This window comes from Astatotilapia calliptera, chromosome 2, assembly GCF_900246225.1.
Source record: "Astatotilapia calliptera chromosome 2, fAstCal1.2, whole genome shotgun sequence".
NCBI lineage: Eukaryota > Metazoa > Chordata > Actinopteri > Cichliformes > Cichlidae > Astatotilapia > Astatotilapia calliptera.
Window position 1 is genome coordinate 24,888,931 of NC_039303.1, and position 273,359 is coordinate 25,162,289.

The 273,359-nt window shown below is 41.5% G+C and overlaps 14 protein-coding genes and 2 long non-coding RNA genes across 32 annotated transcripts in view; 8 read left to right on the forward strand and 8 right to left on the reverse strand.

Annotated features, from left to right (window-relative positions):
- LOC113034705 (uncharacterized) overlaps window positions 1-6,659 on the forward strand; it is a 7,038-nt gene extending 379 nt beyond the window's left edge. The window contains exons 2-3 of the long non-coding RNA XR_003274212.1: window positions 11-197; window positions 5,359-6,659. This is a non-coding gene — a long non-coding RNA (uncharacterized LOC113034705). The remainder of the gene's footprint in view (window positions 1-10; window positions 198-5,358) is intronic.
- A 17,993-nt stretch (window positions 6,660-24,652) lies between these two features.
- tspan17 (tetraspanin 17) lies at window positions 24,653-45,925 on the reverse strand. Its single transcript, XM_026189610.1, has 8 exons — window positions 45,210-45,925; window positions 35,978-36,028; window positions 32,927-33,073; window positions 32,050-32,220; window positions 31,439-31,564; window positions 31,178-31,225; window positions 29,511-29,627; window positions 24,653-29,276 (listed from the first exon to the last, which is right to left on the reverse strand). Exons 1-8 carry the CDS (start codon window positions 45,294-45,296, stop codon window positions 29,211-29,213), a joined length of 813 nt encoding a protein of 270 aa, XP_026045395.1. The 5' UTR covers window positions 45,297-45,925; the 3' UTR covers window positions 24,653-29,210.
- A 2,590-nt stretch (window positions 45,926-48,515) lies between these two features.
- Window positions 48,516-63,705, reverse strand: synpo (synaptopodin). Its single transcript, XM_026189621.1, has 4 exons — window positions 63,627-63,705; window positions 58,855-60,063; window positions 52,757-54,825; window positions 48,516-50,878 (listed from the first exon to the last, which is right to left on the reverse strand). The coding sequence occupies exons 2-4, from the start codon at window positions 59,021-59,023 to the stop codon at window positions 49,607-49,609; spliced, it is 3,510 nt and encodes a 1,169-aa protein (XP_026045406.1). The 5' UTR covers window positions 59,024-60,063; window positions 63,627-63,705; the 3' UTR covers window positions 48,516-49,606.
- A 30,919-nt stretch (window positions 63,706-94,624) lies between these two features.
- dctn4 (dynactin 4) lies at window positions 94,625-104,421 on the reverse strand. Of its 2 annotated transcripts, XM_026189690.1 has the most exons (14): window positions 104,176-104,421; window positions 103,440-103,510; window positions 103,135-103,313; window positions 102,989-103,032; window positions 102,295-102,402; window positions 101,622-101,642; window positions 101,042-101,115; window positions 100,112-100,224; window positions 99,914-100,023; window positions 99,743-99,816; window positions 99,192-99,246; window positions 98,528-98,635; window positions 96,043-96,140; window positions 94,625-95,950 (listed from the first exon to the last, which is right to left on the reverse strand). In XM_026189690.1, the coding sequence occupies exons 1-14, from the start codon at window positions 104,308-104,310 to the stop codon at window positions 95,731-95,733; spliced, it is 1,410 nt and encodes a 469-aa protein (XP_026045475.1). In that variant the 5' UTR covers window positions 104,311-104,421; the 3' UTR covers window positions 94,625-95,730. The 2 variants fall into 2 exon arrangements, with proteins under 2 accessions (XP_026045475.1, XP_026045486.1); XM_026189701.1 differs by lacking the exon at window positions 101,622-101,642.
- A 3,892-nt stretch (window positions 104,422-108,313) lies between these two features.
- gpx3 (glutathione peroxidase 3) lies at window positions 108,314-112,236 on the forward strand. Its single transcript, XM_026189706.1, has 5 exons — window positions 108,314-108,604; window positions 109,965-110,115; window positions 110,223-110,340; window positions 110,833-110,932; window positions 111,705-112,236. The coding sequence occupies exons 1-5, from the start codon at window positions 108,446-108,448 to the stop codon at window positions 111,924-111,926; spliced, it is 750 nt and encodes a 249-aa protein (XP_026045491.1). The 5' UTR covers window positions 108,314-108,445; the 3' UTR covers window positions 111,927-112,236.
- Window positions 112,237-112,337: 101 nt separating this feature from the next.
- tnip1 (TNFAIP3 interacting protein 1) lies at window positions 112,338-127,340 on the reverse strand. 5 transcript variants are annotated; one of them, XM_026189643.1, is made up of 18 exons: window positions 127,282-127,340; window positions 122,860-123,042; window positions 120,850-120,993; window positions 120,642-120,730; window positions 120,397-120,456; window positions 119,558-119,767; window positions 118,706-118,800; window positions 118,173-118,335; window positions 117,812-117,904; window positions 117,625-117,690; window positions 116,162-116,293; window positions 115,917-116,045; window positions 115,702-115,836; window positions 115,492-115,617; window positions 115,245-115,328; window positions 114,635-114,850; window positions 114,282-114,378; window positions 112,338-114,076 (listed from the first exon to the last, which is right to left on the reverse strand). In XM_026189643.1, exons 2-18 carry the CDS (start codon window positions 123,005-123,007, stop codon window positions 113,976-113,978), a joined length of 2,088 nt encoding a protein of 695 aa, XP_026045428.1. In that variant the 5' UTR covers window positions 123,008-123,042; window positions 127,282-127,340; the 3' UTR covers window positions 112,338-113,975. The 5 variants fall into 5 exon arrangements, with proteins under 5 accessions (XP_026045428.1, XP_026045417.1, XP_026045439.1 ...); XM_026189632.1 differs by lacking the exon at window positions 127,282-127,340 and adding an exon at window positions 124,012-124,118; XM_026189654.1 differs by lacking the exon at window positions 127,282-127,340 and adding an exon at window positions 124,012-124,117 and having other exon boundaries at window positions 119,558-119,728.
- A 1,281-nt stretch (window positions 127,341-128,621) lies between these two features.
- Window positions 128,622-140,291, reverse strand: anxa6 (annexin A6). Of its 4 annotated transcripts, none has more exons than XM_026189735.1 (26): window positions 140,144-140,291; window positions 139,322-139,369; window positions 139,184-139,239; window positions 137,392-137,476; window positions 137,137-137,231; window positions 136,117-136,230; window positions 135,941-136,031; window positions 135,787-135,866; window positions 135,633-135,689; window positions 134,575-134,668; window positions 134,211-134,306; window positions 134,073-134,131; window positions 133,785-133,907; window positions 133,632-133,690; window positions 133,283-133,361; window positions 132,595-132,676; window positions 132,393-132,487; window positions 132,156-132,269; window positions 131,397-131,487; window positions 131,228-131,307; window positions 130,949-131,002; window positions 130,757-130,850; window positions 130,557-130,652; window positions 130,367-130,425; window positions 130,077-130,199; window positions 128,622-129,056 (listed from the first exon to the last, which is right to left on the reverse strand). In XM_026189735.1, the coding sequence occupies exons 3-26, from the start codon at window positions 139,184-139,186 to the stop codon at window positions 128,997-128,999; spliced, it is 1,983 nt and encodes a 660-aa protein (XP_026045520.1). In that variant the 5' UTR covers window positions 139,187-139,239; window positions 139,322-139,369; window positions 140,144-140,291; the 3' UTR covers window positions 128,622-128,996. The 4 variants fall into 4 exon arrangements, with proteins under 4 accessions (XP_026045520.1, XP_026045503.1, XP_026045511.1 ...); XM_026189718.1 differs by having other exon boundaries at window positions 130,062-130,199; XM_026189726.1 differs by lacking the exon at window positions 139,322-139,369 and having other exon boundaries at window positions 130,062-130,199.
- On the forward strand, window positions 132,276-141,805 carry LOC113034761 (uncharacterized). The gene is made up of 3 exons (XR_003274234.1): window positions 132,276-132,344; window positions 133,859-133,942; window positions 141,631-141,805. It is a non-coding gene; the product is annotated as an uncharacterized LOC113034761 (long non-coding RNA).
- A 1,180-nt stretch (window positions 141,806-142,985) lies between these two features.
- LOC113034764 (cationic amino acid transporter 2) lies at window positions 142,986-151,431 on the forward strand. 5 transcript variants are annotated; one of them, XM_026189782.1, is made up of 13 exons: window positions 142,986-144,014; window positions 144,112-144,144; window positions 144,437-144,866; window positions 145,315-145,470; window positions 145,549-145,708; window positions 145,842-145,978; window positions 148,456-148,678; window positions 149,189-149,325; window positions 149,965-150,067; window positions 150,147-150,280; window positions 150,420-150,586; window positions 150,662-150,770; window positions 150,860-151,431. In XM_026189782.1, exons 3-13 carry the CDS (start codon window positions 144,497-144,499, stop codon window positions 150,988-150,990), a joined length of 1,827 nt encoding a protein of 608 aa, XP_026045567.1. In that variant the 5' UTR covers window positions 142,986-144,014; window positions 144,112-144,144; window positions 144,437-144,496; the 3' UTR covers window positions 150,991-151,431. The 5 variants fall into 5 exon arrangements, with proteins under 5 accessions (XP_026045567.1, XP_026045576.1, XP_026045560.1 ...); XM_026189791.1 differs by having other exon boundaries at window positions 144,493-144,866; XM_026189775.1 differs by having other exon boundaries at window positions 142,986-143,047; window positions 143,912-144,144.
- Window positions 151,432-152,242: 811 nt separating this feature from the next.
- On the forward strand, window positions 152,243-154,886 carry LOC113034786 (platelet-derived growth factor receptor-like protein). Its single transcript, XM_026189815.1, has 7 exons — window positions 152,243-152,446; window positions 152,659-152,804; window positions 152,885-153,027; window positions 153,133-153,284; window positions 153,412-153,705; window positions 153,883-154,022; window positions 154,487-154,886. Exons 1-7 carry the CDS (start codon window positions 152,365-152,367, stop codon window positions 154,691-154,693), a joined length of 1,164 nt encoding a protein of 387 aa, XP_026045600.1. The 5' UTR covers window positions 152,243-152,364; the 3' UTR covers window positions 154,694-154,886.
- A 13,841-nt stretch (window positions 154,887-168,727) lies between these two features.
- Window positions 168,728-171,198, reverse strand: LOC113028286 (uncharacterized). The gene is made up of 3 exons (XM_026178444.1): window positions 171,011-171,198; window positions 169,529-170,666; window positions 168,728-169,107 (listed from the first exon to the last, which is right to left on the reverse strand). The coding sequence occupies exons 2-3, from the start codon at window positions 170,484-170,486 to the stop codon at window positions 168,728-168,730; spliced, it is 1,338 nt and encodes a 445-aa protein (XP_026034229.1). The 5' UTR covers window positions 170,487-170,666; window positions 171,011-171,198.
- A 965-nt stretch (window positions 171,199-172,163) lies between these two features.
- On the forward strand, window positions 172,164-201,887 carry n4bp3 (NEDD4 binding protein 3). 4 transcript variants are annotated; one of them, XM_026189830.1, is made up of 10 exons: window positions 172,164-172,737; window positions 198,077-198,357; window positions 198,489-198,660; window positions 199,161-199,373; window positions 199,602-199,723; window positions 199,897-200,092; window positions 200,167-200,259; window positions 200,355-200,663; window positions 200,768-201,026; window positions 201,332-201,887. In XM_026189830.1, the coding sequence occupies exons 2-10, from the start codon at window positions 198,110-198,112 to the stop codon at window positions 201,709-201,711; spliced, it is 1,992 nt and encodes a 663-aa protein (XP_026045615.1). In that variant the 5' UTR covers window positions 172,164-172,737; window positions 198,077-198,109; the 3' UTR covers window positions 201,712-201,887. The 4 variants fall into 4 exon arrangements, with proteins under 4 accessions (XP_026045615.1, XP_026045642.1, XP_026045633.1 ...); XM_026189857.1 differs by having other exon boundaries at window positions 172,165-172,737; window positions 200,355-200,606; XM_026189848.1 differs by lacking the exon at window positions 172,164-172,737 and adding an exon at window positions 178,735-180,602.
- Window positions 201,888-205,321: 3,434 nt separating this feature from the next.
- Window positions 205,322-210,776, reverse strand: rmnd5b (required for meiotic nuclear division 5 homolog B). The gene is made up of 10 exons (XM_026189870.1): window positions 210,630-210,776; window positions 208,377-208,554; window positions 208,127-208,269; window positions 207,904-208,041; window positions 207,611-207,711; window positions 207,324-207,490; window positions 207,059-207,224; window positions 206,818-206,920; window positions 206,570-206,724; window positions 205,322-206,262 (listed from the first exon to the last, which is right to left on the reverse strand). Exons 2-10 carry the CDS (start codon window positions 208,513-208,515, stop codon window positions 206,199-206,201), a joined length of 1,176 nt encoding a protein of 391 aa, XP_026045655.1. The 5' UTR covers window positions 208,516-208,554; window positions 210,630-210,776; the 3' UTR covers window positions 205,322-206,198.
- Window positions 210,777-213,867: 3,091 nt separating this feature from the next.
- On the forward strand, window positions 213,868-223,257 carry LOC113034816 (serine/arginine repetitive matrix protein 2). Its single transcript, XM_026189882.1, has 2 exons — window positions 213,868-214,235; window positions 214,688-223,257. The coding sequence occupies exon 2, from the start codon at window positions 214,767-214,769 to the stop codon at window positions 222,762-222,764; it is 7,998 nt and encodes a 2,665-aa protein (XP_026045667.1). The 5' UTR covers window positions 213,868-214,235; window positions 214,688-214,766; the 3' UTR covers window positions 222,765-223,257.
- Window positions 223,258-264,286: 41,029 nt separating this feature from the next.
- hbegfa (heparin-binding EGF-like growth factor a) lies at window positions 264,287-266,840 on the reverse strand. Of its 2 annotated transcripts, XM_026189895.1 has the most exons (6): window positions 266,607-266,840; window positions 265,566-265,817; window positions 265,267-265,465; window positions 265,023-265,175; window positions 264,819-264,905; window positions 264,287-264,695 (listed from the first exon to the last, which is right to left on the reverse strand). In XM_026189895.1, exons 1-5 carry the CDS (start codon window positions 266,647-266,649, stop codon window positions 264,833-264,835), a joined length of 720 nt encoding a protein of 239 aa, XP_026045680.1. In that variant the 5' UTR covers window positions 266,650-266,840; the 3' UTR covers window positions 264,287-264,695; window positions 264,819-264,832. The 2 variants fall into 2 exon arrangements, with proteins under 2 accessions (XP_026045680.1, XP_026045685.1); XM_026189900.1 differs by lacking the exon at window positions 264,819-264,905.
- A 3,554-nt stretch (window positions 266,841-270,394) lies between these two features.
- rufy1 (RUN and FYVE domain containing 1) overlaps window positions 270,395-273,359 on the forward strand; it is a 5,401-nt gene continuing 2,436 nt past the window's right edge. The window contains exons 1-12 of the mRNA XM_026189914.1: window positions 270,395-270,779; window positions 271,004-271,183; window positions 271,272-271,389; window positions 271,490-271,591; window positions 271,670-271,793; window positions 271,883-271,944; window positions 272,104-272,239; window positions 272,348-272,449; window positions 272,545-272,661; window positions 272,766-272,933; window positions 273,035-273,132; window positions 273,219-273,338. Of these exons, the coding sequence (XP_026045699.1) occupies window positions 270,446-270,779; window positions 271,004-271,183; window positions 271,272-271,389; window positions 271,490-271,591; window positions 271,670-271,793; window positions 271,883-271,944; window positions 272,104-272,239; window positions 272,348-272,449; window positions 272,545-272,661; window positions 272,766-272,933; window positions 273,035-273,132; window positions 273,219-273,338 (1,661 nt within the window). The 5' untranslated portion in view covers window positions 270,395-270,445. The remainder of the gene's footprint in view (window positions 270,780-271,003; window positions 271,184-271,271; window positions 271,390-271,489; window positions 271,592-271,669; window positions 271,794-271,882; window positions 271,945-272,103; window positions 272,240-272,347; window positions 272,450-272,544; window positions 272,662-272,765; window positions 272,934-273,034; window positions 273,133-273,218; window positions 273,339-273,359) is intronic.

Consider the following 273,359-nt stretch of genomic DNA (forward strand, 5'->3'; position numbering starts at 1 on the left):
GTTTGTCTAGCTCTTACGTTGGTTCGTTGTCTGATACACGGCAAGGAATAATAAAGGTCATTCAACAACCATCAGTTCTGGCCTTCTCAGTTCGACTGGATGCTACAGTAAGAGCTTGACCGCCGCCATTTTGCTACACCACGAGGGCTCAAGGTTTAACGGCAATTCCCACAACGTCCAGCAGATGGCAGAAGCAGGTCAGAGAACAAAACGGCGAAAGGCATAAGGAAAATAAAGTTAAAATGGAGGATTCAGAAGAAGACATTAATGAACAGTTTGCAAACAAAGAACAAATATTAAATGAGCCACAAGATAAAGCTCAAAGTAACTCTGCGATTCCAAGGCGTTCAGAAAGAGCCAAGGTGCCAACCGAAAAAATGCTAACTTATCAGAAAGAAGAGATAAGTAAAAAAGAAAAAAGACTATTAACTCTTTATGAACAATGGAAAATACGAGTGCGAGAAACAAGAGAAAGATTAAAGTTGGACATTTCAGAGAAAGAAATGGCAGATCTTGCAGATGATGTAGAGCAAAGAAAAGATGAACTGCTAAAGTTGTACACTGAAATGAGAAGTCACATTGCACCTTCATCAGACATACGAAGAAAAACCGATGCATGTGAAGCAGTTACTCATGACATCGTGAAAGTCATCCTGGAAAGAATAAGCGGTGTAGATGGAGATTTTGATGGAGAATATGAAAGAAAACGTCTACGCAGCCTATTAGAACATGATTATGCCCAATCCATCTATGGTTCAACTGCAGCATCGAAACGTAGCCAACTGTCTTCAGCCTCACATCTTGCTTCAAAACGAGCAGAGGCAGCAGCAGAACTAGCAGCAAAGGAGGCAGAGTACAAGATTGTACAAGAGGAACAAAGACAGAAGGAAAAGATAAAGGCTCTAGAAGAGGAGCATAAGAAACAAATGGTAGTTCAAACATCAGAGTTGGAACGCCTGAAAGCCGAAAGGGAGGTGGAAGCCGCTCGCGCCAGGTTGGACGCCTACAACAGAGAGTTGTCGCAACTTGATGATGCATATTCAGTTAAGATGGAAAAGGTGAACCCAGAGCACACACCCAAACACACTGTACCATCATACTCCATACCGGCGCCAACAACCCCTCCTAGTGTCAGCCAGCTTGCACAGGCGGTACAAGACAGCATAAGAATAAATAGACTCCCCACGCCAGAACCAACGATGTTTAGTGGTGAGCCAATAAAATTTATTGAATGGAAATCCACTTTCATGTCACTTATTGAACAAACTGGCATGTCAGCAGCAGATAAACTGTACTATCTGAAAAGGTATGTAACTGGCTCAGCTCGCAAGTGCCTTGAAGGGACTTTCTTCAGAAATGATGAAGCGTATAACGATGCTTGGGCAAAGTTAAACCAAAGGTATGGCCAGCCTTTCGTGCTACAAAGGGCATTTAGAGAGAAGTTATCTAGTTGGCCTAAAATACAGTCGAGAGATGCTGATGGGCTAAGGAACTTTGCTGATTTTGTGAATGCATGCACACTTGCTATGCCTCACGTGAAAGGACTGCAAATACTCAATGACTGAAGAAAATCAGAAACTGTTGCATAAATTGCCAGACTGGATAAACACAAGATGGAACAGGCATGTAACAAAGATACTCATGGGCGGTGGTGAATTCCCCAGCTTTAGTGAATTTGCCTCCTTTCTCTCGCTTGAAGCAGAAGTAGCATGTAACCCAGTCACTTCCATACATGCACTTCGCTCCCCGGAAACAAATGATGACAAAAGAAACACAAAAGAAGTCAAAAGAAACAAGGCAAGTGTATTTAACATTAACACAACTGAAAGAGATGCAAAGACTAAAATATACAACAGTTCTTCATGCACACTGTGCCAAGAGTTGCATCCACTTATAAAGTGCCCAAACTTTCTGCAAATGACCCTGGAAATGAAAAAGAAACATGTAAAGGATAATAAACATTGTTATGGTTGTTTAAAGCAAGGTCATAGTGCTAAGGACTGCAAACGGCGCCTCACTTGTGAAACCTGCTCTAAGAGACACCCGACCTGTCTTCACGATGAGAACTACAGCATCAGTCTGCAAAGAGAAAAGCAAGCTCAAGTGAGTATAGACAACGCAACACAAGGGAACTCACCTGAAAGTGCAACAGCCATAGCGTTAAATGTCGCTAGAGCAGAACACACAGTCAGCGCCTCCATGATAGTCCCAGTATGGGTCTCAACGGCTGCTAATCCACAAAGGGAAAAACTAGTCTATGCGCTACTAGACACGCAGAGTGACACTGTTTTTATAGATCAGGATGTAACACAGAAACTGCAAGCAAATGTGTGCCCTGTAAAACTCAGACTTACCACAATGATGGGTAAAAATGCAGTAGTAAGCAGCGGAAAGGTGTGTGATCTTCTAGTGAGAGGTTACAATTCAGCAACAGTGCTAAGGCTCCCAACTGCTTACACAAAGGACTACATACCTGCAAATAGAGAACACATACCAACATGTGACACGGCAAAACTGTGGAGTCATTTGTCGTCCATTGCAGATGAGATCCCACCGCTCCTCAGTTGTGAGGTGAGTCTCCTGATAGGTTATACTTGTCCCCAAGCTCTGGCGCCTAGACAAGTACTCTTAGGTAAAGACAATGAGCCATATGCCATCCAAACTGATTTAGGATGGAGCATAGTTGGCAACTCAGTGCCATGCAGTGCATCAGAGACAACAAGGAGTCTCTGTCACAGAATAACTGTTAAAGAAATGCCTCCATGTACTCCCGCAGATGCAATACGTGCACTAGAAAGGGACTTTAAAGAAAACGAAATAAACGAAAAGACGGTGTCTCAAGACGACCTTAGGTTTCTTGAGAAACTTGAACAAGGCATAACACAAGCAGAAAAGGGACATTATGAAATGCCATTGCCATTTAAAGAAAGGCTACAAATGCCAGATAACAGACAACTCGCCGAGAGCAGACTCAATCAGCTCAAATGTAAACCAATGCGTGATGAAAAATACAAAAGAGACTATGTCACATACATGAATGACATTATACAAAGGGGTGATGCCAAAGAGATTGATGATAATGGACCTGAAGGCGAGACACAAAACAATACTACACCACAGCAATGGTTCTATGTACCGACGAGTGAAAACCCCGCTGACATAACATCAAGGAGCACATCAGTAGCGGAACTGCTATCATCAAACTGGCTCACAGGCCCTCAGTTCTTATGGGAAAAGAAGTTAAACCTTCCAACTAAAGAGTCTATTGAACTTTTGGTGGGAGATCCAGAGGTGAGAAACGTGCAAACACTCAACAGCCAAACTACAGAACACAGAAGTCTCTGTGACCGTCTCACAAGGTTCTCATCCTGGTCACACGCTGTCAGTGCCATAGCACGTCTCAAACGTTTCCTACTCAGAGACAAATCAAAGTCACTCAGCACTGTAACTGAAAGACATAACGCTGAAATGGTGATTATCAAAAACCTACAAGGACTAACATTTTCAGATGAGATAAAGACATTAAGCAAAGGAAAGGCACTACATGAGAGCAACAAAATTTACAAGTTGGATCCTTTCTTGGACGAAGACAATGTGCTCAAGGTGGGAGGAAGGCTACAACACTCATCGCTTCCTAACACATTCAAACATCCAACTGTCATTCCAAGAGACCATCATACTACAAAACTCATAATCGCTCACTGTCACGAAAGAATAAATCATCAAGGAAAGAGCTTCACAATGAACGAAATACGGTCCAGCGGTTATTGGATTCCCAAGCTAAGTCAAACAGTATCAGACTACATCCGTCAGTGTGTGACATGTCGGAGACTAAGGAGAGCTGTGGAAGGACAAAAAATGAAAGATCTCCCCACAGAAAGAGTCGAGCATTCTCCGCCTTTCACATACTGTGGTATGGATGTTTTCGGCCCGTTCCTAACCAAACAAGCAAGAAAAGAAAACAAAAGGTACGCTCTCCTTTTCACTTGTTTCTATTTACGAGCAGTACACGTAGAAATGTTAGAAGACCTGACTACGGACGCTTTCATTAATGGACTAAGGTGCTTTATAGCTCTGAGAGGCTCTGTCAGACAAATAAAATGTGATCGAGGTACTAACTTTGTAGGTGCCAAAAATGAACTGTGTGCAGCACTGAATGAAATAGACACTGAAAAACTGACAATCTTTCTATCTGAGAAACAATGTGAATTCGTGTTTAACACACCCCATGCTAGCCACGCAGGTGGAGTATGGGAACGACAAATTCGGACTGTGAGAAACGTCCTCAACGCCACACTCGCTCTCGCAAAGAGACGACTCACCGATTCATCGCTCAGAACCTTTCTCTATGAAGCAGCTGCAATAGTAAACAGCCGCCCGTTGACGACAGACAATCTCAATGATCCAAACAGTTTGAAACCAATAACTCCAAATCATCTCCTAACTATGAAGACCACAACAGCCTTGCCTCCTCCAGGACAGTTTGTTAAAGAGGATCTGTACGCCCGGAAGCAATGGCGTCAGGTGCAATACCTAACGGAGCAATTTTGGAGCAGATGGAAGGGAGAATATCTGCACAACATCAGGGTCCGGCAGAGATGGCATGTTGTTAAAAGGAATATGCAAGTAGGTGACATAGTGATGGACAAGGAAGAAATACTGCCACGATCCCAATGGAGACTTGGTAGGGTTGTGGACACCATAACAGACGAAGATGGACTTGTGAGAAAGGTCAAAGTAACCTTTGCAGACAGAAACCTTAGTAAAAAGGGTGAACGTTTGCATAAGATGTCTACAGTGGAACGCCCAGTTCATAAGTTGGTTCTACTGCTGGAAAGTTGTGAAAAACAAGATGCACTAAGCAGTTAAAATGCGATGAGAATTTGTTGTTGCATATACAAAGGTATTATCATTGTTAAGTTACCTGTTTAGAAATTATTTGTGTTTTATTTGTTTGTGACAGCAAATAATTTGGTGGGAGTGTAGCGGCGGATGTGTAAAGCTGGCCCACATTCACGTAATGTAACGTTTGTGCTTTTGTTTTGGTAACTTCCTGTGGGACCGGAAGTGAATGTTTTAACGGTAAACGGCTTGATGTGCAGAAAGACGGAAGAAGGTGAAAAATTAATGCTAACGGAGAAAAGGGAGAGAGGGATATAGTTAAATTGTACGAAAACGAATGGTTCTAGCTACAGTCGACAGGGGAACAAGGTTTGTAATGTATATGATTTAATTTGAGCAATCTGAAATGCATAATATGTATTATATAGTTTAATAGAAAACGGTTAGACCAGCGTAATGAGCGGTTAAGATGCTGTTACATGAATAATATGGTAATTGTTTTATTTGTTTGTCTAGCTCTTACGTTGGTTCGTTGTCTGATACACGGCAAGGAATAATAAAGGTCATTCAACAACCATCAGTTCTGGCCTTCTCAGTTCGACTGGATGCTACAACAACTTTGCAGGGGTATACTGTAATTTCTTTTTCACATGACTGTATATTACGTAAATATTATGTAAATTATTGAACTAATTTTCCATGCAGCAACTTTTCAAACTGCTAAAAGCACCAAACACGAAACAAACTCCACTACAGATCCTCCACCAACTCTTCCAGTGAGGCAAGACCTTTGACTTAAAGCTTTTCTTTTTAATAAACTGAATTAATGAGATTTTTAAAGCCTGATAAAGGAAAAAACTTGACTGACAGACAAACCTAAATCATCAACAAATGAGACTATGCTGTACTGCTGCACACATACTGTAGTATGCAAAGCAATTTGCACTAAAGCACAATATAAACCTCTTTATGTGTGACAGCAAGCTGACACTCAAGTGCCAACATTAAAGTGACAGAAAGCTTCTTTATGGTTTTCTAAATTAAAAACCTCTCAGAGTAAATGTGTGACTGTTCCTTTGTTGTTGTTGGGTTTTTTTTAGAGAACATTACTCTGGGCTTAAAGCAGAAAGCTAACAGAGCTGCTCGAATGTAGTCAGTTGTGCACATCAGTGATCCACGCTGGAAGCTCTTTGTGCAGTCATCTAGGCTCATAAGCTTGAAAGTATAAGTTATGGCCTCTGTTCCATTGACATAAAGAGGAGCCTTGTACTGACAAAGCTTGGTCTTCAGGCCTCGCCTAACATGACTTTTCAGCTACAGAAAAGAATGCATATTTGCAATAACAAAAATCATATAGGACACTGTGTTGAATGAAGGTTTTGTGCAATTCCTGCTTGAGCTAAAGATTCAGTGTTTTCTCATGAAGGCTTTCAAGAAAAACACACTCCAAACAGCGTAAACCCTCAGTCCCTGCTTCTTACTCAACAGCAAACTCCTCGGCAGCGTTGTCGTGCCAGGTCAAGTAAACAAATTTCTTAGATACATCTTGGCCGAACGCTATAAACAGCAAGCGAGGCAACATGAGAACACTGTGCCGTTTCCTGCTGTTGGTGTTTTAGTGTAGCATACCCAAAGCTATTTATGCATGTACACCGTTTTTAGCTTTTGTCAACCAGCTTAACTCCTAAAAGAACTGTAGTTTAAAACCTCGTGACTGTTTGATGACTTAAACATCAGGAGGAGATGACAGCTGTGACATAACCTTAGTAAAAATGTGGTATTATATTACAATTGTAACATTTCAAAAGCATTATTAATATAAATTATCATTTTAAATATTAATAAATAGTATAATTAATATATTCTATTATTATGTAATAACAGTTATTTAATCAAAAGAAGAAAACTTTCAAATTACTTTGAGTTTTAATTTGAGTCATTTGAGTCACAAGGTTGAATGCTTTATAGTGACGGAGGGGACTTATCTGAGGCTTCATAAGAGCATTTCTTCCATGTCTTCTTTTCTTTGTCTACCAGGATCTTGGAGGAAAACTGTTATTATCTAAACTATCAGAAAAGCACTAAGCTTATTTTAATTCTTGATTTTTAATAAGAACATTGGTCAAAATGTGCAAGATGAGCGTTTCTAATTTAAATTACAACAAATTTGAGTATTTTGTGGATTTAATTTTAGAGTCATGGGTGTAACAGAAAATGATGGCGTACTATTTCTTCCATGCTTACCAATTCAAGTGTTACCTTTTGTACCTCTTTGCTTTGTCTCCTTCACTGCCTGTGGGGAAGATGGGGTAATATTTTCCAACTATTATCAGGTACTTCCCGTGCTAGGGCACTGGTTCATTGTGTTCTGGCTCTTTTTCCTACTCTGTTCTAACAGGCTGAACATAATCAACTCCCCAAGCAATTTTTAATACAAATGACTCAGTAACTTCACAATTACACTTTTTTCTCATAACATAAAGAGACTTTCTGTTTCAGTACAGTTGCTGTAACAAATTTTATGAGCACATTACTCAGTGTAATGTCCAGTCTCATAGACGTAGATATGCAGAGCTGTGATACCAGGCCTATTGTTCCCCATTAAGAAGCAAACTTAAACCCCTTTTCAGCCATCTTTCTTCTCAACTGCTCTGCTCACAGGAGTATTTTCCTTGAAAAAAGCTGAAACAGCCAGCGCAGCTACTGAGGCAGTGGCAGATTTTCAGCACCGTTTGTCTGCCTGTCTGTTGTTTTTCTGTCACTCTACTCTGTCAGCAAGATAAGACTAAAGCTCCTGAGCCAAATGAAACTTGGGGAAGAGATGGGGGAAAGTGGAACCCAGTTAAAATTTGGTCTGAATCGGGATCGGCTCTTCATATCTATGTATAAGTACACCCATACTCCCTCCATAGGAAAGGACAAATAGCAGCTAGGTGCTGCTAATCAAATGTATTTGATTAAACATTCATCAGTGAGTGTGAGCACCTCTAAAAAAGTAGAAGTTTTAGCAGTTTGCTGGTCTCAAGCTTTTAGGTATGTCTTTACATAATCTCACAATCTTCCCAACATTGGACATCTACGGTGGCCCTGAGAGGCCAAATGGACTGCAGCTTAAAAAAACACCAGCAATAAGAAAAACGCTGCAAAAGCACACAAAACACAACGGAAATAGGAAAAAAGAAAACAGAAATATGAAAAAACAGATTTCCGAAAGCACAAGGGAAGTGTTTCTGGGGAGACAATAACCTGACGGACCAGTTGCAGGAACCAAAATATGTTAAGAGTTGCGCTTAAAAGAAGTGGAGGATCTATCGGTTTTATGAGGAAAGAAAAGATGAGAGGTAAGTGTGTTAGCCTAAAAATCTGTCATCAGTATTATATGAATCATGATAAAACACACCTAGCATGTTTTGGGTTCCAGCAACTGGTTCGTCTGGTTATTGTCTCCCCAGAAACACTTCCCTTGTGCTATTGGAAATCTGTTTTTTCCTATTTCCGTTGTCGTTTTTCCTATTTCCGTTGTCGTTTTTCCTATTTCCGTTGTGTTCTGTGTGCTTTTGCAGCGTTTTTCTTATTGCTGATGTTTTCTTAAGATCAGTCCATTTGGCCTCTCAGGGCCACCGTAGACATCCCCACAAATTCACCCCAAAGTCAGACTGTGCACTGCATGGAGAAAGTGCAAAAAAGACCAAGAGCTACATCTCAGGCTCTACGGGCCTCGGTTAGCATGTGAAATGTTCATGACAGCACAATTAGAAAAAGAGTGAACAAGTTTGGCTTGTACGGCAGAGTTTGCAGGGGAACACCTCTTCTCTCTAAAAAGAGCATGACAGCACGGTGTAGTTTACAAAGTCCCATCTAAACAAACCACAAGACAGGCGAGATAAAAGTAGAGGTGTTTACATAATGCACAGCTCCACGCTTGACAAATACCAAACACAGGATATGAGCACAAACACCTCATACAAACTGTCAAGCACAGCATGATTTGGACTGTTTTTTGTAACCACCACACCTGGCCACCTTGCAGTCATTCAGTCGACCATCAGTGATCGCTTCTGTTTACCAAAATACTCTAGAGTCAAATGTGAGCAGGCCCGGCCCTAACCAATCTGGCGCCCTAGGCAAGATTTCAGGTGGCGCCCCCCTACATCGGCAGTGTAGTGTATGTACTCACAAGAAACCGAATAGCTTTGTCTTTGACCTTTTTTTTTTACTTAAAGAAAGCAAATTCACAATCAGAATAATTAACAAGATAAAAAAAATATATGAATAAATAAATGAATACAAAAAATTAAAAAATGAATATATGAAATACAATAACACCGCTTGATGCTGCTGCAAAACTGGTGGGTTGTGCTGCTGAGGTGGAGGCAACAGGAAGACCGCTTGATGCTGCTGCATCATGGCTGGGTTGTGCTGCTAAAGCTGCATCACTGGTGGGTTGTGCTGCTGAAGTGGAGGCAGCAGCGGTAGATGTGGTAGATGGCCCAGGGGTGGGATTTAGAAACTTCAACAGTGCATCTGAAGAGAGGAGTATGTGACACCACTGAGTATTAAAGTCTAATAATAAAAACATATGATTCCAGGAATAAAATGAAATTATATAATATAAATGAAAAACCAAAGAGATATATGTATGATGTTAACTGATATGCAAATTAGATTAGATTCAATTTATTGTCATCATTACAGTGAAATGCTGAATAGCAGAATGCAAAGTAACAGTATAATATCATATGAGAATGTTATGTTATGATTATCTTTGACCGAATCACAGCAGTGCTCATATTAAAAAACAGCATTCCCTCTCATGTGATATTGCTTAATTAACATTAATGATGTGCACTTTAACAACTAGGCTTACAACTATAATATATACAGGGGTGGAAAAGTGACTATTACCTGCAGGGTAAACGTTAGCTAACCAGAAGGCAATAACAATGTAAACAAAAAACACCTGCTTAAAAGATGAATACAAATGAGGAAAGGTGGGAGTACTGTAATTACCTAACGTTACATTATTATTTTCCATAACAATTTAGCCCCCTCCACAATATTAACTGACGTTAAAACAGTTAACTAGCTATTTATTGATTAGCAATTAGCGAATCATGTAACATTAGCTTAATGCTAAAAATTTAGGTTACTATCACATTCAGACAAATAATTTCATGTAGGCTAACGTTACCTACCTCTGTCTTTTTCTCGTTTCTCCTCCTCTTCTTTTCTCTTTTTTCTTCCCTGGGCACCTGACAGCTTTGGCCGTTTTGACATCTTGTGTTGATTTTTTGATGTGGTGACGTCCAAAAGGAACCATGATACGGGGAGGGAGGGGGCGCACCGTGCGGGGGGCGTAATGTTGTAACAAATAATATTTCTATTAAATAAGCTTTACTTTGCATTTTAATTAACGTGGGATTATTTTTTGTATTTAGAAATAATAGTACCAACTTTTTTTTTTTTTTCAACATTTGTGGCACTGGCGTGGCGCCCCCTGATGGACGGCGCCCTTAGCATTTGCCTATACGGCCTATGCCACGGGCCGGCCCTGAATGTGAGGCTATCTGTTCAACAGCTTGGCCACAAATGAGCCACAGGACAGTGATCCCAAGCACAGCAGCAACTCTACAACAGATTTTTTGAAACAGAGTAGAAAAGCGCCAGAGAGTTTCACAGCAATGAGGGACCGATAATTCATAAAGAAAGCGACTGTTTTAAGTTATTGCTGTCATGAAAACCAGTTGGCTAAGGTTCTCCAATAAATAGATTCTCCTGGTGCCACCAGAAACCAGAAATGGGCAAACATCTTAGTGCTGCGCTTTTGTGATTCATCTTTGCTTTGGAAGGAAGTTGTCTCCTGATGCCAGAGGGTTGTAACACATCCAAAAACTCTTCAGTAACTGTATTTGGATAATTACCACAAGTACTATGAAGCAAATCCACCATAAAAGATATCCTCTGGCCTCGGTGTTCAGTACACTTTCTAAGCGCTCTTCTATTGTTTTACTTTTGTCATCAAGCTAATATTGCTACCCACAAAATAAATAAACACTACTAACAGCTCACTAATGCACCTCATATCTCTCCCACTCACTGGCACAACTACTGAAACGATTTCTGTCTCGAGGTGCTGGAAGAATCCTCCTCAATTTGTCTTCCTGCATCAAAGACTGAACAGAATATCCCGACCTGCTTCAAACACACTGGCTAACATGTTCCTATTGACGCCACTAAATCTAGTTACTTTCTCTGATTAAGCGATTCTCAGTCTCAACGAGCAGAGACGGCCCTTCCAGTCATCGAGCAGCGCCGCGTGAGATGGTAATGCGGGGTGAAATAACTGAGATTGAATATTGATCAGGTGTCTCTGTACAGCCCCGAGGCACCTCAATATAATCATTTCCACACTTGTTCTGCCTCCGTCGGGGCACACCTGATGGAGTGATGACAGAGGATGCAACCACGCTGTGCAAGGTGTTATCTGTCATATCTCAGCGCACACATACACACACACACTAGCATGCACGCGCAGGTTATGAAAGAGCGATCGGGTTACATTCAAGTGCTGATCCAGATGCATCGTAACTTAATTGTTTTGATCATCTATATTAAAAAAGGTGTGGAATGGAGATTAAATAGCTGGGAAATGATTGAGTGTTCTGAAATTGAAATGAGTTAGACTCGGCTCCATCCACTGAATCGGACTTTTCTTTATCTGCAGCACAAGTTTAATTGAACTGTGTCAGCAGTGTTAAAAAAAGCGGTGCTTAGACTGGAAAAGAGAGTGTCTGAGAGGCATATTGATTAGCTCCTCCTGGAGGAAAGGATCCTCCTCATCGCACTTCCTGGCAAAACCTCCCCACAGGGCATCCATCTTAATGTGATATGACAACCCTCAGCCATATCAAAACGAAATCTGGACATTGATTTTGACATTCAATTTAAACGCTGAAAAACACTTTTCCGCTTTCATACACGCAGGCAGACGCAAGGGTGTTTGTCTTGCTAAGAGGGACTCCTGCTGTGGGCCTTGCACAGAGCACGCCGGAAGCGGACGCCCACTGTCACTTTCACAAAGTTTCTTGCTGTTCCTTGTGCAGTGTTTTCTATTAAACCCTACCCCACCTGGCCCCCACAGAAGGTCATAAATAGCTTTAAAGCGTGGCCTTTCTAGAGTGCGACAATAAAAAGGTCGGCGTTTTTTTGTTGTTTGTCCTCATAGAAGCTGAGGCTCTGGTGACTCGCATCTTTAATTCGTAACTGTAATAATGTGCAAATCCATCCACACAGAGCTCGTCGTGCTGCGGTTTACTTGCCAGAGAACATACTGTTTGAGTCGGGATGCTTAAAGGAGGCAATATGGTTTCAGCAATTGGCTCAGACTAGAGGAGGCAATAAAAAAAAAAGCCAGAAGACGAGAGGTTTGGCAGCAGAAACCAGCAGACCAGTTTAATAGGTGCAGACACTCTGTGCACAAATCTGCTATGAGGCTTAAAGAATAAATGCACCAGTGACACAACCAAGGCGGGGTGTGCTCATGCACAATATAATACGCACAATATAAAAAAAAGTAAGAACAGCCCAAGAAATTGTGATGTTTATGTATAAATTTGGACAGTCCTCGTTGAAGCAGCGCTGACTTAAACAATTATTGATTATCAAAAACATCCAGAGAGTCTGAAGTAAAGATAAAGCCTCGAAAGCCGGTATTGCCCTCTGTGGCAAACAACAACAACAAAAAATTACTGTAGCTATTTCGCACAATTGTTACATTTTGACCCCACTTTCGTGTCCTTCAGGAGTGTTTTTATGTACCATGTGTTTCAAATCTCCCAACAGCATTTCAAAGGGATTGAAATCAGGGCTTTGGCTCTATCTCTTCCTTCCTGAGCCTTTTCTCGATATGTTTCTCTGTGTGCTTTAGAATAATTATTCTCCTGATAAACCCATTTACATTTTCACTGAAAATTGCAGACAGACAGATGCCTTCACATTATCATCAAGCACTCTTTGGCGCGATGCAGGATTAATAATTGAATAACTGACTGTGAGCTACCCAGTCCCCGAGGCGCCAAACAACCTCAACCCTTAATATTCCCACCACCTAATATTCTCATAGTTTCTCCTGAAGTCTGGGGGTCAGGGCCTAATATTTCTGCTTTTACCATGGCCAGACAACTCTGTCTTTCAGCACATTATTCCAAAAACACCTGCTCATCATCTTAATGTTCATTCTCTATGTTTTATCTATGTAATATTTTTCCGATTATGCATCCATCACCAGTCTGCCCTTAGCCTGGAAAAACTGGCATTCATTTGAAATCTGAGCCATTTGAAGAAGACTTTCCTTACAGCAGAATAGTTTATTTCAAATAATTTGGAGATCTTTTTAAACCCACAGCCAGACTGATAGACACCCACTGATAGCCCTTTCTGAAGGCCTCAGAGAGCTCGATAGATCTTGGCAGGATGGCACCAGCCCCACTAGAAAGAAGCCAAATATTCTTAAATATAGTCAAATTGTCCCGTATCAAGAAAAATGACAAAAGAAATCTGCCAATACGGCACGCCAGTTTTAATGGACTATAATTCTCAAAACTAGCTTCAGAGTCTAGACATAGAGATCAAAATGGGCCCTAAAACTAGAAAAAGATGCCAAATGTTAAGCAAGTTGTGCTTCTTACAAGCAATTTAAGTCTTTAAGGGGTTGTGATTCAGCTCTTTACCAATATAGTGGGGGTGCCATGTGAAAAGCAAAACCTGCTTTACCAAGTGAATCACAGCCACCTGACTTTGATATGTTCATCAGACTTTAGTTCAAGCGCTGCTCTCAAACAAAAGTCAAACAATTGAACTTTAAGTTAGTTTTATTATGCTTGAATAGTATTTGCACAGTATCATCATTTTCATTGGTAATACACAGACATCAGTGACAAGCTTCTGATAATAATCAATGCAAATGAGACAGTACCTGTTTGTGGACTCATTTAAAAAACAGATATGTAGCAGACAGGCCATTGTACTGTTTTAAATAGTTTTGAATGACAGTTTAATGAGACTCTGGGTGAATAGAGATCTGGCAGCATATAGAGATTCTGTACTTAATCTCGCCCCGGCGCCTAGAGTTATATGTTAGATGATGAAAAGATATCATATCAGAAACATTATAAGAGAGAGACATAGTCTGCTAGTAAAAGCCCATGCAGTACCGTATTGCTTGGTCTGCGATTTTAGTCCGTTGTTAGGTGGTTGTCAGGCAAGGTGATGGCGTCATAATACATACTTGACTTCATGTATTTTTCAAGTTTTGTGAACATCAGTAAGAAGTTACTGACACGACACAATGCTTTAAAAAAGGTGTTGAATGTGCATAAATGCAACAAATGGGTCATTTCAGTCCATTGGTAGGCGGTTGCTAGGCAACGTGGTGACTTCATAGCATCTGACGAGAACCTTCGGGGGACTAAGACGTACCAATGTGTCAAGTTGGGTTGCTCAAATGCTGATTGCGTAGGAGCAGTTGTTGGACGGATTTTGTGTATTATGGTAAGTAAAGGATTGTGAGGATTCAGCTCAGAGGAAAACAGTTTGTTTTAGAAGGAAAGTCGGCAAAGTTTTTAAGCATTTTCTTCATTTAATTTGTAAAATTATTCAAAACAACATCTTAAGTAAGTGTCCAGTGGCCTTTTAGGATGACTGTCAAGTTTGATCATACATTTTACTATTCGATCAGCTTTAAAAAACGAACAATTTTGTTTTGTTGAACTGGTATTGCCGATACTCGTGATTTGAAAATTAATGTTTTTTCATTGTCGCAGTATTAATTGTTACTGGGCTGTCTCTCATTGCTTAAAGAAATGTCCAGGCAAATTAAACAGTTTATTTATTATTATAAGCAGCACATACAGCCTATAAAAAGACCCCACAAAAGCATGTAATTTGACTTTATAGCCTACATTCAAACATGCAGTAATAATATTACAACTTTTTTTTTTTTTTTGACCTTGAATAAAGCTCTTCAGAAAACCCTGCCCCGAGGTCCATTAAAAGCCATTCTGGAGCTTTGGATTGCATCACATGATCTTTATCAGCAGACAGAGTTGGCCCGAGTTGTCGTGGAAATGCAGCTTTCTTAACATCCATTTTTTCCTAAAGGAGCTCAGGGATTTCTGGTTCACATCTGGGCGCGCTCAATCGGCAGCTGAAGATTACATGATGTCACTGAAAGCTCCAGAACAGCAAATTGATAAATAAGTTGTATCCTGACATGTAAATGAAGCACATTGTCAGTGTCTGAACATGTTCATGTGAGTGTTTTCGCAGCGCTGCATGTGCTTCTTCAGCCCCCTCCACCGCTCCTGACAGCTACAAAGGTCCCTTTCAACAAGGCTGCCACAGTGTTTGGGCATCTGTCCCACACAAGGAGGAGTGACTCGGTTCAATTCGCTCTTAGCTACAGCAGCCATCATACCATGACTTTGCTAAAAAACCAACACAAAAGGAGTGTGATTAAATTGCCTTGTAGTAACATATACTAAGGTGGGAGATAAACAAATCTGCAGAACTAAGGAATGCGAGGAAGTAGTCAGACACACACAACCCTCGCTTTCTCACTAATATGATTAAGTGGGACTTGTTGGCAGGTGTGTGCATTATATAAGCTAGCCTTGATGATATGTGGAGAAATGATGTGATTATGACTGCACTGCTGCAAAGATGGGATTCTGTATTTCATGCCAAAAAAAGCTTAAACGTGAAGTGCATAAAGTGTGTAAGGAAGTCTTTTCGCTGTACTTTTAGCTGCATTGAAAGTGCCACTGGCTGATGTGTTCATGGTGGAGCTTAACATTATTAATATCCTGGAAATTAAATTGTTAATTAACATCATTCAAAGCATTTAGAAAGTTTTATTTTTACAGTGCAAAAAATGGTAAATATGACTTTTGAACACTCAAGGGAAACATCTCAATTTGTATTTTGAGGAGAGTAATGGGCTTAGCATAGAAGAAAGCTGGAAAAAGACTGCAGATGTTCACCAGCATAGATTATGCTACTTGGCATACAGCGATTAAACCTTTCCTCTGATGATACTTGGATACTTGGCACACAGTGATCAGAGAGCAACTAACACTGTGACATTAAAATTTAATCGGCACCAGAATGAAAAGCAGAAACAGAATTGCATTTTAACATTGAATAAAGTGTAAAGTACTAAAAAGTACTAAGTAAACTGTCCCACTCAGACCCATAGTCAGTAGCATAAACTCAGCCACTTATATTGCAAAACACCTTGCTACCATCCTTGCTCCTCTCGTGGGGAAGACCCCACACCACATCAAGAACTCCACCGACTTCACTGACAAGGTCCAGAAACTTACCCTGGATCCAGATGAAACCATGGTGTCCTTTGATGTAGTCTCTCTCTTCACTTGCATACCCACTACGGAGGCAGTGGAGACTGTCAGAAAACGACTACAAGAAGACAGCTCCTTGGAAAACAGGACCAACTTCACACCCGATCAGATTTGCACACTGTTAGGCCTCTGCCTTACCACAACATACTTCAAATACAACGAAGGCTTCTACAGACAACAACATGGCTGTGCCATGGGCTCCCCCGTGTCACCTATTGTAGCCAACCTTTACATGGAGGAAGTGGAAAGGAAGGCTCTTGGCTCTTTCAAAGGAAGAGTACCCAGCCACTGGTACAGATATGTGTTGTAGACGACACCTGGGTCAAAATCAAGACACATGAAGTGGAATCCTTCACTGCGCACATTAACACTGTGGATAAAAACATCAAGTTCACCAGGGAAGACACAAAGGATAACTGTTTGCCTTTCCTGGACTGCGCCGTGCACATTGAAGAGAATGGCAACCTCAACATCGAAATTTACCGGAAGCCCACACACACGGACCAGTACCTCCCCTTTGACTCCCATCACCCTCTGGAACACAAACTTGGATTAATTAGGACCCTACACCACCAGGCAGAACATGTTCCCTCTAAGCCTGAAGGGAAAAAGAAGGAACACACGCATGTAAAGGAAGCACTTAAAACATGCGGTTATCCTAAATGGGCGTTCTTAAAGTCAGCAAAGAAGCACAGAAAAGAAGATCAGACACCAGTGAGGGAGGATAAGAAGGACAGATGCAACAACATTGTCATCCCCTATGTAGCCGGTGTATCAGAGAAACACAGGAGAGTTTTCTCCAAGCATGACATCCCGGTGCATTTCAGACCCAGCAACACGCTCAGACAAAAACTGGTTCACTCGAAAGACAAAACTCCAAAACACAGACTTAACAATGTGGTGTATGCTGTACAGTGTAGCGAGGAATGCCCAGACCTCTACATTGGAGAGACCAAACAGCCACTTCACAAGCGCATGGCACAACACAGAAGAGCCACCTCCACAGGATAAGACTCAGCTGTCCATCTGCATCTTAAGGACAAAGGACACTCTTTCGAGGATGCCAATGTTCACATTTTGGACAGAGAGGACAGATGGTTTGAAAGAGGAGTGAAAGAAGCCATCTATGTCCACTGTGAGCGACCATCTTTGAACAGAGGCGGTGGTTTACGACTCCAACTGTCTGCCATCTATAATCCAGTTTTGAGATCCCTCCCCAGACGCCTTAACGCCCACTCACATCCTGGGCCATCTGACCTCAGGAATTCGCATGATAAGGTGGGGCCAGGTTTCACAATGAGCTCACCCAAAACCCTGGCTGATTGGGACCCACACCCAGTTTCACACCTTGGCTCAGGGGATTAGAGGATCATCAGGGGGTCCTTTTGTCCCTCTGCGGGGGGATACTCCCACTAGGTTTAAATCTGGGACTCCCCACCATTTGACCTTAGAACTGAAGAAGCTTCTCGGATGAGAGGTGAAACATCTTAAAGCAACTTAAAGAAGTCCAGACGTTTTTCTTTGCAAGCTCCTTTGACTACGATGACCTGGATGACTGAGAACCTTCACAGACAAAGTACTGAATGCCAGTTTGATACATCAGCCTCTTTGCTAAGGCTGGTTCCTTTAGTTATTTTGAAACCAACAGATAGACTTTTTGGTGTGGTACTTGCTTTTTCTGAGTTAGATGAGCTCACTGATGACATCAATGTGTTGTCCTAAAACAAAGTCTGAGAGCCTGCCAGGACAGAAGGCACAGTTTGAACAAAATGCTAATGTTAGCATGCTAAACAGTGCTAGCATGCTAATGTCTACTAGGTAAGCAGTACTGTGTGGTATATTCAAAATACAGAGGTATTTCATAAAGACACTTACCAGCCACTTTATTAGGTACACCTGTTCAACTGTTTCACAATCACAAGACGCATCTAAGCATGAAGACATGGTCAAGAAGAGCTGCTAACGTTTGGACTTAGCATGAAAATGAGGAAGAAAGGTGCTTGAGGAACATGTGGCTGTTGGTGTCAGATGGGCTGGTCAGAGTATTTCGTAAGCTGCTGATCTGCTGCTGGGATTTTCCAAACAGCCATCTGTATGGTTCAAAGAGGATGCTATGAAAAAGAGAAAGTGTCCAGTGAATGGCAATTATCTGGGCAAAAATGCCTTGGTGACATCAGGGATTCTTTGAGTTGATAGGCAGGCAACGGTAACTTAAATAACCACTCGCTGTAAGCAAGGTATGCAGAAGAGCATATCTGAATACACAACACATCGAATCTTCTATCAGATGGGCTGCAGCAGCAGAAGACCAAACTGAGTGCCACTCCTCTCAGCTAAGAACAGGAAAAAAGAGTCTCCAGTCCACACAGCCTCCCACAAATCAGACAACCTTTAGTTTGAAAAACGTTGCCTGGTCTGATGAGTCTCGATTTTTGCTGCAACGTTCAGATGGTAGGTCAGAATTTAGTGTAAACAACCTGAAAGCCTGGATCCACCCCGTTGTTGTATAAATTTATGGTGGGTATTTTATTAGCACACTTTGAGTCGCTTAGAATCAACTGAGCATGTTTACACTCCGCAGCCTGCCTAAGTATTGTTGGTTACGATATCCATGTCTTTCAGCCCGCAGTTTACCCATCTTCTGATGGCTGCTTCCAAGAGGATAACTCACTATGTCACAAATCTTAAATCATCTCAAATTGCTTTCATGGACATGACAGTGAGTTCACTGTACTCAAATGGCCTCTACATTCACCAGATCCAATCCAATAGATCATTTTGGGATATGGTTAGACTTGGAGATTTTAAAGGCTGACAATAACCATAATGCCATTTTCTTGCTTTAATAAAAACAAAAAACAGTTTAACAGTAATAATGTTAGTAAGATACAACTTCAGTTACCAATTTGTATATTTTTGTACACAAAAGAAGATCTTAAAAAGACATGTTTTGTTTTTAACAAACAGTTTAAAAATCAATTAAGCTGACTGGCAGAAGATTAATTGCAGACTATTTTGTTAATCAATTTAAGTCACTCTGTTTGAAAGTATTTCCTGGCTGCAGCTTCACAAAATGATATTTCTCTTTTTCCTCTTATTTATTTAATAACTTTAATATATATATAATTTTGATAATGTTAACAATTAACAGCGGGTAACTGTATTGCTTTTTTCAACATACTGTACCCACTAATGCTAGTTTATGTATTTACTATTTTTAATTTTAGTATTTTGAGTTCATTTTTGTAAAGTAAATGCAGAACATTTGCTTTTAACAGAGCATTTCTACAGCACAGTATTAATACTATTGCTTCATTAAAGGAGCTGAATGCTGGCAGTGGTAAAAATACATCGGCACAAGTGGTCTTTTTCATAGACACACACGCACATCCTGCTCTTCTTTTCGAGCACCTTGAAGCACTATCAATATATATAGCTCAGATAAATATTCTGGCTAAAAATGGGTGACATGCAATTAGCTCTTGTGGGATTCTGCCTTTAAAGTAGAGCCACTTGGGTGACTTATGGTTGGCCTGAGAAGCTCTCTCCTTCAACTTAACCCTACGGCACATTCCTCAGACTGAGGAGGCAGCAGCTAAAGAGCAATTCTGCGATTTTGCTGCTTGGGCCATTGTAATCCCTCTTGCCGTTACTTCAACTGGCCCCTGCTTCAATCTCAGTTTGTGTGGTAATAAGAGAAACATACTCATTCAATTACAACCAATCAGATCTGTTAGATCACAACAAAGGGCAGACATCATGACATCATTTGATGTCTGTGTTTGTCTCGACTAAGTGGAGGCCATTGCTGTCTAATAATGCGGAGTTTCTGATTATAGGATAAAAGATAAAATAATGATGTTCATTTTCCTCACACGCACTAGATAAGAAAACAAATCAAAAGCAGCATGTTTCATTTAATCCCAAAAGAAAAAAAATAAAAGCTTTTACTTGAAAACTTCAAAGATTTTTTATTTAACTGCAGTATGTGTCAATGACTCCCTTGTCCCCCCTCCATGAAGATACCACATGAAAAAGCGAGAGTGCTGTCATGTGATGTCTGTTTCTCTAAGTTAGCTTACGCACATTTGACGTCACCGGCTATTTAATGGGCGCCTTTGACAGTTTGGTGGGGAAAGCTTTTTTCTATAGAACACATCAATGAAATCAAGTTCTGTCCATGCCAGAGGCAATATCATCTCTTTCTGCAGGCTGACATGATCCCTCCCCTTGTGGAGAACCGCAAGGAGGTTTCCCACTGCCTCGTAATGATATTGTTGTTCCTCGATGCTTGTTCAGATCAATCAGAGTGGATGCAGGGGGCTTAAACTTTTACACCTTTCACTGGAAAGTTATGCCTTTCATTCCCATGTGAACAATAAGAAGGAAATGCTGTGCTCGGCCAAGACTGTGAAACCTCTGTGTTTTTCATTCATCTGTGCTAGGAGCTTAGTTGCTGCTCATGAGTTTTTGACTCATCCAATTTCAGATAGAAGAAATCCAGGCTGGGCTATAGGGTGTCACGCCTTCAGGAACAAGATGCTTTTGTTCTTGAGTGTCACATCGGGGCCATTCGGCTTCTTTAAGATGGTAAACAGAGGCCCCACCGTGCCATTTAATTAGCTAATTACTAACTGTGTGCATCCAATTTAGCTGCTTAACTGCATATTTAGACAACCTGAACACAAATGTATGTTGTTGTTGTTGATGATGTTTTTTAGGGGGCTATGGTGTGAGTCAGGCTGCAGTGAGGGAAATCTTACTGCACTGCACTTTATGAAATAACTCAGCACAACTTTTTGCAAGCCTAAACACAAACAACAAGAGTGTCTAATCAGATTTAACTGCCCTGTAGTTTTATGTAAATAAGATCCAACTGCAGTATTCAGCAACAGGTTATCATTACATATGTTTATGAATTCAGACAAAAACTTTTTTTAGATTTCAAGCTTCTCATGGATCTGAGCAGTGACCAGCTACTAAAAGCTACAGTGTGCCACCTACAGGTAAAGCTAATAGTTTTTAAAACTATTGTGCCACCTGAAGGCAATGAGTGGTACTGCTGCTGGTTTTAATAGCTACCGCTTTTATTCTCCTATAGTTCTAAAAAAGAAAGCAGCAAAAAAAAGTCAAACGTATACTTAGTAATACAGTTTTTTTTAAACTTTTTTAACTTTAACATAAAAAGCTAGATTTATAGAGAAAACAAAAAGAAGCCAAAAACAGAATAAAGTTTCCATTTTTCCCAGTGCTCAGCAGAATAACTGTACCAGCTACTTAAAAGTTATTTTGATAGTTTAACCCCATAACTTCCGTGCTACTCTTTAACCTTCCAGGGCCCACCCGTGGGCTATAATAGCTATAATGACTTTAATGACTAGAGTTATTACCCTTTTAGATGCAACACTGGCTGTGTTGAACTGACAAATCTTATATATGACCAACAAGTGGGTAACAATTAGTAATGAAAAAAGATTAAATTCCTAGCTAGCAGCTGGGGGAGAAAATGAAGCAAGAAGTAAAGTTATCTCTGCTGAGAATCTATATCTCCCACGGAGTGCCAGAGGGTTTAGAAAGTCTCAGAAACCTAGAAAACCACTTACTCGCCATGCTCCGTGCTGAGGTCTGCGGGACAAATGGTGGTACTCTTTTCATAAGAAAAAAGTGCTTCTGAGCATAAGAGCGCTGTTACCCATGCTGCAAACCCTAGTGGGGATGCACCCCAGTAAAAAGTGAGCTACCTTTACAATACAGAAAAAGGCAAGGCAAGTTTATTTATATAGCACAATTCACCAGCGAGGTCATTCAAAGTGCGTTACAGAGACACTAAAAAACAAAAGCAAATAAAAAGCATGATTTAAAATGGGAAAAAAGAAAGAAACAATAGATAAAATCATTAGTTAAAATGTAAGTTTTGAAATTTAAGCTTAAAAGTAAAACAGTGTGGATTTGGTGCTTTATTCAAATGCAGCTGAGAACAGGTGAGTCTTCAACCTGGATTTAAATAAACAGTGTTTCAGCGGATCTGGGGCTTTCTGGGAGTTTGTTCCAGATATATGGAGCATAAAAGCTGAATGCAGCTTCTCCGTGTCTGGTTCTGGGAACTGATAAAAAACCGGATCCAGATGACCTGAGGGATGTGGAAGGTTCATACTGGGTCAGGAGGTCACTGATGTATTTTGGTCCTAAACCATTCAGAGCTTTCATTCAAAAGCTGCAGTTAACCCACTAACCCAAACCCTGCTTTGTTGTACAGCCCTCTGGAGAAGCTCTGTTCATGTTACGTGGATACAGAGATGTCCTCTCCCAAAAAGAGACCTTATAGGTCTGTCAGGCTGTTATCAGTTTAATGTATGTGTCTGAAGAAGTGTATGTACGATGGGTGTTGGTGCTGGCATCTTTAGATTTGGAATTGGCACTGTGCAAGAACATGAAATAGAGCTTTCTAAAAATGCTTCAGATGACCGGAAACTCCTATTATTCCTACAGCGTAACCTTCCATGCTTTTTAAGTCGTTGTGGTATGCATCAGCCCGACATGTAGCTAGATTTCTCGGGAGGTGCACGTCAGGTTAAGTAGGAGGTTGCGGTCCAGGGTTAAAATTGGGTTGCAGTTATGGCGTGAGTTATGACGTAGATCTGACTCAGCAGTATGATTCACATGTAGCATGAATCTCAGACCATGATCTTTTCCAGACTTCAAGCAGGCAGCTTTCAGTGAGTTGATGTGAGACCAAAAAAAAAAGGGTGGGTTCAGATCAATACTACTAGTATTATAAAGCTGGTAGTCCTGGTCACTTTTCACACTGCAGCTTTGCTTTATTTCTATTATTGAAAAATCTGATTGTCATTTATTGTTTAACCTTTATTGTTGAGTTATTTTGCCAGAGACTAAATGCTCAATATCTGTTCATTTTATCACGGGAATTGAAGGAAAGGTTTGATGTAGTGAGCGCTGTTATTGGACAAGGGGGATAAGGATATAACAAGAGGCTTTACTTATGCAAGTTATTAAATCTATCCCTATTGTTCTGTTATCATGCCCATCCCGTACTTTTTCCACTGAACTTGGGGGGAAAATAATATCAAAACAAATTTAAAAGATTACAAGCATAACACTTGTGATTAATATTATTTAAGGTGAGAAGGTCAGGCGCTCTGCTTTCCTCTCAAAGATGAAAGGCAGTAACAATAGGGACTGCAGAAGCAGCAGAGTCTGATGTAGCCTTCCAGATGTGAGATACAATCTGGAGATTAAATCTTTAAACGTCTCTCATAAAGGAAATGGAGCATGCATCGAGCAGTGATCTCTCTGAACTGTGTCTTTTAAATGATATCAATTGGTCTGGTTTTCAGTGATGAACTACAGTATGGTATGAAAGCGAATTGTTGGTGCCTAAGATGCTTCCTGCACCTATAAAAACACAAGGTCAGTCAAATCTATTGGACAGATGATGGTAGCAGCTGCTCTAAATCAAATCAGAAAAGAGGGAGCTGTACTGGCTGGTCTGTCCATGAAGCTGCATGCTTTTTTTTTTTTTGGTAATAAGACTTTCGGTGTATTCGTTTTCCCCCGTGGCCAGAAACGGTAACAAAGATGGAAAAGACCAGTGACATTTGTCTGTTAAGTTATTTGTTTACTGCCAGGGAAAGAACAGCAGTGCGTGCATAACTATGAAGTGTTTCATCTCTGAGATGCGTAAGAAAATGTCTCTGAAGTTCACGGATTAAACTAGTTGATTAATTTTTCTCTTTGATCTTGTTATCATAAGGCAGAGCTGCAACAGCAGGTCGACGGGATGGGTTTGTATAGATCTGAGCTGTTCTACAAAAGCTAATAACATCAAGAATACAATACAGAAACGCACAGCTTTTTGCACGGCGTTTTCTCTGACTTTCAGGATTAGCAGAGGAGGTCACAGCAGCACTGTGTCAGCATCTGAGCTCTGAATCACTATTTGTCTCCCTCTATTGGCTAAATTTATCCAAATATGATGAATTAAAAGGACTTTGTAAACATAGGAGACATTAACAACACCCCCAGAGTAAGTAAATGAGTAGGTTTAGCATTCATCTTTTGCCCTTTAGGTAGGCCTGCTTCCCCATAAACAATATTCTGTAACATTAGACTTCATGTACAAGTAGAAATAACTTAATCTCAAATACGGGTCAGGATTGCTGAAAGACCTATTACATAAAAAAAAAAAAGAAAGAAAGAAAAAAAATGTTATTATTGCTACTTAGGCTTCATCATAAGGCCACGTATTCATGTACTGGCCATTCATTCCTTTTTCATGTGTCATTAATGATGAATAAGGATTTCGGACAAAAGAAATAAATACATAAGGCCCAGCGTTCATGATTATTTTCATAAACCACAAAGGAAAAAAAGAACACTTTTATCAATAATCCTTTAATATATGAAAGAGGCATGTATTAACAGAATATACAGTGTAAAAGACCAAGTCCCACAGTTTTCATTTACAACACTTCTTCACGAGGTTACCCCTCGGAGTAGGCAGATCGGAAAAATACGGCCGATTGTGGTATTATTCTGCTGTTATCCACAAAGCTTTAAACATAAAAAACAAACAAACAAAGAAAACAGAGGATCTTCAGAAATTTTTGTGGTGGTTTATATCAGACTGACAAACAAGTTGTCTTCATAAATGTCATCTCTGTAAAACCCACCAAATCAACACAAATGCGTTTTCATACCAGCTCAAACCACAAATGTGTTCGATTTGGGAACGTCGGTACTAACACGTGTGGTATTGCTGTTCATATGCTAGCAAACGAGCCAGTTAAGCTGCATTCTGTGTGACATGAGCACGTGCACACGATGAGGTAAGACGTACAAATGTCTGATGTGCTGCTCATTTCTGTTAAACATGCTCGCAGGACATGTCATCCGACGCACTTGGCAGCCACTCTGAATTATACCTGTAAAGCAATTTTTAAAAGGCTCATTCAGATAATTCAATCAGTACAAATGAATAATCGATAATGGTTTATTCCAACCTGAACAGACAAGTTTGTGTATTTAAAGAAAAAGATCCACATCATCAGCTACACAGAGAAACCAGGACGATGTTAACTGGTTGTATCTGCTAATTAAAAAGGTTTTGTGATTGCATATAAATGTAGGTCCACGCACGCACGCACGCACGCACGCACACACACACGCACACACACACGCACACACACACACACACACACACACACACACACCTGGAGACTGAGGAAAAGGAATGCTCATCCGCTTTCATGCTCGCTACAACATATTTAAAAATGTAGAAATCTTCAAGAAAAGATCTCCGCATACTCTTGATTCACATTCCTTATCTCGATTCATGTTATGCATTGCACTGCATCAGGATAAAGGGAAGTTCAAACTGAATGTGGAGCAGTAGGTCCACGCTGATAACAGACTTGTACATTCATGGTATGTATAAGGCTCCTTCTCGGGAATGATTTAAGCACCCACAGGGGGGGAAGCAGAGAAAATTAAGAAGGTGTTTCTTGATGCAAGGCCATTATGATAAAGGACAAAGCGTAATTAGCATCGTTCTCTCCCTCCTGCTTTACCCTGCATTACAGGAATACAAAAGCAGAATTAGCCAAAGCCGTTAAAAACAAACATATTCGAGCAAGTTCACCTCTGTGGAGTCTGCATATTTAAACCCTGCCAGGCGGCTACTGCGAATTATTATGGCATCATTATCCTTATTACCAAGGTGACTGTCTTGGCACATCCATTCAAGCATGATGTTGGCTGCAGAGCGGTTTTTATTTAAGAGCTGCAGAACTGTAGTCCAGGAGAATTGACACTCACGGCCTCCGCCTGCGTTCAGCCAGATCCTCAGCATAACTCAAACGGCTGCAGCTCTTCACTTCATCAAACATAACACAGGATCTCATCCTATGCAAATGCACTCTTCTGTTATTTCTCTTTGGTCTTTGGAGGGAACGGTGTGTTAAAGACCCTGAGCAAAGACTTTCCAATTAAGATTTTTAGAAGAGAGAAAAAAACCCCCAAAAAAAACATGAAAATGCTTCACAGATTTGTTAAACTTTCTCATTTGTTAATTAGTGGCACACATTCGTTTCAACCCACAGATGTATGGAGGGAAGAGAAAAAAGAAAACAACAAAACACACACACACACACACACACACACACACACACACACACACACACACACACTTCATCCAGATTCATCTAACAGACTGAACAGTAAGTGAAATCAAAGAAGCCCACACACAAAGCATGACAAACAACTTTCGCGGCACGTCACGAAAATATAACTCCAGGTGAGAATTAACTGCAAGTACATCCTGTAAAACGACTCCATATTTATTCTAAATGAAATCTGTTTTTGGAGATTACTGGAAGCTGTTACTCACTGATTAGACCTAAAGTGCTGATATAAAAGAGCCTCTCCTATACACACGCATCTACCTGAACCGGGGAGAAGTCATTAAGGCTCTGTTGCTCTTGTGCAGATGCATTGTTCTCCGCTGGCGATATTTCTACTTGTGCATTCGCGGCGCCTAAACTCAAATGACTCCCACTTTGTCGTGTGTTCCTCTTTTGTCAAAAGAGCCCGATGTTTAAAAATACATCAGAATGGTAGAGGCTCTGAAACAGGTGCACTATGATCAGGTAGATTTTTGATTTTTCTTCTTTTTTCTTTTTCTTTTTTTTTTCAAAAGGGAGGGGGCGTGGGTGAAAAGCAACATGTGACATGTGCACACGACAGACGATCTTAAGGTGGCGTCGCTGAAAGAACTCCTATGTATATGTATTCTGCAGACCGACTCTGAGAGAGAAGCAGGGAAAGTTTTCCTGCACTGTTCACAGAATATTAATGCTACTCATCTTTCAGCTAGTCTGCATTGCAATTCCAAACATGTTTTCTCATTTTTGAGAGTGTGTGTGTATATATCTAAAGTGTGTATATATGGACCTGTGTGTGCAGTCAAGTAAATCCGTTCCTAATCTAGCTTGTGCAATGTATCCGAATGACATTGTGACAGCCAGAAACAGCTGTTGTGGTTAAATGCTTTGAATAATATACAGAATTACTGAGTGAAGCCAGTTATAGCAGAACTGAACTCACTCCAAGAGTGTTCTGAATGACTGAATAAATGGGGGGGGGGGACCCCATAATAATTAAAAAGGTGGTGACGTATTATGTGTAAACTTTAACATGAAAAACAATGTGACTATTTCCTCAGATGGAAACCGTAGCGGCCAGACCGTTTTCTACAAATGCCGCCACGTGAGATAGATTGTTAGCTCGACTATTGTAATACACCATCAATAATCTAGTCAAAGTTAAAAGCAGCATTCATGTTATATTGAGACTGTCGCTAATATTAAAATGGTACGGCGTGTATTTGCTATTCTATTTAAAAAAAAAAAAACAATCCAAAAGGAAAAAAAAAAGACAACACTGAATTAAAAGATAAAAGCGTTACTGTAACATTGTTTAATTGTCATTTGATTTCTAGGTTCAACTGGCACTTCCCACATGGAGGGACAATGAATTCACATTTTGGCCGTGGAAATGCCATTTGTTATCGTTTGGCATTCCTAATAACAACAGAATTGTGGCCAGACAAAACCTTGGCAGTTAGCTAATGATATTATTTGGTCTCCATTAGGACCGCTAACATTCACAATACGAAGCTAATTTGCAGCTGACTGATGAGCTGGAAGTAAAACAGGTGCCTGTAAAGCTTAACAATGAACCCGAGAACAGATTTATCTATAAATGACAGGAAATGAATGAAGAATTAAAAGAACATCTTTAACAACAGACATATGTTCTTTTGCAAAGACAAAAATATAAGACAAATATGGTACACAGAAGTCAAGTAAAAAGAAAAAAGAAGATAAAAAGGCCCCAAACTAGCAATCCCATGTGCTTGAGGGATGCTCGGAGATAAACAACAACCTCTATCATTAAACCCTCTTTCTCTGTATAGCACACACTTACAATCCTTACTATTTCATGTCATACAATACACTCAAACAGATGATGCAATCACCATAGGGCGAATGGGGTAACTTTTGGCGTTGATCTAAATTCAACAGACACGGATGGAAAAATAAGATATGCTTTTAACTGGCGGAAGGAAACACATTTTTAGCCAGGCCCTGAGGTATAAGGGAAGGGAGCGGTCGAGGTGCACAAGTTCCATGTACAGAACAGGAAGGACACAAAACTGGAAATTAATGGCACTTTTTACATTTGAACTTGAACAGAAAACTCTTGAAGTGACTTAAATTTGCAGATATGACCGACCAGTGTTCAGTTCAGTCTCTCTTTTGTTTGTTTTTTTAGTGGTCATAAAAAAGGTCACAAAGGAGAAAAATGACACGCAGACGAATCCATGCGGCCAGCCAGTCATCGTCCTCTGGAGGAGAAGGAAGTGTGGGTGTGGGTGCGAGCTGACTTTAAGGGAAGATCTTCAGCCCCCTTGCGGAGCAGGACAAAGGCTCTGTGACAACATGTTGCTTGAGTTTTTTTTCTTTTTTTTTGAAAAAAGACGTTTTTCCTCATTTTGTTTTGTTTTTTTTTGCTGTTGTTGTCTTTTATCCATGGCTTCTGATCTCCGAGTTTTCTGGTGTCCTTGTGCAACTGCGTGCCTTAAATAAATTTCTCGAAAGAAAAAAAATAATAGAGGGGGAAAAAAAGTAGGCAGGACTCTCTTCTGTATATTTGGGTTAAAATCCCAGCTGAGTGGTAAACAAAGTTCTGACTGTTTGGTTTGTCTGTGAAATATATTTTCTTTTTCGAGCGTCACTCACACACATATCAGTGTGTGAGAGCATGTGTGTGTGTGTTGCTTAGCTCAGTGGCAAAAGTTGCCGGCTGTCCGCCTCAGCCGGACGGTGTGCTATGCGAGTTTGGTGCTGGGGCCGCCCCACTTCAATTCTCCTGTCACCAGTTGGCTTTGACAGCTCTGATGTCACTCACGAGGTTTTGAGCAAGGCAGATACCAAAAATCTAGAAGAAAATAAAAACATTTTTTAAAAAGGCCACACAGGATTTTAAGTCACCGGATTAAGGCAAAAAACAAACAAACAAAAAAACCAAACTACAGTTACATGTTCTCAACACTAGATGGAAGCGAAGACATAAAATCAAAAAACTAGAACTATTGTTAGTTTTAATTAAAGGCCTCATTTGCGATACAGCAGGTTTCTTAGTGTGAGAAATCTCCAAACAACAGCTCATTACCTGTAAAAGTGCAATTCCAACAAAGACGCCGGCTACAATAATCAGGTTGTCTTGAAGCCACTTCTCAAACTGTCCCACGCAGCCCTTCGTATAGATAAACTTCTGCCGGTCCAACTCCTTTTTCACAAACATGAGCATAATTCAAGTGCATTAAAGTTTTGAGCGAGAAAACGTGTTTAATTTACAGCATATTGAATGATCTGCTCTCTGAGAGGAAGCTGGCATTGCTCATTATTTAAACAAAAACTGGTACTCTGCCCTATGACTAATGCTGGACACAAACACAAGATAGTGTTTTGCCCACTGACTCCATCACAGTTGATGAGGGCGTGAAGACCTCACGATAAGCTGAGTCACAGCCTAAGATTGCAACATGTCAGTGTTCTCAATTACGCTGACTATCAATGCAGTGTATTCTTTTCCACCAAGGACACTGGTGGACTGAACAGACAAAAGCTGTTTCCTGTTGCCTGACAGATGGCCATTTCTGCTTTTGGATCCAGCTGATGATGTACGTGCTTTACTCAGACACGAACATTTTTACAAAAAAAACAAAAACAGGTTTAATTAACGCTGCAACGAAACTAAAAAGGGGATAAGAATCGGTGCCGCTGTACAATTCATTCTTTGTTATCCTTCAGACAAGTCAACCAGGAAAATCTTTTGTTCTCTCCCAGAACTTGAAATCTAGTTTTAGACCAATGAGGTAGAGAGAGCCACTTTGCAGCCAAAAAAAATAGCAGGAAATGCAATGTTGTTATAGCTGTGGACTTCCTCTAAAGCTATTTCAGCCCTTTGCCTTTGTTGTGCTCCTGTCCTTGCCATACTTCCTGCTCTTCCTCTTTCCCACCCTGCTCCCCGCTCAGGTGCTGCACAGGAACTCTCTGCACATCCCTGATAGTTTCAGCAAAATGTCAATGGCCAGGGCGTTAGCGCACAGAAAATGAATTCATAGCAACTCAATGGCAGGTGGTTCACTGTACTGCAGCTCGCCTAGCAACAGCAATCTTTCTGACTGCAGTGCAGTGAGTTGTAACCACCACACCCACACACACACACACACACACACAGAGGAAAAGGGAACGGACTGGCATAACCCACTGAGTCGCCAATTACAGAGTGTAGTAAGGCTGCTCTTGAGGCTATAACTGGAGCCTAATTATCCCTGTTAGAAGAACAATCTGTTATTAAGGCAAGAAGCATACAGACTAGTCTGTGTAAGCTACTTAACCCACTATGTTCTCTATATCTAACACCAGCCATCTGGTTTTACCTATAGTAGTTTTAAAGAGAGAATGCAGAGAATGCCATAAAATCTCACATTTAATTGGTTTTCCTTTGCATTTCAAACACAAATTCACTTTTTGATCGACTGACAATCAAGTCCAATACAAATGAACCCAACTGTCACTCTGCGTTCGACAACTTAGACCGTTTCAGTCAAACGGGTTTGCAGGCTGTCAGTCAATTCGCCCTCGGGAGTATTTCTCTCCAGCAGCATTGCATCATTTTAACCAAGATTTCTTTCTTCCTGCAGAACTCCACATTTGCAGCTGACTCTATCGTATGAGAACTGGTTAAGTGTTGCAATTTGTTGGGACTCTAAATTACAGATTTCCTTGATTTCCTTGTCTAAAGAGATCTACAGAAATAGAAGAGATACCAACCATTTGCTGCCGAACATCATAACCACACTGTGTGTTGATGACATCCTCCTGCAAAAAAACCAAACCAAATGGAGATTAAAATGGGATCCTCGACCACATTCATCCGTTACAATTTTACCTAAGGTCAGAAGGTTTGAAATAATGACTCTTTGCATGAGAGAAACTTCTTATGTTGACACACATGATGCATGGCTACAGAGTATTACACGAAACAAAAAGCTGATTATGGACAGTTGTTTGTGCTGCTGAAACGCGACTCACTGCAGGGTCTTTGATGCAGCATGAAAAGGGAACGCCACAGCGCTCCCTACTGGGATTCCTGTCAGTGCAGTTGAAGTAGATGTTCATGTTCCAGTCGTCAGGCCCGTGCGCTCCACAGCATGACCACTGGGACAAACAACAACAACAAGCAGAGATTAAACAGCTAACTCTAGTAAACACACAGATGTACCTTCTTTGATCTTGCCATCTGAGCCCTTAACAGGCTGGCTCAGGTCAGCCTAGGTTGTTAGCTTACTATGGCAGGTAATGACTACAAACAGTGAGATTCAAGTATGAACACAAAAGCCAATCTAATCGCCTTTAGGGTGCCTCATGACAGAACCTAGCGTTTACACACAGGAGCAAATGATCTCAACTGCTTCCTCCACATAATTGGATAGCCATTTGACCGAAATACAATCACATTAATCAGAAAAACCACTCCACATTTGCAGCAGCAGAGTCTCTTCATTCTTACCATAACGAGGCTGACTCATCATTTTCTGAGCTCACATGTACAGCCGCATTTCTAAGAAAGGGAGTAACTTCTTCCAGCAAAGAGACATGAACGATTTTAAGATAAGAGATACCATCGGTGGGGGTGAACTCACATATTCCTGGGCAAAGTCGATGAGATTCTGCAAGTCGATGTCATCGCGGTATGCCTTGACATTATTGTTGATGAAAAAGTTAAGCTGGTCTTTGATCCAGTCCTTAAAGACGAAGGCAAGGATCCCTGCAGTCAGCTCCAGGAAGAAGATCAAACCCAGGAACACAGAAAACTGAAAAGTACAAGTAAACACATGCAAACAGAAAACAATACACCTGTCACTTCAAGCAGGGAACAAGGAGCACCAAAGAAAATCCTGTGCCTTTCCCCGCTTCTGCTTAAAAATGAGTGTAAGAACAACTTTAATGTAATGTTCCTGTGCAGGTCAGTTTGTAGGGCCTGCCCTGATTTGCTAAGTGAGAGTGTGGCAATAAAAACTGCACTCCCACAGGTCCTATTGAATAATCCCTTTACAGTAAATGTAGGAGAAGATGCTGATGATAAATGCACAAAAGCCGCATTAGCTCCTCACGCTGATGCCTGATTTACTGCTGCTAATGGACATCTGCTGGAGTTAATAGCTACTCAGAATCGCAGGCAGCAACAAGGCGAGTTTGTCTCTGTCAGTCACAGGTTTTTATCAATAAAGCTGAACCCAAATAAATCCTGGTGGTGTTGTGGCTGAAGAAAGAACTGCCTAATACGCATACAAAAAAAAATAGGCTTCAGTGGATCAGTATACCTTTCTGATCATTAAACAGGATTTGGTTTACTGATGAGGTATGATGTGCCACACCATCATTCATAGCATTTGGCTCAGACGAGTCAAAGTGACACCTGCTACACAGATACCTTCAGCCCTGGTGTGAAGTGCAGATCTAAGGGGTGTGAAATAATTAAAACAGTGTCTGTGCACATAAAGCCTAGAGGTGGCTTACAAATTTAAGCAGTAAGGTGTTCTCTCTGAGCGCTCCGATACATCCAGCAAAGCCCAGAATGAACATGACCCCTCCGACGACGATGAAGAGCCATACAGGGTCAAAGCCCCCTAAATCTGTGATGGATGACAGATTGGACAGCACGCCCTGAGGGGGAAGACAAAAAGAGTGGTTAAAATTCAGACCATAATATTTCCAAAATCAATCCTTACCATCCCCATGACAAGGTCTCAGTAAAAATTCTCCTTTTACAAAAACACAGTTAACCTTGAGAAGAGCCTGTGATGTCAAAGAGAAAAAGTGAGATTTAACTAATGTCACAGCCTGCTGGGCCCCGTTCACAGATGCAGACTTGTAGCAGGGAAATTTAATAAACTGAAATACTGTTATTCCATTACATTCTTATATATCAATGTGATGTTTTCAAAATAAAATAAAGAACCTCGCTGAGGTTTTGTTATCAGTTTAAATGCAACATGCACTCACTCTATGGCATTTTTGTGACAAAATTATAAAACAAGTAACTTCTCACAAGAGGCAAACTTCAAAGCCTCCTGAAAATACAGAGACATTTGCCCTTCCACTCTCCTCTCTGAAAGCCACAGTGTGACCACCATCTTATTTTGTCAGCCTCTGCGTTCTTAGAATTATTTACAACAAGACAGACTTCACATGTAATCATTCCCAATTCTTAACTATATTGTATATTGCAACTTTGATGCAATAAATTTGATCTTAGGCTGAATTTTCCAAAATTTTCAATTAAATGATTAGTGTCTAATCTTTATGATAGTTTCATTTTAATGGAGGTAGATAGAATATTATCCAAAATTCGAGAAAAAACACATTACATAAAGTTTGCATTACATATGAAATTATTCATGTCATTGAGTGAAACAAGTATTTCATCCTCTGCAAACCAGCCAGAATTCTGGCTCCCACGAGTGTGTGTTGGCACAGAGCCAATCAATCAATCAGTCAAGGATAGTCCTGATCTCAGCCTATTAAGCGTAAAAAGCGTACAAAGCACACCTGTCCAGCCTCTCCACCACCAAGGGCGAGACCAAAGAGCTGTCAAAGTCTGTCAGGGACAAAGTGTAGACCTGCACAAGGCTGGAATGGGCTACGACACCATCACCAAGAAACTTGGTGAGAATGTAACAACTGTTGGTGCGATTATTCCGAAATGAAAGAAATAGAAAATGAACATAAATCACCCTCAGTCTGGGGCTCAGTGCAATGAGAAAAATCTTACCACTGTGCTTGCCAACTGAAGTTTCTCCACCAAGTACTATGTCATGTTTTGCTTGGAGATCAAATACCTATCTCACTCAAAGCCTTGCAAATCAATTTATAACTGTAAATGTGGATTTTTTCCCCTACATTTTTGGTTTATATTCTGGCTGTCTTTATTAAAATCGATCGTGGCTCAAGAGTTGGGTGTTCGTCTTGTAATCGGAAGGTTGCCGGTTCAAGCCCAGTCTCGGTAGTTGTGTCCTTGGGCAAGACACTTCACCTACCGCCTACTGGTGTTGGCCAGAGGGGCCGATGGCGCGATACGGCAGCCTCGCCTCTGTCAGTCTGCCCCAGGGCTGCTGTGGCTACAACTGTAGCTTGCCTTCACCAGTGTATGAATGTGAGAGTGAACGAATAGTGGTATTGTAAAGCGCTTTGAGGGGTCCCGAAAAGCGCTATATAAATGCAATCCATTATTATTATTATTATTAAAATGAAAAATAGAGACAGTTTATTTCTTTGGAAGTGAGCAAACATCACACAAATCCAGCAGGAAATGAAATTAGTATTTCTTCCGCAGTAACAGTGGGCGTCGTTATTGTTTCTGGATAGCACACTAAAGAAGGTACTTTGCAAAAGCTCCATAAAAACGAGTTCAAGCTTGTTTTATTAACATATTTTTGTACAACCCTGATCCCTGCTATATTTTTCAGTTATTTTGAAAAAGGAAACCACTATGTGTATCCACTCTCAGTCTGACATCCTGTTTGCTTGTCATATATTGTAGTGAACATGCCCAACACTTGCAGCTAAAGTCGAGACAGCTCTCGTACTGAGTTAATCTCCCTCTGCATTGAGCAAGGACAAAACTGTAGGATGAAGGCAATGCTGGATGCTCATGTTTTTATGGCACTGCTGCAGAATAAACTGCACGCATTTAAATTTTAGCAGGAGGCCCTGAAACAATAATGTAGTCTGGCTGTGCACAGCAGGCTTGAAACTAATCATCTTAGTCACTGAGACCCAAACTCACCATTACGACTTTCCAGCAACCACTATTCATCATTCACCCTAATCCCTTTAAATTATTCACGCTGCTCCACAAAGGTACTCCAGCGCAGGCCGATTTGCACAGAGTTCATGACCAGACGTTACTAATCAGTACATGGTTCCACGCTTGTGCTGCGATTTCTTGCTAATTAATGAACAAATTGACTGGTAACTCCTCTGAAAGAAGTTTTGAACGTAGCCATGACTCACTGCACATGAGAGGTTAATGGCAACACCTGATCTTTGTAGCCTGTCCAGCGTTGACAATAAACAGCGAACCAGTTCCTGCGCAAATATACGATCCAATTTATCGTGCAACAGGCTTTCATACGAGACGAAGCACAAGGCATTCAAATCCTGGTAGCTGTAAGTCAAATGAGTGTGTCATTTGGACCCTATGGCTCCTTATTTGCAGCCACAGCCATTTAAAGCTCCAATCACCGGAAAAACAATTTAACCATTAGCTCGATATTGGTTCAACAAAACTTAGTTACACATCACACTGGAGCTGCAGCAGTGAGCATAATTCATATCCTGAGACGTGTTTACCAGGAACATTATGAGGTTATATGCCTTTAAGTGCTACAAAGTGTTACAGGAATAGAGCTTCTATTTTCCACGCCACTCTTCTCAAAAGCTCTGTTTACATCCAAACTCCATCCGATGAATTATACTTCCAGCTTATTACAGCTAGGATATCTGGAAGAATTTTAGCTATGTGGTAACCCGTAGCCAGCGTGTTTGTGTGCATGTGTTTATACATACCTTCTCCGCCCATGCCCACAAGCCTATACCCAAGAATGCAGCTCCTAGTAACTGTAAAACAAAGCACAGAGATGCGGCAGTGAGACGGGAGGCAACTGATACAAACTGAAGCAGTTTATTACAGATGATACGGTTGTTATTGTAGCAAGACCGGGAATGGTTTGGGAGTGGTGTGGATTACACTGGTGTCCCCCTGGCAACATATGTAAACAGCAGAACTGCTTGAGTTTTACTGTGGTAATTAAAAATCTAGTTCATCTTTTGTCATCCACTGCATCCTTTCTAACAATATTCACATAAGAACAAAGGGATCTCTCATTTTTAATTATCAGTGCACTTAAAAAAACAGAGAGAATCACATAGGAAAGAGACCAATAAAAGAAAAACTGATTTTAGGAGCTTTTAAATAAAGTGAATTCTTCAAAGATTAAATCACAGAGATATTACACTGAGCTGCTGTAAGGGTTAAAGAAAATCCGTCCAATATTAGTCAATATTAGGACGAGTTTAAGGCTCACTGCTTCAACTTGACTGAAAGCCAAGTGGCTGTGTTACTAGCCCACGGTGTCTAAAGATGTAAAAATGACACAAAAACAACAGAATAGCAACAGGATGAGAAAAATCACCGGTTTCTGGTGTTTACACGTAGAAATGTTACTGTCTAATCAGCTGCTTAGCTGCTACAAAATGGCATTCATAAGAGTTTTAGGATGTCGATGGAGAGAGCTGGGGGCAAACTCTAATGGTAATGCCTGAAATATAATAGCTTCATTGAAATTGTGTTAAATCATTTGTTGGGAAGCTGATTAAATCGCGAGAAGCAGGTAAACTAATGGCAGCCCATTAGCACACACCTAACAAGATCAACGTGACAGTCTTGCAAACAACAACAGCAGTCAGCAGTTGGATTGGGGGGGCTGCCTTGACCTGGTAGTTATATAAGCGTCTGTAGCGAAGGGTGTGGTAGATTCAACTGGAAAGTGACAAGCAGGAAGAGTCAGTGTATGCAGGCAGACATCAGAAGAGATTAGACTGACAGAGTGGGAGTATTACAGCACTTAGCCTTTGACTTCAAGTTTTTCATGCAGATTAAAGAAGCTGAAAACCGTGACAAAGGAAACCACTTGCGTCTTGCGGCATGAAATGCACAGCAACACAATGCATCAGAGTCGCCAGACAACATGGATAACTACTAGTTCACTTATTCAAAATAAGGACATTTGTACAAGGCTGCTTTCATTTTTCTATATTTGAATGTTAATAACCAATTTGGGGCACTGAACTACTTAAGCAGCTTTGTCAAGCTTGGCTTCAACCCTAAAATGGAATCTATGGAAGCTTTCATTCATTTTGCTTCTCTACTTCAATGCTGATCAATATTTTTAGGCAAAAAAGAAGACATTTTAGCATCAATACAACAGTTTTATTATCCGAGTCTGAACAGCATATAGGACCAGAGCAGAAAAAGGCAAGCATATGACTCAGGTGTGCAAAAATTCCAATCAGTTTCACATCATTGTTTTGCAAAGTGCAACCTTAGCACGCTTTGACGCACTGATGAAAGAAACTGAAAAGCTTGGAGGCAAAGCAATTCAATAGACTGGACATTTTGGAGCCTGCTCTCAGTTTCCACCTCTAGTGACTACACCCAGAAGAAGCCTTGCTCATAAGTGCTCTGTTTTCCAGTTCTTTTCCATGGTTCAGGAGTTTATTTTAAAAAAAATAACCTTTTCTTGGATATGATAATGGTTCCTGTAGGTCCCTACACTACACCGCTTTACCACAGTTGTGCACCAAAACAAAAAGAGCAGTACACAATCTATCCAGGAATCTCATCAGTAGTAGCTTGTTTGCCTGTCCTCCCAACAGAATAGTGAACTTGTAGTCAGCCTCAAAAGCCAGGGCAGGAAAAGGAAAAGAAAAAAACCCCCAAAAAAACCATACTGTTTTTGCCAATTTTCAATGAACCCATCGCCATGTTTTTAGAAATCTAAATAAAGTTAGGAGTCAGAAAATTTACCTAATCTTTGGCACGCAGCTTTAAACCACACCAAAATCATTGTAATTCAATTATGCAGTAAGAAACAAGCTGAATGGTAAGCTGTGGCATTTTTCCAGTTCTGCTAATGGAAACATTTTTATCTGAGAGGGTCAAGCGGGACATGCTCAGTCCAGCTACTGCTTTCGCAATATTCCGCTTAATCAGGAAGAGTTCATGCCAGTAAACACACAAAACCAGATATTTTCACGGAAATGCATTTAGTTGGCTCATCAGACCTTGGAAACCACAACACATTCTGAGTAACAGTGAAAAACATTACTTGTTTACAAGAGAACTCCATATCACTTTTAGGCTGCATTTGGTAACAGTACCAGTACCCAGAGTTACACACCACAAACATTTATCTACACACAGAGAGGTACACCACACAGGCTTTTAAAATAACTAAATGTCCAAAACCCGATACAGACACCAACATTTTTCGCCCCTTTCAATCGAAGTGTTTGTTGTTATTTCACTAGGGATGTCACTCTGCCTCCTCACTGGATAATATCAAATAACTTGCCAAGCATCCTGGTATTATTTTGGTGAGCATAGTATTAAAATTTTCAATCTTGCATCTTTAAGCTCATCCAGTCTTTTTGATTTCACCTAAGAAATCTAACAAACCAACCCCATCAGTCGATACCAAGGAAGCCTTTAGTACATAATCAAAACATCTCCCATCTAGATTCTGCAAGTCATTTTTAACCTCCTAGGACCTGGCGTTCACATACGTGGACATCACATTTTGGGTTGTCTAGACCTAAAAACACTAAATTTTTCTCTACAAGGGCCTGATATCCACTTACGAGGACATTCTACTGCCACTGTTCTATCAAAATTTAAAACGAATGTCCTTATATGTGGATCTTATACTTGTCAGAAACAAAAATCAGGTAAAAAAAAATAAAATAAAATCTGTCAATTCTTTGTTTTTACATTCATCAAAGAGATATTAAAAATGCATGCCATGGAAGAGCTCGGGTTTTAGGAGGTTAAACGCACCCCACTCGTTCTTGCAGTCCTCTGCAACCAGCCTAGCTTCTGCTCGTCTAGGCAGTAGAAGCTAGGCATTTAAGAAAAACTAACAGGTGATCACATTCATCCTTATTCTTGCTTCGCTGCATTGTCTTCAACTGGATTTTAAAATTCCGTTGAAGACTATTTTAAATGTTTAGTGACATACAAAGCCTTGCTGAGACCTTATTCCATCAGTCAACTTCTCTGACCATATTTTGATTTATTTATTTGACATGTTTTTTAATTCATTACATCACTGAAATGTGAAAGAAAAAAAAAACTGATGTGGCAAATACATGATGCAAAATCTGTTCCACTACCAAAACGTCTGGCTACGACTGTGTATGTGTGTGTATTAGGGCTGCCACGATTACGTCGACTATTAAAATCGTCGACGACTAATTTAATAGTCGACGCGTCGTTTGAAGCTTTGTAAGATCCCAAAAGATGCAGGAACACCATGCAGACACCACAAAAGTATTTTGTGATGTCTGGATGGTGTTTGGTTTGAGAACCAATTTCATTATTATTTTTATTTCCGTTCAAGAAATAAATCATTGTTTCCCACATCAGGTTGTATTTCCTCCTGCCACAGCTTGAAGTGGCACTGAAGACAGTGTTAAAGAGACATCTATGCCTGGTACTAATTTATTCTTGGGGGGGGGGGGGGGGGGGGGGGTGTCTGTGAACTGTTATTTTATACTTTATAAAGTTAATGTAAGTTTCAGACGGGATGGATTCCTGAAATTTCTAATTTCTACTGAATGTGTTGTTTTGTTTGTTTTTTAATCTATTGCGGAGATTTGACAGGACAGATCAACTAAACAGTATTGGGAAATATTTACCGTGATAACTGGCAGTATGTGTTTGTGCTCTGTGCTTTTTGGAACCTTATCTGTAAATCAAACTTCCCTTTAAAGACCAGTACATTTTAGACTGAACTTACTGAAAGAATACACAACACAAAAAGAACAAACTGTCTTTGTATAGTGCTTGCGTAACATCCTTATTTTGACTAACTTTTCTCACAACCTGAATCAAATTCAGGTGAGCTTGTGGCAATAGAATTAGATATGTGAGACAAATCTCTAAATACCACTCTCTGTGGCAAAACGTCCTTCACCTTATTAAGAAACTCCTTAAGCAAGACAGCTGGCTTTGGGACTTTGTTGATCAGGTGCTTTGATGAAGGAAACCTGCTACCTTTTCCCCAGTAAAGGTTTTAACAGAGAGGACAGGAACAGCGCTGCAGTTCTGGACGGTAGAAACATGTTTTCTTTCACTCAACCTGAGCTCACCATCTGCTGTTGTTGTGTTATCAGTGTTTTTGTTTAAAGTCTGTTTTTAGTCGCAAATGTGGGTTAAACCCTTGCGTCTGTCTGTCCATGGTGACAGTAGTGTGTTACAGAGCCGTGTGCTAAATGAAACGCCGACGCAAAGAATTTCTGTCGAAAACTTTTCTTTTACAATCGAATTATTTGAAATACTCAATAAATCGTTACAGCACTAATCTCTTTGTACAACACAACAATGTACGAGTCACCACCTTTGGTTTTTTAACAATATGTTATTAAAACACTCAGGATCTGTTCATTTAAATCTCACCCGCATGGATAATGCATTTCTTTTGCTTTTGATTAATTTGATCATTCTGTCAAACCTATGTATTTTACCAGAAACTAATTAAATAAAGTCTGAATCTAGATGTCTCTTTATTTGCATTATTATTCAAATCAAGGTTCCTTCGGTGTCAAGTGCTGCTTGTAAAATATGTCCTTCCCAGAGCGAGGGTTTTCTCTCCATGTGGACTAAGAGATTATCAACACTTGAAAAGATGCCTCCCTAAGCCAGCTGATCCCATTAACCTCTACTAACTGTCAGACAAATCAAGCTCCCCACTCCTGCACACGCATGCACACATACACACACAGGATATAGTGTGAATCCCCTTTCCATGACTCCCTAAAAAAATGAATATTTAATGAGGGGGATAGTGTGACACCGTGATTCTCAATCTCAGCAGCAATGTCAACAGGGTGAGCAAATTGTTAAGCTCCTTACATTCCACAACATATATCTTTACTACTAATACTAATACTTTCATTTTGCATCACATGGCTACAAAATATATATACTATTTTTGCAGTTTAATTCTTTACATCAAAACTTAATTCGAACGTCCAAAGAAAATAAACATTAAAGATTCAACACCAGATTCTGAGACAGAATGAATGAATAGAAAAAAGGAAGAAATATCACTAAGCGCACTCTGACACCATGTGTTGGTAGAAGTAGAAAATAGGAAATGTAGCACAAACGACAAAACAGGAGGACGGCAGAAAATGGAAACAGACATTTAAAAAAAATATGATAGCATTTCACAGAAAACAAACCTAAATGTAGACTATGCAAAGCGGCGCTTTCCTTTCACGAACGTACCCCGAGCTGTGATGTCAACTCTGAACGGGTCAATTTTAGAGAGTTAAGTTTATGTTAATAATGTTTATGTTAGATGACCTCTCAGAAACTCCTCAGGATGATACTTGCTAAAGAAACACCATTTCAGTTTTGTTAGCTAATGAGTGAAATGTGATAGTAACCCATTAAACAGGAGTAGCTACACTGTCTCCTAGTCTTTTATTTTTTCCTCACTCTAATATTAGCATTTATTCTACTAAACCTCTTCCACCTTACATTAGGTAGTTATTCTTTGGGTTATAAAGTTTCATTTGCATTGAACACTACACTGTCTGAGAAACTTTGATATACAACTACAGTGATTGGTAACTGTCTTTTCTAATTTTGTTTTGTTCTGTTTTACTAGTATTAAGCACAGGCGTATAGATGAGTTGGTTTTAAAAGGGGGCTCTTGCACCTCTCAAATGGCTGAAGTCATGACAGAGAGGATGTCTAGTTATCAGCATCTCAAAGACAAGAGCAAGCCTCATTCCAGAGCACATCCACTGCAATCATGAAGTCATAAACTGAATCATCTGTAAACTTTGCAAACTTATTATTTTGGACTGGAAAAGAAAATCTTTTTGATTTCTTTTAAATATTTATTTGAGTTTGTGGGCAGAAGCCATTTTTAGTTTTCTATTAGCACGTCTTTTGTTTAAATACTGCTGGCACTTTTATTTCGTATTACATAACATTTTTATTTTTTTCATTTTTATTCTGACGGTCCTGTTGAGTAGTGTTAAGAACAGTGTTGGTCAAGTTACTTGGGGAAGTAATCAGTAACTAATTACTGATTACTTCCCCAAAAAAGTAATCCCGTTACTTTACTGATTATTCATTTTCAAAAGTAATTAATTACTTAGTTACTTTTTAAAAACACGATTTACAACCTGAAGAGGTGATAAAGCGATAGATCTTTCAGCCCAATTCTACTTTTTCTACATAATCCATCATACAAAATGTAATCAAATGGAAAATTATCTTTTTTTTAACTTGTTTTATCAGTTTTAATCTTTTAACTTTATGCATCAAGCAGAAATTTAATTATATGCAACATTCTCTGACTGGAATAAATTAGTTTAACATTTAAACCTATTTTCTGCACATTCCAGCACATAAAATAAAATATTTTTTGTGTTTACACTCAGTCTTTCAAATAGATGCAAGTAAAACACAGCAGAAAATAAATAAAGTCAAAGACTCAGCGGTCCTTTTGCTCTATTTTCACCTGTAAAGCAGGAGTAGAGTAGGCGGAGGTTTACGCTGGTGCAGGTGTGCTGCGGTCAGTTGAAGAATCCGCGAGTTTCTCTGTGAATTTCCCATTACGTTGTTGCGCACTCGGTGCTTGTTTAGGGGTTTTGTTCGCTGTAAAAAGAAGTTTTCTTCCCACGCACAACGGACACTAATGTAATTGCAAAGCTGTCTGACAAATTTATTTACATATTGTGTTCAGTGATTAAGGCTACATATCAATTCAAAATGATCAATAAGAGATAAAGGCAGAAGTGGCATAATATATCATATAACTGATCAGCTGCCATGTCGCCATTTTAAGGTAGAGTCACTGAAACGGCCTGATATGAGAAATGCTGAAAATAAGGTAGCTTATCAACATTTATTCCTTCATTTCATAAATACTGAGAAAATCTGACTGTCCTCTGTGCCAAAGGTAAGGCAATAAAAAGTCTTGCTCTCCTTAAATGCTATCAGTAATGCAATCAACATTGCAATAACTAGACAAGTTTATCCATGACTAAGTCACAGAGCATGTCTCCGAATAGCGTCACACCTGGTTGTTTACAGGTATGCTCCAGAGCTGTAATCATGCAGCTTGCCTTTTGGTGCCAAATGTGAAAAGACAGAGCTGTAGCTGGCTAATAACACTCTCCCTTGCATTCAACCAACTCAGCAACTTGGTTACAGCTTAACAAGCTCTTAATTACAGCGTGCAGAGCTCCCAAACATTTCAGCAGCTCAGGCAGAAAACGTGATTAATTAATTGGATGTGGGGAATGTGTCTATTCTAAGGATGAGAGAAGGTGTGTTGTTCTTGGGTGAGAATGCCTGGCTGTCAACAGCAAGCCTGGGTACTGCGAAACCTCACACCAAAAGCAAGTATTGTTCCATTTTGTTCACAATATTTATGGCCTTACAAGCATTTTGTCTCAATTTAGGCAGCCCTTTCAAGCCTGACAAGATCACTAGAGGAAAGACAAATGGGTTGATTTGTGGAGTATAAACCCCATCTCTTTCTATTTCAGCAATGCACTGGCTTGTCTGTCAAATCCAGTTCTGCAGCACACAGACAAGAGTAGAACATCTTCTAGTGATTATTAACGGAAACAGCCAGCGAGCTGGAACTTGTTCCACTGTTTTACAGAGAATTCAGACACATGACTGTTAGCTTGGCCTAACTGTCAAACACTGCAAAAGAACACAATGAGTCAGATACAATGCTGAAAGCCCATGACTCAATATTTCCTTGTTGATTGCTCATTCAGATGAAACTACAATAAACTCTGTATTTATGTCGATAATAGTAGCCTCTGTATCTACAAATATCATGTTCATGGAAATATGTGGCAGGTATGGTGCACTCATATTTGTTTTTGAAGGAAAAGTGTTGCGGAATGAGGAAGCGATAAGGAAAGTTTGAGCAATGCCAGAAAAGGCAGATATACATGAAGTCCGTGTTCCTTGTGAGTCTGATAGAGCAACCGTATGATGGGAGAAAACACAGACTTACAAGCCCCCCTCCCAGCCTTTGTTCTCACCATTACTCTTTGTGCATTTGTGGGTGTGTGAGCGAAGACAAACAATGCTGTCCCGCACAGTCTGGGTGCTATAGTATAGAGTGAAAGAAAGCATGGAAAGGGGAGGGTTGGGTGGTATTCAGACTGTATGGCCTTTTCCTTTAAACTGTGTGTGGGAAGACCTCCTGGGGCAGACAGACACGCCATTCCTTCACCCACAGACATTATATTATACCAGCCCACAGAGGCGATGCAGATGAGTGAGGAGGGAGGTGTGGGCAAGACTGAACAGAGAAACTTTTCAGAGACGGGATAAAGATGGAGGGAGGGGTATTGTAAAGTAGACGTGCAACCACTTGCCACTGCCCCATCAGTTCTGGTGAGAATTATGCTATTGCTCAGCTCAACTAGGAGCAGAAACTATTATGAAAGAAAATTGCTCCTTTATTTTTCTTTACTAAACTTTACATTTAAATTGAGAAGTTACATTTATAAGTAATCTGTCTCTGATGGCCAAAAGTTTCTAAATGGAAAACTGTAAAGTTTACAAGTAATAAGCAGAGGCACGCAAAAAAAAAAAAAAAAAAATCTAAATCCTAAATAAATGGAGTGTGTAGCTGACATTTTAGGGCATGAACACTGTCCTACATTAAACAAATAATTTCCTCCTCATTTACAACAATCTACTTCTGTGCATGACAACACACTTAAACATCAACAACACCGCATAGATGGATGGGGAAAAAACGTGACTTTCATTAAAATCAAGTGACTCAGGAAAAAACAAACAAAAAAATATATACTAGATGGAGCTCAGCGATCAACTTCCATTGGCCAACTGCAACGGTGCTAACGTTCCCGACGTTTACACGAATGTGCACTTCAAGTTATCACTAGTTACGTGAAATTTCTAATAAAAACAAAAGGAATGAGTAACAACATTGTGTTTACTTACCCAGAATACAATGTTGAATCCAAATAAAACGTATTTCACACAGCAGCTGACTTCGGCTCCTTTAAAATGACGGTGTTTTCTACTCATTCTTCCACGGAAAGTGGTGGCTAACTGACGAGCTAGGCAACTACTATGACTGATAATCAACCAAAGCTACAGTTCTTAAACAACTGAATACAAGGTTAGCTGGCTCCATCAGCTAAGCAAACCCCGCGTTAAGTCTTCCGGGTTGGTTAAAACTCAGACATATGTGGCTAAACTGTCTTTAACTCGCTTTGACTATTAGCTTGCTAGGCCAGCTAGCTCGCAACTTCTATAGTTAGCATTGGCTGCTAACAACAACAAATCCAGGAGCACTTCAACTAAGGCACACAGATGCGGCTCTGCAGCTCCGTCGACATTCAAGTTGCCTGGTGTTTACGTCGCTTCGCTTGCCGGATGATCGAGATGGCGGTACTTCAGCTACACTTCCCTAATGTTATCTGTGTCGCTGCATCGCCGCTTGTGAGTCTTCATCCTTGTTGTTTTGTGCTGTAAAACAAGCCCCTGCTGTCAAACGGGAAAACCACTGCGCTGGCTTTCGCCCTTTTCGCTTCAAGAGCGGCCTCTTGTGTCTCAGCCTAGCTTGACCACACAGAGAATAAGCACTGTATGTACGAGGTTGCTTCATTAAAAGCTGCAATAGGAAGTGGCCAGGTTTATAGTGTGAGTTCAAATTGAAGGAGTGCACAGTAATTAAAAAAAAAACAAAAAACGGGACAGGACAGTATGAGTAATGATATTAACAATCATGTATAATGATTAATAATTAGCTAGATTCTAGCTCATTATTTACACCTTTGCCTACACCTGCCACGACGCATTAAAATATCTGCAGTGAGAAAGGTCGATTAAGAATGACACTCTAATAAACTGGGGTACTCAAGCGCAATTATATATTCATAATTTCAGCCATAATGTTCTGGCATGACAGGCTGAGTAATTTCACTCCTTTAAGTAAGTCAGTGAAGGAGAAATATAGATAACTGCAGAATATTGTGAAAATGTTGTGAAACGTGATCAAATGAAAAAGGAAGTGAACAATCTGTTCTGAACAACTTTGCCTCATTTGAACTTCTGTCTGGAGTCCTACAGATGGCAGTCTATGATCCTGCGATAAATGCATTTCCTTTTCACCTCTGGGTGCTCCACTCTGGGGCATGCCAACCTTCTAACTATTGCCAGAAATGTGTATTATGTTGTACTGACAGTAAACACAGCATAAAACTGTAAAACCAAACAGTATTAGCCTGCATTAGCTATTAGCTACATGTAATATTTTCATCCGGTACTCTACTTTTTCTCAATATGGCATAAACCCGCACCTAATTACAAGACAAAGACATATTATGAAATTACAAATACACTGTCCACATTGTCATATAATTTTAAAGGAGCAGCTGTTAAAGGGCCTTAATGTTGTAGTGATACATTTAATAGTACATTTATTGGCTGATAAAGTTTTATTGATTATAGAATAAAAACACTAACTTAACATTGTAAATGCGGATATGTTACTACTTATCTTCCGTGACCAGCTTCACATTTTATTTAGATACATCATAGCTAGGGAAATGTTATGCCACTGATGAACAATGGCTGTAAGGTCAGTTTCTTGATCATTAATATGTAAATTGTCATGACCATTGATCAATGACCATTGATCAATGTACCATTCACAGAGAGTTGGGAAATGGCTGCAATCATGAAAGATGTACCCTTAGGCCCCTTTCTTGATCTAGCTCTTTCCCTTTTCACATAAATGGAATCCTTGACTACCCGTTCAAACCAGCGTTCCTTCCTGTCCAGGATGTGAGCATTCTCTTCATTGAAAAAGTTGGCACTGGCCCGTAGGTGTGAATAGACTGCAGAGTCCTGGCCTGACGACGTAGCTCTTCTGTGTAGTGCCATCCGCTTAGCCAGAGGTTTTTTGATTTCCCCGATGTAAAAATCGTGGCAATCCTCCTGGATCTTAACAGCGTTACTCTGTGCCGGGGGACCGGATTCTTGGGGTGGACCAATTTTGAGGCAGTGTGTTTCGGGATTTAAAAGCGACAGAGGGGGGGTGTTGAGAAAAAATGCATCTCAACTGTTCTGACACATAAGGGATCACTAAATTTAAAGGATGCCGAGAGCATCCTTTAAATTTGCTTAAGGCCTTCTTGATGTGATGTTTTTCTGCTTCCCTGGCTGCTGTACCTGTGGGGATGGTGTTCGTCATGTGTTGTAGCGTCCTGATGTCACCCAGTTTGTGTTCCAGTGGTTGATGAGAGTCAAACCTTAAATATCGATCCGTATGCGTAGGTTTACAGTACACATCAACTTTTAAATATCCCCATTACTCATGGAAATCTCACAGTCTTTAGACTCAAGTTCACATCAAGTTTGCCAGTTCTGTAAACTTGTTGTGTTGGTCCACCGAGTTTATGTGATCAGTGAATTGTGTTATGTCCTGAGATTTGATTTTCACCCAGGTGTCATCCACATACCTGAACCAATGACTTGGTGGTGTTCCAGGGTAGAATAACGGGCCCTCTTTTTTCAATTATATTCCTCATTAGGGTGATGGTTTTATAAAAGACAATAGCAAAGACAAACTGAAAATATTTAATCTAGTGTGGCATTTTTTTTATTCTGCATAAAATCATTCAAAGATCATACAGTTATGCAGCATGGGTTATAAAATGCAGGCATGCAATCAGCCCCCCCCCCCCCCCCCAAAGCACTCCAAAAAAAACCTGCTTTCAAATTCAAAACTATAACAATTCTTGTTAAAGTCTGAGAACTTCTGCAGTCCACCTAGTGGTGACCCAGGTTGAACTCAAGCCGTGACAGTGATAGGCCTAATCCTGCTGAAGGAGCCGGGTCACTGTGTAGCAGGAGTCCCCGTCACTCAAAAGACAAACAGGGTAAATATTTAGAAATGTGCTGATGCTTTTGGCCTGAGTGTCAGGGAATGAAGGAATGATCTGTTGTGCTAGCAAACGACTTGAGAAGGTGGTGTAATATGGCTCCACACTTGAAACATAACATCGTTCTGGCAGCAGTTATGTTTGCGGCTAAGTGCCACCATCATCATGTCAGCATATTGCATTCTCCAGCTGTGGGCTTTTATTTTTTTACAGTATAGAAGTGTTTGAAGGTAACATTTTGAGTGACACTTCTCAAAGCAATCAAGTTTTTGAACAACCCCTTCTTAGCTGATGAAATGGAATGAAAAGAAGTGCAAATCAAGTATGAAGAGAAACAATAAAATGAACGAGAACATACATTTGATTTTTTATATGCATTTCAAATACATACTGGTCCTCCAATCATCTTCTGACAATCACTTTACAACGTACAACATTCTTCAAAATCTTTTCTCCCTCCTCTCCATAAAAGCACACACTTGTGTGACATCCACTTTTACTTCTGAACTCCTCTCGAACAGGCTCTCAGTGAAATATATCAATTTTAATCCATTCCTTGTCTCAAACCTTAATCAACCGTTTTTCTGTCGACAACAGCAAAAGAAACAAAAAATACAACAATTTTGACATCTTTCTTGGAACTCGGAAACAGTGTTTGATTGAACAGTTGTATCAATGCCCTGTCTTACCTCCACATAAGTCTCTGTATTTAACATTCCCTTTTTTTCTGTCATTCTTCGTCAGTCTGTCTATAAAGCTTACATTCATTTCAGCAAATCAGAGCAACATCTATACGCTTTGCTAAACTCATTATTGCACTGTGATATTTATGCATTTTACTTACTTTGCAGTGGTTACAGCTGGTAATAAATGAGTGTGTGCTACCTAAATACTGCTGTGTTTTTGTACTATGAGAATGCCTCATCCAAAGCAGTTTAAACTCACTTGAGGGGTATATTTACATGTTACTCATTTTCTTCAACATTTTTAGGTCTCAACCCCAATTTTCTACTTGCATCATAACAATAGTTCATTAATGATGTTTAAAACTGATACTTTTTCTTCAAACGCTTTTCAAACACAGTATCGACAGTGAAGATTCTGTATGTTTGTTGTGAAAGTATAATATGTATTGAAAAATCTTTGGTTATTTTGAGTCTTTTGCACTTTTTTTGGCATGTAAGAAGCATACAAGCCACAGCAACTGTGTTGTGTAAAAAGCTTGTTCTTGTCAGGCCATACTACGAATGTGAGCCATATGAAATACTATAAACTACCTCGATACAACATATACCATTATAGGATTTGCAATCAAAGTTACTTATGTAGTACTTATCTAACATTAGTCTGATGAAATGTCTCTAGAAACTCAGTTACTTGGTGATCTACTTCCACAAAACTCTATGAAATCAGAAACTGTGCTTTTGCCGACACTCAATAACGCCCTCACAGGTCAGTGGAGATGGTACTTCGTTTCACCCTCAGGCTGCCGCCCCAGCCGCGGGGACAAGTGTTGTAGGAGTGGAGGCCGGGCGAGCGGAGGCCTGAGTCTTCGGATTCAACAGATGCGTCGGAGTCGGTCAGGGAGCGAGTGTTGTAGAGACGCACAGGAGAACAGATTCTCTGAGTTGGAGTTGGGGGAGGACTGGTGAAAGTAGGGGACTGTGCCCCCAGTGACCGTGACTGGAAGAGGTTGACGGGTGGTTTCTGACCGTCGTAGCTCAGTGATGAGATGGGAAGACTGTGACCACTTAGTGCACCAGGAGAAGGGCTGTTTTTACGTTTGGCTGCATTGATGATATTTTTGGCCAGCAGGCGATGGTTGGCTTTAGAGTCCAAGTTGTTAACTGTGGGAGACATGCAGCGACTGTCTTTGGTCAAGGAAACAGGAGAGGTGACGGAGGATGTGTAAAGAGGTTTAGTGGTAGAGAGAGAGAAACTGGTTTGAAAGTGTGAAGGAGACTGAGAACGTGAGCCCCATGGAGGAGACACAGGAGATGTGACTGTAGATGGCTGGGATGGTCTGGATGTGGAAACTAAGAAGCTAGAGGACTGGACCTTTTGGCTTACTAATGGTGATTGGCATCTTGATCCCCAAGGAGGGGTGGATACATTTGTTTTGGAAGGTCTGGACGTAGGAACTGAGGAGCTAGTGTAAGGCTGGGTATTCACCACTGGGGATTGGCATCTAGATCCCCAGGGAGGTGTGTGTGGTGAAGTTGCTGTAGATGATTGGGGAGGTTTAGATGAAGAAAATGAGAAACCAGTGGAGGGCTTGTTGTTCTGGGTCGTTGGGGATTGGCACCTTACACCCCAAGGAGGAGAAAGGGGAGAAGGAGATGTAGAAGTTTGGGAAGCAGGAATTGGGGAAATGATAGCGGACTGGCTGACCACTGGGGACTGACATCTTGAACCCCAAGGAGGAGAGCGTGGAAAGGTGGCTGTAGATGTTTGTGAGGGTCTGGATGTGGAAGTGGAGGTAACTGTAGAAAACAGGATATTCTGAGTGCTCATAGGCGATTGGCATCTTGAATTATTACGAAACGATACAGGGGACGTGACTGAACGGATGGAGCTTGTGAGGGGTGGTGGGCTTGTTTGGAGGCTAGAAGTCCAGCTTCCAGTAGCTGGGCCGCCCGGGTTGCCTGTGAGGTTACGTGTCCTGGTCGGTGTAGATGTCTCACTGGGAACTTCAGCAGGAGTGGACTCCTTTGGTGTCTGTTGGATCAGGACAAGTGTTTCTTTAATCTCTTAGAAATATGTATTCAAAAACACAGTATATTAAATACACAAAAAGTTAGGCTATAGTATTGTTAAGCATGTGGATAAGTAAATGAATCTAAAAGGTTTTTAATTAAACTGTGTCAGGATGTGTTGTTCGGAGAGTCTGTTCAGATGAAACTTCACACAATACACCCAGAAGATCAACTAGGTAAACTTAATAAGTGAACCTGTGATGATAAAACTGTGCCCAGCCTGTGCCTCAGCAGCATTCAGGTTATGTTTGTGCACTCCCTCCATCTGTATGTGTTTATCCAGCCTCCCCTGGCTACCAGCCCACACAGGCCCTGTCTTAAGTGTCTCTCTCGGGTTACTGTCATCTGGCTTTCACGTAGAGGATAACCTTTGCAGAGATATGTAGTTACCTGACAGAAGCAAGGCTCGCATCCATCTCATGTCTATTCTAATTAGGGAATACTCCCACTCAGTATGATATTATGATGAAACTAACCTGCTAGGATCACCTTCCCGAGAAGTTATGGTCTCATAAGACGAATGTTAATGGTCATATTTCAAATGTTCGAGGCTACTTTGAAAGAAAATAAGGCCTAGGTCAGGAGTCATAGCATTTGTCTAAATTTCTGACCCCCTCAAGGCCAGCCAGGGCAGAGTTCAGGCCTTAACATGAACACGCATAACTCAAATTGTTATGGGGGAAAAAAACATCTTGTAATGGAAATCTTCAGTTTTTTTCCCCAGAACTTTAAATGTCACACGCTGTGTAACAAAACAGATCTGCCCCCCCCTGCCGCAAGCTATCTGTGTACTTCAAGGAGGTATAAATTTTATTAGTGTGTTTCCAGTGATTGCTTAAAAGGCAAAAGAGTGAAAGTGACAAACAATTAACATTGGAAAAAGCCAGTGAAGTCAGGAAATGAGGAAAAAAAAGTCAGAATGGAATCCGTGTAGAGGGTTAGCATAAAGCTTTAATCAGAGGAAGAAAAGGTTCAGTCGTACATAAAACAATTGGATAGAACAGACGGAAAAGAGCAGCGAATCAAGGTTTGTGAAATGAAACAGACACAGTCCCTGTGCTCTGAAACAACAGCGTTTGATGACGGAATTACTGCTTCAAGTCATGAAAAACAAAAATATGTATATAGCAGGCAGATTTGAAACACCAAAGAATTCAGGCACACACCATATAGTTAAGTAGAGCATGCTGAAAAGCAGAGTAAATTAGCATGAAGGCATAACGATAGAAAAGTAGTTCTCTTGCTGCAACTTTCATGTCAGTGAACAGCATTAAATTGCAAATCGTAGATCATAAAGCAGATGCTAGACCATCTGTTAAAGTGCTTTGTGAAGCAGCATCACCCGAGTGCCCAGTGGAAAAAAGTGTGAGGCTGTTTCTCATCATATTTTAAAATGTGCTGAAAATGGACGTTCTTGAGTGCTGATGTGCTTCGCGGCTTTGGGAATGGCAGTTGATTTTCATTACGCTGAGGCACATTTTACATTTTCGAAGGATAATTACCAGTCTTTGGGTTTTTTTACTGACAAAAAGACAAATAATATGCACTGAACAGAAGATAAGACACAGATAGCCATGGCTAAAACTGTTAATCTGTCAGTAGTTTGATGAAGATGTTACATAGTGTCTAAGAGACACATAAATTCTCTATAATGTGTGGGATTATAGTAATAAGAAGCACAAGAAAAAGAAGAAGGCACACGTTAAACAGGCAGTGTAATGAATCGTAAGTTTTAGCCCTATCAAAATCACTTCTGCAATCATGTGTTTAGTATCTAAAAAAAACCAAACATTTTCTTTCAACACATTTTCTAAAAACGGTACAAAGAGGGTCTCCACACCTGCGGTGCAATCCCTGCCTTTTTGGCAGAAAATGTGGGCCTTGGTGCCTGTACTGATGACCGGGGAGAGGACACCCTGTCTGGAGAAAAAGCAGACATCGGAGAGCTGATCCTCGGATGACCAGATGTCGGATTTGAAGGATAATCTGGTCCTCCTGTAGGGCTGAGAGGTATTTGATGAGACATGCACTGGGCACTGAAGTTAAAGGGAGGATTGTTAGGGAGTGAAGTCTGTCTGGAGAAAGTTGGAGTGGCGAGCTGGTTCCTGGCCTGTGGTGCTCCTTTGGGTAGGGTACTGATGGGGTCCTTGACTGGGTTAATGATGAAGAGAGAAGAGTTAAGCTGGTATGGCCGGTGCCTCGACAGATCCATCTCTATCTTGGAGCAACCATTTTCCAAAGGCGGCGGCTCTGGAACTGGTTCTGGTGGTGGAGGTTTTTTCATTGGTTTCTGCTTGACTGCTTGTTGCGCCTTGAGATTTTGTGAAAGTTGAGCACACATGTCAGAGTTTTTAGCAATAGCTTTGACCCTACCAGGCATGTTTGATGGGTAAACCCAAGATGGTGGCAGAGACATTGTAGGAGAAGGAGATCTAATTTGGCCTGCGTTCTGATTCTCAACCACATATTTTTCCATCCTGGACTGACGCTTAGCAAACAGCTGAGCACCTTTTCCGGACACATTTGTAAGCGACTGCTCCGGTTGGTGCTCTGCCCTCGGTCGGGTCCTTGAGCTCTTGAGACAAGAGGCCCATTCTGGAGCTCTTGCTCCCTCTGTCCTGTCCTCTTCCTTGGCGAGGAAGTTGGAGGCTTCTGCACCCAGAGCCAGTAACTCTTCTTCAGATCCTGGCTCAGGGACAGATTTGTGTCCATGCTTCTTTCTTTCATCTGCCCCTTGCACTAGAGAAAGTAGCTCGGGGTTTGGAGCGACCACCGGTTTCTCTTTGAATGTGAACATTGACTTTTTATTTGCCCTCCTGGCAGCACCCTCCTCAAGTATTCCTGTTTTGATTGGTGTTGTCATCTCCCTCTCCCCTGATGGCTTAGGAACAAAAGTGGAGGGTTTCGGGGCTGTGGGGGGGCCATAATGGGGCAATTGTGAATACTGGGAAGCAGAGAAATGGGATGGTGGAGGAGAAGAAGGAGATATGACAGGAGACATTGGAGGTGGACTGGAGTAGTAAGTCTGTGGGGGCTGGTTTGTAAAAGCAGGTAGAGGTGGTGTGGGATATGACGGAGGCGGAGGGGGAGGTGAGGCCACCACAGGCTGGGGGACAGTAAAAGCAGGGAGAGGAGGTGTCGAGTAGGAAGGAGGAGGGGGGATGTCCATGACAGGCCTGACGGTCTCCGGAGACTGCACCGTGGGCGGAGAAAAGAAAGGTCTGGCAGTTCTATTGATGAAGGAGCTTGCCTGCTTAGATGTGGGCACAGACACCTTCTCAGGACCAGAGGCGCCATGACAGCCATTAGGAAGCTTTCCAGCAGGATCTGTCCCTGTTTGCCTCCCATTTATCTCTGCTTCTCCTTCAGCATGTACTGACACTATCACATCAGTGGTTTTACTCCCTGGCGGAGTCTCACGCTCGGCCTCATCCTCTAGATCCTCGTGAAATTGATGTCGTGCCTCTTCCTCTTGCTCCTCCTTGACAGGGAGGAAGTGTCTCTCTTGTACAACACGGTCATCAGTGTCTTCTTCTTTGTGGAAATCCTTAGCCGGCTCATCCATGATATCGCCCACTGAGCGTACTCTTGCAGGTGTCGAGAAGACCGACTTGTCAGCGGTCGTGTTCTTTAAGTTTAGGTCTCTGTCCTTTTCCTCACTGCTCCTCTCTGCCCATGTCAGTTTGTTGGATGGGGGGTTTGTTTTCACATTCTCAGCTCTGTCCTCCTCTGACCTTTCTCCACAGCTCTCAAGTGTGAAGGCGTTGACTCTCTGCTTACGCCGATTAAAGAGCTGAACACCCCTGGACTTGGAGTTGGAAGGGACGGTGAGCTGAGCAGCAATGATCTGACTCTTGACGCGAGCCTCCTTTAGCTCCTTCTCTGACAAACTGGCACTCCTGGTCAGATCTAAAGTGAAACACACAGGAGAAAACACAAGAAAGGAAGTTCAGCTAAAAGAAAAAGACAGAGGAGTTTTGCCTTCTTGTCTATATTAAATAATAAAAGGAGTAAGACCTCTGTAGACTTGGCAACGTGCTGCTATTCAGAGACAACTCCCTAGCATGTAATTAAAGTTTGCCAAACTGTTTTCATGTACAAATAGAAAGAACCAGAAAGGGCGATTTTTAACAAGTGTGGGATAGAAATATTCTCTTTAAAACCCACATAACTGTTTTGGCACCATGTGGTTTTGATTGCTTTTTTTTTCCTTTTTTTTTTTTATTATTTCAGAGTACTTTTGATTTCAACCAATCTAGCAAGGGGAAAAAAGACCTTGTGGACATTTGACTCAGCAGACCAGAGCTGTAGGCAATGAGCCAGGAGACGTAGGCGGAGAAGCATTTGAAATAAACATGTCAACAGCTGCTTTACTAAAGTTAATAAAAATTAAAACAAACAACAACAAAAAAAGATCAAGGTCAATGTCGAAAGCTGCAAAATAGGGAAATTGCAGCGAGTCGGTGTCTTACCTTGATTTCATAGGTTTGCTGATTACTGGAATTATAAAATAAATGATAGTTTGTTTTCTGAGCTTGAGAGCTCCCTTTTAGGCGGCAGAGCTATTTCCTTCTGCAGTAGTCCCTCCCTGAGCATTCCTCCACCACTGAGAAAACTCCCTGCCTGTGCTTCCAGCATGTCTTTGGTTTCTCTCTGTACTTAATTTGTGCAGAAATGCAGCTCAAACCCTTAATAGACCATTTTTACAATCTAAAACTAGCCCAGAAAAATCAAATTTTTTCACTGCCTTCTATAAACATACTATACAATTAAGTGTTCCCATTTAAAGTATAGTGAACACATCACTCTTCAAAGTCCACGAGAGGAAAATCAAAGCTGCATCTTTTGCCTTTTTTAGCTCCATAAAAACCTGCAGTCAGAGTCTCTTTGTCGTTATGGTGACACATCTGGTAGATTATTCACTGAAAGCATGTTACTCTGATGGAAGATATTTAAAATCCCTGCAGGACGTTTCTCAGACAGCTAGCTCAGCCATGACTGTTTTTTTTTTTTCATTTATTAAGGTGATGAATCCAGACAGCTACATTATTTGATGTAATCATGTGCCAATCATAATAATTACGCATAAATCAGTCACTTGTAAAGCTGTCCTATAGAACTGAGTCGGCATGCAGTTTTCCCTGGCACAGAGTGTAAAGCCAACACGATCATTCCCCCCAGTAAAAAGGAATAATATGCATCTGTCACTGATTTGACAGACTAAATCTGGCCCTCAGTAATTGAATCAGCTCCTTGTGAGGTATCCTAGAGCTTTTTTTACTTAAACTTAGCTAAAGTTCAAGAGCATACGTGTGCCATCCACTCTTTATTATTTTTTTCATGAACCATGCACCCTGGACCTGCTGTAATAACAAGCAGCGTGTTAACAAAGTTATCCTCTGTGATGATAACAATGATGACGGCGGTTATGTCTGCAAAAAAAATGGATAAGTATAGACTATATTAAATCATGCACCTGACACCAACATGATCTATCCCCCATATTAGATATTTGTTCCAGTATAACAAGGATAAACACATTACCACACCTTAGACAAGCAGTCCTCTCATAACTACTGGCATGAGCATAAATCACCTTCTTTTATAGACTGCTACACAGAAATGAGCCTACCTATCTCACAGGTACTTTATGTAGACTCGCTGCCTTTTATCATTGTCGTCACTGTAAGCAGTAGCACCACCAGGGGTCCCAGTGACCATTTTTATGAGCTATTTGCTGTTTATAATTCACGCTACCTGAATATACCAGAGCAGAGAGGCTTGAAATGAAGTGTCCTCGCTATAAACATCTACCTTGAGTGGGAGCCAGCTCTGTTATCAAGTAACATTTCAGGAGCAAATCCCAAGCGGTACCTTTTATTTAATTCGAATTTTGATTTTAATTAGCGTTAAATTCTCAAGTTTTTAAGCTAATCTTATGGAAAATTCCAACAACAAAATAAGCTGCAGTTATTTTGCATAAAATGTATATTTTAATCAACAACAAATTCATAAAATGCTCAGGTTAGGCTCAAAAGTACAGATTGCATGATTACACACAAATCTCAGTGATCTTTACCTTTTTAGTTATAAGGAGAAATAACTTTAAGCTTATGAGCCAGCGTCTTCTACAGAAACACTGCCAATAGTAAGTCATATTTCTTCATAAAACAGACAAGCACAAGCTGCTTCAACGTGTTAACATATTCTCACATTTCTTGAGTTTTCTGAAAGCCTGCTTCTCTTGCTGGATCCACTCTAGTGTCTAATCCCTTACCTTTTTCAAGTGAAAACTCAGGGCTCCGCTGTTTTGTAGTACTTCCACAAGAGTTTTCAATTTAACTGCGCTTGATAGCTTCACACCCCCTTTCTGGAGCGAGGTGGGATCGGATTTCTTTTTCCCTGCAGTCCAGCACACAGACAGACAGGCAGGCAGGCAGGGGAGGAAAGGAAGGGAAGAAGGGGGGAAAGGCGGGGAGGGCGTGTAGCTGGAGGCTGTGCTGTCTGTCACTCAGCCTCCAGTGTTGTTTTACTTTTTCAGATCTGTGCCATCGCACTTCCACTTCCACATCCACTTCCCTAATTATATATATATATTTGTATAAAAAAAACTGGGACGTGACTGCTTGACAAATCTGGGTCTTTCATTTTAGAAAGCTTTACAGAGGCTGCACTTTATTTTGAAAGTTCAGGAGATGGGTGCAATCAGCGATAAGTAGTCAGCAGCTTATCTCTGTCTAATGTCCTCTGTCCTTGCTGCCCTCAGTGCACGTCTCACACTCCAACTAAGTGTCTGCCCTCTTTGAACCCTAAGGCCTCCAACCTGCAGGAGTGGGATAGGAATTTCCTGTCCAACATTAGAGTCAAAACTCAGCGCTCAACAGCGATGCAAGAGCCCCTACATCATATTGCCTACCCTTCTTTACTCCTCCACCTCCAACTTTCTCTACCTCTGCCCTCTGCCCCATCACCTCATCCCAGCACGGGTGAGATCAGACAGGAAAGCTCCCCCCGCCCTCACGGCAGCGGGATTTAAGTCAGGGAGGCCAACCCTGCTTTTGTGTATCAAAGGTCAGATTACCCTGTCGGATGTTATCTTTCTCCGGGTGATGGCTGTGGGGTAGGCATGGATGACAGCACCAGCCCCTGCGGGTGATGCGTGAAGCGGTATGGAAAGACGAGGATTAACAGAGGTCCTGAGATCCTACCAGACTGAATGTGACCTAAACTCTCAGCAGATTCCCCTGGGAGGAATAAAGAAATCCAGTTCAGAGGTGGAAACCATGCTCTCCTGCTCATAGCGTTACTGTTTCATGTGTTAGGAAAGATCCCACCGGAGCAGTTGTCCACTTTCTCCGCCGCCTTTTTGTTGTTCTAGTGATCTCTGTTTCATTTGAGGAAACTAGTGAGTAATGAGTGATAGGAAGGGCATTGGAAGCCCACAGGCTATAGATCCATATCAGGAACAATTATTTGAAGGCTGGAAACCTTTCTTAATGCACAATGCCTTTTTACTCCCTTTGAATAGTGCATCTGAAAAACTTGTCACCACCAGTAGTCATGTTTTCTGTGTCTTTTCATGGATTCAACATTTCTATTTTAAAACAGGTTTTTTGAAGTTAAGTTGGCAACTGTAGAGGTAAAAAGCAGAGGGGCATTTCCAAACAACGTCTCCCACAAGTTAGCCTGTTATTGCTGTGGCCAGGTTGTATATTAAGACAGTCCTTTAGCAGTGAGGCATGCTTGCATTGGCACAGCTGCTACGAGAACCTGTATTTTTATGACACGGAAACAGATGTCTCAGAGACCAGTTCATTGTGTCAAGTTGCTCTGATGAGTCCAGACTCAGAAACAAACCACTGAATGTGCATTTAGAGTTACATTTTCTTGTAAGAAGTCCAAATAAGGAGAGAAAATAGCAAATAAACAAGCACTTACTTGTTTTCCGGCTCATGTGTTCTTTGTTGAATCCTGTTTTCTCCCATGACGCATTGTAGTCTGTCCCACGGGTCTGCACGTCTTGAGTTAACTGGAGAGGTTTTCTCAAGCCCCCCGGGCTCCAGCTCACCCCTCTCCTGATAGACGTATGTCCCTTCTCCATCTCCATCGCCGTCTGTCGCAGCAGGAACAAGCCCTCAACGCGGGAGGGAGAAACGCTAGTGCTTTGTCCCGCTCGGCTCAGCCTCCTCTCCCGATAGGATGAAGCAACTGGTGAAAGATGAAGTTTTACTCCTTACTGGCAAACAGTGAATTAGCTGAAAGAAAACACCCACGCAGAAGATGAGTGAAAGGTAGTAGCTCAGTTTTCCCAGTTTCTGTTTCCGGTCACGGCTCCCCTTTCAGCAATAATTCTTCCAAATGTTGTCCTGCAGACAGCCGAAATTTGACGGAAGAAGCGTGTTCTTTCTTTGGTCTTCATGAAGTATTATCCTGCATCTAATGGGACCTCCCAGGAGGGTCAGCTTCGATGAGCATTGGATGAGCTCCCATGGATAAATGCCACGAAAATTGCACAAGATTGTTGTGCTGTGTTAAAATTCTGGCACGAAGGGCTGAGAAAGAGTCCAAGCTTCTCTACTCACATCTCACTAATACTCCTTTTTTTTTCTTTCCCAGATGTTGCTCTTCCTTCTCTTCTATTTTAGTCACAAAAACAAGTTTTTCGCCTGCACCCCAATCTTCAACTCGCAGATGACTTTTCTTTTGGAGAAAAGGGATCTGCCCTTTATCTCACAGATCATAACTCTTGAGTGGCTCGCAGGGAAGCTGTGTATATGAGCGGCTTCCTGCTTTTGGGTGCGTGTGAGGAATAGCATTTCATACTGGAAAGGTCACTGCAGAGGCTGGTTTGTATTCAGTGTTCAAAAGCATTCAATTAGGGCTGCTTTCATCTGGTGTCCCGTGTTATTTCTCAGGCATTAAAGCCAGACACTGTCTCTGAAAGTAAAATGATCGATTTCATTCTTCTGCTTTTGAGGAAAGCCATATGTGAGAATGAAGATTCCTATTTCATGCGGCGGATGGTCTGACTTCCACTGAAACACATCAATGGGCTGCAGCTAAGACTTCAACAGTTCCACCAGTTTGGCTGATTGTTGGATTACAGATCGCTGCTCTGCTCTGTGTTCGCTGTATGCCCAGAAGCACCTGCAAGAAAAAGGAGAATATGCAGTTATGTCAAAGGTCAAATCTATTTTAGGTCAAATAAAAACTGTATGATGCATCTAACCAGTGTTGTCTTTTTTAAATAATTTCACTGCTTCGTACACGATTTCAGGAAGGCCATCTGATATTTAAAGACTTTTTAATGACGTGGTCTGAAGAACATCATTTACCTAACTCTTCTGATGAAAGTTTAGTTAGTTTACTCTCAAAAATAAAAGCATCAAACTCAACTTATCTCAGTTTGTAAGACGGCAGGAGTCAGAGATAAAGATCAGGCTTCTCACTTTGAAGTGCAGTCACACTAATGGTGCAAAGTCGGAAACGAGAGGCGCCTTTTAAAAAAACAAAAGAGTCTGATAAACTCTGTTGTCTCCCATGAAGGGAGGAAGGCTGCAGTCCATTCAGGTTTGAGTGTTTGGGATCTACTGTGTATTAAACCTGTCAGACACAACTTATCCCTGCCTCAGGGTCTGCGATGCGATAGAGCACACTGAGAAAGTGAATGTGGACTTAAGCTTTCCATTCAGTGTGAAGTAAAGAGAGAAACAAAGACATGAATATCTTGCAGTGACATTAAGTGGGCACACATCCTCCTTCACTCTGACCCTGTAGAGTATGTCTTTAGCTCAGCAGTGTCATGTTCCTCCTTCAAAGCCAACAGGAGCCACTGGCAACATTTGTAACGGTAAACCACTGTTTGCACATCTCCTTGTCCTTGATCGGACTTGCCTCACCTCGAAGCTGATTGGGGTTTCATTTTTGCTTGTGAGTCACTGCTCATGAGTGGGAGGCTTGTTCAAAAACTACACACACACACACACATTTCACACTTATTATTTTTAAATGCCTTTTCTGAGATTCCTGAGAAGCAAAGCAATGCTGCTTTCTCGAGGTGTCTAAGCACCGTAAACTTGTTTGGATCGTTTGAAGGCTGTGTTTTTGTTTCGTAAAATAACAACTGAGTCATGAAAATTCATAGCAGGGCTGCACATTAGTCCCTGGACACAATCAGCCCAAACAAAACCCTGCCCCACCTCCCTGCTGTAAAAAAAAAACAACCCAGCAACAATCCTAGCTTACTGGCATGATCGTGTCAAGTGACATGAAGGCTGGTATTGTTTAGACACTCTGACAATCGCTCTTTGATTCCTCCAGATGTGCGATCTGTGCTTGGATCACTCAGAAAGCGACACTGTCTCTTCAGATTAGCTTTCACCGTGTCACTTTCCTGCAGTGGTTTTCTGATATTTTTCTTCACTCGCAGTTGTCTTTGTTTCCTGTCTCCACAGAGAACATAGGTGAACACGTGTGGAGGACATGTCCCAACACCCCTGGTTTAAACATGGGTTGATTGCCAACTTTGATCCAGTCTGCAAATATTTATTAAGTGACAGACAAGGAACAGATGTAAGAACTCTACATGAGCAGAGGCTCTGGCTCAGGAAACAAAACACCAGCATATGGACTTTTGAAATCTGCATCTGTCCCAATCCTTTCTTTATCTCTTTTTCTTTCTACTTTTTATTCATCGCGGCTTGTTAATACGCAGCTTGACGTTGTATTTCTCCCAAACAAACCTGTGATATCTATCCCACTCTGGCGATTATGTGCTTGCCATACGTAATAGTCTGATATCTCTTCCACCACCACCTGGTCTCCAATTACCTTAAAGTTCAAAAAGTATTTCGCAGTGCCCACCTGTCCCGCTTGGCTTCCACCCCTGCACAATATTCCTATGCCACCCATCTGCCTCCGTGATCAGGAATCAGGGATCTAATTTACAGTTTGGCCCCGCAGGCTGCTTTAATGTGTAATCACAGAGTTCCTGTCCATCGCCAGCTCATGATGGATTCATACCAGACAGCAAATCTATCCCTCTGCCCTCTGCGGCGTGTCTCACATAGTGACAGCGCACAAAAGAAATTGCTTTTGGCACCCTTACAAAACCTTAATCACTCATTTGTCCCTCATGGCTGTTGTCTTGTGTGTTTATTACGCATCTGCATCAGTAGTCAGCTTGTAGAATGCGTGTCATCCACCTAATAGCTCACAAAGCGCGTGTAGTTTCACCCCAGTAACGGCATCTGCACATCATCAGTTGCTCGGGGCGCACATGAGCGGATGTCAGGTGAGCGCGCATTCCACCTACTCTGTGACTTGAAGTGTATCATTTACCCAGCTTATAATGAGGCATCGGGTCAGAGCATTGACTTGAACTGCAAGCCTTTATGACTGAATCCCTGAGGGGAAGATCTGCCGTGTGTCTGCTATCGTCTGTCTTTTGCTGGGATGTTTTACAGTTAGCAAAAAAAATAAAATAAATAATTTAACAGTAAAGGCTAAAGGCTTTAGCGGGGCCTCTGTCTCTCTCAGTCACTCTCTCTTGCTTAAACAAAGAGCTATTCAAGGGCCCTCGCAGCACTACAAAATAATTTGGGCTAGTGCTCCAAAATGGGCATTCCTGCTTCATAATTCCTCAAGAGGCTGTGATAGTTAACATGCCGCAGCTTGTGCAAGCTGATGACAGACATCTAAAACATTGCAAAGAGTCGTCCCCAATGAAACGAACAAATGTCTCTCTCTGTTTGCCATTGCCGAGAGTGCGATCATAAATCATGCAGTGGGAAGACCTTGTAATAAAGCGTCTGCTTCGCGCGCAGCTCATCCTGCTCTCGTTGTCACAGGTGGGGAACTTCAAGAGGTGAAAATAAATACTTGAAGTAGGTGTGTGTCATCCAGTGCCAAGAGGGAGGCACCTCCTTGAAACAATCAGTCATAATCTGAAAAACTGTTAGACATCAAAGGCAGCGGGCACAAACACTTTTTAAAAATGTAAAGTTGCAAGCAGGAAACTACTGGCTTTCTGTTCGCACTGAGACATTTGACAAAGTAGGTTTCTGCTGTTTCAAAGCATCTCCCATTACAGCAAAAATAAAGGAGGTGTAGTTTGCTAATCTGTGTAACACACTGTAACATATAGCAGAACAAAGCCTCCTGTTGCTCCCCCGTAAAGCAGTTAATGGGCCTCACCTGTTGTGTTAACAGGAAGCAATTACTTATATATGCGTAAGTCAATACAGTCTCCAGTCAGGACTTTAATTGGATACACCCTCTAATGTTACACAGTGAAGTTCAAGTCTATAACATGGCCACAGAGCGGGCTCCACACAGTCAGGACAATAGGCTTGGATATCAGTGACCACAGTGCTAATGTAGCCAGCCAACACCCCCACCCCAACAACCCCTGCAAGCCTACAGCCTTCGCCAAGGGAAAAAGCAGCAGCCACAGATGTTTGTCATCTACTCAAACAAAGACTTTCAGAGTTTCCCTCCTCTTCTGCCCCAGTTCGTCGCATTCCCCGGACTCTCTCTCCTCTTTCCCCAAGCAAAGATAGTGTCTTCTTACCCCATAAAGATAAACTTAATAGGCTGCAAGTGACAAAGTTTGGTGCAAGCGAAGATAAAATTCCATGATTCATTAAAGCAACCCCCCCACACCCCCTCCCTTTTCTTCTTTTTTTTTGTTGGTTAGGTTTGCTGCTCACCTGTGCTCCGGTGCGTCTGGCTGTTTGAGGCGGCGAGGGTGTGTACTGGCCCTTTTCAGTTCCTACGAGTGTGCGAGCACACCTCCCCTTTTTACCTCTTCTCTCCCACTCCCTCTCTCTCTCTCTCGCTCAGTCGAAGCAGACGAAGGATGGGGTGGGGTGGGGGGGGGGGGGGGGGGTCAGTTGGAACACAGAAGGCTCTTTGTCTGGGATTTTTTCATATGGTTTCCTTCAAGCTTGCATACTGAACGAGCACATTATGCCATAATATATTTTCATATTCAACGCAGGGATGTTGAGGGACCAGTAGGCCCCCGCTCTGTTCTCTCCCCACTTCTTTGTTTCATTCTTGACCCATTTCCAAACCGTGCACACCCGGGCAGAAAAAAAAATCCAAAGAAAGAGTGAAAAGTATGCAGGAAAAATGCCAGGCTGGGTTTTCCTCTAAACTCCAAGAATTTCTCGATGCACTTCTTACATGTCTCCAAATATTAAAAGTCAAGGGAACAGATTTCTGTTTGAGATATGCAAACATAAAGACTCCACAGAGCTTCTTACCTCAGACGTCCAGATTCCTCACAATAGTAACTTTACATTCATATTTGATGTACAGCACACGACATTTGGCCTTTTCCTCTGGGATGTTAATCTTAAGATTATGGACGTGCACTCCATATCGCCAAAGATTTACATACTCGAAGGATCCCTCAAGTACCATAAAATGTCAGTAACATCTGGTAAGTGTCTGAGCCTTAAAATGATTAGATCTGTAGATTTATAGAAGAACGCTATAAAGCTGCGTGAACGCGTTTCACCTTCTACTTCAAAATCCTTTGTGCAGAGACCTGAAAGCCTTCAGCGAGATGAGGACTGACTGCGGGCACTGGATTTTTGGATACACAATGGAGCCTGCTTGGCTAGGTCATATGCTTGAAAAATGGATCTTGAACTGCTGCCAGGCTTTAGGAATAACATCTTAATCACCTTTCAGCCACAGGACAAGCTAACCTTATTTAATGGTGCACTTATTCTGATTGTGGTTCACCACTCTTTCAAAGAGCAGGTCACCCAAAGTTTAGCAAAAGGCACGTCTCTACATCTCAAATCGGGCTTGTGATCATGGGCGTGTTTTTCAAATGCACAGGTTCAGCATCTTTTGTAATCCCGAAGGTGTGGTTTGCTGGTGATTTTGGTGCGACATGTCTGGACTTTCAGCACTTCTCGTCACCTGCTGGATTGTCCTGTCAGTCCATCTCCTCGAGGCTGGGAAACGCCTTTCCTTCTGCTCCCAACCTCTATTCTTTTATATCTTTTCCCTCTCTTTCCCTCACATATCTATCAGCCCTGGATTTTCCAACTTCATGCAACTTATTCCTATTTTTACCCTTCGGTCTCCCTTTCTGCATCACCATGCTCTCTCCCTTTTGACCCTCTCCTGACATGTTTATGTGTCTCGGACCCCATGCAGCTGGGAGAGGAGCCATTAGCCGTCGTGTCTATCTGTCTTTCCTCTCCCTTTCTGCCTCTCCAGCCGCCTGCTCGGTTCTGCTCTTGTGGCATGACTCTCTGAAGGGCAGCTGTCTATGTGGGAGACCAGGGAGCTGAGGGGGAAATCTTAGCTCGCATTCCTTCAGAAGAGGGGCACTTGCTGCAAACGGACCGTTGTGGAATTTCCAAAGTGATCTGGTTTATATTCCCTCTCAAGCTGGATTCATCTCCAGAAGTTATTAGAGAGGGGCACGCTCTGGCCTTAACTGATTAAAATCATACATCTTTGCTTTCTTCCCCACCGTACCAGCTCTCAGTACATGTAATGAGATACAGCTACGAGGCCATGCACAGACACGGCTTTACTATAAACAAAGACAAAAACGCTGGGACAATTCGTCATGCTTTTGAATATTTTGAAGTGCTCCTAACATCTCATTCGAGACGCCATTTCCGGATTAAAACGGGTTGATTGCTGCTCTTAAAGGATACGGTATGTATGTAGCACTAACTCGGTTGAGGCTCACGCATGTTTCAGCTCTGCCTCTGTTTATTTTCAGTGAATGGGACATCTGTATTTCTCATTAACTACCTCAGAGGGTAGTTGCGGCCTGAAGCAGAGATGAGTAAGCCCTGGTAGAATCAGGGTGTGTCTGCTTGTGGTCTGATGATGTTTATATGTCTGAGGCGTATAAACAAGACAGTCCAAAAGCCTAATTACTCCACAGTGTCAGTACATAGTAGTGCCTAATAGGCTACACTCATTTCGCATTTGAAGTGCATGCAGGTTTTGGATGCCAGCCTGGCGCCTGTAACACATTTAAACACACACAAAGTTTCCAAATCCAATATATACACTAAATATACTACATGGCACAAGTCCCACTACAGCAGTTAGTGGCCTAAATTGCTTCCACAGACTGGCCAGGGAATCTAAGTTGCCAGCGGACCCCAGAGTACTATTTTGTTGTTGCTTTGTTGCTGTGTATGAGTGCATGCTCATTTATAAACTGTATGTGTGAGCAGACTTGGGCCCAGAGCACCATAAGCATATGGTGGGAGCCCCGGTGCACCAATGCACAGACTGAACCCAAACCACAATCAGCTGGCTCAGTCTGTCTGTCTGTCTGGGCAAAGTCGAAATCGCAAAGAGCCAAGAGCCAAGATTCACACATAACAAAAAGTAAATCAGCTATATGCCCACGCTGTTACCTTCTTTAATGCAGCTCAAGAATGTGGGAATCAGAAATAATAATTGCAGATGAGTCTGCGACGCTTGCTCTGGAAATAGAGGTTTCTTCACTGCCAGCACTCGTGCTTTTGATTTGTGATGTTTTAATGCAGTAAGTTTCTGGTGTTAAACAGTTTTGAAATTGCACTCATCAGTGTTCACATGGCTGCAGCAGCCAAAGCAAACAAACAGCGGATGTTGCAAAAAAGAAAAGGAGTTTGGTTTGATTTAGTCTGAGTTTATTAGTGGAAGAACATACAGACCTTCTGATCCCCTCTCTCCATTTATGGACAACACACCAGGCCATGCGCGTCGCATTTTATAAGCTAAATGATTATCATGCTGAGTGAAGTGAGTCTGTATCACAGGTCAATGACTGAGTAGCGCTGTGCAGTTAGAAAGCTACAGGATATTTTTTGATTCACAGGAATGTCATGCAGCGCTGTTAATCTTAATTCACTATATCAGGATGTCAAAGGTTAAAGAATGAGAGGAAATGTGTGGGATCTCAAGAGGTTCACACCCCTCATACGCATGCTGCAACCCGTCACTCGGCTGCGGTCGCACTTTCTTTCTTTCACACGCTGCATCTTGCAATCAATCAGGGTTTAAACACACTAAATAAACATTCATCCACATTGTGCAGCGCTTCAACCATTAAACAAGCATACACGAAAGCTTACAGATCGATTGATGTGACATCCTGTCGTGTCTGATTCTGTTTGGTTCAGCCTGTTTCCATCTAAATGCCTTTCTGCTTAGTTGCCGGGCCTCTCTGCAGATAGGGTAGGAACAAGGCAGGAATTATTCTCCCAACAGAGAGGCTCGCTCTTTGTTTGGATCAACGCTCCAGAGAACGTAATCAAAATTTACGAGAGGACAAAAACAAAATGCCTAATGCTGATCTGCTTCACTGACGTGCAACTTAAGGGCTTAATCTGTGTCACACAGTGCAAGGTCCTAATAAAATATTTATTCGTCCTCCCCAGTGCAAATGATATTAGCGTGTAAGCCGAAAATATGAGCCAAGGTTGTTGTGAAAGAATAAAGTAGTAAAAAAAAGTTGGATGTGTTTGTATGTGTGTGTGTCCAACAGCTGTGCAATGGCTTGTTAAATATTTAAGCAGCCAATCACATCGAAGCATCTCAGTGGATTTATGCATGTATCATGGTCAAGACGGGCGGCTAAAGTTCAAAACTGAACAACACAACAAGGGAAAGAAAGGTGATTTAAGTGACTTTGCTTGTTGGTGCTAGACAGGTCAGACACATACTTCACAAACTGCGGATCTACTGGGATTTTCCCACACGACCATTTTTAGGATTTACAGAGAATCGTCTGAAAAAAGAGAAACTATTCCGTGAGCAGCAGTTAAGTGCTTTGTTGATGCTAGAGGTCAGAGTCGGGTGGTCAGACTGCTGAGTTAATAGAAAGCCACAGTAACTCAAATAGCCACTCATTACAACCAAAGTAGGCAGAAGAGCACGCAACATATTGAACCTTGCAGCAGATGGACCACAGCAGCAGAAGACCACATTGGGTGCCACTCTTCCCAGCTAAAGACAGGAAACTGAGGAACACCATTGGCTGGTCTGATGAGTCTCAATTTTCTGTTGCTGCATTTGGATTTGGACCATCTTACCTTGTAGCAACAGTTCAATCTGGTGGTGTTTTATTGTTAGGGATAATGCTGCAGAGCATCTTTGGGATGTGGTGGAAGAGGACATTCGCATTATGTGGAACCCTTAGCAACTGTGATAATATCATGCCAGGTTTAAGGCAGTTTTGAAGACAAGAGGGGGTCCAACCCAGTAGTAGTGAGGTGTAACTAATGAAGTGGCCAGTTACTGTGTGACTAATAGCTGTTATAGGGTGTACTTAGCAACAGGATAAAAAACAGACTCCTGCAAAGATGAATTTAGTTCACCCAGCAGTATTTTCTTCACTGAGCAGTAATAGCAAAGGAAATGCTCTGACTAAAGCGCGCATCTTCCTGTAGTGAAAGAAAAGCTCTTTAATTCAGGGTAAATGGGTAAATACATGCAGGTTGGCTTTAAATCCATTTAGTTATAATTACACTGTTTACTAAATTATGATTCACTCATCTTTAAATGAAAGCAGCTCAGTTTGTGATGCTACAGAGGCTTCCTCCGTTCATTACTGATTACTTCTGACTGAACAGCATTTCAGATGTTTCCTAGCTGCTGCTTTGCACATTACGGCAGCGTGAGAAAACTAAAACAGTTCTTTAGCTTAAACGGTGCACGTCAGACGAGTAAAACACAAGATGGAACTACTTACTGCAAACTTGGGAAGGACTTTTCATATAAACGTAGTGAAGGATTTATGAAGAGTAGAAGAGAGCCATTCCTGGATTTGTCATTTATGGTGACACCAGCAGCAAGCTGTCATCGCACTGCCTAAGTGTTTCACACTGATGTCGATTTAAACTAAAAAACCGTCACAGAGCAACTTCCAGTCTAATTTCTGCCTCGATTTGACCTCATTTTGAACAATTAACACTTTGAGATTATGAGTAAGTGCTCAGATCGATGGCACTGCTCATGCCTTTGCCACATTTATTTCAGACCAAACATACTGAGGTGACTAGTAATAATATTCATCTCCATCAGACGTCTCTCCCGGGGTGCATTTGTGCAGCTACAGCACCTTGTACCTCCCTCTGCTTGCATCGTGTCTGGAAGTAATTAAACTCATACCTTCATTCCTCCTGCCATCTGTGCTCTACATGTCTTTCTCACTTTTTTTACTCTGTGAATTGAGAGACTATGTCGAATCATTTTCCATTCTGTGGGTTCATATTTATTCCCAGCACACTATAGGCTTTGTTGGTTCAGACTTTTCTTTGCCCTTTTTTAACTTTCTCAGTGGAAAATAACCCACTAGAGAAGGTTCAGTTCTCTCACCTGGGAATAGCTTACTGTAACAAGATTTTCAGAGTTAACATACAAGTATAGGCAGCTGCAAAAACACTCATGTGAAATGGCTGTAATAATATGATCCAAATGAGAGGCATAACCTAGAATGACTTCATTCATAATGCAAAGTCAGTTTACAGGACTCATTCACGGAGAAGTGTGATCAAAGGGCAAAAGCTGAAGCTCTGTGTCATTTAAGCTGCCAGGCTTTGCCTGAAGGTTTGCCAGACCGGTAAGTCGGGCTGTAATAGGTGTTCCTGCTGTTCACATTTATGCAGAGTCTCCACAGTGTGCTTTCTTCATCACTGTCACTCCGCAGGTTTAATGGTCTCTCACCGGCCTGTGGTAGATCCCATTTCTCTGAATCGAGCGAAGACACTGGCAAGGACATTTTTTTTCCATTAAAGAGAAAGTGCTAAAAGGGTCCGAGGAGGCGGCTGATAGACGGGTCATGGTGAAACTGCTTCACAGGAGGGTGGAGGTGGTTATTTATCTTCTTCAGCCAGGCTCGGGTGACCACAGGAGATAGCCGTGGCTGACAAGAACCCCTCGGAGCTCTGACAGTCGGGACAAACAGAAGCACCGACAGCTGGCCCAACAGCCTGAAAAAATAACCCAGGGACTGATAATGGGCAGCATTTCCCATTTCGCCAGCTTCTCCCTTCCTTTCTGAACAATGATGAATAAAAGTTTTCTTCTTACTCAAGTATTAACAAGAGAAGGAAAGGTGCAGGGCTCTAGTATGTGATAGCCAGCATAATTAAACATGGTGCACGTCATCCATGAAAAGTGGGGCATTTTGACAGGTATTTACGATGAAGACTCTTGTGTCATGGAACTTACCCACAAGCTGTGGGAACCCCCTCAGTGACTGGTCCATTTCACCACAATGACTTATTCAATCATGGTTTGCACCAGTAAAAGAGATTCTGAAAAATCCCCCAGGTCAAAATCCAGAAAGTCTTAGGAAAGAATTTCCTCTGTGCTGCAGGCAACTTGATCACACTTGTATGTAAAGGAAAGCTCTGACACACTCACCACACTCACACACAAAGTAAAGCAGGGTGAACATCAATCTGAAACCAGGGATGAGATTCCCAGTTTTTATGGGACTGCTAGAAACGTACTGAATCCTGAAGGTGCTGCTGAGCCAGATGACAGACCAAAGCATTGGCCGTCACTTTTAGGGTTTGGATTGTGTGTGCGTGGATGGACTCCTTTATAATGTTGATTTTTATGGGTCAGCATGAGGCTAATGTTTCTCACAGTGCTTTCCACAGAAACATGGAACAGGTCTAATTGTACAGACTGTAGCAATCACTAAGCAAGTGGGAGCCAGTTATAACAAAGTGATTTATTAATTATGTATCAAGAGAAAATTTGTATGGATTTGCATCATGAATGTAAGTAAACTGGTTCCACTGAGCTTGGTTTAACCTAAAGGCAGACTTTCCTGCCTGTGGGGCAGGGGCATGTATTGTAATTACAGTGATTATAGCGGTTTGTAACTGTTGGCTCATGGTCTATTATTTCATTTCAGATCATCTGTTTGGTAAATCTGATTTATTAGATGGCTAATCAGCTTTATGTGCCTTAGTATTTTGGGAGGGGATATTACTGTCGACTCATGTCGAGGGGGATCAGCTTCTGTGGTGCTCAGTATCCTCTGGACTTCTGTCAATGCCAGTCACAGCTCACTGGTTGTGTAAGCATTGCAAAGTATCATTGGCTCTTAAAGATACAGTTCTTTTATTAGACTGAGTTTTTTTTGGAGATAATAAATTGTATATATTAGCAGACCGACGTTACATAAGCATCTATACGCAGGGAGATTATAGCACAGAAAGAGAGTAAACTAGAGTTGGTATTTCAGTGCTAACTCTATAAATCAATAGCGATAACGTTGCCATGTTTGCTCTTTTTTTAAAAAAAAAAAAAAAGGAAGCATAAATGTCACTTAGAAAATTTAGACTGAAAAGAGCGAAATTATTGTCGATCATCCGTCATTTCTTTCCTTCGCACATATACCCACGACATTTTGTTTCACATGTGTCTATTTTACTGTTGGACACAAATTTAATCTTGATGTATCCACAGTTTCACTGATTTGATAAACCCAGCCGTTTATCAGATTACCTGACAATGACATCGTGGAGCCTCGAACAGGTCTTAGAAGAAAAGAGTATCCAGCTGAATGGTCTTTTTTTTACAGCCGATATTTGTTATAGAGTGGGTAATCTTTCACAAGCATTCGGGTTAAGGACTCAAAGGCAGATGTAACAACAACAACAAAAGCCAAAAACCTAAACTTTATTAGGTCAGCTGCTTAAGCCCCATAATACAAAAACCCACTGAGAGAAAACAAACCAAAAATCCCACGGATTAACACAGAGCTCACCGGGGAGAAGCACAGAGAGGAATAACGAAGACATTTTAACAAAGAACAAGGGAGAGGACTATATATACTCTAAGGGTAATTAGAGGAAATAGCAAGGGAACAAGACGGAGGTGAACAGAATTAGGCACAGACATGATGTCGGATAAAACTCACAGAAGAGACAGAAGTTAACAAAGTAAAAGAGGAAAGAAGAAATTTTATGAAAACACAGGAGAAATGCAGGGACATGAATAATTTGACAGAGGGGAAGACACAAGGAAGAGATAGAGGGAATACTGAAGAAGTAAATAAACTCAGAAAGTCAGAAAGTATTATCATAAACTTTAATAAAAACAGGAACAGGAACTAAGAGCTAATAGCTCGAGGTAATAAAGAAAAGCATCAAAATCCACATGTAAACGTAAACAAACTTACCACTAAATAGAGAACGCTAAAGCAGAATCTAAAAAGTCCAAAAAACCCCGGGGCCACGGCACAAACACCGCTGATGACAACAGCGAAGCTTCTCTTCTATTTGGGAGCGAGCCTTAATTAATATAATTACTAACACCTGTGTTTACCTGTTGTTTCATAGCTAAACTAAAGGTGTGTTATCTTCAACTTATTCAACTGACGGTCACGTGGGGCTGGAACCTATCATTTGTTTTTCCATCTAGTCTCTCAGTGTTGTGGTCCCATTCACCCAGACGGTAATCAAGTGTATAATGCAACTTCTAATGGTGTGGCAATGGGATTAGAAGTGTGGCCCCACATCAGCACCGTGACAAATTAATATTTTTTTTATGTGCCACTGGTGGAAACAGTGTAAACACAGCATCTTTCAAACTGTTCTGGTTTGTAATGAGAATCCCATTCTCATTCACGATGACAGATTTTTAGTCTTGTTTGTTTTTCTTCTTCTTCTTCTTCTCAAAGGCCGCTTTTTCTTTCTTTCTTTTTTTTTTGGTTCTTCACCATCGACTGTGACTCTGTAAATGATGCATAGCTCTTAAAATCGCTTTCTTGGAAAACTAAATACCAGACAGGACCAAATAACATTCTTTAATACCACAGGTGGGTGATTCAGTCTGAGAAAGCATGATGCAGATGTGTCTCTGATGCTGGCCGCCGTGATTTAGATGACTGGAGCTTCACTCTGCACCCTGTAGGTGTGCGCGAACATATGAACTTGCTAGCACACGCACGCCATTACCAAAGCTTTTAAATGATTCTCAGGTGTATGGGTGCTGCCCCGTGCTGAAAGCAGCCGTGGCCCTAAATGTCTGCAGAGGACTCTGGAGCTCTGGAGCTCTGACATCATCCTCACTTCCCATAAATACCAGATCCTACGCATGCCTTTCCACTCGACCCCACGACGGGCACTTAGCGAGGCAGGGCAATGTGGAATCAATACCCACATTTTTCACACAGCATGCAGAGGAAGTATTCTTTCCTATTTTTAAGTAAACTCGTTTGTTATTGCTAATAAGAGGTTGCACCCTAAGACATCCAAGTTGTTTAGAACTGCTTGTGGACACCAGTTTTATCCCATCTGTGCAGCACATGGCTTTGAGAACAAAAAAAAAACCAATTTACAAAACGTGTTTTTCCACCTGATACTGTTTGTAATGGAAAACACATATATGCCTCGGGTAAACCTCTCATCCACTGCTGTTAGCAGCCACCCACCTGGATGATACCACCGTGGCCCTTCCGTGCTTAGACATTCAGCGTGGGCTAAATAAAAACAGACTCCAGAGGCTCTTTTTTTTTTTTTTTTTGAACCATCCTGCACAACATTGGTTTAAGCTTTTGCACCATTCACAAGGAGAAATACAGTTTATGCATGCTCTTGTGTGAAACCCACAGCCTGCAGCCTTCTTGATTATTACTCTAGTCACAACCAGGCATTCCAGACGGCAGCAATGACTGTGTTGTAAATAGACAAAACAAGCTTTGACAGGCTTCCTACATCGTCTCCATTTTTGCAATGGTTTCTTTCACTTTTTTGTCTTTATTTTGACTTCTTTCTTGTGTTTTTTTTTCTCGATTCTTGCTGTACTAGTAATCACAAAACCACAGATATTCTCTGTGGGCTGAGCCAGCTTGGTTAGGAAAACGGAGTGCAGTGGAAATGTCCGTTTATAATGGAGGCTCGAGCGGTTGGAGGAACCCAAGAACTTAGCGCTACTTTCCCATGAGCTGTTTGCGCATGACCTAGGGTTATTTTATGCTAATGTAAGTTTAAGTCACAGCTGCCAGAACTCTGTCTGCCTGTGAGAGTTATCTGTGAGAGTTCGAGCTGCAGAAACAGTAAAAGTCGCCACAGAAGAGAGGGACCCCACATACTGGCAGATGAATGACAAAATAGATATACTTTACGGTCGAGAGGATGTTTCACATGCCGCATAGTTTGTGTGTTTCTGTCACTGCCTGCCTGATTTACATATGCATTAGTCTCAAAAGGGGCTTGTTTTTTTATCTCTGTGTGTGTGGCTGACTTTGATTGTGCACACTCACAAGCGTGCATGAATGCTGCACAATGCGTGCCTCTCTATGAGTGAGCATGTTTAGTCTACAGGCAGAGGAAAAGGGGCTCGTGGTTTGACAAAGACGAATAGCTGGGTTTGTTCCTCCGCTGTGAACTGAACCTGTATCAGCACATGACATCACCTCTTCAGTTTTCACTGGCTGGCAGTTAGCGTGCTCCGTGCATGCGCACAGCCCTGCTATACCGCCCGCAAAGAGCAGGATGCACAACTGGAAAAGGAGAGAGGAGAGGACAGAGCGTGGCCCGGCGCAGTGCCCGATTAGATAGACGGTATGCCATTGTCACAGCATACAGCGAGCTACTCTGGGGTATTACCAAAGTGTCAGCGACATGTGCAACATCAGCGCGAAATTATGCTGAGCAGCAGTGACGGTTTCTTTTGTGGAGAGAAAATCATTACATTGAAAATACACACAAGTTAATGGCAAACACATGCTGTGAATGTAAAATGCAGTCCATGCCAGTACTAGTTCTTACTCCCGCTTATTGCTTCTTAGATGCAGCGACTCAATTCGAAAGTTCAAAATCTGCAGTGGCTGAAAACAACGTCACAGAGAGCCAAAGCAATAAAGTTGTGGGTATTTCTGGCCAAAAATGAACCTCCTAATCATTATTGATGGTATTTTTGAAAGTTTAATAAATATAATAGCGTTTGCTGTGCAGAAAATAGCCACATGTGCACAGTCACAAAAAAGCTACCTCTTCAGTTATTATTATATTTCCAAACTAACTTTATGTAACCTGAATAGCATTTCAAAGTCATTTAGTCAGAAACATGGAAACAACTAAATGGACTGGTTCTTGTGCTTTTCTACTCCACTTTCTAGTGCTTTCTATCAAACATACATACAGTGAATGCACTGGGAGCAACTCAGGGATCAGTGTCTTGACCTGTGCCACAGTCACTGCTTAAACTAGAGTTCCTCAAAAGGCTGATGAAGCTGGACACTCTGGTGACAGTGGCAGAGAAAAGGACATTAAAGAACCTGATGGACATTATGAACAATGCTGGGCAACCTCTGCACATGGTTGTAAACAATCAGAGGAGCCTGTTCAGCGACAGGTTGCTTCTTGAAAAAGTCAAAAACCAACAGACTTAAAAACTCCTTTGTCCCACACGCCATTAGACTGTTTAACTCCTCACTGGAAGGGAGGGGGAGGAGAAACAGGGGGACAAGGAAGGGCGCGAACAACTGAGCTGTAGTGCTTTTTTGTTTTGGTGGTTTTTTTTTGGGGGGGGGGGGGTCTTATATCCGACTGTGCAATAATCACTGTGCAATATATGCACTCAAATGTGCAATCCTATTTATCCATAGTGTATATTCTGTATTTATATATGTGTATATGTGTATATATGGTGTATTTATGCTTATGTCCTTACTCTCATTCCCCTTATTGTATCTGTAACATGCAACTTCTTTCAGTGCTGTGCTACTGGAAACTGAATTTCCCGGAGGAACCCACCCGAGGGATTAATAAAGTTTCATCTAATCTCTAATCTAATCTAAGGCTTCAAAAGTGGGATGATTCAATGTTAAAATCTCCCATTTTAGAGTTGGTGGCAGGCGAGTACGTCATCGCTTGTACCATCCAGCTGTCGCACAGGCTTTAAAATTAGCCGGAGTCACTAAAGTTGACCTTTCAACCATGATTGCTTTGTTGGAGCATTTTTGAGAACTTTCAAAAGAAGAAAAAGTCTGTGCTAATGTTTTTTAGGAGGGGTTGGTAACTAAATTCAAGCATATTACTTTAACAGTACTTAACACTGATTAGTTGGTATCTGTGTTGGCATAATCCAACCACACAGTCTATGGGTGTAGCTTGCTATCCAAGCTTTCTAAAAGATTACCTGAGAACTTAGTACTCCACCCTCTCATCCAAATATGAAAACTTCTAGCCTCAAAATTTCAAAGAGACAAAATACCGATGGTCAAAATCCTCATTTGGAGATTAAGTATGGGAATTTCAGGAGCGAGACCATGACTCCAAACACGCTCATTCCGCTTCTCATCTATATAGGTTCCCCCAGTTCTGTAAACTGTTCATTCTTGTTTACATGCCCCACCCTCCCTCACCTTTTCAATTCTTTAACTTCTTCACTTCTGTGTAGTACATGGGGATCTGCCAGGCCCAGGAGCTGCCGCCAGTCCCCTTTGAGGCCTTCCCCCCCAAAAAAATTCATGTCCAAGCCATTCACCTTTACCACTTAAACACTGTCAAACCTAAAATGAGGACATGGGCCCAGCTTGTGAATTAAGATTATGAACACAAACCGGTGTATAATGCCGTGGGAGCTTCATCTGTGTTTTAAAAACAGTCTTTGATTCAACTACTGTGGCAAAGTGGAAATGGCTAGTGTGAAGGATTTAGGGGGCTATATTAGCAGTCTAATCATTTAGATGGTATTGGGCCAGATTTAGTGACGCAGTGCCCCGGCATAAATTGGATCCTGGCCTAACAAAAGTTGCGTTGATATTTACCGAGAGCACATTGACAAGTTTGGTGTGAACGCAGAGACTTTTGACCTTGTTGTGTTTATGGAAAATCCTTTCTCAAAGTGAGAGAATATTCAAATCAAGCGCCACATCTGTGAGTGCTATTTGGGGATTATGCTCACACGTTACTTTGCCCTGTTTAGTTAATCTGGCCCTTTGTGTCTTATTAGTGAAGAATCACTGATATCCTGTATCCTGTTTTTGTTTTTCTAAGCTTAGATTGAGCTTGTCCTATCTCAACAGGATCCAGGTCCTTATCCATGGAGCCGAGCTGAGTAATAATCTTATTACACTAGGCCAAGAAAAGAGTACGAGTTTTTCTAATTAAAAACTGTACTGCTACTGAGACTGTGTATAATAAATGGGTGTAGCACCATCACCCATTGGTTAGTGAAGTCCTACGATGAAGCCTCGTACTAAGCATTTTGGACCTCGTCATGTTGTTGTTTTGAAACCAGACATGAGAGGCGAGTGCTGTGAAACTGAGCAATGCTGCATGATGATTTGTCAGCCACAAAGTTGGCCTGCCTTTAAAGAACGATTACAGAAATCTGCCATAAAATCTATTTTTTTAACTCTAACGGGGATCATATTTAAAAATAAATAAACATTAAGTCATATTCAGTAAGCCATGAAACAATCAACTGGGACCACAAACTCACCAGCTGTTTATTTTCAGTCATAGATCAAGTGAGCTATGTTGTTTGGCAGCTAAAGGGACCGCCCTTTGGCCGCTGGCCATTTGAAAGAATTCAGTTTTAGGCTTCACTTTTCAGACCCCAAATCTGCCTCCACCTTTTAAATACAGTCCATGTAAAAAGGTCACTCAGTCCTCTTAGTGCGAAGATCGTGCATCCTGTGCCTCCTTCCTGTCGTGTTTGGGTCAAATCTGACCAATTTACAAATTTAAAAACTCATAAATATTGTGTTTTACATCCGATTCCCTCAAGGCCTTATGGCATCCTCCACACTATGTACTTGAACATATAAAGGTGATGACCACCTCTTTCGTTGAATTTTAAGTGTTTTAATCAACTTAGGTTACATCTGTGGCGCTCCCGATCAAAAGTGACTGCCATAGGAAATGAATGGGAAGCCAACCCCCCATCCCCCCTTTGGCCTTTGACCCCCTGAATGGCCCACAAAATGACCAAATGAAAGACCCACTTTTCTGACCCGCTGAACTGAATTTGGTGGTGAAAAATGTTTATGTTAATTTAAGAGTTGTTCAAACTGACTGGTCTATTGTGACCGGGAATACTAAAGTAAGAGGGGTGGGGGTGCACACAACCAGTGCAGTTGACTATGTGTCTGTATGCTGGAATAGGTATACTTATCTTTAATGTGTGGCTTTTATTCAACCCGTGATGCAATTATTAACTTTTAAAAAATACGTTTTTTTATTCAAAGCTCAATGACCGATGGCAGTGTTGCATTTTGAATACAACATTTTATATATAACATAGCAATTTATTCTATTTTTTTTAACTATTCATAAAAGCTGCTTTAAACACTTAAATGCATGAAAACAAAATTAATGTGCAATGCTAATACGCGTGACCACAAACACTGCAACCACTACAAAAAGATCCCCAGTCTGTCCCTGCTTTATGAGCGGTTTTGTCTTTACATGTACAATACCTCATAAAGGGTTCCTAACACCACCCTACGACCATGATCACAGCAGAGGTAAAATCAGCTTTAACACTGCAGTGGATTTGTTAGCTGGCTCTTACATCAAGAAATCGGTGTATGTTATTGTCATATGAGTCTTATCACAGTTCCTGTAGTCGCATTTCTTCTTGCTTGAGCTCAGTAACATTTCCCGCCATGTTCCTTTGATTAAAAGCACATCTGACTCCCATTAAAACTTCCACATTCAGATCCAGGGACTGCCTTTGGAGCTGGATGGAAAACTTTTTTTTTCTTCTTCCCCCTTTTTTTTCTTTTTTTCATTAAACCAGAGGCCAACTTGAGCCTGAGGTAAAGAGACTCCCTTGCAGTAAAGGTTCAGTGGGCTATAAGAAAGTGTCGAGGAAACTGTTTTCTCATTAACACATTCCGGTTTTAGCTACACAGGGCAGTGAGATGAAAATGCTTTAATGACTTGGCCATACCGGGGTTTGAAAGATTGTTGGATAAGAAAAGTCGGCCTTTGGCAACACAACAAAGCCCTCGGCCAAATGCCATTCAGAGCCTGGGAATTTTGAAATTATTGACAGTTCCAGTACGCTCACATTTCACAATTAATTTTCCAGCAGTTAAATGGGAAAAGAAACAGAAAAGCAAAAAGTGTCCCTGACACTTGTGGGCATGTTTGGACTGTGGCAATGCTGGCCCATAAAAGCAGGACAAAGATGAGCTGCTGCCAAGTAGTTCACTGCCTGGCAAGGACAATAGGATGTGATATGACTAATCCACGGATTCCAGGGAGGAAACGACACGCCGTGGAAAGCCTCTGAGGCTGTGAATCCCACAGAAGATCAGCGATGTGGAGTCCACCCCTGAAGGAGAGACAGTCGTTTTACAAGCTGGGCACATATTCTAATGCCCGTGTGACTGTCCTTTGGGACAGATTGTCACTCTGACGGGAGTTCATTGCGCATTTGAGACGAGACGAATGCTGACGGACTGGAAGAGATGAGGACAACACATCATGTTCACTCAGTTGACACAGCTCCTTAAGCTGCTACAGCACAAATATGTGTGTAAGTCTGTTTGTGTCTCTTACTCTGAGGGATGACTATCAGTCAGTCCACCACTCAGACTTTTTTCCCTCCTGGTACAGAATAGCTTTTGAAGTCTTTCAGAAAAGCAGTTTCAAATTTTTAAACTGTTGGAAAATAACTCTGTTGCGGCCTGAGCTGGCAAGACCAGCTAGGATTGCGGTTCGGTATCTGTGCAGGAATTCATCCTCATTCGCAGGGCATAATAGTAAACAACTCCGCGCTCCATTTGGCTTTCACCTGGTTGCTGCTTACTTTGCAGAGGACAGTGGAACTTTTCTCAATTTTCTCCTGGAATATCACTGCGTGCCCTTTTGACTCTTTATCTCAGAAAGCACCGCTAAGCTGCGTTGCCAGCTCCCGTTCACGGTTAATTACAGGAAATCCCTCCGCCTCGCTTGAAGCCCGTATTTGTGAACCAGCAGTTGTTAGGCTCAAAAGAGGTAAACATGAGAGCAACAAAAAGGAAAGGGTTCAGTATTTCCACCACATAAACTTGATTTATACAAGGTTTTGAAACAGGTAATTAAAAACCCAGTGGCACCCTGTATGGTCTTCTGCTGCTGCAGTCCATCTGCTTCAAGGTTAAGGGTGTGTGTTCAGAAATGCTCTTCTGCAAACCAGACCTACTAGACTTTTTACTTTAATATCACTAGATGAAATGATGTGCAGAGGACCCAGACAACTTTATTTCGGCGAAGCACAAAATCCAAAGCAAATAAAAAGCCACAAACCAGGAGTCCCAGAGTCCACACGAACAGGGAAATTACCAGTAGGATCTGACAAAGAAAAAGGAGGAGACATAGCTGTGGTCTGTCCACTCTTACAAGGATATTTTTTTGGGAAAAAGAGCTTTTTCTTGGCTTTTGATTGGCCCGACTTTCTATATGGTCAGGGCTATATTGCCACCTTTTGCTTTTGCATGTTTTTAATAGCTCTTGATATTTTTTTTTCAGGTAAATGAACAGTACTTTTCAGACAGTGGTTGTGTGGTCAGAAAATGCCAGGTCTAATACATATCCTTGTATATATATCATGTATATTCTCTGGGGAGGAATTGGGGATTAGCAACATATAGACCTGTGTGCATGTAGACACAGGTGAAGCTAATTAGATAAACAGGAAGTAAAAGCTGAAGCAAGGCACACAAGAAAATCAGCTATTGTAGTGAAGCAGGGAATAACCAAAAGACGGTCATCTATTACGACCAGTATGGGAGTAAGGCAGACAGACGGGACAAAAAGCAAACTGTGGAAGAGAGTCAGAGATTAATAATAACTAATGATTAAATGCAGATTGGTGTGTAAGTACACTGAGAGTGAAGATGGGAAGCTCCTAGCAGCCTAGGCCTTTTAAAAATATATGCTTTATCAATCTTAAAAGTAGAGAGAGTATCTGTCTCTCAAATCTAAACTGGGACCCACAGAAGGCTTCGCCTCCCATTCTCCTTTTAGAAACTCTAGGAACCACAAGTAAGCCTGCAGTCCAAAAGCAAAGTGCTCTAATTGGTTTGATGTGGTGTTATGAGATCTTTAAGATGAGATGGGGCCTGATTACTCAAGACCTTATATGTGAGGAGAAGGAGTTTGAATTTGATTCTGAACCCAGAACTTGGTAGAAAGACAATTAAATCAAATCAAGAACCAGAATTCACAAGTAATATAAGACTAGAGCTTAATGCTGCTCGAATAATGATGAAAAGACAATGTTAAAATCCTGGGAGCGTGACACTAAAACTTATTTCGAGCTTCAGCACGTGTATTAAGCATTCATCACAGATTCCTGGGATGAATCTGTGTTTCTTCTTAAGACAAACTCAAACAGAAGCCCTGGAAGTGTCAGACTTCTCTCCAGACTGTATGGGAGGTATTACCATTCATGTTCTGCATCATACTGGCTCCCGGCGTCTCTTATATTATAGCAGATTCATGGCACTGACAGAGCAGCTATTTCAGGTCGTGCACCCTGCCACAGCAACCCAAGCATGTTGTAATTTGTGCTTGTCGCCAGGAATTAATTGTCTGCGTTTTTTGTTTTTCTTTTTGCCAGAAAACATAAATCAGCTGTCCACATCCTTTCAGTGTCAGTCGCCTTTAGCGCAACGAGAGGCGGCCGGCCTTGTGAATTCCTGACAATTATAGCACCGGGGTGGGCCGCAACCCACCATGAAATCAGCCGTTCAGGATGCCCGGACAAAAGATGCCGGGGAGGTAAAGGTGAAGTTCAAAACCTCCAAACAGCTGATGTCATTTCTTCCACTAACATTTGATTTAATTTCTTAACAAAGTGAACACAAGATGTCTGATAATATCTCTGCCAATAATCAGTAGTATTTGTAATGAACGAACAAGTTCGGCATGATAGTACCGCTGGACTTGTTTTCATAAGTTCCTATTTCCTGCAAGTCTGCCTATTTTCTAGGATTAGCTAAGTGTTTGCAAGGTCCAACTAAAACAAAGATGACGGTAGTTTGAGTACTGCCCTAAACCACCAGTCGATCTATCTACTGATCTCAGCCTAGATCCTGTCCAGACAATGCCCCGCTTCCCCCTGCTGCACCAATCAAAACACATGCCATTATAAGGCAGCCGGGCGAGGGCCTGCAGGCAAAGACGAGGAGAAAGGAGAGGGAAGGTGACAAAAACAAGAGAGAAAAGGAGGAGGAGGAAGAGGAGGAGGCATGAAGACAACATGGCATCTAATAAAGAGATGTCTGTTTTCACCGCCTTCGCCACCTTTGTTTGGTCTTTTGTCCTGTTCTCGTACCCGTGGCTCTGCTGACTGCATTGACTCTACTCTCCACTGCTCTTAATAAAAGCCTTTAAGTGGAATGGAGAGCCGTCCTGAGTGGCTGATACTGCGCTCTGATGAACTAAAGGGACTGGAGCTTGCTGGTTGGGAGCAGTGAACTCGGTCTTCCACTGGTGCTCTCTAACAGTGTCTCTAATCCATTTAGGTTGAGGGCTGGCAGAGGCTGAGGTCTGACAAAGCACAGCTCTGTCTCTGTGATCCGGCCCACTGAGTCGTAAGTTTTTACAGATGTGGAGCACAAATGGGCATGCAGTTAGCCCAGACTGGGAAGGCTGACTAACTGGACACAGGGTGCTAAATCTGCTTCTCAACAACTTCCTGATTAATCTTTCACGTCTGCTTTCCGAACTGACCTACCCAAAGCACGGTGAACTCAGACAGCCGCGGCCTGCTGGGTATTTCCAAAACTGATATGTCAAAATTTGCACGTGAGCATTTTGATTTCTGAAACCTTACATTTCATGTGTGTGTGTGTGTGTGTGTGTATACAGGGCAGGCAGCCAAGCATCTTATCAGCCCCGATGTTGTCTTTCTTGGTTTCAATCCCAGTGCTTTCCAGAAGAAGAGGAGGGCCCGACGAAGAATGCAATTTCTTTTGACTCGCATTTCCACTCGAGCAGTTGTCATGCTCGTGCCTTCAAACAAACCACTGCAAAATGTGGAAAAATGTCTCCGATCAGACGAGTCGCAGCAGCGGCGGCGCGGGTACGGCAGAAATTATGTGAGACACATCAAAGCAGACGGGCTGAAGTTGTCTTTGATGATAGGCGGTTTATCTAGATTATGTTATGGCAGACGAATACAAAAAAGATTTACACAACATACGCTGAAACAGATGTTAGCAGTATGAGTTACCATGGGAGTGCCCCTTTCTTTCATTTTCCAGTCAAGAAAATAAGTTACAGGGGTGTCATGGTGAATGACCCCACCCCTGCAGTTTAGTGCTCGACTGAGTTCGATTTTGCTTGAACAAGGCCAAATTCAAACTTGGAATGAGAACAGCATCCTCTACTGTACTCCTGGTAAATCGCACAGACACCGAGCTGCAGCAGCATTTTTTTTCTTTTTTTACTTTAAGCTGTACCCATGAACTAAGAAACACACCCACTACAGTTGGGTGTAAGTCAAAACCAAGATGAGTGACTGTGACTGGGAAACACACACAAACACACAAAGTGGACAAGGACGTGCTAACTAGCTGAATAAAATGGGTGTATGTTCGGCAGCACTTTCCCTGTGCTATTTCCTGGCCACCTGTGTGCCAGCTAGCATGAATAGGAAAGTATTGTGCTTCTCTATTTTTTACCATCTCCCACAGTACTCTTTCCTCCCACTCCTCCTCCTCTCAGAGCACTCCAGCACAGACTAGGTCAGACTCCATTTGAGAAAAACTGTGACCCACGCTAGTCATTTGGCCAAACATTTCCAATAAAATGGTTGAATCATGTGTGGGCTGTCTTTTTTTTAAACTTTCAGTTCAGTCCAGTGTGCCTCATAGCCCCAGCATTTCATGTGAACCATAAATAGTTGAAATGTTAAGGAAGTCATTTAAAGGGGATGAAAGTTTATCACAAGATCGGGAGCTAGAAAAAAACTAAAGTAAGATAGAGGAGAGAAAAGAAAATTCAACTTTACCTGCTGCTTCTCAGAAGTGCTTGGACATTTTAGAGTTATGCTAATTCATTTCTTGCTACGAGTCACATGAGACAAGCAATAGTGCTGTCTTATCTACCACCAGCAGCTTCTTTCTTTAATTTAGCATAGACAGGGGACAAAAAAAGGAAAAGGAAAGTGATTAGCTCTGATCCTTAAAAGCTGGTCTTACAGCTAGCATACTTGTTTCTGTTAAGCTAAGGAAATCAGTGTAAGCTGTAGCTTTATTTTCACCATACTGATGAGAGCTGGACACTTTTCAAAGTAACATGCATTATGGTTGAGTCAACCACAGTTAAAAGTGATTTTCTGTTGGCGACTAATAGCAAGTAGTTGCACCAACCAGCTGGTCATTACCATGAGTGTGCAGCATCCTCATCCTCAATGAGCAACCACTTTAAAATGCAAGGTGATTGCAGAGATCGCTTGGCGGGAGGCAATTTGTCTCCATGGCAGACTGACTCCAATCACTCTCAGACAGATTAGTGAGGGTGCACAAATAATCACCGTATAATTTATAGACACAGACAGACTGTCAACACGTTGGAATCAATCCGAGTCAGTCTGTGCTGACTCATGTGCAACGCATCTCTTACCTGGTTGCCAACTGGTTGTATTCTGCTTAAAATTCTGATGTAAAAACAAGGTTGCTAATTTTGCAGTTAAATCAACATCCTGCAGGATGGTGCAGCAGCATACAGGATGGATACGGATCTATGATGGTTTGGCTGGATTCTTTAGTAAACAGATTTTTGCCAGTTTATTGTAGTTATTATTGCAAACAGTTTGCATGTAATTGCCAACTGGTCCCTGTTCAATTGTAAAGTGAATGCCAGCTGGTAGCAGATTGAGTCCACCTTATTGACGTTTTATGACCATTTCCACCAACTGAAGTCACTTTGAAGAAGCAGTTGGTCCTCGTCTTTGAAGCAACCATTTCAAAAGCAACAATATCGTAATTCAAAGCAAACAGTTGTAATTATTTAGGTTGTGCTGCGGTCTCCAACCACTGTGACTGTAATTTCAAGCTATTGTTTAGGTTTGAGGTATTTCTTTATTCCAAGTGGGTTGGCTTGACAGAAGAACAACAGTGCCTAAAAGAGGCGATATGAGCAGTGATGTGATGAACAGAGACTAAGAAATTTTAATGGAACCTGCAACAATAACATGAAACATAAATGGTGGCAAGTAAAACTCCTCTGCATCCGTTCAGACAAGCATTTTTCTCTACGTCTAAGTGCTTTTCTATGTAACATTCATACTGGGTGCAGTTCAGGGTTAGGTATCTTTCCCGGGGATACCTTGGAAAAGGCCAGAGAAGCTAGCGATTAAATTATCAACCATCTAGTTAGTAGATGACCTGCTCTCAGTCAATACTAACTAGGCCTGACCCTGCTTAGCTTCAGAGATCAGATGAGATCTGGTGTGTTCATGGCAGTAGGGCTATCAGCCAGTGAATGGAAGTAAATCTGTAGGTGAGAGTAAGCTCATTTTGATAAATCTGATAGTTTTTGCAAGCTTTTAATTTGCATGTGGCATTACATTTTATGCATTCATTGCTGTTTGAGCAAAATGACCAAGATTAGCTTCCAAATTCCAGCTTAAAAGCACATGAAGGTCAAATTCAGAGGGATTCATTTTGAATCTTGGACAAAGGGGCCTTCCGAGGAGCACGAATGAACACAAATCAACATGATTCAATGGGAACACATGCGACAGGGCTGAAAAATACACAAGAGTTATCTGCTCAGCCAGACCCTGTAGCAACCAACTGTCAGCTACAAAGTAATGGAGCAACATCAAAACCGCTTTACTTTGTCTTTTCATTGTTACACATCCCTGAGCAATTATTCTCTGGTCTATGATGACCACATCACTGCTCGCCTCTTCCTGTGCGTAAACCTCTGAACACAGAGGTTGAACCCAAACCAGTGCAACACAGCAATGTTATTATATTCTGCAGAACCAAAGAAAGCGTGGACCATTCTCTCTGGGATTTCATCCAGACCAGCATTCTGCCTTGACTCAGTGACCAGTGTGCGATTTCCACTGGCAAGCCTAATTTAGGGTTAACTGGCAGTTTGGGTTGTAATGTATTTCCTTTCGTAAACCCTTAGAGCTGAAATGCAACACCACAGAAACAATTAAAACAAGTGCGGAAAACTCATGTGAACGATACCTTATTTAGAAGAAAATGCATAAAACCCACACCACAGGTTGCAAAGCTGCAAAGAGTAAACAATCGAGAAATGACTTGAAGCGAGCGTGCGCTGATGAATGTGTAGACTCATCAGGTGTTCGTGTAACAGCCGTGAAAGTTTGAAAAGTATCCCTGGAGACAAGACCAAATATAAACAGCCTGAAATACACGCCTGTTAGTTCTAGCCAGGAGCAGCCATGTGGGCATATCCAGTTGCAGTGCTGAATAAGAAAATGAGAAAATAAATAGCTAGCAGGACTGAGTTCCTGTTCGGGCTGACTCAAGAAAACCACCTTCTGCTGTTCCAGCCCACAGGTGATCAAGCCAGGCTAAAAAGCTTGCTAATAAATTCAGCACCACATTCCCCCAAGGTGTCTGGGATTTGAGGCGTCCTGATTAAGGGGATGTTTGACCTTCTGGTTGGATTCCCTGTCTGGGCCTGGAGCTCTTTGCCTCCAGAGAGCCTCTTTCAGCACTAAAAAGTCACACTGGGTTTCACTTCTATGACCCAGTTAAAAGCTATGTGTTGGCAGATGTGCCCAAAAGGTTTCTTGTCAGCTTCCGAGCTTCTTTTTTTTTCTTGCTTCCCTCTAATTACGGGCTGGGTGGAGAAAAAGCAAGAGAGAAATGGAAAGCTAGTCAAAGAAATTCAGAAAAAGGGAGTGAGGGTGATTTTTAATGAGAGGGATTGAGGGAGCATTATAGAGAGACAGAGAGAGATTGAGATGCAAATGTTTTTATTCTTTGCAGAAGGAGAAGGGAATATTTCGTCCAGTTATTCATGAGGTCATGTTATGATCACCCTCCGCATGAAAATATTTACGAACTCAGTGAAGGGAGGGAGGAAAGGGACCTCAGCATCGAATCACGCTGGACATTCGCTGGCAAAAAGTTTCTGCTAACAATGTTGCGCAAACAACACGAGAAACGTGAAGTCATCAGAGTCCCGAGGCTTTACGCCCACATGTTGTTTCACTCATAATCTTGAGTTTTAAAGGACTATCTCGACAGCAACACAAAGCTCTCCACGTGAGCCTGATCTGTACAGAGCCGCACCTCAGAGGTGGTCTCTCTTTTAACATTTAGCCGACGGAAACTTTTCCAGGAGATGTTGATCCAGTGGGGAATGTGCTGCTCTTGCTCCAGGGTGGGGAACAAGGTCGAGCACAGAGGGGTCAAGCTCATCCATCCTCCAGCAAATGGAAAGATGTCAAATCTGCCATGTGCTCCCCTATCTGTAGCTGTGGGTGAGCTCCTGTGTGTAGATAGCAGTCCAGTCCCGGCTTTCCACTTTGTTGCACTGCTAATGCTGACATTATTCCCGACTGGTTTGTGTTTGACTTGAATGGAAATGACAGTTTCATGCCGCAGATACATGTGGAAAGAAGACACATGTAATTTCAAAAGAGGACCTAATAAAGGGAGTTCTTTCAAGAGGTCCTGCTTGCCAAAGCTTGAGTATTATCAGAGGACGTGATACAGGAAAGACCTCACAGATGCTTCAGATTGGTCCCAGAACAAAATATCCCCCACCTCTGAGGACATGTTTTCTTCCTTTAGCACCCCACCCTTGTGCTTTATCCTTCTCTTTCCTTTAACCTTCTTCATGCACCGTGCAATCTCAGGCTTATTGCATAGAAACAGATCTTGCTGTTAGTGGTAGGCATTAAAAATGAAATGATTAATTGTCAAAACTAAATTCTAAAAACATGATATATATATATATAGCAGAGAGCTGGGGGGGGGGTGTCTTAGAGATAAAGTCAACTAAAGTCGGTTCACTGGCAACAAGATTATTTGTGCCGCATAAGCAGGAAATCAGATCTGCGAGTCTCATCAACAGGAAATTAAAGAGAGCAACATGGTTTAGAGAAAAGCAAACAAAGCTCAGGCTACTCAGATTCTCCCAGCAGCAACATTAACTGGTGACAAGCCCTGGCAATGCTCGAGGATGTCCTCACAAAGAACCACCCTTCAGGTCCGTCCAGTCCGTGGATAAACAGAGGCATTGGCTCTATGTGATTGCAGACATCCTTGTGTAAATAAAATCTGAAAGAATGCCGTCTCCATTCTGTTGTGAGGCTCATTTTTAGTCTCCGTTCTTAAATTCACTAGAAATTACTGCTGTTTGAGACTCAACCCTGCACACTCAATGAGATCTCGAAGCTGTCTGTGTTTCCACAGCTGAGCTGACGTATCTCATTTGCAGCCAGTGTTTTCTTTAATTCAGTACATGGGTGCACAGGTTCTGCAGAAAAACCTGCTGGTTCACTGGGGCTTTTCTGTGCACTCCCAAACTCTAGAGATCAATCTGAACCTGAGTGTGATCTGTGATGAGCTGGTGACCTGTCTATAGTGTGACCCCGGCTTATCCTAACTGGATAGGAAAACGTTTAGATGGCCTCCATACTGAATCACATCATGGATCAAATATGGTTTAAAAGCAAGTTTGTACTCTAGCAAATGTAGCCGCATGCCATAAACAAAGATCAGTGGAAAATTGTCCCCGTACGAAAGGGAAATGCATTCTTTAATCCGAGCACACAGCAGAGTCTGGGAGAGTGAAATACATTTCATTCACTGAGACTTTTATGGACTTCTACCTTTTAGGGGCTCTTCACCCTGTGAAATGTGCCACTGATAGAGTCACAAATCCACATCTACAGTTTGGCATTTCATATTCTTGCACTGTAAATCCAGCGATGCTCTCATTGATTCCACACATTGATTTGACTTAACATCTCAGGGGTGAAATACAGCACTTGTTGGGAGCTTGTGTGTGTGTGTTGGCTACCTATGCTGAATGTGGACAGTCAGAATTTGTAGTGTGATGTTGGGCTGGACTTCTGTGGCTTCTGTGGGTCTTCTGCGGAAACCATGTCTGTTCTCGAATATCCCAGCCACACACATTCTCAGCTTCAAGCGCGCTTTCATCAGAACCTAATGGGCCTTAGCTGCCCAAGAAGCCTGCGGCTTTACATTGAGACAACAACAGTACTTCTTTTGTAAGTGTTGTCCTAATTGAAATCATCTATTTACTTAACAATGCGCTATCGCTGGTGTGTGTCTGACTTTCTCCAGGGCGTGTAATTCTTCTAATTAATGAAGCTTGTTTGGATGATACTTGTAGACCACAGAGGATTAGGTAGTGGTTTGTATTGCTCAATTAGGATCTTGCTGAAGCAGGTGCAGAGATACTTGACTTTTCCTATAGACTTGTCTATAGACATGATTTCTCTTTTGTGATTTAAGAAAATGAATGGCTGTAATTAGTCTACACAGAAAAAGCTACCGTGGCTATTTCTGGGTAACATATTTATCCTTTTCTTAGTCTTTCATTTTGTTTTATTTAGAGCTAGTCATTGGATTACACTAAGTCCTGTTTTGAATTTGAGCTGAACATCTGGATGAAGAATGCGATGATATTATGTAAAAGTGGTTTTGTTTTGCTTTTTTCATCTAAGGTTTGCCAAGAAAGCATTTAATTACAAATATTTTTAATGTCATTTAGTCAAATATGTCATTACTGTTCCTCATGTAGCCAAAACCTTGTGTTTTTATCTATCCAGCAGTAAGATTCAGCTCCAGCAGCCTATTTTTGTGATCTGATCTTTCTTTCATTCTCTCTGATTTTCTCTGCCGGAATAACAAAATGTTTGCCTCTGGCGAAGCCATTGATTAATCCCATATTTGGACAAGCTTTGCTGCGCTACCTGGGTGCCTGTAGAAATGTTGGATTTTAATTTAAGCTCCAGCAAACAAAAACATTTTTCTGGTAAACTTGTATTGTATTTTATTTTATTTTTCTTCTTGGGTTTGGCAAGCAGCAACCGTCACGGCTGAAAGTTGTAACACAACACAGACATGCAGTTACCTGAGGCCTGCTCAAAAAGAAAGTCAATCCCCATAGATTTAAAATGCTAAAATGCCAAACTTAAAGCAGAAATAAATATGTTTATAGTCCATTTATAACAACTGTATAGTCGCAAATATTCATCTGTTTTCAACTGTATAAAAGCTTAAAGTTACAACCTGTAAAATTTCACCAATAGATGTCAAAAAATTGCAGTCAAGTAAATTCTGTTTTCTTACCCTCCCAGTTCAAGTGCATAATTCCAGCTACGGTGGCTGCTGAAGGACAAACAACTCTGGCCGCCATTGATCTGCAATGAGTGTAGGCTGTCAGTCCACTGTTTACCTCAGCTGTCTATATCCTGTGGTGTCCACATGTACTTATTCTGGAGGAGGCTGTAAAACTTTGTGAAAGAAGTCTGATACAAGTTAATGAGTCAGTGAATCTCACTTCTGTCTAAACACAGAGATACTGAGGTAAGTTGTTCAGGATATCCTGAATTTTTCTTATGGTGGGTGTTGCTGTTAGCCCCTGTTAGCTGCTGTTAGTGTCTGTTAGCTGCTGTTAGCCAGCATTATTGAAACTGTCTTTGTTCACTTGTTAACTGTTGATGTTTCGCCAGTTCGTTGTCAGATGTACAAATGTAATTGAAACAATATCAGGAATAAAAGAGCATGTTTATGCAAGTTTTTGTGATTTAGAGCTCTGAGTTTAGGAGATGAGGCTTCAGGTGCGGAGGAAGAACATGACATTTTTTATTAAGACACCTGTCATGTTGTCTTTTTTCTCCTTCTTTAGTGAAGGAGACCCCCTAACAGATGATAAAACATACAGTACATGTGATCTTTCATATGTTGAGTCTGAAACGTATCAAAATTTGCCTGCAGCAGTCAAAAACCACGAGTTCCCTTCTCCTCCACCTTTGGCATTCTACATATGTGGCTGGTCTCCAAACGCATACATAAAACACAATAAAGCAAACAGCGACGCCCACCTCGGTCACTGTAAGGTGGGTCAACATGGTGGCTTAATTCTTAATCAAAACTTTATTCTAAGTTTATGAGAAAACATCAATTTGTTGGGAGACGTAATTACACAATAATCAATGTGCATTTATGAGTACAATATTCTTTTTTCTATTAAATAGGTTCAATAAATGACTGACTGTACCTTTAAAGTTTATTAGTGTCACAGGTGAGTCCAGACAGACTCTGCTCATGTCGGCACCTTTTTAAGCACATCTGTTTTAGCAGCACACCCTCTCATTCAAATATTGTCATTTCTCATTCCAAAACAAAACCTTCCTCTATTATAGACTCTATGCTTTAAGGCGATCAGATGATAAGTTAACATAGTTAGGGCTTCCTAAATTGTACATTTTTTCTTTAAAAGACATTACTTCCTTCACTAGCTACACTTTTTATCAAATCTCTTTTCTACTTAAGTTTTCAATTGAGCAAGAAGATGTCCAGCAAAAAGCAAATTTTCCATCCTCCGGGGACCTCACAGGGTTCCCTCTTAGCACTGGCCCCAGTCTGGGGTTCTGACAACATACAGCCTTTATTGATAAGATTATAAATAAAGCAGAGAGCGTAGCTGCATGTGTGTTAGTTAAGGCAGACAGAGTTTCCGAGAGAGTGTTGAAGGTCAGCTGCTTTCTCTTTTTCAACCCTGCATCCAAAATAAACATTCCATCCAGCCTACAGTTGTCAGACTGCGGAGAGAGCGAAAGCAAAGCAAGAGAAATTGGAATGAGAATTTCAAAGCACATCGGAGGCGAAAGTGAACTTTTTTTGGCCTCCTGAAAAGCTAAGGTTTCACAGTTTTGGCTTTCCCAGCTCTGAAATCCCCCATGCCTCAACAGTTATTCATCTGGGTAGACATCATCAATTACAACTAATTAACCAGATGATGGTCTGGTGAGCAGAAAATGGAAGAGGTGATTCATCACTTTGAGCACCTTTTGGGCTTCCTGTTCACAAAACTAAAAAAAACTAAAAAAACAAAACAACGAAACTAAAAAGAGATCTTTTTTTGTACCTGGGCTAATGCCCAGTAAAGGACATGTCATAAGTATTGTGGCAGAATCATTTCACCTGACAGCTAACAAAGGAAACAAACCTCAATCCCCGAGCATAGCACGGTTGGCCTATGAAATAAGGGGCACGGAGAAAAAGTAGTTGGACATATTTCTGTATTATTATTTTTTTTAGATTAACAGAGTTTTCTTCCTCCACTAAGGCACTGCTTCTCTCCTCTTTTGTTTGTCTGTGTCATGCTTCCTCTGTGGGTGAGTTACTGGCGGTTTGGGCGATGACGTAATTGTGGAAAGGTCCTGGGTGCAGTCAGACTTGTAATTCAGTGAGGAATTTTTCATCTGGTCAAGGCTGGCTGCGTGTGTCTTTATAAATAAAGTTGTTAAGTCTTCAAAGGGGGGGGAAAAAAGATAGAGGAGCAGGAGAGACATTAAATGAGCAGGCCCTTGCCTAACCTACTTACTATACAGGCACTGCTGAAAACCCTATGATATTCATTTCTAATCCCGATAACACAGTCACAGGTCAGATTTCTGTGCTGTTTACAGTGTGAGGTTCTGCAAATAAGAACACGCTGATGCTGAGCGTGAAATAATTCCTGTCTTGATCCAGGAAAATATTATCCTGACCAGAACGATCCAGAATTTGTCCTCCAGACGGTGTGTTTGGGGATCATTCAAGGGCTGCTCATGAGTCAGTTAAAAGATGACTGCATAAATCACCATATTCAGTCGTTCTCCATCAGTCACGTCGGTTTAGGCGAATAAAAATGATGGCCACGAATTACACGTTTAGAATTTGCCTTTTTGAAATACAGTACTTTTTTTTTTCCCAGTAGTAGAGCAGGAGCCCAGCAAGTGCTTGCTTGGTACGCCACTGCAGGGCACTGAAATCAGCTACTGCTATCGTCAGCTGTGTTTGAAGAGGGACCCTGTGCTGTTTCAGTGGTCTGGCACTCCCCCGCCCCATGTGTGCTTTATTACCTCATCTTCAGTGGTGATTTATGGCTCTCACAGAGACCACTTTTCTGGGCTGTTTATATCTGGTGAAGATAAAAGAAAATCATGGCTTTATTGCCCAGACGGAGTGGGTCTGTTTACACAGCGGAGGGCCTCATCGGGGAGCTGCAACATACCAGCATCGCACATATTTGATCTGCCTTTTCAGAAGCAATAAACGACACGAGCACGCAAATCATCCCTCCCAACATGACGGATACGTGTTAAATATAAAACGGTATCTGCTGGAGTACAAATTCTTTTACTCTCTGCTCCTCGTGGTGATAAGAGGGCATCTCGTTCTGATGATTTGGATGCTGATAAACAGCTTTGCGCTCATTATGAAAATATTTTTCCCAGTTTAAAGGAAAAAACTGCTTTTTCACAGCCACGATTGCTATCGATCGATGTTTTCAGCATGCAGAGAAATTCAAGATCAAGGTTGCCTTGTGCTTGCTCTCATGTCCTCCCAGAGCTCCTTGTGTGGCTGATGTTTAAAAACTATTTGGCTATGGCGCCATCTTGTGGTGAGAGTGAATGACAGACAAAAATGCAAGTCTGATACACGTGATCAAAAAGCTTATTACAAGATTAAACAGATTTGGGGAACTGATGTTACTTCAGATCCACTACTCTATGTATTATGTGTACATCCAAATGATACAATATATGCAAAACTGATATATAAGAGTTCTGCCTTCCTAATTTTTAAAAAACCCTTTATTATGGAACGAATTACTGGAAGACTTCAGTTGAAACCAGAATCATCTTTACTTCTCTCTTCTTCTCATTGCTGTAGGTCATTTTATAAATATTAATTACACTTAAATTTTTACAGTGCAGACTACATTGACAAAATCTATATCATAAATGGAGGTTCAACTGAAGATATAGAAAAAAATAAATATATAAAGAATCATAGAGAAATAGTTATAGAGATCAAATCAAACGTGTTTCCTATTACATGAATTAAGTTTTTTATTTTAAAAAAAGCTTTAAAATATGACAATATTTTTAAAGCCATCGCTCTACATTGGCTCATTGCAGTGATGAACTTGGAAAAATATCACCTGAACCTTAATGCAACTGATTATTCCCAATGCAATGTAAGGTTTACATCACAGCTGCTCTAAATTAACAGCAATGGTAAAATCCGTTTTCTGAGTTTCTGTAATAGTTAATCCACCAGTATGTGCAAGAGTTTTTTATTTTTTATGCCAAAATATGATTATTGTTATCTATTAATTTTTTTTAATGTACGGTTTTTAATTCTTTATTTTTAATTAAGATGCCAATTTACAGTCATTTACTTGCATTCCTGGACAAATTTGTTTCATTGGTTGGATGTTATGTAGTCCAGTGTGACGCCTCCAATTTGAAAACAAAAACATGAATTCAGTCATTTTTACTTTGTTGATAGATTTCTAAAATACTTTTTCTTTTTATAAAAGGCAGTCTAATAAATCTCAAGTCAGCAGCTTTACAGTTTTAAGCCATTTGCTTTAATAATAGCACTGTTTTCAGGCACAGCAGCAGGAAAAGTGCTAGAAACCCAGCTTTATGTCAAAAGCAGAGTGGAGCACAGTCTGGAATAACCACTTTAAAACTCGCATCACCCTAGAACATAAGACATTTACGCTTTCTCTTTGACAGCATTATTTATTAGCCAGCACAGATGATTAACTGTGATGTAAGGACAGTTTTTTTTTTTTTTTAACCAAGACCAAAAAGAAAACTGGCAGCAGCTAACAATACGCACTGACATTGAGGTCAGTGAGGTCTATGAACCAAAAGCAAGTTTTCAAATCAGACAAAAATAGTGTTTCAATACACAGAAATGACGGGCACTTTGTACTTCATGTCATTTGTACAGTTTCTCATGAATCCTCCTCACAGTGCCATTAGGTTACTGTGCAACTTCAGACAATAATAAAACGATCATATCTATCCAAAGGAGATCCGTTTTAAACATACTACGGAATCAATAATTGTGATGATACTGTGTAGCATGTATGGTTTTTTATTATATATGTGAAGCATGCATGTTATTCTCCTACTGCTGTCTGAAGGATACACAAGCTAAAAGCGCAGAGGCGTGTGTGTGATTCATGGCTGGGATTCACACAGATTGTTCTCTATTCTGATTTCTGATTCTGCTCATCTTTCTATAATCCCACTCCCTCGACTTTGAACTTAAACTTCTATAATCTATAAACAGCAGAGACAAAAAAACTCACAAAATACCCACAGCACAACACAGCTGAGACAAAACGTTCGTCAAGGGTGTGGAGAGAAAGGCTGGGAGCAACAAATATGGCATATATATTTACCGTAATCAAATTAAAGCTTCATTTTAGTCAGAAACGATATGCATATAATAAGGATCTGTCCCCTCTATGTAACCACATGCTAAACTGCCTCTTACTGATGAACTATAAAGTGTTTAAGATGAGAAAGAGGAGGTTTTGGGTACATTAGGCAACAATAAACCGGACCAAGAATCTATAGTTATCAGTTAAGTGTGCAACAAGTTATGGTTTCATATAGTTTTATAAACTGTGCAGCACAGGGATCTGCTGATGTGGCTTAAGCCAAAGCATAACAACAACATCTGAAAGCCTTAAAGGTGCCAAATTATCCTTAAGCTTCAATGAGCTGAATCAGAAATCAGTTTTAAATTAAATTAATCCCAGTTTGAAGGTATTAGTTCGAAGAGCCTAACACTGGTGAACGCAGTACTTGGGTTCAGGAAGCGAGGGGTCCCAGCCTCAGCTCCACGTGGTGAGTGAGCCAGATGGCTTCAGCAGCAGTGTCGGCTCCCTCCTCGCTCGGCCGGATGGGACCAGCGAGGTTGCGGAAGTCATGTCGGATCTTAAAAGAAACCGTGACATCCGTATCCTCTTCTTTCTGAGGGATCACTTTGATAAAGAAACCAATCTTGTTGGATTTCCTGAAGGCAACAACACTGTGGAAAAGACAGAGATATCAAGTGGAGTGAGGGTGTTTTCTCATGCCATTACTGTTAAAGAGCAAGCGTGGGTTTGTGTGTTGACTCACTCTGGGTCGTCCTGGAAGTCCTGAGGTTCGGCTAGTTCATCATACTCAGCAGCAGCATCCTTTCCTGCTAAGAGTAGTTCCTTACTGGGCACTAAAACCTGAAAAAAATAACAAGCAGTAATGTTTACAGCAAGATTTTAAATGTTAGAGTCACATTAAGATGAATTATTACACTTCTTTCTAAGTTAATCGCATCTTAAAATGAACAATGGTGGTTATTAAATAAAAAGATGTATTTTTCTGAAGTTGACACCTCACATAAAAACTCATGCTCGTCTGACTGTTATATCTGTGTTGTGTTTAAGGGGGAAAATAAGTCAACTGAATCACACTTTTTGCTAAAATTGATGCTTCTTTTCAGCTGTCAAAAGACTTACAGAGAGAACAGATGTAGTACATAAAATATATGTAGGAGGTGGGTGAACTTAGCCATGAGAAGTAGCGATAAAACTCAACCGAGCATAGCTTGATATGGTTCGCAATATCCCTCAGGTGTTTGTATATCAGATCGAGCAGAAAGCCGGGACTGCACTCTCCGTTTGGCCATAATGTCAATGGAAATGGGTCATCAGGATGCTCTTATTTGGCCAGGAGCTCTACCTTACTCGAGCTGGCCCATGACTTCATCACTAAAGAGGCTGGTAATAAAAAAAACGCCTATAGTCAGAGAGCCTCAGTGCACCAGGCAGCACTGTTAGCTGTGACTAACAGTATGAAGAGATGACGCGAAGGCTACAGACAAGCCAATTTGCAAAACAGCCGAGCTGCTGAGTAAAATTTGAATAAATAAGGTATAAGTATAGAACAAAATGGCTAACATATGCACATTTTGTATATGGTGCCAGCACACTAGGAAAAAAAAAAAAAAAGTTTACCACCGTGTTGCATCACGTGTTTTTCTATCACTGCTTGCGGACTGAGGAGACCAACTGCTGCACTTGTGAAATCCAAATACTTTCCTTTTCTCACTTGATGCATTATCTTGCTGCTTGAGGGCCTCTTTTGTCATATTTTTTGTTTCATACCACACCAAATGTTTTCTATCAGTGACCGGTCACACACACCCAGTCAAGCACCTGGGCTTGTTTACCACAAAGATACAGATTTCAGAAAGGAAATCAGTGAAACAACTGGATTCTTTGAACCTATTAATGATATTACAAACCTCCGTTAAAATTAACAGGTAAGTCTTTAATTATCTATAAGAGCGGCTCTTCTGGTTATCATTTTGAAAACAAGTCTAATATTTGCAGTCTGAAGTTTCTTTCACTGGATGCATTTGTGGTTGCTTTCTAAAATGTCAATAGGCAAAACAAAAGAAAAAAATTGAGAACTTACAAGTAGAGCTGGGCGATAGAACAATAACGATATGTATTGCGAAATAACTTTTTCTCGATAGAAAAGTTAAACTATTGCGATAGGCCTCATCTCTCTTGTCCTCTTAAAAAAAAGAAAAAAGAACAGTCAATCCAAATTAAGTAGCGCAGAGCCGAACCAAGCATAGCCGCAGCGTCACGTCACGTGACTTGTTACGTACAGCACAAGTGCCAAGCCGGACATGTGTATTTGTTTGGGAAGCAGCCAGCCGCCGTGCCGCCCGGGTAATGGAGGAAATGAGTGTGCCGACTAGAGAAAAATCAACCGAGTGCGTGACCGAAGGTTACCGAAGAGAAAACATGATGGCTCCAATGCCGGAGAGATTGTCGAACGGAAGAGCCAGAGAAGTTCCGTAGTGTGAAGGTATTTCGGCTATTTCAAGTCTGACAAAAAACAGAGTAGCACGCACTGTAAATTGTGCCGAAAGCAAGTCTGGAAATACAATAAACCGGTGCATGCTCAATGTCTGACTGAAAGCGCTAATTCGTCATTCGGCTTTTGTCAGACTAAAGTAACTGTTAAAACTGTTTGAAAAGCTAAGCTATACAACAAGGAGAATTTCCTTTTAGTTCTCAGTTTATTTGATATTGACAAAGGTTAGTCAGTTTTGTCTGTTCTTCTGTAAAACAAACTAAGATTTATTTTTAGAATTTATATTTTGTTTCTAAGTGGAATTGACAATTTAGTCTGTTTCATTTGTTCTATTTTGAAACTTAAACGCTTTAGCGGCTGCCTTTTGTGTAGTTTGCAATATTTGCCTTTATTTATCTGAAAAAGTCTCATGTTCCTTAAATACATCTACCCTGTTGAACTTATTATGGGAAATAAATATTTAAATCAAAACAAGCTGCTGATTATTTCACATTTTACTTGTGAGCAACGGCACATTTAAATCTTACAAATATAGTTATTTGGCTTATATCGTGATAGATATCGTTATCGCCTGAAATGAAAAAACATATCGTGATATGAAAAAATCTTATATCGCCCAGCTCTACTTACAAGAGATTTTAAAAACTTCATTAAAGTTACAAAGTTTTGTATCAATTTCGGATCGACTGTTGTGCCTGTGTGTCAATAGAAGCGATTAAAAAAATAAATAAAATACCTTTGCAGTGCTATTAATCTCATCAGGGTCATTTTCCTCACAAGAGGTCAGTGAGACGCGGGTGATGTTCTCCACTGGGTTGGTCAGGGTCAGCAGCACCTGGCTCTCCTAAACAGCGAATGGCAGGAAAGAAAAAAGATAAGGCAAATGCTTGTCATCGTTTCCAAGTTTATGTGTACACTAATGGTTTTTCCTTATTTCCATGCCTAATTACATTGTAGATTCTCACAGATGGTATCAAAACTATGAATGAACACATATGGGATCATGTAGTAAACAAAAAAGTGTTAAATAACTCAAAACATGTTTTATATTTTACATTCCTGAAAGTAGCCACCCTTTGCTTTGTTGACAGCTCTGCAAACCCATGGCCTTCTCTCAGTGAGCTTCATGGTGTAGTCACCTGAAATGGTTTTTACTTCAAATTCCCAGAGCTTTCATGCATCAATAATTAAAAATAGACCAGATAAAATTCATTTTGGAAAATTGCAGATGTCGTGTACACATGCAGAGATGTGTCTACAATGTAATAGCCATGAAAATAAAGAAAAAACATTAAATGAGAAGGCATGTAACAAACTTTTTGCTGGCAGTGTGCACAGAATTAAAAAAAAAAAAAATCTAAAATACAAGATAATCTACCAAAGTTCGTGCAGACACTGACCTTCCCATTCCGGAGATTTGGAATGGACATAATTCTCACTTCTGGGATATAACTCCTGTGGGAGGAAGAGGAAGGCAGACAGTCAATACACTAACACACCAAAGATCACTAAACATTCAGTCAGAGTGACCTAATGTCTAAACTCCTGAAAACAAAACAAAAAGAAGAAAAAGCACACAGTGAAAACTGTCTCCATTTAACCCTCCTGTTATGTTGGTCTCCAGGAACACCAATTATGCTCCTGGGTTAATTTGACCTGGGGCAAATTTACTCATCCAAAAGTGTCAGAAACACTGGCATTGATTATTTTACAATTTTCTTTTATAATTTAATTTTTTTCATTTTCTGTAGTGATGCAGATGACATGTGACATCTCTTCTGTTCTGGGTCAATCTGACCCGCAACATAACAGGAGGGTTAATGTGCTCATGCATTTGCATGAAAAATGTCCCGACGTCTTTATACAGTCATCCAACTAAACAACATTTATACTTGACGATAAACTGCTGAGAAAAAAATGTTTCAAACGTAAACAGAAGAGCAGCACTCACACAGCCACCAGCTGAATTTTAAACTTAATTGAAGTAGGATTAAACTCTGGCTTGCTCAAGTTGTGCTCGCATTTCTGAAGAAGGGGGAAAAAAAAGACTCATGTAAATATAATCTATTAAAAGAGAGGCTTTGATAGATATGGAACACTAAAAGCCTGAAGAGGTGCTGACCCTGCAGCGCAGCGAGCGCTTCATCAGGAGGTGTTTGTGTCTTGGGTGGAGCTGAGACGCCCCTGCAGGCTGGAAGTCTGGCTGCAGAAGCCGCTGTCGCAGCGTGGTCACTGCAAGACAAGAGAAATTACAGATTCAACTTGACCTCACTTTGACAAGCTCTCGGTACTGTTCAGCGAGCACCAGATAAGACCATACCTTCAGGTAAATTGATGGGTCTGGTGTAACAATCCTCAGGCAGGGGCTCCACCTCATCAAGTGCCTGGGCTGGTTCAATGGTGATCTCCTTCTGGTCTTCACCCTCTTTGAGGCTAATTAGATTAACATAAATACTGCTTAACAAGCTGTTATTTCTCTTTAAGAAAGAAAAGAGAAATAACAGCTATTATTTCTCTTTAATGACAGTCTTTAAAGTAACTGGAAGTTAATTACATACACTGCAACGCAAACAGTGCAGGTATTTTTGGAGGCTCTAGCTCTTTATAAATAACCTACTCACATAAAAGTTGCACGGTTACAGTTAGAACAAAGAAACTTTGGAAAACTTAAGGTTGATGCCTTCAAGGGCATCCAACTTTTCATACTTGGCTACTGAACAAGAGTCCTTTGAAACAAGAGACAACCAAGTACACATCACTCTTTTCAGAGAGTCCTCGCCAGCTTTACATTCGTCCCCTCGGTCTGACAGCATAGTTTATCAATACGCTGCCTTTTGTCAGCTAATCATTAATCCAAAATGTTAGGCAGGGTCCTTGAATGAATTCTGGTGAGCGATCTCTGTTAACAATTATATCAGTACAAGGTGATGATGCAATTTGAGAACAAGAAAAAAGGTGACAAACTGTTCATTGTGATGGATTAACTACAATAAGTATCTAAAGACAAGTTCCAAGGCTCTGTAAATTCATTTTTATGGCACCCTGAAATTAATCAAACTAATGGTTTGTGGACGGCAGAAAATTAATCTGAGTCACTGATAATATGCATGTCAAAGACGTGAGACATTGAAAACAGGTGCTGACCTTGAAAGTCAAAAAAAGTTCAAAAGGACAAAACCGGTTGATGGGATGTGTTAAAAGCTGCAATAACTGCAGATAAACATGATAATAAAAATATAAAAAAACTCACGAAAGGCCAGCCAGGCTTGATAGTGGAGCTCCAGGCCTCTGTCTCTGCAGTCTGGTTCCAAGGCCATATTTTTCCTGAGTAGAATTGGAGGACAAAACATGATCAGAGATCTAGCCTAGTGAACACTGAAATGTCAAGATGATTATAAATATGCATCTACAGTTATTTATCTACATGACAAATACAACACAACATCCTGACCCAAAAAATTTAGTTTATGGCAAGTTTTGAGAATTAAAAAAAATGTAAAGAAGTGGAAAAACAACAAATAAAGAACAAACTGTTAAAATTAGCAGTGGTAAGAGACAGAAAGAAGAGCCTTTGTACTCTAGACTAGAGGAAGAGAATCAACTCATATTTAATGAATAAATGTCTTGAAAGAGAAAGATCTTCTGTAGCTTCCCTCCCTCTAATCAACATAAAGGCTCTCCTTGTGTGGATCTCGGTCTCATTTACCCAAGAAACATTCATGTGATCTGTGAGGTCAGTCAGTAACAGAGCAGACAAGAACAGATAGAAATAGAAAACAGTGCTACTGTAAAAGATGAGAATACCCAAATTGTGAAAAAGTACAACTCACCACCACATGAATAGTGTGTTGCTGGGGGATAAAAACCAAAATGTCAGAGTGCATAAGCAAAGAAAAAAAAAGGAAAAAGGAGAGAATAAAGAACAAGGTGAAACCAAAGCGATCAAGCAAAACATTATTGATATTTGGTGACATGCAACGGCAACAGAAATGCATCAGTGATGGAAAACAACTGCAGGATATCACAGCTTAAGTGGCTCCACTGCGCGATAGGAAAGACGGGTTTGCATTAATGGATGTTAATTGTCAAAGAAGAAAACGGCAGGTGTGAACAATGCACCAAGCTAACAAAGCGTGAAGACCACATCCAAAGCAGGGGGGCATAAAACTCATTGTGCACATTTTCCGCTACGTTCAGGCAAATCACACTGGTGACTACCATGACATTTGTTTCTTAAGCAGGGTAACAGCATGGGCATGGTGTGAATCTGTAAACCAAGCACAGCAAGTCTATTCCCGCCTGCTTTGGCTTAAAGCATGCAAATCAAATGACATCCTTACTGACACAAAGAAATATTTCTGTATTTATTATTTAAATCAAAGTCTATGTAAATTAGTTTGTTATTTGCAATTTATTGCTGCTATTCGCAATAACGACAAACCACACAGAGGCAACAGCTAACATGAAGCTGTTCATCTGTGGGGCTCAGAGAGAGCAGAGTACCGAGAACGCCAGGGGCATGCACTGTCGTCTCCTGGCCATCTTCTTCCTGTCCCTCTCCTGCTTCTCTCGGTGGGCCAGCTGCTGGTAATACTCAATCAGTTTGTTGATCTGGAGCAAACAAACAAGAATCAGTTCTTTATGTACTTTTATAAAAACAGACTATATTGTAATTTAAAAGAGAACTAGATACATTATGCTACATATAGTATAGGTTCATATCAATACCTATATTATCACAAATTTATTATGTCCCTATATGCAATATAGTTTTTTTCTTAATTAATAGCTTGGAGAATATTATTGGCTGATACTGGTCTTAGTAAACGCAACTTATGTAATTTTTTTTACAAGTTCGTATGATTGTATTAAAATGTGATAGACTTAAAGCTGTAGAAAACTGTGGAATAATAATAATCTGCAAAAATTAAAACAGTTGACTTCCTGCAATAACTACATGTGTGTAAAGACGCTCATTGCAAGACATAAATAAATAAATGGGAGCATGTGCAGTTCGTGCATGTCAGTTTTGTAGCCTAAGCAAATGTTCAGCTATTTCAGTTTAGCCTGGGTTGTGTTATTGAGGGTGTCACTTATTCAGGGGCACATCAGTTTAAAAGCAAGCAATGTGTTATCAGGAAACATGTGAGCAACTTGAGAAAAATTTAGATGGCCACAGGGTGGAAAAAAAACCTACCCGCTGAGTATGAGGGTTCTCCGGCTCCTGCCATCCACCACTGGCTGCAGTGAACAAAATGCAAACATCAGACTTTAGACAGTCACAGAGAACAAATACAGCCTTGACCAAAAAAGGTTAACTAGGATTAGTGAACTAGCACTCACCAACTGATTTGTCAGCCATGCCCACATCTCTTGAGGTCCAGCGACAGAAGCCGCAGGCCAAATAGTACGCTTTCTTCATGGCGGTCTTGGTAGGATCATCAGGCAGAGGAGCTGGGATGTTGGTGGCCCGAGTAGATAGTGTGTGCATGCAGCACGGGCAGTCAAAACAGTTTGCACACCTACAACAGAGCACACCAATAATTAAGAATGAAACTAAGGTCGCTAATTACATAGTGACATAAGGGGTGGAATATAAACACGGAGCTTTTTCTACGAATCTGCAAAGAAAAGCAGATCAATCTTACCTGTTCTTTTTAAGCTTAGCCTCTGCAGACGGCATGTTTTCCAGACAGCTGGGACAATAGTGGGAGTCCACCTGAACACAGAGAAGTCAGTCTTAAAGTGTATTTTAAACACGCTTCCCAACTGCTTGATTACCAACAGTGTTATCAGGAATAAATAGGATTATCGTTGTACCATTCCTTAGAACAGTATGGTACCATGAAACAGGGGAACCCGTTTTATTTCATTTTTATCTATTCTTCAATGAAGTAAAAGTTAAGCTTTCAATCAAGTAGTAGTATATTAACAAATATTCGTCAGGGTATCCTATGATGATGGTGATGCTACTAGCTAAATCGCTCTGGGCGTGGTGTCTGTAACTTTGAGTTAGGTTTACAAGGTTTTAACAGTGAGGACGTTAGCAAGGACAGACCGACATCAAAATATAGTTTGCTTGTGTACTTGTTTTAATTAGAGAACATGCCACCCACAGCTTTATATAAGCTAACCTGTGCGTTTAATGCTAAAGCCGACAGATAGCAACGGCTCATTAGCTTGCGCTTGCTTCTTTCAACAAGCGGAAGTGAAACCGTACAACCAATGAGATTAGGGGACCGTTTGATTGACAAACGGCTTGGCAAGACAACTCAGCATATGGCTGAACTAGTCCCTCCCGCCTGTCAAAGCTAACAGAAGGTAACAAAGTAGCTAGAAAAGGCTAACTGTTAGCGGAGGATGATGAGAAAAACACTAACGTACCTCGTGAGACACGCATTCCAGAGATCGTAGCTCACTGCAGTAGCGACAGAAATAAAGCTGAGACAGGGGGGCTCTAATTTTTTTCTCCCCACGAACCAGATAGACAACTCTATCTGGCTGCAAAAGGGACGCCATCTCCGGGGAACGTAGACGAGCCCAGCGACTCACTGGACCGTCTGCTAGTGTTGATGCCACCGCTGGTTGCTTGGCTGGAGAAACCAATGACTGTAGAAAACAGTGAGCTCATCGTCGCCCTCGTGTGGTGAATATAGAAAACGCCACGTTTATGTTTTGGCCAGAGTTGTGTGTGAGATTTGCGTTTGTGGCCTGTTGTTCCCATTTCTTTAGCCGAATGAAAAACAGGAAGAAAAGTTTGAGGTATATCAAATTACGCAAGAACTAGACTGATAATCAGTGGAAACGGATCTTGCAGAGTGATGAATCCAAGTTTTAAATTTTTGGTCCAAATTATCAGCAATATGTTTGGAGCAGGTTTGGGGCGAGGTACAACAGTGAGTGTCTATAGCCATCAGTAAAACACAGTGGAGCCTCTGTCATGATTTGGGGCTGCATTCCAGTCAGCAGTGTTGTAGATCTCATACAAAATGGATGGAATTGTGAACAAACCCGGAAAAAAACAGTGAAATTCTGATCCATGCAATACTAAAGCATCTATAGTAGTGTAGGTCTTTATCTTTATGCTTTAAACTTTAAGATTTAAAAACAATATTTTTTTTCCCTTATTCCCACATAATATTAGAAAGAATCACATTTTTCTTATAATTGGCTCTACTTAAACAGTAATGATTAAGTCCAAGAATATCTCAGGATGACACAAAGAAGATATGGCAGAAATCTGCACCCAAGTTTCTGTTGTGTTACCTGGAGTTTTGACAAAGCTGCATTTTATTTTATATATACTGTATAAAAGTATTTGTATGTGCACTTATTCATGTCCTCACAGCCCCTTGCAACTGATCATAATCAATTAAATTTCAGTATTTCTCCTTAACCAGAGAAATTCATGGGATATTTGGCCCTTCTGGTGCCTCTTGCTTCCCCGCTGCATAACAACTTATTCTGGCCTGCAGATCTGAGCCGAACGCTGTGTACAAAAAACAGTGAGCGATACACTCGAACAGGCTTGCAAAGACTCCTGTCAGCCACCCACAGGGCATATGGCCAAGTACCAGCTCACCATGGCAACAGCTGATCCCGGAGAGGAGAGAGGAAGAGAAATGATCCATGAATAAAATAAACCAACAGTAGGCCGCTTAGCTCTCATGCATTCATGAAGATTCGGGTAAGTTCAACTTGTAACACCGCAGGAGCTTTTTATTCATTTACTTTAGCATAAATGTTTCATTCAAAGCACACTGACTGCAGTTATAGCAGCAGTTATAGTAACATATGCACTTTTGAAACTATGTCACACTGCAGTATCTCTGTTAATAGGTGAGATTTGACACTATAAACTACTATAAACACAACAGGTTAGTGCTGAGTTTATAGTGTCTAAAGCTGCTGCCATGTCGGTGCTGTGGCAGATTTGAAAGTACAACTCAATATTGATGTGCAGCTCAGCTGGTTTGTATTCAATACACACTGAGTTCTACATGTATTTATTTTTTCAATCTCAGATTCACGAGACATGATTATTTAATCCTCCAAACAGAAGAAAAACAACACATTACAAGAGAGGTCCTCGGTTAGGGTAAACTAATCTTGCATAACTGGCTTGATAAGTCAAGCAGAAAGATCCTGATTTGTTCAGTGTAATGTGCCCCCTGTTGCTTAATTCCAGTGTGTTCTGTTTAATAGTAATCCAACAGTCAAACACACACAAATCCAAGGCCATGCACACAGAACCTCATGCTCTCTGTCTGAATAGTAAGTTAGAGATTCATGAAGGTGTCTCTTGATTGTAGAGTGTAGATAGTCTTAGCTCTCCCAGTGTTCTTCACTTGGATAAACACTGTAAAGTTGGTTTTCTTAACCATGGAAATAATTCTGTCATCATCCACTTTAGTTGTCTTCTGTGGAACTTAACAAGGTTCCAAGTAGAGCTTCAACATGCAACAAGAAGAAATCTAAATCTGTGCAAAACTGTGGATTCATTGTCATTTTCTGTCAGGTAGTCACACCGTCATGACGTTCTGATTGCAAAGGCAAAAAAACATTCCCTTTTTGAACGCGGCCAGGTTGTTGAACTGCATAAGCAGGGTTTGTTTGTTTGTGAATTTATTTCAAACATGTAAACAATATACAGGTACATTTAGTAAAGAAAATTAGAGAAAAAATACTATACAAAATAAAGTCAGTACATTTCAATAGTGCCTCTGTTCGGATTCATTTACATGTCAAAAGGGAGTGGGAAGAAGTACACACTTATTTAATCCCACCCCTTTGCCATAAGTTATCAGTCAATATTTAGTCAGCTTCCTTACTTATATAATATGTAATAAAAAGTGAACAGATTTCTGATATACTATATACTATAATATCACATCATGAAATTTTGTAAATAGAGACATTCACTTAATTTCCCTTTCTTTATAGTTCAAGAAGATCATGTCTTTATAACTCTTTTTTAACTGTTTTATATTTGTTATATATTCAAACTGTTCCACAGTTTCACTCTATTCACAGAAACACAAATGCTTTTTCTTGTAGTACATACCTTCCCTGTTTTGAAGTTACAAAAAACCCTTAAATTGTTTGTGGTCCTCCATAAATTAGAACTTACTTCTTTCAAAAAAAACATACTCTGAATATTACCTGGTAGTTCTGTATTTTTTGCTTTGAATAGAATTTGTGCTGTTTGGAATTTCACTAGATCAGCAATTTTTAATATTTCATCCTGCAAAAATAGTGAGTTTGTATGTTCACTATAACCTGCATTGTGGATGATTCGAACTGCTTTTTTTTGAAGAGTAAAAAGTGAATGTAATGTGGTTTTATAGTTATTGCCCCAGACCTCTGCACAATAGCTTAAGTATGGTGAAACCAGTGAACAGTAGAGAATATGAAGTGATGTTCTGTCGAATACCTGCTTTGCATCGTTTAATATTGCAATGCTTTGTGATACTTTGGAATGAATACATATTATGTGAGCTCTCCAGTTAAGTTTTTCATCTATTATTACCCCCAGAAATGTATTTTCACTTACTCTTTCAATATCAACACCATTTATTTGAATCTTAGCATTTGTATTTGTACTATTTCCAAATTACATAATTTTAGCTTTATTCAAATTTAACGATAATTTGTTTTTATGAAGCCAGAACTTCACTTTACTTATTTCATTAGTCATGTCATCCAATAAATTCTGCATATCATCACCAGAGCAAAATATGTTAGTATCGTCAGCAAAGAGAACCATTTTTAATACTTTGGACACTTTACAAATGTCATTAATCTATAAGTTGAAGAATTTTGGGCCCAAAACTGACCCTTGGGGTACACCACAAGCAACCACCATTTAATTTCACAAACTGCTTCCTGTCACTTAAATAACTCCGGACCCAATTTAAAACTAACCCTCTGACACATTAACGTTCCAGTTTTCTTATTAATATATCATGATCTAAAGCTGAAGCTCTACTTGGAACCTTAAGATCCAGCCATGCAAAATATGATTTTTTGCCTTTTTTCAAGTGGTCTTAAACTTTTGATCAGGATTGTACTTCTTCTTTAACTTTTGCAGCGGTTTCAAGGTGTCTAAAATCCCCGATATCTTTGACAACATCACACACATAAACGTACATCTACTATTATTTTTTTCTTTGTATATATGTAACGTGTTCCCTGTCTTGTTTGTGGGTTAAATCTTGGTTAGACGAATAAAATAAGAATTTCCTGTTTGTTTGTTTTTTAGAATAGAATAGAATAGAATAGAATAGAATAGAATTCAACTTTATTGTCATTGCACATGCACAGGTACAGGGCAACGAAATGCAGTTTGCATCCATCCAGAAGTGCTTTAGTGATATAGATATATTACAATATATATTAGCAATAATATAGATATGTGAGTATATTACAGAAATGGGTCTATTATGGCATGTTATAATGTACACGGTATGAATTGTAATTTGTAATTTGTAATTGTTTATTATTTGTTTGGCATATATAGGCCACCATACCACTGATTACCAAATCGCAAGCATTGTTCTGCCCACAACATTAGCGCTAAGAACGAATAGGTATTTTTCTGACCTGGAGACTACTGACACGTTCATCCGCGCTCACAATCGGTGCACGTCAACAGATGACGACACCTCAGCCAGTTCATTTATCGAGAAGACAGACATCCACAGAGAGCAGTCACCGCGTCTGGGGGAAGGACTGCACGATGTGGGCCGTGTTACCGCTACTGCTGCTCGGTCTGCTGCTACCCGGCTCACCTGTTTACGTTGTAGGTTATCAGGTGAGTGTTGCTTGATTTTCATGGAAAAACAGTCTTCCACAGCATAGGTCTATTTTACTCTTGCAGTTGTTTGTTTGGCCCTGTGTCCGTGTTTTCCAGAATGTTCTTTGTCAAAGATCAAATTATTTGCGTTAAATTATGAGGAAGTTTGAGCGACAATAACTTCCCCAATTGCTCACTATCTGTGCTCAACACACATCTCTTTCAATAACTTCTGCTTATTACTGCTTATTCAAGCTTATGCTGGACAGCAAGCCTTTGAATAGAAACATAAACACCTGTTACTCTGGGCTTCTTTTGTTGGTGAATTTCTAAGCATGATTGCATCCTTTTTCCAAGCTGTGCTGATTTATTGTGAAAAATGAAGCATCTGGCAATCATCAGCCATAATGACAAGATAAAGTGCATCAACAAAAGCGAATAGCTTAAAACAGAGCCATTTGGAACTGTAATGGCCCTCTGCGTTCATGTTTTTGAATATTGTGATACCCATTTTATATAGAGTCACATCTGCTGCATTGGTAATTTCACGTAAAGATTTCTGGCTGGGTGAGGGTAATTTGACAGCTAAAGTCCCTTTAACTGTTTGTCAGCAGAGTTCTCCTGTTGACACAGAGCTTGATGTTTACTGTAAGGAGCTCTGTTGCCCACACAACAACGCAGGTATGGAGGGGGAAGAAGGGGAAGTATTGCAGCTGTCCCTGATGCTGCTTATTTGGTTAAAGCTTCAGGATCAATTTGGGCAAACAAACTCCTCACATCTGTAGTGGATGGTCAGACTGTCGTGGTGATTGTTTATTTGGCCTTGACCGGGGACGAAAAAGTAGCTGATAATGAGATTTTCCTATGTGTTGTTTTGTCCAAGTGAGACGCCCGATCCCGAAGATAGCCAGTACCATCACATAAGACTAATAAATATCTTCCTTACTAATGGCAAGTTCTATACCTGCAAATATTTGCCACTCATTATGCTTCTACTTATTGGCTGATTGCCTGTGATTAATTGTTTGCTATATTGGTCATTAGGTGAAAAAACATTTACCACAAGAACGCAAATGAAACATTGTCATTTTTCAGTCACTCACTGTGGCAGATCATTTAAAGGGTGACTGAACAAAAGGTTAAACACACCCCTCATAAACATTTGTGTGAGGTGAGAGGTTATGTCCACGTTAAGTCCAGCTTCACGTTTTTGTGTTTCAATATATATTGTGTGCTGTTTGGAAGTCTGAGAGTACATTGTGTTCTTCTTGAAGCAATTCATGTTCAGACTCTCTGTGTTCTTGCTCACCTTAACTGTATAAGCTGTTAGCAAGTTAAAGCAACCATAACTGCTTCGACCTTTTGTCTGTATCTGCAGCAATGCAACTCATCCGTGGAAGGCACCATTTACAAATACAGAGCAAAAACTCTAAATGGTAGTCAGACTGTGAACTTCAGTGACTATGCAGGCAAGGCTGTCCTCTTTGTCAACGTGGCTACATACTGAGGACTCACCAGTCAGTATGTGGGTAAGAGATGGCACAGGCAGCGTTGTTTTGTGCTGCAGTTAAAAAAGAACTAAAGAGGTGGGGGGAAAAGGTTTCTCCACCTGAACTCTTTTCTCTTCTTTCATCAGAACTGAATGCACTGTATGAGGAAATGAACCCACTTGGGTTAACTATTCTTGGCTTCCCCTGCAACCAGTTTGGAAAACAGGAACCAGGGCAAAGGCATGAAATCCTGCCAGGTTTAAAGTGAGAAATCTTTGTCTTTCACTGCACTTCAAGTCTGCCCCATAGAAAACACTGTTTAAAAAATACTCATGAATGAATTAGGGTCGATGAAGGTCATGGTTTTCCAGAGAACTCGATAGGATTTTGATGTGATAACATTAAATTCCCTAGTATTGAGTCACACGCTTATCGCAAGGCCGTATATATGTGCTGTAAGGTGAGAAGCTTTAAAGCAGCATGTAGACAGGAATGTGCAATAACGGTAAATCCTCTGTCAATCAACAAAACTTCATTAAAGCATGAAAGCATCTTTTGGCAGTTTCTGTTCGAGAGTCTCTGCAGCACACCCAGAACGTATGTCTCAGATTGCATCAGTCATCACAGATCCATAGCAAAGCCTTTGCAATACACTATGTGGCTTTACTCGGCTTGTAGGGAATCTAGGGCAGCTGCCAAGCAGTAAAGTACTCAGGGGCATTTCCAATGATAGGATGTCCTTTTTCTGGATTCCAGATACGTTAGGCCTGGCAATGGATTCGTTCCAAACTTCCTGCTGTTTGAGAAAGGTGATGTGAATGGGAAAAATGAGCAAGAGGTTTATACTTTCCTTAAGGTAAGAAACTGTGTGTGAAATTCAGTTGAGTCTTTGTAAGTTGAAACTTACATTTAAATTTTGTATTTTACATGTTATTAAACTATTTTTTTCCAAGTATATTATGAATGCTACTGTCTGCTCTCAATGCTTAGACTCTTTACATGTGTTTAGTTATATTCTGTGGGGAAAATAATTATTTGATACCCTGCTGAATTCATAAGCTTTCTAATTTTAGCATTTTCATTTTAATGGAGAAAGACAGAATATCAACCAACAAATCCAGAAAAAAACACATTAAATAAAAGCTGTACATTGATTTGCATATCATTGAGCGGATAAGTATTTTATCCATAAGTAAACCACGACTTACTACTTGGTTAAGGAACCTTGTTTGCCATGGTAAGCTGTTTCTTGTAGTTGGTCACTGGCTCATCTCAGGAGGGATTTTGGGCCACTCCGCTTTACAGAAACAAATCCTTTAGGTTTCTTGGCTGCCGCTTGGTAACTTGGTTTTTATTGGAAATCAAATACTTATTTCATTCAATGACATGCATTAATTCATTTCATTATTAAAATGAAACCAAATTAGAGACTGTTCATTTGTTTGGAAGAGAGTAAACTTAGAAATTCAGCAGGGGATCAAATAATTACTTGCCCCACTGTATTTGAAACAGACTGGATGCACTAGATATAATTCATGCCTTCATGAGCATTTATAAAGGCAGAGAAAACATATGGCCCTGAGCGGTGTTGTTCTGAGTCTTACTTAAAAGTTCTTTGTGCCACGCAGAGCTCTTGCCCCGCTGTCGGAGAAGACTTTGGTCCCATGTACGGCCGGTTGTTCTGGGAGCCTCTTAAGATTAGTGACATCAAGTGGAACTTTGAGAAGTTTCTGGTGGGAATGGATGGGAAGCCAGTGATGAGGTGGCAACCGACCACCAAAGTTTCTGTGGTGCGAGCTGACATCCGGAGATACCTGCTCGAACAATACACAAGGGATGTCTTTAATTAGATGTGATCGATCATTTAGTGTTGTCTGTCTAATGAATTAAGTGTAATCAGATGCAAATGATTAAAACTAAGGTAGCCTGAAAACGAGTAATGTTACAGTTTCTTGTACCGTGAAGATGGCATGTTGAATGAAGAGGAGGCTTGAAAACAGGAACTCTGTGGTGCCTCTTTGGAATCTGGGGTTTAGGCCAGCCTTTCAGTGCATTCAGGCTGCCCTGCAATCCCACAGCACCATGTCATCTTCCCATCTCAGGACTTGTTAACCATTACTGTCTAAATGTTAATTACTTTCAATAAATCATCAAGAATAACACGGTGTTGTGCAGTTTTTTGAGAAACAAACATGAGTGTTGTGTCACAGAAAGGTAAAAACGATGTACTCTGTGGAACAAGACACGGTAAGATACTAATGAGACATTTAGAATAGATTTATTAAGCCAGTCAAATACAAAAAGTCTCACATGTGCTTTTTTCCTACAGCAAAAAAAAAAAGAGAAAAAAAGAAAAAAGGCTAAAAACCAGGAAAATACATCTGCCATAAATTACAGCATACCTTTCAAAGTGCAATTCTGTTAATATCTCAGCTCTAGCCCATCCTGATTTTGTTCCCTGTTGATATCTTGCTAGATAAAAGTAAGCCATTTCAAACCTTTTTTTTTTCTTTTTTTTTTGAAGCCCTTCATCTGACTAGTCAAAATACACTATACTAAGTAATCGTAACTGGCATTCAGTTTAAACAGGCAAGGCTTGTTGATTTGGAGATCAGATTTAACTTTTTCCTAATAGTGTGACCTGGAGGTGTGGATCCGCTATCTGTTATTGCGACTTTGACTGCGTTAGAGCAGTTCACAGGTCAGTCGGCAAGGTGTGGGTTGCTGGTTGTTGAAGTGGATGGAAACAAAAAGTCGAGACATCCCGACAGAGGGTTTTATCCTCTGGGGTGGCTGTACTGCTGTAACTGGGTGTTTAACCACGGCCTACGAATTCTGATGAAAATCGTCCTCATTCTGCTCCTTGAGCTGAATTTGGATATTTTGTACTGCTAAGTACAACTCAGCGAGGTTATGTGACATAACAGGTATATGAGGACGCGGCTGCTGTAATCTCTTGGTACTGTGTTGGGGATATGCTGTGTGCAGTGGTACAGGATGCAGTGAGATGAGCATAAATATCGGAATGAGTGGTCAAATCAAGTCGAAGTGTTTAATGAGATTAGGTCCATCATCATGGGGGAGAAATTACCAAAAAAAAAAAAAAAAAAAATTGTGTATGTACTGCGTATTGTGTCTGATACAAACATACAATGTCAATAGCTACAATATATTGGGATTACACTAACAACATAGAAAGAACAGCATTACTAAAGACAATGATTTACACTTAGTCAATGCAACTATCAAAACAGCAGGTTATAAATAAATTATCAGTAATCACAATCATGTTTTTTTTTTTTGTTTTGTTTTTTTGGCATGATACCATCAAAATTCATTTCCCAAAATTTTTGTATTTCAACAACAACTTTTGAACAGTTACACAGTTAGGGGACAGTTCTATAACATCGATGGTATTGAAAACCCTCAAATCAATTAACATTCACATTGTAAGCTCTATGATTCAGTGTACCTATATAATCATTCATGGCTGGAATGAGTATATGTAGTCTTAGTCTTACTGGGGAATGGCTTCCTGTGACCCTACAAGTAACAAACTACTTGTTACATACTTGCAGATAGACAATCACATAGGTATATTGTCTGGAAAACAAAACAAAAAATCTATGTTAATTATTCCAACCTATTTAACAAATGACTTAAAGTTGCCGATTTAAAAAAAAAAAAAAAAAAAAAAAAAAAAAAAAATTAAACTATTTCATGTGTATATTCAGAATAGCGTCACAAATAGCCTTATAAAACGCAAGTATAAACAACATTACAATAGGATATCTACAGTTCAGTAGGAAAATTATAGATCAAATCACACCTTGTCAACTCAAAAACAAACTGATTTCATGCTACTACCCAGGCTCCTTTTAAGTGGGTACGGTGATGCTTTAGTGCTTTCCAGGGTCAATGTTCTGTCGCTCCCTTTTTCCAAATCCTGTTCCAGGTGCTCCTGTCGCTGCTGCTGCTGCTGCTGCCGCCGCTGACTGATCTACGGACACCAAAGTAACATATGAACATAAATAAGCCTTACCCCACTATAGTTTACACCTCTGAGCTGAAGAACTTTAAGCATAACTAATGACAAAATTTGGCTCATTGTTTTTCCACTACATTTTAAGAGTACATCTGTTTGAATACACACCATCATGTATTGTGCAATAGAAATAAATTACATATGACTGGTTGTATCTTACCTGCATTCTCTGGTGGTGGTCGTGAACTTTCTCCTACTGCTCTGGCCCCTCTCAACCCCCTCTCAGGTTGATTGAATGACAACTGCCAAGGAAAACCCTGATTTAAAAAACAAAACAAAAACAAAAACAGAACAATTCTGTTAAAATTTCTATTCTTACTCGTTGCAATCAGCAGCCCTTAAGTCTTTGCCATAACCTAATATTGGTTATTGAATGTAAGCGTGCTGCCCCCAGCAAGTAAGGGAAGTAGAGGTAAGAGAGAAATTGAAAAGAAAAAAAAAGAAAGCCTTGTTTCTTCAGTGAACCAGAGTCACTCCAGAGACAAAGACAGAGGGGCTTTAGAGCGCCCTTACCGGGGTAACGGGTTGGAAGTCTCGTACAGGGGGTGGTGCTGCGGCGGCTGCGGCTGCGGCACCTGCTGCATTGGGCATCCGGGGAGGGAAGTGTATGGGCCAACCTTCAAGGCCCTGCGGTCCCACCTGCACAAAGGGACCACAGTAGGGAGGGCTCAGCGGGCCGTTCACTGAGTCTGACGTGGGGTCTGAGGTACGTCTTTCCTGCTGCTGCCCCTACGAGGGATCACAAGTACACATGTGATCCCCAATCAGTGCTTTGTGGCTACTCTCAGCGAATGCAGCGGCCCTGTTGTGGCACGGGACGCTGCTGACCTTCAACCCTGCTGTGGTTCTGCCTCCCACTGAGGCGTGCCAGTGTTCACCTCGCTGCTCCCAAATGCACTGACCGAAACAAGCTAGCTGCAGTGAGGCTCTTGTGATTCGTTCGGCATGAACCTACTACAGTCAAGTCAATCTAGTCTTCCACCATTCTGTCACTAGGGGGCACTAGCCTGCAAGCCTATTGGCACTTTCTTTTCAGGAGCCACACTGAACAAATATTTCACCTACTCAGTGTGACAGCGCCCTTTAATCCACCATTTCAGTGTATATGTAACACTAGCAGTACCTGTTTGTGATGCTGCATCTGCAGTCTCTCCAGCTTACATCTCTCTGTACGCTCTCTCTGACACTCGTTCTGCGCCTGATGAAGCTGCGCCACACCAACAAGTACACAACAAGAAAAATAAAGCACCTCATATTAGGGCAGGTCAGCTAGAATAGCCACTAGCAGAAAAATGATACAAAAGCTAAAGCTTTCCTGGTCACATTATATACAGGGGGAAAAAATATATGTTACATGAGCACGATCTTACCTGATTGGTCAAATTAGTAATCTGACCCTGAAGTCTTTCAACTTGCCGCCTCAAGTCCTCTTTCTCTTCATTCATTCGCTCCCTGTCGCTCCTTTCTTTTCTGAAGTCCTCCTCAAAGATTTTTACCTGAAGTGCAAAGAAAGAAAAAGCAGCTGAAGGGAAATCCACACGTAACTGCAGGAGTGTGTGTAAATGTTCTGTTTATCTGACCTGTTCTTTAAGTACAGCAATTTGAGTGAGCAGCTCCTGTTTCTTAAAGTTGTTGGCCGCATCTGCAAAGTTGCCCTGGCCAGGAGGTTGTTGGGAGGATGAAGGTGAGTGTAGGTTTAAGGCTTCTTCTAAAGCCTGAATAAGACAAATCAATGTTACCCTGACAGAAACGTCCCTGCGCCCGATTACTCTTTTTGCATCTCTTCCACACTCACTCGGTTGAGGCGTTGGATCTCCTTCTCTTGGTACTCTCTCTGTTTGCTGAGGGGCACCAGCTGATCCTGCAAGTAGCGGATCTTCTGCTTCAGCTCGGCCGTCTCAGTGTTTAAACACTCCTTCTCCCCCTGGAACGAACGCGCACACACCCCATGGCTTTAAAAACACCTTTTCCACAGTCACTCTGTGCCCTGCTTTCGTTTAGACCAGTTTCACCTGGCCTTTTTCACATCTGTATTCTCACCTGGACATTTTCAATCTTGGACTTGGCCAGCAGCAGCTTCTTGTCATAGTCACGTTGCCTCTGCTCCCGCTCAGCCTCCAGCTCAAGCACAGTTTTCTGTGACTCGGCTAGCCGTTGTCTGAGGTCTGTGATCTGAGGAAAAGTGGCAATCTTTTAGTTTAGGAAATGATCACGCTGTTAAAGATCCATTTTTTTTTTATAAATTTCCATAAAGTGCCTAATAATAAATAAAACCGATTAAGTAATAACCCTCCGGTATTAGCTTCAGAAATGTTATCTAAATAGACAACTAAGCCATCAAATTCGCAAACACGCACTGCTGTTTTTGTGTAACATATGAACGAACCGAGTGACGCAAATGGATATATCTAGGGTTCTGTGGTTATAACCCAAAGCTGCACGGTGTCCCTGTCTGAACGAAGTGTGAATGTAGGTTTATACATAATTGTGGGTGTGCACAACATAGGTGTGTGAGTGTCAGTGTGAGAGTGTGTACGTCTGTGTGTCTCTGCTGCCCTCTGACTGCACCACAGCAGGAAGTCAGCGGGTACCGGAGAGGTAAGGGGAATTCTTACTGAAGTGTGACAGGCCTTGTGGTAAGCATGTTCAGATCGCAAGCTATTGCAAGATTGCACCTTTTCCACTGGACAAGCACATTTAAAAAAAAAAAGGAAAAAAAAGAAAAGAAAAGAAAGAACTAGACACATACACAGCTGCTTCTCTGTCAAGTCATAAACACAAACTTCAAAGTCCTGTTTGTTAAAGTTTTTTTCAAATTATAAAATGCTTTCCATCTGTCACTTCACCCATCATAGGTTTTTTTGCTTGTTTTTCTGTTAAATCACGATATTTTACCTAATTAATGTCACGATGCTCAGTGATCAGTAATATTTTTTCTTAGTTTGGCAAAACACTTGAAACTAACTTCAACCATCACTTGGAAAAAATGTTGCTACAGACACCAGAAGCAACTTTAATTCATAAAATAAGTAATTAAGACAATATTTGAACCCCACAGGTAACCAACCTTAGTTTCTTTATATGCTGAAATGAATACAGTGGAACTCTTTAGTTAAGTTTCAGCTTTTCATAGCATGTAATCCATTTTACACACAGATCACTGAGTGTGGTGTTATGGAGAGACACCCAATGAAATTTGTGACTGGTATCTCACTTGTACTGACACTTGTTAAATCACTCATACTGGGTACAAGTGATTTACTTTAAGTCCAACAGAGCATTTAACATCTCTTTGAACTAAATTGGACCAAACAGAGCTAACTGATGCAGGTGATTCAATATTTTGAAAATGTTAAAAGAAAAAAAAAGAAAAAAAAGAAAGAAAGGCCTGAAATTGAAAATAAGAAAAGAAATCTAAAATATTTTTAAATTCTTTTAAGCAGTCAAGAGCACCGTAACGCCTTCCCACACCCGTCACAGCAGCTGTAAAGTCATTACTGTACCTTCTGCTCAAACTGTGACTTCATGGCGTTCCACTGAATGTCCCACTGCTTGTTCACCTCCAGCACCTGTAAGAAGCCAGAAAGCGAAACAAACACCACTGAACATGTAGGAAACAAAATACACAGACTTTCCCCTATGGCAAAAGAGGATGAGCAGTAAGTAAGAAAGTAAGCAAGCAAGACTCACATCCTTTCTCTGCTTCTCCAAAAGCTTGATCTTCTTTTCATACACCTCGACATCACAAGGTTTAGTTGGGGTTTTCTCTGCAGCTTTTCCACTCTGGGGGGTTGGGGGAACATAAAATATTCCTAAATCCACAACATTACTACATTACGCACGTTGTAAGAGGTCACGAGTGGGAAATTCTCAGTCACAAGATTACTGTATTGAGAATAATTTAATTAAAGGTCTTTAAAAAGAACACAGATTAAAAACTGGTTTAGGTAAAAAAAAAAAAACTTCATAGAAATGTTTTAAATATGAAGCTACAGCAAATAATGTATGTATACAAATTTAAATAAATCAATTTTAATTAAACTGAAACTACCTTCTGCGGTGTGGTGGCCTCCATTTTGGGTCGGACAGCCGCAGATTCCTCCTTCACCGGCTCCTCTTTGGCCTCTGGAGTTTCAGCGTCAGGTGGCAACGCAGATGCTGCTGCCGCTGCTGCCGCTCCTGTGACCAACTCCTTAAGTTTCTGATTTTCCTGTCTACACCGGCATGAAAATGAAAATGATAGTGTTTGAGAACTAGGTCTCATTCTAAGACATGGCCGTCATCATGCTCCAGCTACTGGAGGCCTTCTGGGAAGAACCTACAACACCAGAAAGCCCTGGAGTAATCCCCTTCAGAAGTGAAAGCGCGCTGAATTGTTAACATCAAGGGCAAAGTAAAGATTAGGCGATAAATATTTTATTAACAGTAATGAGAATTTGACTCGAAATAAAATCAAACGATAAGAAGCAAAACAGTCCCACAAAAAAAAAGTTACAAAACAGATCAGAAGAAAAGAGAACAAGATGTCAGAGCGATAGTATTGTTTTATTTGTAGCACAGTCACATCAAAAGGAGAAACATTACCTCAGCTGTTCCAAGTCTCGATTCCTGATATGATGATCCTCTTCCATTTTCTTTCGAAGCTCATTGTTCTCTTGTCTGAGCTGCTCGCAGAGAGTCTATAAAGCCAAGAGAGGACAATATTAAACACCGTTCTGACATTTTCTTATTATCTGTACTCAATCATATATCCAGAAATGCCATCAACCCAGTGGCACAAAGATAAACTTATGTTGAGTTTTAAATTACATCGGAATGCAAGTCACGTGTAATAATCTAACAGATAAGGAAATGCCATCTGTTTTATCTGATAAATCAAGCTTTAGTTTCCTATTTTCATCCCATTAAATAACACTTTTGTTGCCCACAGGGTTTTGAGGAAAAATTAATGTTCCATGTAGTGAAAGTAGTGAGACTTTAAAAATATTTTATTGAATGTTTTAGAGGTTCTACACAGAGCACCAACTACGTGCAGCTTCATTTAATTTTTTTTTAAAGTTATTGAGTCTCCAGAATACTTGTTCTACCACAAAACACACTTAAATTACTCTTCAAGTTCTGAAACCACATCCGTCCGAACGAAGTATTATTGCATCTGTAGTTTTACTCTCGCGACCCGTCAAATCTCACACAAAAAAGCTTTTAAAGTCATCAAGTTATGCCGAGCGTGCCGTAGCAGTAGTATTTAGCGTGATAGTTTCGAGTTGCTATAACAAAATTCAGATTTTATATTTTTCTTTAACATGACTGATCATTGTATATACACTTGGTATGCTCTTGCACTATTACAACACTTATAAATCACTATTTATAATAAGCACTGTGGTGATTTGTCACATTTTTTTAGTTTTATGACACAGTAGTTGTGCGCAATACCTGTAGGAGGGAGGTCCTCTGTTCATTCTTTTGGACTTTCGAAGAAAGATGATGAAACTCCACAGCCATGCGGCCAAGGTGCGCTAACAGCTGGTTTGGGTTGGACTCCTCAGCAAATATGCTGAATGAGCTCTCAAGCCTCTTCAGCTGGCTTGCTAGCTCGATGTTCTCCTGAGGAAGGAGGGGAATTACTCCTACTGCTGACCCGGCCTGAAGATACCCACACAAGTAACCAGTCAGTCACCTGTTCTTCTCAAGCTGACTCAGTGAGCGTGTTCTCAATTACATCTCAATTATTTAAAACACCATTCTGTAAGAGTCATCGTTCTCTATGAAAGGGAGCAGCCGATTTGTATGAAAGGCAAACTAGTTGGTCCTGTTGGGTTTATTTTTACTCTCCACAGACTACAATTAGCTTTTCTACTTTCGCCAACATATATTTTAGATAGCAAGGTTGGCTAAATTTGTTAGAATATGTGACAGGCTGGCCACTAGCATAGGTTTTAACATGTTCACCTCAACACTGGCCTCGTGTCCTGTTAACACATCCCCTGGGATTTAGTATGTGAATGAATCAGCGGTGTAATTCTAGTCAGTGACAATCCTGGACTTTCCCCTGACTGACTCAGGCTGGAGCTACCAGTATTGAGTTTTTTGGTGAGTCAACACACCAAGGATGTATGTCCAATATTGAGGAAATGGCTATAAAGAGGAATGATTAAATTTAACCTCACTAAACCGAAACCTATACAAAATAATATCCTTTTAAAGGGTAAAGAATAAATGCTAAAAATAACCATATGATTCAAATAGATTTGAGCTATTCATCTGGTACGTACTGTCAATGCCTCTGAAGTCTTTCCCTCCATATTCACCACCTCAAACTCTGAAATGGCATCCTATAAAAAAAATATACACACACACACACACACACACAACTCGAACATGATCCCAAAAAACAACGACGAAGTGAACATTCTCCAGTCGGACGTTATATTTTAGGCCCTGATAATGCCTACATCTAGTCTTAAAATAATAACAGGGTCATTTCTACCTGAACAGAAAGCAGAAACAAATTATTTACATTGGGCTTCTCTGGCTGAAGAGTCTTTCCTAAACAGCTCGATTGCTCCTCCTTCTGCTCAGCTGTGGTATGTAAACAGGGTTTATTACCTGAAATACACCAAATGAATATTAATGGTAACAATCAGCCAAATGCTGGCCACACTGTGTAATAATCCAAAAATGTGAAGAAAAGTCTTCTTCGTTGCCTTTAAGTATGTGAAACCTACTTTGTGTCTCAGTTTGAATGGGCCCTCCCATACACAAACTGGCTGCGAAGCTGGACGATTTCAGGGCTTCGTTGTCTCTCACAAGTTCCTCCACTCGCTGTCGAAGCCTCGACGCCTCTGACTGAGACTCTTCCAGCAAATCACCTGCAGGTATTGGAGAGAGCTCGTCTCTATCTAGTAACACCTTCACTTAATCTTGCTTTGTTTCTACTGGCAAACCCTGTTGTCACTAAAAATATCAGCACAACAACAAACAACGTGTGACAGAAACTCTGTGAGAAAGTAAGGACTCGTTTAGTTAGTCACTGAGCCATTCACGTTGTTAGCATGTGAGTTTTTAACTGGATGACCAAAGCAGATTTTCAGGTTTCACTACATTTCACCATAATTGCTGAATGACACTTTAGGATATGATGCTACAACATCACATGTTGTCTTTGTGCCTATGTCAAATTTGTTTTAAATGACAAATGTGTTATTTAAAATGTCTGTTCAACTTTCTGCTGCTACAGAATTCAAGCTGAACAATCTCAACTTTCTGTGTAGAAAATTTTGGAAAAAACTTTATGAGCTTCCACTGTGACCAAGAAGCACATGGTAACTCGGCGCTCTAACATCAGTAAAAGAAAGCCACCATCGAAGTTGGAAATCCAGTGGTATTACGGACATAATGAGCCGAAAAGAGCAGTCTAACTGAAGTAGATGTTCCATCTTACTGAGCTGAGGATGAAGATCGTGACCAAATTAAAGGTAGACTCGAAACAAAGGACACAACTCCCCTCACTCACTGACAAAATCCCATCACAGGAGATACTTGTAGGTGTGAACACAGCTCTACCTCTAGCTCTCCCGACTACCAATAGCACTAAAACCAATGAGCTTATATATGTCACTGCCACAATAATAAAAATATTGATCTACTTTTAGTCCAAGTAGGCTGGAGAAATAATGGAAGAACACCCGGGAGGAAGAAACGACAACACCAAAGCCAAGTGGCTGGTGGATCTATGAGCACCAACCTCACAGAAAAAGTGCCAATCAAGATCACAAAGGCAGACATCCAGCAACGAGCCTCAAGAATGAAGAGCTAGACAGCACCAAGACCTAAAATAATTGAAGATGATAGATGAAGAAGCTAACACACCATGGACACCTGGCAGCACAAATAAAAGGGACTGCTAACAGCAGGTACTCCTCCGCACTGGATAACAAAGGCCAGAACAATCTGAGCATGAAGGATCCCCCACAAGGGTACAACACCATCAAACTACAAGCCAGCCAATTACCTGCTTAACATGGAAGATCAACTCAGGGTCTCATGAACTAGGCTGAGTGGCCACATGAGTCAATATATGACACATGCAGATCAGAAGAGCACTGGAAATAACAGCACTGGGTCCAAGGACCCACGTTGAAGGCTGTGCAAAGGAGCCCCGGAGACTATGTAGTGCATTGTCGACACAATCAAGAGGCTGGGATAGTGTACAGGAACATCTGTGCTACATATGGAATAAAAAGCCACACTTCTTGATGGGAGATACAGCCAAGGATGGGTGAGAACAACAAGCCTAAGGTCCTACGGGACTTCAAGTTCTAGACAGTCATGTGGCTGCTAACCATAGTGGTGGATGACAAAGAGCAGAAAAAGCCTCGTCTATCACAATGCAGCAGTGATAGACATGGTAATCCCAGTGGTGAGCACAATCTGAAAGCGAGTTCACAAGAAAACAAAAAAGTACCAGTGGCTGAAAGAAAAACTGGAGCAGTGTGGTAACAGGAGCATTAGGAGCTGTAACCCCAAGATTGGAAGAATGGCTCCAGCAGATTCCAGGCACAATGTCAGAGGTCGCTGTCCAGAGGAGTGCAATCCTAGATACTGCACAGAACTCTCAAACTTCCAAGCCTCTGGTAAAGGATCACCACACCCCCAGGAGTTGAAAAGGACTGACACACAAACAGACGCACACGGCCTTAACTTCAACTTGAGATAACTAGTCTTTAGAAACATACCTAAGCTCTTAAGTCCCTTCATCCGTTCTCTCAGCATGCTGTTCTCCTCCAGCAGCTGCCGATAGCTGCTCCCTCCTCCAGCCTCATCCCTGGCCTTGACCTCACTCCCACCCGGATCATAGATGCGGTACGGTCCTTTCCCCTCCATTGCAGTTGCTCACTTCCTACACATCGTCCTCTGAACTGTGGAAAGAATACACAAACTGGTATTTTTAACTTAACAAAAATATCAGAAGCTACGCAGCAGGAGACACAAGAACACACAGAAGAAGTCAGGAGTAGCTGACCTTTACAGAAAACAAAGAGTTTTCTAACAGGCTGAAAAAGTAAACAACTGGAAAAAGAAATCTTGGCAATTTTTACATTGTGAGGTTATATTTAAGTTCCGACTTAAAATTGTGTCAGTGACATAGGTGATTTGAAAGTATAACAGGTACACCACAAGATCACCAAATACGCTCGTACTCTCTCTCAAAGTTGAACACTTGAACATAAGATAAAGTTTTATAACAGGAGCTCGAAAGTAAAAGCAAATATGCTCAAATGACATTAATACCACCCGCTTTTTGTTTTATACTATACAGCGTGACACTAACGACCTGTTTCTAAGTTATCATTTCTAACAGGACGACTGTAGACTATGAGCGAAACGTTGGACGGAAAATAAAAATCCTCCGACGACTTTGAGAGGACAAATGCTGTACTATGAACCCTGACAGAGTCGGACATATGGCAAAAATGTGTTAGCTATGGTGATAGCATATTATGACAACTACAACGTTCTTATCCTGGGAAAAAGGGAACAAAAGCAGAGCAAAAAAATAACAAAACAAAACAAAATGTAATGCAAATCCAAGTAACACACATCTATCCAGGAGACCAGGCTCAAATACACCACAATCTAGCAAATGACAGCTACCTTGATTGGCTGAAGAAAGCTAATATTAGTTTTCGCTGTTGTCATGCAAATTGCTAGCAACATCCTCGTTAGCTGTCGGCTAGCTAACACTAGATGACTGTGCGGGAAACGAAGGTGCTAAACTCCCCTTATTTTTCCTCTACAGAGACTGTAATCGATTCGGTAAATCGCTGGAAACGCGGAGATAAACGCCAAGCCAAAACAACAAAGAGGTGGCTTTTTTTGCTCGGTACCTTTCAGCTCGCAGTGGCCTCTCGTCTGCCCAGACATGTATTGCGGAAGTGGTCTACTGAGTCTATGCTGTAACCTGGGAAATTCCACCTCGCAACGTTTGGTAAACAGCGATGATTGACAGCAACGTGGCCAATCGCAGCTCGGCTCTATCAGAGGGGCACCAACAGGAGCAGCTGACCTTAATGTAAACACTGGAGCAAACGCTCTACATGTATTCTAACCGTGGCGGTATTACCAGAATTGCCAAACCTGTTCACATGATCTACTTTTAGGCACCAATATCCATATATGGCAAAATAGTGAATGATGCAATAATTCGATGGTAAGTAAGACTCATAATAATAATAATAATAATAATAATTTTTAAATCCCCTATATTTTCTCTTGAATTTTAATCATTTTAATTATATTTCGTATTAACATTATTATTGTTTTTACTGTGTACTCACTGAACCCCGACTACCACTCCCATCCCCCCAAAGTCATGAGACAAACCCCGACCTTTTTCACTCAGTGACTTTTTCCCTCATTGATAAATTCAGAGATGGAGCTGGTGGGGGTTTCTGTGATTGCATCACATATTTCCTCTGAACTGAGAGGGCAATACGTTTTAGTTCGAGTTACGCAGATTTTTTTTTAAGCTGAACTAAATTATTGTTAAGAGATGTGTAATGATGAGTTTAGAGCTGGAAGAAAACTTGTTATTCCATCCACATTTTTATGCAAATGAAACACTGGATAAATTAAACATTTGTTTACATTTTTAAAAAAATGAGCAAATCGTAAATGTGGTTAAAAAATACATTTTAAAAAAGTAGTTTCCTGAAAAACGTTCAAACACACTGTGTTTTGTCTATTTCCTGATTAACTATCTAGTTGATCAAGAAATTGATTAGTTTTAACTGTGATATAACAAATAAAATGAAGATGAACTATATGTTTTATAAATAAGTTGAATAACTGACTTTTTGTTTTTTGAGCTTGTATAAGAGTTCAGCCTGTGAGATGTGAATATTACAGTAGTTATATTCTTTTTTCCCCAGTCCATTAGTATGAGGTATTAAGAGTGCACACTGTACCTATAACACAATCAACCCCAAATATTAGTTTTTTCAGTGCTGACCTAACTCTTTTTAATTAACCGTCCACTTGAGTTATATCTGTGTTGTCCCAGGAAAGGAGGAACACCCATATATTGTTAGACAAGGAAAACGTGTACAGTGCAAAATTAACAGACTCATCATTTATTGGATGGAACTTTTACTTAAAACCGTGTTTCTCACACATTGCTCACTGTATTTGACCAGAACTGTCCCAATTTTATTGAAGACCCCCCCAAGAAGGCTAAAATTAATCACTTGGAGCAATAGTGACATCTTGTGGGAATTAACGAACAGATAATCTGCGGTTATGTTTCTTCCTCAGGGAGTAATTTACGTTGTTCCTCTGGTAGCTGGAAACACAAAGTGTGATACTTGATCATTCAGCTTGTGGCTACACACAATCACACTGAACCACACAAGGATATTCCCGGCTAAGAAGCCTCCTGCGTAATTTGTAATAAAAATCTTACACAAATAACAAGTAAAACTGCCATACATGACATAATTTATACCAAACCTCATCTAATCTTATACTTGTGTTTAGCTTTTCTATTATTGTTACTTCCTGTCATGTAAAAACTCTACTGGTGTGTTACTGACTTAGTGTTAAAACTGCTTTAACAGAGAAATCAGCTTGACTTTCAATAGAATTTCCTTTTACTCATTGATGTCTTTGACTTAACTTCTCTGACAGAAAATCTTACTGTAAAGAAAGAGAATAAGTGAGAAAACAAGAGACAGTGGGTGGACAGCATGTGATTTAAGACAACACGCCTTATTTGAAAATCCTTTCACAAATCAGCTATAAATGCCCTTTTCAAGTCAAGTGAAAAATCACATGCTTCAACTAAAGCCACGTACAACAATGAAACAATAGGCATACGCACATATGCACACACAAAGGGTATCTATCCCTTTGGCCATAAAAGTCTGGTAAAAATGTGTGACTGTGGTCCCCAGAGAGCCATTTAGTGTCTACAGGAAAAAGCAACAGCACAGCTCATGTGGCTGTCACACACACAGAAGTTGTTTTTTCCTCATTCCTGTGCCTGCCAACATTTACATTGCCCATATTTTTTTTTTGGTGCAAAGTGTTTCCACTTCGGGCTGCTGTGGTGTGCAGAAATGATAAACAGGCTGATGACTCTGAGACTGCCAGAAGAAAACAAAAACTACAGGCCTGAGGATACAGGAAATGTCACCATCATTCAGTCTTGCTGGGTGACAAACTGCACACTTTTTCTTATGCTCCCACCAACATTTGACAATATTTTAAAGCACTGCACAAAGCTAGCAGAATGAACACATGGTATGTTTGTTTGTTTGTTTTTTTAAATGAGCAATCCTCAAATTTGAGCCCTTCTCTAAACCCTTTTTGTCTGTAGCACAGAGTAGGCACCTCACCCTGCTGAGACAGGGACGCTTTCTCATCTCCCAGCAGTGGAAATTAGCAGCTGATAGTCATTAGTTCTGTGCTACTTAATACAAAAAGTCCTTTTGTTAGCCGAGTAGTGACCAGCCATCGTTCTCGAGGCATTAAATCAGGGACATTATTGCTGCTGAGACTATCGCAATGCAAAAAAACCTCAAAAATTGGGCTACATGTCACTGGCAACAGATACAAATGTATTTTAACATTTTACAGGTTACTTACATCAATTTTAGTTAAAAAAAAAAAAAGTTGTAGACTTTATAAAATCCAAGACTTTGTATTAGCTTGACAAATACAGTTCGTCTAGGCCTGTGTGTAATGGATACTAACAGATTTTTTTTATGATAGTGAGTAAATCAGTTTTAAAGTATAATTTGAGTTCTTTTATCTTCAGTTTTTATAATCCACAACATATTGAAAACTGTTTTTAAATGGAAAAAACAAACGCAAAACAAGTTTTGAGAGTAATGATAATATACACTGTGGTCAGTATATACAACAGATTTTTATACAATATTTATCACAAATCTCTTCTTTTCTAGCGTGATGCATGTTTTCACTGTTCCATTTGCCCAAAACATTCTGTTGCAAACAAAGGGCAGCCTATAACTGAGAACAAAAACTGACCCACCCAAAACTATATTTTAAAAAAATCACATATCTATAAATATTCACACATCTAAAATATTCTTTACTTACATTTCAAATGTTAAAACAAATAAACAACAACTCACCCACACATTTAGCTCGTATCGGAGAGGCACTTTTTAAGGAAACTGGTGAATTGGGGGAAGCGATTTTACTGTGAGACTTGGGGAATTCCCATAACCCATAAAATGGCCTGATACTGAAGGCTCAGAACCTGGTGTGTGTCCAACTGTTTGGCCTGCCTTTGCCAACACATGAATGGAAAGCTGTATACATTTAAATCATTTATGTGCAGCAGCTTGCAGTTTGCAGCACATGCACGTGCTTCATATAAGGATGCATGGCAAAAAACCTACAATACTGAATGATACAAAAGAGCCACTGGGCACATAATGTGACAAGTATAACAGAGAAAAATGCAAAGACAACTTATTCTAGTGTGTATGCACAGTGTGGTAGGCCTACATGCAGAACAGTGCTTGGCTTGTTTGCATGAAGGAACCACAGTTATGAAAACTATAACAACATGAAGTCAACGGCTAAAGCAATATCTTCGACTCCCTCTGAGAACTGAGCACCTTTGAAATATGTAAACTTGAATCTGTTTAATTTATGCAGTACGAGCTCATCGTTGCTACAGCAAAAAAAAAAAAAAAAAAAAAAATCCCCCGTTATCAAAAGGGAAATTCAAGAACAGTGTATGTATTGACATTAACAAAGTGTTATTGCAGTAATCTCTTAATCTCCTGTAATTATGATCAAATAGAGCAATTTCAAGTTGGGTGTGCCACTGAGAGCAGCAAGAGCTGCAGACTGCCTTGGATTTGGCGTACTGCAGGGGATTTCCTCGCCACATCTTTTTTTTCTTCTTTCCTCTTTTAACTTGCAGTGGCCCGACAACAGCTGCGCTCACACATATGCAATGAGCTGAAACACTAACAAGAAAAAGACAGCTGTCTTGCACTTTTCCTCTGCATTAACAAGTGTACAAGTGCAACTGACACACGTGAAATGAAGCATAAAGTGACGCGTTAATACGCGCAAATGTGGAAGAGCTAATATGAGCGTGTTAACTATCTATTAGCTGCTATTCAATATCTCAAATCTGCTATTCTGGCATTGTCAGCCTTTATTTACACTAGTTCTCTTTTATGAGTAACAATAACATATGGGTATTTTTGCTAAGCAGAAGAGGTATTAAAATGGAAGGGGGGTTTCCTGATCTTAAATATTCTAGTTCCCATTTTGCTCACCTCTGTACTGTTGCCAGTATCAACATGGTTAATTATTAAAGTGCCTTGTCAAATACAGGAACCCACGTCATAAAAAAGGTACAGCAAGAGAATGTGTGGTCTGATGAGACAAATTAAAAACTGTAATAACAACATGTAGTAAAAAACAGAAGAGACAACTGTTTTCAATTGTGTATTTTTTTATTCAGGTGTGTGTGTTAACTTCAAATCACAGTATTTGTTGGATGGCCTATAAATTAAAGGTTCTGCTTTAGTACCTACTTGTTAAATACACTACAGATGCGAACATGATCATCTTCATCGTGAGCGTATAACACTGTAAAAAAAAACAAAAAAAACCGTCTCATCCTGCTGGACAGGAAGTTGAGACATGAGAGCAGAAAACTGGCTTGCAAGGCTGCGAGGTCATAGGTCACTTGATTTGGCTGAAGAGTGGCAGCAGTTACACTGAGAAAAGATGCTGACGTGAACCATCACAGTTTCACTCTGTCAACAGTCTTGTGGTCACTAAAGTCTGTGAACTGAGCTGCAGCGGGGCTATAACTGCGTTAATCTTCCCCTCCACAGAGAATCAGCAGGGTTTTGCGATAGTCTCCTGACGTGTCACCCTGTGCATGGTTATAAAAACACAAATAGTGGAAAAATCATTTGGTCATGTTTTGGAAGGCAGTGCTTTTTTCTGGCTCACACAATAGTTAAATGCAGAAGAGAAGCTGAGAAATCGGTCTATATCAACAAAGGAGTTAAAAGTGGAATTTCCCCTGTTTATCAGCTGACACTCATACAGTAGATAAAGATTTCTACTTTATAATCTCGATCAAGATTTCACATTTTTATGGCAAAAACGAAACTATGCAGGGCAACTGGTTAGCTTATATTAGTATACATTTTAGAAACAAGGGTAACACAAGCTGGCATTTTCCAGAGGAAACAGAACCAATAAATCTCCTGCTGTTGGCTTTAAGAGGTGCTGGAAGGTGGATTAATAGCGTAGATTGGGATTTGAAGCTTTCCCCCAAACTCTCAGAGGAACATAAGTAAGCATATTTCTCAAAACATGCACAGATTTAAACTTTGAGAAACTGCTCAAATCGAAACCGCTTTTGTAACTGAAACTAGCAAACTGAAAATGTACAATTAAATTGAATTAATTTAATAAATGATCAATTCAGTTATTTCTCTGCACAACTCATAAAAACAAGATAAAGCAATCCTTGCTCTTGCATAATGTGGAAATGTGTTTTCCAAACCAATCCAGGGCAGCTTGTTTTTATTGGTGTCACATTGATTTCATCTGTAAGTTATTATAGAACTGCTTTTAGGAACTTCCTGTCTCTGCATCTGTCAGCCAATCACAGAGCAGAGATAGAGGAAGAATGCAAGAGGGAAATTCCTAAACAGCTGTGTTGTGGCCACAGACCCATAGTCCACCGCAGAGAGCTATAGATTACCGTACCCCACCACCTTACCGCAGCAACAGAAAAAGGATGTGCACTGCATGCTCTGCACACAGCGGGACCAAAGCAATTAAACCAAACCTCCACAGACACACAAGTCACATGTGAACACAGCATGCCAAGCAGAAGTGTTAGTAGACAAAGACTCAGACTTACAATCATAGTTTCTACCTGGATGAATTCATGGAGGGAGGCATCGTGAGTTTCTTTGAACTCTTTTCGGATGTTAAAAAGGTCGATCTCGCTACGGGACACCATGATGCGGATCAGCGCTCTGTCGTCTGTACCAAGACCCTGCAGAGGAGATCAATAAATACTTTGTATATTCTGACTTAGACAACACAGGATTCTGCACCAATAAAAGTGACCTAATCACGTGTTACGGCTGACATCTAGTATCCAGATGACATGCTGAATAACTGATCTAACCCTAACTCATCTAAAACAGGATGAAGAGATACCTTCATGGCTTTGTACAAACGGTCTGCAAAATAAGAGGGCTGGTTCTTTACACTGCGGACTGCAAAGACAAGAGAAACATGCAACAGCTGAGAAGTTGTCACCCAGATTGGATTTCATCAACAGTATCATCCGCTGTGGCAAACTTGAAAGTAAAGGAGAATAAAGTCTGTAGTGAAAAATAGTTATTACCTATTGCATAAAATGCATTTTTCACATCTCCAGACATCTCCTTCTTAATAATTTGTTCAATGTCCTTGTTACTGCATTTGACAAACTCCTGGAACACTGTGAACAGCAAAGAGCACGAAAATCCACTGCATTTTGTTGGAGAAATTTAGTTGAACACTTGTAAAGATCATTGCAACCTACATATCTGTGATGACCTTTACCTTTCCTGAGATGAGGGAAGCTCCTGGTGCACAGGATGCTCATGAACTTCATCACCATGTCATCTGAGTCAGCATTGCATGCATCGGCAAGTTCCTGGTTTGTTCAGGAAGAACAGTGGGAACACAAAACCTTCAGATCCATTCTTACATTTCATATTTAAACACAGTAAAGAAAAGGATGCATTCAGTCACCTGAGCATCTGCATTAGCTCTTTCTACATCTGCAAGGCCCTCCTCTCTTGCACCCTGAACAGACAAGGAGGTTAAATGCAAATTAGTGCCGCTCTGTAAGGCTAGTGGTTAACCAAAAACGTATACTTTTTTTGTAAGACACTATAAAAGACAGTTAGGGAGGTGATTAAATAGATCTATGTGTAACAGAGAACACAAACCAGACTACCAGACTGCAACTTGTGAGTGGGCGTGGAAATTACACACAGTGTGAGTTCTCATGATGATGACAGACATTACCTGCACGAGAGAAACGAGGATCCGACAGAAATGGCCTGATGTGTCTGACTGAATGGCATCCTCCAAAGACTTTTTATAGGCTGCAAAGTATGATATATTACATGCCCTGACAAAGGTTTTTAGGACAAAGCAAGTGATTCTTTAAGCCTTATTCTGGTGCCAAACTTACCACCCTGATAGGCAGCATTCATGGCATGTATTTCCTGATTGCTCCTGGTAACCAGGATCTCAATGAGAGCGTGTTCATCAGTCCCAGCCCCCTAGGAAAAAAAGCTAGTGTGAGCTTCATTTTTTGCTATTTTGGTGCCTGTTGTTTTTTTGTTTTTTTTTAAAGAAATAGGCTTTCTAACTCTATGCTGATTATTGTATGTGTGGGACCCAGCAAGGTAGTGCTTTGTGAAATATAAAAAGGTACAAGAGCCCATTTCAAAGTTTAGCTGCCTGTTTAATTCTAAATAACACACTGGACTTCCAAGCTGTTGTCAACATCTAAGACTTACTACTTATCCAAAACAGGTTTCATCTGTTCAGTTCCCATATTAGGTGATAATTTGACTGTTTGCCTTCAAATAACCAAATTATTATATTTCACTATTTGAAAATGCATAAAACGAGGACACAAACAATTATGAAACACCATCTGCACGCAAGTGCTCTCTGCTGAGAGCAGAGGATGAGTCAGGTTTGCCACATAAGGAAATTCAGTCAGGTTGAAAAGTTATAAATACATTTTTATTTGACTATAAAATGTGTTCTATGTAATTTATCTCGGCCAAATATCAACCACCACGTGTTTGGGAAACAGGTATCAGTATATGGGGGATTAAATGTGAACCGTGTTCACTACTCATAGAAATGTAACATATTAGCACTGGAGTGTCATTTAAGAGAGAAATCAGTGGGTGTTTTGGTTTAACTCCTACTTTACCTCCATTGCTTTTCTCATCATTTTGGCATCAAATTCAGCTGGCGTCAGCATGAGCCCAATTATCAGCCTCTCCAAGTTCTTTGACAATTCAGACTTCAGGTCCTTCATCAGATCCTGGAATGCCGAACACAGTGAGTTGTTAAAAGCTGTCGTATCCAGTGGAGGACACATAACAATAAACGAATAAAGGTAATATTTTGTGATTTAGCCATATTTTCTATCATTCCTGTGTCTTACCCTTCCAAGTAGGGATTTGAAGGCCTGTCTGATCTCTTGCCTCTGGGCATTACTTCTCCATGCAACAATATCAATGATTGCATCTTCATCTGTTCCTGTTATAAAGAAAAAGGAAATGCCATATGTAAAAAAAAAAAAAAAAAGAGTTTTGCAAAGTTGCCAGGATAGTGTCAGTGTGTTTTATATAGCAGGGTTTGCATACCAAATCCCTTCATGGCTTTCCTCAGTGCTTGTGCATCAGCAGCAGGGTCGAAATTAGGCGCCGGGCGGACTGTAGGCCTCAGCTGAGGTAGTGCACATTACAAAATTGAAAGACTGACAATTAGTATTTACTCACAGAGTGTCAAAGTTACTAATATCCGTTAATTAAATCCATATCTGTAAGCTTGAACTAAAAGCACAAAGAGGGCTGAAGAACATGCAAAATAAATTATTTGTTATTCAAGATTTTTTTTATTATCTGATAAAAAATTATGAAGCAACACATTTGGCTTTATGATAATAATCTCTTGACATTTGAGGGGGCGGGTGCCCTCTTGAGTTTAGAATTCATGACACCGCTAACAATGCAAAAGGTTGGTAGGATGAAAAACAGCTCAGTTTCAGGAAGCATTAGAGAGACAGCCTTTTGTTGTCAAAAATGCTGAGATCTTTTTGACATTCACTCTCCAAATGGGGGTTTGGAGAGTTCATTCTAACAGAAAACTATTTGTGTTTCAGCGAACAGCACTCTGATCACATCTAGACAAAGCCTTCACTGTGTAGACATAACACCGTTAGCATATTGCCATAGCACATCATTACAGGGCCAGCAGGTAGTGGAGATGCAAGGCTCTGCTGAGGCAAACATGCAATCACACATCTAAGGTGGGAGCAGATGGAGCCCAAACCTGCACTCTGGTCATGGCACTTAATTCCCACATCTTGTAGGCTATCTGAGCAGCTTCAGGGAAGAATTCTCCAGCTAAGCTGCAATGACCGGTTTGACAAAACATAGCACACTCAGCAAAGCCAGAACCTCAAGCGGTAAATAGTGGGAACATTTCTAGGAAGAAGACTAAAATACAGTCTCTGCACCGTAAGTTTGTTTAAATCAATTATAAGCTTCAACAAAGAGTTTCCATTAGCCTCAGCATTCATTAAGATAATAAAGCTTTTACACAGTTCAAAGTAACAGTAGTAACGCCATACAGTGGTCCTCTAGCACCCCCTTCTGGATGCAGCATTCCTAAAACTTACTCATCATCCCCTCCACAGAGGTTGAGCAGAGTCCGCTTGTAATCCCCTGATGTATCATCCTGGTTGACATACACACACACACACAAAGTCATATAAGTGCTCTACATTCACATACAGAGTGCATATAAAACATGCTGTACCTCTCTTTCTCACCTTAATCATGTTATAAAGTGACTTCTCATATCTAAGGCGGAAACACTCTCGAATGTCCAACATGTCAATTTCAGAGCGAGAAATCATGATCCGGATCAGAGTGTTGTCAGCTGTACCGAGACCCTGGAGGGATTGAGGGACGATGCATTGTGGCAACAGTTAAGTAATCCTGAGCAATTTTAATAAATTTAACAATCTGTCACTAACAAGACCTCATTCATCATAACTGTACCAGTAAGTGTGCCTACAAACACACTGGAACCAAACTGAATGGCTACTTGAGCTTACCTTCATTGACTTGTAGAGGCGCTTGGCAAAGAACATGGGAACGCTCCTTATGCACTGGACTATGAGAAAAATGACCAAATTAGGCACTGTGTTGTGTCACAATGTAAAGTACAATGGTGCATTCAGTGCATTTCCTACCAACGGCCAGCATCAGTCTCTCAAAGTCTCCAGACAGCTCGTTCTTAATGCTGTCCTCAATGCTCATCTCTGCAATCTTCTCATATTCATCAAAAACTAAACAAACAGAGGAAAATATTGCACAAAAGTACCAATCTCATCCTTTTGGGTCATTATTGTGTAAAATCTTGAGTTTGCCTTTGTGCTTTAATTCCCCCCAGATTTGACTAAAATGGTTGTCCTGGCATGTTAGCAAGTTTAGGTAACACACATAGTAGCAGGAGGCTAATACTGAGGACAGCCAGCTTCTGAGTCACTTGAGGTCAGAGTGGGGATGACTGGAACGCCTCATTGTTGAGATATTTTCTCGGAGAACTGAGCTTACCCATGCGGAGGTGGGTCACACTACGGTTTCCCAGGATCATGATAAATTTGGCCTCGTCCGTCCCCCACTGCTCCTCTCCAGCTGCATAGAGATCCTACAGAGAGTTTAGAAAACAGATAGGGTCCAGGGCTGAGTTATTATAATTTCGTATTTTGTAATTATATTTCATTTTTATTTATTTTTGGTTTTAATTCGGTTTAGTTTCAGGTGGTTTCCAGAGTGAGTTTACTCGTTTCAGTTCAGTTTTTTATTGTTTGAAAATGTTTAGTTTTAGTTTAGTTTCTATTACTTTCAGTCTTAGTTTTAGTCTTTAGTAATTATTACTGTGAGCAGGGCATCGTGTCAGAGGCAAGATTTAAGTAAATCAGTACAGGTATTACAACAGAAACACAGGACTTTTTAAGCAGCTGACTTACAGTCTTATAGACATTAACATTTCTAGAAATACGTTCATGAAAGCCTCATAAGGCAAATTTTGATGAAAATTTACCAAAATAACAAACACTAAAACTAATGATATTTTTATTTTTATTTTTATTTCAGTTAATTTTACAAAATCAGAAAATCATTTCATTTAATTGATTTTATTCTGATCTCTACTTTTTAATTCTTATCTTAGTTATTTAAAATGTTTTTTCACATCTACATTTATTTCTTAGTTGAGTTTTAGTTAACTATAACAACCTTGGTGCAAGATTTATCTCAGGGTCACAGAAGCTGTACTGACCTTAATTAATAAGCCAAATACCCACTGCACTATCCTGGATGCCTAAAATTCTTGATTGACATTAGCTTTTATGTTTAGTCTTAATTTAAAAAAATGCATACACATCTGCTGAACTAATTTTTGTTAAATTGACTGCAGCGCTTCCACGTGTCAGCACAATACTCATTTAAAGCAACAGAGGCCATTCAGCACTGCCACCAATATGATACTTTAAAAGGAAAGTAAAGGACGCTCTTACAACAGGACACTTCAAGTATTCTTCAAACAAAGGCTGTGTAAAGTCAAACAGCATGTGCATGTTTAGCTTTTATGTTGGCTATAAAATGCTTACTTGGGCATCCTGCTGAACCAGGTCTGCATCCACTACTCCTGACTCATCTCTGGTCCCCTAGAAGTATTGAATCAAAACAACAGACTGCAGATTAGTCAGAGTTTAAAGGCACAGTGATCAAAGCGTGTTTGAGTTTCCTACTTAGTCAACTCACCTGAAGTAAAACAACCAGCATCTTCTTAAAGTGGCCTGAAGTGTCTGCGATTACATCCTCCTCCAGGTCTCTGCCATAGGCTGGGTACACAGATGACAGTTCTAAATACTATCAGATGCGTAATTCAAGTGACGTCTTAGATAAAACATCTTACCGTCCTTGTATGCTGCAACCATGTCATGTATTTGTTTGTTGTTCCTAGAAGCCAGTACTTCAATCAGGCATCTCTCATTTGTTCCAGCACCCTTAAAACAGAGTATGAAGGCGGATGTGAAACAGTTTCTGCCTCATTTAATATGGAGTGAGAGCGAATCAAATTTTTTGGCTTACTGTGATTGCATCATGGATTTCTTTGGCATCGTGGTAGGCCGGGGTTCTCATCAGACTGACAATGAGGCGCTCAAATTTTCCCGTGAGCTCATATTTGAGATCATCAATCAGGTCCTGATGAAAGAGAATTTCGGTGATGCTGGACTCAAAACTGCTATCTTAAGCTTTTAAAGTGTCTAAGCAATGTCTGGAAATTACAGTTGTGCTTAGATGTTCACATACACTCATCATGGGCGTAAATGTCTGGTCATTTTGGGCTTTCAATAATTTCTTTGAGCTGTTATTTTCCCACAGTGAAATGACTATATGGCATAGATCTTTAATGGCTGAAACAAAAACAAGAATTGGGTGCCTCGGCTTTACTCCGTCAAACATACCTCTTATTATTTTGGCCAGAATACTCAATCTTTGTCTCATCTAACCATAAAGATTTCTCGAGAAAGTATTTGACTTTTCTACAATGGTATGTTGATTTTGGAGTAGATGCTCCTCACTATCCTCTCGGTCCGTGGTGATTTCAAACTCTCTTCATTGGAGACAGTGATGCTGGTGTTCCAACAGTTTCCAGTTCATGGCAGGCTTGAGCTTCGGTGGTTCCTGGGTTCTGAGAATGGCAGTTTTGGTCTACTCCCTTGACAAAATGGTGACACATCTGAATAACTTTACGTACAGTTGTTTGTAGTGATGATCCTGGAATCTGCAGCTGGTTAGGAATGGCTCCAGGAGACCTTCCCAAACTGCGTAAATCTACAATTGTCCTTCTTAGATCGTCACTGAGTTTCTCTAAATATTGGTCAGTAAAATACATTTGACCCTGCATGGATTGAAGACACTCCAAAATAAATTCAAAATTGTGCACCTAATTCTTATTTTAAACCCATTAAATATGTATACTCTACATTTATTGCAACCTGGAAAAAAATAATGGTTAAAATAAATCATTAGATCATTGAAATTAACAGATGAATGCCAAGTAAACTTCTGACCACAGCTGTAGCATTTAAAAATGTATTTGTTTACCTGTCCAAAGTTGCTTTTGTAAGCTGCGATGATTTCTTGCCTTTGCGCATTGCTTCGAGAGGTGACCAGGTCCAAGATGGCCTCTTTGTCACTTCCTGAGAAACAGAAAAGAAACATTTTCAACAAAGACCTAAAAACTCATCCTAGACAGCATCGAGAAATTCGTCAAGTGATGATTCAACTGACTAGTGAGGAGGACAAACGATGACCTTTACACCTCTGTGGCCATGAATCACGGAGGAGTGGGGCACTCACCAATGCCTTTCATAGCACTGTAAAGGGCCTCGGCATCAGCGGTGGGGTCAAAATCGGGAGCGTCTGTTATTGTACCTCTGAACACCTGAAAGAGTGAACAGCTCAAGTCAATTTCAAACATTTTCAGTTAAGATAAGAATAAATAACACAGACATGCTACTCTTTCATGCTTAAATAAGAAGTGACAAGAACATATGATATCAAAGTACATCTGAAACAAGATTTCTGTTGTTCGGTATGGTTAGGTCAAAGGTGTCTTTTAATAATAAACTGAATAATAAATAAATACAGCAATGACACTGGTCTGTGGTTACAGAGGTGAGGCCACCAGCTACCAGCCAAGAGCAACAACAAGGGTCTACAATACCTGATACAACATAAATATACTACATTAGTATTTTTGATTATTTGCTATATTAGCAATGTGATTCTGGAGATGGCATTTTAAAACTGTTAAATGGACTGCTATGAAACTTGATACAATCAGTCATCAAGTCCAGTGACTTTGCTGCTTCATACGGTTTTCCTCTACTGCCATGTGTCATTAAAATATTGGGTTTTTAGTCGACAGCCATGAAATTTGATACATTAATGTCTCCATCAGGATAAATTCCTCTAATTTTTGTCACTACATTTCTATGCTAATTATGCTAACACAACCAAACATGTGAGCATTCTTCATGTTACATGTCAACATATCAGTGTAGCTTTTCTGTAGAAAAAAGGAGACTAAAAAAGAAAGGCTAGTATGAGAGAAGAGGATCTCACATTTTGAGCCACAGCTTGCATTTTGCAGATGGCTCGAAACAGCAGTGGGCTTGGCTTTGCTATGACTTTGCATATGCTGCTCACCTCCAGAGCAGACCAGTTGTAAACCCTTTTTTTAACCATACACTTTGCTTTTTTAATAAATTTGCACTTTATGTCCCATTCTCTAACAATGCATTATCTCAACCCACACCTCCTTGCATGCTGAGAGTAGTGGAGTGGTGTAGCAGCAGTGACAGCAGCTGAGTATTTGCACCTGTCTCACCCCCAACAGATCAGAGTGTGTGTATGTTGCTTGCCTGTTTGTGCAGGGGCGGGAAAGTAGACAGGGTCGGGTTGCACACAGAACTTTTACACATCAGACCATCTAATATGCAATAGCTCAAAAAGGATGAAAAATATCAACATTATGATCTTGTAATAATAAGATCTTCACAAAAACGGCTGAAAAATGAAACTGCAGCAGCTGCTCTCGAGGTTACTGCTGCATTGAGGCTGTCAGCCAAGTTGTGCTCTCCGCCCAGCTACAGAAGCCACTGTATATGCTCTGCTTAACATCACTCCTCAGGACAGCTGTAAAGCTTCACCCACGTGGCAACAGGCCACAAACACAAGCCCCTAGCAACAGACTTTAACTAAACTAATCACGGTTCGGTAAAGTGAATTTAATAACAATAAGTTGATTTCTATGCATCCCTCCCCCTATAAGTGCAATTTGTTTCATCTGGTGCCCAAACTTTAAAAGAGGTAAGAGCTAGTTTGTGTTTAACCTTAAATAATTTTACAAAGTCATTCTGGAAAAATGCCGTCAGGTATAACGAGGTGCTGCAGGTAGCACTGACACTCTACACTCCTGTTTTTGATGTTGCGCAGGGCTCACATGGTGGCAGATGGCAGCCTCACTCTATCCACGCCAGTGTCACACAAAACAATTCATTCTGCTGCACTGATACAAGATCTGGTCTGCAGTTTGATTATAGCTAACATGATACAAGGCCAGATGACCAAGCTCTTGTCCACTTACCATGTCTATATTTGGTCTTATATGTCAACACTGCTCAGGAATCAATAGTTTCAGGCCTAAAGGGAAAACAGAAATGCTGAGGTACAGGTAGCCAGTTGCACTGGAAAACATCCTTGCAATGTGAAAGGTGACCTTCACCTCAGCTTTGGATGAAACTATGTTGCAAACAATGATGATCTTTATTTCCTGAGTAAATACAAAGAGGTACTGTTATTCATTATCCAGGCTGTTCTTAGCTAGAGCGCAGGAGCAAAAAGCAGACGGGGGCCTGCTTTTTATTAGACTCAACCTCATATTCACACAAAAATACATTGATGGATGGAATATGTTTTATTTAAACTTGCAGGAAAGCTGGAGCCACATTTCCCATGCAGCTATATTCTGACTATAATGCAGACATTCAGACAAGGTAAACATGTTGAGGCGTCAGTACAGAGAAGCTACTTCTTCTAGACTGACGATACTTAATTTAGAATCACAACACAGAAGTAGGCTACACTGAACTTACACACAAATAGTGTTTAAGGAATAAAGAATTTATGCTAAATTGAGGGGGGAAAGAGTACTCCACATGGTTTGAAATACTGTACTGTTTGTTTAAAACTCCAGTGAGGCTTTCCCAAAAATAGCACGCGCGCAGTTTATCTTAATATCAGAAGACAGGTCTGGGGGACAGGGCCTCTCGGCCTCTCTCTCCCTTTATATGTACACAGGGCCACACCCTTCTCTGTTAATTCCCCCCACATACACACACCGAAGGATATTCTTTAAATCAGAGGCTTTAAATCTAATGGTATATTGTTTTTCTGAATTAAGTTTCATTTTAAACTTTCCTCGAGTTGAATTTTATTACAGCCGTTCCTTCTGCAGCCACGGGTGCCAGGGGCACATTTAAAAATGACACCTCAGCAAACTTTTCTGTTATATGGAGCCGACAGCGAACGACAGAGAGCAGCTTACCTTCTCGGTGCAGGAAGTATCGGTGCAGAGTGACCTAAACTCGGTCTGTCTTTCCCCCCCGGTCGGATGAATTCAGGCCGGCCAGTTACTCGTCCTCAGTGACGTGGTGACTGCGGCGCTCTCTCGCGCGGCTTCTGTAAAGCGTGCGCGCATGTCTGCGCGTGAGAGAGAGACAGAAAGTGCGGGCTTGAGAGAGCGAGAAAGAGAGAGCGGTGCTTTGATATATACGTGCTTAATGCAAGAGAATGCTTCAAACACGGGTGTAAATGTGACTGGGTAATAGCTGCTTATTTCTATTATTTCCCCCACACCCTAATGTTGAAAAAATAAATATATATATATATATATATATATATATATATATATATATATATATATATATATATATATATATATATATATATATATATATATATATGAACGATTAATTGACACCTTTCTTTCTTTTATATATTGAGCCACCACTTGGAGCTGGTAACAGGCAAGCATAACTTTCTGAATTTTGGCACATGCGCACGAGTCTGAGTTTTAACAGAGGGCAGCTTACTGACACTGACGTGACAATTTGTTCTATTTCTGTCCTGTCAGAAGACCTCCAGTAAGTGTGGAGGGGCGTGTGAGTGCGTGTGTGTGTTTAGTGGGAGGGGAGGGGGAGCATAGCTGCGGTATGACAGTAAAACGAGTGCCACATTCATTGCTCTATTCCTGGAATGCATGCATGCATGTTTTGCCCACAAATTTGCGTGTTGCATGTGTATTTCCTGTGATCTTTTACGTTGGGCTTTTTACTTCATTCATTCATGGTGATACTGGTGACACCGCATGTGGAGAGAAAGGTGACGGAAGAGATGATGAGAAACTAGAGGTGACTTACAGGAAGCTGACAGGGAGTCCAGTGCTCCACTTCGCAACAGCAAAGAAAAAAAGGGGGCATGACTCAGTATTTCATTAGGTGAATAAAAATGTGATAAAAGTTCACACCTGGTCTATGTGCTTGATAAATGATCTTATTTACTGTGTTCAGATGCAATTCACACATCATATGCTCAGTGAGGCACAGAAGACAGGGAGATAAGATTAACATTAAACCCTGTTTGCTCTCTTCAAAGGTTGGGGAGGGAGCAGAGATAAGCACGCTATGTCTATGGGAGGGAAAGACAGATTGATGATGGGGAGGTGGTTATGAACATCTGTAGTGATGTTTCAGCAACATTTTAGATTAGACCAATTAGATCATTGTGTAAATGTTGATCAACCCGTTTAACAGGAAAAATGTCCTGTTTTGGAGGCCCTGTATGTTTTACATTTGAATGTTATACTCCTTGTTACTTGAAGAATATGTTTTGGTCTGTGCCTCTGGTACTATGAACTTTAAAGTGGACGTATTGGGCAAAAACCTATAGCGTCAGAGGCTTTAGCTTTGATCTATGAATGAAATGAGTCCACTGATATGTTTTTCTTTTTTCTTTTGGTTTCCTCTCCTTTAGTGTACCCTTTTCATCTTCGCCCCCAACCAGTGTTGAAAGAATGGGGTGTCCATATGGTGGAAACAGTGAAGCGGCAGAGAGGAATTTCTTTTGTTGCACAGCGACCTCTTGTGGTTTGAAGATATACTGCATACCCAACATAACAATTTCATTCTGGCTGAGATGGGAAATATATATTAATGCATATTCATTTTATTTATTGTTGAAATGAAAACAAATTCATTTTCAAACTATGTAAACTGTATTCATTAGATATGTAATCATTAATAAACATTTCATCTATGATGAGTCTATGATTGTGGATTCTGGATCTTTAGCTCTGAATTTTGAGGTCTTTTGGGGCTTCTCTCGGTTCTTAGGTTGCTTATTGGTATATTTGTTTTTAATATTCTCTTGTATTTTGAGCCTCAGCTCTTTTTTAGTTTACCTCCCTGTCTTGTTGTCTTTGACTAGTATCAGCTGTTTTCTTTTCCCCAGATGTTTCCACTCTTTTTACAGCCAAAAAAACAAAACAAAACAAAAACAAACAAACTTCTGTCTTTCTCTCTCTTTTTTTGCATGAAACATTAAATCTTTGTTTAAAAAAAATTAACAAAGCATCAAAGCTATTATACTCCCTTTTAGCACCGTATCTTTATTCTTGTACTCAGTTTAAGCTTTAAAGGAGTCCCTAAGAGGTCAGTTCATCCTCTGTCTAAATCAAGCTCCTTACTGCTTAAGGCCTGTAAGTTTTTAAAGCTGTTCTAGTCTGATTGGCTGTCCTTTGCAAACAAATGGCTCAAACAGTGTGTGGGTGGAGTTTCTGTGCTCACAGCAAGAGTTGTGTGCCATATTAAGTTATTCACTCTCACTGATGTCACACAAATCCCGAAGCAGAAAAACAGATGGAAATAAAGCATTAGGAGCAGTCACAGTGATTACATCCACATACACAGATTATTCAAAGCCATGATTATTAGGAGTAGCCACATCTATACCACTATTAGATGGCAGAAAATAAGCAAAATTATAGAGGCATCTGGTAAAACATAATTATATTTTTTTCGACACATTTCCAAACATCAGTAATAGTTATTTCTGATCAAATACGTGCACTTTATACAGCAAATTGTAAATCTGAAGCGCAACAACAAACGAATGGGTACAAAAGCATTTTTCACATTCTGAACAGGATTTTCTATTCACAGTTCTCACCCTGTGCCTTCATTGCAATAATGAACACATTATGATCCACACTGGTCGGGAGTAAGAAAGGCTACTTTGTAAATAATTCCACTGAGTGGGAGGGTCATGCAGGCCGGTCTTGTATATATCGCTGTAAAAGTCATGCTTCTTTCATCCAAGTCAGCATCACGGATATTTTCGTTCCACTCTACTTTTGAAGTCACCAGTAACTCCTCGTGGGACTGAATGCAAGGTAATGAACTTGTGTGTCTGCTGCATAAAAATATGACGTCAGTTTCAAATCCCTGACCTTTTCTTTAATAAGAATCTGTGCATTTTAATGACTGTGCTTCTTTAAATGCACAGTAGGCAGCCGAAAAACAACATTATAAACATTAACTGCTTAACTGCAATGATTAATGGGATATCTGGCTAAACAAACCATGATTTTTTAGTTAAGCATTACCCTCGATATGCTATCTCAGCAAGTGAGATCCGCAGATATGAATGCTTAAGTTTAGTCAAAAGTACTTTGACCGCACAGGCTTCCTCCCCACTCAGCTCCTGCCTGCTGAGGTAGATGCCACAAGGGATTAGGAGAGCTCAAATCCCCTGATTGGAGATGAGAAGGTAAATGCTGCCTCTCAAAGTGTGCAGCCTCCTGCCCGAATAAGTCATAAAAGCTGCTTTGTCCTCCCCCATGTCATGAACTCACCGGGCCATTAAAGCGGCAGGCTCACACCTTCATGTTGAGATGGAGATACAGCTGCTTCAGTGCAAGCGGACAAACTCCACAACATAGCTGTAGTAATAAGACCACAGGCTTGTTTTTAAGCGACACAACAATGTAAGGGCCCTCTGAGAAGACACAGTTATTGTTATAGAAATTAAATATAGAAATCTGTAGGAAACCCTCAAAAATAAGAATAGGTGCATGTAATTTTTGATCTTATATTAAAGTAAATATAGGAAAAAGCTATGTCATCTTTGTTTTCTCACTGTGCCTTAACTTTGATTTGATTTAATTTGATTTGAACAGTAGTTGATTAAAGGCAGCCCTGAAAGGCACTGCTGCTGTGAGAACACATCTAACACATAAAGCTTTTGGACTCTTCAGAAATATTCAAAGAAGTAATTGTGCTGTGAATGAAGGCTTAAAGTGCAATCCTGAAGCCGGGGCGTGGATTTCTGTGCTGGGGGTGGCATTCTGGAAATCTCAGGTATCAGCACTATCATATCAGGAGAATGATAACGAGATACATTTATAAAAGGGTACTGTAACTGAGCCGAATGACACATCCTATTCCTACTTCTTAGCACATCTACGAGGTACAAGATCACACCAAAGAGGTAAGTGAATGTGTTCCTAGTCTCACTTCTGTCAAGTGTTAGGAGAGCATGTTAGCTGTCATGTGATAATGATTAAGCTTTAATAAAACAGATTTTCTTAAGTCTTAACAGCTTGCATGTGCTCTTCAGTTCCTCAGTTTAATTACAGTAGCATTCTGTTCTCTTTCTACACAAATAAAAACACTAATAGACTTTGAAAATCATGTTTCTCAGAAGAAAGAATCTTCTTCCGGAGGCTGACCTGACAATTATTCACTCACTGAGAAACACTCCTCACCTTTTGTCCCACTAGGTCACTCCTTAAATCTCTCTCGTTCACTCATCTTCCATCCTGATCCAAACCCACAGAAGTATGTCGTGCAGCGTAGTGAAGTCCTTTCTGGTGAGCCTATCCCGGAGGAAGCCCCTCGAGCCCGACGGGGAAGAGTCCACCTTCAATCGATGCCTGACCACTCTGGACTTGGTGGCCCTCGGTGTGGGCAGCACCCTGGGGGCTGGTGTCTATGTCCTCTCTGGAGAGGTGGCCAGAGACACCGCGGGACCCAGCATCATCATCTCCTTCTTCATCGCTGCCCTGGCCTCTATATTTGCTGGGCTATGCTACGCAGAGTTTGGTGCCCGGGTTCCTAAAACAGGCTCAGCATACCTTTACAGCTATGTGACGGTGGGAGAGCTCCTTGCTTTTATCTCTGGCTGGAATCTGCTGCTCTCCTACGTCATAGGTGAATATATGCAAATTGTAACATCTATTATTCAATGATATTTTCTTCCTTTATTGATGATTTAGTGATCTCTCCTCCTACCTGTATATGCAAACAGTGCATAAACCTAACATAATCTTTTTACCACACTCTGATCACAAATGATCAACCACCATTAAGAGACTATTTAACACTGTGACCTTTCAACCAGTGGAGCAGCGAATTCTTGACTGCTTTTTTTCTACCTCACTGTGTCACATCTCTTGCTACATTAATTTTAACAATAGCACATACCGGGATCACTGCTTTGCAACAATCCCAATAATAACCCCATAAACCAGGACTGTGATTCAAAACCCTGAGTTATAAAGAGGGTAGGAAGTTTCTTTTTCCTTTGTTTATGGCTGCAGGTAAATTATGGCTGATTAATTCGTTTATTACATTAACTATCTTTTCACTATCTGCTCAGGGACATCGACTGTTGCACTGGCATGGAGCGGAACATTTGATGAACTCATTGGGGGAGTCATATCAAAATACTTTGCAGAAAATGCTGCCATGGGCCTGCCTGGCTTAGCTCCTTACCCAGATGTCTTTGCTGCAGCTCTGATCGTGCTCTTGTCAGGTAAAATAGTAAAACTGGTGTTAAATGGTGACCACAAATGAGGATGAGATTGCTGAATTAACCACCTTTTCCACGAAGGTCTCCTGTCTTTTGGAGTCAAAGAGTCAACGATGATCAACAAGATCTTCACAGCGATCAACATCCTGGTGCTGCTGTTTGTGATCATTTCTGGATTCATCAAGGGAGACATCTCCAACTGGAAAATCAGCAAGGAAGATGTGTTAAACGCCACTGCCATGTAAATAAATGCAAAAACAAACAAACAAAAAAAACACTCAAGTAAATCATGACCTATATAATTACAGCATTATTGTTCTCCTGGATGAGCAAACTGGAAATAACCACAAAGTATTGCTCTCTACCCGCTGCAGAAACGGAACTGACATTGCTAATGCAACAAGCGAGTTTGGAGTGGGCGGATTTTTCCCCTATGGCTTTGGTGGAACCGTGGCTGGAGCTGCAACATGCTTCTATGCTTTTGTTGGATTTGACTGCATTGCTACAACAGGTAAGAAGACAATTTGTCAGTTTAGCTTAGTTCAAGCTTCTTTCAGCTGCTTCCTAATTAAATTTTTTGACTGACACAACCCCAAAAGGGATTTTTTATCTCCTCCCAGGATCAAACTGGGGATCTTTTACCAGTACACTATGTATCCAACATAACATAACATAAATAACACAACACAACACAACACAACATAACATAACATAACATAACATAACAACATAACACAACACAACATAACACAACACAACACAACACAACACAACATAACATAACATAACACAACATAACATAACAACATAACACAACATAACACAACACAACATAACATAACATAACATAACATAACATAACATAACATAACATAACATAACATAACAACATAACATAACACAACAACATAACATAACACAAGACAACACAACATAACATAACATAACATAACATAACATAACATAACATAACATAACATAACATAACAACATAACACAACACAACACAACATAACATAACATAACATAACATAACATAACATAACATAACATAACATAACATAACATGACATAACACGATATAACACAACACAACACAACACAACATGACATAACACGACATAACACAACATAACATAACATAACAACATAACAACATAACACAACACAACACAACACAACATGACATAACACGACATAACACAACACAACATAACATAACAACATAACAACATAACACAACACAACACAACACAACACAACACAACACAACATAACATAACATAACATAACATAACATAACATAACAACATAACATAACACAACAACATAACATAACACAAGACAACACAACATAACATAACATAACATAACATAACATAACATAACATAACATAACATAACATAACAACATAACACAACACAACACAACACAACACAACATAACATAACATAACATAACATAACATAACATAACATAACATAACAACATAACACAACACAACACAACACAACATAACATAACATAACATAACATAACATAACATAACATAACATAACATAACATAACACAACATAACATAACAACATAACATAACATAACATAACATGACATAACACGATATAACACAACACAACACAACACAACACGACATGACATAACACAACATAACACAACACAACACAACATAACATAACATAACATAACATAACATAACATAACATAACACAAGACAACACAACATAACATAACATAACAACATAACATAACAACATAACACAACACAACACAACACAACATAACATAACATAACATAACATGACATAACACGACATAACACAACACAACAGAACACAACATAACATAACATAACATAACATAACATGACATAACACGACATAACACAACACAACACAACATAACATAACATGACATAACACGACATAACACAACACAACACAACATAACATAACATAACATAACATAACATAACATAACATAACATAACATAACATAACATAACATAACATAACATAACATAACATAAAGGACAAAGATAATTGGAAGAGAATGAATGGATGGAAAAAATATTGCAATCGTGGATAATGGATGAAATAGTGCTTTATTTCCAGAGAGGAGTAAATTACAATTATAACGATGAGTATTTCCTCTACACTCATTAAAAAAGCACACTAAAAATAAAATAAACTTCCTCCACTTTTTTATTTTAAATTTTATAAACTTTTTAATTTTCACCATAGATTCTTTACATTTTTATGGGGTTATTTTTTTAGTGGTGCTGGGAAAGGGTTAGAAAAATCGATACAGTACGCTATTGTATCGCAATATTTTGTGTGGCAATATTGTATCGATGCAGGGACAACACTCTAGGAATAATATGAACAACGAACAATCTTCCTGTAAATAATCACGGTTGGACTTGGACCGACTGTAATCACTCAGAGAGCTCTACAAATTTACAAATAACTTGCATTTGATTTATAAATGCAGGCAGATTGCCAGCATGTTGCCATCAGTCAGATGTCAATGAGAAAAACTCGAGGGAACTGGACTCAGCTGGCTGCAGCTGGTTGCATTCCTATAGAACAGGAAGTGCAGATTAATAGTTAGATTTGAAATTCTGTCTGTGTTATCAGACACAGATTACATGTAATTTCCAAACTGACCTCATATAATTGCAGTGAGATAGCAGATTGTCTCCGTCTTAACGCAACATTTATGGCAGGTTTCAGTAACTGTGTTGGTATGCTTGACAATTCCATTTTGTAGCAAAAATAAATAAATAACTGAAGTGGGATAACTTCTTATTGGCTAAAACAGACTGACAAAGTTTAACGTTGAGGACATAATTTGCAGATGATTCTCTCCACTAGTTTTTAATGATTTTTGTGTAACAATGCATGAAACTCCTGCAGGAGATATATCTTGTAAGGGGGTCACTAACTTCTTGGTTTCCTTTCTTTTAGGAGAGGAGGTGAAGAACCCGAAGAAATCTGTCCCTATTAGCATTGTGGTCTCATTGCTTATATGTTTCCTGGCCTACTTTGCTGTGTCTGCTGCTCTCACCCTTATGATGCCATACTACCTGCTAAGTGAAACGAGCCCACTGCCAATAGCCTTTGACTACATTGGATGGGGTCCTGCCAAATATGCCGTGGCTGTGGGTTCACTGTGTGCCCTGTCAACTAGGTATGACAGTATGGGTAGTGCATGCATGGATCAAGTGATGTTTAAAGCTCAAAGTCAGAGAGAAAAAGGTGCAAAAATAAATGTATGTTATTTGGAAAAAAATAGAAAAATTATAATGGATGTTCAAAAGTCCAAAATGTTGAAAAATAAATCTAGAAAAGTAGCTACTAAACAGTAGCTAACTCAAAAAGTTCATTAAAAATGTAACGTTAACGTAAAATAACTCAGCTGAGTAATAATTAACAGACAAGGTGTGGAGGACGTGTCAGGTTCCAGAGGCTGTGAATGATTCTTCCACTGCCTCTGATGTTTGCGAGGTGGATAAATTATGAAATTGCCAGTACATTCTTCTGACTTCAGTCATCATAGCAGATTAAGCTGTTAAAAAGAAGCCATATGTCAAATCAGTTGGTTTAGTTAGAGTGACCTTTTGACACTGATTTGTGAAATGACTAATTTAGATTACAAATTAATCGGACACTGCATTCATTTTGTTGTTTGTCTTTCCAGTCTGCTAGGTTCCATGTTCCCGATGCCTCGAGTACTTTTTGCCATGGCGAGAGACGGGCTGCTTTTCAAACCTTTGTCCAAAGTCACCTCCAGAGGCAGTCCAGCAATAGCTACTATATCATCTGGCATTGTGGCAGGTACAGGTATACACTTTATAAATAAAAGTACTGTAAATATAATAGAAGTAATAAACCTAAAACAAAAAATAGTACATGTAATAAAATACTTTTGAATGTGTCCAGTAATAACTCTTATTTTAATGATGCTTACAGATGCTTACACAGAGGTACTGTGCCACACCTTGTGTGTTTGCGTATTGTATGTACGGTTGGCAGGGTATCTATCTTAATTGCCCCTTGGGGATAAATAAAGTCTCTCTAACTCTCTCTCTTAATCTATGAATTCAGCTCTTTTTATTGTCATTGCAATATGCATTTGGAATCCAGCCATGCAGTCTGCCTGTACAATCGCGTGTGAACATTTCTCTAAAGAGCTTACTGGACTTAAGTGGTATGCTGTAGTACTGTAATAGGATACCACCATAGAAAAAGTAACCAACACTGATGACTCCAACCTCTTCTGGTATTAACATCAGCACAAAAACTGTGTGCCAGGAGCTTCATGATGTAGGTTTCTATAGCTGAGCAGAGCAACTCCCGTAGGTGTCATGTGTATAATATTTTGTACTTATGCTAATGCTGTTCTGCATGATCCACAGAGGTTGAGGTTTATGGGCTAGAAATAACATCTAATTCCATTTTTCTCCCTGGCTTTAGCCATCATGGCTCTACTGTTTGATCTGAATGCCTTGGTGGAACTGATGTCCATTGGTACTCTGTTTGCTTACACACTCGTGGCAGTATGCATCCTGATACTGAGGTACATTTATCTGTTAACACCCTGCAGCTATGTATTCACTCTGCTGTGCAAATCGACTGATTTTTTGTGGTCGTTGTAGGTACCAGGTGGGTCCATCTGAAGACACAGAACTTAAGATCACAGAATCAAAGAAAAAGTTTAGCTTCTTCAAACCTCCAAAAACACCCAACTCTTCCACAGCACGAACAGTCACGCTCTTGACCATATTTTCTAGTAAGTAAGGAAAACATCACTGAGGCATCTTTACTGATGCTTCTGTAGCACTGAAGTTCTTTTCTTGACCAGCAACAGGTTCATGACGGGCTTTCTCGCCTCTAATCTTTCTTTCTCGTCTTTTACTTTCCCACTGCAGTTCTGTGCATTCTTGCACTGTGCATTACTCTGAGCCAAGGCATGGAAGCTCTTGCCAACACTCAAGCATGGAGCATCGTGCTTGTCTGTATCTTTGGAGTGCTCCTGCTGGTCAACTTGTTCCTCATCTGGAGACACCCAGAGAATCCCACGAAGGCATCGTTCATGGTAAGAAGTGGTTCAAGTAATTTCTTGTAATCACCAACTAGGAATCTCACATCTCTGCATTTTCTCCTTCTTCAGGTACCTTTAATCCCTCTTCTGCCCTTACTGAGTACTTTAATCAATGTCTACCTGATGGTGCAGTTAGGCGGTCAAACATGGATCCGATATGCTGTCTGGATGCTAATAGGTATGATGGGTATATTTTTGTTTGAGAGGATTAAAGGGATGCTATCTAGCTGGGTGACCCTCACTCTTCTCTTTTCTTCTCTTCTGCAGGGTTACTTATCTATTTTATCTATGGAATGCGTAACAGCGTCCAGAGGAAGCGACTCATGACCGACCACGCAGAGATCGAAACAGTCAGCGGCAAAACAGACAAGGATAGTATGAAAGAAGAGAAATTCTGAGCTCAATCGGGGTGAAGACAGATAAACTGAGATGTTACAGTGAGCGACTTGCTTTAACTTATAACCACTGCTTGAGATGCACCGGTGCTGCTGCCTTTCAGCAGTCTTCAATCTACGACAGCATCGAAGCAAATGGCCTGATAACTTGTTAACTTGACGGTTTATTACATCCTAACGCAGTCTGTTTGTTATCTAAATGGTCCAAAATGAAACACTCCCTAAGATATATTTGGACTGAGAAGATCTTCACTTATCACTGATTTTCACATTGTTGTTAAGGATATTTATCTGTATATCTTGTCGTATTAGTGAGCCTGTTCCAAAGAAAAAATATTCTGTAGATTATTTGCTTTTATAATTCTGAAATAACAGGTTTACACTTTTCTTATCAAGTGCAAAATGTAAATTATTTTTATTTCAGTTTTATATTATTTTAATTTTATTTTAATATTTTTTTTAAATGTGCAGAATTTGACTGAAGACCTTATATTTTACAGAGCTGATACAGAAAACCTTTTATGGGATTTCATCTTCCATTTGTAAATATGGAAACTGCATGTGATTGTTAACTAAACGACTGCCACTGTACACTTGAATTAAAAATGAAATGATTCGCTTTTGTAAAACACTTAAATATGGAGTTACCTTGTTGCAGTCTGTGTCGATAAAGAGGTAAAAATAAAGGACTACTATAAGTTCATTCCCACTGCAGACGTGCACAAAGAAGCAGATATGGCTCACTATTTAGAGTCGACTGAGAACAAAAGGACCTTTGAAAAGAAGCTTATAGCGGTCATGTTCAAAATCACAGCTTAGCTGGCCACTCACAAGGAAAGGTTTACATTGTTTCCACTGCATCCGACATCTCAAAAATGTACTTTAAGTAATGTGTGAATATTTTAGGTGCAAATCTTTCAGGCATATTTAAAAAACAACAACATATTATTCTAGAGCTAACTGAGACAAAACTTTTATTTACCCATAAAAAACAGTAATGAAGGACATAAAGTGTATTAAACACCAAATGCTCCTTTTCCAGGCAGTGTTTCTGAGGCTCAGACTCATGCTGCTAGTACACTTACAGTCCGGCAGCTAAATAAACAGGCTGTGCCATTCCAGATTGGAGGGGCCTCATTCTCTGGACCCTCATTGGTTCGGACAGGCTTGAAAGCCTCCATTGAGCCACACTGATGGAATTTAGGGTACTAATGCCACTCCGAGGAAAAGGAATTTGCGTGACTCTAATAAACAGCAGACTGCTCACTTTGCAAGCTTTGCCCTCCTCCTTCCTTCTCTTTCTTCTTCTCTCCTTTTCATTTCTGTTGTATATTTCTCTGGGTTGAACTCCATGAACTAACAATCAGCTCATCAGCCATGCCTTTGGCGAACATGTCTGGGTCAAAGTGGAGGCTGGTACTCATTGCTCTCCTTACTTGTGCCTTAATCTTCGAGTTGGGTAAGTGACATTAGTCCCTTGTCATCCAATTCGGTGAACGTGATATTCATAGATTTGGTGAGGAGGGCAATTTTCTTTCTGTCTTTTGCACAATGTGGCTTATTCTAGAAGCAAAAATGATACTTTTTTTCTCACTTGTAGCAGCCTTGTCTTTGTTTGTAAAATATTCTGAAACATGTGCTCTGCGTACTGTGTATAATATTGCCAAAAAGATGCCCAAGAGCAGAAGGCTGTTCCGGGAAGGACACCAAAGCCAAGGAAACCAAAGCATGAGAAATCAACAAACAAAGGGCCCAGAACGATAACAGTCAAACCGAAGGTCAAAGCTGCACGTGCAGAGCAGACCCTCCTCACGCAGGTATTACGTTTGTTATAAATTAACTTTTTGATTTTGCAAAGTTCACGACTAAAGTACATGTCTGTGTCTGACTAATAAAGGTGTTAAACAAAGGGAAGTTTAAGAAGGTGGGTGAGACCATAAATGTGCAAACAGGAGATACTCTGGAGCTGAGGTGCAGGGGCAAACCTGTGCAGTGGAGCGTCCCCCCATACCTGGAGGAGGATAATGATGGGAGGCTCAGGTAACTTTTCATGTCTACAGATCTTTACTCATAAAGTGCAGTATAAGCTTGAGTAAGTAAGGAAGTAAATGTGTTCTTTCGCTCCTTTTTGCTCTGGCTGTGCAGAATTGTCCAGTATGAGCGATATGGGGTTCTGACGTTGGTCAACACCACTGGTGCAGACACGGGGGAGTACACATGCTACCCAATGTACTGTGAAGACACTGACTGCAGGAAGGAATACAGCAAAGCTGTTAAAGTCTTCGTCTTTTTTCCAGGTGTGATTAATACATTTTATTGATGCTTAGGCTTGCATTTCTCTGAACTGCAGACTTGACAGGAATCTTTTTTACATTCTAATAATCTTATCATAAATCTGCCATATCGCCTCTCTGTACGGACCAGATCCACAAGAACTATTTGTTCCATCGTCTGACTATTACAAGGTGATTCAGCTGAGGAGCAACTGGCCTACAGTCCTACCCTGCCAGGTGACGTCACCTGAGGCTAAAGTAACTCTGCACCGTGAGTACCCACCTGTGGAGCTGGACGTGGACAGGAGGGAGATCTCCTTTGATGTCAAGAAGGGCTTCACAATCCATCGACCTCGGCCATATCATGCCGGAGCTTTGTACTGTGTTGCCAGTCTGGGAAACCTGCGGCAGAGCTCTATGAAGTACATGCTCATCTATGTTAACTGTGAGTTCACGTTTTCAAAATTTTAGAAATTTTTTCAGAATTTTAGAATTTATGGTTTTTTTTTTATTGTAAATCAATGAAAACTTTTGAAAATTAAGGATGAAAATTACCCTTAATTACAGGATTACTGGTGACAACACAACATTTTACTTACTAATACATCACATTTGCTCTCAGATCCTAGGGCTCCTCCCGCTCCAGTGATCCAAGCGTCACCGAGCACAGTGACTGTGGGGGAGAATCTACGTGTCACCTGCTCTGCGATGGGAGAACGAGACGTGGCCATAGAGTTCACCTGGGATTACCCAGGACAAGAGGTCAGACACTCGTGGAAACAGGGCTTGTATGCTTTAATACAAACTTAGCTTAGTTCTGTATGGCTTTTGTATTAATTCTAATAAGCTTTCTTTCTGAAATAGTATGAACATGAATTCTAGGTTGTGAACTGAAATACTACTCAAAAAAAGTCCTGCAGTTGGCAAATATCTTCAGTCGGTTTAGCTTGCGTTGCCTTTTTAGCGAGTTTATTATTAGTCAAAAAGTATTCAACCTATGGACTGCCTGAACCTTATCCCCTTTAAACAGGAATATAATAGATATGTCTTTATTGGTGAGCCATGAGGAAATAAACTGCAACATGATAACTCATTGTAATGTTTACTCCTGTGCTGTGTGTGTGTGTGTGTGTGTGTGTGTGTGTGTGTGTGTGTGTGTGTGTGTGTGTGTGTGTGTGTGTGTGTGTGTGTGTGTGTGTGTGTGTGTGTTCCTATGCTTGGTCCAGATTGGGAGACCTCCATACACACAGGAGAGTGTTATTCCGGTCAGTGGAGGAACTGCTCAGCAGCAGTCTCAGTCTGTGCTCCTCGTGGATGAAGTTAGAGACGTGGACCAAGGAACGTACACCTGCACTGCTCAGAACATGCAAGGAGCCAAATCAGCATCCACAACCATTAAAGTGGTCCCTAAAGCCAAACCTAAGAAACCATAAGTTGGATGACATTACAGACAGAAAGTCGTGGCGAGAGATCACAGCTGGGATTTGACCCTGTCTGAGCATTAAATGTTTTTTCTTCTTTTTAAAGACTATATGATCACAACAAAACATTATGCTCTCCAAACTGTATTGCTCAAGAAGAGAAATGTGTTTGTTTAGGTAAATGCTTGTATATTAAACTTTTATTTCCATACACTCACAAGCCTGACAGTCGTGTCATTGTGAAAGATCCTCCCAAAGGTAAACGCAGGATAAGAGGGGGGAAAAGGTGATTTAAGTGACTTCAAATGTGGTCTGAGTACTTCAGAAACTGCTGATCTACTGGGATTTTCCTGCACGGCCATCCCTAGAAAAAGATAAAATATCTCAAATTTCTCTGGAGGAAAAAATGTCTTATTGGTGATATAGGGGAATGGTCAGACTGCTTTAAGCTGGGAAGGCAACAGTAATTCAAATATTCGCGTGTTAAACCCAAAGTATGCAGATGAGCATATCTGAAGGTACAACACTTCAGAACTCGAAGCGGATGGACTACAGCAGCAGAAGACCATGCCGGGTGTGGCTAATGTCAACAGGAAACTGAGGCTAAACTGCTCAATAGAAGGTTAGGAGAAGGTTAACTGCCCTGATAAATTTTGATTTCTGGTGGCATAAACAGCATGCTGTTTATGCTGTTTAAAGCATGGATCCATCCCGCCTTGAATTAACAGTTCAAGCTGGCAGTGATTTAATGGTATGTGGGATGTTTTCTAGTAGCAACTGAGCATAGTCTACCTGAGTAATGTTGCTGACCATATCTATTCCTCTTTCCCTCTATGACCATTGACCTTATCATGAAGCTTGTCAATGAGTTCACTGTACTCAAACGGCCTCTGCAGTCACAATCAAACAGAGCACCTTTGAGATGTGGCAGAACAGAGGATTCACGTCCTGGCTGTGCAGCAACAACCCAGTACTATCTAGGTTTCCCTTATAAACGGGTGTATTGTGATGTGCTGTCACCCTGTGCACCTCACTTCTCACTAGCTTGGATTGGCGTCCAGCTCTCCTTGTTGAATTACACAAGTAGAAGAAGATGGATGGATGTTGTGATAAATTAACAAGCACTTCAGAGATAAAAAGTGGAAACTGGCCCTCACTATGACTTCCTTTTCTACCCATTTTGTTCCCCATTAACCCCAAAGTATTATTCATGTGTGTACAATAAAGTTGTAGATAACCGTTTTATTATTGTACAGAGTCCCACAGAAAAGTCAACACTCCAGTGTTTTAGCGATACCACATGAGAGGTTAGTTTCTGGTTAGACTTGAATCTACGGAGCCCCTCTGATGACATAGTCCAAAAAATAAATAAATTGTGGCCACGAAATACTATTTCGAGGGCACGAAATAGGTATAAGGTGCGCACGAAATGCTAATTTGTGGGCACGAATTGGGTATAACGTGGCAACGAATTACGCATTTGTGGCCACGAAATAGATAACGTGAGCACATCTTATTGATAGAATTCCTGGACAGCTGCGTAGAGACATAAGCATAAGAGTAGGCTAAATACACCATGGATAGAGACAGTCTGATTGAGTTTTATTTCAGGCTGGGAATGAGCTACAAATGCATTTTGAAAAGCCTGGCAATGCAAGGAACCATCATTACGGAGAGACATTTAAACCGGATATTGAGAGCCAAGTCGCTTTACAGACGTAAGTACGACCTGGACGCCGGGATAGATTTTATTGTGAACCAACTGCAAGGGCCTGGGAAGGATCACGGTTATCGGTGGATGTTTACAAAGTGCAAACAACACGGCATTGCAATCAGGAAAGAAGACATCAGGATCCTCATCTCTTTACTGGACCCAGTAGGTTCCCAGGTTCGCCAGACCAGACGTCTCAGAAGGAGGCAATATTTTGCTCAGGGGCCTAACTTTGTATGGCACATAGACTCTTATGACAAACTAAAGCCATATGGGATATGTATTAATGGATGCATCGACGGTTTCTCACGCAACATCATTTGGCTGCGGGCTGCACACACTAACAGTGACCCAAAGGTTATCGGAGGTTACTTTGTGGAAGCAGTGGAGAGTCGTGGGGGTTTCCCCTGTTGTAATAGTAATTTTACAATGTATGTTGAAGAGATATTACTGCCCTCTGTTGGTGTGTCTGTGCATTACAAGCAATAAAAGGTGTTCGTTAAAAACATCAGGTTATGGACCCAGAGGTCGCCAAGGGAAGCTGCTAACATGTTTTCTTTTGGGAGTCATAAACAGAATTGTGGGATTCACAATGGAAGATAGACTGTTTATTGACAAGCTGAGCGGACCGGAGAATTGGGCAACGTGGAAATTTCAACTGGAGCACCTGTTGAAGGCAAAAGGACTGTGGGGGTATGGTACAGGAGACGGAGCAGTTAGCTGCGGATGCTAATGCCCAAGCGCGAGCTGAATTTGAACGGAAGAAAGAAAAGGCATTTTCAGTGCTGGTACTGAATGTAAGTACACCCCAATTGTACTTGATAACAAACTGTAAGACCCCCCAAAGAAGCATGGGAGATGCTAAAAGCACAGTTTGAAAGAGATACTGTTGCTAACAAGCTATTTCTGAAGAAGAAGTACTTCCGGTGTGAAATGAAGGAAGGAGAACATCTCAATGATCATTTAAAGAGGATGAAGGAACTTACTGATCAGCTAGGGGCAATAGGTTCTGTAATTGAAGAGGAAGATCAAATTGTCACCCTTCTAGGTAGTTTGCCACCCAGCTATGCAACTGTTGTTACTGCTTTGGAGACAAAGATGGACAGTCTGAGACTACAGTTCGTTCAACAAGCCTTGATAAATGAGGAACAAAAGCGAGTGCTTACTGACAACACCACTGTGTCCAGTAGTGTATCAGCGATGTCATCTCAGATGCATAGAAATGAACAGAGTGTATCAAAAACAGTGGGAGCAAACAGCTCCGACTCATGGAGATGTTACAAATGTGGGAAGGAAGGACATATCAAGCGTGATTGTCCAAGCAGTAAAAAGAAATACAAGGCCCACAAGGCTAAAAGCATGGTGTATAAGGACAAAGAGGACTCATATGAGGGAGCTTTTGTTGTAAATGAGTCATGTAAAAGTGATGCACAACAAGAAGAATGGTTAATCGATTCAGGAGCGTCAAAACACATGACATGGAATAAAGAAGCTCTACAAAACTACCAAGAGTTTTCAGAACCACAAACAGTCAAACTCGGTGATGGCAGAGTAGTTGAGGCTTTAGGTCTGGACAACATAACAATGAAAATGTCATTCAGAGTTAGTAATGGAAAAGATGTCACAATGTATGATGTGCTGTATGTTCCCAAATTATCAATGAACCTTTTCTCAGTGGGAGCTGCTGCCAAGAAGGGAAACACAGTGAAGTTCAAAAGGACTCATTGCTACATAAGAGGAAAGAATGGAGCTCTCCATGGAATGGGAACACAAAGATCTGACGGATTGTATCAGCTGGATATTGAGGGAAACTGCACAACCTGTCATGGAGCGTCAACTGCTTCAGTTCCAGCAAGTATGTGGCATCAGCGTCTAGGTCACACTACAAATCTGAAAAAAGTCAAAAACTTGGTAAAAGGAGTTAGCTTTACAAATGAAGAGGAGGACATTTTTTGTGAAGCTTGTGTTGAGGGCAAATTATCAAGAAAACCTTACAAATCAGTGGGAGAAATACGAACAAAACGCAAGTTGCAATTAGTGCATAGTGACGTTTGTGGTCCTTTTCAAACTGAGTCACTTGGAGGAAAAAAGTACTTTGTGACTTTCATTGATGACTACTCCAGATGTTGTAAAGTGTATTTCATAAGAGAAAAAACAGAAGTCCTGAGCAAGTTCAAAGAGTTTGAAAGAATCTTCTCAAATGAATGTGGACAGGGAGTAATAAGACTCAGAACTGACAATGGTGGGGAATACACATCTAAAGAGTTTCAAGAATATTTGAAAGCTCAAGGCATCCACCATGAAATGACTGTACCACACACACCACAGCAAAATGGTGTTGCAGAAAGAAAAAACAGAACTCTAGTGGAATCAGCTAGAAGCATGCTATCACATGCAAAGTTGCCAAACACATTCTGGGCAGAAGCTGTTGCTACTGCAGCTTACATACAGAATAGGCTCCCAACATCTGCTTTAAAGAACGAAACACCCTATCAGAGATGGTATGAAAAAAACCCAGACATTAGCCATATGAAAGTATTTGGTTGTGTTGCTTATGCTCATGTTCCAGACACAGAGAGAAAGAAGCTGGACAAAAAGGCAGTGAAAGTTTGTTTCCTGGGATATGCAACCAATGCAAAAGGCTACGACTATGGGATGAGGAAAAAGGAAAAACACTGATTCGACGAGATGTGGTCTTCAATGAAACAGAGTTTAAATGCAAACAAAGTGAAAAAGATCTCGGTTTGGGGAATGAGGTGACACTACACACGGGTGAAAGACAAACAAGTACTGAGGAGACTGTCGCCAGTGAGGCTGCAAAAGGAGATCAGCGGATCAGAAGACCTCCAAAGAGATATGGATTTGAGGAGTTTGCTGATGCAGCTACAGTTGATCATTATGCAAACATCTGTTGTGTCACAGAACCAAATACACTAGAAGAGGCTATGTCAAGTCCAAATGCAAAGGAGTGGAAAGAAGCAGCTGATTTGGAATATGAGTCACTGCTAGAAAATGGCACATGGGATTTAGTGGATCTACCAAAGGATCGCAAAGCAGTTGGATCAAAATAGGTCTTTAAAGTTAAGCATCACAGTGATGGACAAGTGGAAAGATACAAGTGCAGACTTGTTGCCAAAGGCTATTCACAGATTTATGGTGCAGACTATGATGAAACATTCTCTCCAGTTGTACGATTTGGTTCAATTCGTACATTGTTGTCATTTGTTGTGCAAAACAATCTAAATGTGCATCAAATGGATGTTGTGACTGCATTCTTGAATGGACACCTGGAAGAGGAAATCTACATGGAGCAGCCAGAGGGTTACATCAAACCTGGGCAGGAACATCTAGTGTGCAAACTAAACAAGTCAATATATGGACTGAAGCAGTCTCCACGTTGCTGGAGCAAAGCTTTTACAGAGTTCATGAAAAGTATTGGTTTTACACAGAGTACTTCAGATCAGTGTGTGTTTGTTAGAACAGGTCAGCAGTTGGAAATATTGGCTGTGTATGTTGATGATCTGATTTTGATTACAGAATCAGCAGAGAGCATGAAGACCTTAAAGGACACTCTGAAGAAACACTACAAAATGAAGGACATGGGTGAGCTATCCTACATTCTGGGCATCTCAGTGGTCCAAGACAAGGACAAAAACCATGTTATGCTTCATCAGAGGCAGTATATTGAAAACATACTACAAAAGTATGGAATGGACAGTGCCAATCCAGTAGCAACTCCAGCTGACACAAATGTCAAATTAAGAAAGAGTGATAATGTCAGTCAACCTGTAAACCCAAGCATGTATCAGTCAATGGTTGGAAGTTTATTGTATGCTGCCATGGCCACACGACCAGATATTGCACAAGCAGTGAGTGTGGTGTCAAGGTTCAATGCAAATCCAAACACTACACACCTGACAGCTGTGAAAAGAATCCTGAGATATTTGAAAGGAACTCTAAACCTGGGGCTCAAATATCAAAGAACAGAAACAGGAACCTTGGTTGGGTATTCAGATGCTGATTGGGCAGGTGATCAGGACGATCGACGTTCTACAACTGGAAACATCTTTCTACTTGCAGGAGGTGCAGTCAGTTGGCTTAGCAAGAAACAAGCAACAGTTGCACTTTCAACTGCAGAGGCTGAGTATATTGCTTTGAGCCAAGCTGCACAAGAAGGAGTTTGGTTAAGACAACTACTAACTGAGCTTGGAATGGAAACCACAGCAACAGTGATCCTGGAGGACAATCAAGGAGCAATTGCAATCGCAAAAAATCCAGTCGATCATGCAAGAACAAAGCACATAGACATTCGTTACCACTACATTCGTGAATGTGTGCAAAATGGACAAATCCAGCTGAAGTACTGCTGTACAGAAAACATGAAGGCTGATATGTTAACCAAACCGCTGCCTAGACAAAAGTTTGAGTATCTCAGAGGGAAGATTGGACTGTGTTCAGTTTAAAAGGGTTATCATATGCTTAACATGCCTATACTATGCTTATGTTAAGATGGTGAGCATTTAACTGTAATGAAGAATAATAGTTTTGTCTAAGATGGACACAGTACATTTTTTGTGTGAGTTCAAAACAAAAGAGAAAATGTTTATTTTCTAGTAACACCGTGATATAGGTGCATAATGTTGTTTTTTGAAAGAAATAAGCAATGGCAGTCAAGTAAGTGAACTCCATGGTAAAATTAAGTGGGAGTGTTGTAATAGTAATTTTACAATGTATGTTGAAGAGATATTACTGCCCTCTGTTGGTGTGTCTGTGCATTACAAGCAATAAAAGGTGTTCGTTAAAAACATCATCCCCAGGCTCGTACGAACTGACATGGGCACTGAGAACGTGTTGGTCAGCAGTGTTGGTCAAGTTACTTGAAAAAAGTCATCAGTAACTAATTACTTCCCCAATAAAGTAATCCCGTTACTTTACTGATTACTTATTTTCAAAAGTAATTAATTACTTAGTTACTTAGTTACTTTTTAAAAACACGATTTACAACCTGAAGAGGTGATAAAGCGATAGATCTTTCAGCCCAATTCTACTTTTTCTACATAATCCATCATACAAAATGTAATCAAATGGAAAAGTCTCTTTTTTTTAAACTTGTTTTATCAGTTTTAATCTTTTAACTTTATGCATCAAGCAAAAATTTAATTATATGCAACATTCTCTGACTTGAATAAATTAGTTTAACATTTAAACCTATTGTCTGCACATTCCAGCACATAAAATAAAATATTTTTTGTGTTTACACTCAGTCTTTCAAATAGATGTAAGTAAAACACAGCAGAAAATAAATAAAGTCAAAGACTCAGCGGTCCTGTTGCTCTATTTTCACCTGTAAAGCAGGACTGCGGTAGGCGGAGGTTTACCCTGGTGCAGATGTGCCGCGGTCAGTTGAAGAATCCGCGAGTTTCTCTGTGAATTTCCCATTACGTCGTTGCGCACTCGGTGCTTGCTTGGAAGTTTAGGGGTTTTTTTTCCACGCACGATGGACGCTAATGTTTTTGTCACTTTTTATGGAATCAAACTCAAAGTAAGGTCAGTACTTCCATGCTTTAAACGCTGCACGCTCATACTCTCTCCCACAATCGATATGTGATCCATTGTTGATCTGCACACAGCTGTTGTCACTAACGGCGCACTCGCTTACGTCACTGTCATGAGACATTCTCGCAAAAAATCACGGTTTTAGTAACGCAGTAACGCAGCGTTACTACGGGAAAGTAACGGTAATCTAATTACGATTTTGCAATAGTAATCCCTTACTTTACTCGTTACTTGAAAAAAGTAATCAGATTACAGTAACGCATTACAAGTAACGCGTTACTGCCCATCTCTGTTGGTCAGAGACCTCCAGCGTTATTTACGGAGAAGTGACGGGGATGATAGAGCAGGAGACAGAAGCTACATCACAGGCGCAAGTACCGCAAACCAGAGAATTGAGAGCTGGTGGGGAGTGATGAGAAAAGAAGGAGTCGAGTCATGGATCAAGCTTCTATGAGAACTGAAGGACGAAGGATTCTTCTTTGGGGATTTGATTCATCTGTCACAGTTCTGCTTCATGCCAATCATTCAGGTAAATGGCCCATATTATGATAACCAGTGGTGGTAATTAATTACATTAAATTACGCTGTTTTAGCAGTAAGGGTAACAAAATAATCATTTACATAATTAAAACGACATTACCTTTACCGAACGGTAAATGCAATGTATTCCTAACGTTGTTGAAGTAGGTCAACTGCGCTCTGTATGTGCGTAATGGAGGCTGAAGCATCAACCCAGCCAAAGTTTTTAAATCAGGGAACACTTTGCCAATTGAACTGATCAGAAGTCAGCACGACTTAAATGTTGTTTTTTTCTGATCGGAGGACATTATCCTTGTCTGCGCTCATTCTGCAGCAGTTATGCTGCAGCTACCGATCTGTCACTGCCAGTCTGTCAAAAGCAGTCAGAGGCTTCACGCATCAGTAACTCTTCAGCGCTCTATCATTGGTACATTCAGGTCTGAGGTGATATTGGATCCCCTCATGGGATTGAAAAATATTGATTTTGTCACCTGTATTATGCGCATAAAGTTGAAAAGCTTTGCGCATCCGGACCAAGATTAGTATTAGTATAAAGCCCAGATCCCACAACTCAGTGGTTTGCCTGGTGTGGTTCTTTCTTTTCTTTTTTTGCAATCACTCCCTCTTCCTTTGGTTTTCATTAAACTGCATCCAAACATTGCTGCTTTTCAATTCATTTAAGGATGCACCACACTTATTTTCGACCATTTTACAAATGCCTTGTATTACAGCTCTGACCCAATTCTTGTTTCTTCATCAGGAGGTATTGAATGACATCCGGAGTGTTTGGAATGCTCACCGTATAAGGCCCTCAAAGAATAACAACGTGCCCTGTGGGATACCTGATGTCATGTACATGGCCCCTCACCTTTGGGGTGCAGAAGACTGTCTCGTTCCACTGACAGAAGATTTGACCTTGCGTAAAAATAGCTGCACTTTTGTTAGTTCAGTCCCATGTGATGTGCAAGTGTTTGATTTGTGCACAATAATAATGGAGGAATCAAGCTTGGAATTCCCATCTACCATGTCCCAGGCCCTTGATTTATATTTTCATCTCAGGGATACAGTTCGTTCACAGTTATTTGAGGCTACTTAAATGGACACAAACATACAAATGTAGTACATTTTGTACTTCAGTACGTATTCCTACAGCTTAATGTACTTATTATTAAGTAATTATTTTTCTCCAGTGTGTACTTATCTTGTCTTTGTATCAAAATTATCAGAAAAGACTGTATAACATAATTTTCATTTTATCCATGTCAGTAAATTAACTCATCATGAAGTGTTGCTTGCTCTTGGTAGCTACAAAGCGTGGAGTATTAAACTAAAATATGATACAGGTTAGAAAAAAATAAATCCTTTTGGGATTGAGTTAAACTTATCACACTGTTAAAGCATCAAAAGTTGTTCATAATAGTTTTTGGTACCAAAAATGTGTTCATTTCTAACAAAAACAAGAGCACCTTGGATAACAACCACATAGACTGGCAATATATCTAATGTTGTGATCAATTAGACAAGAAGACCAAGTAGGCTAAAGTGTAGAATCATAGTTGTGTCACCAATGCTCCAAATGTTTCTTGAGCCTATAATTTTGTTATTTAGTATTTAGTATTTATTTATTTATTGTCATTGTCAAGAACAATGAAATTGCGTTTGGGGCTTCCATACAACCCCCAAAAAAGAAGAAAATAATAAATACCCCTTAAAACCCAAGTGTACATATTTAACCCAGTGTGACTCCAATGCAATAAGACAATCCTTAGCAATAATGTTCGTAGAAATTCAGACAAAGACCTGAGAAACATGACAAAATACAACAATGCAACCCATTCAATATTATTGTACTGTGAGATATGATATCAGATATGATAGTTATCTATTTAAGAAAGAGGGGGGGGCAGGAGGGGGAAGAGAATAAAGATATGATGCACCAATGCAGACCAGTTCATTGCTATTAAGAAGTTGGATATGGTTATTGTCCGTGAGAGGGGGGCAGAGAGTTCAGGAGCCTCACAGCCTGTGGATACAGGCTGTTGGCCAGTCTGGATGTTCTGGCCTGTATAGACCTGTACCTTCTCCCTGAGGGCAGCAGATGGAAAAGGTGGCGCGCAGGGTGATGTTGGTCCCGCAGGATACTGTGCACCCTCCTCAGACAGCGAGTGGGGAAGATATTACTGATCTCTGGCAGACTTGTTCCAATAATTCTGCCAGCTTCTTTCACCACCCGCTGGAGTGCTTGCTGATCGGCCTTGGTGCAGCTGGGGAACCACACTAGAAATCCATACGTCAGAACGCTGCTGATGGCACAGTTGTAGAAGTTCAACATCAGAGATCTGGGAATGTGTGCGCTCCGCAGTCTCCTCAGGTAGTAGAGGCGCTGTTGGGCCTTCCGTACAACTGAGGTGATATGGTTGCCCCAGGACAGGTCCTCGGTCACAGTTACCCCCAAGAATTTAAAACTGCTCACCCTCTCCACTGCCTCACTGCCAATGAAGAGAGGCAGAGGGTTGTTATGACCCCTCTTCCGGAAATCTACAATGATCTCCTTGGTCTTTTTGGTGTTTAAGACCAAGTTATTGTCGTGGCACCATGACTCTAGTTGTTGCACCTCTGTCCTATAGTTTGTCTCATCATTGTTGGATATAAGTCCGAGCACTGTAGTGTCATCTGCAAACTTAACAATGAGATTGGACGCGCAGGAGGAAATACAGTCATGGGTGAAGAGAGTGTATAGCAGAGGGCTCAGAACACACCCCTGAGGGGCACCGGTGTTGACCACAAGGGTGGAAGAGGTGTTCTTACCCACTCTGACACTCTGTCTACGGTTAGTGAGGAAGTCCACAATCCAGTTGCACAGAGAGGAGTTAAGTCCCAGTTGGTGGAGTTTGGGACGGAGTTTGTATGGCTGGATGGTATTAAAAGCCGAGCTGTAGTCTACAAAGAGGAGCCGTGCATAGGTGTTCCTGTGTTCCAAGTGCTTCAGTAATGTGTGCAGCACTGTGGCGATCGCATCCTCGGTTGACCGGTTCTCCCTGTATGCAAACTGGTGCGAGTCCAGGGATGGTGGAAAAGCAGCTCTGATGTGTTTAATGACCAGTCTCTCCAGGCATTTGGCGGGAATGAGGGTGAGTGCCACAGGTCTGAAATCGTTCAGACATGTGACATTTGACTGTTTTGGGATGGGAACGATGGTTGCTGCTTTGAAACAGGATGGTACCAGTGAACAGGACAACGAGGTGTTATATATAGAGGTGAAGACGTCCGCCAGGTCCGCAGCACAGTCTTTTAGCACCCGGCCCAGCACTCCATCCGGCCCGGCCGCCTTCCTGGTGTTAATGCTCCGGAACACACGCCTCAGCTCATGAGTGCTCAGGACCGGAGCAGGGTCGGTTGAGGGGAGAGGGGACAGGACAGGGTCGGTGTTCTCCCTGTCAAAACGGGCATAAAAGAGATTTAGATCCTCAGCCAGAGTAGAACTGTCAGCTGAGGGTGATGGTGTTCTTCTTTTGTAGTCCGTGATAGCCCTGATGCCCTCCCAGACCTGCCTTGGGTTTGTGTTGTTCTCAAACCTGGCCTCGATACGCCTCCTGTGCTGCTGCTTGGCAGTCTTGATGCCTCTTCTCAGGTTGGCCCTGGCAGCACTGTATGCCTCCTGGTCCCCGGATTTGAAAGCGTTGTTCCTTGTTCGAATAAGTTGTTGAACTCCGTGTGTCATCCAGGGTGGATTATTAGGGAACACACGGAATCGTTTCCAAGTTGTTACATTGTCCACACAGAAACAGATGTAGTCCAAGACAGTGGAGGTGTAACTGTCCAATGCGACACGATTGTCAGTGTCCTGCACCTTGAATACATCCCAGTCTGTGCAGTGGAAACAGTCCTGAAGCATCGGAATAGCGTCCTGCGGCCATGTTCTCACGGTATTGGTTGTAATCCCAGTGCTCTTGATCTTTTGTGTGTATATTGGGTGTAGCAGAAGGGAGAGATGGTCTGACAGACCCAGGTGGGGATAAGCCTGGGCTCTGTACGCATTCGCCATGTTGGTGTACACCTGGTCCAACGTTCTATCTCCTCTGGTAGCACACTTCACATTACGGTGGAAATTGTGAAGTACAGATTTCAGGTCCGCGTGGTTAAAATCCCCAGCCGCAATAAAGACACTGTCCGGGTGTGCTACCAGGCTGTTATTGATGCTGCTGCTCAATTGTGCTTATTGTGGAATAGATTAAAGCAATCCCATGTTTGATAAAGAACGGCTTCTTTTCTTAAAAATCACAGCACGTGTATGACATTATAGAATGAGTAGTTAAATAACTTTCAGCGGTGTCATTAGACATGTTCATGTTTAAAGATGTATAGAATGTAACAGAGAGGACAAAGTTTTGTACAAATGAGAATGGTTTACTGGTGTCTTTCAAAATACACCATACTCAAAAACAGGTTGTATTTTGCATATAATAACAGGATAAAATAACAGTTATTTCTAAAATGTTATACAAACCTCTTTACAATGTAACCAATCTCTGTAATTGACAACTTTTCTTCTAAACCCATTAGGAACATAAAGGTTCACATTCTTGTTTCTATTAAGATTTCTGCAAACATCTGAAATACTTTAATATAGAACATGCTTAATCAGTTGGAATATGGTATTTGTAATGGTGTTGTACTTATGTATGTATATACAGTAGACAGCACTCAGCAATCTTCCAGTTTGTAGAACTGTTACTGTATGCTATATTGGAAATATTTGTTACTCTTCCTGTAGTAAAAAAGTATTAGAATGTTAAAATTAGTCATTTATTTTGGCACTAACCAGAAACACAGTAACAATGTGTGCAGCAGGAACAGATGCACTTCTATGTTTAGTGTACGGATTCCTACCAGGTGAAGCACTGAAAATGTTATTTAAATATGTATATGTATTTTCAACTGGTGTTGTTTTGTGGTCTCATTCCCCAAGCAATTTGTTGCCTTATTTTGTCCCCAACACTCACTGCTGCTTCTGCAAAATCAGAGTGCTAAGTGCTGTCTACTACAGGTAACTCCACTTCAAAAAACCTGAACATTCCCTTTAGCTTACTATTTTAATTGGGGGGAGAAACTAAGAAAGCAATTACTGACCAGATGAAAAAAAAAGGCTGCACATGAAAAAGGCACAACGGGCTACACTGTTAAGAGAACTTAACCACCCAGTCTATTGAACATTCACATTCATTCCTTCATGTTACTGTTAACTACACCCGTGTTTCTATGAACTGTTAGGGTGGAAAACCTAAAACGTGTAGGGCAGAGTGCCTTGAGGACCAAGGTTGGGTAACACTGACCTACACCACATCCATCACCCACATAGAGCTTGCGAGAATGCTGTTAAATTCACTGCGAAAGTCTGGATAGCTGTGATAACCAAGGGGCAGCTTTAGTACACATTCACATGTGTGGGATTGTGGTCTGCGGAGGAAATCTGTAGTTTCTATGAACTCAATTAATATGGCTTTATCCAACAGATTGGATCCTGTACAGAACCGCAGGAAAAGCTGAAGATAATTGAAATCAATTTCTCCAATGTGTCTTTTCAGGTAACGAGAAACTGTTGACTGGGCAGCTGTCATCTCCTCTGGAAAGATTAGAAGCTCCTTCACTGTTTTTACAGTCGGTTTTTTTTCTGCTATGAAATGATGCAGTCCTTCTGGTGGGAGTAAACCAGCTACAGAACCCACAACGGGACGCCAGCACTTGATTACAAACATTGGGGCCTGAATATACATACATTAGCCGCACCTGACCAAAAGCCGCAGGTGTTTCAATGTTGACTTATCATATGTAAGAGAATATGCACAAAGTGAATTGTCAGGAAAGAGATGGCTGTTTGGAGACATCACTTTTATTAATATTTTGAAAAACAAGTTATGGGTACATATTTGCACATGTAGTACATAACAGTAGCCTACAGCACACCAGAAAAATAGATTCGGACTACCTTTTAGGCTCAGGTGCAGTGACACAGCTTTAACAAGAAGAAAAGTCAGTCATTCACCACCATCTTTCTCTTCTTCTGCGCACTAAAACCACCAAAGTCCTCTTCTCCAGTGTCGGATACAAACAGGCTCAGGATGGCTTCGTCATCCACTCTTCTTCTCTCCTTCGTTGTCACTTTCAAAACCAAAGAAATCCTCGTTGTCAGTGTCAGAGTCGAACACCCTCAGAAGGGCCGTGGCGGTGTCCTCCTCTCCATCATGCAGCAGTCCAGCCCTTCAAAATCCTACTTTGTGTCCTATCTGTGCCAAAACAGGGAGCAGTGTGTCCTTGGTAGGAACCTGCTTGCACTCATGTGCATCAAGTACTTCCAGCAATTCATCTGTATCCACTGAATTGAAGTCATCCAAAGCCTTCAGGAGAACAGATCGCTCTTCTTGTGAGACGTACAAAAGAAAGGAATCTTTTAAACTACTGGTTGTCGAGCCGTACAATATCTCCTCCAGAAAGGGTATTGCAAGCTTCACTGGGAAGTAACCAGCTTGTTTCCACCCTACAACAAACACTCTAGCTATAGCCTGCCATTCTTCACACTGAAAGTCATGCCGGGTGAATGGGACTTTCACCTCAACTCCCAATGTGCAGCTGTCATAGAAATCTCTACAACTAAGCTGACCACTCATTATGTTTGTGTTTTTTTTTGTTTTTTTTTTGTTTTTTTTTCTTGGTTTGTGTGTTTTGTTTTTTCTGTGTCTGTGTGGGGGTGTGGGCTTTGAAACTCTCCACATCTCTCTTGTACACTCAGGAACTGTTATCTTGTACTCCAGGGTTTGCTACTCGTATTATTAGATTGGACCCTTTCTTTTTTCTTTTTGTACACCCACTGGTACTCCTATAATTATGAGGTGGGAGTGTATGTTTCATATTGTTTTATGTTCTTCAAAAAGAAAACGGCATATTGTTCAATTTGTCTTTTGTAAAAATGGATGCAGAAACTTTAATAAAAATATCTGAGGAAAAAATATCACATTGATGAAAAAAAAAGAAAATAAAAAAGAAAATAATAAAAAAAAAGAAATCCATCCAAAATTCTGTCAGGCAGTCCCGCAAAACACCACTTCCTTCCCCCTGTTCAAGCTCTCCATTTGGTGACAACATTTTGATATTGACCTCAGATGAAATAATGTTTGAGTCCTTAAAGGCACTGATCAAATCAGTAAGACAATGACCTCTTCTAACAGTCAGTATTACGGGACAAGATCGTGGTTCAGGGGTTGCTTGGTCAGGAATATTGGCCTCTCCTGTCAGCCCCGGTGAGAGAGACAATGTGTGATGAGGTGGATCCGACTCTTTTTCTGTAAACAGTGTTTCAGGGTTTAGTTCAACCACGCTAATATCCACCATGTTATCCCCACTAATAATAACAACTGCATCAGAATCTTCACTTTCACCTACATTTGGCAGACCATCCCATGGTAATGTGTCATTCAGTTCCAAATATCCACTTATGGAAGCTCCATCATTAATTACAAAGTTTGATGGTTCTGAATTTATGTTTTCCACCAACAGATCATCAGCGGCCTGATTAGGTTCATTGCCAGTGAGATCTACCACAGAGGGCTGGGTTATTGCATGATCGGCCTCTACGTCTTGGGGATGCTGTTGTGTTTTCTTTCTGGTACACAGATAAAGTCGCAGAATTTTGACTTTACTTTGCTTATACAACTCATCAACTGTACTGGAAGCATCCACATGCATCTGTGAGCTCTCAATATGAGTTGAATAGTGTGAAAGACTTTTGGGTTTTTTTGAGGTGCCATTGGGGAAAAACAGATTTTCAGCCATAAGTTTGATATTTGACACTGTTTCATTTTTATCTACAGATAAATGCCTTGTTCCACCACCACTTACAGACTTCACCTGTTTGAACCCACCCTTCTCCTCATCAAAATCCATCCAGCCAACCTCAATTCGTCTCACTGTTCGTTTTGCATTTGTATTTTCTGCCCACTGAGACAATTTCTTTTTAGGAGGCATTCCCTCAACTCCTGTCAGTCTATGTCGTAGCCTTGAGAGTATAGATTCTTTCCTGGATGGTGACGTCCGTGACAGTGTTGCTTGTCAGCAGAAGGCCACAGTGGAGACTCTATCGCCAACTTTGGGGATGTACTTTGCCAGGTCATTGTCTGTCATTAAGGGAATGACAGTTTCATCAATCTGAAAAATATAAATAACAAATTAATAAAATTGTCAATATTAAAAAAAAACAATGAATACATACAACTGCATATTTTAGAGTTGTTTTTTGCTATCTACTTTTGATAACAGATACTTTTGGTAATGTGGTACACATTTGTCCAACATAAGATGAACAAAAATTACTTTTAAAATTACTCTTTAAACATATCACGTCATTAATTAATGTCACTGATTAAACAAAAATATGAAATTCAATAAATATTTTTAGAATGTGCATAGCAAATTGTGGATTGCGGCTCTCCGTTCAAAAACAAACACACAGACACACACGCACGCACACAGCAACAGCTGCAGTGGCTTACATTCTCATCTTCAAGTTTCTTGATCACATCTTCTTCAGCTTTACGCTCTGTTAAGAATTCTCGCAGCCGAGACCTCTAAACCACATGAAAATGAAATAAGTATTTTTACACTCAGTTATAAATTTTATGTAGCAGATTTTTACATGATAGCCTACCTATAAAATCACTTTATCTATGGCAAATCAGAATTTGATAATGATTGTTTTATTACTTAGATATTATCTATGGTAATGAGGAATGGAGCGACCGTCTACTTGGAGTTTAAGTAGTTCAGCATGAGCAATGACAACCTGCATCAATACAAAATCATTCCGATCACTGTATGCTTTATTAGTTCCCTTGGCAACGTGATACCCGCAGTGAGCTACTGTAACTGCAAGGCATCATCATCATCATCCGGTGATGCATTGAAAGCTACGGCTCATTTAGCATGTATTACCTTAACAAGTGTGACTCACATGATGCTACTTTCAAAGGAGATGTTCAGCAAAAAAAAAGGCAATTTTAAGATGCTTTCCATCTAAAACTGTTATTATTGTCCAGACCAGATTAGTTGCACCAGCTAGTATGGTGATGTGGCCAGGGTAAAAGAGAGACACCTTCGTGACACAGAGAACTAAGGTTTTATGTTGAACATACCTCGTTTATTAGTAGCCTTCAGCCTTGCTCTACTTTGAAAGTGTGCTGCGGGGCCGCCGCACGTCCTACAGTTAAAAATGAGTTTACGGCTACATATTAGCACAACAAAACAACGTGTAGTAACAACATGAGGATACAACATTTGAAACGTCAGCAGATACCCTTTAGAACATAGTAACAATATAGGTCTGAATAAATAACTGCCGAATTGCGGGATAACAATATGAAATAAATATAAAATATAATACACTCACCTTAAGGACATCACCAACAGCAAGGACTCCGTACTATGGCTGACGCAGGTTCTAGTGAATGTGCCCTGGGATGATATATATATATATATATATATATATATATATATATATATATATATATATATATATATATATATATATATATATATATATATCTCATCAAGTGTTTCGTGGCCACAAATAAGTATTTCGAGGGCACGTTATACCTATTTCGTGGCCTCGAAATGATATTTCGTGGCCACAATTTATTTATTTTTTGGACCATGTCATCAGAGGGGCTCCGTATGAATCAGCTGATTTTTCTCTTACAAATTTGTATAGATTAAAACTACTAAAAGTGAGTACTCCAGTAGTGTTCGCCCTCTTTGCCTGCTAATAGTCTAGCTCTGGTATCACCTAAAATATTTCTATTTATTTTTATTATTACTTTATTGTTTTATTGCTATTATTAATCATATTATCCACACTGCTTCTGATTTTCTTGCATGAGCTTCTACTGTCGGTAGATGTCGCTGCCTCTCCTCCTCTCAGCTAAGTGTGTCAGCGTTACCGGGGGACAGGACAGGCGCATGTTTCCCTGCCTCTCGTGTTTTCCCTCATTCTGCTCTCCGCTATTCAAACCTCTGAGAGGGAAACCACACAGTCCCAGTCTGAACTCCACTCTCTCCACGCCGGTCGATCGCCAAAGTACTGGAAAATACCCCCGGGGAGCCACCTTTTTTCTTCTACTTTTTTTTTTAAATCTTTTTTTCCTCCCTGCTTATAAGCACCGGGATACAGAACTGCAGCAGAGTGGCCGTGCTGGTTCCAGAGATGTCCTGCATGCGGAATATGGTGAGTGCCAGTTTGTTTTTCCCAATCTTGCCGTTATCTGCTTCCACTGCTGCGCATGCAGAGCTGCAGCTGGAAATTGTGTCAGTGCATGGTGCGTTGTGGTCAATGATGATCCAATAAATCAATCAATAAATAAAAACTTAAGACGTGAAAGGACCGCGCTTGATAAGCTTGCCTGTGCAGATTAAAGCCTTTAAAGTGACACAGTGTCGCTCTCCCAAAGTTTTTAGCTCCTAAATCAGGGTTAATCCTTACGGCTACCCAGCCGTCTGCAGTGCTTTCACCCTGTCAGTGAGTATGTTAAAGAGAAGGGGGGTTGGTGGACCCATATATTTTTGTTCTTTTTAGCCTTTAACTCTGGTCACTTTGCAGCTTTGGTGGTCTCCTGCACTTCTACTGTTGGGCCTGCACGGTTGTAAATGTTTGGCTCTCTGTTTGATGCCCAGGAGTTTGGGGACAAAAGCTGTTTCTCTGTGAGCGTCTGTGTTTGGATGGCGTGGGAGGGGGAAGGAGGTTGGTGCCTGTGGGGGGATGTCTTGGGGACTGCCAGGCTGTCGTCGTGGAGACCAGAGGCCACAGGTGACCTCTGACCCGAGAAGTCGCGGAGCGTTGCAGAAGGAGTCCTTTGACTGCCGTGGTTATGGGCGTATGCTGACGCAAGAGCAAGCGCACATCAGAGAGACAAGTGCAGGCTGTTGTTGGAGACTGCGCGCTAACCATTCCTGTAATTTAGGATTGGAGGTGATGGCGGGGTGATGCTGCTGTCTCTGCTGCTGTGAGATTGCGCTCGTCACTGCATGGCAATCACCCAGACAGCTTAAGTGCTGTTTAGGCTTCAAGTCGCCACATAAAAACACATTCCTCCATGTGATCACCCAGGAGATAAAATTCTGCAATCAGAGCTTTAACCTCTGTGTCTGTGACAGCAGATTGCTTTCATGTAGTTTGTTTTTTGTGTGTGTGCAGAAACTTGTTACGCCAATCAGTAAAGAGAAGTAATAATTTGATAACTATTTGAAGAATCTGCAGAGCAAATATAACGATCTCTCTTTTGTATCAGTGTAAAACTAATACCTTGGCTGTCACACTGTATATTGATTTAAGCTCAAATAATCCCAAATGATCATGTGCTCTCGATCTATTAAAGAAAAAAAAAGGCTGTGACACTATTTATAGGCACATTGTACACTCTAGAATATTAAATCTAAGCTCTATGCGGGAGATTGTTGGATTTTTTTTAGGGCTTTTTATTTATTTCTTTTGACACAGTCAGTCTTTGGTGCTCTTCTCTCAGCAGAATCAGCCAAACAGCTGATGAGAGCTCCTCGTTCAGCTGTTTGAGCTCTGGGGGACTGATGCTCCCCCCCGGTGAGTGTGCGTTTGTGAGTGTGCCTCTGTGTCTGTCTCCCTAAACCACAAGCAGCTGATGAAACACATATTCTGCTGACTATTTGGTGAGCGTAGTAAAGATTAGAGGATCCAGATTGTGGTCCATCAATCAGACTGATGTTTAGTGGGCTCTCCCAGCTCTGCACTCTCATACTTTGCTTGTTTTAATGCAGGCACCAAAGGTGCAACTGAATGTCCTCCCCCCCAAATGTGCTCCATACGATGCAATATGCTGTTTATCTTGATATTATTTTGTGGCACAAAAGTGCACAGAAAGCCAATCATGTGTACTACACTCAAGCAGATGGTGGAATGGGGAGAGCACAGCAGTAATGGCACAGTCCTCCTCATGTGATATTTCCCCTCAGGCTAGCCACCTAATCAAACACTAATCAGCTCTCCTTCCACTCACTGGTTTTGCTCCGCCTCAGCGTTCCACAGATTTCCCCTTTCCTCCAACCTCTGTTCTACTTCTCCTGATCCCGAGCTTATCCCGTACCCTATTCTCCTTGTGCGTTTTGTGTGCGGTCATCCCCAAAACTCCATGTCTGATTGCACTAAGGTGAAAGTGTCATGTTCTTACACTCAACACTCCTCCCCTTCGCTCATCCCTCTCCCCGTGGCTTGGCCTGATCTGCACTCAAGGCCGTCTGTCACTGCAATTAAAGCCAGGCCAGGTTAAGAAAATCACTGCAGGACCTGGCCAAGCATGCAGGGCTGCCAGCCTTTATTCTGCCACGGTTTGATTTAATGCTGTTTAGCTTTCGAACCCACCACAGTCAAGAGTAGTTTCTATCAGGAACTGTGTAAGTAACTGGCAGCAAGTTCTGTGTAATTTCTAACCAGTGTGTTAACCATGTGAACCACAATGCTTGCTGCATTAGCATGGCCCCTGTTCTCACTCACAGGTTACAAGTGCCCATACAGAGAACACACCCAAGTTAATCATTGGCCCCGAGTGGCAGGTGTTTCCTTATAGCTGGAGATTAATCTTTGGGAGTATTTTACCGTTCCTGCCACTTCCTCTTAACAGATTTTGAAACTTAAATGCAGCAAAGTCACAACTTCGCAAATTAAACCTGCAGAGCAGTGGTTGTGTCAGTTGGCTAACACTGATTCCGATTGTTTATCTATGAGGTAACATGGCTGCTATGCAGGTTTAATCCTAAAGTTGTCCAGCGCTATCTGCCAGAGATATTCTGAAAGTCCCCAACTTTCACACTTTCACATAAGTACTGCAAAGTACAGAACATCACAGATTCATGATGTATAACAGGTTTAAGTGTAAGTGTGAGTGAGCATGGGTGGATTTGGCATCATCGGGAGTTGGCTTGGTGGCCCACACTCATTTCTGTCAATCAAAATCAGTTTAACTGCCAGACTCACTTTTTGACATTTAATCCCTGCAAAAGTGTACTTTGCCCATTATTTGGTGGTATATAACTGACTGCGTGGTGAGTTGACCTCCCAACTGACTGCTTAACAATTACCTCATCCTCATGAGACAGACCGAACCCTTTGACCTTCAGAGGGGAAAGGTCTGAGAGTGTAGGAGGCCGGACAGACCCTTTTGTCTTTAAATGTCACCAACTCAGAAGGATGACGTGAATAGCTCCGCCGCTCACTCTGGCATCGCCTCATCCTGGGACTACACACTCGTTTATAGAACGCAACATTTTCCCGTGAGTCAAATGCAACCTGTTTACCTCATCTCAGCCTTATCGCTTGCTTGTGTTTTTATTGATCGGGCTTATCTCCCTGTGAGAAGCGCTCACACTCACCTCCTCCCTGTAGTTATCAGCAGCAGCGGTTACCTTCTGTGTGTGTCTGTTGCGTTGCGCTCAGCCCGTGTCTCCTATTTATTCTGAGGAATTGTAGTGTTGCAGAACAAAAGGCCATGAGTCAAAGCCCTCCTCTGTGAGTGGGCATTGTTGTATTCATATCCGCGTGTACAAGTAGCGGTCGTCGAGGTAGCCGCGGCTCTGCTCTCTCCAACGGCATTTCAGTTTGCTGTCACATCGTGTGCTCTCAAAAGAAATCAACGTGGTGGTTTTAAAGGTTACAGTGAGCTTCCATGACCTCCTAGTGTCTCCCTTATGTCTCACAGGTAGTTAAGTGGATCAGCGGTGAAGACTTGTTGAGGCTGTATTTCTCTTTTTTTATTATGTCATTTAAAACCAGGAGCTTGTATGAAAGTATGAATATAGCCGCTGTAATGTCACCCAATGGTTAGTGAACTCCTGTTTTTATGGTTCGATTTTAGCTTTTTTAATTTTTGGAACCAGATATGTGGGGGCAGGAGGGTGAAGTGCTAAAGCTGTATTTGGCTTTTACACTTATTCACTCCCTGTATAGTGTTTGGAAGACCAAACACAAGCAGACAGCTATTGATATACACTCAGCAGGCACTTTATCAACTGCCCCTCATTGCAAATATCTAATGTAAATATCTAGCCAATCACATGGCAGCACCTCATTGTATTTAGGCATATAGACGTGGTCAAGACGACCTGCCGAAGTTTAAACCAAGCAGCAGAATGGGGAAGAAAGGTGATTTAAGTGACTTTGAATCTGGCGTGATTGGCTGAGTATTTTAAAAATTGTAGATCTACTGGGATTCCCCACAGAACCATCACTGAGGAATTATCTGAAAAAGGGAAGATACCTAGGTAGTAGCAGATCTCTGGAGAAAATGTCTTGTTGAAATCAGAGGTCGGAGAACAATAGCAACAGTAACTCTAATTACTACTTATTACAACCGAGCTATGCAGAAGAGCATTTCTGAGTGCACAACACGTCAAACTTTGAAGCAGATGGGTCAGAGCAGCAGAAGACTGCACCAAACGCCACAGCTAAGAACGGAAAACTGAGGGTACAATTCGCACTGGGACACCAAAATTGCACAATAGAGAACTGGAACAAAGTTGCCTGGTCTGATGGGTCTCAATTTTTTACTGCAACGTTTTGATGGTGGAGTCAGAACGTGATCTAAATCAGCAGTCCCCAACCTTTTTTGCGCCACGGACCGGTTTAATGTCAGACAATATTTTCACAGACCGTCCAAATAAATGCAACAAAATAAAATGATACGACCAAGACAAAAACTGTGGTATTTTGCAAATATAATAAGAAACGCAAATTCCCTGTGTAAATGTTTAACTTTATTAGCAGCGTCCTCCTGAAAACCGCCAACAACATCTACCCCTTAATGCATTCTGGCCGCTATAGTAACGTGTAACTATTTCTTTTAAAATGAGCCGTACAACTACAACACGAGAAAAGACCCAGGGAAACTGAGTCAATGATAAAAACCCCTGAAAAATCATAAAATTTTACACCCGAGCCGCCCTCAACTCTCGCGGCCCGATACCAAACGACTCAAGGACCGGTACCGGTCCGTGGCCCGGGGGTTGGGGACTGCTGATGTAAACAACATGAAAGCATGCCACAAAGCTCAGATCATCTCAAACTAGTTTCTTGAACATGACAATGAGATCACTGTACTCAGTTGGCCTCCACAGTCAGCAGACCTCAATCCAATAGAGCGACATTGTGGATGTGCAGCCAACAAACAAACTGCATGTCCTCTCAATATTGACCAAAATCTCTGAGGAATGTTTCCAGCACCTTGTTCAATCTGTGAATGAAGAATTAAGGCATCACTGAAGGCAAAGGGAGGTCCAACATTATTCCATTTAATATTGCTTCACGATTGCGTACCAGCTTTTCATAATTATTTCACTCTGTAAACCAAATATTGAAGGATATGGAGCCCTTATTGTTTTTAATTTTAAGTTTCGTTTAATTTAACATAACAAAGACTTTGAGGTCTAACATGTGTAATCTGTACACACATAACTTCTTTTATAATATAGCCAACTAAACAAGCAAGGCTGAAATTGTGTTATAAAATGCTTCTATTCCCTTTCTTCTTTATTGTTTTATTGATACATTCAACAACAAAAGAAAGTGACTACAAGAAACGTTAGAGACGGGTCATGGATAAAAAAAAAATCATGGACATTCTTACACCTATATATACCTATATATATATATATATATATATATATATATATATATATATATATATATATATATATATATATATGTATATATATATATACCTATATATATATACCTATATATATATACCTATATATATGTACCTATATATATATATATATATATATATATATGTATATATATATATATATATATATACCTATATATATATATATATATACCTATATATATATATATACCTATATATATATATATACCTATATATATATATATATAGGTGTATATATATATATATATATATATATATATATATATATATATATATATATATATATATATACCTATATATATATACCTATATATATATATATATACCTATATATACCTATATATATATATACCTATATATATATATATATATATATATATATATATATATATATATATATATATATATATATATATATATATATATATATATATATATATATATACCTATATATATATATATACCTATATATACCTATATATATATACACCTATCTGCTTATAACCTCAAGTGGCTACACTGTTGCATTGGCTTCATTTTTTATCCCAGCAGTTGCCGCATGCTTGAAACAGGGAAGAGTCGGTAATACAGCCCTGCCAAAAGCTTATATTTTGGTACAAATTAAAGAAATGAGACATTGTGTGCCAGCGCATGAGCTTTACAGGAGCTGGTGAGTGGATTATGTGACCTTCGGACAGAACCAGAATAATGGTTTCCTGTTTTTTACGCTAAGCTAACTGAATGCTGTGTATGTTTGCTGTACAGATCTGAGACTGGCATCGGTGTTGTCATCTAACAGTCTAACACTTGTGACTCTTCAGTTTTTAAAGTTGCGTTAACTAATCGCATTAACATCTCCCGATCCTTACAGACAGAGTTGCAAAATTTGTTTACAAGAGCTAACTCCTGTGTGGCAGACACAGTAAGCTCCGGTCTAAAACAGGATAATGGTATTTCTCAAGAACCAGACAGCCAGCATACCTCCCATAGCACTTTCCAGTGATGACATTGTCCAGAAGAGATAAGCCAGAGGAAATGAGTCTAGCTGACAATGAGTTTGTTGTTTAGTTGATTGGTCATACAGGTACAGTAACTGTAAGCAGGCTCTGACACGTTCCTATCTTCTCTTCTTTGTCTCCTCTCCTTCTGCAATGCTTGCTGCCAATCACATGGATGCACCGCCTTCATTTTTTAGGATCCTCCAACTCTTACTTTGTTTTTCTTTCTTTTCTTTTTCTTCTTTTTGGTTGAACTTCTCTATCAGCCAGCTGGGAGTGACTGCCTTTGAAATCTGAGGCCCTCTGGGGGCCCACACATACAGTAATGACAGGGGTACTGGAGCACCTGCTCAGGTTTTGGGCTGGGCTGTCCAGCTTTGATGGGGTTAGGCCCTCCTTTCATTTTACTGCTGATTTTCTTCAGATTACTCTCAGCAGGCCAAGGGGCACCATAAAACATCATACTCCACTGGAATGCCTTTAATAGTTTGCCAGTCTCAACATAGTGCATCCCTGGCTGGCAAGGTGCTTTTATGAGCTGAGATTCTTGTGTGCCCACCCGTTGGTCCGGATACCCACCTCAGCTCATTGGCCCACATCGGATGGTGAGGACAGAAGAAAGGAGCCACTCTCTCCTGGTTACAGAGCAGAGAACAATGTCTTCTCTCTTCTTCCTTCTCAGATCCCAGCATCTTTAGTTTGAGATGTGTAACTTGATATGGTGTCGAACCCGTCCAGTAACTTAGCCTCTCAGGAAGGGAGACGTACACTCAGACTCTTGTCCAGACAGTCCACTCAGACTCATCCCCCTCCGCATGCCCTCATTTTCCACTTCTTCCTCATTCCCATCTTCCTCTTATTTTCTTTTCATACATTCATCCTTCTTTCCCCATTTATGCTGTCTGCTTTGTAACCTAAGTCAAATCCCTCCTGATTGTCTTATTATCCTCGAGCAAACAGACGCACTGCGTTGCCGTTGTCCAGTGAAGCTGGGAGTTTTATTTAAGGTCTGCATTGAAGGCTTCAAAGCGTTTTCACATGCAGGGGCTTTTGTTTCTGGAACTGGAAGAACCAGTCTGACCACACTGGCCTTTGAGAGGGCTCACAGTGCACAAAGAAGTGAGCAGGAGGGAAGGGTGTAGTGTAACTAGGAACATACAGAGCTCGCTTAGCTTAGTCCAAAATGTTGATATGGGCCCAAACCATCTGTTTAGACCAGTGTAAAGTCTTCCTGCAGGTCAGTGGCTGAAGCAGTTTCCTCTTTATCCACGCACCTCCCAGCTGCCATCGCAGGCTGGGAAACACGAGTCATGTGATGTCATCATCAGTAGCGAGGGTGACAGAGAGAAACAGGGCGTGCATGGGATCAGGAGCAGAGAAGTGAAGTTTCAGGTGGACAAACACAGGTAAACAAGTGTTTTTTCCTTCTACATTTCCTACTATTTAAAGACACTCTTAGTGTAAAAAAGTTAACTTTGCCTCTCTGTTCACCTCATGTCTGCTTATGATTTGGGTTTAGATTTGTTTACAATGTTCCTTTTATAAAAGTGAAAGTACCTCAATTCTGGTTTCAGCTCAAAGATCCGTGTATCTACTAGCATTTAATACGCAGCCCCGATTTCTCCAGGGAAAACTTGACTAATTTGCATGCCAGTAACCTTAAAATGCTCTCTAATGCACTGAGATTTAAGGCAGCGCTGTCAAAGAGCAGCCTAAGCTGCAGAGAGAAGAGGGAAGCATCCTGATTGTTAATCACTTTGCCCACGAGGAATTCTTGTTTGCAGTGAAGCTGATTTGGAATTAGCTAACTTTATAACTGAATCTTTTCCCTACGGGGATGTGACGTCACTCGGAGCAGCAGAATCAGCCTTCCAGCTTGGAAGTGATGTGCTAATTAACGGTTAATTATTGAATGGTCCAGAATGAAGCCGTACGGTCCTCAAATAATAATAAACGGGGGTACTTGCCTTCCAGCGAGCGTTGCATTGAGAGCTCATTAATAATATCACGCTTTCTTTTTCTGTTATATCTGAATTATCTCTGGTCTGATGGTCTATTTGTGTCTCTGGAATTCCCCCTGAGGTCTATTCATGAATTCTGTACCCAGGCTGAGCAATTAGATTTAATTTAACTGACTGTGTTCTCCAGTCAATTAAATTAAATCTAATTGTTTTTGAGATTTTTTTATTTTTGCAACAGCAATCAAAACAAAACAACCTCATCTAGGTGATATTTCGCATATCATAGTTTTTCTTGCGGCTTTTGTTGTTAGTGTAAACTCTCTACAGTAAACTTATGACCTCATTTGGCTGAATAAGGTGTTTTCCAGTAGCACTCAATTCATTTACAGGGAAACTTCAGCCAGGAAGGGGGGGGGACACTGATCTTCTGACTGGGCATCGGCCTTCGTCAGCATCAGTGTTTACTACCCGACATCATCCCTCTTCAGTTCTCTCTCTCTCTGGTGCAAATGAGATCAGAAGGATTTGCTGGGATGTGATCGGCAGAGCAGTTTCACCTGCACACGGGTCACTCCACGTGTGCCTGTTAGCTTCTGAGTCCAAACCAATTTTTAGCTGCGGTGCATCCGTTTTCCCATGTTGATTGTGCCGAGTGTGTGGCCTAACATCCAGGGCGTCCCGATGGATGCTTGCACACTCTTTGCAGCTGTTAAGTGGAATTGATTCAGGTGTAGGTCGATGTGGGAACCACTCAATTTCCATCGATGTAATCACAGAACGGTGACTCCTGCGTGAACCGCTCCAGGAAACAAAGAAGCCACAGTGAGTCTCTGCTCACCCCTCCTTACTGTAAAGAATTTAATAAAAAGCCTTTATCAGCTCAGTTTAACATTATGTTACCTGCAGCCTATGATTATGTGGCTGAATAATCGGTCACTGAGTTGTTGTTGTTGGGCTGCCGTTACCAGGTTCTCATGGGAATAAAGTTACTTTTGATAACAGATTAAAAATGTCCCAAAGCCCTCAAAGTCCTCCAGCAGGGGAAACGGACAACATCAGCCACATCAGAGCTCCACGTGTTAAGTAACGGCATGGCACATTTAATCATTACCCAGTGAGAAATGTAAGGAATGTGGGTTTGTTTCCTCACACTGCTCTCGGTGGACTTATGCTCTGCGCTGAACATGGCTCTGCTGATAGCAGCAGTTGGCAAACACTATACAGGCTTTACCTGTTATCCACAGAAACCAAGCAGAACTTGAACTGGATTCAGAATCAAGTGTAATAAATATCATGCCGTTGTTACAAATGCCAGCGAAGGTGAGTAAAGAAATATTTTAGCATGTTGCTGGTTTTATAGCTGTTGGTTTTCTTTTTAAAATACGGAAAATACAGAAAAAAAATCTATATTTTCCTTTTACAGAATGCCGGACATGCATTTTCTCAGCATGTCAGGCATCATAAACTGCATATTAATACAAAATTATCACGCAGATTAGATTTAAGTATGAAAGTAAGAAAATTATAATCCAGCGCCAAATTGTGTCATTCTTGGTTAGTTGAAATTGCACAAGCTAAAGAGTAAACGATGCGAAATGCTGACCAGTTCATGAGCAGCGAACCTTATATTTAGAAGGCAAAAAGTGAGAAATGAACCATGAAAATCACCATAATAAGTTTATCTTGATAGATAAAATGAAAAAACAGCATAACAATGGCACGTGTCATCAGGAGCTTGCTCGGTGAGGCACTGTTGGGTTTCCCTTTATAAAGTCAGATATCTTTGAGGTTATTGTTCCGTACAAATGAAACTGCACTGAATTGAACAGCTTCAGTTCTTCGTGGCTTTTATTCTCTATTCCTCTAAAGCGCTGCTGTAGGGTGGGAGCAGCATTCTCCCCCATATTTCTGCACTCTGTGTTTTGATGATGGCGGTGGAGAGCGCTGACTAACACATCCAACACGTCCAAATTCTCCCATAAAATGTTCAGTTTGGTGTAAATCTGGACTGTAAAAGTCAAAAGCATATTATTAGAACAAAGAGCAACTCTCTTCTCTGTATTGATTTGAAGTGACCTGCCTCCTACCAACAAAGAAGAGCTGCTGCTGGATCCTATCACTGAAGGGGTCAAGGATTCAGTTTTTCCTCCGTAGTGCATCGCCTAAAAAAGGCTTTCTCTGCATATTATTGGTTTCAGGAAAATAAGATTTCTCTCCCTCTGTTTTTTTGTCCTTTTTTTTGTTTTTACACCATTTCAAAAAACAATTCTCTAGTAAATCTTAGCATTTTTAATGAGTTCGGCTACCAAAAAAATAGCAGCGCTCTTTAGTGTGCTACATTCTTTATTTTCATATCCTCCACGTGTGTCATTTTCATATTTAAGACCTTAGCTAAAAAGTTGCTTTAAAAACAACACCTACAATCAGCAAAATTTCTTGGCAAGTCTTTGATTCCTGATTAGCGTCAAATTCTTTTCCCATCATAGAGTTGTCAGTAAACTCCGGACTTCTGATTGCTAAACCTGATACTGCTGTAACTGCAAACTATGATGCATTTCACGTGGGAGAAGAAATCCCGACTGTTGTAGCAACAAGTACTGTAATAGGAAGGGCTTATGGAACAATACGTTGTTTAGTTTGTTCAGAGATTAAGGCCTTCATCTCGGCTCCCACGCTACTATCTAACTCATCGTCTCTTGTGGCTGAAGAGCAGTTTTTGTTTTGAATAGCGGACCCACATGTTTTTCTAAAGCTTCGTTTAAAGCGTCTTGTGGAACTAGTCGTGTCGTCCTGTATCATTTCTATTTTTTATTAGATGCAAGCCAAAGCCTGAGTCAGAATTTGTACAGTTATATTTGTGAACATATGGAAATGCTAACAATTTAGCACCATCAGAAATCCAATAGGAACGTGTAAGTTATGGGAAAAGATGGAATAGCAACAGCCCCATCCTGTATGTCATACAGCTTATATCATCATCAGCTATTTACATTGATTGTTATACATTTCTTTTATGTTGTTTGCGAGCCTTGATCTACCTGTAAGTCATAATCATACTCATTTGAGCAGTGTTTAAAAGCGACACGTTTACACAGACACTAAAAGAGGAAACAACTTTGAACACGTTAACCTTCCCATTAATATCAATAAAATCAACTGATTGTAAGGATAAAAATAAAGATGGAAATGACCACAAACGCAAAACAATACTTTAACCCTTTAAAGCCTGAACTATGAAATAATTTAAAAAAAGTTTTACACATAATTAATAATTTTTTTTTGAAATAATTAAATATTCCATCCATCCTCTTTAGATTGTCCTCATCAGGGTCACAGAGGGGCTGGATGTTGATGATCTGGTGCGACATGCAGTTGCTCTGTGGGATGGATAAGCATGTATGCTTTGTGGAAGTGTGATCTGTAAAGGAGTGAAAGGGGCAACCTAAAACAACAGTGAGGTCAGCTGCTCCACACAGCTGTGTATCTACACCTCAGCAGAACAAATCCACACAATCATAACTTCCCTAATCCTAAAACACCTATAAATATTTTTTTTGTCCTCGTAAGGGAGGGTCCCCGAAACATGAGTCATATCAGGACTAGACGAACGTAGACAAACCCACATGTAGAGGTTGAACTTATAACCTCACAGATGGAGCAACGCAGGCATTTGTCCAAACAAACTTGTGCAATTCTTTTCACACTGCAAATTGATCATATTTTAACAAAACCTGCTCTTATTACTGAGTCACAGTTACATAAAAACCACAGAAGGGATGTTGGTGCATAAATTCCCCCCATAAATAACACAAATAATACCCATGGCGCTGTGAGAGCAGGTGCCTGCGAGGGCTCTCCCTTGTGCTGTCTTGCCAAATCAAACTGATTTATGTAACATCAGTCAGCTACAGATCAATATGGTGCAGCCGGTCAATCCAGATAACACCAACATGGCTGCTGTGGTCATTGGATTCTTTGCAGAAATACTGCGAAGTCAACAGAGGCATTATAGCCAAAGCACACTGTGCAGGCCTGCGTCGATAGGCAAACTGATGCAAAGTGAGGAAACCCACATCAGCCTGAGAGGAAGTCATCACCTGATTTACTGAAAGGCAGACGCAGCCAGTCAGATCACAAACGTTAGACTTCTGTATCGAGCTGAAGCTCTCTTAAGAGTAATCCTGCAGGTTTCTTTAAAAAAAAAAAAACCCTGCTGAACTTTGAGTCTCACGTAAGTTTCGTGGTTTTCTTTTCTGGGTCAGTAATTGTTGATCCAGCTGTGGAAATTATTAGTTCGAGGTCTCATCTACTCAGGGATCAGAGCGATTAAGTTGCCAGCTCACATCCACTGACAACATCAATTTTGAGAGTAAAAGGAAAACAAGATGAATGATATGCATGTCAGGATTTTGTAATAAATATATGTGACATGCCACATGCAGCTGATACTGGTACTGGTGCTCAGTGGCTTCTGTTTTTATGTGAAGAGCATTTTTCTACCATATTAGTTTCTCTTCACTGGCTAAATTGAATCTAAAAGAGGTATTGAGACCTTGAGGTATTTCAAGTAAAGCACTGCACCACATGAAAGTACATAAAAGATGTGGTGTTGAAACTTACAAATCCACTGTTTCGCACACTATGTGTTTCAACCATTACCAAAGAACAGCTGCAGAAAGCACTTTAAAATCAGATGATTCTTTTGGATGAACCCTCTACAAGTGACTGCCTGAAATCTGGAACCCACAGGCGTCACCCATTCTTCCGTTTCCTCCCTTGAGATGCTCTGCCAGGCCTTTACAGCAGCCACCTTCAGTTGCTGCTTGTTTGTGGGTCTCTCAGCCTTCGATTTTGTGTGTAATAACTGAAAAGCATGCTCTTCTGAGCTGAGATCAGGTGACAGACTTGTCCATTGATAATGTCAGATTGCTTTGCCTTGAGTCTTGCAACATTTGTCTGAATCTGAGCAGAGCGTATGGCCCTGTGCACTTCAGTCAGCAGTGACATCACCAATAAACACCAGTGACCAGGGTCCACAGGCAGACATGTGTGCACATGCAGTAACATTTATCCTGCCACATTTGACAGATAACACCATGTGTTTTGGTTTCCTTTGTTCAAATACTTTTTTAAAGCAGGTTCTTTCAGGTTATTTCTGGCAAAGTCTTATCTGGTCCTCTCACTCTTGAGTGTAAGCAGTGGTTTGCGCCTCGTCTAAACCCTCTCTGTCTCTTGATTGTAGACTTTGACAATGATACATTTTAGTTGTCTCCTGTGGTCGTCCAGGTCTTTTGGTGTTGCTGAGCAGGCCAGTGCATTCCTACCTTTTAAGAATGCATCAGACTGTTGATTTGGTTATTCCTAGTGTTCCTAGTGTTATTTTGCTTCTCCAGCCTAATAATGGCCTCCATCACTCGCACTGTCTGAGGCTGAAATGCAACAGTGAAAGACCTAAACTGCAAATTCAACACTCTGAATCAGCTTTAGATATGCTGCTGCTTGTGAAATAATAAGGCAACAGGCCTCACTTTGCCATAAAACCGCTTATCAGTTAGTTGTCCATTAATTTTTAGTCTGAAAATTGGCACCTGTGTATACAAGTGGCTTTAATTCCTAGACAGTCAATGCAAAACTGTTGCTAAAGCCTTTGATTTACGACTAAAAGTCTTCACTTCAATCACATATTGATTGTTTGACTTCAAAACTGCTGCGGTGGCAAAATTATAAAGTTGTGGGGCGTTTTTTTCCAAACAAATTTGGGATCTAAGCGCATGGTGGAAACTTGCCATCACACAGTACGCCAGTCCTAAATCATACCCTACGTAATCATTCATTTTCCTCTAAATGAAACTATAATTTACAAAATGGATATCATGCTGTAACCAGTGATTAAGACCATAAGCTCAGTAGGAAAGTGTTTGCCGAGGTCATAAATCAAGCGAGATTCTAACAATTTCTTTCTTGTAGGTTTCTATACAGTCAAACTTCAATTTTAAGGCAGAGGAGCCTCCTTTTAAAACACAGGTGCTAATAGACACATTGGCTTTGCAGCTTTTCAGACCCCATAGGTACAGTTTATGAATTAAAATCAAACAACAGCCACTGATATCATTAAAAATAATTCCCCTCTCGCCACTGCGGGTGGTCTGTCCTTCAAGCTCGGGTCCTCTACCAGAGGCCTGTGAGGTTGAGGGTCCTGCACAGTATCTTAGCTGTTCCTAGGACAGCACTCTTCTGAACAGACATCTCGAATGTTGTTCCTGGGATCTGCTGGAGCCACTCGTCTAGCCTGGGAGCCACCGCACCTAGTGCTCCGATTACCACTGGGACCACTGTTATCTTCACTTTCCACACTTCTTAAGCTCTTCTCTGAGCCCTTGGTACTTCTCCAGCTTCTCATGTTCCTTCTTCCTGATGTTGCTGTCATTCGGTATCACTACGTCTATCACCACGGCCGTCTACCACCACTATGTCCGGTTGGTTAGCCACCACCATTTTGTCCGTCTGTATCTGGAAGTCCCATAGGATCTTAGCTTGGTCATTCTCCACCACCATAGGGGGCGTCTCCCATTTTGACCTGGGGACTTCCAGGCCATGCTCGGCACAGATGTTTCTGTACACTATGCCGGCCACTTGGTTATGGCGTTCAATGTATGCCCTGCCTGCTAGCATCTTGCAGTCTGCTATTATATGCTGAATTGTTTCAGGGGCATCTTTACACAGCCTGCACCTGGGGTCTTACCTGGTGTGATAGACCCCAGCCTCTATGGATCTTGTGCTCAGAGCTTGTTCCTGTGCTGCCATGATTAGTGCTGTCTGTGCTGTCTTTCAGTCCAGCTTTGTCCAGCCACTGGTAGGACTTCTGGATGTTAGCCACTTCCCATCCTTCCATGATGGTTCCTCTCCTTCCTCCTCTTTCTTGGGTTTTTGCTGCCTGAGGTATTCACTGAGCACGCGGTCGGTTGAGGTAATCTTCCTGATGTATTCGTGGATCTTTGTTGTCTCATCCAAGACTGTGGTACTGACACTCACCAGTCCCCGGCCTCCTTCCTTCCGCTTAGCGTATAATGAACGAACATGTGCAGTAATAGTAGGGTTTACAGACGAGGGTTCCTAAAATCCATCGGCACTTGCTTCGTGGAAATTGCAGAATGAAATGTCTGTGTCTGCTCTCAGCTAACTGCTCAGTAGCATGTATCTATAGCCATGACAAAATATGACCTTTAACCTCTGTATACATCTGCTGGCTCTTCACGAGGTAAATGCCAGGACAGAAGGAAACAACGCTGGCATGGCTGCAAAGGAGGAAAGCTGCCTAACCATAACGGGAAGAATCGCTGGTGTTTAACTGTTCCCATAAATACCTTGGACAGTCCCTGAACCAGTTCCTGTTGCCTGGCCCTACTCTTGGAGCTTCCCTGCTGGGGGTGCTGGTCAGGTTTCGTGAACACCCCATAGCTGTGAGTGGAGACATCAAGGGGATGTTCCATCAGGTACTGCTCCTCCCTGAAGACCGGCCCCTGTTGAAGTTCCTTTGGCGGGACTTAAAGGTGAATGAACCCCCTAAAATCTTCGAGTGGCAGGTCCTGCCATTTGGGACAACTTCAAACCCCTGCTGCGCCACCTTCGCCCTGCAGCATCACGTGATGGAGCACACACAGCCTGACGAGAGCCTGAGATTCTCCATCGAGAGGTGTTTCTACGTAGACAACTGCCTACAGAGTGTTGGCTCACCGGAAGAAGCGAGAGATCTGGTGGATCGGCTAAGAGAGTTGCTGAAATCAGCTGGCTTCGAGCTACGTCAGTGGGCTTGTAATGATCCAAGTGTCCTGAGCCATTTGCCTCCAGAAGCTAGATCACAGAGTCTGGATCTGTGGCTAGCCGAGGACAAATCCAACCCGCTAGAGACCACGCTCGGGCTCAGCTGGGACTGGAATACCGACTCCTTGGGTTATAAGCACAGGCCCGTGTCCTATGAGGTGCCAACCCTCAGAAACATCTATAGAGTCCTAGCCTCACAGTACGACCCTTTGGGCTATCTGTTACCCTTCACCACTCGGGCCAAGCTCCTTCTCAGGCAGTTATGGGATAAGAAGCATGGTTGGGACGACTCGAATCTTCCCTCCACCCTCCTGCAAGCTTGATCTGACTGGGAGGTGGAGCTTCAGTTTTTACCTCACCTTACCTTCCCACGTACCTATGTTCCTGCCAGTGCTAACTTAAAGGGGGCCATTCGTGAGGTGCACATTTTTGGGGATGCTTCTGAGAAAGCTTATGGAGCGGTGTCCTATATGAGGACTGTAGAACAGGATGGGCAAGTTCACCTCACCTTCATCCTAGCTCGCTCCCGGGTAGCCCCCAAACGAGCTCTCTCTATTCCCCGCCTCGAGCTCTGTGGAGCTTTGCTGGCAGCGCAGCTGGCCAGTACCCTGAATAAGGAACTCACCTCAGCGATTGAAAGAACAGTCCTGTGGTCTGATTCGACCACTGTTCTTACCTGGTTGAGCTCACAGTCCTGCCGCTACAAGGTTTTTGTAGGAGCCAGGGTAGCTGAGATACAGGAGTTGACGGAACACTGTACCTGGCGCTACATAGACTCAGAGAGTAATCCAGCGGATGACCTGACGAGAGGGAAGGCTCTGGCCGAGCTCAAAGTGCCTAATCGGTGGTCGAATGGACCCCCCTTTCTGCTCAACAGTCCTGACACATGGCCAGAGAACCCGAGCTCCGAGCCCAGTAATGACAAACTTGAGCTCCGGAAAACAGTCTTCTGTGGAACCTCTATCACCTCCACACCTACCTGTCAGGATGGAATGGCGTGCAAGACTTGGCAGGAGCTCTTGGATATTACTGTTAAAGAGCTTTGTGGTCAGGGACTCTCGACTGCGCCATCTAGGGCTGAGGACTATCAGAATGCTGAACAGGCCATTCTCCGGCAGGCTCAACAGGAGTCATTTCCTGAGGAGTGCAGATTGCTTTCAGAAAGGAAACCTGTCTCATCCAGAAGCCGCTTGCTTACCCTGGCACCTGAACTGGATACCTCAGTGGGCCTCATCAGAGTAGGGGGTCGGTTGCGACGCCTAGAAGGTGGGCACAACCCTCTGTTCCCAAGATGGCTGACCTTCCAGCTGCTCGGCTTAGACTGTACAAACCAGCCTTTTACTCAACCGGTGTTGACTGTTTCGGGCCTATGTTTGTGAAGGTAGGAAGACGTCATGAGAAACGCTGGGGAATCATTTTCAAGTGTATGACGACGAGGGCGGTACATCTTGATCTCCTAAGTAGCTTAGACGCGGATGCGTTCCTCATGGCCCTGAGGCGATTCATAGCCAGAAGAGGGACACCGGCAGAGTTATGGTCTGACTGTGGGACCAATTTCAAAGGGGGAGAACGAGAACTCAGAGAAGCCTTTGCCAACATGTCAGAGACATTGCAAGGGAGGCTCGCCCGTCAGAAGATCAGATTCCAGTTCAACCCCCCGGCAGCCCCACATTTCGGAGGTGTATGGGAGAGGGAAATCCGTTCAGTGAAGACAGCTCTGCGCACCTGTGTGGGTTCCCAACCTCTTCACGAGGAGGTACTCCGTACAGTTCTGCTTGAGGTTGAATTGATCCTTAACGCAAAGCCCTTAGGCTACGTTTCCACCGACGTAGCCGATGTGGACCCTGTGACACCCAATAGTCTCCTCATGGGGCGGCCTGATGGATCACTACCCCAGGTGGTCTACTCTGAGACAGAGAACCTCAGTCGGCGACGTTGGAGGCACTCACAGATTCTTGCTGATCAGTTCTGGGCAAGATTCATCAGGGAATACTTGCCTGGCTTACAGGCAAGGCAGAAGTGGCAGTCAACTCCTCCTGAACTTCTGGAAAAGGCAGTTATTATGGTTGCAGATCCACAGCTGCCTCGAGCCTTGTGGCCAATAGGCCATGTGATTAAGGTTCATCGTAGTGATGATGGACTTGTCCGATCTGCTGATGTGAACGTTAATGGACGTGTTTACACCAGACCAGTTGCTCGGTTGGTAGTTTTACCTGCCGTGCCATCGGAAGACAGCGATACTAAGCAGAATAGCAAGTCGCCTCCCTCAACTGATTAGGGAGCCTTTTTTCGGGGAGCAAATGTGTAACCACATTTGGGGGCGGCTGTATAAAAGGCTCTGGGATTTTATGTCTATGTTCTGCAATATTGTGTGGGGTGGAGTCGTAGGAAATGACGTAGGCAGAAGTTGGGGGTATCGCGATGCTACTTGAGAAGAGGAGATTTTTTCTGTGTTAGTTCTGTTACCTCGTAAGCTGTGTTCCTGGTTGCCATCCTTCACGTGATGCTCCGAGTGTTAAGTTCATGACTGGAAGTAAGTTTCCTTAAATATGTTCATTTTCCGATTCTGATGTTGGCCGCGGCTTTAGTTACATTCTACCGCATTGTAGCACCGCATTTTTTCATCTCGTGACTCGAAGCATGTGCCGCCGGCCGCCGCCATTATGTAGTAATTTTATTCGGCCACACGATGGCGCCAAATTCCTTTGTTTACAGTTAGAGTGGATGTTTCGGCTATGTATGACATTCTCACTGTGTTTAATTGTGTCCTTTCTGTGTTTGGAGCAAGAGATGTAAGATTGGTGTAGTTCAAATTATATATGTCCTGTTATGTGTATATTCAGATGGATGTGTTGGTTTATTTCATGTAATCCTTTATATTTATCTTAGTGAAGCTGTTGCTGTATATATTTATATACTCATGGCAACTTGTTTGTTACTACAGACTGCTGGCAACACTGAGCATCTAGGTGGCAATAAAACAGCTGGCGGTGACAATCCAGCAAAGTGGAAGCCTGTTGTCCTCCTTCCTGTATCCTGACCGATACACCATCTTGTTAGCTGCTGAACCTAAAAGAACTAGCCCTCACCAAGTACTCCTCAACAACCTCTGTTAACCTCTGGCGTATTCATCATGAATAGGGGCAGTGTGAAACCAAACACTGGGCAGTGCCACGTACAATCATCAGGCAAATTATAGCCCATGTTTCACAGACAGACCAGTTGTCATCGTGGGTTTCGTGACATGAAGTTTAACCTTTCATGCGACACCCTCCCTGTCCCTCAGTTAGAAAACAGACAAGAATCACCCAGAAGCACTTGTGCTTGAGGCGGCATTTCCAGTTGCATCCGTTTGGACTTCACAGATGCTAAATGACATAAAAGCTACCATCGGAGACGCAGAAGAAATAACATTTAATGAGCCTGCTCTTTAGTGTCTAGTTTCTTCTGAATGGCCTCTGGGCCTGTGGAGAGGAACTACATCCCCCGTCTGTAATGAATAACCTGCTAACAATTAGAGACTGCTGCGTAGCACTCCTGTGCTGTCATGCCCCAAAGCCAGAGAGACACTCTCACACTCACTCATTACAGGCTAGCATGTAACAGTCAATCACAGAGCGGAGCTCTTCTTTGCTTCACGTGTAGTATAAGGTACCTTCCCTATCGGCCTCAGGCACAGCTTACCACACTGCTGCTGCTCCTGCTGCTGACACATTTAGACTCTCAAAGCACCCTCATATAAAACAAGACTCACATTCACTTACATCAGTTCCATCTTAAACTCTGTTTTTAACGTAGGACATTAATAATTACTGTATATTACAGTAATTATTTAAACAATTTATAATTAAGTGAATAACTAACACAAGAATAGAGCTTGTGCTGGAAATTCACCCAGGACTGTTACATCTGGTGTGCGCTGCCTGCCGAACGGCACCGTAGGACAAAGTGCACCTCTTGATTTTTGTAACGATGACGTTGCTGGCCATATGCAAAGTGACCAGTGTGGTGGGTATATCAAGGTATATCCTTAAGTAAACGCCGTGACTCATTAGCTTGAAAAATCACCGTTAGCAGCATTAACTTGAAGTAATCGTTTAATGTGTGACTTTATCAGTCTCTCACTCTTCTTTCGGATGTTGTTTCAGTTTATTATCATGTGCAGGAATTTATTTGTGCACCGCTCTCTGAAGGTCCCACCACAGCATTTCAGGCAGGTTGAACACTGGACTTTTGGCTGGGCCTTTGCGACACTCTCTTTTTCAGTCATTCTGTTGTAGATCTGCTGCCATGCCTGGATCACTATCCTGTACCATGACCCAATTTTAGTCAAGCTTCAGCTGTCAGACTTCAGAATGCTTTGGTATACAGAGGCATTCATGGTCAGTTCAACAACTGCAAGGTGCCCGGGTCCTGTGGCTGCAAAACGAGCCCAAATAATCACATCTCCACCACCGTGCTCAGCAGCTCCTATAAGGTGTTTGCACTGTGCATTATGACTACCACAAGATGCTGTCACAGCCTTATTTTTTGATGGGAAGTGTCCCTCAGGACAGGCTGACAGAGTAGGTGTTAAATATAGTTGCAGAATTCTCTGTAGAATAAAAGAACTCGGCCTAATGGTAGCAGCTGCATTTTCCACAACTGACAGAAAATCTAGCGAGTGCAGCTTTGATAGAGCTTATATAATGAAACAGAGAGTGCGTGCTGTGTGGGAGTTTTAGATGTAACCTGTAAAACTTACCCCACAAATGTAAACAAACTTTGATGGTGAGCAGGGGAGCGAGAGAGTGAGTGTCGAGGGAAGAGGGCAGAGGATCTGCGAGTTGTGCACATGCCTTTCTTTCTTTTCTTTTTTTTCGGGAGTGCGCTGAGTGACCGGCGCACACACAAGTGTGAGTGAATGTCCGTGGGAGTGAGCCTTTAGTGCATCAAACACTGACGAGCCCGAGCTTGTGTTCTGCTAAGCATCTTTGGAATTTGGCTGCACCGCGACTCTCTCCTCTGTCGGAGACCCGTTGTAAGGGTTTGAAATGTTCCCTCTTCAAACTCGAGCATTTCATTGAAAAGCATACAGGAGGTCTGATTACAAGATCTCAGGAGGGATCGTCCTTGAAGTGCTCTTCTTCAAGGCGTGTTTTGTTTTCTTTGTGACTGCAGTAAAGTGGTAAGGGTATGGTTTTCTAGAGGACACGGAGAAAGGCGCATGCAGGGTTTTTTTTCGTTTAGCAAGATGTGTGAAGTATGTGTTTCCTGACAAATATTTTCTAATTTTGGAAATTGCAATTATGGTGTTGTTTGAAGACAGGACGTGATGGTCAGCTCTGTACAACAAAGTTGACAAGTGGTGCTAGCAAAACATAGCCCCTGTGCATCTCTTGCAAAGAAACACATCAGAAGAATGCGTGTGCATGTGAAAGTGTAAAGCATAAGAAGCATCTGTTATCTTCACAAGGCTTGAATTTAAAAAAAAGGTTTAAAAAAAAAAAAGCTGATCGCTGCTTTAAAGGAAGCATAAATCAAGAGCAGACTACTTTGAATCGGACTATAACTGTTCAAGGCTGATTGAAGGTGCTGCTTTGATGTGCACGCACGCACGTGTGCGATTTAAGGGGGAGTGTTGCATTTCAGGGACCTTTGGCTAGTCGGGTCTGGGCTGTAAATCTGGCCTTGTCTCCCAGTTTACTCGGGCCCATAAACTAGAAAGCAATTATGGAAAACAACTGGATGCAAGATTTCTTCCGTCCTTCAAGACTTGTGGTTGCCTGCTGAAAGGATTTTTATCCTCTTATCTACCCAAAAGGAATAGCATTGCCTCGCCCACCCCCTCACCCCGAGCTCGGCTTCCCATCAAGAATTGATTGGGCTCTCGTATATTTGGTAGATAGAAGGCACGTGCCGAGTAAAGTAGTCGGGCTAAAAATACTGAGTCAGACCTTGACCAGTGCCCATTAGGTTTGGCACACTCATGATTTATTCATTTGGTGTCAAACACACACACTCATTTAGGCTCACACACATAGTTCATGTCACTCTCTGACCCAGGTCTCAGATGGACAGCAGCAGAGAAGCAGACTTGTTAACAAAGCGTCTGATATTCATTATCAGTGATTATCGGGTGTCTTTCCTCAGCCTGAGCTCAGCATGTTATATCGGCTTATTAGGAAGCGGATGTTTTAGTTGGGGGGGGGGGGGGGGGGGGGGGGGTAGTATCTCATGAATATAAACATGAGTAGCTTGGTCTGCTCTGATCTGGGCCTGGCTGAGAGCCCCAAATGGAGTGGGCTGGAGCTGCCTTTGCACAGCTCTCTCTGCCCATTTTAACCATTTGCATAATTGCCATAACTGTCGAGGCCAGCGGTGCAAAACACTTGATAAATGTGGATTGTATTAGAAGCGAGAGGAAATGCCGGAGTGCCACTGTGGGTGTCTGTTCTCAAATGTGGTAGAAAGTAAGAATAAAATAAGGATGCGAGTATGTCACGTGCGTGAATCGACAGCTGGAAGGCCCAGTCATCAGCTGGGATGATCCTAGGTCTGATCTCCAATATATTCCTGCCTGGCACGCTGACTTTTTTTTCTAATTTCAAGATTCATTTAAATCGTTAAGCAACACAACATTATAAATGGAAATTGCACATGCAGTTTCTCTTTAATAAGTACAGGCTGTTTCTTCATGCTTGTGCCTGCTAAGTAATGCACATAGTAATGCACATAGTGTTGACTTTGATGGCATTTTGCTGTTGCATAACTGGAAATGTGCTGCTTATTAGCAGTCAGTTCCACTGACTAGTCTTTGCTCATTTTCCCATTATTGCTCTTACTAACGCAGGCTTCAGTAGGAGCAAGAAAACTCTAATTTTACAATGCTTTTAGGGACTCTTGTGAGATTTATGAGTCACCTGCTAAGCAGCATCCTGGGAGAGAAATAATCAAATACCCACACTTCTCTTAGAGAAGCTTACTCTGTCAGGTTCAGTCTCATGCTGGCACACTTTTACCTTAGAGTGTTTTTTGGCAGCTGCGTCTCAAATAGTGACAAATTGCACAAAGAAGGCAAATTTATCACCCCCCTCCACCCAGGCTGTCTGTTAATGTATAATGTAAATAGAACTAGTTGCTGACAAGTAAGTGTGGTCAGGACCGATGCTAAGTATTCGAGATTGGTAGTAAATGGGCTAAAACAAGTAAAAGGTCCTTATATGGCCTCTTTGAAGTCTAACTGTTCTTTAGGTGCCACATCAGTTGGCTGAACATGAAGGGAACCCCCTCCTCCCTCGGGTCCTGTTTATAGTCGGAAAGGCTGCGGCGTACTTGCATGTTTTATGGTCTCGAGAACGTTTTATGGCTGCTGGGGGTGTTTATGCACGGGAAGAGAGAGGGTCAAAAGGGTGAAATCAATAGTGATCCTTAATGAGGTTGCTGAAAAGAAGGAAAGGAGCGGATATGTCGGCAGTGAGAGAGAGGCTGTATGGTGAACACGCTGACAGAGTAATCAGGCCTCTTACTTGGGTATTCTGGTGATTTAACAGCTTGTTTCGTTTTGGCAACAGATAATGCAAATGAGTGTATTTCCAACAGTAAATCTAGTGTCATAAAACAACACACGGTGTGACAGGCTTTCATGAAAGGTAGGAAAATTTGCAAAGAAAATGAGCTGCCACAGGACTTGATTTTCCATAATGTGCATTGTCAACCAAAAAGCACCTCACTCTGCCTTTTTTAAGGAAATGAGTTGTAGTAACCTAGCTGGATCAGAGTTGCATAACAGGCTTACGATGGGACATATGCTGTCCAACCTCAGAGGAAAACAGCATTACCCTGACAGGGTACACGTTTCACATAATCCTGTGGTCTTTTCCCTGTGGGGAAACATAACTCAAGCCTCAGAGATAGAAAGATAACCGTGATAACACGTTTGGGGATTTGCCCGCTTTTGACATCATTTCGGTTTCATTGCTGTTGTCTAACGCGCATTGAGCTCAGCTTTTACGAGTTTGTTTTCTAGTGCGGTGCTGTGCTCGGCTGCAGTGGGAGGCTGCGTTGTTCTAGCTGTGCTGTTGGACAGCTGTCGGTACAGACAAACACAGCTGATGAAACGCGTGTCAGCTCAACCGCGTCCTCAGAGGATTAACATCCACTAACAGTAGTAAGAGGGGCAAGAGGTGGGGTTTATTTCAGCAAAGGAGAAAAGCCAGTGTCAGTCGCTCCAACATTTTGGTCCACAGTGAAAATCTAAAAAAATACTGGATGTGAATCTTTCCAGTAAAATATGTCAGGACATTATAAATGGATTGGCACATTTATTACAACCCCAATTCCCCCCAATATTGGAACATGGGCAGTTAAAAGATGGAAAAACAAGTGGTACTAAAAAGAAAAAAGCTGGAGGAACACTTTTATAACTAATTAGGTTAACTGGCAGCAGTTCAGTAACATGACTGGGCATTAAAAAGAGTATTCACAAGTCTGCACAAAACTGGGTCTACAAATAGTTTATCAAATTCATTATAATGTTCCTCAACATGAAATTGCAAAGACCATGAATATGTCATTATCAACAGTACATGATATCATCGAAATTATATCCACAAGTATTTTAGGTTAGCATCTTGCCCAAGGATATTTGGCATGCAGACAAGGGGAAGCCAGGAATCAAACCACCAACCTTCCGACCTGCTCTGCCCCCTGAGCTACAGCCACCCCTGCGGTTTCCATTGTATTAATCCAGTGACTCATTCTCTGACCTCTACTTCCTATTTACTCCCAGTGTTTTGGTTTGCATGCATTTGCATCGCAATGCAAAAGATGCCTTGTAAATGCATGCCTTCTACAGTGCTGGTGGTAAACATCAGCCTATTGGCATGACAGTGGAAGCTCGACTTTGCAGCTCTGCAGAGCTGCTACCACAGTCACAGACTCCTTTTCTATAGTTTGACATGTATAAAATTTACCACTAGCAATATTTGTGATCAGTTTATCTACTAAAGAATGACAAAACTCTGACACTCTAGGTCAACAAAGCATTTGAGGCCACAGTGAAAACGCTATGGACAAACATCAAATTAACTAATTCTTTGTTTTTCTCTTTTTTACAGAGCACCTTCTCTCCCCACTGTGACCTGTAATCAATGGCAACCTCGGTCCAGACTCTTCCTTTGACTCGTGGCCCCAGCAAAAACTTCCGCGACCCCTGCCCAGCCCCGCCCCTGTCCCCGCGTTGCGGCATGGGAAGTGTAGGCAGTCTGGTGGAGAGGCCGGATGTTTCTCCGACTAAAGGCAACCGAGCAGTGCCCCAGGTGAGACCGAAACACAGCAACGGGCTCTTGAAGAAAGGCTTCACCCAGAGAGAGCTGCTCAACTACCTCAACATCAACAGGTGGGTTCTGATGAGAAAAAAGTTCCCTCGTAGGAATTCGAAACATCAGGTTTTTGAAGGTGAAAAAGTCTGCAAGGTGTTATAAAAATGATAGAACTTGACCTAAGCAGGCTTACTTTGCTTCCAAACAGAAAAGAGCCTAAAGCGAGCCCGAGCAACGACGGCAAGAAGGATATTATCCCGGGCCTCAGCGCTGTCAGTGCACGGGAGGAGGATAACGTTTATGCTAAGGTTTACCATAAGGATGGCACTGAGGTAGATCTTACAAAGAACTCACTGCCAAGCGCGGACAAGTACGAAAAGGTGAATATGTTTCTTTAAAGTACTGCGAATAGATCCGTTCAGAAGTTTTATTTCTTGATGTATCAAAGAAACTCAAAGGAGGATATTCTCATTTTCAGCAAGTTTATTACATGGCTGCAAAATACAACTAAAACTTTAAATGTAAGAGTAAAAATGTTAACTTCATGACCAAGGAGACTCAGTAAATATAAGAAAAAACTCAATATTTTGAGTAATTTGAGTAAAACTACCTATAGCATTCTCTACAACGGTCAATACAACAGTCAATATGAGGCGTTCTGCACAGATCTGCACAAATGCAGATGAATGACTTCCCATTGTTTCCTTTTTAGAAATGATTTACAGTCAGTGAAATACTTCTAGGGCTGTGGTAAATTGATCCATATCACATTTATACATCACTGGCAGCATGCTGAAATACCCCCATGGCGTTGTCACCTAGCTGTAAACATCTTCCAGCCTTGCCACCTCTCGCTACTATCTTGCTTCCTCTCCTTTAGGCACGTTTGAGGTCTTCGGCCTTTAAGCCTGTGACCCCCAAGAATTTTAGCTCAATGCAAAACCTCTACCCGTCTTCCAAATCAGAGGACGTGGATCATGGCCTCTCTAACGGCTTGCACAGAGCGTACGCCCATGTTCCCAAAGCCGTCTCCACCTCGTCTTCTTCTTCCTCACCGTCGCGTCACGGAGGACCGACGTCAGCCGGCAACAAGGTGAGCTAACGCTACAACCTTCATCCATCCTGTTATTATTATCTCGTTTACCTTTGTTAATCTTGGCGGAAAGCTGCGAGTTGCGAGCGAGATCATAGGTGCACAACAATTAACTATGCGCGACTTATTATAAAATTCATTTCCATCCATTATTTATGGCTAAAATTAAACTTTTTTCAGCTCATTAATGCTACACTGATGAACAGCTGTATAATTATGACTGTGTAGGCCCTCTCCTCGGTGTGTGGGATGGGCCAGGAAGATGACAACTTGTCAGACTCGGGCCATAACTCCATGAGCAGCCTGCCGCCGTACCGACCTCCCTTCCGCCCACACCTGTCTCACATCAGGTCTGCTGCAGTATTAGTCTTAACTATACTTTGAGCTGAAAAGCAGTGTTGCTATATTTGATTTTTTTTTATGGTTAATGACTGTGTGGGTTGTGATAATAGAAGAGATTTTAATGGCCTTTGTGGATTCTTTTCTTCTTCTTTTTTTTTTTTTTTTTTTTTTTTTAAAATAGTGCATCTATGGGCCACATCAATACCATCGGCTCCCTGGACCGCACCTCTCTGGGAATGAAGGCTGTGGGGTCAGGGGGCGTGCCTATTGGGGAGATGGCATGTCGAAGCATGGCTACTCTGAGCCGTATTGCTCCATATAGCGCGGAGGCTCCACTTCCTTATGAATGGACGCTCTCCCTGTCTGTGGAGGAGGTGGTGAGTGCTGGGGGGGATGAGTGGTGGGTGTGATTTAAAGATTCCTAAATGCTTCATGCTGTTGTCTTTTCCAGGTGCGGGATCTGGAGGAGCGCCTGGTGGAGAAAGAGCATGAACTCAAGCAAATGAAGAGAAACCTGGATGAGAGCGAGGGCGCCATCGCACAGGTGACTCTAATCATCTTCTTCTTCAGAATCAGTCTACGCACCCGTCTTCATCACCCTTTAACATCTGACCTTTTCATCTCCTCCACCGCATTCAGGTGTTTGAAGGGAAGCAGCGTCTGTGGGAGAAGGAGGTGGAGGAGCTGAAGCGCCTGTATGCTGCTAAACTGCGTCAGGTTTCCCAGCATGCCCAGCGTTCCCAGCGCAGCCTGCAGTTGCAGCTGTTTAAGGTCCAGCAGGAGAAGAACCGGCTGCAAGAGGAGCTCGACGGTATGAGAAAGGAAATGTGCCGGGAGGCTGGAGCAGTGCCCAGGCAAACCAGTCCGACTCTGGAGGAGACACAATGGGAGGTGAGGCCGTGGAAGGCCAGGGCAGTCACAGCTCATGGCAGGGAGAAGCACATAAAAGTAACTACAGGGAAGAGACAAGATATCTGGATTCCTTGTTTGTCCTTTTTGAATCGTGGTGACCCCTAGCCTCCTTCATTTCCCTTTGACTCTCTCCCTCTCAGGTTTGCCAGAAGTCGGGGGAGATCTCCTTGTTGAAGCAGCAGCTGAGGGACTCCCAGGCAGAGGTAACTCAGAAGCTGAGTGAGATCTTCCAGGTGAAGACAGAGCTCAGGGAGACGCGAACAGAGCTGCGCAACAGGGAACGCCAGATAGATGCTTTAAAGCTTGTCCTGCAGGGGACACAGCGTCACAGACGACCTTCTCAGGCCGCACACGAAGACGAAAAAGAAGCTGAAGAGAATCCATCTGCTCGGGCGATAGGTAGAGTTACATCTCTCATGTCTTCATATATTTGGGTTAGTTGCACTTTTGGGCACAGCAGCTGTTTCACACACCAGTGTTTGTAGGCCACAGATGTGTTTTTAAAATTAAACTAAGCGAGTCGTCTCCGACAGATGATTGGCTTATTTTCAGTTCTGACATTTCAATGTGTCAACCCAAAAATCAGGTCGTTTGAGTAACTGGGGCAGGAATTTAAAATCAGACAGTGTTTTTCATCATAGCCCCCCCCCCCTCCCATCCCCTGACGGCTCTAGCTGAAGCCATGTGAACCACTTTCTCTGCAGGAGGGTGCGGGGGCCCCACAGAGGAGCGTCTGCGCGCAGAACTGCTGCTGGAGCGACGCCAGAGCGAGGCCCAGGCCATGGCTTTCGAGGAAGAGAGGCACACGTGGCAGATGGAAAAGGACAAGGTCATCCGCTACCAGAAGGAGCTGCAGGCCAGCTACTTAGACATGTACCACCGCAACGAAGCGCTCGAAAGGGAAGCGCAGCAGCTGAGGGCAAGCAGAGAGCAACAAGGTGGAGGAGCAGGCGGAGGAAGCAGAGATGGCACTTTGGAAAAAGAAGCGCCAGAGCTTAGGAAAGAGAGAGCAGGTGACAAACAAGAGGACACACCTTCCCCTGGTCTGCCGTGGATAGAGCGGATCGAATCATCGGAAATTTGACTGTGACCTACTTGTTTGCAATGGAAAGTGTGTCTATGGAAGACCATATCTGCCAGGACAAGGGAAAAAAAATCTAATGAATTGATGTTGCTGTAAAGAATTGTGAGATAACAAGCAAATATTTACTGATGATAATAATAATAATAATAATAAAAACTAAAAGACTTGTGTCAAAATAAAGGATAAATGATTAAAAATTTTGATTTAACAAGTCAAAACTGTAAAATTATTAGTCAGATTTTATACTTTGTGTGTAATCCAATTCTTGACTTGAACCGTAAGTCCAAAAACATGTGATACCAAACATTCAGTCCAAAAACAAGCATCATACGCTATCATACGCTACTCCAAGTGATGACCATAAAAAAGACAAAAATAGGTCAAACTTTAATGTGCTACATTTTTTTAATTATCACATCAAACTTTATATCTATTATCCCAAATTAAGTAAGTGAACCTGGACTTACTGAAGAGTATTTATTTTTAGCATAATTAGCTTTTCTTTGATTTTTTCTTCTTTTCATGGTACAGAAGGACTTCCACAGACTGCTCACCCTTCTTCCATCTCTTCCACTCCACCCTTGTTTAATTAAAACCCTTTTCCTGCTAAAGCTGGACCCCCAACCTCACACAGAGCCAAGTGATATTGAGGTTCCTCTATCCTTGTTGCGTTAACGCTGTAAAAAGAAAAAATACAGCCAAGCACCTAAACGGTCCAACTTAAGACTTCTTGTTATTGATAAACCTGTAAATGAGAAAATTGACATGATGATTGTGACTGCTTTGTGTTGATTTGGGTTGAGCCTGACCGATTATACCAGGGGTCTCCAATCGAAGTCCACGAGGGCCCTGCAGGTTTTAGATGTGTCCTCGATCCATCACAGCTGATTACATGGATAAATTACCTCCTCAACATGTACCGAAGTTCTCCAGAGGTGTGGTAATGAACTAATCATGTGATTCAGGTGTGTTGACCCAGGGTGAGATCTAAAACCTGCAGGGACACTGGGCCTTGTGGACTGGGATTGGGGACCCTTGGATTATACAGTAGTTAACATCTCACAGCCTCTTCAGTGTTTGCAGACTATCTATAAATTCAGGGTTCACCTGGACCTTTGGAGCAAACAGCTTCTTCGGGTTAATTATGAAGAATGGTGCCAAGGCAGAGAAAACGGTGCATAGTAAACTGGAAATACTCACCTTACTTTCTTCAGTTTCCAGACAGATGAGGTTTATATATAAATATGTATTTTGTACATAACTGTAATTTTTATTTGCCATGGTACTTCAAGAGCACTGTCGTCTTAAATATGCATACTTTAACAAAATCAATCGGTAGATGCATTTATGATTGCCATGCTTATATGGTGCGATTTGTTGCACAAACCCAGCACATAACATCAAATGCATGCCCGTAGTGAAAATATGTCCTCTGGTATTGTTATTATTGATATTATAAACATTCAAAAACCAGCTCTCATTTGACCTTTTCCGCATACTGTGATTCACATCTATTTACTGGAAATAAAACTGTACAGTATAAAGATTTGTTTTCTGTTTGTGAATTATTCCTGAAGAAGAGCAAAATCAGCTCAGATCCCTTTTTGTAAATCTGGGCTGCAAAAAAGTGTTACAATAACCCTTTTCTATACAGCGTAGCCCAAACTGAACGGCTAGAAATCACTTGAGAAAACGTTAGAAGGGTGACTGATGGTATTTGCTCAAGGACTTGACCTGCCTGCTTTGAAGGGGCTTAAAATCCACAGAGAGTATACCAATAAAGCCCACTAATAGGAGCTTTATGACAGAGTTGTGCAGGCTTTTGGGACTAATATGGCTTTTAGGGGTTTATCCTTGGATCCTTATCTCACCCTCTCCCTGAGGCCCTCCCTGTTCTACCTCAGCCAGCCCTCACATACCATCGCCTGCAGTACAGACAGGAAAGAGGTGGAAGGTCAGCTCAGATGGAAACATAGGAGGATCCCTGATTGGTGGTGGTGGGGGGGGCCTCTGTAGAAACCAACAAATGCACAAGCCTGAACTGAATGCCAAGAAAATGTTGGCAGGAATGAAGGTTTAACACCTGACTGTTTTCCAGGTGAAAAAAAAATGTGCAATGGAAACACAAAAGTGAGAAAAAGGCAGAGCACATGTAAGTCCATAATGCAGGGTGATAATCTGAATAAATACGAGCTGCAGCTGACTCACAGGCCCTTACCTTGGCATTTAAAACATTATATAAACTAAGGCTTAATATAACCGTGCAGCTCCAGAGAGGCTGATTGATTTACTGAAGTGGGATGAGGAAAGATTCTTACCTCTCACATGCTGTCAGTCTGTGGGAGTACTGCAGCGCTGCAAGGCAGTACCACAGTTTATCTAATAAATTAATGTGCTGGTTAAATATTAGTGAATTATTTCAGAAGATAACATTTCTAGCTGTGAAACTGGAATACAAATCTGTTTTCTCAAACACATAAACGCTATTTAGATTGACACTAGTGCCACCAAGTGGTAGCTACACAAATCCCTCCCCGTGTGGTAGGAGCAGTCCATCACCAAGTCCCAGTACAAGCCTCCATAAACCAACTGGAGTATAAATTTTTATTTTAATTTCAGATGCAAGTATATGAAACATGTTAGAGGATAAATATTTACAATAAAAGTCGCATAACACAAAAGCAGGAAACACACACATTCAGCTAAAAAAAATTTAAAAAAAAAAGTTAATACATGTAGTACGAAGCGCTAGGGGTCTATCTGCAGGGACAGTCAAAGAAGCAGAGAATGATTGTCAACCAAAGAGGAGGAAAGCGGAGAGGAAACTCCACACAAAGCCGAACTGATTCAAAATCAAACCTAAAGCTGAGTAATGCTGGTGCAGTGCTTGCTGAGAGAAAAAAAAAAGCCTCGGTAATGTGCGAGGTGACATCACTAGAAACTTGCACTATTAACATCTAAACATGGTAAACACTGCCTTGGATGTTGTGAGACTGCAGAAATTGACTGTATATCCACACACACACACACGCACGCACGCACGCACACACACACGTTCCACAACCTTCAAAGCAATCTGCATCTATAGATGTATAATCTTTGTTCAAGACTCCTTTTATAAATGTACAACTTTAATACTAAATGCAAAGTGTGGTATGAACTGTTACAATGAGCCCTGAGGAAATGTAGGGGTTTTTAAATGTCACTTATTCGGACTATCTCAAATAAAAGCCAACCCTACGCAGCAGAGGCGTTTTCTATATATTAAACAACAGCCACAGTGACCAGAGGGCTTCTGTATCCACAAAAAGTAAAGCTTAACCACAAGCCTACAGTCACTGCAAGCCAGACCATGCGGCTACCATCACACCAATTTACATCTCCAAATCACATGGCGTGCAAGCTCAGGACATACGACAAGGGGGCACAGTAAAGCGATGGCGCAGCCGTGATGTGAACTGTGGAGCCGTCAGATCTCAAAGTTACGCAGTAGTAGTGTTAAATGTGCCTGTTGCTCTTCTGTTTACTATTTTACACAAGCCACTGCAGTGATTGTGATTAAAAAAACAAAACAAAAGAAAACAGGAACAAAACACATTTCACAGTAGTATATATAGATATATATATATTTTTTTTTTGTTTGTTTGCTTTTTCAGTATTTGTTAAATACATACATAGAACAAGACAAATGGCTTCTATAATGAGGAAAGTTTTGCTGGTGTGGTCATACACAAAAGAAAAGCTGTTCCCACCGTCGATGGATAATCTGATCTGAACAGATGCATCAGCTGACAGTGAGTTTTAAGCTACGTGAGGACTTTATTACACTATGGAGGACTAATGGATCACAATCAGAGTTCGGCTCGAGAGAGACCTTCAGTTTCCCCTCACCAGCAAATAATACACCTTCAATAGTTTGTAACTCAGCGTGTTGCTTTCATGTATAACGGAAGTTTATTACCAACCTGAAATCAGAAACTGCTTATCTACACCATGTACCCACACTCTACACCCATTCATTATCATTCTGCTTTTGTCCAACAAAATAAAAAGAAAGAAAAAAAAAGCAGTCATCAAACTCAAATTAAGTTGATAAAGCCAAGAAAGCAAACACTAGCAAGTATTACATACTTGAAAAAGATAAGCATATAACTCTGCAGGTATTTGCAAATGACTTCCAATAGATGATCCTTTCTCATAGGTGCTGCTTCGTGAGGATGTTCCCATTACCGACTGACTCCTCACTCTACTACAGGTTTGTCAATGGACCATCCCTTTCTGGACTCCTTATATTATGCAAAGTTAGAGGGTCCGAGGTGGGTGACGGGATGCCCAAGGCAGTCCAGAGGAGCACTGGGGAAAAAAACCTTAATGCTTACCATAACAGGCCAGAAGGCCAGGGACAGAGGAAAAGGGTCAGAGCAAAAGGTCCTGAAGACGCAAACAGCTCCAGGCAACTTCATCCTTGATGAGGAGAGAGTAGCGTATCAAAAGTAGATCTGCTTGGCGTGTGACGGATTCTGCTCCATGGGGCAGTACGGGCATTTCAACCTGAGGAGGACAAGAGTCAAGGTGTTACCATCTTTGAATTCTTTTATCCTACATTTGTACCTTTCAGTGAACCACTTGCATTTTATTTTCTAACTGCAATTACAATTTTGTTCAGGAATAAATCTTTTGGGAAAGCAGTGACTGAAATTACAGTCAACATCAGACTCAGCATGTAACTTATAAGTCTTCATTTCTTTGCATCTGGGTGACTAGTAAAACTGAACATTTTGATCCTGGAAAATAGTAAAAGTGCTTTCAAACCAACACCAACTTCCAAAATAGATAAATTCCTTTTTTGCTGACTTACTTCCCAGCATTGGTTAGTTTGTTGAGAGCATCTCTGGAGATGACGTGTCCACAGATGAGCTTCATGGGAGGATTGCTCTCTGACGTTTGCTGTCGAAGAATTGGGCAGGCAAACACAGAGTGGTACCAGCACTTCTTCCCGAGGTCAATTTCAATCTGTCAGGTACAGACAGGACACGAGTGAGCTAACGGCTCAGAAATTATTCTGAGGAGGGATAACTGCATTTTAAAAACTCTAAAAGGACTTACAGGCAGCTCGTCTTTGTGTGTCCACACTCCACTGCACTGTCTCTGCTCTATCACCTGTTTGATGTTCATCAGCACAGGCAAGGCCATACATCCAGATGCAAAACTGCAGAGAAACAGATATGGCATTGTTGATAAGACAGCATAAAGATGACAAATGTCTAATAATTACTAAAAACTGTTCCACTTCCAGTGTTAAACTTGATGACAGGTGATCTAGTTCACTGTTCATGTTTTTCCTAACCTAACACTTAGTGGCGATTCTACAGAGAGGCCCAGCAAAGCGCAGGCGTCCCGGGTGAAGATGTTGCAGATCTCAGCCCACTGATTTGTCTCCAGCAAGCTGCGGTACGGTGAGTTTTCAATGCCATGACGCAGGTACACCAAGCTGCCCATCAGAATCTGGATGTCTGCAAAAATGAATAAATAAAAGTGGTGAAAATACACACACACAAAAAGAAAAAGAAAATATCTAAATTCTTGTTACATGGAGATACTATAATGCTTACCTCTCTGGTGCTGTGAAGCAAAGGGCTGGAAGTGCCTGGCATACTGCAAGGCCTCCATTTGGTTGCTGATTCCTCCACTGAGCAAGCTGATGAAGTACAAGCGGTGCAACTTGAACTCTAAACTGCTGTTCAGGTCCAGAAGACGCTGCCGATTCGTCACAGCCCACCTGCAAAGACACGGAAGAAACACTCAGCTACTGAACGTAAACACTCCTCAACTAAAGATTTATCAGTTGTGTTAGAAGGAAGCAGATAATTAAAACAATAGATACAGAAAGACCACATACTCTAGTGCTGGCCTAAGGTCCTGCATCCTCAGAGCTTCAAGGATCCTGTTTAGCTCCAGGAAAGGCTGCTTCATGCTCATGTCTATAACTACACCAGACTCCTAGAAAATAAAACTACTTTTAAGAATTTCTAAGACTTATCTTCACAAAAACAGCATTAACACAACATTTCAGCCAAAACTATTTCTTCACTCATCAGCATTTCATAAAGAATCACATCAAAGCTATTCAGGCAAATATTTTGCAATAAATAGATAAATAAAAAATAAAGGTTGGAGGTTTCAGCTCTTTACCTGACAAAGGTCTTCTGCTACACTAAGCATCCCTTGTCTGTAAAGGTGTTCCACAATGGATTCACTCAGGTATTTCTGTCTCTCTGGGGAGTCCCACACGGTCTCTGCCACAACAGCACTGATCTCTGCATCGAAATTCTACAGAAAAGCATGCCAGAGGTGACGTACATGTTCTAAAACATTTTCAAGGAAAGTTGAAGAGAAACCTGTAGCCGTTCCTCACCCTGTCGATGGCTTTGCCAACTTTAGACACACTGCCGTGGATGTCCTTGTGTCGGGAGGCTAGCATCTGCACTGTTTCTTTGATATTTTTACAACACTGCGCCATAGTCTGTGATAGGACCGATAAATCTGCATCTTGTACTCCTGTTGGAGAAAAAAGGTAAAGGTTTAATGTGCCAAACCAGAGAAGATGGAGCACAGAGAGACCACGAACCTTCCATACAATTTCAATCATTGATACATGATCTTACCAAAAGCAACTAGCTGTCCTCGTATCTCACAGACGCTGCGCAGGAGTTCATCTAGCCTCTCCTCAGACTGGTGGCCGTACATTACAAAGCGATGGAGCACCTTCTCCAGCTCCCGCTCCACACATGCACACTGTTCCATGGTTCAGGCTGGAACCCGCACACACAATAACAATAACACCTAGAAAAACAGAAATATGTTATTAACTAAATGTTTTGATATTTATTTTAAAGGCTTTTGAAACTGTAGTGATGATACAGTAGCATGCAGTATTGAGCCACCAATCATTTGTTTACATTTTACACGAAATATTTGATATGCCTACTTATAATAAAACAGCCTGAACTCTCTTAAGCAGCTTTCTTGTAATTTATTCTGTGTGGTCTCCAGGAATAGTTCTCCAGGCTTCTTGAAGGAATATTTAAAGTTCTTCTTTGGATGTTGGTATTCTCTATCTAGGTGTGCTTTTACTGTACTGGCAGTGTGTTTGGGATCATTGTCATGGTGAAAAATTAAGTTCTTCCAATCGCATGTTATTTCACGGTGGTTCAAATTCCAGCAATTTTGACATGATCTCCAACACCACTGGGTGAAATGCAAACCCAGATAGCCTCCACCATGTTTTACAGACAGTTGAAATTCTCACCCTACCTACTCTGTAAATACCAACCATGATTTGAACCAAAAAAAAAATCTAACTTTGATTCAACAACTTATGTGTTTCTGCAACAAGCTCCTACTAACAAAGTGCTTAAAGATGCAATCCTAAATTGGTTCATTGCCAAATTTTCACTCGTGTGGAGATACAACACTGAAAAAACCTTGTTGATACTGATTCTGTTGGTGCCTTTTTACACTCGAGTCATTCGTAGGTCACTGTTAGCTAACAACAACAACAACAAAAAGAAATGTAAAAATGAGTGTAAAAGATGCCCTTTAGAAAACTTGGAGAACTAGACTAATTGAAAAAAAAAATGACATGATTCTAATGGAATGAGGGGTAGCTCTTGCACAGCACTGCATATCATCTGGAAGTTGCATCTTCAATGAGAGAAATGTTTTGTCACTCATCCACGTCTCTTCTTCAGTCTCTTAAGACTGACTACAGGGTTCCCCAGCCTTATAACAAAGCATTTGCATACTTACAAAACTGGCACAATTACCTGAGGTCAGTTTCATGTTCTTTAATGTGCAAATTGCCATGACCATCGATAAATAGTACCATTTACAGAAAATTGGAGAATGGCTGCATACTGGGAATCCCCAAGTTAAATTAATTTTAAGTTATTTAAAAGTTCTAAAGAATCTTTGGGATTCTCAGTGAACACAAATGTGCATTTCTATAAAGGCACGTTTTAACAAATAACATTTGTAATTAAATAAGCCGAACAAAGATTTTTTTTTTTTAATCTGACATTTTAAGAGGTAAACACAAGATTTAGGATAAAACACTACAGGTTTTTAATGACAGAGATATTAACAACTTTTATTTCACACTGACAATACCATGACTATCTCACAGCTGCCTCTAAAACAAGTATGCCCGATCAGTAATAATGTCTTAAAATACCTCCAACAGCTGTTCGGTCCTACCCCGATTCAAAGTTTGGCCTACGTGATAACATTAGCAAGGCCTAACAACATCACAAACAAGCACACAATGTATGCTGCGGCCTGCTATTTACGTCTCATCTGTAACTGTAATTTAACAACCAAGTGATGATATTAAACATTACATGTCTGCATGCTGAAATTAAGAATTTTTAAATAGAAAAGCTTTACTTAATGGTAACGCTTTGCCGTAGCTCACCGCTAGTAAGCCGACAACAGAACATGTCCACCTACCGTAAAGGAGCTAGCTAATATTAAGGCTCAAACGGACTTCTCTTTTAACGTTTTAATGACAAGTTTCCTACGTTGTTATTTTTTACTCAAAATTACTCTTTTTAAGTACCATAAATTATTACGTAATTAATTATTATGTTAACTAAGAAAAAAAAAAACACAAGCCGCTGCACAGCTAACATAAACAAACGGAATCGCAGTCACTAGCTGGCTACAAAAGCTCGTCATTGCTAGCAGCTAGTTAACTAGTAGATGTTAGCGATCTGCTAACTGACAAGGCCCAAATAATTTCAGGAGAGAATGTCAACCCGCTTATCTGCACTATTTTGCCTTATCCTAACAGTCAACACACACGTCGCGGTTCAACTGAATTTTGACAGATATTTTTTAAATAAAAAAAATGCACTCACCTGCCGTGCTAATTACTTAGCAAACATTAGCGTTAGCCACTTCTGTGTTATGACAACACTTCGGCAGCACCGTAATGCGGATCTTCCTGCGTCGCATCCTACGCTAACGTATCGTTTCAAAATAAAAGTCAGTGTCTCTGCGACAGACTAATTCAAGCACGACTTCAAGGGTACAAGACTTTAATACTTGTATGCTGTTCATAGGTTAAGTGGTTAGCACGGCATACTATATTATTATTTAGATCTATATTAACAAATCTAAATAGTTAACCCAATTTTAGTTTCTGAGTTTATTTGTAGAAAATTTATCATATCACCTTTTAAATATTATGTCTCAACCTTTAGTGTCATTTAGTTCTGGCGAAGCTTTAATAAATCAGTTATAATTAAAACAAATAATAATGAGAGAGAGGGCTGGAAGTGTGGCTACTGTTGCCCCTGCCTGTGCAAAGTTAATCACATCCTAAAAGAGCAACTAGGTCAGTTCAAAAAAGATAGATTTGAAATGTGATATATATGTTTATATTCTTTCTGTTTGTCATAAATACTGGCACTTAAATAGCCCATCATGAGACTAGAGCCTTGTTTAACATCATATCCCTCAGTTAGAACACCAGCAGCAAAAGTATCCTACCTGTAATGATTTTTTTAAGTAATTCGTGTTTATCTTCACACACAAGGGAGTGCTGTGAGCAGACAGCATTTGGCATTTGCTCTGCATGTGAACACTGAACATCAACCTCCGTACCAAGCTCTGTGCAAGGTTCTAGTTTTTTTTTATGCATGTACAGTTGAGGTCAGAAGTTTACATGCACTCAATTTGGGCATGAATATCATGGTAATTTTGGGCTTTTAATGATTTCTTTGAGTTATTCTTTTTTAGGGGTGGAATATTGTACAGAAAGCATCTTTAAATACTTAAAAAAAACCCCACAAGATTTGGGTGCTTAAATTTTATATTTATTTTGAATTTTCGTGTAATGAGAGGGTACCCACCAAGAAAAAGGCCCTTCCTCCAAAAATGACACCTTCAAGCTTGACTGACGTTTGCGCTCATGGACAAGTCAAATCCTTCTGAAGGAAAGTTTTATGGTCAGGCGAGAAAGATAATGAGCTACTGGGCCACAGTGAGAAGGGGTATGTTTGGATGAGTTAAGGTGAGGCTTTCAATCTAAGAACACTGTACCAGCTGTCAAGCATGGTAGTGTTAGCATCATGCTCTGGGGCTATTTTGCTGCCACGGGCTGGTATATTACACAAAATGGTTAGATTAATGAAGGAGGAGGACTGCCTCTAAATTCTTTAACTCCACCTTAAATCAACAGCTGGATGGTTGAAACCTGAAAACAACTGGGTGTTGTAACAGGACAGTGATAACAAACACACATCAAATGGATAAACAGGCTGATTAGAGCTTCTGGAATGGCCTTCCCAAAGCCCTGATTGCAACCCTATTGACAGGTTGTGGAATAAGCTTGAAAGCAGAGTCTTTGCCAGTTAACTAACCGATTTAGATGAAGTATACCAAACATGCTGAGAAGAGTGGTCAAATATCCAGGCACAATTATGCCAAAAGCTTGTTGATAGCTACCAAAAGCATCTAATGGAGGTGCAACTTGATACTGGACAATTAACCAAATATTAGTGAATTGAGCATGTATGCTTTGACCCCATGCAAATAAGAGGAAATCCAAAATATATTCAAACTGGTACACTAAATTCATGTTTTTTAAGCCATTAAAGATGCAATTTGTACAATCATTCCAACCTGGAAAAAGAACAGTTCAAAGAAATCTTTAAAAAACCCAAATTCCCACGACATCCATGCCCGTGATGAATGCCTGTAAACATCTGAGCACAACTGGAGCTTATTGTTCATGCCCAACTTATGAGGGCAAGGGTGGGTGAGGTCTTTGGACTTGAGCAGTGTGGCGTGACTAATCTATCAGTGATGTAGACCAAAGCTCCCCATTGCCGAGGTGCTCATCATTCTTTCCCTCTGAGTCCTCCTCCAGTCTGCTGCACTGCCATAACCGCAGAGGTTCAAATTTATCAGCCCTCCTTTACCCTTTATCTCACACCCAGTGCACCCTTACGCATTGATGCATGCATGCATTTCTGTCCAGCGGTTTATACTTTATGGGTCTGAACAGCCATATTTCACACATTTCCCTAGTGATATTCCCAGTTTTGTTTTGTTTGTTTTTTACAGCAACCCATTGCACATAAAATCACATGATATCTTCGCAATGACTGTTGGAAAAAAAAGCATATATCTGTATTTATATTTTGTGATTAGAGCCACAGTAAACAGCTCCACAGAGGTCAGTGACTCCAAATTCCACAGTCAACCATAAAATTTAATTTAGCAATGTGTGTCGCTTAATACAATAGAATAGGCTTAGTGGAAATTACAATACCATACACAAAACCTGTCATTAACGTTCCACTGTACAAACATAATCACAGTCCTGTGTGCTCAAACATTTTCCACTTCCTACGGATGACTTAATGACTGAGATTGAATGATAATCTTATGAGGTATTAGGTATGGGACAGAGGGCTTATCCACACTCACTACCAACCAACATGTTTAGGCAACCTGAGACTCATTGGGCAATACAGTTGTAGCAACAGTAATAAGAACAGTAAAATGACATGACCCTTTTTGTTTGGTAGGTTTGGCTTAACACTTTACATGCATTTAATTGATGGGCACTCATGAATGTTTAATTAAAGCTAAGGATGTTCATAGGCTACAAAGACCATGGCTCTTAATATTTAACAATATTATTAGGGGAAAACAGCAGGATGTAGAAAGTTTAAGACCTTTAATTGTTGCATGCCGCAAAAATGCAATTCAGCAGAGGTCTGCATGTGAGTTATTACCAAAACTGGATAATCTGTGCTAAACTTTGACCTTTTCCCCAGATACACACAGATAAGCAAAGGTGCAAGTTAAGTTGCATGTATTTAACACCTGGACAATGTGTGTGCTGTACTTCAAATTCCACTTTTCCCTTTTTTTTCTCCTCCAGCACACAGTGAAATGACTATGCCTATCTGGCCCCGATAGTATTGGTCTATATATAGAGGAGCCCTGTGACTGAGCTGGCTATAAGTGTCAGATTCCAGGCGCACTCATCCGTCCTGGCTGGATCAGCACCTGCTGCTAACTATACACCCACCCACCCCTGTGCCGCACCCCATCCCAGCTCACACAGGAAAGTCTGTGCCCAACCAAACCCCAGTCTGCAAAAGAAAAGAGATCCACATTAGATACAGTAAGCACTTTCCCTGTTGCCAGTGCAGAAGGGAGGGGCAGAAATACAGTCCAGGAGATGTAATATGTCTGAGTTAGATGCCCCTCTTTGCTTTTTCTATTCAAGTCTGATACATGGCAGTGCCTCTGACACTGTGCTGTCAGTGGGCCACCGGCAGACAGAGCTGGACGGATCTTCTCAGTCCTGGATTCAGCTTATGAAGAGAGGTTTTGTCAGCTTGGGGTGTTTTGTGGATTGAACGGGTAGTTTGTCCGATTTGGGACGGATACCACAAACAAAGAAGAATTCAATGTCCCTGGGAAGTCTTCATCAGTGGCTAAAGGTAGAGTATCAGCCTTTCTCTGTCTACTTGCACAAGGAGAGGGCTTTTTCTAAAGTTTGGATAAGGGATATGTGTTGGTGAAAGTTAATTTAAATATTGTTACTCTATGTATCTAGGATAATCTCTTTGTGAGATTCAAAATCTCTTCTTGTGAGATTTTGAGTCTGTAGCACAAAAAGATCTGGAGTCAAAATAAATGTTCATATAGCTTGCTGTATTGGTTTAATTACAAGTTACATAACAAAGGTATTGTAGATGGAGTTATTATTAGAACATTAGGGCACCGAAAGATAATTTCACTCTAGGGAAGTTAAGTAAAAGGAATCAATCCAATTCTAGGTTCTACATTTGTAATTTCTATACTTTTGCCTCTCACAGATATTTATCAGCTATTACTGGTGCTACAAATGAATGAGCTACACAATGTGCAGATGACTGTATCTTATTTCTAGTCCAGGAACGGAGCCCAGAACAGGCAAGAGGAGCAGACTGGACTGGCCACAGTGAGAATTTGGAGCTTGTGGACTAGCAATGGACAGCTGGACTCTCCAGGGGGACAGCTACTCCTTCCTGCGTAGTGCCCCCCGCACCTTTTCCCTTTGCCATCGTGACGGCACCCCCAACCACGTTGAAATATTCGACATTATCAACATCCCTTCTCAGCGCAGCGCCATCTCCGAGACCACTTGCCTGTGTGACATTTTCGGAGACGACTGTGAGTTGGCGTCTCTCTCAAGCAGCCCCGCTGTAGGGCCCTTTGTCCCTTCCCAGAGGGAGGTGGATGGGACGGCTGCTGCGTCACCTCTGTTGGACGAGCTGAACGATTCCTCTGGCTCTTACCACACAGCACAGGGCTCCAGTGAAGGCGAGGAAGGCTTTGAAGATTCGAGAGACAAGCTTTACAGTCCTCCACTGCAGAGGCTTCTGGAGGCCAAAGGGCTGAGCTCTAGTCATCCAGAAGTTTCTGAGGACAGCAGCGCAAATTCACAACCAAGAAGGCAATCACCAGCACCTCAGCTTAGCACAGCAAGCCCTTCTTTCCAAAATCCCAGCACTGGTGAGAGGACACCTTCTCCTGAACATAACAGCCCCTGTATCTTCAGTCCAGAGAGAAGACTATCATCTTTGTCCTCCTCCTCAGCTGAAAAAAGGCCTTCATCGTCCTCACCTGATCCAAAACAAACGCTTTCAGAACCTGAACCAATAAGAACAACTCCTTCATTCAAAGACAGCAACAGCAGCCCGTCACATCAGTCTCTAACTCCAAGTCCCTCTCTTGAACCCAGAAACTGTATCAGCCAGTCGTGCTGTGAATCGGTGAACCCTCATTTTTTACCTGAGTTTGGAGTAGCACAAGACACACCTGAGCCAAAAGCTGCTAACTTAAATCAAAATAGCAGTCCAGCTGAGCTCCCATCCAAAGACTTTTCTCAGGATTTTACAGAATCAGCCTTTGAATTAAGAACCTCTCATTTATCCCCTTCACCTTCACCCACAGATTTATTATCTAATTTAAGAGAAACACCGGACTCCCCTGAGCTTAGTCATAGGTCCTCCTCCTCTGACACTCAGGCTTCATCTCCTTTCCCTGATCTAAGAGGGAGGATCTCTTTACCTGATCTCTTCAGCAGAGGCTCTACGCCTGAGATAAAAGATTCTCCCCGCACATCAGGTCCCTCTACTGCAGAAAGAGAAACAGCAGCTACTCCTGAAAGCCAAAGGTTATCAGTGGAAGCAGGCAGTTCTGTTTCCACTCCTGGCCCACGATACACCCCTCCCTCACCTGTCATTTCAAAAGCATCATCCCCTGAACTTGTGGAGGGTTCGGTCTCACCTGATTTCAGAAACACAGCTCCCTCACCTGGCTTGCTCAGCGCTGCCTCTCTGACCAGACCTGGGTCAACAACTCCCTCTCCTGAACGCTCACCAGAAATAAGACAGGCGACTTCCCCTGTGGTAAGTTATAGTTTATCTCCCTCACCTGCTTTTAGAGACAGCTGCTCTCCCATCGAGCACAGATATACTTCTCCCTCACCTGAAATCAGGATTACAGCATCCTCTCCTGAGGTTGGCAGGAAAGAGCAACCTGTATCAGCTTCTCCTCTGCTGGAGCCTCTCTTCGACACATCCCCATCAAGAAGCCTCACTTCCTCCCCTCACATCACAGGAATTTCTTACTCTGTTGTTCAACCCGAGGACAGGAGCAGTCCCCCATTTCCTGAACTCTCTCATCTCCCCGTCCCAGAGCCAGATAATACACCCATCCCCTCTGAAGAAAGGAGCCTCACCACAAGCAGAGACGATATAGCAGAGTCCATTGGCTGCTTCACAAGCTCTGCCCCAGAGACTGAAAAAACTCTGCTACATCATCCCAAGCACCAAACACCTTCACCTCAGCCAAATCATCAAACTCCCTCACCTGAACCAAGATTTCAAAGTCCTTCACCTCAGCACAAAAGTAGAGATCCATCACCTGCTGCCTCTCCGCACAGGTGTCAGCTATCACCAGCAACCCTCTCTGCAGACTGCAACCCTCCCCTTGGATTAAATACCCTTTTGAGTGATAGGGACTCTTCTTCAGCAGTTATCGCAGAAACACAGTCTCCCACATATTTGAGAAAAGAGAGTGTGCCACCCTCATTTGAGACAGTAACAAGGGACAAATCTCCACCTTTGGTTGCTGAAATCAAAGGCAGTTCACCAGCTCCTCTGCCTTTACCTCCTTTACCTATTTTACCAGAGGGAAAGTTAGATTGCCCTCTAAAACTGCAAAGGGAAGAGAGAGAAGAAACACCAGAGGAAGTAAATATAAAGGATAAATCAGGCGCAGCTTCTTCCCCTCAGGAAAAAACAGATATTCATCCCCTCTTTTTTCAGAGAGAAGACACTGATAATAATCTCCCTTCTGAAATCAACTGTCCTTCTCCTAATCTTCTAGTTCCCAAGAAGAGAAGTCCAAACCTCTCACCTGTTCACGGGGTTAAATCAAATTCACCTGCGCAGCCTCTGTTTGCTGCTCATTCCCCAACTTCTGACAGTAGCAGCTCTTTAAAATCTACATCTGAGACCTCGGGAGGACAGCTGTTAACCAAAGTTAGGCCTGAAAACAGAGAGAGGTTCACAGAGGACATGTCCCATCATGCAAACAGAAGGCGGACCCCCTCTCCGCCACTCACCAGGTTTACACCTGTCCACATCATCGCTCCTGAGAAACCATACAGACAGTGGCAGAACAGAAGCCGCAGTCCCACTCATGTTGGCGCATCCTCACCTAGAGGCAATTTAAAGAAGGCGGTGACAAATAGGGAAAGCCCCGACAATAATAGCCAGGCCCACTGGGTCAGCCCAGGAAGGCAATTGGGAATGGAAAGGGGAATGCCACTGGAGCAGGAGAGGCAGAGAGGCAGAGAGAGGCAAAAGGATAGGGAGATGGAAAGAAATAGGAAGAGGGAGGAGCAGGTTCCTGAAACGGAAGAGGAGGGGTCGCAGGGGGACACCAGTTACAGAGGGGAACAGGTTGAGCTGTCATTCAGTGCCAGGAATAGAAAAGGACCTGCGAGTCGCGGTGCAGCTCCCACAAGCAGAGAGACCCGACAAGGGTTGCCAACAGCGCATTCCTATTCGGAGAGCTCGTCTGCCACAAGACAGCTACAGCAACAACAGAGTGTTCATAGACTCGCTTCACAACAAGCCACCAGGGGTTGTGCTGCCAGCAGACGACCTCAACCTCCTGCACCCCGAACAAAGAGCAGTGCTCCCGGACATGCGGCCTCATACAGGCCCGGCCGAAGTTCCAGCTCCAGCATGGGGAGTGAACTTGATGAGGCAGACGATGAGGTGAAGTGGTTTACAGATGTGGCTTTCCGCAGCCTGTCAAGCCCTGATATAGATTACCTTGACATGTACAACTCAAGCCACCACTCATCCGCAAACATCTCCCAGCCATCTACCCAGGAGAGCCCGGCAGGGATCGGCACTGCCTGGCAAGCCTATGCTGACTTCAGAGGTTCTGTGCCAAAGTTGGACCATGATGAACTCTCCTCCCAGCAACCATCTGCATACTTCTCAGATGGCTTAGATCCATCTAGGCGCTATGAACTGGGCAGCTTTGAATGCGTAGATGTGGCTGTGGAAAGGGAGGACTCCAGGAAGCTGAGGAGAGGAGTCCCAAAGAGACAGATCCAGCTGAAAAAGAGGAATGATGCTGATGGGAAGCAAGACGGAAGCAGTGGAAATAGCAGTCCTGGGCTAGCAAGCATGGTGGAAAGCTACTCCCAGGCAAGTCAATCGAGAGGGACGTTTGTGAGGCAACAGAGTACACCAGCAGCAATGCACGAGCACTACCCCTCTGACCACAGCCCTGAGCCCCATCTTCCCAATGTCAGAAAATCCCAACTCCAGAAATCTGCTTCTATGGATGAAACATGCACGAAAACTCAGATGGCTTCTTGCCTGATCAAGAATGTGTTGTCCAAAAAGATGCAAAGTGCTGATAAACAACCTGATGAACAAGCAGGCGAAGGATTGAGCCCCACATTTGAGAAGAGCAGTCCACCAGCTGAGAGTCAAGTGGCACCACTTAAAGAATCACCAAGACCAGACATACATGACCTAAGTTCCAGTTTTCAATCGGATTATAGCCTTTCATCGGAGAGTATTCCCATGAGAGGGGAACCAAGCGCCAAGGATGAAGCTAAACCACCCAGAAGCTTTGGTGTGAGACCTAGTAACAGGCCGAGCTCATCCAGCAGCTGCAGGAGTGTTACCTTTTCCCTTACTGACAGTGAAGAGGCCGATTCTCAAAGCAGGAATGCAGTGCTGTCGCGATCTGAAATGCGATCAGAACTGAAGGTGCCATTCGATAGTAAGCAGCGCAGAAGTGGAGAACAACAAGCAGACTACAGCAAAACATACAAAAGGGAGGGTGACGACTCAGCAAATGCCACAGAAACTCCTTCTGCCGATGCAGCCCACAGCGCACAGTTCAGACCAACAATGAGAGGGGGCGTGTGTGAAAGCCGGGAGGAACCGAAACAGTTGCAACAGGGTGACAACGGCGCCTTCATGTCTAAAACGCAAGAGATCAAACTGAAAGCTGTGGGGAAAAAGAAAGCCTCTTTAAGTGTGTGTCTTACACCTGAAGCAGAAAGCAAATCTGAGAGTACTTCACCAGATATATTTTTTAGACAAAACATGGATGAGAAAACAGAAGAAGAAGACGGAGACGAGAACAATAAAGCAAAAGGCCCGCTTCACAAAGTTAGAGATGTGAGGCGGCTCGTGAAGAATACTTATAATCTGTCCTTTAAAGCATCTAGTGCTGAAGAAAGTGTAGAAACTGCTGATGAAAAACATAAAGAAGAGGCCATAGCAGCAGAGGAGATGGATTTAAGACAAGGGATAAGGAGGGAGGAGAGGAGGGAGGAAAGAGCAGAGGAGTTCATGGCGGAGAGGACGGAGGAAGAGAAGGAGGAGGCAAAAGACTCAAAAATGTTAACCCCATCTCCACCACCTCACAGCAAAGGAAAGCCTCTGTCTGGTCCACAGCCAATCCAAATAGAATACAAAGCTGTTTGCTTGAAAGAAGACAAGAATAAAACATCGCGTGTCAAAAAAGACTCAGAGAACCTAGGTGACAAATCCCAGGTTTTTTCAAAGCCCATCACCGATGTGAGCAGAGAATTGCAGTCTTTGAATGCACCAAACAACACAGCGTCAGATACTGAAATATCCAGACCATGTGAGCCTGGTGTAAACATTACAGCAGAACCACGAGAGACGCTGCCAGAAATCCACAAAGTTCCAGACAGTGAGGATAAACCTGCTGCTGTAAGAACAGACAGGAAGCATCACATGCTTGGAAACCTCCCTAAAATGCCCAGTAAGGAAAGAGAGGTGTCCACTGCTGTAGTGTTAATCAGGGAAGGACCGAGCAAGACCAGGACATCTGCATCTCCCGCCCAGGAGATGGAGATCCAAACCCCAATCCTAGCAAGGCCTGCTTCAATTTCACCTAAGCCCACTACCCCTGGTAGTGCCCCTGCTACTAGTGGCCACTCTGTGTCCATGTTATTAAAGGAGAAAGGCTACCAAGCTGACATTGGAGCAGTTGTGGGTGACAGCCAGAATGTATCTGGAGTTAAAGGAGTTCCCCGCAAGCATGTGAACTCTCTGGAGATCCCCCTTCAGACCGTTGCTCCTTCTGACGGAGGTTGGAATGAGTCTCATAGAGAGAGGACATTCTCCTCCTCATCTACCACTTCCGTCCCCTCAGCAGTGTCTGACAGCACAGATGCAACCACAAAAACCAGGGAAGACGAGGGAGGTAGCATAAATCCTGCAGAAAAAGACACTGCAAAACTAAGGAGTTTTTCTCAGGAACAAGACCCACTCCCTACCAAGCAGAGGGACGTGTCAGATTTTGAAGCTGTGAAGAGATTAGATCCCACTTTCCCCCCGCGGTCACCTGCAATAAGGAGATTCAAACCACAGCCGATTCAGGTGAAATCAATGTCTAAAGAACCACAGAAAAAAGACATTCCCACAAGCTCTACTGGAAGCTCTACTGGAAACTCTAGTGGAAACAGCAGGCCTCAAATCATTGAAGTTAAATCCATAGCTAAAAATTCCCAAAAGCCAGTCGTGCCTCCAAAGCCGAACTGCAAATTTAAACCTGCAGATTTTGGTGTGACATCAAATGAAGCACATAGATCGTCGGCAGCAACATCGACTGCAAAGTCACAAAGTGACGAGAGGACTCAGACGATTGTAGTGAGCTCGCCAACAATCTACAGGAAGATTTCCACTGACTCCACAGCAACATCTAATTATTCAAGAAAACTAGCCGTGTCAGCGGTGTCCAGCCTCAAACCTCCGCCCAGCAAAACAACTTCAACTGCCAGCTCCAGTCTCTCAAACCAGTCAGCAGAACCTCCAGACTCAGAGGCTACTTGTGACAGAGGGCAGATGCAGCAACCAGCTGCCTCTCCTCAGACTGCCAGATGTGCACAAAAAGCTTTAACCTCAGTTCCAACATCAACCACCAGCTCAAGTGTAACCTCAGCTGCAGGTTCGGTTTCTGACCCGATTGCAAGCCAAACTACCGCACCCGCCTCAGCAGGAGTCAGCAAGCCAAGCCAGCCAAGCCAGCCGGCTGTTATGGATCGCGACAGCCAGCTGCAGTATCCCAGGGCAGCAAACCTTCATCAACAACAAACTGTGCCACTGACTTCAAACAATACAACACAGCCCACTGCTGTTTCCACAACACAACTGCCAAGATATACGCACCAGCCATGCCACAGATCTCTCTCCAGTGAGCGCTCACAGAGGACCGACGACCTGCATTTTTATGCCTCTGATGACCCTCCAAGCTATGATGAACGAGAGAGCTTCAGTCCACTGACGCTCCCGGATTTGACACCCTTGAGATCAAATCGCTTTCAACCCTCCTCCCGTCCTCCTGCCTGCCCCTGCACAGCTGGTTGCCCCACTCACATTGGTCTCCACCCTCCTCACCATCACCGAAGTCCCCATAACCTCACCCCACCGGCCCCCACGCATTCTCCGGGCCAGGCTCTACCATACGCAGTGGCACAGCCTCCTCTTCGGCCCCACCAGTGCAGACCCGATGCTCAGCCAATGAGCTACCAGCCAGGCTCTCCCAAATCAAACCCTTTTGGTCCAAGCCAGCAGCCAACAATATACCAGCCTCTCCACCAGCCTGCTCCCTGCGCTCCTCACCCCTCACTCATGCAGGCCTGCTCTGTGGACCGCTCGTTGCCCCCACCCCAGCACATTGACCCTCGACGGCCTCCTGTGCACAGATCCCCCCACCAGCAGCCACCGGGGCTGATAACTGGGGCTCCTTACAGCGATCCCAGCCACAACCACTCCCCTGGCCTTCCCTCTATGGATCCTCAGTTTCTATGTGGCACTCAAAGCATGGCAGGGCCTTCCTATGGCTCTGAATACGGGGGTGACAGCTCCAGTTTGTACTCAGAAAGCAGCTATGGGCAGACGCCTCGCAGAGTGCTCCTGGATCCTGAAACAGGGAAGTACTTTTATATTGAGGTGCCTGTTCAGCCTCTGAGGAAGATGCTGTTTGACCCAGAGACTGGCCAATATGTGGAAGTGCTCATCCCACAGCAAACAATATCACATTCAGGCCTGTATCCGCCCTCCGCAGCCCCCTACCCACCCCTCCCTAACCCCAGCATGTACGCCCCTGCTCCACAGTACATGCCCTATGCAGCTCCTGCTCCCCCAGCCCAGCCCCAGCCACCCCGGTACCCCGAAGCATCAGCTGCAGCAACAATGCACCCAAGCGGCTCCGGGGTCGGCTACAGAAATCCCTCTGGTCAGGGTTCAAAGCCCGAGCCTCAGAATCATCCCTCAGTGGACCACAGCTACCTGGAGAGCATGTATTATGTCCCTACAGGGATGAATACAAGCCCCAATCCCACCCCACCAGACTATTACCACAAACATCCCCCCAACTTACCCCCAACAGGGGGGAAAAGGTCCTGAAATAGAGGGTAGAGGCCGACTTCCTGGAGCCTGTTAGGTTTAAAATACACAATGTATAAATGGAGTGTCCAATGTTAGCCTGTAATGTTTTCACATTGCAACTGAAGACAGCAAGTCTTTGGTTGTTTTATTTTTTATTTGCTGCTATGTGCTATGCCAAATAGATGACTCTTGGGTATTCAAAATGCAAACAAGAAGGCCTTGTGTTTGAGGCGCTCTTTAAAAGTACTAACAAAAATGTGTATGTAGGATAATCAGGTCGTACTCTAAAGTCACTAGTAATGTGCAGACACTTTAAATCCATAAGTTTATCGATAAATTGAGGTGTGTATTTTCTCTACAAATATCTCGAAAAACAAAACAAACTTGGAAATAGTGTTTTAAAAGAACCTCATATTTATTTTATGATTGTGTTTCTCTTAATTTGATTAAGTTGGTGCACACGATGGCTGTAAAACAACACATCAATGCCAATAAAATGTCTCATACAAAATTTTCTTTTCTTTCTTTCTTTGTATTTTTTGTTCTGATGCAATACTTTAGCCTTTATCTTGAAGCTGTTTTAAAATACTGGAAATCTTTGGTCATGCAACCTTTAATTTCGCGCATCGTAGCAATCTGATTCACAGGTTATTTCCTGATATCAGTAGCTTCGTTTTAAAGTGCTTTGTTTTAGGATGAAACATAAAAAAATATAGACTTATTTAAAATATATTTTGATAGTTCATAGTCTAAAAAACAATTAAAGAGATCCAAAAAACACAGAAACTTTGGACACCACTTAAGCTCATAAAATACAACAGATTATATAAACCTTTATATATGATAGTGATCCATTAATGTGTTCATTTGGATTAAGAAGGTCTTATAGTGTGTAAATTTTTTAAACAAATTATTAACTCACTATGATTTTTGGTAAGTCGTAGAAAACAAAAAAATGTACCCAGTCTGAATTTGTAAGATCACACTGTGACCACTGGGGGGCGCCACAGACCACTACAGCTTTACAGACTCTTTCTCACATCCTGAAGGTATGTGAACATCTACTAACCTTTTGTGAGAGGGCCAGGCGAGACACTGAGACTTTCATTGGATGATCTGTTGGTGCTACATGGTCAACACTGTGGCCTCAGAGCAAAAAAGGGTCCACAGAGAGAGGCATAGTCTCCCTTTACTTGTGTGTTTCTCTACCATGCTTTCTCTCACATGCATGTTAGATTTACTGGTGATTCTAAATTGGCTGTAGATGTGGATGTGAGTGTGAATGGCTGTCTGTATCTCTGTTCTAGCCCTGAAATACACTGACAGTCAGTCCAGGTGGTACTCTAGCCCTCTGACAGGTGCAGACACTCAATCATTTGAGCTACAGATATGCTCTAATGACTGAGAAAAATACCTGTTTATCCTAAGACTGCGTGCATTCACATCTAGAGGGTGACTGACTTAAATAAGATTGGCTTAATTCCTCCCACGGATGTCACTAAGGAAGACAATGAAGATGTATAACTCAGAAAGAGAGTGTCTACAAAATCCATGAGTAAGAGCTGCACAGCGAATCTTTACTGTTCACAGCAAATAAATTACGTGCCAGTCTGCATTCTTATGACTTCCTCTTTTATGAACTAGTCACTGAAATGTCATACATCTAAGTTTATTGCCATGATTCCACACTACCACAACCTGGATAACTATTAAAGACACACCTTGGGAACACACACTCATCTATGTAAACCTCCGGACGCGCCTCGTACAAAATGACTTCCAGACAAACACAAATACTTCCACCTACATTTGGTTACATAAAATCCAAGGTTTGCAACATTTTTTCTTTTTGTTGGATGTATCAAATATTACGCAAAATCAAGACCGCTTATGGTATCGGTGAGACGGCCAGTGGTCGGGACATTTAATAAAGTGATAATGCATTTTATAAATTCACTAATATTTTAGGTTGTTAATGATCTTTTAACATTAATCAGCTTTTTCCAGACACGTCCTCCACGTTGTGTTTGACTGAGGTGAATTCCAATCGTGGGTACACACAAAACAGACACCATGACATCATTATTAGTGCTCTGGGTTCTTTCCATTGTGTCTGTTATTGTTATGGTTCTGTGGGCACTTTTGTAGCCCACAGTGTGTCGACACATGCAGAGATATACACATACACACACGCACAAACTGTTGGAGTTCCATCATCCTCACCCCACCCAAGAACCACCTACATTGTCTCTTTGATGTAGACCTACCGGAGGTCACTGATTGACCACTGGAAAAGTCCTCTCTGCAGGGCCTAATATGAAGAATGTTTAAAAGAGTGGGTGGCATGGAGGCTTGGTCAGCCTGATAAGAGATAGAGGTTTAGGTGATGACACGTGAAGTCTTTGGGAATAAATTGTGCCGTGTGCTGACATTTTCCACAAAGTGCCCCCTGAATGTTCAGTCACTGATATTAGTGGATGTCAGCAGCCTCCAAGAATTGATTAACAGTGACTAATAGTATATCTGAGTCATGACACAATAAAATGGAGCGGTTCTTGGCCATGACTGTGTGTGTGTGTGAAATGTATCAATCAAGAAGGAGAAATGAATGTCTAATCCAGTTGCATCAGATGTCTGCCCTTACCTGAGGTTTCTCCCTATTAAAAATACATTTTTCCTTCCCACTGTCACCAAGTGCTTGCTCACACTTGGTTGTTTGATTGTTGTGTTTTTCTCTGTAGGGTCTCTTCCTTACAGTATAAAGCCCCCTGAGGCTTTGGTGATATACGAATAAAATTGAAAATAACGGAACTGCATTGGCCTGAATTAACCCGTGTCAGAAGAGAAGGCAGTCTTATCTGAGAACTATGAGTCATTTATATAATTTGCATAGTTATAAATGAACAAGTAAGGTAATCAAGTATTTTTAGATTAAAAGAGAAGACGTTTAAAATCCACTGATGATTTTATATGTGACTACTGTTATTAAACCCTTTACGGATTTCTGACCTACTGGAGGAAGCTCAACCCCAGCACCGTGAACCGCTGCGATGTGCCTGCTTCACGTACGCACACTTTCATCCGTGAGAAGCCACAACGTGTCAAAAGATGTTTCATCCTTTTGATGTCTGCTTACAACACCAATTTTTCCATTTGCTCTGCGGAATCTTGCTGCGTGACACCAAAAACTTTGTTTTTATTAATCCTGAAAAAGGACAAGAAACAAGGTGAGGGAAAGTCACATCCCTATGGTCGTCTTACCTGTATGCCCATAAAAGGCTGTTCCTGTAGGAAGTGGGCGCGGTTACAACTATGCAAGCACGTGTGATCTTTGACGGTGAGAAAATGAGGGAAGATAAGAAAAGGGAGGGCGAGAAGCTGACAAACACTTAAAACCTCACCCTCCAGCATTAACCAAGTAGCCTAGCAACCACACAACTAATAATGGATGGGTGTTGCAAGTCGCCCACTTGTCTGTGCGTGTCAGACAGACCACCTTCTCTCCACCAGGTGGTGTCCCTACCTGTCTGTTTATGTCACATCCTGTGGTTGCTTCAGCCACAGCCTCAGTGATCGTGAGGCAGGCTGAGTCATCTTGTACAGTAACCGCTGCATCTGATTTGGGCAAGCTTACACTGAGCTACAACAGCTACTTATGATGGACTATGACCAAAAAAGAAAAAGTACTATGTTTTCATTCATAGTGGAAATCATTACTGTAGACTAGTCTAGTCTCTCTCTCTCTCTCTTTTTAATCCCCAGACCCCTCATGTCTAGAGAGGAAAGTGTTGTTGAAAGTATGAGTCTATCCTTGTCTCCATGGCTGAAACACACATACGCATACATACACACAAACACACTTGCAGGATCTAGTGTTGAGGATGAGGTAGCCAGAAGATGATGTCATGGCCTGATCACTTTACCCGTCCTCTCCCTCCTCTTTCTCCAAGGACCTGGATGGCAGATCAATGAGGAATGGAAGGAATGAGAAAAGAGGCACTGAGTGAATGTGTGTGTGTGTGTGTGTGTGTGTGTGTGTGTGTGTGTGTGTGTGTGTGTGTGTGTGTGTGTGTTTAAGTGCTTGGTGAGAACAAGAGGCACATGAGTTATAGGCAGGAATGGGCTCTTTGCTGCCTCCATTCTGAATCACTCAGGGCTGATGACATGTCTAAATTCTTATTGATACCATGCCATCTCAGCTATTTGCTCCTTAGAGCTTCACACAGGGGGATGGACATCCCACGTGGTCTGACACCATCTGCAGAGAGCTCTGCTAAACATTAATGTTGGGGGAACTCCTTCACTGTGGGGTCATCTGAGTGGATCAGTGGATTCTTTGAGTATGAAGTAAAAAGAATGAGTCAAAAAAAAGGTGGCCTGGCCTCGCAGACTGTGGGCATTAGACATTTAATAATATAAGTATCAGACATTAAAGCTGCAGCCATTAACACTAATACATCAGTTAAAGAAATATTTATGTTTCACTGCTCTCACTTAGGAACTTGTTGCTCCACTGGTATGTCATCATGGGCAAGGAATCTCAAACAAGGTCATCATAATAGTCTAGCAAGGATTTCCAAGTTGGATTTGAAGAAGACAGGAAGTCTATAATCCATGGCTAAAGGCCCAACAAATGAATTTCCTCTAAAAACAAATGAACAAAGCGCCTATGTGCAGATGGGGACCATCTGTGTCATTAAAAACAAATATACAGGTTTTATTAATCCCTCTTACTAACCAGAAACACTGCCATGACTGTTAAGCACAATAGACTAAAGGGAACTGTGTATCGTTATCAGAGTTAATTTCACTTTGGCATCAAGCCGCTGGGATGGAGATATGCGGGAGTAGCAAACGTAAGAGTTAAGAAAAAAATTTTCCATGCACCTACAAAGGCAAAGAGATGAACGCAACACTTGCACTTTGCCCTCTTTGTCATATTTAATAATCATTGAGTAAATAGGTGAAAGGTAACAGGTTGCAGTGGCAACTAAATATAAACATATCAAAGCCAATAAAGCAATAGGTATAGTTAAGGCTGGGTCGAGTTATCCAACCCTTTCTATTGCTACTTTAGGCCCAGACTGCAGAGGGGATCTCCTGTGATGATCTCCGTCTCCCCTCCATTCTCCTCACTTTCTCTCCACGGGCTTTAATTTGCACATATGTCTCCTGTAGTTTGTTGTTTGACATCTGTCTGTGCCGTTCCCTTCATCATTTTCCCTTCACTCCATAACCAGCGGCAGCTGATGGCTGTTTGCCACAAGCCTGTCAAAGGTCTCTTCCTGTTAAAAAATTTTTGGTTTTATTTTTGGTTTTCTAGCTTCCAGCTTTGTAAGGTTTTTATATTATATAAAGCGATTAAACGTCACCATTGATCAAGTAGTATTTTGATGAATTTGTTTGATTTTTAATCATGATTTCGAAGCTTGACTGAAACATCCGAATGTTGTAGCCTCTTTTTTTTATTTTTTTTTGGTATTTTGAAGTAAAAGAGAAAAAGTGGGGCTCAATAAGGGCTCAAAATTACAACTGCCAGTGAAGTAGCAGTGCCCTCCAATGGGATGAATGCAGTGTAAAGTAGGCCCTCAAGTTTTCCCCACGAAGTACATATGTGACCTTAAAAACTGTTTACGTTTAACATGAGCAACAAAGCTTTTTTTTGTAATTATAAAGATTACATCTGGACTGATGATAACACTGAGAAGACAAGCAGAATAAGCGGTAAACAGGATCAGCAGGAGATCCAACTTACTGCACTGATTGGATAAACTGCCAAGCAAACTGCCCCCAGATTGTTCGTGGTAAGTGTCAGAGAGGTGCTATGTATCGTGTTCCAGCTAATGTTTTTTTTTTTCCATCCAGTGTTTTATTTTATTTGGGCCACACATTAGCAGATTGCCAAGAAAATCCAAAGCATGCTTTTTTAAAAATATTTTCATAAGTTTTCCTGAGATTAACAGTGATTTTCTCTAGAATCAAATAAGGCTGAATGTGAAACTTGTCATATCAGGATATGAGGTCAGACACGTGTTACGCTGCTAAGCTGATGGGTGGAGGTACAGTGAGATAACAGATAAACGAGCTCTGTGTCGCACAGCTTTGCATTTTTCGCATATAACTGAAAGGACATACAAACATGCAGGTATGTATTGGAAAATTTTACACAACTTCAGGTGGGTGTACCCAGCGTTGAAAAGAAAATGCAGCCTGACGCTTTAGTGACAAACAATAGATAGGTTTCATGGCTTTTGATCTCCAACAAAAGGAGAAGCAGCAGTGAAAATGATACATTCTTAGCACTTCTTTTTCTCACTCATTGTTACAGCATGCTGCTGTTGCGCATATTCTCATCACAGTTGGTGTATTACGCCACTTGAATACCTCAGAGTCATTGTTAAAGGTATTTTAAACACCTTCGTTCTTTTGACATGTCAAAATTTGTGCTGTAAAAAAAGCCTTTGCTCTTTATTTTTCAAGGTTTTTAATTCAATTACATTTTATTTATATAGCGCCAATTCATAGCAATCCTATCAATTACACAACCGGCTTTGACCAAACATTTGGTGACAGTAAGAAAGAAAAACTCCCTTTTAACTCCTGACTTAGCTCACCTGTGTTATGTAATGTATTCCATCTCCTTGATTAACTTGTGTGTATTTAAGCCCCTCTTTTTCCTCATTCCTCAATGCTGTGTGTTCTGCCTGGTCAGTGTTTCCCAGTTAGCATTCTCCAGTACGTGCCTGGTTTAAGTTCTGTGTATTCTTGCAAGTTCAGCAATAAAGCTGCTGCTGGGTCCTGCAGAAACTTTTCCTGCCACACACAGTGTAGATGGCAGTCAGTTTTTAGTGCAAATCCAGTGATAATTTTAGAATTTATTAGGCTTTAAAAAATACATATGTCTAAGAAGAAATCAAATACATGAAAAGAAAGTTGATGTCCAAACCAGTGTGTTTTTAAAAACTTAAAACGGTACATATTTGTAGTTTTTACCAGTGTCCATGTTCAAAACCAAGATAGGATAAACACATAGTAATACCATGCTGGGACACAGGAAACGACCGCAGCCCTGTGAGATAAAGTGTGCCCACAGCAGTTAGCCACAACATTAAAAACACTGACAGGTCACCATCTTGTTAAAGTGCTGGAAAAGCTGATTTCGCCCAGGCATGTTACATGGATTTTTTAAAATGGGGTGGCACAGCCAGGGACCAACAGCCACTGGTGATGTCAGGGAGGACTCACTGGAAATCAGAAAAGTCTGAAATTAGAAATAAATATCACTAAAAGCAGCAGATGTGGAGAGACAATGCACCTTCCAAATATTTTTAGGCCCTGTGACAGTAGAGTTATACCTCTGTGTTAAATCTGTGCCACAGGCCATAAGCACAAACCCTTCTGAAACCCAACACCGTCACCTACACCATGGCCTGACATGCACCTCCCTAGAAAAATAACTACATGTTGCCATCGACGCAGCCCACACAGGTATAAATGTTGGCGAAGGCATCAGCCACTTGCATGGGCTACATTGTAATCTCTAAATAGATTCACCGCAGAAGCATAATTTAGAAGTAACTATATGACAGCAGCAATGAAACGCAACATTCAGCAACGAGGTGATGGAGTTAACACAATGCAGTCTGGTTACAAATGTAAGACTGTTATCCTGTTGAGAAGTGAAGAACAATGCCTCACACATCTTTGTTTCAAGTTCTTTATTGAAAAGAAAACATGTTAGGAATAATATAATTAGAATAAAGTAAAGCTTTCAGAGTACAATATTATATTATTTAACATTATATAGTTATATTTGTATTGATTGCACTGAGAGGGATGCCCCAGTCAAAACCAGCTTGCTAATAGCACTCCCCAACCACAGTAGCTTTCTCTACCGAACCTCAGGACCCTGCAGCATTGCAAAAACTCCTCAGGAACAGTCAATGGAACAAAGACACCACCTGGTCTCCAAACGTCCCAGATGGAAAGGACCTCTACACAGGTTCCATGCCAACACCACTTGTAGCAACATGAGATTGGCCGACACAGCATTAGGCAAGTGGTTTAAGGAAGGTCGGTTTATTAACACTGTTATCATTTGCTTTCCCGTGTAATCTGCTTCATAAGTGATAATGCACAATAGTCTGAAAGATAAAAGAAAAACAGCAGAAAGGAAAAAACAAGATATGTATGAGTGACTGTAGCGCAGCGAGTCATGCAGGGTGGAAACAAGCAGAGAAGGCCTTCTATTGTTGCAGAGAGAAAAGAAACTCTCACACAGTGACATTCCATCCTACCAGTGTGGTCACAATGGGAGCGTGATAAGCTTCATCTGAAGAGATCTCAAAGACTCTGTTGTGAGCCATATCAAAAAAATCTCCCCCTTTGAATACCTCTGTGGTGTGTATGCAGACGGCAGCTTACAGATTTGATGATGGTGATGAATGTGTTCAGTGTTGGCTGTTTGATCTGATCCTTCGGGAGGGCACCTTTGGGATGTGCCATTGTTCTTCTGTCAGTACCAAGAAGCAACTGCATGAAGCAGGTGTAGTTTTCCATCTACATTTAGCACCTGAATGAAACACTAACATCACAGTCTCTCATTTCACGTCACTTGCTGCGGTCTCTGCTGGCTGGCTGTCTCCTATTCCCCACCCACAGCATCCATTCCACAGTATCAGTGCGTTCGAACACAGAATCGGAGTTTGGATGGAAACCATGGCAATGACTTGTTACCATTGCAGTGACTCGTCACCACAGTGGCCACAGCTCTGGGCTCAGCTCCTGTAGGCTGCTGCAGAACCACAGCGTTTTCCTCCACTGCTCTCTAAAAAAAATGCAACCCTCTGTGGGCTTCAGAGCTTTTTATTGCTCCAAAGCTAAAACCATGCACTTTGCTTTGTTACGAAATGGTTCTCTTACCCCTTTTCTCTCTCACATTTATACTATAGTTAGTCTAAACAACAGTTGAAAATTGAATCTGGAAGTATTTATTTTGGATATATATTTAACTTATGACCGCCAGCCTGGAACATGCCAGCCATGCTAACTAGCTGCGGCAGGGCTATATTTACCGAGGGATGGGCATCCATCATAGCGGTGCAAATGCACAGACATCCAGAGAGCAAGGAAGGGAAAGTGTGGCCCATCAGTCACCACAGTCCAATCTAAGGGTTTGTCTATTTAAAACTCAAACACAATTTGACCACAACAGTGCCACAGGTCACGCTGTGCTATCGGACCCACAGCACAGTGTTAAACATCTGCATCCTTACAACATGCCACCTAGTATGCACAAATGCATTGGAGTTGTAGGCATTGCCCCTAAAATTCTCCCCAGACTAAGCAAAGCCATATTGTGGGTGGTACAAGTTGGCATATTTAATGTCATAATTCTTATTTGTCTTTCCATGATTTCATGTTTTAAGTCATTTATGCATAAATCTCCTAATTAAGGGAGAAATTAATGAAGGCACATGTGCAGGAGGGCCGCAAAGTAGTTTGCAGAGCTCGTACTGAAAGAGCAACACTGTGAATGTCTTGTCTCCTAAAGGCTACAGTAATGTGATTTTATGCATTACTGCTTTTACTCACTATTTATTTTATCAAACTAAATCTGTGACATTAATGTGCAATCCAATATCTTTTATGGTAACAGACTTTCCTCTGAATTTGCACAATGCATTAGGCAAGAGCGTCCATGATTTATATCTTCACAATTAGCATTTGCATTGTTTTAAAAAAAAGTCTCTACAAGTCCTGGAAGGTGTCTTCACCTCTCAGGAACACAAAATCAGACTTGCTGCACATGCATCAGAGCAGAAAGCTCCAGTCCAGTCTGAAAAAAGCTGATGGACACCTGAGCTTTCTGCCCTGGCACAGTGCACCTGAATGACATCACCTAAAAGCGCGGATGAAATAGCACATCAACTGTCAAACACAAACAGGACTGCAGCTGCAAATAGACAGCTAGACAGATAGGCAGGCGCGCTGCCTGCAATGATGGTGTTAAAGCAGACAGACAGACAGACAAGGTCAGAGAGTGGCTGACAGATAGGCATGCTGTGTCACCGCTCAAGAGTTTTTGTGCACACATCATGCAGGTTTTTTGGTGTTTTTTTTCCTTTACATTACAATTATCATTACAAGCATTAACTTTAATATACAGAAAGATGATATATTTCTGATTCTGAGTCAAATTTTATCATTTGACTCAGAATCAGAATCATTTGATTAGCTGACCACTAAACAGCCCCAGGGGAACAATTTGGGCTCCAGCACCCTGTTTAACAATTGTAAATTTGAACTACCGTTGACACTGGTTGTCATCCATCCCACATAGATTTCCCTCGAATAACCTGGTAATTAAATCACATTAATAGTAAACCTATGACACCCCAGTCACAAGTTTCCTGCTGCCCTACGCGTGGGCATGCATGTGTGCTTACTCAGGCAGCACAATGCATAGATTGCATGACATGCCCTGCAGGACTAGGCTGGCATCTCCAGCAAGGCGGCCAAGTCGTTAGCACGTTGGAGAAGAAACCATCCATGTAGGGACATTTGTCTGTGAGCTCAGAAACACTGAAACCCAAGAAGCCTCTCGAATCAGCCCCAACTGACTAGCTTTGAGGTATTAATAACACACAACCATATACACCCTTGCATCCACCTACTGATCAACACTGATAGCAAGGAAAGTTTTTTGCTGTCAGTTCAAGAAGAATCATTTTCTCATCAAAGTCCTTATATAGAACATTAAATAGCATGTGTATTTCTGGGGAAAAAATACCCTCCTACTGAAGACCAAACATGAGGTTCGTGTTAACGTTGGGGTCAAGTCTAGGTCGTGATCAGTGGGGGGTGTACGTGTTCAGTTTAATGACATCATGTCATCCCCCGATCCTGTGGATGCACAAGCCTCCTACATGGTGAGGTCATGGTGATCTGTAGATCCCCGTCATGTAGGCGGGGGTCGGGTGCTAAATACAGAGTAAGGGTGGGTAGGGGTGGTGGTGTGGGGATTCTGGCTATGAAAACACAGTGCACTGTATAGCTACTATGTTTGGTTTCCCTATCTCGACTTCTTTAATCTTTAGAGTCTCTCGCCACACCTGCACGCATTGTTTGGAAGCTGCAGGTTGCTAGGCTGCAGAGATCTTAAAAATAAAAAGGTCTTAAAAAGGTGGACCTATCGTAAAAACCTAAAACTGTTGTGGAGTAAACCGGACTCTAAGCCGCCACATTCGGCAAGCCCTGTGTTTTATAACCTCTGGGCTCTGAACAGGCTCCCCAGATACAGTGGCTCAGATGCAGCGGTGCAATAAATTGTGAATCTGTTGACTGTTGTAAACGGTGACGTGTGTTTTTGTTGGTATCGATGGTGCTGCACGTTTAAGAAACCGAAAATTCAGGGGAAAAACAAAACCCAGCAGGTAAAAGGGAGAAAAGTAAAAGTGGATGTAGTGACCACTAAACAAAGTCTCCTGTAATAAACTGTTAAGCAGGTTGCTGTGTCTCTCCTGTTGTTTTGGAAAAGTAATTAAGCTCTTCTTTGGAAAAGTACCACAAGGAGACTCCTGGAAGACGGGGGAAGCCTATACTGCATTCCTGAGTCGCGAAATTACCTGGTGATGTCACGGCAGGTTCATAGGTTGCGCTCGTGTACATGCCCAGACAGACACCGGTTTCAACACTTCCCTACACACCTTCTCCAGGAGAGAACATTTTATTCTCTCTACTTGAGTATTGTAACAGCTTTGTTTCCCAAGATGCATTACTGCAGCAGTTGACATCATTAGGTTACCGGTAAACCTTAACTGTGGTCAATCCATCGGTTTGGTCTAGACTGAAATAAGCCATCAGCTATTAGATGGAGTGTAACATGTAACGTTCATGCTGTCCTCTGGATTCATATTCAAATCTTTTTGTGATTTTTTTTTCTTGTGATTTCTCTTTAACATTACAGTCATGCACATTTCAGCAGACCTCTCCTCTGATCTTGAAGGGATTTTGAGTTTTGGATGTCTTTCTAAATTATGTGTTCACAGATAAACCTCCACCAACATAAAGAAAAACTTTATGGATGGTTCCCACCAGGTAATATGGTAAAACAAGTTCCACAGGACAATAATCCAATAATCTCTAAATAATGAATAAGAGTTTCTGATGGAGTTCGCCAAACCTCTTCTATTTTCCCACGCAGACTATTTACATGCATGCAGCCTAGAAACCTTCCAGTTCTGAAAACCTGAAATCTTGCCCACATATAAAGGTCTTTTTTGAGTTGATCCCATTCTGATCCTGTCTAAGCTACATGTTAATAGGCTTAAATTAAAAAAAAACAAAAAAAACAAAAACATGGTATGTTTCCCAGATGTTCAAATTCTCTAGTTCACAGCTCACATGGCTGTAGAGTCTTGTTTAAACCAACAGTGGGAAAGCGCTTGACCTGCAGTTGCTACAGGTGTTACGTAACATGTAAAACTAGCTTTCACTGGGTGGATTTTTTAACGGTGATAAACCTACTATATCATATTTATGGCTTTTCAACAAGCTGGTTGTCAAAGTATCTCAAATGTCAAACCCATAAAGTGAAAAGTTGAGACACTGTATAAATCGTAAATGATTAGTAAATGTCATAAACCCATTTTTGACATTTTGCAACTAATTAGGTTAAATGGCAACATTGTCGGTGACATTAGCAGGTTCAAATAGTCAGTAATCAGTATTGGACGCCTGTGATCTTTGGACCCTCAGGCAGCACTGTTTTGAAAACAGGCATGATTCTGCCATGGAAAAGACACCATGAGCTCAGGAACAATTCCAGAAATCCCTGTCTCTGAACGGGCGGCATTTGCAAACCAAGGTTAAAGCTCCATCGTGCAAAGTATAAGCCATGTGTGAACACGGTCCAAACCGCTGCTCTCTTCAGTGGACCAAAGCTCATTCAAAATGGACAGAGGCAAAGTAAAAACTGTTCTGTGGTCAGACAAATTCAAATTCAGTTGAAAAGCCTGCATCTCTGATCGTACAGGAGTGCATCAGCGCCTATGAAATTGGCAGCTCGAGCATCTGGAAAGGCTCTATCAATCATAAAAGGTTTATACAGATTTTGGAGCAACATATGCTCCCATCTAGCTCCCAGTAGGGGTATGTCACCAGGGTGCAGAGGAGGCTACCCCCCCCCCCCCCCCCCGTCCCCTTCTGGCTGCCTCTGCCTCAATTTTATCCCACAACTTAGACATTCACATTACTCACACTCTCATTACACATACATATAGGATCTTGGGGGTGGGCACGATACACGGGGTCCAAATTACCATCAGGGTGTACACCTCACCCCTGGCGTCGTTGCCCACCTCTCAATTTTAAATACACGTAGACATTGAGGGCTAGCAGGAGGGACTATGCGCTTACCTGCTGCTCTCTGGCAGGTAGCTCCATGCCCTCCTGGGTTTTAATTGCACCTTAGAACACACATGCATCAACACTACATATGAGCGGGTGGAGGGAGGTTTGGAGTCTTCTCTCACCCCCATTCTCTGCGGCCTGCTGGAGCAGGGGGGCTAGGAGGAGTTGGCCGTCCGACTGCGGTCTGGAGTGTGGGGCCTCCCTGCTGCTGCGGAGTCGGGGCGGTCTGCCTCTCCCCACCGCAGGGAAAAGGGTAACACCACCTGGGTCTGGGTGCAGTTCCCCCCTCCAGGGGCAAGGGTACCTAGACCCGGTTCGTAGAGTACGCTTAGGGAGTGTGATCGTGTGTACAGCGTCTCTTTATGTCTGTCTCCACGTTGGTTGAGTGTGGAGTAAGTGCATATGAGAGCATGAGGGTGGGAATGGATGTTTGTGTCTGTGTGTGCCTGTATGTCTGTGTCTATATGTCAGGTTGGGTATCAGACGCCACCTCTCTGGGGACATCTCAGGCCCTCCAAGGTTTGGAGGCCTATCTCCACCCACCACCACTTCCCCTGCCAGTGGCGGACTCCCTCAGGTGTCGGTGCGTTGGTGGTTCTTTGTGTCCGGGGATGGGCGTCCGGGTACACACCGGCTCACTCCTTGGCGGCCGCTTATCGGGGCCTGGAGCCTGGGGCTCGCTCGGGCCACTTCGGAGGTGGGGTGCCCCCGGCCTCTCGGCCTGGGGCTCGGTCACTCAGGCACAGCTGGCTGCCGGCGGAGCTCACGGGCGCGTCACTGCAACTCCCCCTGGCTTCTGCTCCGCGGCTGCTGAGTGAACCCTCATCTGGGACTCTCCTCAGCTCTTACTGGGACAGTGGCGCGGCTGCCCCTCTGTTGGTCTTCCTTGGTCTCTTGTGTTCTGGGGGCCTCTGGATGTCTGGAGTTTTGATCTCCTCCATACCTGCTTCATACCCTGGAGGACGGGGCTGTGGCTCCCCACACTCCCTAGCAGATCGTTACATGGAGAAACCTTTGGAATGCAAGCATGCTGATCCACACAGGTATGCACACAGGTGTACACACGGGTATTCACAGACGTGGACTACAGCTTTCTTGGCTGCTGCCTCAAAGCACATTGTGCGCTGTCTATCTTGCGTGCTGCACAATATCGTTTATTACTTAGTATCTACTTATATTTACTGCTAGCTAGTTTATTGTGATAGTGCTGTTTTTTTTTTATTATGTTGCTCTTTGTTGTTTGCTTTCTCTTCTGTTTTTTTTCTCCATACAGGTGACCCAGGTGTTTTGTTTTTTTTGTTTGTTTTTCTTTCTTTCTTCTCCCCCTTCTCACCGTCTCTTCTCCCCTTTGGTTTTCTTTCTCTCCCTCTCTTTCTTTCATTCTTTCTCCCTGTCCTATCCCCCAATCATGTCTGTCCCGTTTGTAGCAACTGAAAAAAAAATTTTCATAATTATAATAAAGGTCAATCAAATGGACCAATATGGCAAGGCCATGATGATTCACTTGGTAAAATAAATCCGCTTGGCATCTTTCTTGGCCTTAAGACAACAATTCTGATGGTTAAAGATCCAAACGGGACACAAAAAAAAAAAAAAAAAGAAAAAAAAATGCTCCCATCCATATCTTGCATTTTTCATCATGACAGTGCTAAATGGCACACTCCATCTGTCGTGGTGCTGAAGTGGCCTCCCCGCAGTCCAGACCTTTAAAATTAGAAATATGACGAATCAGACTCAGGACTGTGGAGAAGCTAGAATCCTGTAACAGATAACATTTGTTTCCCAAAACTCCAGCAGCTGGTTTCCTCAATTCCCAGACATTCACAAAATAAAAGGTTTTCTTACTTCAAACATTCAATTTTTTTCTATGTTCTATCGTGACTACAAAATGGATTTATGAGCCTCTCATAAATCCATATGAGTCCTTATTTATATTTTACACAATCTCCCAACTTTGTTGGAATTGGGCGTGTGCAAGTGTTGATATCTGTTTCGCGGGGTGAGCTATGTCATTTCATCGCAGTCAGCTCAGTGTTTCAGCCAAGTCATCAGACTGTCTGTCTGCTTAGACTGGTTTCATTTCCAGTATCAAACAGAATATGTCTGTCTCCCACACATCCTCTGCATATTTCACATAATCCACAGGGAGCAGCTGAGGCTGTGTGCAGACTCCCTCGACGAAGGACGTGAGTGTGGCCCACGACAGAAAAATAAACAAGGCATCATGGGAGGCAACACTTAGTCAAGGAAACCCAGGGCAGACAGTCTTACTTACACACTTCTGCTCCATACGCTTATGCTGGCAAAACGCACCATATAATTGCTGCGCCTGTAAAAAGGAAAAAAAATCTGTTTTTCTCAGGGATTCCCCCTCTCATAGCCTACTGCGCACACACACACATTCATTTACATTGTGTGTAGAGACATTTAGTTTCAAAAGCAGCATTGTGTGAAGGTCAGGAGAGTCTGTGGAGTGGAGATCTATCGTTGTGACATTCTCCATTCAGTGAGAAAGGCTGGTCAGTCGGATCCTGTTACACAGGCACCAGAGGAGAGCTGGATAAAAAGCAAGCGGCCTAATACTGTGTTGGTGTCTGTGTCTGTGTGCGCGCATGTGTGTGAATGCTGGAGCCACAGAATGTAAGGTAGACAGGGATTCTCGTTTTATTCGACAAATGAGTAAGACGCAGGTGTATCTCTGATTTCTTTCTCACAAAGGCTGTGTACACGTGCTCAACAAACACACACAACTGGTTCTGTTGAATTTAAAATGAAAGTGGGGAAGAGGTTCAGTTTCAGTGATTCGTAACTGGAGTTTCACCTGATCAAACCTCGAGGTAATACGGATGATGCCATTAGATTGCAAGCAGAACAGAAAAGAACTGCTTCAACTTTCTTGAGAAATTAACCACAGGGAGGGCAAGGCAGGCAATACAAAGGAAGTGCAATTTTTACTTCCTCTGCGTCTTCCTCTTTTTGTCTCCCACCCTAACCGTCATATGGCTCCTTCTGTTGGCCGCACGTAAACTATAAAGCATCGCTGAAGAATGCCTCAACACTAATTTACGGGAATGACTTGAGCAGCAGGAAGCCTGCCAAGTATGAATATGAGACTGCTGACAGTATCGATCTCTCACAGAGGCGGAGTTATGCTTTCTATTTCTGTATAAAATGGTTTAACCATCTACAACCAAGCAAATAATTAATTGCTGGAATGCTTCTTTTCTGACAGCAGCTAACTTGTTTTTCTGGCCTGCACGTCTTATCAGGATCGCCATCACCATACTGTCTGAAAATGATGAAATAAAACACCTAACAGCAGTCATCTAGATTTGGGAGTTTTGCAAGTTGGGAATAATGGCAGTGACACAGGCATGGACAGCAAAGCTTCCTGCAGGTGTGTCTAAATCCACTCAGCCCTACCTGAATCACTGGGTCATCCTGCTCAGCGTTGCCCAACCCTAAACAGTAAAAAACTGCAGGAAAAGAGAGTGAAGATGGCTCTATCACCAACCTTCGAGCAGGTTTTGAGACTAGTTTTCTGGGAGGTCACGTGACGTAATCTAGGACTTAGCGGTGTCACAAACAAGAATACTGTGGACTCAAGAGCAGACTCAATTCCTCGAACTACAGTGGCTTGCAAAAGTACTCGGCCCCCTTGAACTTTGTCCCATTACAGCCACAAACATGAATCCATTTTATTGGAATTTCACATGAAAGACCAACACAAAGTGGTGTACACGTGAGAAGTGGAACGAAAATCATACATGATTCCAAACATTTTTTACAAATAAATAACTGAAAAGTGGGGTGTGCGTAATTATTCAGCCCCCTGAGTCAATACTTTGTCGAACAACCTTTTGCTGCAATTACAGCTGCCAGGAGGGCAGGCCGAGGAGATAGGGATAGTCCTAGGGTTCTAGGTAGACTGGAGAACGCAGTGAAAACAGAACCAGCGCTGCTGATTAGCACGACAGGTGATGTATCTGGAGAACACTGGAGACAGAGAACACATTAATCCAAGATCCAGGCAGACGGATGCCAAACACAGTGGAGGCCAAGTTTACCATGGTCCCGAGTTATGGCATGAACCAATTTGCAGTCTTCCTTTAAAGCTCGCTCCGCCCCTTTTCCACCTCTTGGCTCCTTAACCAAGGGACTGGAACAGCTGAAACTAAGGTAACTCAGAAAACAAAAGATTAATCATACATAACAGGGTAAACTAAAATGTGCGCACTTATTTTAGAATGCAGTGTTATGTGGATATGTGAATTAATTCTAAACCAAAACCAGTTATTTATTGTCCTGTAAATTAATTCCTATATTTAAAGACAGACAAATGTGAATGCAATTGTTATGTATAAGCCTCTACACTAACATGGTGGATATTACCGCTGTGTGGCTGTAAGGGCAGCCATCACAGCTGGCCAACTCCACCCCAGGGGATGGGCAACAGAACCTGGACCACACCCAACCAGACACTCCCACGGCATATGACAAGCGGAAGTTAATATGGCTGCACATTAACCGGATCGTGTTTTTGCTATCAAGTAATTTTTTACTTTAAAAATGCAAGGAATGTACCGTGTTGTGTCATTGACTAGGGTACTGAGAATTTGGCCATTAATTCACCAAAATTTCCTTTAAGTAGCTTAAAGATCAGTTTTGTGCGTGTTTAATAACACGGAAAAGAACAGATTTAGAAGTTTCTAGCTCACTGTTGGATGACCTCACTGGTCCCAGTGGCAACAATGAAAGGTTTAACATTCTTTTTCGGTGAAACTCCTGGCTAGGTTACAGGTCTTATATTATTTCACATTCAATTTCTGTGTTGAGGAACATTCATGATCCCGCATGCATACAATACGGCCTAGTATTTTCCTTATGGTGTAATTTTAAAAAAAGAAAAAAAAAGAAGAAGAAAAAACAACAAAAAAGCACATTTCATTTTGCACTGCAATGCAGTGACTTCTCAGTAGTCACTGTGTTGCATAACATCCCCTCTGCTGCTGCTGTTGCTGATGTAATATGACGAGAGCATTTGCCAGCACGACCAGGAACCCTGGTCCAAGATCATTACGTGTCCCTTCAGAGTTTCAGTGATAAGAATGTAAATTTCAACCGTCTCTGAAATGCATTTACAAGGCCTAGAGTAAACAAAGTATGGAAACAATTTAGATAATCCCTGGATTGCTCTGCTAGAGGAATGCTGTGAAACCTCAGACATAGTGCTCATTGTCCTGAAGGAAAGCTAACATACCATTTGTTTCCATATACACTGACTAGCCTGAACCCAATGAGATGGGCCGGCGGCGAACAAAGGGATTCTCTGTCTTTTCCAATAAAAGCAATCAAACACAGGCCCATTTCTGTGGCAGTGGAACATTCCATGGGAGCAATGTGATACGTTTGACTGTGCAGGAGCTTTGAAGCTACCTGAGCATTGCTGCGTCGTCATACGTTTACTCGGGTTACAACAGCTGGCCCTAGAGCTCTGCTTTTAAAGAGAGAGAGATTAAGCAAGCAAGGAACATGGTTGTAAAACAGTGTTATCTTTGTGAGTCAGACCTCCTATGGGCTCAAAATATGGTCATAAATATTTTGTACTTGTAAATCAGTTTTGTACTTGTAAATCAGGATTTGTATGTGTAAAAAAAATTTGTATGTGTAAAAAAGATTTGTATGTGTAAAAAAATTTTGTGTGTGCGTAAAAAAGATTTGTATGTGTAAAAAAGATTTGTATGTGTAAAAAAGATTTGTATGTGTAAAAAAAATTTGTATGTGTAAAAAAGATTTGTATGTGTAAAAAAATTTTGTGTGTGCGTAAAAAAGATTTGTATGTGTAAAAAAGATTTGTGCATGCGTAAAAAAGATTTGTGTGTGGACTTGGCCAAAAAAAAACGTGCAAGTTACAAGTACGAATTCTGACCCTATTTTTCTTCCTTTCATCTGATTGGTCAATGTCATGTCAATCACAAATGTAACAATCCAATCAGAGAACAGATGGGTTTGGCTGTGGAGGGACGCTTTTTTTGAACTGCAGGTCTTTCAAGGGAATAAATGCCCTTTTACATGCCAACCCAGCGTTTTCCTTCATCACCACGAAGGAAAACAGTCTGTGGTCGTCCGAGTTTGGTGATTTTTGTGTCACAGGTCTACGTGTTTAATACAGGGACTTCCACAGCCTTTTCAACAGCGCTGCGGACCGCGGGGTGGGGGCGGGCAGTCGCTATTGGCTGTCCTAAAACACTAAAACTGTCCTAAAACTGTCCTAAACAGATTTCATTGCAATGTTGACCCTGTGCTAACTTGCATATGACAAATAAAACTGAAAACTGAAAACTAAAAGTCATCACCTAATCACGTCATCACCTAATTTGCATAATTTGCCATGCTAATGTAATTATAACCTACATTGTTGAAGAGAGAAATAACATTGTGGAAGAGACATAAAGTGAGTAAAAAAACATCCTAAATGCAGTTAGAATTTATTTAGAACTACAAATTACATTTCTTTTAGCAATTATTGTTTTTTAATGTCACAATTCCAACCCTGCTCCTTTATCCAGGCCTGGACTGGCAAAAGTGACCCGAAATTGGCACTCTGGTGGAGTTACTTTGTGTGTGAGAGTGTGTGTTTATAAGTAGTTTTAAACCTTGTGATCCACAAAACAGCATAACAGTAAAGGAAGAACTGACTGTGTTACAGTCAGTGCGGGAGCGGCGTTTGGACGCACGGGTGTGAACGTCTCCTGCCCCGATAGCTGCTGGGGGAGGACTATCCTCCGCTTGTGAGCGCTTTGGCACGGGTGAGGTGCCCACGGCAGCACCGCTGCTTGTTGAGAGTAAGAGCGATACGCGTTTCACGTCAAAAAGTCGTCATAAATAAGTCTCCAATAATACCAGAAAAAGTCGCCAGATTTGTCGCTAGTCGCCTTTTAGAAAAAAAGTCACTAAGGGGGTCTGAAAACTCGCTAAATATAGCGACAAAGTCGCTAAGTTAGCAACACTGCAGGCTGCAGTTCAAAAAAGCGCCCCTCCGACAGCCAAACCCATCTGATTGTTACATTTGTGATTGACATGACATTGACCAATCAGATCAAAGGAAGAAAAATAGGGTCAAAATTCCTACTTGTAACTTGTAATCTTTTTTACGCACGCACAAATCTTTTTTATACATACAAATTTTTTTTACGCACACACAAATTTTTTCTACACATACAAATCCTGATTTACAAGTACAAAATATTTATGACCACATTTTGAGCCCATAGTATGACCTCCTTCTGTAAATCATGTCCTGTTCTGGTCTTACCTGTGTCGAGTTACAAGAAGAAGCTGGCCCCAGGTTACATTTATTACTTCCGCCCCTCCTTGCCTTCCTTATACTACTTTGCTGGCACACCTTATTTATTGCTTTCCTATTTCCTGGCAGAACCTGCATTTGAACTGTCTGTGTGCTTTATGTATCACACGTGAGCCACCATATGACAATATCACACAGAAATCCTGCCAGTACATTTTGAGATCAAACACATGTACAGTTGCTATCGCGGTCTGCTGTTGGCAAACATTGTTGAAATAGTGACTTCATAAAACCTGGCCGACAGCGGTCAAAAAATACAAGGTGGTTGTCAGGTAGTTGGTCAGAGGAGACAGTGTTTCCCAATCCAATAGTGCCCGTGTCACCCTCTTTCTGATATGGACTGATATTAGTCATAATGCCCTAATAAAAGTGAATGCATGGCATTTTTAATGTAGCAACATTTGAGTGACAGTTTATTGGTTTGTGAAATGGCCGAAACAGCCACTCCACTCTGTTGCTGAACAATTTTTCAACCGTGATGCAACATCTTGAACATCAAACAGCAGTTACTCTGTGAATGCTCACTGGACATTGAACTTCCCACCACAATCAAGTCAAAATCTCAAAGCAGGGGGGACACTGATTTTAGGGGAGGGAAGGAAAAAGGAGTGACGAGGCAATGAAGACAATCATAGACATAATCGGAAATCTCGCAGCTTATAGTCTGGAAATAAAACTTGATGCAGAGAATTATAGTACGTATCGTCTCTGTCTAAAAATGATGTTTTTATGTTTACATATTTACTTCCTCTTGTCCAATTTAGGGTCATAGTAGAGCTGGAGCATCTGCCATAGGATGGAAGACATGGTACACCCTGGGACCAGTCGCTAGTTAACATTGCCAGCACAAAGACGCAGGCAACCATTCATTCTCACGGTCACACCTACAGTCAATTTAAAATCAGCAGTGAACCTAATGCTTGTCTTTGCACGCCCAGTGAGAATATGCAGACTGAGCTCAGAGGCCCCAGAGAAGGCAGAACCTTCTTGCTGTAAGTGTCATGATTCTTGTTTTTGGTTTTCTAGTCTTTTTGACACTTATTGTTTCATTATGGTTTGGATTTTGAGAAGTGCGATTGTTTCTAGATTATATTTATTATGTTTCATTTCCTTGTGTTTGAGTTTTTCTATTCCCTGTCAGTTTGCTACTATATTTGAGATCTCCAGTTTACATCCTGTTCCCTTATTCTTATCAAGTTAAGTTTATCATGTCATGTCTCGCTGCTTGCTTATCTTTGGTCTCCCCAACCCAACACACCCCTCAATCTCTGTCTGACTCTCTTTCTGTCTATCGGGTGTTTCTTACTCTCGTTCTGCGTCAGTTTCTGTGTCATGATTATGAGTCTCTGTATTTGTCATGTTTCCTGTCTTATTTTCATAGTCCTTGTCTTATGCACATTATAGGCATTGCCTCTTTACTCATTACTTCTGATTTGTCCCTGCTGTGTTCCCAGCTGTCTCCGCTTTCCTGATCACCCTATTGTGCTTATAATGTCTCAGCCTACCTTTAGTTTCTTGTTGCAATGTCAAGTCAGTCTCCCCTTGTGTTTTCAAGCCTAAGTGCTCTTCTCTGTTTATGTTCCTGGCACTTTGTTTCTAGTTTGCCTTTTGTATTTTATGTGTTGCTCATTGTTGCATCCCTGTCTTTAGCTGGGATAAAAGGCTTGTCTTTCATTTTACCCTCTGCCTCTACATGCCTGCGTTTGGTTCATCGCGCCAAAACCTGACAGTGTGGCAGCAGTGCTAACCACACTGCGATGCCTATTGTACCTTGTCTCTTGTCTCTGTACCTTTAAAGTGTAGTAGTTGGTTTCAAAGGAATTCCAGAGTAAACCTTTTTATTTATTCATATTATTCACTCAGTGTATCTATAAAGATTTCCTAGCTTACTGTGGCAATTCAGTTAACTCTTAGCTAAATCACTAGCAGCATGGCTTCTTCATCAGTGCTTTCCACACTTCTCATTCTGGCAAAGTTACACACTCATTCAAAATTAATTTTAGCAAGCTCCATTGATGTCACAGGGTGTCATTACTGCTGACATGAATTTTTGTTCTGACATATGGTACAGAAACTGAACACTTGACAGTATTTCCTATTCTCTGATCATTTCTTAATAACATTTCAATTTACAATTATGGAATGAACCGCGTGTGGGGAATAAACGTCATTAGCAGATGTCTCTGAAAGTGCTGTAACTAAGTTCAAGTTATCTTGGCATATGCCACACAGCACAAAGCCCAGCTCCCTTGCCTTGTTAATAGTCCTACATCCTCACTACAAATACGGTCTTCATTATATCTACAAAAAGAGTTTGTTCCTCTCAATCAATCAACACTTTATTTATATAGCACATTTAAAAGGCCAGAGGTACTCCAAAGTGCTTCTCAATAATAAAATATGAAATAAAATTAATTAGATATGGATACAGATACATAAAGTACAAATACATTCCCAGATTAAACAAAGCACTAATTAACCCGTGAGTACTATGTTAAAAGAAATATTTCACACCTAGTGTAAAAGTTAGGTAAAATCAACACGGAAATATCAACTAGAAAACCCCAGCAACACAATAGGTTAAAATTACATACAAATGCAATAAAAGTACAAAATGTACATCCGATAAATCACTAACTAATCTAAAATGCAAGATCAAATAAATACGTTTTCAATCGTGTTTTAAAAGTTTGAATAGATCCAGACGCGCGAATATCAGCTGGAAGACTGTTCCAGAGGTTAGGTGCAGCAATGGCAAAGGCACAATCACCTCTGGTTTTCAGCCGGGACCTAGGTTGCACCAAGAGCATTTGACTCTGTCCTCTGTATTTAAAAAAAAAAAGCCCTATGTAAAACTATTCATAGCTAACTGAAGAATATAAAAAAAACCTTTTCAGCACCGTAGCCAGACTGACAAAGAGTTAGAGCTCTGTTCAGCCAAACATTCCTTTAACCTTAACTAGTAATGACTTAATGATTCTTTTCATAAACAAATCTTTAACAAAGAGAGAGAAATTATTAATAACTATCTCAAAGACACTACTTTCAGTACTATTAATAGTTGCTCTGACTCTTTCTCTCAGAGCGATCTTTCTCAGTTATCTTTAGTAAAACTGTCAGTGTGTCTATCAGCCTCCATTCCTACAAGAATACTCAAAGAAGTCCTTCCACTGATCAGTGATTTAGTATTAAATATTATCAATCTATCTGTATTGGGCTACATACCACAGGCCTTTTAGATGGTAGGAATTAAACTATTACTTTAAAAAGCCATCATCACACCCAGCTGTCTCACAGACCAATCTCCAAAAATTCTTGAAAGACCATTTGTAAAACACTCAACTTATCATCATGTTGCCCACTGCTTGTCACAGGAGGTTGTCTGATTGCTGGGGTTTTCTCTCTACTGTTATTATTATTGTTATCATTATTATTATTAATATAGGGTCTTTACCTTGCAATAAAAATTGCATTGAGGTCATTGTTGTTGTGATTTGGCACCATATGGGTGAATTGAATTGCATCTAAACAGAGGTTGTTGATCATTCTCTGCTTGTAAAGCATATTTTTGATTGTCTGCAGTTTGGTATCAAAATAAAGTCATAAACTGAAGCCATGAAAGAACAATTGCAATATAACTTCCGTTATGACAATGTTTAATAGACTCCATTACACTTTTTTCCATCAGTGAGTGTCTGAAATGATCTAATCATAGCACAGCAGCTTGAACATGGCTGCATAATATATCCAGGTTTAAAAGGCCTGGTGCCTGGCTGTCTCCTAACATAGCAATGTTAAAGAGTAATGCTGCTTAGTAATGCTTGGCATGCCGGCCTTGTCCACTGGCTGAGGTGGACACTTACTTTAGTTATAAACGAGTAAGGGTCTCGCATAATTTTACACACATTCCATAGAAACAACACAAAAGCTCATGAAGGCAGTTCTCTTTAACGGGAAGCTCAGCTTTTAAACCTTTAAAAATGAATAGCCTTTTTTAATAGATACTAAGAAGACCAAAAACAACCAGGAAGTGGGTTTTTGACTGTGTGCGTAAAAATACTAACATGAAACTGAAATAGCCCAAACCCGAGGGGAAAATGTGAAAGTGCTACTCCGCAAAGGGCTCCCCATTGTGGTATTGTGTTTTTGCCTGTCTGTGAATTGTGTCCAGCCAGGGCATTTTTTTTCCCCATTTATTCACTTGAAGGTCAAGACTTTAACAGCAAAACACAAAAATTTCTTCCATAAGGAATACAAAACAAAAAGCTATTTCGAAAAGAAAAAAAAGGGCCTACTTCTGCTCTTTTATCCTCACAACAATTAAACTTCCTCACATCAAACACTGTTATTTCAGCTTCCCTGTGTTTATGGAAGATAGACTGAAGCTCTACTGTTTAATGGGGAGCTTGTGAGGCAATTTCCTCTTAAAACTGTGCTCTGCTATTAGCTCAATCAGTGTATGAACACTGGCCATGTCACATGTATTTAGGTTTTTCACTGAAAATTATCACGCAGGGGCCAGCGGAGGCCACCGGCATTTCCATGGCATCACAGAGGCGCAGTGATCTCACTGGGCCACCCTCTCTTGACGTCTCTCCATTTGTCACTGCAGCCAGCCTCAGCCCTTGGCTCTGTTCTCCTCTCTTTCGTTCTCTGTTATGAGACAGGACCGGAACTGGTCAGGGAAGAATGTGGTGGCACAGTGGCATGACACAGCCGGAGCTCCCACACAGAAACAAACCAAATTAGAACAAGAAGGAAGGGGAAAGAGTGAGAAAAAGGTGTTGTAGTCAGTGAGACTACAGTATTCGGAAGTCAAGACGTTAATGTGACCACAATGGTTCAAATAAGGCAAGGAAGTGGTCAGTGTGTGTGGTTTCTACTCCAGTTGTTATTTATCAGAGGAACATGAACTCACATTGTCCCACACTTAATCAGTGAAATATGAAGGTTTTTCATGGTCTTTACACTTACAGGAAGAAACGTGAGACCGTTTTTGCAGTGTTTTTGTATCGCACAGTCAAAATCCCACACGTCGTAGGAGGGCTGCTGAAAAGCTAAACTGTTCTCTGGGTGAGAAAAAGCTTATATTTTGCTCCTGGTGGTCTCTACTTGGCACTGCACTTGTGTTTAGGAGTAATAATGTCCCATATAAGTTGGATAAAGAGTGTCATGTGGTCACCATGTAGCTTAAGCTGTCATCTAGTCACACCGAGGTGTATAATTTGTGCACGTCGCACTATTTTCAAAGAGGATTTTGGTCACATTGTGATCTCATGACACGGATGGAAACAGACATGTGTACATGTAGAAGACACCTGACATAATGACGCTAGCTGCACTGAACCTTTTATCTACATCTACTTTTCCCCCTGTACTATACAAAAGCATGGAAACCAATAACAATGGCAATAACTGGACAATCAGTTGTTTTGTGTATGTTTTAGAGATCGTAGTGGAGCTGAATGTGAGATCACAAACATTAGTTTGCTAGCTTTCAAGTACAACGTTGTGATGTTTGATTGCACCCAAGTGAGAACAGAGCAGATAGCTGTCTGGGGAATAAACAAGATCATTTCAACACCTCTGCTGGACTACAGGTAGGTCCATATGTGTTTAGACAATGACACTTTATTTTGTAGTTTTATGGGTTTTAAATCATGAATAACCATGAATTATTTGCTGTTAGATCGATTTTATACAGCATTTCTGGATCATGTTCACATATGACTTCCTCTTTGCATCACAGAGCTTTAACCTACGTTTGTGGATGGCTGATCCCAGTCTGTGGATCACAGACTGGGATTTACTGGGAGTGTTCCTGAGCCAATGCAGTCATTCCATGTCAAAATCATGCCTGTTTTTAAGACAGTACAGCCTAAAGGGCCCAAAGATCACATTTTTTTACATTAATCAGAGTTCTTCCAGATTCTTTCAGTCTTTTGATGATATTATGTACTGTAGATAACAAGATATTCAAAGCCTTCATAATTTTGCATTGAGGAGCACTATTCTGAAATTGTTCCACAATTTATAGATGCGCTTTTTTTGCAGATTGTTGAACTTCTGACCATCTTTACTTCTAAGAAACTGAGCCTCTCTAAATGCTGTTTCTATACTCATTCATGCTACTGGCCTGTTGTCAATAAAGGTAATTAGTTGAAAAATGTTCCTACAGCTGTTTTATTTTTAGTACCCCCTGACTTTTTTAGCTTTTTTCCCCATCCCAATGTTTTTGACACATTGCTCCCATCAAATTCAACACAAACTAATATTTTTAATGAACTAGTAATATCTCTTTTTTTTTGTATTTCTGTGTATTTTATTGTGAATAAAATATGGGTTTATGACAAATGTAAAATCACTCCATTCTGTTTCTATTTGAATTTTATACAGCCTCCCAACTGTTTTGGATTTGAGGTTGTAAATCCACCAAAAGAACCTGTGTACAGCTTTTATTCAAAGCATATCTGTGTTTGTTTCTGTGAATATGAAAGGCAGATGAAAGCTGTGACCCTAATCATAAACACAAACTCAGTGTTCAGACATTTGTTTCTATTCCTCCACATCCTCTTCTCCCACTGGTTCCTTCTTTTGTGTATTTTTAGGTCCTTTAGAAATTCATATTTTTAGTGTGTTTGCTGCTAAAGTAACATCAGTTTCTAAAGAAAGCTCCTGAAAATAGCACTACTGACAGACAGATGGAAGAAAACCCTGGTGAGGGACAGCCTGCTGGAAAAACAGAAAGATAAAGAAGAATTTCTGTTTATGCAAGACAGGCCTTTTCTTGGGCGTGTAGGGTCAGCGGTGTGTCATCAGTGTGTGTCTTTATATGTGTATGTGTTTTGGTGCTTGTGTGCCCCTGTGCCTGGTTGTATTTCCGTTTATGACAGTGCAGTAATCAGCCAAGGGGAAGAGCCTGTCCAAGTGCAGACGGCGTATCTCCCTTTTGCGTGCATCCACTCGTTTTGACATACTATTAACACACAAGTCTAAAAACACACTTGTGCATGGGTAGCACCATTTGACAGACTGTAGACAGCAACGTGAGGAATTAGATTACAAAAGTGTTACAAAAACAGCCGGAAAACACTATTAAAAAAACTTTTAACAAAACAGAATGGGCAACAGAAAGACAACAGTGAAGTGCTGTTTGTATGCTATAAATAGAGACAATTGTATTGACAGAAGGCCTATTTTTAACGACATATCAAGATAAGAGGGTGGAAAACTGTGTTAGGAAGAATGGAATGGAGAACTGTGCAGGGCTTGGGAGGGGTGACACAAATGTCAGAAAAACATGAACTAAAATAATTCCTGCTTCTGCTTTAGGGCCAAGAGTTGCCCTAAATCATTTCTAGGGTTTTTACTGTAGAGGCTTAAGCATGTTTTTGTGATTAAGATATAATCTGCTTTTTATCTGTTTTTCAGTAGTTTGAAGCTGTTACCTACAGACATTATTGGCAATCATATCTGAAATGTATTTAACTGTTGCTTTAACCTCCTAAGACCCGAACTCTTCCACGGCATGCATTTTTAATTTCTCTTTGATATTTAGGCTGATTGGGACCTGATGAATGTAAAAACAAAGAATTACCAGAATTTTTTTTTTTTTTTTTTTTACCTTATTTTTGTTTTTAAGAAAAATAAGAGCCACATATGAGGATATTCATTTAAAATTTTGATGGAACATTAGCAGTATAATGTCCTCGTAAGTGGATATCAGGCCCTTGTAGAGCAAAATTGAGTATTTTGGTCTAAATAACCCAAAATGTGATGTCCACATATGTGGACGCCAGGTCCTTGGAGGTTAAATAACTGTCAGTGCTGTCAGTCAGTAACTATTTACAGCTGCAGAAAAAAAATTTTGTGGGACAAAAGGGGTGCCTCTTGGGGTACAACCTCACAATAAACCCATATCCCAAAGGAATTAAACCCAATTCCTTCGGGATTAATAAAGTATTCTGACACACACACACACACACACACACACACACACACACGTACGTGTGTGTGTAGAGGCTAAAATAGAGGCTTCATAGTAGTGGTTTACACTTAAGCCGAAGATCCTTGGTCCTCAGACCTGGGAGGAGATACAGATTCATCTGGGGTTGTATCAGGACCAGTATCCAATGTAAAAATTTGCCAAATCAGAAGATGCAGATCTACCTGCTGTGGTCCGTCCTTAGTACCATTTAAATTGCTGAGAAATACTTGACTACTTACACATTTTGTAGACATGGAGACACACTGGCATTTCTTTGTTAGTGGCCACTAGCTATAACTGTAAGTTAATTACCCCGGTCCTTTTAGTTTTGAGTGATTAATATAGTACTGATACAGCATAATATTTCGATATTTTGCATTTCAATACAGGGAGACCAAATATTTATATTGAATTACTTAAATTAAAAAACTTTGATTAATTTAAAAAAGAACAGGAGGGTCCATCTCGGTTAACATTACCTGAGAAAACTTACATTGAATTTGATTGAAAAACCATCCTACACTGGACATACCTAGGCAAAACAAAAAACTCCTACACTCACTCACATACAATACATGACAAAAGTTTAAAATAAATAAATAAATTTAAAAAAAATGCAGGACAAAGAAAATATTTGAAGTTTCTCAAATGATAAGAGACAGTCTTTTGGAAACTGGGTGTGGGATCCCCTGAAGATGACTGACTAACCTTGGCGAGGAAAAATGTGTATAATCTTCACTGTCTCCTGTAATCCTACAGTAACTCACAAGCGCACAAAACATTTCTTTCAGCCTCACAGAGCAACATCTGCAATCAATTACTCCCACCCACCCAGCTATAGAATCCAATAATGACACTAAAGCACAACAGCAATTTTCTTTTATGATGTTGTTTTCCCTGCTTGGCATTGCTTTCGGTAACTATAGGGATGCACAGCAACGGCTGGCACTGACTTGAGAGAATTGGGTGGTCACCGGGTGAAAAATAGGTGCACCATTACTGACTTCACTGAAGGCCCAACTGTTGATTCACCCTCCCTGTTTTTCACTATATAATGTGCCATAATGAGGACTTACACACTCAGTTACACACAAGACGGATTTGATAGTCATCCTGGACGGTAGCCAGGACCTACTCACTCTTCGATCTTGGTAGGACTGAAGCGAGTCCATGCTGAAAGCAAGCCTCTTGAGCAAACACTTGTGATGTGGTAATGTCACTTCCTGGCAACTCTGTTTGAAGTGGGGCCTTTGTTGGTGCTTGAGGGGGCGAGGTGATACCCCACTGGGATGGACGTAAGCTGAAAGAAACCAGAAAGGAAACGGGGCAGCTAATGAGCACAGAAGCAGGAGGATGTTGTGGTTGGTCATAGCAGCTGCTTGGTTGACCAAAGTCAGTTCAATCTGGGGCTTCCGCAGCAACCAGACATAATTGCTCACCGGCCTCTGACTTGAGCGTTAGGTCAGAAAGTAATATAACAACACACAGATATGGAGGGAGTGTCTGAAGAGAGACAGTGAGAGAATTTAGTGCCAATAAAGATGACAGTGTAGACCCTATAATTAGTGTCAGGGAACTCCCATAGCTGAAAACACACCTGCAGCCTCAAACAATCACACCACTGTCTTAGAAAAGAGAAGCGAGGCTTTACAAGAAGACAACGTGTGTTTGTGCGCACGTGTTACTGTGTGTGTATGTGAGAGCGGGACAGAGGAGAAAATGAAAACAGGTGGGAAGGACAGTGATTGAATTCCATCATCAGAAACAAAAATAGCATGAAAACACACACTTGGGCACGCACACACTCATACACCAGCTCAGCCTGTTTGATTTCAAGGACAACCCAACAAGGTCCGGGCCAATTCAGTGATCTCAGACAGCATTTTCTGCCTAAAGCCATAACACACAAAGAGAAAACGCAACAAAGGCTGACCTTGTGTCTTCTGTTTAAGTTACACCACAAAGAAGAGCATGTAATATTCAAGGTTTCGTCCCTGTAATTATCCTACTGCAAGTTTGTTTAAAAGGATGTGCTTCATGCTCAGAAAACCAACAGGAAGTATATCTGATAAAGACTTTAACTGGTGTTTTCAGGAAGTGATCTTTTGGAGGAAGAATTTAAAAGACTCTGTAGAAGCACAAAATGTGCTGCTGGTTATCTTTTCAATTGACTCTATTTGAAAAATGGTCAATGTCACGGTAAAGTCACCTAGAGAGTTTTTGGCCATGGCCATCTTGTTTAACATTGGGGAGTTTTAACCCAGACGTGACCATTTTTGGATAAAAGACCAGTGCTGGAGAGTCATCAGCTAAAGTCAGCACTGGCTAGCTAGCTAAGTTAGAGACAGTATTGTCAATTTGTTGTTATAAATAAATGGATGGTTATTTTAGTTAGTGAAAATCAGGCTTTAAATAATTTACTTAGTGAACAACTGACTCATTCTTTTAGTGCAACACTGAAAAATATTAAATTTGTCACTCAAAGTGGACAGTTGTAATAATTAGCATTGCTAGCATGAAGATGGCTTGCATTCAGGAGACAGATTCAAAGGACCACTTGAGGAACTGCATTATTTACAAGGACTCCATACTGTCCAAGACTTCTGTCTTTATATTTTGCTAGGAAATGTGCAAACAAACATGTAATCGTAGGCAAAAAAATAACATTTGTACAATTCTAATAAGCTTGAAAGTTATTATTTAGTATGGCCACCTTTATTAATCAACATAGCCTGAACTCTCTTAGACAAGCTTTCAGTAATCTTCAGGAATAGTTCTCCAAGATTCATGAAGGACATTCAAATATCTTTTTTGGATGTTGGCTGCCTCCCTGATCTCCTCTGTACATAATGACGACTGATTTTCAATACAATTCAATACTGTGGCTATTTCTGATGAGGCTTCAGTGAAGAGTAATGGATCAACTGAAAAGCTAAATGGATCTCTCAGATCTTGTGTCGGGTCTTTGCCGCATTTTTTCTGTTTCTTAAAGATCTGACTTTGAATAAATAAATGAAAACAAAAACGATCAGGTACAAGGCTGGTTTCTTGGTTGGTTTTAAGACTTTTGTACAGATTTGGTGAAATGGGATCTTCCACAGTATTCTACCATTACATCATTTGATATTGCTTCATTTGTGTTAGCAAATCAGTCAGTATCACTTCCACTTTACTTGAATCACAGATAACATAACAATGAGTTCAGCTGCACAAAAAATGATCACCACAGCTGGAGTACTAACATCTGACCACCCAAGTCAACAATTAAACATGCTTAGTCGGCCAAATTAAAGTGAAAACTACTGAACAGTGACAGACACACTACATAAGATATGGGTGATGTTTATACATTGAGCTGACGATGAACTGTTAGGATATCAATCAACCATCAAAAATGACTCCAACTATTCCAGCTCACGGGAGGAGACCTAAAAAACAACATCTGCTCCCACATTGATGTGTCACATTCGGATGGTGGCCCCATTGTCGCCTGACAAAGCTTCAGTGCTATGTCACATTCCCATAATCCACGCTGGAGTAAGGGGCTCAGGGAAGGTTATTATTTTTCACACACAGGCATAAAGCCACAGAGCGGCGGTCTCCCCTCATGACTCATGCACAGGGAGAAAAAGGAGCTGACTAATCACAATAATAACCATCATCATCCTGCCGTCTCGACAGTTGCTTCTCCTCACTCAATCAGCGCGATAACACAATTCAGATCACTCCTCAAGATGAGACAGTATTGCTGTTGAATCAGCTGTGTCAGTGCATATGTCTGTGCTGAGCATGCTAATTGTAGCGTGTTACTGGTCACCTCTGTCTCTCAGCCAGTAATGGGGCACATTTTAGTAGGGCTTTTCACATGGCTAAGCTCTCTAAAGTGGTCTTCTGGGGCTTGACTTTACTGCCTTATGCAAAGCCGGCTGTGTGGTGTGTTGATAAAGACAGAGCAATCTGGAAGATTAGCTGTGGTGTAATGGGGCGAGATGAAAACTAGATGTCATCTCTGCTTCCACGGGCTCAGCCCTTCTCAGCATGTGTAATTGTGAGCGAGAACTGGCAGAGGGAGGTCAGGGGCGCGTCTGCCACGAGCTCAGCTTTGGCTCTGAAAGCGACATCACCCATGACCTCATCTAAGGAAAAATCCCCCTCTCCTGCCTTTCTCTCCTCCCTTTTCTCTCAAGGAGCTGAGCTCTGCTTCTGCATTCCTGCTCTCCGAACAGCTCCCACACTGTCTCCAAACTGTGGCAGGAGAGAGGGAACACACAGGGGAACAGTGGGCTGATGGTTAGACGGAGAACAGCAGAGGGGAAAGTCTTGCTGAGGTCATGGACCCCACTAATAGTCTGTGGGCAGTTCAGACGGCCTCCAAAGGAATGGCAATTTGTTAGACAGTCAGACAGATGAAAGCACATAAATGAAGAAATTCAAAAGAGGCTAACTTATTCAGTCACTTGCTTTAATTCACTGGTCTTTGGTTCCATTATAAGGCAGCTTGACACCTTGCCCTTTGATCAAAGGAAATATCCCAACAGTTACTGAATGGACCTCCATGAATTTGGAGGTAGTGAACACTGCAACAACAGTTCACCTGCTGAGCAGTTTGGAGCTTCTTTATTAGGCATCAGAGTTTTGTGATTGTATCTGAACCACTTCATGGAAAATACCCTTCTTGTTTTTGTAGCAATTTGTCAGAGGGACAGTAACTGTCAACACTCCACTCCACCACATACGTATCTTAGGAATGCGCAGGTATTTCTCCACAAGGAAAACCCCTTCCCTCATTTCCTACAATTCATACAGGAATCTGTAACAATGATGATTGCTTAAAGTGTGTGTTTTCTTTGGGGAGTGGGGAAGGTTTAAGTTGTAGTGGAAGGGTGAGGTGTTCTTTCGGTTTCAACAGCAGCCAGCCACAAAGGGGAAACAGCCAATAAGAATCCCTGGAGCCCAATCCTTGCGGTAACCACAACGGGCTTCCAGCCTCTATGACAGCCATCCGCTCCTCCTTTGTCATACGCTGCGGCGTCAGCCAGCTCAGCTAGCCAGCACGCGTTGAGCTGATCCTCTAAAACCATCCTTAGGTGCCTGCTTATCCACACATACACACATGAATGCTGGGCGGATATGGGCGGAGAGATTTCTAGTTATTTTCTTTCAGAGAGCTTCAGGTCATACTGTAAGGGGTAGAGAAAACAGATGAGTCAAGCATGCAGTCATCCGGTCTTCCGGTCTATTTGCCCTTGTTTGTTCAAGTTATTTGTGTGTGTGTGTGTGTGTGTGTGTGTGTGTGTGTGTGTGTGTGTGTGTGTGTGTGTGTGTGTGTGTGTGTGTGTGTGTGTGTGTGTGTGTGTGTGTGTGTGTGTGTGTGTATTAGACGACAATAGCGATTGAGTATGCTTTCTCCTCATGTCTTTTTCTATTCTCCTGTTCCTTCCTTTCGCCTGCCTCCCTTCCTTGTCCCCTCTTAACCCATCTCCTCTGGCTCTCTCTCCTCTCATTTTAACCAGTAGGTAATGTGATGCTGCCATCAGCCTCCTCTGGGCCTAAATAGACCACAGTGAGAATTTAATAGTGTGACCATGATACATAACAAGTGTCTGTCCAGCAGGGTGACATCAGCAGCGGGGAATCTGCTGGTATCCCTGCTGAGCTCCAGCTAGCTTTGGGGGCAAGAGGAGAGGGGCAGAAGTGAACCGAGCTGCTTTTTTCAACATGACGGACATAGAAAGCAGCAATATGAGTGGAAGCCAACTGTGAACATGGCTTTTTTTTTTTTTTTTTTTACCTTAATAACTTTTAAAATCACACCAAGCTGTGATTCTGTGGTAAGGTATGCCTTTGGTCAGCAGCAACTAATGTGTTTGATTTCTGCAAAACAATTAGTTTTTGCATTTGTCACACATGCACAGGCGAATTACAGTGAACAATTGCGGGATGAGTCAACATTAAAACTCATTGTCAACTGTCTTTTCCAAGGTGATTTTGAAAGGAGTTCTGGGAAGTCGACTTGACTGCGTGTTTTACCAAATAAGCATAAAGTAGAAGAGATGGACACAGCCACCATGACATCATCCACTGGTTTGTTGGCTCCCGTTCTGAAGCCTCGTGTTCGGCACTGTTTTCAGCATCACAGTGTCGCCATGTCCTAAATCATACGCTGTTTTATCATCTGCTTTACTCAAAATAGGACTATCATTTACAAAATTATCATTATGTTGTATTTAAATAGACTTAAAACCAGTAACTGAGACCATTCATTTCCATTTAATTCAGTTTTATTTATATAGCACCAAATAACAACAACAAATGGCCTGCATTTGTATAGCGCTTTACTCAGTCTCTAAGGACCCCAAAGCGCTTTACACTACATTCAGTCATTCACCCATTCACACACACACATTCACACACTGGCAATGGTAAGCTACGTTGTAGCCACAGCTGCCCTGGGGCGCACTGACAGAGGCGAGGCTGCCGGACACAGGCGCCACCGGGCCCTCTGACCACCACCAGTAGGCAAACATGGGGTTAGTATCTTGCCCAAGGATACTAACAATTGTCTCAAGGCACTGGAAGGTAAAGACCCTACAGTAATGGAGAGAAAACCCAAACCCTAAGACAACCTCCTTTGAGCAAGCACTTGGCGACAATGGGAAAGAAAAACACAAATTTTTGCTTGTGGAATAACAATACTTACTTTATTCATCTAATTGTTACAAATGTTGGTTCTTTTTAAGTCAACAACAAAGATATACGAAGACTTATGCACCCTCTTTAGGACCTTCCCATCCTTATCATCTTGAATCAGCACTCCCAGATCCGCGTCCCTCATAGTTTCAAGAACAGAAGAAAAGCCTGAAGTTAAAAAAGAAATTCAATATATAGAAATCAGTGATGCAAATAACAGCGGTACCTACTTACTTTTTCTTAGTAACGAGTAATCTAACTAATTACTATTTCTATCGTTGCAACGCTGTTACCGTTACTAACAAGAAAATGCGGTGCGGACACATTACCATTTTTCACCTCAGACAGCTGTCATCTTCTTACCAGAGCTAGGGGGTGAAACAATCGCACAAGTCCTGCTGATTGGCTGAGGAAGAATGAAGTAGTTGTGGTAAACCAATCACATGACCAATTTAAGATGACATAGCAACAAGATGCTATATACCAGTTTTTAAATTGTGTTGATAGGCCACGTAAAACCACAGTCATGATAATAAAAATATACACGTTGTTTTTTTCCTGAATACTATCGTCACGTTTACTGTCTAAGGACAGCGCTAGCCCCCATTCTCTGCTGAAGACCAAAAGAAAACGAAACAAAAAAACACCCCTTTCATATTGGTGGAAAAATGTACCATATCGACCAATCAAAAAATTATATGGCAACGTGGCATTTGGATGTTTAGCAAGAGGGGTAAGTTTTGGGAGTGACGGCAAGAGAAAGTTTTGAGATGTGAGAGATTTGTAACGTTTAGCATGTTTGGAGTGCGTAGTGTAGTGTGTTGTCTTTTGTAGTAAGTGTCTAGTGTAGTGGAGAGTTTTCTTTAGTGTGTCAGAACTATGAGGCGACAGGTGAATGTCACAGATGCTCCCAGAAAGCCACCAGAGGCAGATTGCAATGTAAACGCTGTCTCCAGGTGGGAAAACAGGAGGGTTGATATGCCTCCTGTTGTTAGGCCTGCGGGTATTGGGCTTGTGATGTTCTCCTTTATCTGATAGTGGACTGAAATTATTTTTCTGGAGTGGCATGGCTAATTTGTGTGGGATCTTATTTGATGCAGAACACCTGATTGTGCTGTAAATAGTTTGAAATGGTTATTTTAAAAAAACCCACCTTGGCTGCATTTTAGGTAAATGGCTACATATAACTTTGTTGTTTGCAAAACTTGTGCATAGGTTTTTAAAATCTACAATTTCTAATTGAATTTGAAGTTATGAAAATGATTCATTAAACATGTTTGCGGTTGTTACAGTAAAAAATACAACTTTTTTTCTACTCGGAATTTATGTTTTTTGTCTGATTTTAGATCAATTGTGTTAATACAGTATGTCAAGATGAAAAAATAACTGTAAGTTTAGACATGTGAGGTTGTGCTGAAAAGAATGATACCAAACAAGGCAAGATAGTTTTTAAACATGAAAAGTAGTCAAAAACAGCCAATTATACCCTAAAGTTACTTTACCTAGTAATTAGTTCGTTTTAGAATATTGTAACTCAGTTACTAACTCGGTTACTTTTTTTGAAGAAGTAACTAGTAACTAGAAGTAACTAGTTTTCAAAGTAACTTGCCCAACACTGATACAAATATAGCAAGAGCCAGGAAATGATCTAGGAACATAATATCGAGCTTGAAGACGCCTGAAAAAATGTCCTTTAAGGAGAGAAAAGACAAATCTCTCAAGGTTCTTGCACCCAGCCTAGCCCATAAAGAAAGTGTTATTCAGTTGTGATCTGTATGTTTGATTTGGCAATGATTTGAGCTAGATGCCCTTTCTGATGCAACCCTTGGCATTTATCCAGGCTTGGGATTGGTACTCGGAGTATACTGGCTCCCCATGGCTGGATTAGATGAGAAGGTGAATAACACCTTATTTACTTGCCCCACACTGGGACAACATTGAGTTTACTGGCAAGACTGAGACCTAAAAAAAACCCAGTTTGCTCTCAATCTTTGCAGCTTTTGGGGGCAGTTGTAAGAAAAATAGCTGGGCCTGATGAAGTAGTGGAGAGAGTAGGCATGAGTCAAGAATGACTCGTTTTTCATCTAACAAATGAGGGGTGTTGGTCAAAAAGTAAACGCCATCAAAGTTGATGAAAAATGAGATTTTATTACTTAATATTTCAGCCTCTTGAGGGCCGCTCTGCTTACACAGACCGTCATGTTTGCCTTCGCCAAAGGTCCTGCCTTTGGCTGCACGTGTCAATTTTAGAAGCCTAAGGAGGAAGAGAAAGAGCAGACAGGAAAAGGATGAGGAAATGGAGAAGACAAGGCTGCATGACAGGACGGAATAACAAAAAAGAGACTAATCCACTTAATGACAGGTAGTGACAGAGTGACTCTTAATCTTTTGTAGGCGAAAGCACCCTCCAGAGCAGAAGTTGTCACCTTGACCCATTCTTTGTCCTCCCGTCTATCCCTCTTTCTCACGTTACCCCTTTGCCCTAATCTCTCATTCCTTCTCTTCATTTCTGTCATCCTCCCCTCCCTCCTCCTCCTCCTCCTCTTTTGCCCTATGTGCTGTGCAAATGGGCCGACACAGACTGCGTGCAACACGTTGATCCTTTGCAGCTTTTTATTGTTGCTCAACAATCACTCCCTCCCTGTCATCGCTTCATCCACCAGGAGTGGCACGCTGACATTTGGGCCAGCATTTCAGGTTGACTTCACGGGCCTGTGAAAAGCATATACACCTAAAACAGCCTCTGACATGCACAAAGTAATCAATTTCAGGTAATAATGTGTTCCTGTTGATGATATCTGGCAAGAGAATGATTACATTTCCAACTGCTGGCGTGCGCACTTCCATATTAGTGTGGAAACTACCCATTGTTGCCTCTCAGCAGAGCAGGAAGCACCTTTCACAACAAACCTACCCTCCTTATACCGATTAAATCCAGTGCAGCTGCCGTAGCATCTGATTACTTCAGTCTATTTGGCAATGACAAGAAGGCAATGGAGCAGTTTACTTATTAGCTTTAGATCATTTTGGCAAAAGTTAGAAATAACTAATATTTAATGTTTGAATGTTTCGATAAATGAGCATAGTAGTCCGCTCCACAGCCTTTGATTTGGCTACTTTTTAATGCTACTGTTTTTCATGTGTACCTCAGAATAAAGCGGAAGTCTTACATGTGTGTGTGAAGCAAACTTACTCTAGGAAAATCACAGCCCCCAAAAACAATATCAAACACAATAGGCTTGCTGGTATTTCCCACAAGCGTCTGGCATGCAATAAATTTTGCCACTTCTAAAGAATCTCGGCCAACCTGCGAGGAAATGCCTTAAAGCTCTGTGGAAAAATAATCTCCTCGACTCTCTAGGAATAAAAAATAACTTCTAAGGGCAGGACAAGCTCAAAGTGTAGACTCTGCGGAGCTGTTTCTCAAGCCCAACAAGGAAAATTCATGAGAAGTGCAGTGCTGATGGCTGATGATGGGCCACCATCCTGGCCATTATTTCCTGGCTGGGGTCCACGAGGCCACCGAGAAACAGAACGCAGTGAACTCCCTTCTTCTTCTCTCTCAGCATTCTGGCTCTCCCGCCTGCGATCAGGCCCGGGAATAGCAGCTATGTGAGCATGACTGCACGACACTATTTCTGTGCGCTCTGCTACTTGACATTGAGAGGCCGGGATTAGGTGGCCCCCCACTACTGTAAATGAATAGCTCCCGTCACTCACACACGCACACAAACACATGTGTGTGCTTTGTAAATACACATATGAATCCCCCTGAACATAAAAAAATGTGACTGAGAAACTGGAGTTTTCTGCACATTTTCACCTTCCTGTAAACGCCACGTGAGGATGATGAAAGCTGAAGTGCTGTTTTTCAGTTTCTCAACAAGCGGTATGAAGAAAGTTGCATTCTGAATCAAGTACCACGCCCTCGGTGGTTCAGTTGAACATCTGTCAGCCACCACCACCTCCCCACCACCCCCTTGTGCGAACATGAGCTCCCCACAGTATGCTGCTTATTCAGTCTATATGGAACGTATGGGAATCAGACCCACAAACGGTGCTGAAAAAGATCACATAACAAACATGCATGTTTTGCTGTGGATTCTTTTCTTGGTAATGGTTCGGTTAACCCTTCAACCCACTCAGAGTCAGCTCTGAAGCATGACTGTACCACATTCCCACTTACACAGACACACACACTGCCAGTGTAACAACATCTGTGTAGGAGGTGACTTCAAGGGAGTGACTAACATTTGGCGGGGCCTCAACCTGCCTTTGAGTCCAGCTGGGTCTTTTGACCGTCCTTACCTCCATTAAACCTGTGTGCGGCATACATGACAGCATTGCTGCATCCTGCTATTTGCTGTATGTGGTCTCTCTGAATACTGTGGTATTCGGGGGCTGGTCGAGGCCTCAGATGTTGTGCTCAATCGCGTGTCTTTGAGTGCGACATCTGTTTCAGCTGCGTGAGTAATGGTGTGTGAGGCAGTGGCTAAACATCAGGTGTTTGCCGTCTTGCACATCTCAGATCTGTTGCCTTTCTCCTCCCCCCCACAGCTGGAATGAGTCCTGTATGTATCATGATTGATCTGTCAGTGAGTCTGACGATGCTGTTGTCATCACATAAAAAAACGACTAACGTCTTCACTTTCCTCACGGCTCGCTTAGACAGTCTGGCATCAGTTATTTGTTGAATTGTAAACAGTGGCACGCACAGATAACCCCAATTACATATAATAACTGAGGAAGGATTTTTGATTCAAGATCTATGAGCACTGGCTAAAAATAATAACAGCACCAATGTGCAGGATACAGGTGTCTCAGTTTAAAGCGACTGCTCACACGCCAGAGACGGGAAATAAAAACATGATGTTTGCTTTAATTGCAGATCCTGAACGAGCTAGAAGAGCAACAGCGGTGTTATCGTTATTAAGACAGGCATTAATGCACGGTCCAACTCAGGAAGCAAATGAATGACTATAAGTTTGGAATAATAAAGATTTAACCCTGCGATAGACTAGCTATCTGTCCAGGGTGTACCCGCCTCTTGCCCTGTGACATCTGGGATTGGCTCCAGCCCCACCATGATCCTGAATCGGATAAGAAAGCGGGTGGATGGATGGATGGATGGATGGATGGATGGATTGAGAAATAACAGAGAAACTCCAGAACTCACATATTGAGATGTTTATTTATTTATTTTTTATTCTGCTCTGAAAAGAAAATCACAAATATAAATCACTTCAAAATTGCAGGATTTGAATGGATAAAGCACTTGAATTCACATTGTTTTTCCTTTTTTCTTGACAGCTTAACAGTTTCTCCTCTAACAATGATAAGACATAAACACAACATATTTATACCCAATTCTTTCTACAGTGCATTTCATATGTGACTCCCTTCTAAAAAAAAGAAAAGAAAGAAATACAGATGTTGAGAGCACAGTTCTTGTGGTGCTTATAATCAGTACATAGCAGTGTGCCTAATGATCAGCGTTACCTCTGAAACTGAAACCTAACGTGAAGTAACGGTCCCCGAACCTGCAGGATAAAGCCGGGTGGGGGGGATGGGAGAGAGTAAGGCTTTGCCCTCCCTCATTACCAATACTGATGTGCCTTTGAGCAATTCACTGAACCCACATTGGAGCCACTTAGTGGCTGACAGAAGAGACTGGTTGCCCCAGGGGCAGTTTCCAGGTGTGACTATGAGTAATCGTGAGTGTGGTCAGTGTTGGAAATCATCTGAACCATTGGATCATTAAAAATAATATCAAATAAAATAAAATCTCGCGTATTCAATGATCAATTTATTAACCACAGTGCTATTGATCATCTAGTGAGTGCCAGAATTAAAGTTTATGCCATATTTTTCATGAAATACTGAGCTTTTGCTTCGTTTGCTTCTGTTTCATAAATAAATAGCCTCGAATAAGAAATATAAAAACACTTTTTTTTGTTTTATTTTAAAAACTGCTAAAAGGTGGTTAAAAATCTCCATAAATACAGTTAGCTTAAATAAATAAATTAAAATTATAAATATACCGTTTACTGTACACACACAAGAAAAAACAAATCAACAAAAAAAAACAAAAAAAACACGTGACGGCATTGAGCAGGAAAATACAAAATGTTGTCTTTTGAGAGAAAGAGAATCCAGATTGAGCTCTGATTGTTGTTAAAAATCTCAAATAATTTCAGAGACAGAGTCAAGACGCATTCCTCCTTCTTCCCGTTCCTCGTCGCCTGATTCTCGACACACCTCCTCTGAGCGGTTTAATATTCCAGTTCCAGACCGGGAGTTTCTTCTTCTGAAGCCATCAGGAATACATTCACGTGCCCACTCTTTATTTGAACGGCCAGCAGAACATTGGGCAGACGTCCTTCTGTTCTCTTCTTTGCGTACGTTCAATTTATTTTCCTTTTCTTTTCCTCCGGGACCTCCTGTTGCTGTTCACTTTTCATTTTCAGCTGAGGTAGAATTTCTACATCTTTGCCTAAAATTAAAAAAAAAAAAAAAAAGGGGGGGGGGGGGGGGAAATGAGTGAAATCTAGTCACACTTGATAGCGGCTGATGTCAGTCGGTGTACGTGTTTGTAGCCCTTTCCCTAACCACTCACCTCTCTTTGTTGCTTCAGTGGTTGGATGCTGACCCTAGCTTCACCTTCTCCTCATTCTCTACATCATACTCTCCCCGCTTGTGAAACCTGGAATAAACGAAAGGAAAGGAAGCTCGTTCAGTCTTCTACGTATCGCCTCGTTATTAGCTAAGATCCTAACCTGTGCATGGCTGCGAGTGCGTGCCGGGCGTGTGTTTCGCTCACCTGAGCATTAACAAAAGTCCGATGATGGTGAGGCACAGAGACGACAGCACCACCGCCACCACCGCCAGAGCTGTGGTGCGGTCGTAGCCCTCTCGGGACTGCGATGGCAGCAGGATAAACTGACACCTATCGCCGGAGTAATTATGGTGGCACCTGCGAAGAGGACGGTGAAGGGAAAACTGTTAATAATTGATCGACTTGAGGTGCGCATGATGTGCAGGTAAACAGAGAGCTAAATACTCACACGCATGATGGTTCACGGAGGTCTTTCAGGTAAGTGCAGGTCCCGTGAATGCAGTAATCTTTGTACTTCTTCAGGCAAGGATTCCTCTTCCTTCCCTTTCCTTTTCCCCTCTTCTTTCCCTTTCCTCTCGTTGTTTTTCCCTCAGTGTTTTCAGCTTCCAGGATGGTAGAAGGATCTTTGGGTTTGCTTGACATGGCAACTAAAGTGAGAAAAAAAAAACAAGACCAACAATTACATGTACTGTCTTTGTTAAAAGCCACTTAAAAGCACCAATTTAAGACATTTTTTAAGTGCCTTACCTCTTGGCAGCTGCAGTTCATAGTCTCCAGATGTGCCATCTTCATACTCTTCATAATAGTAGTAGTCATCATCGTACTCCTCCGCCTCGCCATCCTTGCTGTAATCTGCTGTTGTCGCCCTCACGCCCCGGTTCTCCTCCTCCTCTGCTCTCCTGTCTCTGGTTGTGTCCAGGAGGCTGATAACAGAGGTGTGCTGCTGCTTGTTGCTCTGGTAACGGTCTACTGCAGCACCGCTGGCCAGTCTGGACATCACTGAAGGAGCAGGAAAATCAAACGTTATGAATGAGGTCCTCTTTTGAACATATATACACCACAAAAACAAACAACAAAAATCACAATCAGAAAACTCTTCCTCTAGGGGACAACCAGCAGACAGGTTAGTGCATCAAGCTGGGTGAGCCTTCTCGGGCAAGTTGAAACATGTTGTACAGGAAGAAGCTTCAGGCAGGATTTTTTAGGGATGCAGTAATTACCCTGCTGTTCTCTCTTAGGAAATACACCGGATCAGACATTGTCCTTAGGGATTGATTGAGTCAATGCCCAGCTCAGGATGCACTCAAAAGGACGCCAAATTTTAAACTGAGTGACTGAGTTTGACCCGCATGTTTAATGTCAAACAGACTTTCTGAGTTACTGTCCTCAAATTCGTGGACATTGAGATATCGGCCTGGCACACAGCCTTCCCCCCTCTGTCTCTCATAACACACGCACAAAATGCATGGGCAGACAGTTAGCTAATGTCAGGCAAGAATATGAGTTAAAAATAAATGTATCCAGTTACATAAAGCATGCTCTAAAATAAGAGAGATGACCCCATTAGCTCCTGAATAGGCTGGCATCATGAAAACTGTTGCCTAAAAGATTAAGTTTACACGACATGTTATAGCTCGGTTATTATAGAGAGGATTACACTGACAGCCAAGAAAGAGAGAGAGAGACACACACACACACACACACACACACGCACGCGCGCGCGCTAAGTGATCCATTAATGAACACAGAAGAAACACTGGTTAAGTTGCACAGGCACATGAAACGTACCCAACGCGTGAGCCAGCAACAGCGCAACAGCGAAAATCCTCATGGCTTCCAGTAGCTTTAAGTAGAAAAATTATTTAAATTAACAAAAAAAATCTAAAAGTTATATTCCGTCCACCTCTCAGTATTCCTTCCTTTTTTTTTTATATATGCTTTTTCTTTTTTGTTAATAGAACTCCTCTCTTCTCCTCGCGTCCCTGCTGCCGCTGTCTCCTCTCCAGAAAGACTGGCGACTGAAGCTCACGAGCCTTTTAGCCTAGATAGATATCCCCGCCTCCTGGGTGTTGCCAATAACCACAAGAGCATGTTGCGGCAATTAATTCGTATTTTAACTCAAATTATCCATCATGTTACTTGGTACTCCCAAAGATAGAAAATAAAATACAAAAACTGTCGGGAAATTAAAAGAAACAGGAAACTGAAACTTAATTTAAAAAAAAAAAAAAAAAAAAACTAATCCTTGGTTCCTTTTGTACATATTGACTCATTCTTTCTGTCTGAGTGCCGTCATAGGGTTTGGTTGTGTTTAATCCAGGTAAATCCGGTGGTTAAAGCAGTCACAGATTTAAAGTATGCGTGTCACAGAATCAGAAGTCCAAATATTAAGTAAGATACATTAACAGTCCATACTTACATTTAAGCAAGATAATTCAACAGCGAAGCTGTTGAAGAGGAGGACAGGAAACGTAGTAATACATGACAAAATATACAACTCTGCAGTAAAAACTGGAGATCAGATGATGGGCTTCACTTTGGCTCCAAGTATTAAAAGCGCCTTTAACGGGTACGAAATGTGAGCGCCACCACGTGGTCAAGGATTACACTACACTGTTTTACTGTTTAGGTTCAGGTAGTTTCCAGAGTTAGAAACAAGCGAAATTAACTATTTGAAAAATGTTTAACTTTGACTTACTTTTTTATCAGCTTTACAGTTAGTCGTGTTTTCAAAATTTCACAACAGACATTTCAATACAAACACCACTTCTTGAAGGGCAGCTGGTTCACAGTAATGTAGACCTCCCAAATCTAAATAAAGAAAGGCTACAAAGCATCATCAGGCCACTGTGATGCCAAAGGTTACTAAAACTTAAGGCCTTTCCTGTGCGTTTCTATTTTCACTTTGTTTTGTGATAACACACGTTCTTTTCAGTTATCTCCCTGCCTTCCCGTCTTGTTTTTTTTATTTCAGGTAACTGCAATCAACTACAATGTTTTTCCACACAGACTTGGGTAATTTGAGAAGCGAGGTGATGAGGTGGTTAAAACTGTCAACTCACAACGTGAAGGTTCTTGGTTCCCAGGGCTTCTTGTCTGTCTTACTTCTCTCCATGTACTCCAGCTTCTTCCGCAGTCCACAGATGTGCAATTTAGGGTTAATTGATGATTTTAAATCGACCATGGATAAGTGTATAGCATAGTGCTGCATAAATGTATGTTTCAAATTGCTTTGAATGGTCAGTAAGTCTAGAAAAGTGTTGTATAAATGCAAGTGCATTACATTACATAGAGGAGTAATGGTAGATTTTCTAAGTGCAAAAGGAAGGACGGCAAGCTCCTAATACGTTTATTCACTGCCAGTTGATCTTTTTACTACTGGTGTCATGCAGTTCTGAGGTAACAACAATTATTCACAAGAAAATTATCTTTTGATTGCAATGTGAAATTCTCCCTTCAGCTCTCAAGTGCAAAAAAATACCATCAATAGGTTAATAGCACAAGTGCTTCAACTGGATTAAAGTATAGTCTGACTTCATGGATGGCTGTGTTAACAACATTCTTAGAATTAATAATTAAAGTTGGAGTCAATTTAAAGCAACACAAAACGGATCAAATAAAGATAAAATAGATACACAATACATCAGTATCACAGCTTTTGATGTTATTACTACTGCTGGTTTTCTAGAGATTTATGGGCTTTACTTCTAAGTGCATATTCTTACGATTCCCGTCACAGTAAAGCCTCTTTGGCTAAAGCTTAACTACGTTGTAGTGTGTGTTGAGGTCACATGTAGGTCGGCTGCTCACCACGTATGGGGGTAATGAATATGTCTGCCCTTTGTACTCTTAGGCATAGACTAACTCTGATGTGACCGTAGACAATAAATCTGGTGCGCCAGAATGTCATACTAATGCGATTCTTTTAAATACACGCACAGTGATGATGCAAGTCTGATCAGAAACCGTTTATTTCCAGGCCAGGGAGCAAGAATGAGAAACAATTCTAAAAACATAATCAAATTACCACCGAGCCTAGATAAAACAATTCTAAAACTGGTAAGAATGCAATTTTCTGTATGCACTAAAAATCCCACCCAGTCCCACAACCCAGGACGAATGTTCGTTATGGGTTCACAGGCCAGAAATTCCTCTTGCGGAGCTGCGTGCATGGCAGCCTCGTCCCAGGCAGACGAGGATGAGTCTGCTATCCCCTTCTCGTCCCTTTACTGGGCCCATCACATCCCAGCTCAGCTCGCATTCTGCACTGAGTCCGTTGCTCGATCGCCTCCCCTCGCGTCATCGCCCTGTAAGTAAACAAATAGGGGCCACAACCATCGTCCTGGAAGCTGCCCTGGCTTATAGCCATGGCGACCCTCTCCCAACACGGCTGCACCCGGTGAACAACAGTGGAGACGCTACTCACAAATGCTGTCAATCACAGGCGTTGTCTCCTATTGTCGCCGTTCCTGCTGTCGGGACTGCGTCGCTACGTCACACTCACCTGTCCGTCTCCAGATGAGGCGCCGCACCCCCGCGATCAGGCAGTGATTCCCCCTATCTATCTATCTATCTATCTATCTATCTATCTATCTATCTATCTATCTATCTATCTATCTATCTATCTATCTATCTATCTATCTATCTCCTGGTCTTCTTGTGTTCCTTTTCATATCGTGTGCCTCTGTCATCCCAAGCCCCAGTCAGCTTCCTTTTAAAGGGTCCCTTAAACAGCTGATAGGCCACCTCTGGACACACCCATGTCTCAGGTGATCACTATCAGCTAATTTGTCCCATGCCCAGCCAGTCCACAGTGGATTAAAACAATGTCAAATAAGCCACTAAAAACCATGCAATACAAACAGAATAAAATCATGCAAATAAAAACTAAACTCACAAATAAAGACTAAAAAACAGAATAAAACCAATATAAAAGATAAATACAAATTTCCTCTGTGTGACATGAACATTCAATCTTAAGTAACATGACTTTTTCTTCTTCTCTATCTTCTTCTGTCATCTGCTTCCTTCCGCTTCCACAGCAAATGATCTGCACCCATCTCACTCCATCCTTACCATCCTCCTCTGTCAGCCCTCTGCATCTCCTCCTTCACTACATCCACAAACCTCCTCTAAGGTCTTCCTCGTTTCTCTTTTATTCTTTCCTGCCTGGCAGCTGCATTTAGCATCCTTTGTCCCATATGTCCACTATCCCTTCTCCAAACCATCTCAGCCTGCCTCTCTAACTCTGTCTTCAACCCTCTCAACTCAAGGTGTCCCTCGAAAGTAATTGTTTGTCCCTACTGGTCACTCCCAATGAAAATCTTTATCTTTAGTTCTGGCTCCTGTCCTGTGACCCACACGAACCCAACACACTAACCTGAAAGGCAAAACTAAAATTTCATTGACTGTGAATAAATAAAAACGCGATCTTTAGTTATTAGATATTTGTCAGTCCGCCACTCTCCAGCCAAGTCCAACAGGTGGCAGTGATTTAACTCCAGTGTGTTTTGCTAACCGCCAATGAATCAAAAGTAAAAGAACGTCAGGCCTCACAAGCGTCGCTTATTGGTTTAAGGCGATCACGTGAATTATACGCGAGAAAGGGGGACGGGGGGAGGGCAAACATGGCTGACGAAGCAGGGGAAGTAAACACAGCTGTTACAGAGCGCGACGAAAAACAAGAACAAGATGAGCCCAAAGTTTTACGACCAGCGACTAATGGCGAACCGGATGGGGGCAGCGAGCAGGACTGGACCGAGAGGCAGGCTTCCCAGGTCGCAGAGGAGAACAGCTGGTCGGCTCCTCTCCTGTCTCTGGCTCGTAAGGCCACAGAGACGATTAGCAGCGGGATCAGCTACGCTGCCATCCAGAGAAAGCCCTCACAGGGATACGCGGCGAGCTCCCCGACCGAGAATGAGGCCGAAAGTGACCTCAGTAACTCAGCGAAAAAGCTTCCAGGTAGACTTTGATTTTTCTGATGCCTGCTAGTTAATGCACTTTAAGATCGAACCATTGCGGCTGTCACAGGCACTTGAAACACTGTATAAGTGTCAGCTGTCACATCACATGACTCCAAGATCAGACTCTTGGTTTTTTTGGTTAGTGAAGTGCTCCTTTTCCGGCTATGTCATCTGACAGAATTAACCTCAGAGCTTCTCCTTTTTTTCATGCTTTCTGTACAGTTGTTCCCCCCAAAGACTCAATGGCAATAGAAAGATCCAACCTGCTCAGCATGCTGAAGCTCAGCATCAGAGTGTTGATTCAGTCTTCTATGAGTCTGGGCAGGACGCTTGACTCGGAGTACCCTCCTCTGCAGCAGTTTTTTGTTGTCCTGGAGCACTGCCTCAAACACGGTCTTAAAGGTTAGACGTAAATAAATCTGACTTTTGCTGTTGTGCTATATTTAGCTGCCTGCATGCTGAAGTTAATTCTGCATGTTGTCTGATTCAGCCAAGAAATCCTTCATTGGTTACAACAAGTCTATATGGGGACCACTGGAGCTGGTAGAAAAGTTATGCACGGAGTCTGTCAACATCGCCACCAGTGCCAGAGACATGCCTGGCATTAAGTATGCCATTAAATGCCATTATATTATTTCTATAATAAAACTGCATCGCAACTGAGTTTAATTGTACTTATACTGTCATTCTTGTTTTTGTTTTTCTTAGGACTGGTTTGGGGAGAGGAAGGGCTTGGCTGCATTTGGCGCTTATGCAGAAGAAAGTAGCCGACTATATGAAGGCCCTGCTGGACCACAAGGACCTCCTGAGGTCAGTTACACTTGTTTTATAGTGCATTATAAACATGGGTTTCTTCCTAGCATCCACTTTACCTTTTAAATCCCTTAGTGAGTTTTATGACTTTGGAGCACTGATGTTGGAAGACGAAGGGTCGGTAATGGTGGGGCTGCTGGTGGGCCTCAACGTAATTGATGCTAACCTTTGCATTAAAGGGGAGGACCTTGATTCACAGGTTAGTGATGCTGTTTTGTAAGAATCAGTTTCACTCTGAGGAAGAGTTGGATCGAGATACAGAGTGATCTGCTCTTCTTTCCCGTTTAGGTAGCAGTCATCGACTTCTCACTTTATCTGAAAGACTCTGCTAGCAATGAGACTCCAAAAGAGTAAGCATCTACACTGCTTTACATTATTTTTTTAATCTGGACTGTTCTATATTGTTATTACTGTTTAAAGCATGACCCCATATTAAAAAATCCTTACTAAACTTTGGTTAGATATGTCTCACAACTATAAGATGGTAATTGTATCGCTCCCTTCCTTAGTGATTCGAAGATGACAGCCATATTGGATCAGAAGCACTACATTGAGGAGCTAAATCGTCACCTAAGCGGCACCGTCACTGACCTTCAGGCTAAGATGGACTCTCTAGAGAAGACTAATAGCAAGCTTGTAGAGGAGGTTAGGCGTGCTTTGTGTGTGCAGCTGTGGGACTGTGTTCGCACTGGATTGATCCTCTTTAACATCAGCTTGTGTGTGTGTGTGTGTGTGTTTTCTCCTCTTCTTCAGCTGACAGCTGCCACAGACAGAATCAACTCTCTACGGGAAGAACAGGAACAGCTGAAAAAGGAGAACGAGACGATCTTGCAGTCCAGCCAGAGAAAAGAGGAGGTGTGGGGGGGGGAAAAAGTGTCTAGGACTAACTGCAGCTGAAGCCCCTCCAGATTTTAAGAAGGAATGAAAAATGCCATGTTTTTATTTTTCAGGCAGTGCTTCAGGACAGCCAGGCAGAGCTGGAGACATACAAACAGACTAGACAAGGCCTGGATGAGATGTACAATGTGGTGTGGAAGCAGTACAAGGAGGAAAAGCGCATTCGCCAGGTCAAGTATCAGTGACCTCCAGGACAGACTGAACCAACACTCCACACCTGGTGTTTTTGGGTTTTGACTCAACTCTAACTGAATTTGACTCTCTTGTGTATTAGGAGCTGGAGCGTGAACTGGAGCTGCAGGTGGGGATGAAGCAGGAGATGGAGGTGGCCATGAAACTGCTGGAGAAGGATACGCATGAGAAACAGGACACGCTGGCAGCCCTACGGCTCCAGCTTGACCAAGTCAAGACTCTCAATGTGCAGATGTTCCACAAAGCTCAGGTATAAATAGATGAGCATGACTATAACTTTGTCTTTCGCACTTACACACACACACACACACACACAGATTGCGCATTTGTCCAAATCGTGTGGTTTCTCAGGACTCGGACCGCCAAGCAGAAAAAAAGCAGGCAGAGGCCGTGCAGCTTGAGCAGAGGATGAATGAAATGGAGAACACCATGAAGGAACTTGAGCAGAGGTATGCGTGCTTGCCTAGGTTGAGATTCAGTTTCGCATTTACATTCCTTTAAATTGACGCTCCTCTTCATATTTTGTGATTCATAGACTACAGAGATCGGAGCAGGAGCGCAAGCAGAACGACCAGTCGGACGAAGACATGAAGGTGGAGCTGCAGGGAAAAGTCGATGCTCTGCAGAAACAGCTAACAGATCTCGATACGCTAAGGTGAAGAAATACAATTGTGGG

Excerpts from the sequence above, each read along its gene's own strand:
- LOC113034786 (XM_026189815.1), top strand. The coding sequence starts at position 152,365 with ATGCCTTTGGCGAACATGTCTGGGTCAAAGTGGAGGCTGGTACTCATT. Across the intron at positions 152,447-152,658 it reads TGCCTTAATCTTCGAGTTGG|ATGCCCAAGAGCAGAAGGCT; the intron begins GTAAGTGACATT and ends ATTGCCAAAAAG. Across the intron at positions 154,023-154,486 it reads GGGATTACCCAGGACAAGAG|ATTGGGAGACCTCCATACAC; the intron begins GTCAGACACTCG and ends TGCTTGGTCCAG.
- hbegfa (XM_026189895.1), bottom strand. The coding sequence starts at position 266,649 with ATGAGGATTTTCGCTGTTGCGCTGTTGCTGGCTCACGCGTTGG. Across the intron at positions 265,818-266,606 it reads GTTGCTGGCTCACGCGTTGG|TGATGTCCAGACTGGCCAGC; the intron begins GTACGTTTCATG and ends CTGCTCCTTCAG. Across the intron at positions 265,466-265,565 it reads TGAACTGCAGCTGCCAAGAG|TTGCCATGTCAAGCAAACCC; the intron begins GTAAGGCACTTA and ends TTCTCACTTTAG.
- LOC113028286 (XM_026178444.1), bottom strand. The coding sequence starts at position 170,486 with ATGCCTCCTAAAAAGAAATTGTCTCAGTGGGCAGAAAATACAAATGCA. Across the intron at positions 169,108-169,528 it reads CCTGACAGAATTTTGGATGG|ATTTCTATGACAGCTGCACA; the intron begins ATTTCTTTTTTT and ends TTAGTTGTAGAG.
- tspan17 (XM_026189610.1), bottom strand. The coding sequence starts at position 45,296 with ATGAGTAGAAAACACCGTCATTTTAAAGGAGCCGAAGTCAGCTGCTGT. Across the intron at positions 31,565-32,049 it reads TCGACTTTGCCCAGGAATAT|TGGTCATGCTGTGGAGCGCA; the intron begins GTGAGTTCACCC and ends TGTTTGTCCCAG. Across the intron at positions 31,226-31,438 it reads GCTGCATCAAAGACCCTGCA|GAGGATGTCATCAACACACA; the intron begins GTGAGTCGCGTT and ends GTTTTTTTGCAG.
- dctn4 (XM_026189690.1), bottom strand. The coding sequence starts at position 104,310 with ATGGCGTCCCTTTTGCAGCCAGATAGAGTTGTCTATCTGGTTCGTGGG. Across the intron at positions 101,116-101,621 it reads AACACACTATTCATGTGGTG|GAAAAATATGGCCTTGGAAC; the intron begins GTGAGTTGTACT and ends AATTCTACTCAG. Across the intron at positions 100,225-101,041 it reads TCAAGCCTGGCTGGCCTTTC|CCTCAAAGAGGGTGAAGACC; the intron begins GTGAGTTTTTTT and ends TAATCTAATTAG.
- LOC113034816 (XM_026189882.1), top strand. The coding sequence starts at position 214,767 with ATGGACAGCTGGACTCTCCAGGGGGACAGCTACTCCTTCCTGCGTAGT.
- n4bp3 (XM_026189830.1), top strand. The coding sequence starts at position 198,110 with ATGGCAACCTCGGTCCAGACTCTTCCTTTGACTCGTGGCCCCAGCAAA. Across the intron at positions 199,374-199,601 it reads CGACGTCAGCCGGCAACAAG|GCCCTCTCCTCGGTGTGTGG; the intron begins GTGAGCTAACGC and ends ATGACTGTGTAG. Across the intron at positions 199,724-199,896 it reads CCACACCTGTCTCACATCAG|TGCATCTATGGGCCACATCA; the intron begins GTCTGCTGCAGT and ends TTTTTAAAATAG.
- anxa6 (XM_026189726.1), bottom strand. Across the intron at positions 136,231-137,136 it reads ACAAAAGCAACTTTGGACAG|GACCTGATTGATGATCTCAA; the intron begins GTAAACAAATAC and ends CTCTTTCATCAG. Across the intron at positions 133,362-133,631 it reads CTCTGTGGAGGGGATGATGA|CTTAGCTGGAGAATTCTTCC; the intron begins GTAAGTTTTAGG and ends CGGTCATTGCAG.
- rmnd5b (XM_026189870.1), bottom strand. The coding sequence starts at position 208,515 with ATGGAACAGTGTGCATGTGTGGAGCGGGAGCTGGAGAAGGTGCTCCAT. Across the intron at positions 208,042-208,126 it reads TTGGCAAAGCCATCGACAGG|AATTTCGATGCAGAGATCAG; the intron begins GTGAGGAACGGC and ends GCTTTTCTGTAG. Across the intron at positions 206,263-206,569 it reads AAACTAACCAATGCTGGGAA|GTTGAAATGCCCGTACTGCC; the intron begins GTAAGTCAGCAA and ends TGTCCTCCTCAG.
- LOC113034764 (XM_026189766.1), top strand. The coding sequence starts at position 144,497 with ATGTCGTGCAGCGTAGTGAAGTCCTTTCTGGTGAGCCTATCCCGGAGG. Across the intron at positions 145,979-148,455 it reads TGACTGCATTGCTACAACAG|GAGAGGAGGTGAAGAACCCG; the intron begins GTAAGAAGACAA and ends CCTTTCTTTTAG. Across the intron at positions 150,771-150,859 it reads TGCTGTCTGGATGCTAATAG|GGTTACTTATCTATTTTATC; the intron begins GTATGATGGGTA and ends TCTCTTCTGCAG.
- synpo (XM_026189621.1), bottom strand. The coding sequence starts at position 59,023 with ATGGAGATGGAGAAGGGACATACGTCTATCAGGAGAGGGGTGAGCTGG. Across the intron at positions 54,826-58,854 it reads ACACATGAGCCGGAAAACAA|ATCTGACCAGGAGTGCCAGT; the intron begins GTAAGTGCTTGT and ends GTTTCACTTTAG. Across the intron at positions 50,879-52,756 it reads AGGCAGGGATTGCACCGCAG|ACACCAAAGGAGTCCACTCC; the intron begins GTGTGGAGACCC and ends CTGATCCAACAG.
- tnip1 (XM_026189643.1), bottom strand. The coding sequence starts at position 123,007 with ATGGAGGGGAAAGGACCGTACCGCATCTATGATCCGGGTGGGAGTGAG. Across the intron at positions 115,837-115,916 it reads AGATCCAACGCCTCAACCGA|GCTTTAGAAGAAGCCTTAAA; the intron begins GTGAGTGTGGAA and ends TGTCTTATTCAG. Across the intron at positions 115,618-115,701 it reads TTGCTGTACTTAAAGAACAG|GTAAAAATCTTTGAGGAGGA; the intron begins GTCAGATAAACA and ends TTTGCACTTCAG.